At 41.2% G+C, this 288,358-nt stretch overlaps 9 protein-coding genes across 21 annotated transcripts in view; 4 read left to right on the top strand and 5 right to left on the bottom strand.

Moving 5' to 3' along the window:
• Positions 1 to 75,313: 75,313 nt before the first annotated feature.
• Positions 75,314 to 160,107, top strand: phf14 (PHD finger protein 14). Of its 8 annotated transcripts, none has more exons than XM_058618807.1 (19): positions 75,314 to 75,435; positions 77,246 to 77,356; positions 80,101 to 80,846; positions 81,141 to 81,273; positions 87,241 to 87,400; positions 88,308 to 88,419; positions 90,303 to 90,440; positions 92,263 to 92,409; positions 94,448 to 94,718; positions 96,927 to 97,033; positions 100,228 to 100,323; positions 105,525 to 105,634; positions 106,711 to 106,842; positions 108,281 to 108,431; positions 113,716 to 113,778; positions 114,448 to 114,569; positions 134,984 to 135,101; positions 159,475 to 159,586; positions 159,794 to 160,107. In XM_058618807.1, coding segments are annotated over exons 1-19 (2,919 nt in total). In that variant the 5' UTR covers positions 75,314 to 75,434; the 3' UTR covers positions 159,883 to 160,107. The 8 variants fall into 8 exon arrangements, with proteins under 8 accessions (XP_058474790.1, XP_058474789.1, XP_058474786.1 ...); XM_058618806.1 differs by having other exon boundaries at positions 108,281 to 108,443; positions 159,478 to 159,586; XM_058618803.1 differs by having other exon boundaries at positions 108,281 to 108,443.
• Positions 160,108 to 182,045: 21,938 nt separating this feature from the next.
• On the bottom strand, positions 182,046 to 198,441 carry glcci1a (glucocorticoid induced 1a). The gene is made up of 8 exons (XM_058619569.1): positions 197,674 to 198,441; positions 193,273 to 193,424; positions 190,483 to 190,572; positions 186,998 to 187,153; positions 185,976 to 186,128; positions 185,677 to 185,887; positions 184,185 to 184,305; positions 182,046 to 184,095 (listed from the first exon to the last, which is right to left on the bottom strand). Exons 1-8 carry the CDS (start codon positions 198,047 to 198,049, stop codon positions 183,798 to 183,800), a joined length of 1,557 nt encoding a protein of 518 aa, XP_058475552.1. The 5' UTR covers positions 198,050 to 198,441; the 3' UTR covers positions 182,046 to 183,797.
• Positions 198,442 to 198,969: 528 nt separating this feature from the next.
• On the bottom strand, positions 198,970 to 209,743 carry umad1 (UBAP1-MVB12-associated (UMA) domain containing 1). Of its 4 annotated transcripts, none has more exons than XM_058619457.1 (4): positions 209,435 to 209,743; positions 208,059 to 208,173; positions 206,604 to 206,689; positions 198,970 to 202,424 (listed from the first exon to the last, which is right to left on the bottom strand). In XM_058619457.1, the coding sequence occupies exons 2-4, from the start codon at positions 208,138 to 208,140 to the stop codon at positions 202,152 to 202,154; spliced, it is 441 nt and encodes a 146-aa protein (XP_058475440.1). In that variant the 5' UTR covers positions 208,141 to 208,173; positions 209,435 to 209,743; the 3' UTR covers positions 198,970 to 202,151. The 4 variants fall into 4 exon arrangements, with proteins under 4 accessions (XP_058475440.1, XP_058475437.1, XP_058475438.1 ...); XM_058619454.1 differs by having other exon boundaries at positions 208,059 to 208,149; positions 209,639 to 209,743; XM_058619455.1 differs by having other exon boundaries at positions 208,059 to 208,149; positions 209,435 to 209,742.
• Positions 209,744 to 209,961: 218 nt separating this feature from the next.
• rpa3 (replication protein A3) lies at positions 209,962 to 213,749 on the top strand. Its single transcript, XM_058619459.1, has 4 exons — positions 209,962 to 210,153; positions 210,260 to 210,334; positions 213,343 to 213,454; positions 213,559 to 213,749. The coding sequence occupies exons 1-4, from the start codon at positions 210,055 to 210,057 to the stop codon at positions 213,639 to 213,641; spliced, it is 369 nt and encodes a 122-aa protein (XP_058475442.1). The 5' UTR covers positions 209,962 to 210,054; the 3' UTR covers positions 213,642 to 213,749.
• An 11,127-nt stretch (positions 213,750 to 224,876) lies between these two features.
• col28a1a (collagen, type XXVIII, alpha 1a) lies at positions 224,877 to 243,942 on the top strand. Its single transcript, XM_058619894.1, has 34 exons — positions 224,877 to 225,118; positions 225,204 to 225,769; positions 226,613 to 226,633; positions 226,764 to 226,823; positions 227,684 to 227,737; positions 227,835 to 227,879; positions 228,666 to 228,692; positions 229,045 to 229,089; positions 229,221 to 229,265; positions 230,343 to 230,396; positions 230,477 to 230,545; positions 231,797 to 231,865; positions 232,341 to 232,409; positions 232,536 to 232,604; positions 232,716 to 232,784; positions 232,868 to 232,936; positions 233,079 to 233,147; positions 233,235 to 233,306; positions 233,808 to 233,876; positions 234,223 to 234,294; positions 234,439 to 234,507; positions 235,385 to 235,453; positions 235,584 to 235,652; positions 235,734 to 235,802; positions 236,951 to 237,019; positions 237,135 to 237,203; positions 237,387 to 237,455; positions 237,556 to 237,636; positions 237,933 to 237,968; positions 238,046 to 238,082; positions 238,245 to 238,799; positions 240,442 to 240,602; positions 241,986 to 242,223; positions 243,160 to 243,942. Exons 1-34 carry the CDS (start codon positions 224,983 to 224,985, stop codon positions 243,330 to 243,332), a joined length of 3,513 nt encoding a protein of 1,170 aa, XP_058475877.1. The 5' UTR covers positions 224,877 to 224,982; the 3' UTR covers positions 243,333 to 243,942.
• A 69-nt stretch (positions 243,943 to 244,011) lies between these two features.
• LOC131447816 (glycoprotein-N-acetylgalactosamine 3-beta-galactosyltransferase 1-like) lies at positions 244,012 to 247,288 on the bottom strand. 2 transcript variants are annotated; one of them, XM_058619892.1, is made up of 4 exons: positions 247,227 to 247,288; positions 246,934 to 247,109; positions 245,286 to 245,950; positions 244,012 to 244,552 (listed from the first exon to the last, which is right to left on the bottom strand). In XM_058619892.1, the coding sequence occupies exons 2-4, from the start codon at positions 247,100 to 247,102 to the stop codon at positions 244,400 to 244,402; spliced, it is 987 nt and encodes a 328-aa protein (XP_058475875.1). In that variant the 5' UTR covers positions 247,103 to 247,109; positions 247,227 to 247,288; the 3' UTR covers positions 244,012 to 244,399. The 2 variants fall into 2 exon arrangements, with proteins under 2 accessions (XP_058475875.1, XP_058475876.1); XM_058619893.1 differs by having other exon boundaries at positions 246,934 to 247,281.
• A 1,837-nt stretch (positions 247,289 to 249,125) lies between these two features.
• On the bottom strand, positions 249,126 to 254,830 carry LOC131447553 (glycoprotein-N-acetylgalactosamine 3-beta-galactosyltransferase 1-like). Of its 2 annotated transcripts, none has more exons than XM_058619402.1 (4): positions 254,144 to 254,830; positions 253,870 to 254,042; positions 250,790 to 251,460; positions 249,126 to 249,743 (listed from the first exon to the last, which is right to left on the bottom strand). In XM_058619402.1, the coding sequence occupies exons 2-4, from the start codon at positions 254,033 to 254,035 to the stop codon at positions 249,603 to 249,605; spliced, it is 978 nt and encodes a 325-aa protein (XP_058475385.1). In that variant the 5' UTR covers positions 254,036 to 254,042; positions 254,144 to 254,830; the 3' UTR covers positions 249,126 to 249,602. The 2 variants fall into 2 exon arrangements, with proteins under 2 accessions (XP_058475385.1, XP_058475386.1); XM_058619403.1 differs by having other exon boundaries at positions 250,790 to 251,454; positions 254,144 to 254,829.
• A 23,938-nt stretch (positions 254,831 to 278,768) lies between these two features.
• On the bottom strand, positions 278,769 to 283,139 carry LOC131447848 (glycoprotein-N-acetylgalactosamine 3-beta-galactosyltransferase 1-like). Its single transcript, XM_058619930.1, has 4 exons — positions 283,033 to 283,139; positions 282,757 to 282,929; positions 279,677 to 280,341; positions 278,769 to 278,921 (listed from the first exon to the last, which is right to left on the bottom strand). The coding sequence occupies exons 2-4, from the start codon at positions 282,920 to 282,922 to the stop codon at positions 278,769 to 278,771; spliced, it is 984 nt and encodes a 327-aa protein (XP_058475913.1). The 5' UTR covers positions 282,923 to 282,929; positions 283,033 to 283,139.
• Positions 283,140 to 285,193: 2,054 nt separating this feature from the next.
• Positions 285,194 to 288,358, top strand: part of sdhaf3 (succinate dehydrogenase complex assembly factor 3) — a 10,030-nt gene continuing 6,865 nt past the window's right edge. Inside the window, exon 1 of the mRNA XM_058619447.1 lies at positions 285,194 to 285,491. Within this exon, the coding sequence (XP_058475430.1) occupies positions 285,315 to 285,491 (177 nt within the window). The 5' untranslated portion in view covers positions 285,194 to 285,314. The remainder of the gene's footprint in view (positions 285,492 to 288,358) is intronic.

The raw sequence follows: 288,358 nt of genomic DNA, 5'->3' as shown, positions 1-288,358 counted from the left end.
ACTAACTGCTAAAATGTTTTATTGTGAGACGTCTGCAGCTGTGGAGGAAATCCACTGGATTTGTCCGACTCAGACTGCTGAAGCCTCGCGTTACTCCCCCCCACACACACACACACTTTTTTTAATATGTTTATGCACAGAACTGAGTGTGGATTTTGAGTCTCCGTCGCTTCCATTAAAAAGGCATTTGGAAGAAAGACAGGATTTCCTCCCAAGTATAAAAACTTACTTTGTTTTTATACTTATGTAATGATATTTAAACTTACGGGCCACTTTATTAGGTACACGCCAGTCATTGTGATCTCTTTCAGTGCTTTACAGATTTAAACATAAAAGGTATAAAACCTAAAATCAATAAAAATAGTAAAAGTAAAACCGTGAAATAGTGACATAATAGAATAGTAAAATGGTAAACACTACATAGAAGTGTCCGGGTACCATTTTTATCCTGAGGTAAAGGCCAAGGAGAGGAGGTGGGTCTTAATTTCCATGGATAATCCGTTCCAAATCATCATTTTAAAACATTCTGAACATTCTCCTCTGACCTTTCATCAACAAGGAGAACTCACGACACATTTTCAATGCCTTATTGTAAAAAAAAACATCAACAAAACACTCAGTTTGAAGTTCAGCAGGTCGTCGTCCAAGTAGTTCCACATGTGTACCTAATAAAGTGGCTGCTAAGTGTATTCTATTATATATATATATATATATATATATATATACATACAATACTAAATAAGCCTCATTAAAATAAAAAGTGTCCTGGCCAAGATAGGCAGCCGCACATTTCACAGGGTTACACATGGACAAATTAGCAAATGACAGTATAATTTACTGAGGCATAAGATATATGATTTTATATGAAATATGGAATGATTCACAAAAAAGAAGAATAAAATACCATGTTTTAAAATATCATAATAGGCACCGACAGCTAGATTTACATGACTCGGTTATTTTAAAGTACGTAAAATAATTTGCTTAAAAATTGGAAATCATAATAAAAAAATAATGCATTATACAATTGGACCTTCTTGTAATTGCTGCGTGTGTATTACCGCCGGTGAAAATTAAGTCAGTGCTAACATGATGCATCGCTGAAGGAAATTAAAAGTATTTAATTAATTATGCCAAAGCATAATACAGAGAAATGGCGGAAAAATAGAACATTTATATTTAGATAAAGCACTAAACTCACAACACAGAGAAATTCAAAGGTGTTTTTTTTTTTTTTTTTAGTTTATTGTTGTTTACCGGGCCTTCTTTCTTTAAATAACGACAGGTGGTGAGATGATGGGGCAGAAAGAGACACAAGGCTTGTATAGAAGAGAGAGAACTTCATTTGTTACCAGCCAAGCATCGGGTTCAAGGTTATCTGACATCATCACATTTGACGGTCCTGGGGCCACGTTACTGAAGAACAAAGTGATGTCGGCTTATTGTGTACGTTCTCATCATCGTCAATATTGGTCTGTGCCATTTGGTCCAAGTTAATGTGTTCATCTAAGTCAGACACTTCATTATGTGTACAAACAGTGCTGTTACTGAGTAAAAGGATGGGTCCAATTGTCTTTGGAGCCTTTGGCACAGTATGATTATTACATGTCGTTTAGCAGACGCTTTTATCCAAAGCGACTTACAATAAGTGCATTTAAACATTTGGGTACAAATAAGAGCTAAAAGTAAGTAAGAGCTTCAAGTAAGCCAAACTATGAAGTGCTAGTCATAAGTGCGATGTTTTTTGTTTTTGTTTTTTTTGTCGCCGTTGTCTTAGTCAAGGTAGAGTCAGAAGAAATGCGTTTTTAGTCGGCGGCGGAAGATGTGGAGGCTTTCCGCTGTCCGGATGTTGATGGGGAGCTCGTTCCACCATTTGGGAGCTGGGACAGTGAACCGTCTCGAGCGATCCTCTCAGTGAGGGGGGAGCAAGCCAGTTTGCCAATGCACAGCGGAGTGGGCGGGCTGGGGTGTAGGTTTTGATCATGTCCTGGATGTAAGCTGGACCGGATCCGTTTGTAGCATGGAACGCAAGCACTAGAGTCTTGAAGCGGATGCGAGCAGCCACAGGAAGCCAGTGAAGGGAGCGGAGGAGCGGTGTAGTGTGGGAGACCAGTCGAGCTGCTGCATTCTGGATGAGTTGCAGGGGTCGTATGGCACACGCAGGGAGACCAGCCAGGAGGGAGTTGCAGTAGTCCAAGCGTGAGATGACAAGAGCCTGGACCAGAACCTGAGCCGCCTTCTGGGTTAGAAGAGGCCGTATCCTTCTGATGTTGTGCAACATGTATCTGCAAGATCCAGCTGTTGCAGCAATGTTGTCAGTGAGGGGGAGATGGAAGGAGAAGGATAGAAGGAGCTACCACAGAGTTGTCGAGGGTGATGGTTGGATCTGTGGTGGGAGAGTCCTTTCCTGGGAGAAAAAGGAACTCAGTCTTGTCGAGATTGAGTTTCAGGTGATGGTCAGACATCCACTGAGAGATGTCGGTCAGACAAGCGAAGATCTGTTCTGCTACATGTGTGTCGGAGCTGTATATATACAGTAACTTCTCACCCTTGAATTTATGTCATGAGCATATATATATAGGCACGCGCACTCCGACGCTCTCTGTGTCTGAACATGTGCTCAAGCTTCGTGAGCCAAAGTTATTACCCTGCAAAAAAAAAAAGGGGGTGCGGTTCCTCGATAGACGTGATTAAACGAATGCAGGACACAGTATGGATGCAGGAGAAAGAAGCGTGGTTTGGGCGGTCGGTGGCGATGGCGGGGAAACGTGTTTCAGTGGTGAGTGAACCCGCGGTGTTGAGTCTGTGAAATCGACAAAGGGGACGACGACGGATGCGAAGACTTTGTGTTTTTTTTCCCTCTGCACAACATGAATAAGACCGCCTGTGCGAGAGGAAGGACAGATATGAACAGTCGGAATCTCACTCATCTACATCTGAAAACTAGCTGATAAAACCGGCTGCAAACAGCCTGGTGAGCTCCCCCTCACACACACACCCACTCCTCTCTCCCTCTTTCTCTCTTTCTCTCTTCCCACTTCTCTTGCTCGAACAGCTAAATGAAGCCTTTGAACCTCTTCACAGCGATGGGAGCTGAATGCTCTATCAACAGCAGCGCGCTGAAAACACGCTACCGGCCCAGGAATCCAGATAAACATATAAGAGCCGCTGGCCCGCCGTCAACAGGCGCATTCAGACGCAGACAATAGGGCTCTGATCAGAACAATGATTATGCTGGCCCTCAGCCGTCCTGTCATTGGCAGCCCACTTTCTCCATTCCTATCATTTTAATTAATTCTGTGATATTTCCAAAGCCCGGGCTGCATAGACCCCTAATGAGAAAGCTCATCAAAAGACATGCAAAGCCAGGCAATTTGAGCTGCGGCTGGCATGATACATTGCACTTTCAGCCTCCTCCTCCTCCTCCTCCTCCATCCCCCAATTACTTGCTTTTCTTCTTGATGCGCGGCACTGTTCACCGCCACAAAGAGCATCTCACGGTCACCAACAGCATCGCACGTACACGTGTGTGTTTCCTTTCATTTTTCTCCCCCCTGGAGGCGACGCCATTCTCTCTATCTCCTCTCCCTCTCTCCTCTTCCGTATTTCTTTCACTTTTTGGTGACTGTTTTGCTGTTGTGTACTGATAGCCATCTCATTGACTTTAATCAGCCATCCATCAATGTGACAACGCTCTAAGAAGAAAGGTTCTCAGGCGCTAGTTAATTAATCTGCCCGTTCCTGTCTACCTGCACTGCTCAATCATTGGGTAAATAAAGGCAGTCAAGAATGTAATTGTTTGTTTTCTGTGCACAGTTTGGAAATAAAGGCACTTTCTCATCTCAGGGAACTGTGAAAGTTGCCCTTTTCGCTTTGATTTGCCGGAGATATCTCATGTAGCAAATGAGGCTCAGGTTCACGCACCAGCAGAAATAATTCTTCTTCTCCTTTTTTTTTTTTTTTTTGTTTTGCAAAAGTATTGAAGATGTGAAATGAATAGAACTAGGGCTGCGAGTATTCATAATCGATGAATCTGTCAATTATTTTCTTGATGAATCCATAAAATGTTGGAAATGGAAGTTCTCGAATGTCTTGTTTTGTCCATAAACCAAAATGATTCGGTTTTGATGATATTTTTTGTTACACGGAGCAAAGAAACCATAAGATAATCACATTACACAATATTTTCTCAATACGCTCTCAGTACAGTGCAAGAATATTTTTGGCTTTAAACGCGACCATTTCCATCACCGTCCTGGATTAAACTGCTGTTCTTTATCCTTATAACCCTTTAAAAGCAACCACACTTTGCATTACCGTAATTACGCGACGGTTTGTGCTATAGGAACAATTCCAATGGTTTCTGAAAGCTGAGAAGTTGCACGTCAAAGCACAACGTGTGGTTATTACGGTAATTTCACTCGCACTGTTGCAGGAAGCCGGCGACTGAGCGTCTATTGAGGCAAAAACTCATACAAATGTTATTTTAAATATGTTTTATACTGTTTAAAAAAAAAAAATTGTACATAAAACTTTTTGTTTTTCTTCACTTTAAATTGTTAATACACCATTTTACACAAGTTATTCTGGAAAAAAGGGAAAAAAGCCCTTGATTGTTTAAATAAGCAAAAAAAAAAATGTTGATGTCTAGGTGTTATAGGGTTAAAATTAGTATTTTGTAGTATTTTTCAATTTCACAATTAATTCCGTAATCAATCACTTAATCTTACTCGATAGAGAAGTAAGAAAGGATTGTAGAACAGCAGGTGCAAGGACGGTCGTACTGTGCCATCTCTGTACCCACAGGAATTGTTCTGCTCCCCTTTATATTTGTGATTGTGCCGTGTGTTTAATTAGTATTTGTAGTGAGGGGAGAGAGCTGTTAACATGCCTGTAGCAACGTGCTCACTCATTGGCTTTGCTGTCATTAGAAACCACAAATATGGCAAATGATGACACACACTCTGTAGCAGATGTTCTGTTCTGTCTTGAGAGCTGTCGTTTCAGTCTACAAACCTTTGATAATAATATGTATTGATTATTATTATTATTATTATTATTACATACGCACACTTATATTTAATAAAGAATTGAATTGGGAAGCAACATTTGAATATTTAATGGTATTATTTGTCGAATATTCCACACTCCAGCGCATGCATGAGACCTAGAGACAGTAATGCAGGTTTCACAGCGTGTTGAGCTCATTGGAGCAGCTTTAATCCTTTACAGTGCACTCAACCCTTGAGTGTAACTGGAGGTTATAACAAGTCTTTTTCTAAATGTTTTATTTTCATGTAGAAAATCAAGGTCCTTCAAGGTAACACATATGTCTGTGGTAAAAGAAACAACCCCAAGACAAGTATATATAAGAATATACAAGAAAAACTCAAATAAAGCACTAAAAACATTATTTTTCAAACATTAAAGAACAGTGTTTCCCAATCCTGGTCCTTGGCGACTGTTGTCCTGCATGTTTTAGATGTTTCTATGCTCCAACACACCTGATGGATTTCATCAACTTCCCATCTTTAGTTTCTGATATGTTACCGTACACTTTGCCTTCTGGAACTGCTCTGAAGGTTTGACTGCGAGGGCCTCTACTGATTGTTCACAATTCCACAATAATGCTTTCTGTGACGTGGCAGGATTGCTGCAGAAATTCACATTTCTAAGATTGGAAGTTACCAAATATCAAAGTAAGAAAAGTCATCACTTCAGCATGAAGTCCACTCACTAAACACTTGCTACTGCTGCCATCTTGTGATAAGAGATGCACCACAAATGGAGAGGAAAGATTTGTATCTATATAAACGCAATAATAAACATTTCACACATTTACTGATCGAATAATTGAATATTCATACTATTCAACCCACCACGATGATACCCACTGGTTCCAGAAGCCTCCAGTTTAGTATTTTGGCGACTTTGGGCTTTTTTTTCCTGTAAAGTCACTTCCTGGTTGCAGGTTTTTGGGCTTGTTGTGTATTTTGGGCTTGTTCCCAGCTCCATGACTTTCTCCTCACACACAGATGACAGTAGAGTTTTTCCACCCAAACCCTGCTTCTGATTGGCTCTGATCCCGATGGTGAACAGTACTATAGCCAATCAGTGGTAGAGTAGGTGGATTTTTAGTGACAGTCTGATGGAGGAGAGTGTCTGAATGTCCTGGCTTCAGTCTTTATTTATTTGTGAGAGAGATATTTAGAGTGAAAGAGGGGGCATCTGAGTTTGCTTCTGTTTTATGACATAATTTGGTTTTGAAGTCCTGGAACTAACAGAAAAGGTTTACTGTGTATATAATGTACTTGGTACTCTAGTCCAATAGTGTCTCAGGAGAGTTGTTTTGGGCTCCTTTTCATCGGCGCGGTTGCTCGTTTCTCTCACGAGATCTGGCAACACCGCGTGTTTTAAACCTTCACCATGGAAACCATGATATTGCCTCACTGTATTGAAAGTATACATTCTGGGACATTCTTCACCTCTCGGACCCGTTGAGCACATGTATTCCATTCAGACAGGTTATTATATGACGTGTCAGGCTGTTTGACCGTGTGTTCGGCTGCTCCTGCTCCTGCTCCTGCAGCTGCTCGACTGTTGAGGCGTCGCTCGGTGGAAATCACTGATGTAATTCAGCCCAGATAAATGCCACGTATATGTGGCGGGGATCTGTGAAGTGTAAGATGTGTGCAGCCCCTCCCCTCACACACACACACACACACACTCCACTCCCACTCTGAGTGAAATCAGCCACTGAATCAAAGCCAAACAGATCTAATCAAGCAGACAAGGCCAGTAATGACTTTTCAATGAGACACATTGTAAATTGAGTGTCACAGACAAATGTGAATAAAGTAGCGAGTGTGAGTTCTGTGGAAAGTTCAAAGTAAACAAGTGAGCTTAGGCTCAAACAAGTAAAAAAAAACAAAAAAAAAGGTACAACTTTAGTTTTTATCATTATATTTAATCTTTTTAAAATAAACGGATCATTACGTGAGAACAGAAGCTCTGAATGTGCTGCCCGACAATTATCTGATTTGAACAGGAACAGCTGAACCGTTATGATGTAACCACACGCTGTCATGGTCGTCTTTGGACTTTTTGTTGTGCAGACTTTTAAGCTCAACCCTTGCCTCCACCTCTTAGCCACTATCCGTCCATTTAGTGTGTAGGGGGATGGTGTTTCCTGACCCTTGTTGAAGTAGAGGAACTATAGCTCTTCATGTCATGGACCTATATTGTTTAGGATGTTGTTTCCCTCTCCAGTAAAAAACACGTTCCGTCTGCTTACGTGATGATGACAATGAGGTGTCACATTCTTGAAGGGTAGTTTTAACCCCTACTTCTTATAACTCAGTGGTAAAGTTGAAAGTGGTAGGGGTTTAACTGAGGAATGGGACGAGATTACCTGGCTGATCCATCCATCGCTTTATCCTCCACATGAGGGTTGCAGGGTTGAGGATATTTCGGAGGGCTGAGGGCCGGCGCCGGCAACTATTCCCCAAGCTAGAAGTCCCGAAGTTTCCCGAAGAGACGGCTTCTAAGTATATCACGTACAAGAAACAACTCAATTTCGGGGAAAAGAGCACCCAAGGGTTTAGGGTTAGGCATGGAGAAGAAGTGAGGTTAGGGTTAGGGCCAAGAAGACCTGGTAAGGCCATGAACAAGTAAACAAATGTCACGTAAAGGCTATATTTATTCAAGTCTTTGGGCCTCAGCTGACATAGGGCAATAGGCGGGGGTCACACCCTGGACGGTTTGCTTCCAGTCCCTTTCCAAGTAGCTCGCCAGAGGTTTATATTATGAGTTTGATCTATCCGATCAAACTCAGAGGTGTCCCGTCCCTGTCAGACTGTCAGATGGACATTTAAACAACACTTCAGTGGACGCCTCTCTCGTTGACTCCATGTCATCTCGCTAAATGGAAATACCCAGTACACATCATACTGTACATACAGCTGTACATATGGATACTCGTGTGAAGTGACGCAGTGACATGTGGGCAGATAATAACAAAATTATATTTTAATTCAATAGTGTGTGAGATAAACTAGAAAGAAATGCGTACAGAAATACCAACATGCACATGGGGCTGAACTAGATGCTATGTTCATTATGGTTATTGCAAAATGTGAGTTGTAGGCATCGACATTTTATACACACATGGTGAGAACATGCAAACTCTTAAATATGTCGCCCACCGCGTTCCTCATTAGTCGACGTCTACATGGTGAGAATCCTGTACACTGGTCCAAAAACATCTTGAAATTAAACGGCGTTAGATTAGATCGTTTCCGAATGAAGTGCGCGGGCTGCATTATAACCCTGTGTAATTCAAATTATCTTTGATAATTATTCTGTGACTAATGACATTCTAGAGTGCGCCTCTCTACGTAAGTGAGAATTACCTGCTATATCACACAGCATGCTTCGCTAACTGTGAAGAACAAAAAAAAAAAAAACCTCTCCCAGTGTACATTCTAGGCATAAAAGCAAATAATGTCAGTTTTCATTATTTCACACCTAATTGAAACTTTTCTTTCCCAAAGCTGTTGTTTTCCTCCTCACTTTCCAAACTCTTTTTTTTTTTAATATAATTAAACAGTTCTCTGCTACCTTACATTCCAGGCGCTGTCCTCGCCGCGCATCCACTCCCGGCATTCTCAGCGAGGCAGGAAATTGAAAGAGGGACGAGCAGAATCCGCAGCTTCAGAGCTGACGGAGGATGAGCTGCTGACCATAATTACCACCAAGTGCTATTCAAATGGCACCACCTCGCTTTATGGACAGTTAAGAATACCCATGCTCTCTAATGTACTCTCACTTCCATCAGCGATGTTCCTATCCAGTGGTCATATGCAGACACGTCGCCGCGCCTCGCGCACAATGGCTGCTTAATAGCCAGCTACTTAAAGACACTACATCAGTACTTTCACATCACTGCTCAGCTTTATAGACCATATCATGTTCCATGGTGGCATGGTAACAAATGAATGATTTGATCATTAGTCTCTCTGTTCTGTCTCTCTCTCTTATATAGCAGTCACTTTATTAGGGACAGCTGTTCTGACGCAAATATCAAAATCATAACTCATAACAGCAACTCGGTGAATTTGGGTATACGTGACCCAGTTCGGCCCTTACATACTGTATGTTTTTATGATATCTGACTCCAGATTTGATAGAAAGGCAGAATTTTTGTCTTTTTCTCAGTCCTGCGTGGCTTAGATTTGGTTACATTGCCATTTAAAAATGATAATTGTGACAATGGAAATAACATTATTGTAAAATAGTGTATTTGTATGTAACTTTTAGTGTAAAAAAAAAAAAGAATGACTTGGAAGAAATCTTTGGACATCAATGTTTTCCTTAAGTAGCGTATTCATGTCTACTGTACATGCATTTGAAGATTTTTCCTGCTCTGGGAGGCGTTTACTAAAACATAAAATACCCGCAGAGCGTATCTCCAATTCTCCAATAGGTATGTCTTCAATGAACGGGTGGGTTTACGGTAAAAAATAGACACACCCAGGAGAAGGGGCGTTGCCACTGAAATGCAGCTGGCTTTCAGCTGGAATGGGAACTTTTGAAAGGCTACCACCGCTGTAGGTGCTTTTCCTGGCGGCCTGATGGTAGAAGCTGGAAGGCCACGTGTAGATGGCGGGTTGGATCTTCTGTGATGAGTTTGTCTCAAACCAGTGCGACATTTTATTGTAACACGGTTTTCACTTCCGTTTTAGTCGACTTCCCATTTTCTGGTCAGTTGCCACGCCCACCCTGTGGGTTGTATCTCCAAGTGTTAACCAGTGTAAATGCAGATATGGGTCACTTTTTAAAGACAATGTAAGCAGGTCGTCTAAAAAACATCAATTACAGACAACATGTCAGAATTGGGCAGAATAAATGCAGCCTTGGATGTGATCAAGACAACGTGCTGAAGTTCACAAATTTGATTCAGCTTTTTAACTCCTGGGATTTTTTTTCTGCACAAACATCTCCAGGGTTTTCACGGAATGATGTGAAAATGAGAAAATATCTCGTGAACGGCAGTTTTCTGATGATCTGGGCAAAATACTTTTTTTTTCTACAAAGAGCCCGTTTCATGCCTTGCGACAGCCTTCTCTGTGCTTGGTTGCAGTGCTACGGTAAATACATGTTCCAGTGCTTCATTGATTCATTCATGGATGGTTTGACTGAGAGAATAGCTTTTTAACTGCTGGGAGAGACGGGGGGGGGAACATGCAGGTTTGGAGTCAGACGCTTTAAAATGTTTCTTTAGTGTGTTCACTGTGAGCGGTTCTACAGAGATGAGTGTGAAATGTAACCTTAATGTCAGCGAGTCCCTTCCTGTACCTGCACTCGCTCAAGGTCAGTGTGGAAGACCAATATCTCCCCAAGGTTGATAAGCCTCAGAGGGCAAACACACACATCTCAGATGTTCTCTCGTGATAATCGTCACTCTGTGATGGCCTGTGGGAAGTGATTAAAGCACTTTGTCTTCGGTCATACCTACCTCGTCCAAACCTCGCTGCCGTTTACTTAGGACAAAACTGTGCGTCCGTCTTCAAGTGCATCTCCACTGCAGAGTTTATTCCAAATCCTGTGTTTTTAGAAGGTAATTTATGAAGTGCAGTTGTTAGTGAATGCTGAGCAGAGGAGTGCTGGAGTTCTCCGCTCTCCGTCTTTGTTCATAAATCTAAAAGAGGCGAACATTGTGCCGTTCCTTAAACTCCAATGTTTCACTGAATTCTTAACATTATTAACACTATTTCATCATTTCAGGCTGTGCAGTGTTCAATCACATCCTCAGACTCTGACTCTGCAGATCATAGGTAAGGCATAGCATAAAGGTTTTCGTCAATAAGACAAAATGACGAACATTCTATTGACATTTTTGTCAACAAAGTAAAAACAAATTGAAAATAGAGAATAAATGTTTACTGTGTTGCCGAAACTTTCTGTCATTCTTTGGTTTCATCAACTGAACCAAAGTGTTCAGTGCTGGGAGAGAAGGAAGAGCAGATATATGGACAGATGTTATACAGGATACCCACAGAAGATTTAGATTGAGAATTCATTTCAATTTGAGCTCAAATGTATTTCCATAATTGACTTATCGCTCACTTATTTTTCTTAATTAAAGCAACACAATGTAGGATTTCAACCTTCAAGTCATGTCTCCAAGGTCATTTTGAAACTTTGGTTTTCGCTTCAGCGCCGTGATGACACAAAATAACTACAAACTTCTACTTCATGGCCTTCACGGCCAATCCACTGTGATCTCATTTGTTAAACCACACAGCAAAAAGACATAAAAGATCCAGCTCCTGTTACATGTACTGAGGAAATCATTGTTTGTTTGTTTTTAAATATACATACAACTCAAATATGAAACAAACATACTCGGACAATTTCAAGCGAATTGATATTCAAAAACATACGAGAAGACAAGAAAACCTCGTCTGTATATTTTGTGTCGAAGGAGAGGTCGCTGTTAAGATTTGGCTCTGTTGCATTTGAGGTGCAGATGCTTGAGAATCTGTGGGATGTTCTGTGTAGCAGTTTTCTAAGGGCATAGAAGATCACATACTTCAAGCTGAGGAACAAAGCATTTTCTCCTCGTCTCCCCTCATGGGGCAGGGGAGGGGCGTGTGCCTGATTTGAAATGATGAAAATATCAAAGTCTGAGTCGTGAGCCAAGAAGAACAAGGTCTGAACATGGTCACGAGTATTCGGTCAGATCCCTGGACCAGGAGGAGGCACATTTATGCTATGAAATTTAGGATTATCTGTTGTAATCTGTATGTAAATAAGGTGAGGTGACTCCAATGTTCTCTCTTTCTCTCTTTCTTCACAATTTTCCCAAAAAATTGTGTGAAAGTAGTTAAAACTGCAAGATTAAAGTCATTTTGTTGTTCTGTCGAAATATTACCTTTGAAAACTCAACAATTATCAAAGTCGTCGTCCCCGGTGATCATTAAGCCAGCCGGCTCCAAAAGCAGGCAACATGGTTTTTTGCTGTTACACTGAATATGGTAATAATTCTTCATCATGTCGTGCCAAGAGTGAGATGAGAAGATTGATATCTGTCTTTGTGTTAAAAAAAACCCAAAACAGATGGTGTTAGTATAACTGTGTTCACACTGAATGGAATTAAAATCTGTTGCACAACCAAATTACAACCATGAGTATAAAATAAATAAGATACAGCATTGGTTTTCTGGATGACAGAGACTGTCCATTTACATGCACAACTGCCTCAGTGTATCTTTTATTTTTCTTTAAGATTGAAACTATTTGGGGACGGCACAGTGGTTCAGTTACTACCAGCTTCTTTGTGGAGTTTGCATGTTCTCCCTGTTTTCTTCAGGTTCTCCGGGTTCCTCCCACAGTCCAAAAACATGCAGTGGTTAACTGGACACTCTGGTCATAGGTGTGAATGTGAGAGTGTATGGTTTGTCCCTGTGATGGACTGGTGACCTGTCCAGGATGTACCCCACATTTGGCCCTATGTCAGCTGGGATTGGCCCCAGCTCCCCTTGACCCTCACGTGGAGGATAAAGTGTAACAATTAATTAAAGTATTTAGTTTTTTTTTTTGTTTTTTTTTGAGGCTGACATAGATAGAAAGTGAGTGTGAGTGTCTTCCTTCAACTTCTTCTCCATTTTCAGCCATTTACAGTTAAACCAGCAAAGGTCCTGTAACTAAATGCTTTTGCTCATTTTTCCAGAATAACCTCAATATCTAGCAGTTATTTACAATTTACTGCATGTTAAAATAGTGTATTAACAATTTAAAATGAAGAAAAACAATACGTTTTATTAAAAAAACAAAAGAAACACTGTAGTTGTACACAAACACTAGATTTTGCATGTTACGTTTGAAAGTCATGTATCAAACATATTTAAAGTAATATTTGTCTTAATGTCCAAAAACAGGCCAAATGTACAGGCGTTTCTCCAACTCTCTCCTCTCTGGTGACAAAGACGCTGATTCACCAGCTTCCTGCAAAAGCATGAGTTAAATGACTGTAATGACTACACGCTGGCTTTGACGTGCAACTTCTCAGCTTTCAGAAACCGTTGGATTTTTCCGTCGCGTAACTACGGCGCTTGCACCACCGTGTCGTCGGTGATAGGCTCGGTGTTAAAGGGTTAAGATGTTTTTGAGAGGGATAGTGAGGCTTTTTAGGTTTCTGGTAACGTTCAGCATTTCCAGGTTATCACTGGAGTATGTGGCACCGTTGTTTTCAGTGAAGCCAAATATTCTCTGACGTGTTTTTACACGTCATGGTCATTTTATGACAATATACCACATTTCTTACAGACACATGAGTTTAGTCAGTGCCGGTGTCTAACATGATAGCACTTAAACTCAAAGCATCATTTACTAGATTAAATGTTTTTTTTTTTCCATAACTGCATTTTAATGTCTGTCACAATATATACTTATTCCATTTATTTGTAAGCATATCTGATAAATAAAGTGGGACATTTTTACACTCCTCCGTATAACATTTCCGGCGTATTATAAATTCAAACTCTTCCACTGTTTGTTTTCATTTTGGCAAACACTTAATCCTCCAGCACTCCACACGCACAGCTGTTTACTTTACATCATTGCTATGATGGTGGTTTGGAATGAGCAATAAAAAAAATAAAAAAAATATAGCTGGAAGGTAAAACGGCAATATGCCCCCCAAAGTACTGCAGGGGTTCACATGTGGAATTGAGTGAGTTAGTGCGTAATGTCACAGCGTGCCATACTGATACGTAAAAGTTCAAATAGCGATCAGTTCCATTGGTCCTGGAAGTAAAGTGCTGTGTTGTGCTCTCTCTCTCTCTCTCTCTCTCTCGCTCTCTCTCTCTCTCCCACTCTCTCGCTCTCGCGGCTGGTGTGCTGCTGGTAAATTGATCTGGCAGCACAACTAACCATCTGGGCCCGGGTCTCTTCAAACACAGAGAAAAAAGCCTGAGGAACAGATGCACACGCTTGTGAGCGTAGTGTAAACAGCGACTGCGCCAAGTCACAGAGCCCCGCACGCTGTATGCCTCTGCTTTTAACTTTGGGTGTAAGAGGTCTCATCCATGTAGAAAAACACCTTGTAACTGTGTTTTTTTGCGGCCAGTGCACAATTGTTAGAAATCATACAGGATATGGAAAAACATGTTGGGTGGTGGCCCAAACAGAGCCACAGAGTGTTGCAGAACTCACACGGAAATGTGTGATTCACAACTAGGCACCGATGAGCTGTCAATCACACAATTTTCATTCTTATGTGGTATCCTTCATCGCCTAATCATCACGGAAGCGCTGTAGACGGGTGTAGAACACAGTAGTTGTGTTGTTTCTGGGTTAAAAAGATGCAGGGATGATTCCGGTTCATGAGTTTTTTCTCCTCACAGGAGATCAGTGGTTTGCAAAACTCTGATCTTCTTGTTTGTTCTTAACTTCAAACCTGACTTTTCTACAGTTCCTTAAGATTTTTTTTTTGCATGATCATTTTTTTTTGTTCTCCATCCTGCTTTTCGCTCACATCTGAACCAGTAGGACGCAAAGGACAAATGTAATCGTCCTTTAAGAGAGACATTTCCCTAAGGAAACCTTTTTTTATGAGCTGAAAGGAACAATGGGCAGAGTAAAAAAAATATAAAAAAGTGTATTTGTAATCAGCTATGGCTTCACTTTACTTTAAATGAACGAGAAGCAGTCCAGATATTCCTGAATGCAACTGTCATGGTTTGTTTGTAGTAATTGTGGACCAGCTGAAAACAGTTTTATTGGAAGATAGTCAGAGAGACAGATAGATGGAGACAGGTGCACAGTAAGTGAGGTTTCCCTGGAGACTGACTTCTCTTTCTGTCACTTCTTCTCTGAGGACAACATAATACTAATCCAGTGAGAAGGCCAGAAACAGCTCCTCTCCATTGCACCCGCTGCCGGGGCTATTGAAAGTGATATCTGAGATTACCTTTCATTCTGGCAGGCTGGCCTCCCTTAACCAGGCCATTGCAGGGTATTTGTGCCCGCCGCAGATTGGAGGAGACAGTTACCCTCATTGAACAGACAGCCCCCACTTTCTCTGCTGCCATTTCCTGCTCCTTCTCCAGCCCAAACATGAGCACACATCCAGTGAGAAGGACACTATCAGAGCTAATATCCCCAGGCTGTTTGTTGGACTTCTTCCTGCACGGGAAGAAATATCCTCATTTTCAGCAGTGCATATTTCATAATGGTTAAGTGGCTGTTGCCTGTGAAGTCTTATGTCTCCTTTTTTCCTTTAACACATGTGGTAGAAATGATCATTCCTTCTTGGAACATCTCCTGATGTGTTTTTATCCCAAATCTTCTACTTTCTCTTCTCTCCCATGACTGCATATATTATTTATTTATTTATTTATTTCGGTCATGACATTTAGATCACTCATCACATAACATTGCAGTTCACACAATATACATAACCGAAAGGGAAAGCGGGAGAAGCAAAGCTTAACTAGTCCCGCCCCATTATCATCATACATTTCATTTCCTTTTTTTTTTTTTTATTTGGCTTTTTATTTTTATTTATTTTTTTTTTTTAATGACATTTTGACAAAGAAAACATGTTTCAGCATCCGGTAGCACTCAGAGATATAGTCTAGCTCTAGACAGTCAACTCAGACTCCATGTGTGTATGTACATGTGTCCATGGTGTTCCATCGCGCCGTTGCACCGTTTCCCCCAGTGTCTACAAATTTCTGTCTCTGACCTTTGTCATATTTTCTTTCTGTGTCAGTCTGTATCGATTAATAGTCATCTCTACATACTTCTTTTTAAATACACTCAGTTTTGCTGATTTTTTCATGTCCTCATCCAGATTGTTCCACTGTCTGACCCCCGTGACCGATACAGTAAAGGATTTTAATGTAGTTCTTACCCTTCTCTGCCTAAACCTCATGTTCCCTCTTAGATTGTGTCCCTCCCCTCTGTTCAGGAATAATGTCTGTAGATTGTGAGGGAGGTTTTTGTTGGCAGCCCTATAAATCATCTGTACTGTGCGGTATTTTATTAAGTCATAGAATTTGAGTATTTTTGATTTGGTAAATAGTTGATTTGTATGTTCTCTGTAACTGGCATGATGTAGGATTCTCAAGGCTCTTTTTTGGAGTATAAACAGGGGATAAGTAGTGGTTTTGTAAGTGTGTCCCCAGACCTCTGCGCAGTATTGCAGGTGTGGAGAGACTAGTGCGCAGTACAACAAGTACAGTGCCTTTTGGTTTAATAGTTTTTGTGCCCTCCAAAGTATGGACACACCAGTATATATATATATATATATATATATATACAGTATATGAGAAGGAAAAAGTCCAGTTTGACTCCCCTGCAACAGGCAGCCTGCCATTTTAACCATGCATGGTCTTTCATACATATACCGTGCCATGTTTCCGGGCACTCATTGCGACAGACTGACGAGTTCAGATTATTTAGCTGGAGGTGACTTCCTGGATTTGCCTCTTTCTGCAGCTAAAAATGCTTCAGATAAAACCTTGGCTACTAACTCACTAATCTAAACCTCTAACTCTGAGCTAACTCTTCTCCTGGTAACTTTGTGTATGTGTTACATCTCTGTTGGTGTCTCAAAGTCAATGATTCCTCCTTAGTAGAGAGAGGAGAGAAGACTCCAACCAGGCTTGCAAGTGTCCATCATTACGTCATGAGAAGGTTCCGTCCAGCAAAACATGCCTGCACAAAGGATTGTGGGTACCTAGTATGCTGCACCAAGGATGCACAGCATGCATCCTTGTGAATTCCCTGTGGAAAGGTCTCAGTCCCAGAGCCGGATTAACGCAAAGGCAAACTAGGCAAGTGCCTACGGCCCGATTGGCAGAGGGCCCAGACAGAGGGACAATCAAAATCCAAGCCGATCTAGAGTCGGTCGCGGCACACCACCGGCGGAGGAAATTTTATCTCAAACTTATGTGTTACACTGAACTATAGAAATGACTGAAACGTGCACTAAAACTAATAAACTGATAAAACTAAGAAACATCCAGACCAGTGGAGAAAACTGCTGAACAGTCCAGACCAGGAGCTGAGCTGCTGAGTGTTGAATACCAGAAAATGGAAGAGAGGTGATGCTTGTCCATGAAAATGAACCTCTTTACCATGACAGCACAGTTTCTCTTACTGCAAGTCTAAGTGGTCTTTGTATATTTGACTACTTATTAAACTATTCAATTTAATCAGCACATTTAATTAAGATTTTCTGCAAAATGCAATAGCTTACAACATTTATCTTATTTGCTCTGTTTACATAGCAATGCTGACACGTATTGGTGATTTACTGGTACTACTGCAATCGCAATGGATAAGATAAGGATAATTTAATAGCATTTAATAGAGCCTTGTAGTAACGTATAAATACGGTAATAAAAATCAAAAAATAGTCTGATAGACTGTTTAATATACGACACATGACTTGTTTTGGCATACAAAGAACCAAGTCGTAACCAAAGACTACGCTATGTAAAATGTGAATTAACTTTTATTAGTAACTTTGTTAAGTTTCAGATTTCAATTCATAAATAACATTGATGGAGGGGGGCCCAAAAAATGCAGTCTGCCTAGTATAGTCCATTTATTTAATCCGGCTCTGCTCAGTCCTGTAGGATTATTAGCATCCTGCACTCTGGAGTGGTCCTTTGAGTATTCTTTCTTGACTGTTTCGTCAAACACGACTTGCCTCCCATTGGTTTTGGCCATTTAAATACTTGAAATGAAAATAATCCAAGGTGGACTCCAAAAAAAGGGGGGGGGGGGGGGAACGGTTGATAAATCCCAGTTGTCACATGGATTTCACCAAAGCAGTGTACTGTCCTGATGATTTGAATTCAAAGACATTTGTTTTCATCCGAAACCAAACAGTGCAGCACTCTTTTAGTCTGTGGATGCTCTGACTCCATGGGAAGCAATACATCCTGCTCCTCAGGCTTTATCTTCAGCGGCAGCAGCAGCAGCAGCAGTGTGGCCTCTGTTGGTGAGGCAATCCTTATTCCACTCAAGGTCACCCTGCAGATGTAGTGGATTCACTCAGCTGTGCACCTTCCAGGAAGCAAAGAAAAAAAAGAAACCCCACCAAAGCTGATTCATTAAGTGCGACTTTTAAAGAAGCACAAGAAACAGAAATGAGAGGAGAGGAGAAGGGGGGAGGGGAGGAGGGAATCAATCTAGTCCTGGCCGACTACAGGCTGTCATGGATTTGTGCAACTCACAGCCTTGTCTCTCATCTCGGAGTGACAGCGCAGAGTAATGACTGGTAATGCTTCACTGTGATTACCCGACGTCATTTTTCTTCCCCGCACGTACGCACTCCACAGGAATGTTTTATCTGGCTGCAACAGCGGTGTGTGCGAGTGTGTGATTGAGTAAGCGAATGAATGAATGAGTGAGGGTGTGAGCGAATGAGTGAGACAGTAAATGAGAGAAGGGTAGAGAGGAAGTAGGGAGAGCGGAGCACTTTATCTCCCCTGGCAGTGCGTTATGGTACCTGTGACACAGGAGAACATCATTGGTTTCATGTCTGTTTTCACTTTGTCTGTAGGACGCTGCAGCATTTTTTTTTTTTATGGTTGAACATAGAAGAGTGTTTTTTCTTCTGCTTATCATTTGGTTTGAGTTAAAGAAATCACAGAGCAACCGGGGTTTTAAGTCTTGTTACCAGCAAAATTCTCCTTTCAGAGATCACGTGCAGACAGAAACTGAAAGTGAATTACTCATTGAAAAAAAAAACAAGTCTTATCACACCAATAACACATAAAAGTAACACTATATTTTAAACCAAAGTGCTGGAAATACTGTGTCAAAGGGTGATAATAAATAGTTAATTGTTAAGCCTGAATAAATGAGTTAATAAACAAAAAAAGATAAAAAAAAATATGAAAAATACAGTCACAATATACAGTGAACTCATTTGGCTCATGAAATAAGTCTAATAAGCCTCATGTCTAAAATTATCTGCCTTGATCAGATAATAAATAATGAGCAAATCATTTTAATTATTAGCAATAATCACATTTAAATGATCCAAAAAGAGAAAATGAGTTGTGTATTTCATACTGAAATCCCTTATGGAATTATAGCTATGTTTAATGTTTAAGAAGTGGCCTCTCCTATTATTATCTGTTTAGTTTACTGTTGCAGCTTGTTCTTTACTTTGCTATGAAAAGGCCAACAACTCTAATTTAAATATGGTATATTCCAGAATTTATACCAACTACTTGCACATAAGTTTAATACGGTCACAAATACATGGTTACATTTGTGGAAAATAATGAAATTAGAAAAGTTTTGATTCATTCCAACAGTTTCTAGGTGACAGAAAAAAACAAATCTAAAGAAAAAATCAAAGGAATTCACACCAAATATGTTTTATTTGTTAATAATCGTGTAAATGAGCCATTTGATAACTTCTGCAGATTGAGGCCCCTAATAATATAGTAAAAAAAAACAGTGCAATGCATTGCAATATGCGACGCAATACATCACGTGCGGCATGGCCATGAAAGTATACCGGGGCATTTAGTGGAATACCCCGAAACCGATTTAACAACAAATTATACCAATGTTAGCCTTCAGTTACTAAACTCAAAAGGTGTTTAGTTTGTTCTTGAAAAACTGGACAGCAAGTCTGCAAACAAACAAACAAACAAACAATGCATAAACAAATCATCCACAAACAAGACTAAAATGAATATATCATCACAGTTTTTTAATACATTTGAATTTAAATGAAAAGATATTGAATAAAACTATGTTTCTATAAAATAGGTAAAGCCCCACTGGCGATATAATATACCTCCGAGGCCCATGCTAATGTAACGCATAAAATTAGCCTTGTGATAGTAAGTTATGAAACTGTAAGGGTAATTGCTGCAACTCTTTGGGGGTTTGTTCCTGAACAGCGCAAGTATCTCTGCATGGAGTGGCTCTTACCCACAGCAGCACCACCATATGGTCTGTGCTGGAGCCAACTGTCTCACGACGGCACTGAGAGAGGAGACGAGAAGGAGCGGCTGAGCCCGAAACCCCGCTGACCGTTGCCCACCTCTCACTGTTCCTGATTCAATTAATCAAAGCTTTGATTGGCCTAACGCTGACTCCCACAGGTAATGATGAACGGGCTGTTGAAGGAGCTGAGCTGGGATCTCTGCATATGCTGCACGTGCAGCTGTGGACGGGGTAGGCAGAGGAGGAGTGGATGTGAAAAGTGGTCAGGTGGAAGGAGGAGGCAGGTTTATTGGCACTGCAACTTATAACTAGACATTTGAAATAGTTAAAGAGACGCAAGACAAGGAAAAACTGATTTTAGCCACTTAAAAAAAGGGGTCTTATCTAATACATTTTAATTCACATTTGGAATAGTACTAATAATCAGGGCCACACGGTGATATATTGGTTAGCACTCTTGCCTTGCAGCAAGAAGACCCGGGTTCGAGCCCGGTTGGAACAAGGGCCTTTCTGCATGGAGTTTGCATGTTCTCCCCGTGTGTGCGTGGGTTCTCTCCGGGTTCTCCGGCTTCCTCCCACAGTCCAAAAACATGCAATGTGGGGATTAGGTGAATTGGACACTATAAATTGACCATAGGAGTGAGTGTGAGAGTGAATGGTTGTTTGTCTCTATCTGTGTGTGGCCCTGCGATGGACTGGCGAACTGTCCAGGGTGTACCCCGTCAATCACCCGATGTAGCTGAGATTGGCACAGCACCCCCCTCTGGTGGAGGATAAAGCGGTAGATGATGACTGACTGACTGACTAATAATCAGTCCCAACCGTTCTATTTCCCTTGGCGTACCAGAATAAAATGGAACGGTAAGTTCTGTCTACACCGTAATAGAAAAACGTAGAATTCGGCCTTCTTTAAATTAGCAACTTCCATTCCTAAGCACAAACCTAAAAACTCAGTGAAAGACCAGCTGAAACTGTCGCCCTGTGTCACCCTGGCACCAACAATATGTCCACAGAGTGTTCCTCATTATATCTTTGTTGAACCTACCCTAACTGGAGCAGGGTAAAACCCCCTTTTCTCCAAAACCTTACACATACCTTAACTCTGGGCTTCACAGGCAGAATGACAGAGGAGGCCCTCCTGTTAACATCTCCCTGATCTCCAGTTCTCCTCAGATCTGAGCTGTTTCCAACAAAGCTCTTCAACTTAACTCATCACTGACTCCAGAAACTCATCAAATCTCTGCAACACTACCCACGACAGTCTACACATCCAATGGAAGTTTCAGGCAATTCTAAAGTGCTTTCCTACTAAGAAGAAGAAGAAGAAGGAGATGCCAGCAAACAGCAGCCAGACATGTCTGTTTTGTTGTGTCGTTGTTCGTTGTCGTTGCACCGGTATGACGTCACGCTGCGTATCTCACTGATGTGGCCTGTTTGTCTCCACGAGGGCGGTCAAGCAGGTCAGGCAACACAGGGCGCAAAGGGCGTCACGGTTTTCTGTCGCCTTAACGGCTGACTGTCATGGTACTACAGCTCCACCTGTACCGTGCCATACCGTTCCTCTGATACCAAAGAGAAGGTCGACCAAAAAATGGAACAGTCGGGGGGCCAGTTGTTTTGGAACTATTCCAAATGGAAGCGCAAAAAAATAGGTACCGTAAAGGTACATACATAGATACATCCATGCAGAGCACGTCCTCTTATTCTCTGTACTTCAATGTCCAGGAAACAAAGTTGGTCCAGATGTGTGATCCACGTGGGCTACCGTGGCCAGGGTCTCCCGCCCCCACCTCAGAGATCCGTGCAGCAGGCTGTGGTACTTTGGCTGCTCGTTGTGCCCGCCCTGCCAGATGGAGGGCTAATCACGGGAACAGCATGTGGCTGGAGTTAGCCCCGCCCATCTGGACACAACGCAGGATGCTAAGCTCCGTACTGGACTGTCTCACTGCTGTTTGCTCGCTCCATCTGTCCTCCTCCTTCACCACCTCCTCCTCGTATTCCTTCGTTTTCCAAGTTTGCTTCACTGTTTCCTGTCACTTTGTTACTATTGTACTCAAATATTAGATCAATCCGCGGAGAAAAATGCGGAGTAACTTAACAGACAGCCAACAATTTATGGGTCTCTTTCATTCCAAGAGATGCAGAGCCAGTCATGCTTTGTTGTCAGCCTCCGAGTGTTCTCTCCAGAGATGAGCAGTTGCAGGAGATAAGCGGGACTATTCGAGGTCGATGGTATTGAGCCTGCATTCCTGTCCCTGATGAGATTAGCTGGCAGGGAGAGAAAGAGGGAGCGAGAGAGAGATGTAGGTAAGCCGCAATTTGAAAAGAATTGCAGTTTATAGATTCACTGTAACCTTGTTGTACCTAGAAAACTGCTCTCCCTAACACTTACCTGTCAATGACACAATTACATGATGACGCGGTTGTACATTTTCAGTCTCTCCGTAAATCACCGACAGAGATGTTCAGAATCAGCCGAGACTCAAACACTGTGTGTGGTCTTGTATTTGTGGATTTGTGAGGACCAAAGAAATCGTATGAACCATACGGGGTGAGGACATTTTTGGCAAAATGAGGACATTTTGGCTGGTCCTCACTTCATTGAAGGGCTTTTTTGGGGGGGGCTGAGACCTGGTTTAAGGGTTAGGGTAAGAATTGGGTTTAGGTTAGGGCTCACACGGCACAGATCTGTGCCACATGTACACCCTTGATTTAGCAAGGGTGTACAGGTCCACAGGCTTTCCAAAATGCATTTTTGTTTTCGTGTTCTTATGTGTTGTTGAGATAAAGTTATTATTAATATTATATCTCATATTTTAATAAAAAAACGTCAGTATTGTGCTGTCACGAGCATTAATCAAAAATAGAGAGTTTTTCCTTTTTTCGTTCATAAAAAAGAGCCAAACGACCTTTTAAATTACACAAATTCAATTAGATTTTCAAAAAAATTGTTGTGCAGGAAAAAAAGGACATAAGACACTCGATATGACAAACTTATATATATCAATATATAGATATACAGCACATTATGCATATATATGCATTATGTTTAGGGGCAGGGGCATTTGGTGTTTTTGTTGACGTCCTTAAAGAGTTGCATTGCTGTATTTTCACAGTCTGTATTTGCATCGTTTTATTGTAAATGACTGTAAATTGACAGCTGTTCACTGTGATTTAGCGGAGTTTAAATTATGGCAGTATGTCACAGTTGTAATATGTCTAAGAAGTATTTTCTTGCAGTAGAAAAATACTGTATTTAACTCTAAAATTTCACATTAGAGGAGTTTCCTGCGAATGTATGCTATCATATTTTGCGAATCATGAGAGTGGAAGCCTGTGAAAACCTGGAAATAATTTATACTGCCTGAGAGAAAGTTTGCACTGTGGACACACACACGCACACACTACTGTAGACACCGTTGTGATCTGACATTAGCCAACGACGGTAAAACTAGTTGAACAAAGTCTTCTTGATGTCTGAGCTCCATGTCTGCAGCATCAAAGCAAAGCGCTGAGTCAGGGCTTCTCGTGGTCTGTGACAGGGATGTAATGGACAGTGGCGGATCAGCCCCGCTACTTTTTTTTTGCAGGCGTACGTTTGATGGAGCCTCATTAATTACCTCACGCTGGGCGACCATCCATAGCCTTCAGACTGACTTGCCAATCACTTGTCTGGTTAAGGTTAGGAAATGAGTCGGCGCTCTTCACATTCTGGACATTTTGTGCTCATGTCCCCATCAGAGAGTGAATATCAGCTGGTGTCAGACGCTGTCGGGGTGCCTTTATTTTGTCAGCGCCGTGGTAATGTGAGGTGTTGTCATGGTAATACACTGGAAGTGTTGAAGTAAGGAGCCAAATGGAAGGGAGAAAAAAGGGGGGGGAAATGTATAATAAGCTGTGCCCAACAACCACTTGTCAGCGAGTTAGATTTAGCTTAATAAGCCAAGCAAACAACAAGTGACAAAGCGAAAGTGACACTTCATGCTCAACTTTTATAGAAACTCTTAGAAATAACACAGAAATAAAAACGGGATCATGATTTTCTTTAGTGTTCTTTAAATACAGTTTTTAGTACATTTCATCTTCGAGCTCCACATCATGAATTCACATAAGCACATTATAACAGATCACAATCAGAACAGGTATCCAAAGCTGCATTTCCACGACAAAGTCCCAGCTCGCCTCACCTCTTCACAGTTTGGTTGTGTTTCCTCCTCAACGTGGGCGGAGTCATCACTGCGCGGCTGCATGAAACTGCCTTGACACACATAAACTAGTGACTCGTAAACTTGTAAAGCACTCATTAAAAGGATTAGTTCATTACTTCCTGCATGACCGCCACTCGCGAACGCAGGCTTTCGGCAGTGCTGTCGCTAAATACACCAGATTCCTGTGTTAAATTTGAGATTTTAGACATTTTCTTTGCTAAATGTTGGAGATTAACCCATGTTTTCAGGATTTTTAAGTCTTTTTAACTGACCTACAGTTTGGCATTGTTCGGCTTGGTTCGGACTTCTCTTCCTGTGACGGCACTCGGACCAATCAGTGGTCCGGCGACGCCTTAGCTCGCTTGGAACCTCACCAGAGCAGGTACTAAAAAAAAGTACCAGGTACTATCACTAATTGAAACCCAAAATAACCGTGTTGTGACGTGCCGTGATAGTGGAAAAGGGGCTTTACAGTTACCATTGTAACTGTATTGCATTGTTTTCCAAAAACATACTATAAATACAGTATGTTGGCTGAATGCAGGGGCGTTGCAATAGGAGAGGCAAAGTAGGCAACTAACCTGGGCCCCCCCCCCCCCCCCCCCCCCGAGCTGAGCGGGCCCCTCCAGAGAACGGCTCATTGAGAGAACACTATCACTTTTCATGATCTGCTCTGTACAGGACATGACAATGACATCACATTTGAAAATTCCCCTGAATGCTCACTGTCACTCAATATCCCACCGTTCTATTTCCATGTGTGACAAGGAACACTAGCCCAATATAAAAAAGTCCTTTTTATTTGTTTATGTGTAATTATGGAGAGACTTGTGTTTGAATTCTCCTTTGGTTTTTTAATGACGCGACGCAATATTAGTTTTAATCAACTGCTCCTTTGTCTCTTATCTTTCCTGTGTTCAGTCGCTGTTCACTGGGAACCAAGTTAAATGGGAGAAATAAATTCCCCGTCAATGTCATTCTCTCTCTCAAATATCGGTGTGTTTGTTTCACAATGCTCATGTGGCGCCTTCCGCCGGGTCCGAAGCTCGGCGTTCAATCAAAACAACAAGAAAGCGGAAAGAGGAAACTGTGATGTGGCCAAGTCAGCAGAGAATTCTCAGCATCACAGGACAATAGACGATGAGGGAAGAGTCAGGAAAAGACAGTTTGATGATAGTCGTGGCTCCAAAGTCGAAGAAAGAAAGAACAAACGCTCAAAGAAAGTGACACTTTTCTTACACTGGAACGCTTCGCTGTGGTCGCTTTTTGCCGACGCAGTCACAGTAAATCGTGGAGCAGTTACAAAATACAGCTTTAATAAATATGAAATAAACAGCAACGATAAACGTTTCAGCAAGTCCATGTCATATATCTGCTGCACAAAGCAGTCAAGGCATTTCTTTCTTCTTGTTTTTTCTGGAATCATAAATATGTCAACACCTTCTTCACTATGTTGGCCTTTAGGACGCGTTTGTTTTTCGCCTGTGAAGGTCGAGTAAAGGACATTCACGGTCGCTGCTTTCTGTGAACGGCGCTCGGTTTAGCGAGGTGAAAAGACTCGCGCTCACGCTCACGCAGTGCCGTTTTTGAACCGTGCCGCTCGGACGCTCTGACCTGCTTCTCCAGTGTAACGGCGCAGCATTACAGCCAGTTCCAGCTTAGTGAGTCTTAAGATTGAGCCCTTTGCCGTTCAAACAGGTGTGACATTCTCCTTTGTCCTTGGCCACAAACCCACGTCTGCCCAAAAATCTAATCTTTGAGATAATACAACTGTTGCCTTTTTCTTTTTAGCAGATGTAGTGAAACAAAATCAGCTGACAGTTGATTTGTGAAGATCAGCATCTTTCAACTGGGAGGTTGTAGGTTCGATTCCCGGCTCGGCTATATAGTCTACATGATGGACAAGACACTTGACCCCACGTTGTTCCTGTAAATGGGCATGAAAGATGAAAAGGCACTGCAATTAGTTGTGTTGTAGCATCTTTGAGTGGTCATCGAGACGACAAAAGCACTATATATATATATATATATATATATATATATATATATACATAAACAGACCATATACCATCTGCAGAATATAGAAAACAATACTGGTCTACCTCTAATCACAATAAATCACAAAGAATTGTCTTGTGTCCAAAGGACTTGAGATAAAGAAATCAGGATTTTTAAGTCTCTTTAACTGATCTACAGTTCGGCATTGTTCGCTCAGACGTCGCGCTCATGACTCTTCCAGTGAAGACACTCTCTGACCAATCAGTGACCGGCAGTCTGTCGACGTCATAACCTCGCTAGAGCAGGTACTAAAAAAAGCATTGGTACTATCACTAAAGGAAAAGCAAACAAAAAAATTAGTAGAGCCGAGCCGAGTCGTGCCAGAACTGTATAATGCGTCTAAAAAACAACATGCGTCTACTGACATGGAACTGTGACTTTTATATGATTATTGCCCTCAGTAAATCTATACGCATGTTGTGGACTTTCCTCATCGGGGTCCAAAAAGGGAGAAGTGCTGCTCTCGCATCAAATTAGAATCTAAATATCTTATCGCCTCCTTTTAAATCACCTCATCCATCAGGAGTCTATGAAGTAAATTATGCAGCCGTCTCTCACTTGTCACGTCCCCCGCTGTTCCTCGTGTCTCTCCACCGGCTCCACTCATCGACTCTTTCTAATGTCTTCTCCCGATCACTAATGACATTACAGCGTCCTGTTGTGGGGTGAGGACTGAGAGGAGGAGGAGGAGGAGGAGGAGGAGGAGGAGGGAGGTCTGAGATGTTGCAAAACAGAGAGAGCATATCTTCACACAAGCGTGTTAACACCCGGCAAATGAAAAGCCTTCACTGAGGTTGACTAAAATGGATTTCTAATGATTTATCCCAAGGGGGGAAACATAGATGGATCTCGCTGGAACAATAATGTTTACACTTATGTATTAGCATTAACACAAAACCACAAAGATATGTGAAGATTTTCCATTTTATGTTTCTAAAAAAACACAGATGTGAGCTTACTTCAATTAAATGAAGTAATTTACTGAGAATTGATTAAAAAGAAAAACTGTACGAGGGGTAAACACGTTTACATGCACGGATTAATCAAGCTAAGGCCATAGTCCGACTAAGACAGGCAATCGAACAACCTGCAGAGTCCGAGTATAAACGCGGAAGAGAAAAACGACTGCACTATACGTCGTCTTCTTCTACTTCCAGGTCAAAGACCACGGAGGACATTTTGGCTCATTTGCCGAACGCCAAGTCCGACTCCGGTCCGACTAAGCGTATACATGCAGGAGTAATCAGACTATGAATATCCGGGTATGTTAGTCCGACTATGACTAGCTGAATTTTAGTCAGACTAACGTGATTTGAAGTTTATTTAAATATAACAAGTAAGGATTTTCCTCTTCACACGTTATATATGTTGGAAAATAGTTGCTAAAGAAAGAAAGAAAGAAAGAAATTAGTTATTACCATTACAATTAGTTACACCGAAACAATCGTGATCAGAGCAAATATGTGCACGACTGATTTCTGCAACATCTAATACCCTTTTGAATTTTGAAGCATTAACTTAATTACTACTTTATTTAATGTATGTTATCTGAAACATAAACACATAATTATCAACTAAAAGGTTGGCAAAAATTATGCAAATGTACAATATGCATCCCACAATGTATGACGGTGGGTTTAAAGGCAGCTCAGCGCTTTAAAATGACTTTTATTCCCCTGCTCTTTTAATCCATTTTCAAATCAACATTCATTGCCAGCAGTTGCAAAGTAGTGCCGCATTTGGAAAAAAAAAACAACCTGATTTGATTTTCTTCCTGCGACAGAACCCGGGCTGTTTGAGCCCCTCCATAAATATGAGGAATCAGACGGAGGATCAGATCAGAAGCCGGGGCTACTGAAGGTCACAGATTACAGCTGGACAAACACACAGGAAGTGCGGATGAAAACAATTTTACAGGACAGTTGCTCCGGGTTTTTGGAGAATAACTTTTTTCTTTTTTTTTTGCTTTTTACCCTGCGACATGCAGACAGATGGTGATATCATGACTGGGTTTCTAAATGAAATCTCAGGCCCAGAATTGTGAGCATCTCACCTGTGATTTATTCAAACTGAATGCTGAACATTTCTTGCCTTTTTGTGGAGGGGAGGGGGCGGGGACTCGAAGCAGCGCTCGATTTGTTTATCAAAAGCTGATAGAAAGAGCGTAATTCATCCTGGAATGAAGCTGCTCATTGCAGTCAGTGAACATGAAAATTGGATTCAGGTAGATAAGTCAATCTTTGGGTCGGATCCTTTTACTGTTGACCTGAGAGAGAGAGAGAGAGAGAGTGAGTGAGGGAGGGAGAAGTAGAGAGAGAGAGAGAGAGAGAGAGGGAGGGGGGAGCGAGCACCGCTACAGTGTTTCCATACTATATCAGTCCATTAATGTTTGTTTACTTTACTTTTGCCTGCAGGAAAAAAAAGAAAGAAAGAAAAACCCTTTTAACAGTCAGATGCTTCCTGTTCTGCAGATCTTTTGCTATTATTGTCTGACTGACAAATAAAAGCTTTTTCCTTTAGCGATTAAATGTCTTTAATTGCACTTTACGATCCAAATAATGTGCACTAATTACAAATTTATAATGAGCACTATGAAATGGACTTTGGATTCCGGAGCTGCTGCTTTCAGGCTTTTGGGGAAGAGGCTCATTATTTGGCATCTGAAAAAAGATTATACATATATCTTTTTTTCTTTTTTTTCTACAAATTGGAAATAGAGTGTATATATGTATACATATATATATATATATATATATATATGTATATACATTTATATATATATATATATACACATATACATATATATGTATATGTATATACATTTATATATATATACATATATATATATGTATATGTATATACATTTATTTATATATATATATATATATATATATATATATACACACATATATATACTCTATACTCTATTTCCAATTTGTAGAAAATGTGCAGATATGGTAGAAACCCTTTATGGGCTTCTTTAAAGACCTCACATATAAATGGTGAAATACAATGAAGTAGAATATCAAAAAAAAAGAAATTTAAATATGTTTTTAAGTATAAGTTAAAAATAAAACAACATATAAACAAATTCACAATGACGTAATGAAGATGGATAAAACCCTAAAGGAATCAATAATCATGACAAGCTTATACAAAATACCTTCCCACGGCTCCTGTTATTTTATAATAATTCAAGGCCCTTGAAAGTGTTTGAAAACCACCCTAAATAGGTAATAGTGCTTGAATTTTGTGCAAGAAAGATTGAAGTTGACATTTAGGTAAATGTCTCCCTTGTTTGTTGCAACGCCACACTGTCCACTGTCTCTCTCTCTCTCTCTCCGCCACTGACGTGAGATTCCGTGCAGAACACAAGCGAGTAACGTTAAGCAAATGACAGCGTGATGCCTGGGAAATCACAATTCTAAGATCTCTGTCTCACCAAGGACACATTACAAAGACTGACTTTGACCAAGAGCCAAAGGTTCTTACAAGTTGTCCTTCCATCTTAAGCTGTGTCAGCACATTTTGGTCCTTGATTTTGAGGGAATTGGTCCTGAGAAAGTCCTTAAAGCCTTTTTGATATCAACCAAGATGTAGGAACTCTGGTTGTTGGACTTTGCTACCTTGTAAAGCACTTAGGTAGTTTTAATATGTGTTTTAAATGAAGTTAGACGGACTGAAACCATTGGTTGTGGTCGACATTATTCAATGCCAGCCTCTCTTTTGTAATTTCCCATATCCAATGTCATAAAGTACCATCTGTTTTTCCCTTCATGTGAAATTTTTTTGCCTTGTGCTTAAAATAAACTTGAATTTGAACATTATTTTTTTCAGGAAAAACAAAAATGTTTGGCTCTGATTTACAATTTTATAGAACAGAAATCGGAACATTGAATGATTCAGAGTTGTTGTTTAGTGCTGCTGCGGCTAGTCAAAGGTTCTTCCGGAGAGGATTTTGGTTTCCTTTTTTTTTTTTTTTTTCTTTTTTTACTACTCCATAAAAATATACTGTCACGGCCATAAAAAATCCATTGTCACCATGTTTTAGGAGGGTTAATAAAATATACATCAGGTTGTGAATGATGTATGAACCTGTCAGTAAAAGCCTAAACAGAAAAATACAGACAGGAATAACACTTTTGAGCAGGGTGTGTGTGTGTGTGTGTGTGCGTGTGCGTTACACTGAGGTGATTTAATTCAATGGATCTCCCCTTAAAAATGTGGTCCAAAGGATTTTTCCTTCACCTATGTTTTTACGTTTAAACCTGGGATGTTAACTGGCAACCCTGTAATTAAAAGCCCAATTCCCTGCCACTGAACTACGCTGTAAAATGTCTTTTTAGTCAAATTTCACAATAACTCTCTCGGGGTCAAGCAGCATGTATAATGTCTTTCCAAAAATACCCACGGCCACTTTACAGAGTAGGAAAAATCAAATAACAACACTATAGTGACAATAATTACAGAAAGCACTCAGAAGATTGTTACCTTTAGGCAAGAGCCATGTGTGACGTACATATAAAAGGCTTGTTCTACGGCAAAATGATTACACACTTCCACATAGACCATATATGGGTTATAATGCGGCAGAAGTCATGCTCGTGTAGCTGCTTACTAAAAAATTTCTTTTCCAAGAGCGACCTTGCGAAGAGCAAAGAGGGGGATACTTTAATAATAGTGTCAAGGTATTTCGTCATAGACAGAGGTTATTGCTCAACCGTGGTAAGGGCTGGTTGTTTCAGTACCTTCATCTTCCTTTAAATATATAATAAAACTTTATTTATGTAGCACCTTTCCCGGAAGTATTGGGGCCAAAAAACAAAGAAAAAAAAAAAATCTAATCTTTCGAGAATAAAGCCGTAATATTGAGAGGAAAAAAAAGTTGTAATATCGCAAGAATGAAGTTGTAATATTATGGGATTGTGTATCATTATTTGATTTCAATTTTCAAAATGTAATTGCTCCGCAAAAGAAAAAGAAATAAAGAGAATGTACGGAAGTTCAGACGTGTCACGGCGTTTTGTTTATTTTACCATTTTCTATATTTATCACTTAATATTATTTATCCTGAAGCAGGAGTATGTTTTTGTTGTTGCAGTGTCCATACTTTTATTCTATTCTGTTCTATTTTTTATTTATTCTATTCTATTCTTTGTCAAAATGATGATCTTCCAAAAGCGGCTCCACAGGTTGTATCGTCCAGGTCAAAGAGCAGAGAACAGGAAGTGGCGAGGAGCAGATGTCGTCCCCTCCCTCCGTCGCCTAAATGTAGAGTCGGCGACAAAATGACACACACGGGCTGCACTGGAAGCATCTGCGGCTCAGCCTGACATTAGTCCGGTCCTTTATGTGGCAGCGTTTAATTCCTGTTCCACTTGAAGGGTTTCCACATTGCCAAGAGCTAATGGGTCATGTGACGTACCCAAAGGACACCTGCCTTCCCATGCAAACCCCCGCCCCCCCCCTCCCCCCGTCTCCCGCTCATGCGTTTGACATTTGATCACACAGAGCTCCTCCTGTTTGTTTTGGATCATTTCTGTAACGCGGCCTCTGGGGCAGAATTTGAACATCCAATTTTAACCTTGCTATATTTGCACACACACACACACACACACACACACACACTCCAATTGAATTAAAGTGCTGTCCCACATTTTTATACTTAATAGCGTCATTATGGCGGCAGCAATAGATGCGGTCTGAGCTGATTGAAGTCATTTACTGCCTCCGTCTTTCGTGTTATCGCGTCGCTCGGCGTTGCAGACACACTCGGCGTCTGCCTGACAAACCGATCTCCTTGGCTTTGTCTTAAACCTTGTTGAATCGTAAGGACGGCCATCGTGGGGATGATGTGCTCGTCGGAAGACTCTAAAAGCCTGTTTCACAATAATCAGCTGGCTGGGTGGGGGGGAGGTGGGGGGAGAGAGACGCTCCGTGTGCACGGCTGGCACGTTCACACGCTCCCATGATGCGTCTCCTGGCCGCCCGCACCATTAAGCACTCCGCGCCAAGTGTGTGTGTGTGTGTGTGTGTGTGTGTGTAAAAAAAAAAAGAACAACATTTAGCGTAATGAAATGTAGGAAAGAATCAGTGAGAACGCTGACGGAATGCAGGCTGACACGTGGGAGATTTTCCTGCCTGGGAGACGTCTGATGTGGTTTATACTCACATCTAGTCTCATAAGTGCAGGGAAAAGGGAGGCAGGGCGATGCAGATGCTGCCTGTCTGAGCTGCTTTGCTTCACCGACGTGCACACACACACACACACACACACACACACACACACACACACGCACAAAGCAAAATTAGCTTTATTTACATTTTTACTCTGCTCTGCATTCCCTGTGACTGAGGCTTTGAACTAAAGAGAAAAACGTGACGTCACGGGAAACAGGAGACCATAATGTCACAATTGACACGCAGGTGATGCAGGGGTCAGAGAAGAAAACACCGCTGCCGAGTGGAGGTTGGGTTTCACAATTTCAAGGCCCCACCTGCTCATTTTAGTGTGAAAGAGGCTTTAGAAATATGCCACCTGTCCGCCTGCGGCGTGTGGGCCATCACAGGTGACACATTCTACTCATGTATGCACCTGACATGGCTGAACTGGCTTCACTACATCCCTGCTTACAATGACTGCTCATAATGGGCGCTCTCTGCAACATGGCTGCTGATTTTTCTTTTTTTTGGGGGGGGGAAGTGAATGGTACATCTGTCCTGGGAAGCACAAAGAGCTGCTTCTGTCACAGATAGTCCTCTCCCTCCCCCCTGTCGCTGACTCCATACACCTGGAGCCAAAGCAGCCTCCACTGGCAGGAGACTGATACAACTGCAGCAGTGGAGCTGTCACTCAAAGCTCCAGGGAAGCAGAACAAAAGGGAGGGCAGTGGTGGCGATGGTGGGGAGTGTCTCATGTGGCCTGCAATTTTCTTGAGGCCATTAAACCCACTCTTTTAATTCCCCTTCTAACACTCACACTATTCTTGCCATAAAGTGGTCATTTTAGTGCTCAACTTCCCATCCAGAGCTGAAAGACAGGAATGTGAAAAGCACTTTGCAGAACAATACTGAACACAGCGACTAATGTCTCGGGGGTTAAAAGAGAGCGCAATGATGGACGCGTTCCTTCAGTCGAGCCTGTGAAGATTCCCAGGCAGACGGGTCGCTGGATGATGTGGGGGGTCATCGCCGTTCTTTGAGCAGAGACCGGACACATTATCACATCTCACGCGAGTCATTCAGCAGTTTGAATATCTGTGGACTTGTCAGTATAGACTTTTTAACTCATGGATTACAGTGGGGTGGGTTTCCATGCAGAGTTAAGTTGAGAAACAGTTGCAGCTTAAAGAAACCCAACTTAAAAGTCTAAGGCCTCGTTTAGACATCGGATTTTGAATTATATCCAGATTGCATTGAGCTTGATTTTTTTTTTTTTGGCAGACAATAGATAATTGGAGGTGCACTCATCCAGTTGAAGATGTGGAAGACGATTTTAAAAAAAAAATAACGGGATAATGTGGGATGTCCTCTTTGGACATTTGAGTGCCACATTGCGTCATCAAACGTCAGCAGGCGCAGTTGGTCTGCCATTCCAGCAGTGACGGCAGCACAAATGGCGGCACCACATAACTATCTACTAACTACAGAAATCAGATCTGATCATCTGATTGATCTGTATACAAATGATTTGCACCAGTTAACATGCATAATCAAAATTGTACTGATGGCTCTACTAAAACTCTTCATACAATTTGCATTAAAAACATGTATCTTAGCTAAAATATTAATCTCATCTCCAAAAACCTGCTCAAATCACCAAAATACTAAATTGATGTTGTTTTTTTGGACATCATATAATTTTCATTATAGAGTAAAAACATGTTTTCACTGAAATTACTGCAGAAAAGTATAAATAGAATCAGAAATGAGGCAGTTTGGTTTTCCTTGCACACCGTAATTTACTCACCATTTACAGAAATGAAATTGCTGAACCTCTGAGACGGCAGTTTTTAAAATATGATATTTTCTGCCATCACCCTGTTATGAATTTCCTTGTTTCATCCCATGGCTGTGAATATCATATCATACCATTTTTATGGCAGATACCAGATTGTAGACTTAAACTAATCCAAATAATTTACTGTATATCAATATGTTTCAATTTGTGGAAAATGTGGTCATTGAATGCATTTTGTGGAAATGCAAATGATCAAGTGTTTTGTTTCAGTGAAAAAAATAATGAATTTACACAAACAAAACAGTTTTTGATCTATTTATTGCTGCTTGATAAACGTTTAATTCTGAATTCTAGCCTTTAAGCACGATGATGGCGCACCATAAGAACAAACAACTCTCGCCCACATACAGGTAGTAATGCACATTGAATAAATAACTTGTTCATCTCGTGAAGTGCAGCTTACCTTTTATTCCCCTCCCTCCCTCTCCACATAAGTGTGCCCTTCTCAATTTCCAGCTTCAGTGAGAATGAAGAAAGATAGGGGGAGAAAATTGGAAGTTTGGTTTAAAATGCAGGCAGCCCAGGCTTTCTGCTTGACGGCCTGTGACATCTCCCTGCACCACACTTTGCATGGCAGAATAGGAGCTTGTAATAGAATTTCCCCCACCGAGGAGGTTAATTACATTCTTTCTCTTCCCTCCTCCTCCTCCTCCTCACCTTGCTGCAAAATAAAATAAAATAAAAATGCACCACATCTCATGGAAGCTCCTGTGACAGCCACAAATCCCCATCGCCATCTTACCTTTAGGATTTAATTCCAGGTTAATGTCTGCCATCATGTTGCATTACAGCAGGATCCTCAGGGGAACTCGAAGGGGCCTCCAGCCAAAATGACTGACTTGGCAGCTTATAGCAAAGAGGGGAGAGGAGGGGAGGGGAAAAACCGGCATGTCTGTCACCGCTCCATGAGAAGAGGTCAGCGTCTAATGGCGCTGGAGGGTTTTTGCAAATGCTGAATCTCAAATCCATCGCAAAGTGCTCATCAAATGTTTGTTAGTGAAGGATAAACACGACGGCACGGCAGACTGAGCGCACAAAGAGGACGGAAGAAAAGAAAAGAAAATCCACAAAGTCCTGCGACTGCTGATCAACCACGGAGAGAACAAACCAGGACACGTCAGGCGATTTTATTTCTCGAGCACAATTAAGGCCAACATTAGAAAAAAAACCTTTTAAAGATACAGAGAATATCTGTTTGTCTTTGTCTTCCCTTTTTAGGACTTTCAAACTTGAGTTTTTCCTTTAGCAGATTATTTGTTCTTATGTTGAGTTTTTATTATTTCTATTTTCACTATTTTCAGATGAGACAGAGCGCGGTTCCGTTTGTACATGCAAACTTACAGAGGATTGAAACCAATGACGAGGTCGAAAAGTCCGACATCTACGGCGGCATTTTGCCACCACAGCAGAAAAATTCAAATGAATCCATATCAAATAATAACTTTAATGATCTTCAGCAAGGTTTGTGGCCATTGTTGTATCATTCAGAGTCATGGTTCTCAAACTGTGGGACATGTACCTCCAGTGGTATGTGAGCTTCCTCTGGTGGTACGTGAAGGAAAAAAATCTGAAATACTATACCAGGGTATTTGATCGGATAATAGGAATTATTGGAATTTCCCATAATTATGTCATACGGCCTCATTTTTACACACTTCCATCAACATTGTTCTGGAATCCTTCAGAATAATTAATGTTGCTTACTTGCAGGGGGCAAGGTTTACTCATTCTGTTCTGGATAATCGATTCCCGAGGTTTCCCGTACTGTATTTTCATCCACCGCCCCACTCACTGCTATCTGAAGCAGCCATGCCACAGCCTGCAAACACAGAGCGTCATGCCTCGGCAAGCCACGGGCAGGATTCCACCACAGGCCACTGCGCTGCCGAATAGTGGGGTGGCATGAGTGGGAGGACACATCCTCCTCATCACCTCCGGGTGGCACATCCTCAGCCCTGATCCATCAGGCTGTGGGTGCTGTGTTGAAAGGCGATTCCTCCTGCTCCAGGAAACATGGCTGACTGCCTGCTCTCATGTGAGACTGGTGAGGCACCGGCAGAGGCACTGGTGAGACTCCTATGTCTCTGTGTTTGCATTGTCAGACCAGGGATGGATGATTTAAAAGATGGGCTAGAGGGTGGGTGGGTGGATAGGTTGGATGATGGAAGGATGGATAAGAGGTAGGTTAAATTATGGTTGGATGGAGGGGTGACTAGGTTGGTTGGATGGAGGGAGGAATGGATAGGTTATATTATGCATGGATGGATGAATAGGTTACAGGATGGATGGATGGGTAATATGTTGGTGAAATGATGGTTGATTGGATGGGTGACTGGGTAGGTTTTTTGATTGGATGGAGGGAGGGATGTATAGGTTATATTTAGAAAATGGTTATATATAGATGGATGATGGATGGATGGATGAATAGGTTATAGGATGTGGATGGATAATATGTAGGTTAAATGATGGTTGGTCGGAGGGGTGACTATGTAGGTTGTTTGGTTGGATGGAGGGAGGGATGGATAGGTTATATTATGGATGGATGATGGATGGATGAATAGGTTATAGGATGGATGGATGGATGGGTAATATGTAGGTTATATTATGGTTGGTCGGAGGGGTGACTATGTAGGTTGTTTGGTTGGATGGAGGGAGGGATGGATAGGTTATATTATGGATGAATGGATGGATGAATAGGTTATAGGATGGATGGATGGGTAATATGTTGGTTATATTTTGGTTGGTTGGAGGGGTGACTATGTAGGTTGTTTGGTTGGATGGAGGGAGGGATGGATAGGTTATATTATGGATGGATGAATAGGTTATAGGATGGTGGATGGGTAATATGTAGGTTATATTATGGTTGATTGGATGAGTGACTGGGTCGGTTGTTTGGTTGGATGGAGGGAGGGATGGATAGGTTATATTATGGATGGATGATGGATGGATGAATAGGTTATATTATGATGGATGGATGGGTAATATGTAGGTTATATTATGGTTGGTCGGGGTGACTATGTAGGTTGTTTGGTTGGATGGATGGAGGGATGGATAGGTTATATTATGGATGACTAGGTTATAGGATGGATGGATGGATGGATGGGTAATATGTAGGTTATATTTTGGTTGGTCGGGGTGACTATGTAGGTTGTTTGGTTGGATGGAGGGAGGGATGGATAGGTTATATTATGGATGACTAGGTTATAGGATGGATGGATGGATGGATGGGTAATATGTAGGTTATATTATGGTTGTTCGGGGTGACTATGTAGGTTGTTTGGTTGGATGGAGGGAGGGATGGATAGGTTATATTATGGATGGATGATGGATGGATAAATAGGTTATAGGATGGATGGATAATATGTAGGTTATATTATGGTTGTTCGGGGTGACTATGTAGGTTGTTTGGTTGGATGGAGGGAGGGATGGATAGGTTATATTATGGATGAATGGATGGATGAATAGGTTATAGGATGGATGGATGGATGGGTAATATTTAGGTTATATTATGGTTGGTTGGATGGGTGACTATGTAGGTTGTTTGGTTGGATGGAGGGAGGGATGGATGGATAGGTTATATTATGGATGGATGGATGGGTAATATGTAGGTTATATTATGGCTGGTTGGATGGGAGAATAGGTAGATTGGTTGGATGGATGGATGGATGTTTTAATTTGTGTGTGATCTTGTATTTGTTGCAAAACTTGTAAAAACCTTACAGAGTGAGGACATTTTGGCAAAGTGGGGACATTTAAGTCTCACTGGTTCTCACATGGTTAGACCTGGTTTTAGGGTTAGGCACTTATTTGTGACGCCCATGAAGGTCCTGACTTCAAATGCTGTGCAAACCTGTCTCTGTGTGTGTGTGTGTGTGTGTGTGTGTGTGTGTGTGTGTGTGTGTGGTGTACATGTGCATATGGAGAGTTAAATAAATTCAAGGTTTTGGAGAATCTTGTTTTTCCTTATTCACTGTGAGTGCATATTGTGTGAAAGCCATGAAAAATGTATTTTATTTTTACTGATTGTGTGTGTGAAGAGTTTCTGACAACATGACTCTGGGCTGAGCTGTAATACCGTGCATGGCTTTGTATAATCCACTGTAGATGACCACTGTTAAAGTCCTCGTGTACAACAATGATAGGATTACATAGTTTTTATTAAAACATTCAGCATCTGCGCTCACACGTAATCCCATGATTAATCAACCTTCCCTGACCGCTTATATTGATCTTTAAGGGAGAGAAACAATAACAAAAATAGCGGCTTGTGTTTCGTAGGTTGAGGAGTGCAGTTACTTAAATTCTCTTCATGTCCGCAGAGGTGTTTATTATTTTGTTGATGTCGGTTCATTATTGATAAAAGCTTCCCGAGAGTGAGGGAGAGCACACGAAATTCAAAGAGGAAAAGTCCTAGGTTCATGTTTGCTGAGCTTAATTATATTTCTAAATGCTTCACTGAGGTTTTCAAGAGCAGCTATCTGTAATGTGTAATATTTCATATTTATGAAGCATCTGTATAATAAAGATAAGGTATTCAATTAACTGAGCCATAAAAAAAAAAAAATGCTCCGTGTTATTAAATATTAATCATTCCACTTATTGCTTTGATTTCTAACTCCTTAATTACAAACACGCCGGCTCTGTCTGGGCAAAGTGAGTTGGGAGTTTGGTCGTCTTTTTAGCCGATGACAAAGTGTTTAGCAAAGCACTTCACACACGGCTGTAACAGCACGAGTGAGCAGGCGGCGAGGGCAGCCTGGTGTCACACACACAAACACACACACACACAAAAACCCCGCTTCGGAATTTCATCATCATTTTTTCCTCCTCTCTCTTTTTTTTTTAATTGAAATTTGAGTTGGCAAAAAAGTGCATGACAACAAATAGTCTTAGTTTTGTTTTTCTTCTTTGTCTTTTGGATGCTCCCTCTCTAGGGGGCGGTGTGACATTTTATCGGGGACCCACAACTTTAAAGGTTAAGACCTGGTTTAAGGATTAGGGTTAGAATTGGGTTTAGGTTAGGGTTAAGTCCCTGGTATACTTTTGCGCACACGCCGCATTGTGCGTCGCATATCGTGGACCCTGTTGTACTCGCACGTCAGGGCCCTTTAGTACTCCACTTGACCATAAGGTGGCGGTACAAGTCTGGACACCGGGGATAGGACGCATTCCAACCAAAGAAGAAGAAGCGAACGATGCCACAGCTCCCTCAGACACGTTGCCAGGTCAAGGCCGGTGTCAGCCGGGTTCGAGGGTTGCCAGGTCGAGGCTCGGATGATTATCCTTGGCAACTTCCTCTGTTGTCGAAATGTTTCTCCTGCTTTGGTGAGCGAGGCTTCATACTCCACGGTCAGGCACTGAGATAGTTAAGGTTATGTCTATGATGTGTCCTCACTAAGAGATACAAACAAGTTTGTTTGTGTGTGTGTGTGTTTGAGACACACACACGGAGATCATGAAGGTCATATACACATATGTATACGTATAGATGAATATAGATTTAAAACTAATTCATCAGGATGGCTTGGGGGGAAAATTCCCCTTTCACTTGTGACACTTTGACCCGAATCCCCTCTGCTGCCTTGGAATGCGTCTCATCTGTTTCACTGGCTGACTCATTGATAAATTCCATTGACGAATAAAAGGGGGAGTCGATCGGAAACCCGGCTCAAGTGTCAATCACACACAGACACACACACACACAGGCCTGAGACAGCGCCTCAAGTTCGCAGATTTTCTGTGTGTGTTTGAAGCTACAAGACACACAAAAGAGGTCAGGCAGACGGGGCAGGACTGGGCTCTTCAGCCTGCCAGCCGTGGACGTCGCAGACCAAGTTGCTGTCACCTCTGCAGCGTGAAATCCGGGGCTGTAGAGGAGGGGATTTGGCTTCTTGGTCCAAAGCCAAGCAGGGAATTGCATGACTGGCCATCACTGGCAGCTACACCCGAGCCCAGCGACGCTTCCCCTCTTATCTACCCGTCACCATCATGCTGCTGCAGCTCTCACCTCGTGGTGCATAAGCAATATTTCCACCAGCGTCCTCACCAAACCCTCCCTAGAGATTTATCTGGCTGTTGAAGTAGAAAATGAATATTTTACAGTTCACTTGCCTGATCAATTACCCACAAGCTGTTGCCGTATTTTGTGGCTGGTCGGAGAGGGAGAGAGAGAGAGAGAGAGAGAGAGAGAGAGAGAGAGCGCTTATAGTTACTGATAGAAGGGTCCATAGGGATCTGTCGCCTCTTCCACAACAACAGAACAATCAAAGGGGGGAAAAAAAGGAGCGAGCAGAGGAGTCGTGAATGAGACCGTACATTTCACACGCACAGCTCTGGGACTGTTGCAAAGCAAATTAAAGCTTTAATGCGATAATTAGCGGCAACTAATTTCTACAGGTTACAAACACACTGGGCTGATTACAAGTTGCCAAGTGCTCCTTGATTCAAGATCAATTTGAATATTTAGGAAAATAAATATATATTGTCATCAGTGTTGGCTGATTAACAGCGAGTTGCTTCTCTCCTCGTGGAATTTCTCTCTCTCTCTCACAGTAATAATTGTGACTACATGATGGCGGAGCGTTCTTTTCTCCCAAGGTGAACAAAATCACCATGTCGTGGTTGTCGTTTGTGTTGATGAGTCTCTTGTGTTCATTCACCAGTTGTATTATAATCCAGTTTTTAGACACGTCGGTGCTCAGTGGTAGAGCGAGTCGTCTTTCAGCATGAAGGTTGTGGATTCAATTCCTTGACTCCATGTTGCTCCTGATGGCTGCGTGTTAATGGGTATGAACGATGTGTGAAAAGCAGCTTTGAGTGGTCATCAGGACGAGAAAAGGCGCTACATAAATACAGACCATTTACCCAACCATTTGTTCCCCCTCTTTTAATGGTCCAGTATGTGCCTCACAAATGAAGCTGTAAATAAATACTTATATAATAATAATAGAGTACTGATGTTTTCAGAGTGACACACTCTCACACACTGAGTTGAAATCAGGGGGCACAGTTGTACTTCCAAAATGGTTGGGGACCGCTGATCTAAGGCATCTTTTCTAGTGTATCATGATTGGAATGGGAATCATACTGATGCAAAGAAAGTGTCGATGTCACTAGAATTTGACATTTCAGTTGTCACTTCAAATCTAAAGAAGTGAAATAAGCCAGTTTAGACACGGTACCTTCTTATTTGTTTCCTACAGGCTGTGTACTGTAATAACGTTGGCAACCCGACTGAAACAAACCGCAGTGTTAACATAATATAAAACAGTCTAAAATGAAATAGTCAGAGTGACACTGTGACACAGAGAAGCAGCGGAATTACTTGTCACCGTCTTGAGCAGAGCTGCGGCTTCTTGTGTTTTTATTTCGCTTTCTGACTTTTGCAGTCGCTGTCGTAAAAGTATGACGTCTGACACACTGCCCACATCAGGTTACATCAAATAACTTAATAATTATTGAACATTGGGCCTTTTAGTGCTCAATTTAGCAGGTTATGAGCGACGGCACAGTGGTATTAATGATCGTGTGACCTTTTAAAAGTGGTGTTCACTACTGCTGACGGTCAATCTGACGGAGATGATGGTGATGCTGCGTGATTTACAGCAGGTGCCGGGAAGAAACTCTCGATTCAGCGGATGCAGGGTTCCTTCAGTGGCTCTGAATGGGACGTATGTGTGATAAAGAAGCAAATACGCGCTATTCGTCGTATATTAACAATATGGACCGACGCTGGATGAATGGGTGAGTGTAATGTGCTTTTAGTGATTGGAGAAGCGGTGTATAAATATAAATGCAGCACATTTTCAACGAACAAACCCCGCAACTATCTGTGCAATCTGTGGAATGTGCCGCAGTGCATGCTGGGAGATACTGCAACCGCCCACTGCTTTCACAAATCAGGTCTATTCATTTGGAAAAGCTGTCCGTGTTTTTAAAGAAGCTTCTCCTCCAGTGTAAACTCAAACCTGTGTGAGGTGGGGAGGGTTTTTTTTCCATATGGAACAAATTGCTTTGACCTCCTCAGAGGAACGTGGACAACCTCATGTCTGCAGGCTGCTGATTTTCCCTTTGGGGTTTTTATTAGTCAAGTGTCTGATTATGTCACAATCAAACACATCTATTGTACTGCAATCACTGCCCTGATTGCAGAAGAGACGGAGGATTTGTTTGGTGGGTTTTAATAATGGAGCCGTGATCATCAGCGGACATTCAGACACCCTGCAATCCGTGCAGCGGCGCAATCTCATCGCCGCGCACTGAAACGTGACAGTGGGTGAGTCTGCAGGGGAAGTTTTATTTGGCAAACAAAGAGCAAGAGGAAGCCACAGGTTCGTCAGTGAATGATCTGACCTTGGCTGAACCAAACGTGAACCAAACGTGAGCCAAACGTGAACCAAACGTGAACCAAACGTGAACCAAACGTGAGCCAAAGGTGAACCAAATGTGAGCCAAACTGAACCAAACATGAGCCAAATGTGAACCAAACATGAGCCAAATGTCAACCAAACGTGAGCCAAACGTGAGCCAAACGGGAACCAAACGTGAGCCAAACGTGAGTCAAACGCGACCCAAACGTCAACCAAACGTGAGCCAAACGTGAGCCAAACGTCAACCAAACGTGAACCAAACGTGAGCCAAACGTGAATCAAACGTGAGCCAAATGTGAGCCAAACGTGAGCCAAACGTGAGTCAAACGTGAGCCAAACGTGAACCAAACATGAGCCAAACTGAACCAAACATGAGCCAAACGTGAACCAAACGTGAACCAAACGTGAACCAAACGTAAAGAATCGATACAGTGTCACGCCATGAGATTTGTGTTTTGAAGGTGATTTAAAATATAAGGGTTTAGTCATAAAGGAAGTTAAAAATGCAGCAAATACAAATTAGAGTCATGGACAGTTTGGCCCTCGTGCTACTGGGGGGGAAAAAAAGTTCAGCAAAGTGCATTTGCCAAAAACTAGGGCATGAACCTAGTTTCATAAATGAATCACTGGAGCCGCGGGTGATTATTTGTGGCCTGTTGTCGTGTAAATTAAATCTGACTTTTATTTTTGCTTCTGTTTATCAGGAGGGAGATGATGAGATAATCCGGATTGTGAAAATTGCTGGATTACACAGAAAGTCAACACAATGGGACGCGGGGTTGAGACTTTGCAAAGCGCCAAAGCGCCTTTCTGTCTGACGAGAAGTTGCCACGAGTAAAGATCGGCGTGCCAGATACGGGCGAAAAGTAATTTAGACTTTTTGAATTTGAACTGTCATTCGCCGCTAAGAGCTGTAACAATGGTTCCTGTAATCCTCACCCTTGCCATTCAACATGCAAGGCATACATGATTGAAAAGATTATGACGCGAGTCATTTGATGAAAACTGCTTGCATATGTGTGCTGGAGGAGAATAGCCACATCAGTTTGCTCATGTGCAGCATACGGACGGCGTTCAACTCCAATCCCTGAATTCTGAGCAGAAATCATCTCCATTATCACGGCGCCTTTCATCGTCCACCAACAGAATCCATCCCATCTCAAGCTCATCAGCTCATTTGTGATACACTGGAAATTAATTTCAGTCCAGTCTTGCTGACACTGATAGAGCACATTTGCTAATTATGTTGTTGCCATAGTGACAGTGCGGGACAAAGCGTGGTGCCACAGGTTTAGTTCCTAATGAACTTGTTTTTCCCTTTCCTTGTTAATGATATCTCTTCTATCGGATTCATTTAGCGCGCGTGAGTGTCTCGTGCTGTGATGTTCCATGTTTTGCACACGTCTGAAACCCTGAAAATATCCCATGAAACGCATAAAAGCTGCTTTCTGATGTGCACTCAAGTCCACACATGTTCCTGTCATTGTCCAGATGGGCTTTATGTGAGAACACAAAGGTCTGCAAAAGTAACTTCCCTCGCCTACATCTGATCAACTCAGGCTTTTATGACTCGGGCTTGCTTAAAGCTGACGGGCCTAGCTTATGTCGCCCCCCAGAGGAATTCTGAGTATTTATCAAAACACTGCCAGCACTAAATACATAATGAAGGTCCATGTGCTTTTGTGCTACCCCAACCCCTCGTCTACCAAGTTCCAATCAGTGTTTATTCCATGAAATTGCTGAACATCTGGGCCTTTTTTCTTGACACTTTTTAGCCATGTAGTGACTTTACCCATAAGATTCTGTGCTACTGTTTTTAAGCCTCGAGATTGAGTTAATTTTCCTCTAAATGGGAGCATAATGTTTGAAAGTGACATCACGTTCTATTGAAGAAGACCTGAAACTAACCATTGAGACATTAACTCCTCAGTTTGCTCAGTTTGCTGGTGTCATAAATCAAGTGAGGAAATAGGCTCATTTCCCCATAGACTTCCACTCAAATGGAATAGAGTTGCCCCCTGGTGGCTGAATCAAAAGCTAAAGCTGTGTTGGACCAAAATAGAAGTTGTTGTCCACAGTATTAGGGACAACCCATAATCTTACCACAGTGAGTCCTTTCATAACTGACACATGATAAATTCCCTGCAGTTTTTATTGAGGTCTGTCCTCTTACTAAGGTCAATAAAGCATTTTTCTAATGTTTCAAATGGCCATCGACATGACGAGAGTAAAAACGTGGAGCGAAGCAGAAAAGTTATTTATATTATTCTATTAGAAGTATATGCACGTACACAATCCTGACAAATTGCTGTCAGTGCAGTATTTTTCTATGTAACAAATGCTGCAAAGAAGAGTACAATTGTTGCCTCTGTGGTACATTTATGTGACTTTGTCTCACTTGATTGAATCATTTTCCTGAAGCGTTTATGATATAAATCACTCGTGAGACGTTTCTTCTGTACAGCATGACATCCATGTTGTAAGTCATGCTCCAATGTTGAGCCAAATTGACCATAACACACAAGGATTTGTTTGAGACGTGGAGCACAGCTACTGCATTAGCGACCAATAGTTGCATGTCTACAGGTGTAGGCTCCACCCCTGTTCTTGCAAATAAAGCTTCAGAATGGCACTGGATAAAATACTAAACGTGAGGCTTCGGAATGGAAAGACTTTCACCCGTTCACCCACAAATGAATGACTCTACGGTGTACCAGTAAAGTCTACCCAGCTAAGTACTGCCTTCAGGAAATAACCACTTTGCTGCACTCACAACTACTGTTCTCACTCCTCCAAACTAACTGAAAACATAACTGCTCATACGACACAAAATGTGTTTGTGTCGTATGAGCTGTCATATTATCAATCTCAGTGACGCAGACTCTTTTTGTATCTTATTTGTGGGACTGACAACACTACAAGTATGACCATGACCAATCATTGTTCACGAGGCGGGGTTAAGGAGTTGTCAATCATTACTCACCGGGTTGCTGAAGTGCCACCACGAACTCTCGCAACCATTTTTGTCATGGTCTTGAGGAGACGGCAAAGAGGTTCTGTTGCCAAAGTTCAACAAACATTTTTTGGGGTCACTGTTCCACCTAACAGCAGCAGCAGCAGCAGCAGCAGCAGCAGTGTCCCTTTTCCTCCTCGCCATGTTTGTCCTGTATGTTGTCCTTTTGGTCAACGTCCAGGAGCATGTAGTAGGAGATGTCAAATGAGGTTTCTAACATGTTAGACTTCTCGACGGGGCACCAGATGCCAAATCTCGGAGTTCCCAACGTTCGTAATCGGGTAATGTGTTGCTTGAAAGTTGGCCTGAATTCCGGTAGTTTGATTAGTCTGATTTATTGTAACATCCTCAAATTGTCAACAAGGTGTCTGACTGACATGTTTTTCCTCTTGTGTGACATGTGTCAGCACCGCAGAGATCATTAATCCTCTTGTATCACGTCATAAATTCAATGGGTACTCCCAACAATAACGCTGTGTTTAATGATCATGGTAAGGTTAAGCCACAACTTTAATCGCGACATTCCGTGGATATTTAATCTGCAAACAAGCCGAATAAAACACATTTATGAAAGACAGCGATAAAACTCAAAGACCTGGGTTTCTGGGCCTTTCTGCATGGAGTTTGCATGTTTTCCACATGTGTGCGTGGGTTTTCTCCAGGTTCTCCGGTCTCCTTCCACACTCCAAAAACATGCAGAGGTTATTTGGACACTCTAAATTGACTGTAAGTTTGAATGAGTGAGTAAATGCTTGATTTGCGATGGACTGGCGAACTGTCCAGGGTGTGCCCGCGCCTTTCGCCCTATGTCAGCCGGGATTGGCACCAGTGGCCCCACGACCCTCATGTGGAGGATAAAGCAGTAGACAATGGCCATAAAAAGGACTTTAGATGGTACTAAAGTGTATAACGTGAGATACTTAGTTATATTTCTGTCATGCACCCTGAAACCACAAGTTCCATCTTGTGCCAATGCAGGCGATGCGGACCTGCTCAGGCTTTGGCAGGGCTGCCATTTATCCAGTTGTAAGTTCATGTACCGTCAAAATATTCTCGGGGACATTATTTGAAGGCTGAAGTCCTACATTGTGTCGTCTTTAATTAGATTAGAGCGTTCGCAGGCAACATCTTGGCACACATCCGACTGAGAAAGGTCACATCACAAGCCAGGCTAATTATGCCCAGGCTTTTTCTTAGCTCGTACAAACTGTGTTTTAGCAGCTAAGTGTATGCACATCTATGTGCTGCTGCTGCTGCTGCTGCTGCTGCTCTCTGCAGAATAAATATTAATCAAGTGCTTGTGCCTCCCAGTTAAACACCCTCATGATCGAGGGGTTAGAGTAGGAGGGAAATGGTGGAGCCTGGTGTGGGGAAGGCTGCTACTAGGACGCCCTCCTTGGACAGCTTTTTAGGGTGTGTGTGTGTGTGTGTGGGGAGATAAACAGAGCAGCCCAGGGCATGATGGGAAAAAAAAAAAAAAAAGCTTTGCAATAGCAGAGCATATTCTCCTGTCCTCAAGTGCAGCTTACCACATTTGCATCTGGGCTGCATGTGCTTTGAAGATTCAAGGATTTCTGTGGGTCTGGACATGTAGCGGTGATATCTGTGGCCTCATGTGTGCATGTTTACCATACTAACATGAATCGTGACTCAGCAGTGGAGACTTTCGCTTCATCGCGATTTCACCTTTTGTTCCTGCACTGAAGTCGGTGCACTCGAGGGTAATCAGACCATTGTGTTTGTTAATTCGCTGCCTATGCAGAATATAGCCACAGCACAGATTCAGCCATTGAGTAATTAGAATGATTAAGTGGCGAAAGACTCATCATCTGCCATTACAATGACAAATCTCCAAACTTAAGGGAAGCAAATATAAAGTACCTCCATGAAGGGGGGGGGGGTAAAATCAAAGCAGTAATATGAGGAATGTTACCACCATGCAGAAAATGTGCACATTTTATGTGCGCAAGTTAATTATGCCACTTCAGAGGAGCTTGTGAAAGGATAAGGAAAGCTGCATAAATTTAGCTGTAATCCAGGCAGGCAGAACTCATTTGCAGGGATGGTCTTATCTGGGCACTGCAGCTTTCTCACAAAATTAACCTTGGATATTTGGGCCCAATTCAGCCAGCGTTTGATTCTCTCTCTCTCTCTCTCTCTCTCCCTCCCTCTCTCTCTCTCTCCCTCCCTCTCTCTCTTCATACCCACCCCACTTAACTCACACACATTGCTGGCATAAACCCCTCCCCATACACCCCTCCTCTTCAAACCCGGTGTTTGTCAATCTCTCCATCTCTCTCTCTCTCTCTCAAAAGGATAGATAGATAGATAGATAGATAGATAGATAGATAGATAGATAGATAGATAGATAGATAGATAGATAGATAGACTGAGCCCTGTGGAACTCCATACATGAGTATTCAATTATTGCTCAATTGTTGGGAAAAAAAGAAAAAAAAAGTTGATAAATTATTGTGTAATTTTATCAATTATTTCATCTATAGTGAGGACAATTATGGGATGTCTTGAATGCATCTCGTAGCTGCTCCTCTAAGCTCAACACACTGTAGATCCCGCACAAGTGATGAAATTTACCGGGCCGTTTGAATGCATCCCGTTCACTGGACCATGCCTCACGTCCACTAGCTCTCACATGCAGGAGTTTCAGAATATTTTGAATATGTGACGAAAAATGAATTTTCGAATCACATTTTTGCGAGAAATTTAAATATTTAAGGTGACGATGCATTGATTGCCTTATATCCCGTGTTTTCAGACATTACAAAAGTAGAATTTGCATCGTTTTTTTGTGAATAATTGCTTCCAACATGTTGTCACTTGACAGGGACACTTTTCCATACTGTACTACTGTCTTGATCTTTCTATCTGTACTTTCACACAGTACCGCGCCGTATGCTGTCAAGTGTATTTAGTGCCAAAGTGACAGCAATCATAAAGTATAATAGGCCGTGAATAAGTCATAAGCCGACATGATGCGATAAATCTTGTCAGCATCTGGGCATGGACCCAGTGAACTTATATTAGTTGCCTTTATCACTGTAATTGAGTTCTGTGAGCGAGAGAGACACATTCAAGGCATTGGAAATTATTGAATTGTCATTTGTCTTGTTACACAAGGGTTTTTTTCTTTGATGTTGACAAGGTAATCTTCCCTTAGGTGTTCTGAAAGAAAGTGGAGCAGCCAGTAAAGCCCCCCCCCCCCCCCCCCACGCCCCGCATGCACCCCTTACTCTGATGCCACCCATAATCCTCGCTGCTCCTCTCACATCATTTTGGCAGCGCATCATCAGGAGACTGATGGTTCTGACAACGTCACCTGTCCCCATCTGTAACACTAATGTCCCTGTCAGGTGATGGCAGCGGAAAACATAAATCAGCCCTTCTGCCTGGCTGCTAATGGGACAACTTCTAATGTATGTATATCCCCACTCTGATTCATTCTGTATGCTGGGAACATATGCTAATCATGTCCCGGTGTCCATGCGGGACAAGGCGTCAACGTCAGCCAAAAAAAAAAAAAAAAAAAAAATATTAGCTTTCACGGCTCAGCTATAGCTCAAAGTTTCATCCAAAACAGCATCTAGCCGTCTAATGACAGTCATCTCAGCAAAATGCCTGGTATAACTTGTTTTTTTATGGTGAGTGAAAATCTTTTCCTTGTACTTTGAAAGGTTCAAGTGATTCAACAAACTACATCTTTTAGTTTGAATTCTATTTTGAGAGAGAGAGAGAACCTTTATTCAGGAAATTGGGGTTTGTAGATGCTTACGTACAGTCAGTCTGTTTTCCTCCTCCTCCTCCTCCTCCTCCTCCTCCTCCTCTCTGAGACGAGGTACAAGACAATAACATTCAAAACAACCAGATTTAGAGACTTTGTCCCTGAGCTTCTTTTTTTAAATTTATTTTTCATGGGATTGTGTTGATACTTCTGCAACACAGAAATGAGGTTCTGGTCTTTCTGAGGACTAGTGGTCCAGACAGGTTCAGTTTAGCCGTGTTTTTGAACAGTCTGGTTCAGTGCGGTATGTTTTTTGGTTTTTTTTGCATTTCTATTCCATTTTTGGCATCCTTCCCTTGGGGTACCAGAGTTGAATGGTACATTATGGTTCCGGTAGACTGTTCTCAGTCGAAACACAAGCCTGACTCGGGGCTTTACCCTTCCAAACTGTACCGCACTGTACCAAACTGAACCGTACCATGATGGAAACACAGCATTTACAGTCAGAAAGGGGCCTAAAAAGGTAACCAAAGGAATACAAACACACACACACACACCTTTCTCAAACACGTGGGAAGCACACATTTGCAAACCCAGACCATTTGTTGTAGAATATGAATTGTTTGAATAAGTGCATACATAAGTTCTTAAGTAAAACAGTCTATTTAAAGTACTGGCATCACTATCTCTTAAGTTAAACCTTGTAATGCAAACTTCTAACCAATGGATTATTTTCAATATAACCTAGAAAAACACTGCAGGTTGTGTAACGTTTCCTTGATATTGTATTTGAGAAAGTGGACCTCAGGTGGGGGAGGAAGTTTAATCTTAAATGAAAAGCAACGTCCACTTTTCCATTTACAATTAGACAAAAGAAGTCGAGAGAATGGAAATGAAATTGTTTACTGACCAAAAAAAAGAATAAGAAAAAGTTTTTTTTATTATTTCTTGCAGCAGATGTCCTTAACCTTGTTCTGTTCATGTGTTTGTGTGTGTTATCGCATTTTTAGTAATTTTATTTTACCCAGCAAGTAAAAGAAAAACCTTATTACATTAGGGCCGAGTCAAGTCATGTTATATTACATATTTAACGTCACAAACACAGTTTGCCTCAAAGGGCTTTAAAGTCTGTACAGCAAGTGTTATTGCTCACTTATGACATTATCAGCATTTATTACATTAAGAAGAGGAAAGTTAATATCTTACTGCTACATAAATATCAGATAAAAGAATAATTCTCTTTTCAAATTGACTGAAAACATTTTCAAAACAATTAAAAAAAAACAAAAAACAATTTCAGTCGACGAGTTGTGGCCTAGTGGCCAAAAACGACAGAAAGACTCTGTTTACACTGACATATTACTCTATTTTATATTATGTCAATATTAAATCGTTTTCTGTGTTTTTTGTTAGCTTTTTGTTAGTTACGTGTTCTTTTGCTCGCTTTGCTTCCTTCCTCCCTCGCGTACACACGCCATACTGTGCCGTTATTTAGAAAAGTGCGCACAGTCCATGCACAACAGCAGCTGCTGTGACCTCACAGTTCACCTGCTCACCCGCAACTGCTTTGACATTTTCAGATTTGCCTCTTACCTCAAAAAAAGAAGAAGGAAAAAAAAGTGTCTTCAGGCAGAAGGACCGCTTTTGACGCGTTCACAAAACGTCTCCGGTAAAGTGAGATACGTACGCGGGCCATTGTTGCTCCCACGCCGGCTGCCGTCTCATTTACTCACGAGGGAGCCGCTCGTCACCAAACGAGCTCGGCTTCACGCGGCTGGACGGCTGGAAGATTTATTGCTAAACGAAATGTGCGAAGTCAAAAGAGGATTGTTTGGGACATAGTGTTTGACACTGGAACATATTTGCCAAGCATGACTTCATGACAAAATGAGAGCTTGTCTAGAGAGGGATCCTCCCACTGAAGTGATTTTCTATGGAGGTACAGTACGTGCACGGCAGTGAAAGGAAGGAGACAGTTCCTCGCTGGTGTGTGTTTTTTTTTCTTTTTTTTTTTTACTTTAATTGGACTGAAATTAAGTGGAAGAAATTGTGAGACAATTAACTGTGCTTTTTTATCAGGGTTGCACAGTTTGAAGGAGGTTCGGCGGTGGCCCGCCTGCGCTGCCAGCCACAATCTTTCCCTCTGCTTTTCACAGCCTTTGTTTATCTCATTTTTCAATTAACCTCCACGATTTAACTCCCTTCATAAAGCCGGGTACATGTTTGCTCCAAAGAACAAATAAAATGGCTTCTTTCTTTCTCTCTCTCTCGCTGACACACATACACACACATACACAAGCACTCTTTTCTTTTCCTGTCTCCGTCTATCCCTCCGACTCCCCTCTCTCTTGGCTGCGGTGTTCTTTCAGCCCAGGATGCTGAGCTTCACTGCGCCTTGCAGGGTTTTAGCAGGCATGAGGCTGTATGTGTCAGATTAAAGAGGGGAAATCTGTGGCGTGCAGGGAGAGCTTTGTAGATATGGCAATTTGGTGATAACTTCCTCTTCTCTGCACCCTCCTGCCTCCTCTACCCACAGCCCCCACCCCTCTATACTGCATGCTTTCCATGTGGAAGAGACCACTGCAGGGAGGGACAGCTGCTGCTTCTGCTGCTTCTGCTTCTGCTGCTGCTGCTGGAAAGCTTGGACAAACTCTCCTCCAGATCGGGTCCACATAGGCTACCATTTATCAGACGGACTGGAATGCACATTTATTTTACTCCGACGCCTCTCGACTTTGCTTCCTAACCCGGCTGATCTTGAAGTTTAAAGGGGATATGTGAAAAATATGTACAACAGTTACCTTTAGCATTTAGAACCTATGGTTCTAGCACTACTTGGCTCGACTGGAGTGTTTGCTTTTCCATTAGGAATAGCACCAGACTGCAGACACGAGAATCAAACTGGGAAGAGCGCTATAGCGAGCATAGATGGCTGCTGTTCGCAAATATACACCATGGTCAGCCAGGTGCAGACGTTCCCATGTTTTGGGGCCTGACAAAGGATCCAGATCCGGCTGGACACTAATAAAACACAGCTACCTTTTGCCTTTTTAAGTGGAAACAATTCTTACAAAAGACTCCCAAATAACCTTTTTAATGCAAAAGAGAGTGGAAGAGTGTTAAGAGATTCGCTCAACTTGACTTCTTGCTTTTCCATTAGGGCATTCGGGATAGTACCTGATACCTGGTGCTTTTCAGCCAGGTTTCAAGCGAGCTGAGCCGATATTAAAATGTGACGCTAACAGACTGGAGACACAAGAATCAAACTGGGAAGAGCTCTATAGGGAGCATAGATGGCTACTGTTCGCAAAAATACACCACGGTCAACGAGGTGCAGGCGTTCCCGTGTTTTGGTGCCTGACAAAGGATCCAGATCCGGCTGGACACCAATAAAACACAGCTACCTGGTGCTTTTTGGCGATGTTTGAAGCGAGCTGAGCCGATATTAAAATGTAACGTTAACAGACACAAGAATCAGAGCACTATAGCGAGCATACATGGCTGCTGTTCGCCAAAAATACACGGTGAGGTGCAGATGTTCCCGTGTTTGGTGCCGGACAAAGGATCCATCTGGACACCAATAAAACAATATCACAGCAGTTTCGTGCAGCCGCGCTGTCTATGATGACCCAGCCCACGTGGAGCACTATGAAGTAATGGAAAATGACCGTCCCTGATACCCAAACCGACGAGAGTTGAGCTGAGCCAGTGCTACAAAACTGCGACACATAACCCAAGAGAGTAGGGATCGCTCCTACTTGAGCCCCGGTGAAAAGTAAGAGACTGTGTGAACTCCCTGACACAAGGAGGCTACTGTGTGATTAATCATTACTAATGAGGAAGGAGGACCAGAAAGTACACAGCAAATCAAAATGAATTAATTGCTCGAGGAACATAGCGCACTAGAATAATTGTATCACTTGTTTTCTCTGCCACTTGGGTGCCATTCCCTTTTGCAATCAAAGGCCAGTTTGAAAATCAAATACAATACCATCTTGGGGCTGCACCATTTCTGACAAGGCTGATTGAATGAATGTATTACCCAGTGGCCCAAAGAAACGCACACTGTTTGTCACCGTGCCCTTCCCCATTCCCCTCCACTGTAGGGGGAATGTTTATCAGCGCAGCAGGTCCATGGTTATGGATGATCCGGGCGCGACGCAGTGAAGTCCCACCCAGAGGAGCGTGAGCGTTGCTTATTTCAGCAGAAAGCCGCAGCAGAGGGCAGGCATTTAGCAGCATAAGCACAGGACATGGTGGATGTGATGTCAACAGAGGGTCTCCGATAGATCAATCTGACCCTCGCTGATAAATATGGGGTTTTATGATCTTGAACAGTGCACTGGTCCCGCTCCCACTCAGCAAACTCTGAGGAAATTGCCTTCAAGAATTAAAGGTGACGTATCTGGTAAACATTGGTGTGCAGCGATACACAAACCATCATTCTTTCTCAACGCGTTCATCAGATGATCCTTTATTAAGTAAATCCCCGGGGACAGTTTCCAGTGGATACGTGTACGGTGTGTCTGTAAAATCAATCACGCTGACATACATTCCCAGATCACTTTATTAGGAACACCTGGCTGTACACATGGATGGATTATCATCACCACACGGCCCTGCACATACATTTGCCACAGACGGCTACGCACTGGAGCCACACTGGCCGGTTTACAGACGTGTGCAGTGTAAATGACTGCAACTGTGCACACAAATATGAAATTTAAAGGGTGAAAAAAGTGATATGGTCATAAACACATACTCCGATTCGACCGAACATCACTCAAATATTTTAAAATATTCTATTCTATTCTAAATAGTGTCTAAACCCAGCTCATAGGCTGTGGTCTCCATTCACCATTGTTGTCCTTGCTTAAAGGTCCAGTGTGTAACATATGGGAGGGTTTATTGGCAGACGTGTATATACTAGTGCATTTCTTTAAGTGTATAATCACAAGATAGTTTGGTTTTCATGCTGTTAGGATATGTCCTTTATGCACTTTAAGCAACAACCTTGCAGAAAAACAAGCAATTTCAAGTTTTCGTCAGTGAACTGGGCAAGAAAACATGCGTGGAACAAATTACAATCTGAACTTCAGTTTACCTTTGTCTGTGTCCAAGTGTTTATGTCACTTTAATTTTGTCTGCTGCTGCCCTCTTGGCCAGGTCTCCCCTGCAAAAGACATATTTTGATTTCAGTGGGACCAACCTGGTGAAATAAAAATAAAAATGTGAGCTACATTCTGTGGAAGAGTGTTAAGAGATCACTCAGATATCTATGGGAGGCTTCGGAGAACATGTGTTGCAGTGTCTTTGCTGTTCACATCAAACGTTGGAATTGATGTCAGTGACTTTGACTCATACGTACAGTAGTTTCTGGTGTCAGGTGGCTATTTTAGAGTATTTCTCAAACTCCTCGTGTCCTGAAATATTAATGCATAAACATCTCGGTGAGCGGCAGTTCTGTAGCAAGCCCCATTTTCTGCCCTCATATGCTTTTGGATAAGTTCATATTACACACAATAGCAATCACATTCGATTTAAACATGTATTATTATACTTTCTTCACTCATAATTGTATTGTTTCAGTTTCATTGTCAGTTTATTTTTTTTTCACATAAAATAATGAGTGCAATAGCTCAGCGCATAGTATGTTCAAGTAAATGTAAGAAGGATGAGGGAGATAAATGTGAGGGAAGAAACAAAAATGGGCTCCAAATTTACTCTTTTCCTTTTTTTCTGTTCCGTATATCTTGGTTGACATCTTGGCTACTTTGGCTCGTATCGTAGCTAAGCCTGTTAATCCACAACCAACATCAACACGGTTCATAGGAACAGAGAGAGGCAGCCGCCAAAACCCTTCTTGGGGTCAATGTGACCCCTTTCAATGTTGAACGTCTCTTTTTTTTCTTTTTTTTAATGAAGGAGTGAGATTTTATGGTGATTTTTCTTTTTTGTATCTATTGTTGATGTATGAGAGGGTGTGTGTGAAGGGTTATATTTTATTTAAAAGGCTACATACAGTATATAGGCATAACAAAAACCTTAAAATACCTGAGAACTTGGGAAATTATTTTAATTCTATTGATTTTCTTGGGGTTTAAATAAATAATAATAATAAAAAAAGAGTCCTTTATCAGTCCCGCAGGGGGAAATTCCTTCTCTGCATTTAACCCATCCTCTACTAGAAACCTTCTTGTATTAGGAAGCGCCAGGGGAGCAATGGGGGTTGGTTACCTTGCTCGGGGGTACCCCAGCCCCACTTTTTTGACCTGATGCGGGACTCAAACCTGCAACCCTTGCAGTGACAAACCAAGTTCCCGTTCCACTTGGCCATGAGCTACCCAAATAAATTGCTGGGGTCCATTTTAAATAGAAGTGGAATCGCCTAGAGGTTGCAATATAAGCCTTCTGTGTGGTCCCTGAACCTCACCTCAGCCTAACTCTAAAACATGTCTTAAAATATAGTAATGATAAGGAGCACAAGTCCCAATAATGTGACTTTATTTAGGTCCTCACAACATAAGGAATACCAGGTACACACACGCACACACACTTTACAGGTCTAGACATTTTCTTAATCAGCTTTTAAGTGTATGAAAGACAGTGTGTTTTTTTTTTTTTTTTTAAATAAATAAACCATACACTGTAAAATCCAGCTCCAGTCGGCTCCAGCAGTGCCTTTGTGCAGACAAAGGAATTGTCAGTAATCAGCACCTGCAGGAACTGTTTGCATCAAATTCATTTAAAGCCAGTTGCTGCGGGAAAACTGTAACAGAACCCATTTCTTAATCTTTTTCAACAAGAAACTTACAGTGTTTTCCCTATTTTGAACTACAGGCAGTTTGCTGCCTTTACCTTCATACTATTTAATGTCTTAATGTCACTGTCTGCCTTTGCTTATTGTACCCATAAAATGTCCTTTGAATAAGTGCTTTTGCCCATTTTTCCAGCACACTTAGAATTTTCAACACATACTTAAGAGTGTATTTAACAGTTTAAAGTCAAGAAAAACAAGAAATGGAATTTGATTTTAGAGTTTTATTTAGAAGAAACACTGTAGTCGTACGTGAATTAGATATTTTTGCATTTTAATTTTGAAATTTGAAAAGGATAAAACAAAAGTCGAATTTTTCAGGTATTCGTCTCAACATTTGTCAGTGAAATTTGTCAGTGAAATTACCACAATGGGTGCGCAACTTCTCAGCTTTCGGAAACCATTGGAATTGTTCCGACAGCACAAACCGCCGCGTAATTACGGTAATGCAAAGAGAGCCTGTCCAAGGGTGTTAAAGGGTTAAGGCGCTCTAAAGTAAACGGTCTCTGCCTGTTTCACTCGCCGGGTGTCACTACTTCATGTCACCTTGTGGTGGCGCTGCTCAAATGATTGAGGGAAACTTACCTGGCTAAAGAAGGGGGAGTCTACAGCGGGATAATGGCGGCGAAAGTTACGTTAAGAGATGCTCCATCCACATTTATGCACTTTGTTCTGTATGTTGAGAATAAATAGAGAAATCCGTAATGTTTAACTTTTCACGCTAACGTTTTTGTTTCCTTCAGTTAGACAGATATCGCGATGTTGTATCACGATATTATTGGTATCGTGGGCTATGTATCGCGTATCATCTCGTGAGTCCCACCCCGAAGCTGACAGCAGGGACGCAGGGGAAACAACAATTTCAGCCACTTAGTTACAGTATATGTATACAACTCATACAAAATTCACCTCCTTAAGTCTATAAAACTGAAATCTGAGTCGTTGCTCACTCTTTTGCACCAAAATCCATAGAGAATCTTAATTTTTAGCTTTTTTGGGAGCTGCTGCTGTTCTCATGCTGCATTATTTGGTGAGTTTGTCGCATTCATCCTTTGTCACAACATCCTATGTAGATTCTTTTAGGTTTTGCCTTTTGGCTAAAATCTATTTTTCCGTGTGTCCCTTTGACGCAGAAACTCAACAATAACAGTGTTGACAGCAGAAGCTTCTTCACCGCACTGAGACTCGTGAAAAATAGGGGTGTTTGTGACCAGTAGTGAACTGTGTTATCCATACCATCATATATCTTGGTAGTTTGACGTATCTTAGCTCCATGTGGGAAGCGAATGGGTCCTTCGCTGAAGGTTATTGAAAGTGTCAGTGGCTGTGGGGGAAAACGAGCAGCAGCCTTGTTGTTGTGCGCCTCCGAACACAAAGCTAAACTGGAGCCGAATTTGTCGACTTTTATTTGTGCGGAGGACAAGACATTGAAGCAGATTGTGACATGGCAGAAGTAGAGGAGGTCGCGGTTCCAGCCGCCGCTGATCACTTGTGCCACAATCAGTTAATTGGCAGGTTGTGTGCAGCTCGGTGCTGGCAGCAGGTTCAGCCTCAGCTTTGGTTGGTTTTTTTTTTCCTTCTCTTTATCTGCCGACTGTCAGACAGCTCTTCCAGAGGAAGTTGATTCTCTGGCTCCTCAGCACTGGCATCACATTCAGGAGAAAATGTCTGTGAAGCCACTGTCTTAACTCTTCATTCACTCCGACATGAAAAAGTAATGACGTACAGTGTGAAATCTCCCGGAGAAAAAAAGAATGTTGCTGTTTTACTTTTCTTGCAAACTGTGGAAATGTTTCATTCTGCACAGAAAATCATGTTGGAATACATCACTGTGTTTTATTTAATGATTATTTCATATTTATTTTTTAAGATAAAAGCAGACATTACCAGGGGAAAAAAGTCATCTTGAACTCTTTTGTGGAGGTCACTGCTGAACTTCTTCTGCGCTGTCATAAAAACTTAAATCTCAGTTTGGGATTTTTTTCGAAACTTCCTTCAACTCCTTTTTTTGTCCTTGACCTCCTCCTGATTCATCCGCTTTCTCTCCAACAGTTTGAAAAGCACATCTTGCCTTTGAGTTCCCTTTAAGAGTAGAAAATTAGGATTTACTGTCAGTCAAATTGGGGCCAAATGGTGGCGAGCACCGGTGCCTCACAGCAAGTAGGTCGCCGGTTCGAATCCCGGTTCGAACGAGGGCATTTCTGTGTGGAGTATGCATGTTCTCCTCATGTTTGTGTGGATTTTCTCTGGGTTCTCTGGTTTCCTTCCACAGTCTCACAGTCATAACTCTTTAACACCTGAGCCTCAAAATGATTTTTTGCTAATTACTCCATAAAAGGGCCAGAAAGTGTCCTGTGAGTTAAGAGCTTTTGCCCATTTTTCCAGAATCACTTTCAATATCTGGCAGTTATTTACAATTTTACTGTACAGGTTAAAATAGTGTATTAACAATTTAAAAGGAAGGAAAACAAAAGGTTTTATTTAAAAAAAAAAAACACTGTACTGCGTGTTAAATTTGGAATTTGAACAGTGTAAAACATATTCAAAATAACATTTATTTGAGTGATGTTCAAAAACAGGCCAAAAAAATGGAAACTATGTACAGGCGTTTTTCCAACTCTCACCTCTCTGGTGGCAAAGACGCTGATTCGCCGCTGATTCGCCGCTGATGAAAATGACCGTAATAACCATATGTTGTGCTTTGACGCACAACTTCTCGGCTTTCGGAAACCGCTGGAATTTTTCTGATAGCACAAACCGTTGCATAATTACGGTAACTCTAATTTGGGTGACGGTAGGTGTGAGTGCGAGGCATGACCCCCATGACCTGTGACCCTCATGTGAACGACAAAGCGGTATAGACAATGGAACGAATGAATGAATGAATGAATGTGATCTGAAGTACAGACAAATCCTCCATTGCAGTTTAAAGTCATCATCCTTTGACTGATCTTTAATATACTGTACATTGTGTTATACAATATTAACAAAAACAATAAATAAAGAAGACCCAAGAGCAACACATTTACTCTTTTAACGCTTTATTATTGTTTACAGTATACACTGAAACATGCATTTCCTTCTCTCTGTGTTTGGCTGTTTGCATATTTATACGTAACTCAGTGAATGAAATGTTTGAATTAATGCTAAATAAATATATAAACACAGTGTATGAATGAGCACTCGGAGGAACGCCGGATTAAAGTCTAAATGTGGATTAAGAGTCTAAATTGGCAGCTTGCTGACTGCACTGGCTGCGTTCAAACACGTAGCACTGACTCACCGAAGAAACAAGCGCATGTGAGGACGCGTTCATGCCGGAAAGGTAGTGAACGGTGCAATTATGTGCGTCAGTCACTAAGAAAGAAAAATGCAGAATGAAATGCAAACTGTTGATGTTTGGGATGGATGAATGAGTGAGAACATCAAAGAAAATCCAGGATCACCAGGAGGTGAAGTTAAAGTTAAATGAAGAATAAAATCATTGTAAATCTTAAATTCGACCAAATTTGACAAGTTTTTCAGATCTTTTACTCGTAAAACTTGACAGAAACACAGTAAACAGCAGTGTATGGCTTTTATTTTCTTTGAAGGAAGTGACTTTGACATCAACTTTCTATTGTATTTTCTTCAAACCCAATTTCCTCTGTTGTTGTGGGAATGAGACATGTATCTCAGATCCACTGTCTGATGATCAAATAACACATTTATCTCTGGAAATTAGTAAAAAAAAAATATTTTTTTGAGTGAAGTGGCCGTTTAAGGTTAGAGTAAGTCTCCAGGAAATGCATGGAAGTCAATGTTCGCTGTGTATGTGGGGACATCTTGTCTGGGTCCCACGACGTTAAAAGGCTTTTGCAAGTGAAGACCTGCCTTTAGGTTGAGCATTAAAATTGGGTTTATGTTAGGGTTAGGTTAAGGGTTAAGGTTAAGCACTTAGTTGTGATGATTAAGGTTAGGGTAAGGGGTTAGGGAATGATGTGTCCTCACTAAGAAGTAAAAAGTTTGTGTGTGTGTGTGTGATGGGTCCAAAAAACCTATCTTTGTGAGGACATTTTGACCTTGTGGGGACATTTTATCTGGAATTTAAAGAGCTTTGTCAGGCTTAAGTCCTGGTTTTAGGGTTAGAATTGGGTTTAAGTTAAGGTTAGGTTAAGGGTTAAAGTTAGGCACTTTTTAAAAAATTACTTACCACTCTTGTGAGGACATTTTGTCTAACCCTCACAATGTTAAGAGGCTTTTTTAAGGATGAAGACCTGGTTTTAGGTTAAGGGTTAAGGTTAGGCACTTAGTTGTGATGATTAAGGTTAGGGTAAGGGGTTAGGGAATGATGTGTCCTCACTAAGAAATAGAAAAACAAGTGTGTGTGTGTGCGTGTGTGTGTGTACTTGTATTTATATCTTTGACAGGTCCAAAAAACATTCAACATATCTTTGTGGGGACACAACTTTAAAGGGCTTTTTTTAGGGTTAAGACCTGGTTTTAGGGTTAGAATTGGGCTTATGTTAGGGTTGGGGTAAGGGTTCAGGTTGGGTAAGGGTAAGCATGATTTCTGTGAGGTGTCCTCACTAAGACGTGTCTGTGTGCATGTGTGTGTCTGTGTGTGTTTGATGGTACAGTCCTATGATGCATTTTCTTTGCTCTGCCTTGCATCAGCCTCCATTTCTGCTGTTAGTTCTACTGCCCCCTGCAGGACATCTGCACAGGAAACAGCACACATGACACACACACACACACACATGCAAGCTCGCTCAAAGTTCTGCACAGAGTCATGACAATTAATCACACAGTGCAACATAGCACACTCTGCGTGTTATTCCTTGGGCCTCTAAATGGGGTAAATAACCCCAGCACTCACCATGCAGGGAGACATTTCGTCAAACAAATATGATCAAAACAAAACTAATGACGTGTAAATTGTTTATGATGTCTTTTGAAAATGAGCACAATGTCTGCGAGTAATCATGGACACGACAGAGACGTAATCAGGAGGAAATGAATATGTGAGCGCGGGCGGAGCGCACTCTGACATCCACGTCTGTGTGTCGTCGTTGGAGTGGTCTGAAGGTGTGCGACACAAATGTGTTGTGTCTGAAAAAAAAAAGACACGAGGCCCTTCTGCCGTCTGTGCTCAGTGTTGGAGGAGAATACGAGTGACGGATGTGGAAAGTGTTCCTCCATTTCATGAAAGGGTAATCAACAGACTGAATGAGGTGTGTGTGTGTGGGGGGGGGTACTGGCTGGCTGATACTGAACAATAATTCAATAAATGATCATCATCATTTTGTTACACAGCTTGCTCGAGCGCTCGATTCTGATTGGTCCGTCGTGACACGGTCTGTCATTTGTGTGTAACAGACTGTTGCTAAGGGCCACGTTGTGTTCAAACCATATTGCAATGTGCAACGGGGAGTCCGGTGAATCTGTCGTCCTGTGGCAAAAGCATCTGGGTCAGAAACCTGAAAACAAAAGACCTGGATAAAATCAGGAACAACAGAAAAAAAGGTCCAGCTTAATAAAATGTTTGCCTGTGTCTAAAAGTCGATGAAAGTGGGCAGCGACTGGAGGCCCAAAACTGAATTCAGACTTTTATTCTGAAAAAAATCTGAACTGAGTCAATTGACCCCTTAACACCTAAGCCTCAAAATGTCCGTTTGCTTATTTAAACCATAAAAAGGGCAGGAAAATGTCCTGTAACGGTTTTTGCCCATTTTTCCACAATAACTTTCAATATCTGGCAGTTATTTCCAATTTACTGCATGTTAAAGTAGTGCATAAACAATTTAAAATGGAGGAAAACATAAAGTTTGAACAGTGTAACATATTTAAAATAACACTTGTTTGAGTTATTGTCTCAATGTCCAAAACAGGCCAGAAAAAACTATGTACAAGCGTTTTTCCAACTCTTTCCTCTCTGGTGACAAAGACGCTGTTTCGCTGGTTTCCTGCGACAGCGCGAGTGAAATGACCGCAATAACCACACGTTGGCTTTGATGTGCAACTTCTCAGCTTTCAGAAACCGCTGGAATTTTTCCGATGGCACAAACCCGTCGCGTAATTACGGTTAACGCCATAGTACCAACTATGCCAATAGTATTTTTTTTTTTTTTTATATATATACTTTATTAATCCCCTTAGGGAAATTATTTCTCTGCATTTGACCCATCCTAGAATTAGGAGCAGTGGACTGCCACACTGAGTAGTGCAATGGGGGTTGGGTACCTTGCTCAGGGGTACCTGGGCCTGGTGGGGACAAGTTCCCTTTCCATTTGGCCACGGGCTTTCCTATATAGTACCATTATCTGGTAAATTCATGTTTGCCATTGTTGTACTTAATGGTTTAGATAAAAAAAAAAAAATAGAAAAAAGGTTAGTAGGAAGAAAAACAGGTTTTGCCTGATGAAGATGTGATTATTTGGCCAAATTTACTTGCCAACCCCTTAAGAATAGTTTTACTCCTTTATCATGCGACACTGCTGCTGCTGCTGCTGCTGATTTGTTTGGTAAGATTGTGTCACTGAGGTAAACCCGTAAACACATTTGAACTTAAGTATGGAGACAGCTGTGGATCACCGTGATGTAAAAATCACTTATTTTCTTTATGGTCTTTGGTGTGGTTTACTAAAGCCACACAAACCTGTCCTCAATGGCCGTCTATTGGGGGGAAAACACAGTGAATATATATTGTAATGGTATTGCCAGCAAACCCACATCAGCTCACATGTACACTAAAGCCTGATTTATACTCGATTGCAAATGTCATGTGACAGAAATGGGACAGGAAAAAGTGTCGCTCCACACTCACTATACGCTCCATCCCATTTCATCCCTTTGTCTTTATACCACTTAGCCCTACAGTACCCCTCCATTTTGTGCATTCACATCGAGGTGTAGTGTGTCCCTATATCTAGTCGAGGTAATGGGGCGAGGAGTAGGAGCCAACTAGCCCTTTTAAAATGAGATTTTTCCAGAGCACACTTCAAACGTAAGGGTATGAGACTTTTCCCTTGTACGGCGAAGATGCAAGGAGTCGAGGTAGCAAGCAGTAAGTGGATGAGTTTAAATACCTGGGGTCAATCATCCAAAGCAATGGACAGGGTGGAATGGGTGGAGACGAGTGTCAGGGCTGATCTGTGACAGAGGGATAGCAGCAAAAGTGAAAGGGAAGGTCTACAGGACAGTGGCGAGACCTTGGTGAGACCTGTTGCAGAGATTTTGACTGATCAGGTGAGATGACCAAAGATGGAGTTTCTGGAGTCAGTGATGAGTGAAGTTGAAAAGCTTAATTAAAGATCTGAGGAGAACTGAGACGATGCCAAACATGAACAACGAGATGTTAGATTTCTGGCGCCTTCCTCTGCTGATACTTAGAATTAAAGAATTTAATTTTATTAATCCCCTTAGGGAAAGTAATCCTCTGCATTTGACCCAACCTAGAATTAGGAGCAGTGGGCTGCCACACTGAGTAGCGCCCGGGGAGCATTGGGTACCTTGCTCAGGGGTCCCCCAGCCATTTTTGGCCAGGTGGGGATTTGAACCGACGACCCTCCGGTTACAAGTCAAGTTCCCTTTCCACTTGGGGAGGACTGCGTAGTCCAGCTATCGGTCCTTTTCCCAAGTTAGGGTAGGTTCAACAAAGATATATTGAGGAACCCTCTAGAGACAAATTATGGGTTCCATGGTTACATATATACTGAGTTGTCAGGTTTGTGCTAAGGCCGAATAGTAGGTTTTTCTCATACAAGATCTGCTATGCTATGCAGAGCTGAGGATGCTGAGCTTTTCACTGGGAGTGATTTTCATTCCAGAATGGACCGGATTCAAAACGAGCATATTCGAGGGACAGCTCAGGTTGAACAGCTTGGAGGTAAAGTACGAGAGGCAAGGTTGAGATTCCGTCATGTGCAGAGGAGGGACAAAGGAAGTTGAAGATGGAGCTGCCAGGCAGAAGGAAAAGAGGAAGACCTTCGAGAAGGTTTATAGATGTCGTGAAGAAGGACATGATGTTACAGAAGAGGACACACAAGGGAGAGGAGAAGATGGCGCAGATGTAACGTAGTTCCAAGGGGTATAAATGGGATTGGGCCTACATTTACAGTACTTTGTCCGATGCTGTTTCCATCACAGGTCCCACGATAATGGAAGTATAGTTTCATGGATGGTGCCATTACATGCTGGGAACCATGTGGTTCCTCCCCGCTGTGGGCCCCCGTTAAACATCTAAAGCTCTGTGATGCAGCCGCTGCTGGGTGACGCGAGAAAACCAAAGCCAGCTCCTGCCAAGATGGTGAATTACCAGAGCTAATCCCACACACGGAAGCTGGGGATCTTACAACGGGGAACAAAAGCTTTATTTCCTCTCTGACAGAGAAACAGACACATCAGTGGTACAGCGGCGTCCACGGGGTTCTGCCCAGGAGGGTTTAGGACCGGACAATGTTTTTAAGAGAGACGATAATGAAAACACTGTGCAGGGAGGGAAACAAAAAAGAAATAGGTGGTGAAGTATGGAGTCAAGTCAGGGTTATTTGTTATAAGCTCTTCCAGGGGCCACATTATGATGCAATAAATCCTCCTATCATGCCTTTAAGTCCCAATAAACCATGACATGAAAGGACAAGAACTTGGGAAAGTGAAAGAAAGAGGCATTACACAGAGGATATGTTTAGACTGGCTGACTCGAAGGAAAGGAACTCATGCCTTTCTTTAAAAAGTGCTTTTTTATTGGAGAGTCATTCTTTCCATTTTTAAAGAAATACGCTTTTTCCATATCTTGCATTCTCAGTGTTATATAAGAAATAGAGGAAGAGAGTGTGCAAGTCTGTGTTCTTGTGTTTGTTACCTCTACCTTTTCTGGCACATACACTGCCCTTGTCGGGACCAGTAGTCCTCATGGAGAGCAAACCTGGTCCTAAGGAGTCTAATTTCGGAGGAATTAGTTTGTTTTGGGGCTAATATTTGAAATGTGGTTAAGGTTATGGATAAACACTTTATGTCCCAGTTAGGGCGTAACAATTACTCAATTAATCGTGAACTATTTTTAAGTTAAGTTTTCTGATTTTTCAGCTTCTTAAATGTGAATATTTTCTGGTTTCATTTCATTTTCTGGTTTCAACAAAGAAATCATTAAAACCGAATCATTTTGGTGTGGACATTGGTGTGGTATTCCTTTTTCTCTAATTTATCCTTTCAATGCACCGATTCAGGCCATGTGATACTCTCGTTTCCACACAGGTTTATGGAACATGCAGGCGCCCTTCACAAAACAGCCACCGTAAACCAAACACAAACATCCTTCTGTTCAATCATATCGTATGTTGCAATGTGCCACATTGCCAGAAGTTAATTTACCATGCACAGCGGCACTACCTGTTTTCATATTGATGTAAATGGGTGCGTTTGAGGGCTTCGGGAAACATGATTTCACCCTACAGTCTGCGAACGCAACAGATGGACAACCCTCCCCCCAAAACCACCCGCAGGGGCTGAATGAAGAAAAGGAACATTCAATTTGTAATTACCTTCCATAGACGTGGTCACGCTCATGTCAGGAATTCAGCGTGCAGCCATGACACTGGCAGTTTAAGCCAAATAAACATGTGCATGTTTTGGCGAAGGAGGGAGAGAACGTGCTCGGCTGTTCATCATAAGAAGCAGGTCCTACCTCCGTCTGACACGAGCACGCTCTCTCTGTTCGCTAGCAGCTACAGATATGTGCTATTTGTAATGCTTGTGTGAGGCTCTGTCGCATACATACATTATTTTTTTTATTTTTTTTATTCTTATTAACTGAGCGGGTGCAATTTATTTTCCTCTCGGGCGATGAAGGTGGTGAGTAGTTGGGGAGACTCTGGTCGGAGCTGATAAGCTGCTGCTCGCACGCAAAAGCCGCTGGAGGGACCAGATTTACCAGGAAGACAATGTCCACTAGGTCAGACGCACGCGTGCACGGAAAACTCCTGCGCCTGTATGCACACGCAATTTGTGTTAAACTCTTCTTGTGAGGACATCGGGGGGGGGGGAGACTGGTTTTCAAGATGGAGGATTTGACGCCTACAGAATACGGGACTATAACTTGTGAATGAGAGAGGAAAACAACTATACATGAGTATGTTTGAGAGTGTATAATCGTTTACAGCCTGAGAATAAGCATTTTATATGTTCTTTAGTCGAAGGCCTCGCTTAATAAAGGCCGCCGTCTTGTTCCTATGCAGTTTTCACTTAAAATATCTCTCTGCCCATCTTGTTTGATGCTTTAGCCATGGCAGCCATTTCAAAAACACAAAGCTTCCACAGTGTAACAACGATTCTGCGAGGGTCGATGTTTAATTTGTAATGTCCGTCACTGGACAAAACAAAGCCCCGACCAGAAAACCCAGTCTTTACCAATGCACCGTCATCGATCGATGAAAAAGGAAAAAAGCACTAAAAGTAACATTTGACATTAACTCTCATTAACATGTTTCAGGGTCATTTTGGATCGTTTCCACTGCAGTTTGCAGGATACTGCCAGGGGTTTCTAAAAATCACATTTTCGACTCTTTTTTAATGACGCAGTAGAAGGGACTCTTATGCCAAGTGCACTCATAACACCACAAGGGTTATAATGGAGGATCAGTCCAGATTCTAGGCTTTTTGAGTTGATTCATTCAATCCATTGTCTATAGCTTTGTCTATAGCCAACCCTCATGACCCCCACATGCACTGTGGGGGTCACGAGGGTTGCTGGTGCCAATCCCAGCTGACACAGGCTGAAAGGTGGTGTAGAAAATGGACAGGTTGCCAGTTTATCGCAGGACCAACATGTTTTTGGACATGTGGGAGGAAACTGGAGAACCAGGAGAAAACCCACACACACACACACACAGGGAGCCTATACATCAGTATAGGCTATAGATCTATACATCAGAAATGAATTAAACAATCAAAAAAAAGTTTGTATTATCTGTAAAACATATATTATATATAACTGTTTTGATTGTCTGCCATGTGATAGAGGCAAACTCATTTGAAATAACATGCCCTTTATGGCAGAAGACAGAAAATCTAGTCTAAAAAGTTAACAATGCAGATTTCAAGGACATTTTGCCACCTTGCCAATTTCCTACTCGGGTGCACATGTTCACGCTAACATACAAGCAGCAACACAAGCTCGTCACTGTGACGTCAGAGTCGTGAAAGTAATTAGCCGATATTCAATGGGGTATCGCAAAGTTATAATGATTACCTTGCACGCTTTATGAGCACCGTCACCACCAGTGAAACCCTCCTTGAGTCATGATGATTTTTCCTGTTGTGCTGACTGTTTGTTTGTGTGAGGAGGCTAGAAGGAGCGGTGTAATGATAAGGGAGAAAAAGTACAGCTCGCAGTGCACAGTCAGGAGCACAGAGACGTCCATAAAGTGAAAGAAGCACTGCGCTGTCAGAATATGACAGCCAATCCATCAGAGAAATGGAGGCTGTGTCTAAAGCGCCAAGGAGAGAGTGCCGGGAAGTTTTATAAATAGTTGCACCTTTTAAAGGAAATTGGAAGTTGTCAGACACATGCCATTTGCATTTTTTTTTTTTCAGAATATCTCCAGCAGAGGCAGTCTTTGAACATGACTGAAACACCGTTATATACAAAGTGGCAGAGCTGAAAGCCTATCTGTGTACGATTGGATCTCCCTCTGCAGGAAGAGGAGTCTAAACCCATAGCTGAGTAACACTGTGTCAAAATGCCAGAGCTAATGAAAAGAGTTTCCATGACGTCTATTAACCTTGAATGTGTGTGTGTGTGAGTGTGAGTTTGTGTCTATTACATCAACAAACATCTACATTCATGTGGACATTTAATATGCGGGCGTTCTACAGAGAGGAACAGTTTGGAGCCGAGCCGTTGGGAATTGGGGTTTAAAAGTGACAGTTAAAGGCGACATAGACCGGAAGCTCCAATTAACGCTGCGTTTGTGTGTGTATCTGCGTCATTACCTCGTTTATTAAACCCTAAAGTTTCAGAACAAACAGTTCAGCCACTGCTGAGAAAATAGTGTTGTATTGTTTTCCTGGGCTCTGCGAAGCGGATCGGCACTTCCCTATGTTGATGATGTCATCAGAAATCCTCACCACTCCTCTCACCACCGTAGCGCCTCCTGGTGTGGGCACTAGTCCGGGCTCATCCGGTTGCGTACATTCAACCGCAGAAGAAGAAGAACTACTCTTGTTGTAGCTGCTGAGATGCAGAGCATCCACCGTGCCAGAGGGGGAGCTGTGTATCTGAGAGCTGGCCTATCTATTACGTCACTTTCAGGTACCTGGCCAATCACAGGACAGTGGGAAAGCTCTCGTTGGCTGGCCAATCACAACACAGTCCACGTTCTGGGGGAGTGTTTTTTTTGGACTAGTAGGTTTTTAACCATGAAAACAAGTTAATATATGTAAGTAGACCTCCATAACTAACATATATGTGCGATAACAGCATTCGATGTCACCTTTAAGGTTTTTCGGCGTGGTTGTATATGTTACTGACACATAAGCTGTGGAGTGTGGAACAGTCCGGTTTGGTACAGGACGGTACGGCGTTTCCATGGGGAATACTACCAAAATAACCAGCCCCAACCTGTTCCATTCTTTGTCAACCTTCTCTCGTCGTACGAGTAAAATGGTACGGTAAGACAGTCAGCTGTTTGGGCGACAGAAAAAACGTCACTACTTTGCGACCGCTGTTTCTTCGACGCCTGCAGCCTATTCACATACGAACCGAGCAGGAAAAAAAGAGCTGCTGGACGCCCTCCTTTGTAGTCTGTCGTGTTGCGTTTGATGTCGCCGTTCGTTGTCATCGCAGTCGTACGACATCACGCTACGAATCTCCTGCCTGACCCAGGACTTTACCATTCCAGACCGTACCGTACTGTACCAAACTGTACAGTACGATGATGGAAACACTTTGGCATGTACGCGCCCAGTCTGAGATGAAGAGGTTTGCCCTCAGTGATAACATGGCTGCCAGCAGAGACACTATAGGAGAGCCAGATTGTAGCTACATCACAGAAGACTCACTTCATTAAATCTTTGCCTACTTAAGTCTACACTATATAAGGCATATATTTGCCACTTATCTCTCAGCATTTCCCATCTGGAAACTAAAGTCTGTGAACCACTACCCACACTTCTGGGGTCACAGTAGCTTCTGGTCTGTTGGGTCACTTAGGTAAATCCAAGCAAAGGATTTCAAATAATGAAATCCCAAAATAACACCTTTGAACTCACTGGTGGAGGCAGGAGTGCTCTAACAACTGCTGCACGCCGTGATTTGAAATTGATTATTTTCCTCTATCGCCTTCGACGCGAGAAGTGAGGGGTTTGCAAAGCAGAACAAACTTCACCTTCCCTGTCGCAGAAACACTATCGACTGGCCAGAAAAAAAGGTGGCAAACATATTCTTAAAATGTAGACTGAAGCAGGTGTAGGTTTTATTAGATGAGCCTCTTGTTGAGTGGCTGAAATCTGTTTTTCCTTGTGTCCCTGCAGGCAGCCAGCGAGGGCGTCCTTGTCCCAGGCTGATTCCTTTGCAACAGACTCTATTTTTACCTCATTTTTGTTTTTGGACACATCACCAATAGTAACATCGTGTAAAGGTATTTGAGGTGAACTTCTTCTGAGAGGAGGAGGAGGAGGAGGAGGTGGTGGTGGTGGTGTGTGACAAAGTGGCTGACAGGGAGAAGCAGCAGACCATAGTTCAAGACCAGGCTGTGACCAAAACCAGTCGGCCATTGCGGTGTGTTTTATAGACACCTGGGTGTGATTTAAAGCTGCAGTACATTGTTTTTTAAATGTCACTATGATGACATTCGACCTGTATTATCTTTTTAAAGGTCCAGTGTGTAATATTTAGACGAGTTTATTGGCAGAAACTGGATATACTACCTGTAAAAAAAATGATTTGTACAAGTCTGTAGTCAGTCTTGTGTACTTTGTAACTTTTAAATTTAAACAAATGTCTGCTCTATACAAAACATTGTTAAATCAGCGCACACAATGCTGATGAAGTCTATCAGCACCACATGAGTTTCTCAGTATAGATGTTTTTGTTTCCGTGTCTGCGGAGACCGTCAAGCGCTGCACAGGGACATATTATGATCTCACAGTGGAACAGGTGAGGCGTAAGAAGCACACAGTGCGAGTAAAGTGAGACAGTAACCTAAACAATGCATAACTTACTGAAGTACTGTAGAAGTACTAAATATAGCATTTAGTCAGAGTTCCACAGAGGCCGATGGAGATGTTTGCTTTAATAAGTCAGGGGCTGTGAAGTGACCCTGATACGCTTACGCTTGGGAAAAGCAGGTAGTCACTTATTATAGAGGTCACTAATTACAACACACTGGACCTTAAATGCTCTGAATCTTAAGACTTACTCTTAATATCACAGTGCTTTGCAGTATACCCAGTGTTTTTTTATATAACTAACATTAGTAAAAGGTCAGAGAAATCAAAATGATTTGACTACTATTTTTTAAGTGTTTAGTATTAACAATATGTTCCTTTAATTAGCTACAGCACGTCACATCTGACAGCAGTTACACTAAAAAACAACAACACACCGTGTCCTTATAACACTGGTTCTTGTCACCTCGGTCTCTGCTGTCACCTCCAGACAAATGAAGGTATCAGCTTTGTGCGTTCGGCTGAATTCGTTTTTCCCCCAGTTCACAGTCTTTCGGGGCTAAATCCAAGTAGTTGAAATGCAAATTCAAAGACCAAACTGAAAATAGAAAGTACTCTAAGAGTCCCACAGTGTAACATAACCCACCGGAACCTGCTGGAAGTCCTGATGGATCCCATTCACTTTTGTCATGTCGTACCTGAAGCCTTTCTGTTATCCCTCACTTGTAAATCACTTCTGCAATGAGCAGATACAAATAATGTAAAGATACGTTTTAAAAATAATTTGTTCGCCATGCTTCACGAGTACATTAGTTGGCCACCAGTGAATGCGGTATTGCATTAAGACGTCCGTAACTGTCAGTGGAGTAGAAACACAATTCACTGTCGCAAATGAAATGTAAAGTCGCTTTCGTGAAAGATACAGTATATGCAAAACATGGTGTCACATGATTTACACCATGTGAATGGATAAATATTCCAATTTAAATGCAAAATCTTGGGCTGGAGGGGAGGCTGTACATCAACACAGACATTTGGTACATTTTGCAACAGGATTCATAAATAACATCCAATGCAATTACTCCTCTTTAAATGAGCTTTTAAACATCACTTGTCACGGTGCGTCCTTATAGTAATGTTTTTATTTCCCTAACCCTGTGTTATTCTTACTCTCAGTGTAATTGCATCTGTCCTCTGGTTCATCAAGCTGACTGATATCTGAGGTAAGATACTTTTTCAACATCGCGGCCACACAGCCTTCTCCACTGCTCCGCTTAAATCAAACTTCAATGAAGGCAAAACTATCGACTTTTATCATCTGCTGCATTTCATTCCAGCCCTCGGAGGAATGGCTTACACGGGCCTAATTTTCAGTATTTGTACAGTACTTCCCTGCACCTCATTTGTCCGTTTAATAAATGACTCCAGCTCTTTTGTATAGATGTATTTCTTATTAAAACACTCCCTCAGTGCGCACAGTTAATTTGAGCTACATGGCTGTAGCTCAGCTATGTCGTTTAAATGGAATACCGTCCTCGTTCCTGTGTACAAGCACGGGGGAATCAATTTACAGACTGGGGTGTGTCCGCCTACACCACTCCAAGAGGTGAAACATCCCCTTTCAGCTTGTTAATGCCCATTTATACTCGCAAAAGACGGAGACGGGCGGAGCCTTTCGTCCCACCGGAAATCGTGGGGGCAGTATAGAGTCAAACGTCCGATCAGTCAGGAAAACAACGAAGAACGCTTATCCTGCAGCCCGAAAACAGCGTGCTGTGGTTTGATTTGAGGGGCTATCCGGCAAAGCAAGTTACATAGTGAAATTGCGGCTCCACACCAATGAATAATATTCCCCGTAGATATGGACGACTTACATTTAGTGGCCTTATATTCCACCGCCATGAACTCTGCTTGCGTTTCAGTCTTATTTCAGATCAAGCACAATAAAAACTAACCTCATGAGCGGTCGCTATGCCTGTCGATGCCTGCAACTTGGTACTCGGCACTGACCTCTAGAGGAAGTATTTTTTGTAAATGTCGGTATACCCGTCGCAAAAGACGCACAGAGATATGTAGGATAGTGACGGAGATAACGTTTGGGACTGACGGATAAAAAAAATTAAGTATAAATGGGCCTTTAGTGGTTTCCGGTTTAGCTTGCGGCTAGTTGTTAACATGTCCAGCAGCATTCCATGTCTTCCTACCGTCCATGAACTTTTAAATTACATTACATTACATTACATGTCATTTAGCAGACGCTTTTATCCAAAGCGACTTACAAAATTAAAACATTTTAAACTGAGAGAGCATAAATTCTGTCTCTTTGGCCCTACTGAAAATGTAATGTCCTGAATATCACCATGTTGTTGTCTCTTTTTGTCTCGCTCTTCTGTGCTGTTAGCGGTGGGCACCGTGGCACATGAGTACCACTCTGTTCCATCTGAAGTGTACACACAGTAGTAATTTGTGTCCCAATCGCATTATCTGAGTGTGTTAATCCACCTTTACCTATAGAGCTGAGATTTATAGTAAAGAAAATAGCTGCATTTGTGTCCAAAGTAAGTCCCTGCATTGGTCCATCACTCCAATTGCTTAGGACGTCTGCTAGCTGGTGTTTTTTCCTCCAACCCTGGACTGAATATTCACTTGCTTTTGTTAAGGAAATGTGGAAAAGCACTAGACATTATCATTTAAACTACACTAGTTTGAACTGAAGAAAGAAAGAAAACTTGTTTTCCACATGTTTTCTCAGCAGGATGCTTGTTCACAAACGGCATCCTCAGGAGACCCAGCCGTTGTGGAATTAAATGTCTCGTCTCATCTAATATTCTCGAGCCTTTACTGCTCCATATCTATTTGCACTAGTCATAAACTCTCATCTGCTTGGGGAGAAGTTGCGATTTATTGAGTGTAATTCTGTTAAATTCACACCTGGACACACCAATATTATCACATTGATTTCAATTTCAGACCCGCTGCTTGTCATATCTCTACAAACACTATCTGGCTGTGTCACAGGCAACAGCAGGAGAGAAAACGATGACAGTGCTGATAGTGATGATGACAATGATGGCTACCATGATCTCCCCAAAGTGTTTGTATGATTTAAAAAAAACACACACACACACACACACACACAAAGACATCCCTCTCTGCAGCACAATAGAGGGCCATTTGTCATCAAGCAACGACAGGTGTAATCATCCTTTTTGCTTGCGTGCACCATCACTCTTCCCCTTACCATGTATCAGGATCAATCCAGGCTCATTTATTTTAATCTCTTATTATTTTCCAAATTTGCAAAGTCAAAGGAGGACAGGGGAAACAAAGCTTGTTGTGAACATGAACCAAACTATTTATTTTATGTGACTGCATAATTAAAAGAAACATTCCCATTACTCCAGTTTTCAACAAGACACTTTGCAGGAGGATATATTGTGAGTGTACTTGTATTTGTTACCTCTTTAGGACCTTCTCTGGCATTAACTCTGACCTTGTCAGGACCAGTAGTCCTCATGGGGACCAAAACTTGGTGCTAATAAGGCAGAACTTAATTTCTGAGCTTAAATTCAGGGACAAGATCTGATTTGGATAAGATCTTGTTTGGGCTGTGAATGAATAGAAGTCAAGTTATATTGAACCAAATCTCATCATGTAGTATAATTTTTTATGGATGGATGAACTTGCTTTTGTTTAATATGAAGTTGAATATGAGTTTTCTGAGCAAGGACGACCTAAAAAGGTATATAATGTATTTTCTGTTATGTTTCTGGATTTCTGGACCAATACTAAGTGCTTAAACAGCACATTACTTCTGCATCAACTAGCCCACTGCAACAGATGTAACTGTCCGATTACAGATTTGTTTGCCACCATTTGAAAGTGGTTTAAAACTATACTGGTCCAGTGGACTCTCAGGCAAAGTCCATAGACTAATTGCTATACCTCAGTCATGAGCGACACCACTAATAATGGAGTCATACTGGGTCAACAAGGTCTGCTTCCAGTGTTGAGGATCAGGAAAATCTGATGAGAAACGGGCTACTTACGAGATAAAGATATTCATGTACTAGAGTTGAGAACAAGTGGTGAAGTCCTTCTATGAAAGCAAGCTCAGAGAGAGGGGTTGTATGGATGTCTCAGTGCTCTAACATGCGCAAACCGCAACTGCAATCACAACTAGAGAGTGATGAGGTACAACAAACATGCTACGGAAGGGAGGGAGAGCAAGGTCAGTGGGGAGATATCATCGTCATCATCATCATCCCCACACTCAGAGACTGTGGACCGAGCCCCAACTACAAGCCCTTACAACTGGCTTTACACCAGGGCAGCTGACCTGAGATTGAAAATCAAGACCAAGCTGGACAGTTGGCACCCTCCTGACCCACTAGGTCAATTTACTACTGGATGTGTGTGGGGCACAGCTTAAGTGAAAGTGTATCATCTTAAGTCGGCACACAAACACACACATATGCATCTATTCATTTGTATAATGGGGTTTGTGCAATAGGTTTATGTGCATTTCTACAACATGTACTACAATTGTATATGTGTGCATATGTGAGTATGCACATGTATTTCATCCTTTATGTAACTTTTGTATTTCTGTGAGCTCTCATGTTCCTATGTTTTGTTTCCTTGTATGTATTTTCATTGTTATGCCTTATAATATCATCCTGCCAATGGACTACGGGCGGAAATTAGCCTCAGGCTATAACCTGGCATGTTTACATTTTTATGTTTATTTATATGCATTGTGCCTTTCCTTAAATAAATAATAATAAATGAAAAATAAATAGAACTGATATAAATGAATACAAACATTTGAAAATAACATGTACATCAATTCATGTATGGATGAATAAAGTACCTTCACTCAAATATCATAAAATGCATTATTATTATTTATTGTTGTTGTAGGTGTCCTCGCGCTTCATCCTTAACTATCCCCATGGCAACAACATCCAGTCGCCAGTTGCGTCTACGTCACTGCTTCTGTGTTCCCCATTGTCCACATAACATGCTGCTAAAAGGAGAACTGCCTCGTTGCCTGTAGTTAAAACCGAACCACAGAGTGAGTGCTGTTTTCCACGCTGCATTCTTCCTCTCAAACCCTGCATGATTCTGTGATTTTACATTTGCCTGCACAACGATTAAACGCCATTATTCCCCCCTCGTCTCAAAATTAGCAGCTAGCCGGCTAAGCTAGACCGGCTGTGTTTTGAGACTAGCACTTGGTGTTGCTAATAATGCTAATTCAGTTGTGCGCGTTGTTTGGTCGTTTTGGTTTGTTGTAGTCGAACCGGATTCATACCTCGCGTTTGTGTTTGCGTGAACCGGTCTTGTGAATTTACAACACAGTCTTGTAATGTGAATGCTAAAGCTACAGCTACAACTAACGCTAATCACAGTTAGCTACCTAGCTTAGCAGAAAAGCTAGTCACCAGGTTGGCGGTGGTGGTTTTTATTGCATACGCTTTGGTTTGTTAAATTAAAACGGTTTGCGCTCGATAGAATGATAAATGGTAATGTAAGTATTGTGGCAGCCTTTTGTAGCAGCGGTAACCCGTGTTTGCTAACACTTATTTAGCTAATTATGCTAAACGCATTGCGCATGTGAGAAGCGTTCATGAATCACTTTGGCTGTGGGGCCGTTTAAAGTTCTCTTTTACTTTTCTTCTGCTGCTAGTTGATGCAGTCAAAGTGCGCCTTGAATGAAAAGCTTTTCTCTGCGGGAAGGGCAGGGAACTTAAGCCAGAAAATACTCAAATATGGGACAGGATGGGAGAAGAGCTGCTGCTCCCTACTCAGCATAATTGCAGAAATCTGTAAAGTTAGTACATGCTTTAAAACTGATTCCCTACTCTCTATCATCAGGTACTATGATGGTATTTCACTTAGGGCTTCACGGTTCAACAAATATAATCGAAATTGGAATTTAAATTTTAGTGCAATATAAACCCTACAAGACAGAATGGCGTTATATGGAGTAATGTAGTGCTGCACAAATTGACCAGCCCAAAACTCCTGCTCTAAATCACTGTTTTTTATGAAAATTACAGTTATGATGCAAAAAATTGCAAACATGGCAGATTTAATTAATTAATTAATTAATTAAAATCTAGATCTGCTGTCTGAAATCTGAAGTTTATAAAATCCATAGAAAAAAAATCTGTATATTTAGTTTGCATGGATTCAAGGAACTGCTAGTTGACTGCTTCCTTGTTTGTTGAATTTGTGTCACTTCAGTTTGTCTCAACAAAGGATCTCAAACACCAAAATCACCAACAAAAAAAATCTTCTGAAAGAGCCAGAAGTGGTTTTATAGGTCCTGTTTATTGTTTATTTTTTTCCACGGATTTTGGAGCACAGAATGAGTGATTTCAAATGAGCGAACATGTTTGTAGACTCACGCAGGTGTAGATTTTAAAAGCCTTTTGTTAATTGGTTAAAATTAGTTGCTACACGTCTTTTTCTTTAATATCCTTTATCCTGGTGATGAAGTGAATATCAACAGTCCAGTCATGGTTTTAAACTCATGAAGAAGCAGCTCACCACAGTACAAAGAAAATACGTCTAAATTCAAGTTTTTTATTTTGCATGTTACATGATATAAAGAGGATGATTGATTTCATCTCAAACTCATTAACCTCCCATTAGAATTCTGTTATTTATACCAACATCTGATGTGTCAAAGCTAGATCCCCCTGTCATTGAGTGGGCATAGTCACTTCAATTACAGGTTTTTTATTAAAGGTTTCTCTGATTACGTTAATCGAATATGCCATTTATTTTTTATCGCAAATTAATAAAATCCAAATGTGTCTTCGTACTGCAGACCTTATGTTGTGGTGATTTATTTTTCTGCAATTCTCCTTCGTCAGTGGACCGCAGTTTGAAGCGCCGGCAGGTGAAGCCACTCACTGCCTCCCTCTTAGATGCCTTGGATTATGACAGCTCAGATGACAGTGACTTTGAAGTGGGAGATGCCTCAGGTAAGCATGGTCTGCCACACACCCAGCTGCCTTTTCGCCAGGAAGTTCATAAAAAGTAGTATTCTAATTAAACATTCTGAATTTCTTGTGTGCTGTATTGTAAACACACAGCAGTTTGCGCAGTCATGTCAAACCCAGGGGTTAAATGATGCATTGAGACTTGGACTAAATGTGTACATTTTCCTCACAGGGGCTGTATGTAAGCCATTTTTTGTATTAAGTCATAAAATGACCATGATGTGTCATTAGAGGTTATTGAAACATCTTAAATATTATATTGGCTTCAGTGATAACAATGGTGCAGCCAGTATATTCACAATTTAAATAAGCCTCTTACTCTATTTATGTTTGTAACACTTTAACATAGGGGATACCATTAGAATTTGCAGTTCTTCTTTTGGCTACTCCCTTTAGGGGTCACCACAGTGAAATTTTGCACCATCTCCTCTATCCTCTGTTGCACCACCTGTCCTCATGTCCTCCTCAACAACATCCATGAACCTTCTCGAACACAGAAGTTAAACAAGGGGATACAAGTGCATCTATTTTCAGGAAACTTTGGCAAGCTGTAATATGTCTTGAATTGTGTTTATTGTAATTATTGTAAACGCTAAAGGTCACTGCTGTACATATTCTATATATATTCCCCTTAGATTGTCTGGAGAGGCAGTGTATGACAACACAAATGTCACACTGGTAATTTTTTTTAGACATTCTCCTTTCAGCTCCTGTCTCAAGTGACTATGTGAGAATACAGCAGGAAAATATCTTGGTTGACACGATAAAACGTTTTAGTATCGGATACTAAGACCTGCATCTACCTCAGTTGCTTTTTCTCTTGTTTCTTCTTTCTTAAAATAAGTCCACACAGCTCATGAGCAGCTGTTATGCATGTTCTGGTCACATTGATGATGGTTGTTCATGTGTAATCACGCTATTTTGCATAATCTTGCCCGGTCTTCCAGTACGGACAGCAAATTACAAAGGTGAAGGAACATTTTGGACTGGTAGCTTGATGGTGATGGTGAGAGCAAGAAGAAGAGCTAGTGTTGTTTGTTTTCCTGGATGAGACCAAGGAAATAAACAGTGCAAGGTGACTCATCTCTGTTAATACAAATGCAGAAACTCTGAATTGCCTTTCAAAGCCCCGAGCCTCAGAGTGGGCGTTTGTAGGGCTATGCCCAAGTAATGATTTTCTGTGACAGCACTGGAAACGCATGCATCAAACTGGATCATCTTATGTGTATTAATTTTTTCGAAGTGCTCGTTATTCGTTGGCCTGTATTTTTTCATTCATTAAACACTTTTCTAAATACATATATGTATCCACAGTTATGAAAAATGTGTTATTCACTCCGTTGCCCAGTGCGTCCTTTCAGCTCACCTTCACAGCAGCCACCCTTCACTGAGCTCCCATATCAGTCCACGTTTGTCTCACATTTTAATGCCTGCGTTCATCATTTGTGATGTGGAAACACACAGCACAGACAGGAAGAGTATGAGCGGTGCTGCTCTTCGCGCAGTTATAAAATAAATAAAGCACTCTGTCATGCTGGAAGTCAGTAGGGGAGTTGTTTCCCACGTCTGGTTCACAAGTTGTTTTGCTGACTTCATTGAAAGTCAGCTCTCCAGCAGAGACGACAAAAGCTGCTGCTGTCCAGTCTTTCTCTCTTTCTTTTTCCTCCCCTTTTTTTCCCCTTCAAGTTATACTCTTGGCACACAGAGTGTTGTGCAGGAAAGAGGATGACTCAAATTTACATCACAAAAATAAATCTCCCCGTGGTGGGACTAATAAAGGATCATGTTATCTTATCTTAAAATAATTGCCTTATTATCTATCCAAAACAGAAACCGAATGTTAAATGGGTTAGTAATTAATAGTCTGTTAATTAAAAATAAATAGTACAATACACATGCATTAGTACTTTTGTTGATGTACGCCCTCTGCTGCTGTGAAACGTGTGCATGTGTAGATGATAATAACTTACAGACCTGGTATTAACATCCATCCTCAGTGACAAATGTGTTCTCAAATCACCTCTGAATGTGGTTTCTGTGATCTGAGCTAAAGGAACAGTCAGGACGCACTGGGGAAATTCTGACCCATGCTCAGCACAACCTGGCCATGATCACATGAGGACGGATGTTAACCACGCATCTGATTATAAATGACAGCGTAGCAAGCGTGACAAGGCAGCGTATTAGTTCACATGCAAGGAAGCACGGGGCAAACACAGCACCGCAGTGAAGCTAAACATTAAGATATGATCTGTTATGTTATTATGGGAACTGTTGTTGGTCATTATAAAACTGTGACAGGGCAAATTAGACTATGGCGGGCCGCCACAGTCTAAATAATTAATGGAAAACACTGGCGCAGCGTAATGGTGATAGAAAAACAACAACATTTCCCTCACTATTATTCTCTCAGCCACTGGGAAAAAATTAAGTCTTGAACTTTGTCATTCCATTTCCAAGACAATGATGGTATTTTACCAGATGTTTCCAGCGTAACATTGGCTCTGAGGGAAAATTTACGACAGTGACCAAACAATGAATAAATGAAAATGAATAAGATAAGTGTATTACAGACAGGTAGGTACAGATAGGTGTTCAACCATAGTGAAGGGTGTTTACATTCACTTCAGAGAGCCAGTTTACAGAAAAGTATGTTTGAACACCAAGAAAAGATTGCTCCTATCTTTACCCTTTGATTAATTTGTGATTGTTCTGTGTTGTGACAGGATCAGACGGCACAGGCAACGGCAGTGATGAAGAAGGCTCTAAAGCGAGTGTCGCAGGTTCAGAAAGTGAGTCTGACAACGCAGCCTCTGCAGACGACGGTATAGACGAGTCGGAGGCCAAAGAGTTGGCCGCGGAAGACAACTTAACAGAGGACGACGAGAAGACCGAAGAGAAGACCAAGCAGCCGCCTTCAGCAGACAGCCCGACCAAAGACAACCCTGCTGTCACTCCTCCTAAAAGCCGGCGCAAGAGCAAGAAAACAGCCGAGGCGGAGCCCGCTCCGCCTTCTGAGTCTGCCTCGACGTCAGTTCCAGCCAGTGTGAACGCTGACGAGAGTCAGGCCGAGCCCAAGAAATGGAATTTCCGCAGGAACCGTCCCCTGCTGGACTTCACCACCATGGAGGAGCTGAACGAGATGGACGACTACGACAGCGAAGACGACAATGACTGGAGACCCACGGCAGGGAAGAAGAAAGGCAAAGCAGCTTCCCAGAAAGGAGACGCCGAGGGAGAGGAGGGCGGCGGCGCCAGTGATGACGACGATGATAACGACGACGACGACGATGATGACGACGACGATGAGGACGATGAGGACGAAGATGATGATAAGGAGGACGGTAATGACAACAACAGTAGCAGCGACAGCGATAAAGAGGGGAAGAAGCCCATGAAGAAGCCGAAGAACACCAGCAATTTTGACGAAGAGCTCACCAATGACAGCATGTCCCAGGGAAAGGGCAATGAGGTGGGCACAGATCTATTCTTTCACAAGAGTAGAGTTTCATCAGGCAGCAGTATTTATTGTTTATTGATTGTCCACTATATAAGAATTAATGACATCTAATGGTAAAACTGCACACTTTAACAAACAGACAAACCCCTTCCCTTTCCTAGCAGAATACTGTATCCTTCAGATACCAGAAAAGATCTTTCCCTTCTTTCAGTGTCTTTCAGCCTTCGATACTGCTTCTGTGGTCAGATCAGAGGGATGTGGTCTTGATATGTAGCTTCAATGCGTCTCTTGTTTTCTGATTCCCAGGATGCCTTGCTGGACCGATCGCAGACCTGGAGCACTCAGCACATTCTCATCTGCTGCGTCTGTCTGGGAGACAACAGCGAGGACGCTGACGAGATCATTCAGTGTGACAACTGTGGGGTGACGGTGCATGAAGGTAAGCCGGACAATAAACCAAACCCTTAGTCCAGTTGTTTAAATCAATGTTTTACATAGAATGACCAAGTGCTATCTCTTTTTGTTCACAATTTGATATGATTTTGAATGTGTCTGTGCCATCGAACATGCAAACGTCGCAAAAAACTGCCTTATTGTTTGGCACTGCCCGGCGGAGTTTGCTAGTCTCTTTAGGCTGGACATGAAGCAGACTAGCAAATAGTGTGATTTGGCTGAGGAAAAAATGGATGCATCCGGGCAAGAGCATAGAACAGCAATGGGTGGTATGTGCTCTATAGACGAAAACATGCTAAATATGTTCTAGTCCTTCACGGTCTAATATCGCCATATCGCCCACCCCTTATTATTCCATTTTAGTTGAGCTTCTTCCTTGTTGTCAGTGATATCCCGTTCAGAGAGTGTTTATCCTATCCTACTCCTACTGAGTGTTATGAATACTCCTAGGCTGGCAGCACTAAAAAATAAGTAACAGCTATTAAAATTGTTAATAAAGTAATGAAAACAGTGATGTTTGTGGAGGATCGGTGCAGCTTGACGATAGCGCCGCCGGGAGCTTGGATGTTTTATTCCAACGACTTACTGGTAATTTATACATTTGTTCAAAGTAGATTTTTTTCAAAAAGTGACAGCCCTGTGAGGTCCTCACTATGACACCATCTTCAGTTATCTATGTTTCCACACATGCACATACACAAGCATGCTCACATAGCAGTGAAACACTAATTCTCCACCTACCGACAGAAGAGCCAGTCTTAAATTTATCATGTTACTTTGGTTGGCTGATATTGTCTTCCTCTGAGACTGAAGGGAGGCTAAGTGGTTTGCATGAGAGAGAGGGGACGCAATGGCCGCACTTGTGGCTAGTTCTAATATTTGTCTCCAAGGACATTAACAATTTTACCAGGGTAGGGAAAATACGGACTTTGTTAATTATTCAACACTCAATAAACATCTGCGATAATCATATCTGCAGTAATTGCATTGCTGTGCACCACAAACCTGCACTGATTACTACATAATGAGTGAAATAACAACATAATTATCAAATCACACTTTATTGTACTTCAGTATTTTCGATTCACCCAAGTTGTATTAAAAATGCCGTTATTTAATGTTTATATGCCCAGATGAGGACTTTGGGAATTTTGAAAGACAACAAATTAAAGGTTCTGACTAGAGATGTAACGATATGAAAATTTCATATCACGGTTATTGTGACCAAAATTATCACGGTTATCAATATTATCACGGTATTGTTTGATGTGTTCAAAATGTTCCAAAAGTACTGAACACACACACTGAAATCTTTTAACCAAGTTTTATTTAAAAAAAGATATTTTATATTATATGATTATTATTATTATTATTATTGTTATTATTATTATTATCATCATCATCTGACTGACTGACACACACTCACACACACACACACACACACGCAGGTCCTCACTCTGTGTCGGATAATAATTAAGTAGCAGCGGACGTACACAGCATAAAAATAAAATAAAAAAAACACAGAAACAAACACATTATGGTCTGCTACGGTACGTGTCGTCTGCACACTACTCGCTTTCGCTGATAGCGCCCAATAACATGTATTTTTACAGGAGTAACGTTAGGTAACACTTAACTTAGGTTTCCGTTTCCGTTTTACAGACAAACCATGACGTTTCCCACTATTCCGAAATCCCGTTTTTGTTGACTTACTCGCTTAAAAGTTGTGTGTGGTGGTCACGGCTCATCATATTGGAAGTCCAATATTGGATTTTTTTTTTGCATTTTCTGCACAAGGATTGATTGTCTTCAATTATTTTACCCTCAACATCGTTTAAAAATACAAAATATGCCCAGACTTCTGATCTTGTTTTTTTTACGGGGGGGAAATCTCTGGAGCGCAGGTGGCTTCAGCCGTGTTGTCGCTGGACAGACAGTGCAAACTGCGCATGCGCGCCCGCTGAGCGAGCGCCGTTCAGGTGCTGCTGCTTCTCCAGGAAATGAGCAGTATCACTGTGAGTTTTTCGGTAATCAGTTGCGGTAATCAATCACGGTTTTAACGATAATTAAAATTTGAAACGGTAGTACTAACCGTCGGGAATTTTACCGCGGTTTATCGTCATACCGGTAATCGTTACATCCCTAGTTCTGACACTGGCATATGTGGGGAAATGTGGCCGTTGTGTTTATTGTATTGTATTATATTGATTTTCTTGGGCACATACTGCTTCATGATTTATTTTAAGGCTTGAACCATATAAAATACATGTATTATATCCAGTTGTGGTATTGTGCAGTTTTAAGTATTGCACTGTGATGTAAGGTGTTGCTCTCGGTAATGAACGTAGGCATTTATTTTGAGGAGAGATGAGCAAGGAATCTTGGCACCCTGAAATGAAGCTGTATTTGGCTGTAAAGAAGTGCTGCCGAAGCAGGGTCTTCCCTGGCAAGTGAAAGTACTGAATTCATTTATATTTCAGAAATCCGGACACACACATATCCACAGTGCATGGACCGATAGGAAAAGGGCTTTTGCAAACAGAGTTAAACGTCAAGTCAAGTTTGTAATTTCATTATGTTGTGTCATGAGTGCTGTCTAACATAGGTGTTCAGTAGTTTTGAAGTCACTTAAGTAAAGCCAGTTCATGTCATTTTCACCCACATCTCTGTTTGAGAGCATGTGTGTTTGTCATGTTTCTTCTTATGACATTGGTTGTGTTATTGGCTGTGTAGGAATTCATAGGGAAATAATAAGAATGTGACTTGTCATCACTGTGCTATTACAAAAAAAGACATTAGCTTTTCTTGACATAATCATGCAGACATGCAGTAATATTTCTGGATGCATTGTTGAAGGCTAGCCAACAATTCCTTCCCTCAAATTGGAATTCATTTTAAAGTACTTCTCCTGGTTCAGTTGACTCTATCTCACCTCTACCGTCCTTTTTTTTTTCTTTCTGCCAAGCTTGTCATTTCTGACGAGGATAATCTTTCCTTGAGGGATTATGAAGCTATCCTGTAGTCATCACTTTTTGTCAGCTTAGCTCATATTACCCGGCAACCTGTGGCTTAACGGTCAGAGCTTTGTATCTCAGTTCAAAAGGAACATCGAAGATTTGTACCACGGTTCAGCCCTAAGATGGCTAAGCCAGCGTGGTGGTCATTCACATCCCCTATCGTCCCACAGTTCGAAGTCCAATCAGGGAAGATGAAACTCCCAACTGCTGCCAAAGGTGTTCTCATAATACCCGTTTATAATCATTGTCCTTGCACAATGCTTTCACCACACACTAAGTATGTTAGCTTATATAAAACGGGACATTTAAAACGTTTGTATACCTGTTTGTTTGACTAAAATTATACTGAATCAAATGTCCCAAAGTTGGACTAACACCCAGATAATGTGATACTTTTGCATTTGTACATTCCGCTGGAACCAAAGGTGCCTGGGTTGCTCTGTTCTATAGTTTTAGCTCCTGGACTTTGACCTGCAAATTATAGAAGATGCCGATGCACAGAAGCATTGTAAGTCAATGGGAAAAAGAAGAGTAGTCCAGTCCAAATAAATTGTGAAGGTAACCGTGCATGGACACGTACTGACCAAGGGGGAAGCTTAGGTAGAAACAGTCATTTCCACATGTTGGGTTGACTGACTTTAAGTAGATGTTGCCTTTTGAAGGTCAAGACAGAATCCAGCTGTGATTTAATTTACCTAATGAAGTAATCAATCAGTTGCTTGATTGGTTTTCCCATTGAGCTAATTTCGTGAAACCTGATGAAACTGAAAACAATCACCCACCCACATCCCTAAGCCTCTGAAGAGTTAGTGATTCACCGTGACACAAAGCATCAAAAAAGGTCAACGACCCACCAGACAAAGTTAGTGCTAAGTAAATAAATAAATAAATAAACAACTCTGTCTGCCCCAGTGTTTGCTTTCAATTGACTGCCCAGCTCCCCAGTGTGGCACACAGTGGCATGCATGCAGAACACTTAGCTTTTAACTTGTGAGTCTTTCCCATTGCTTAAAAAGCCTGAAGGCTGGATGACTGAATTAGGAGTTAGAATGTTATCTCCCCAACAGAGGCAGAGTACAGATTGCTGCCCTCATTGGTAGGGGAGAGCATGCTTGCCTGGTGTAGTAGCTGCCATAGAAACCACATCAGCCTAGTAATTGTTTAGGCAACCTCAGAAAATTAGAGAGAACAACATTAAAATGCTTTCGCTCGGCTTCGCCTTGCTTCTCTCAGGCTATGTTTTATATCCAATGTTCATTTTGTGGTAGCGCAATGTCACAGGAGATTGACAGCTCTAGACCAAAGAGCCGCTGGATCTATTTCTAATAAAGAGGGAGAGAGAGGGAAAACCAATAGAATTAGAACAGTTACATATTCTACAGAAGAGGCACGGGGTAGTGTGTAGACGGCTGGGCGCAGATTTGAGTTGTTACTGTTTTAATAGCAGATGATAAAAGTGACTGAACAACAGAAGTTGTCTTGTGTTTCACACAATAAATCAGCAACATTCAGCAGATTTTTCCTGGCATCTATCTTCCACCAACATTGTAAGGCAGTTTCAGACTTTAAATTAGTCACACTGTTTCGTCTTATCATTGCCATAGCTTCTTGGGAAAAATAATGACTTGATTTATGGCACAAAGGAACTGTGTGCTTCCATTTCCAAAATAATGAAAAGAAACTGGTCCACATTGTATCTTTTTGTGTTTTTCACAATCCTGTAATGAAGATCACGGTTATGATAATAACACAACACCTGCTCTTAGGGGAAATGACCACCCAGAACCTGCCCAGGACATGATAGTCTTCTTGAATGATATTTGGATATTTTTCCCACCCAGACAAACACACAAATGTCATGATTCAGTATTTGTCATTACTTTACTTTTGCTAGTAGTTGCGTGAGGTTGAATGTTCATCGAGTTACCCATTTTAGCACATTCGGGTGGAGCAAACGGGTGAATCTGCAGATTTGTTCTTGACTTACGAGCCTGAAAAACTTCCACACACCGCTTTTTTTCCCCCAGATGCTTTGGTGTTGTGCTTGTTTGCTCAGGAGGAAGGTTCATCTTGTGAGCTGAGTTGTGAATTTTGGATGATAAGTGACAGCCCTGCCTTATACCTTTCCCCAATTAAAGTTGCAGAGTCAAAATTCAAGTCATAGAACGAAGGAACAACTACTGTACAGAAACTTCCCCCATTTTCACCACCAACCTTACTTTACAGTAATACTTAAACAGTTATGATAAAGTTTTGGACCCCTTTTTTCCACTTACAGAGAAGAAAAAAGGTCTTGAGTTTTTTGCCATTGTGTGTTTGGAGATTATTTGGTCTTTGTTTCTGTGATTGTATACATTGTAATATGTACTCGTTTGAATTAGAGCTGCAACTACCGGTTATTTTCGTAATCAATCTGTCGATTATTTTCACGAGTAATCGTTTGGTCCATAAAATGTAGAAATGAAAATATTCACATTTAAGAAGCTAAAACAATCAGAAATCTTTTGTTTTAAAAATGAAAAAAGCTTCAAACTGATTAATCGATCATCCAAATAGTTAATCGAGTAATTCTTTCAGCTCTAGTTGGAATAAAAACTTTATTTGAAAGAAAAAAAACGTTCTACCCAGGACACATGCTTTATGTGCATGCTCTACGTCTATGTCTAGGCCTGGCATATGTACTTCAGAGTTTCTAGATGTGTTGTGAGTTTCGTGTGGATGAAGATTTCTTGACATGTTTACGGTGACCGTTTTCAAAACGACGAATAAAAAGATTGTTTACGCTTTGTTAGGTTTCCGTGTGAATAGGGCCTTTGTGGGTAGTGACAAATGATGTGATGCCTAACTGTTACGGGACAGAAAATAGGACATCTAATATCTTTAATGAACAACATAACTGATATTGCTGTACTGACAACCGCTGTCTGTGTTTTCAGGGTGCTATGGCGTGGACGGTGAGAGCGACTCCATCATGAGCTCAGCCTCGGAGAATTCGACCGAGCCTTGGTTCTGCGACGCCTGTAAGAACGGAGTGACTCCGAGCTGCGAGCTGTGCCCCAACCAGGACGGCATCTTCAAAGAGACGGACGCTGGGAGGTGGGACACGGCTCCATCGCCTAACCCTAACCGGGTAGTCAGCTGCCAATTATGAGGCCAGCAAGCAGAGCAGTGTTCATAAACAAATGTCACCTAATGACCTTAAAATGTACAAAATGCTGCAGGCAGCTAAAGGCTATCTAAATTATACATATATTCAGTGTTTAGGAGAAAAGGGGAGATGAAGAGAAAAAGAACTGGCAGAGGAATGAGAGAGCAGGATGGAGGGAGGAGAGGAGATAGAGGAAGAAAAGGAGTGAGAGAAAAGAGTGTGTTATGTGAAGCGTGGGGACTTCAGCCACGTTATCGCTGATAGTGCTCCTCAGCCAGGCTGCACCCGAATTTACTACTTCACTAGAGCATGAAAAACACAGCAAATTAAACTGTGAAGCGGTTGCTTGCCAGAGATGGATATCTTTATATTGGACTTCGGATTCTCTTCCCTAAAGTCCGCATTTGAAATTGTGTCACAGCAAACTGTAGTCAAGAGTCTGGGGCTACATAAATCTATGAATCCATTTCTTTTTGAAGTGTCTGAGCAAGTCAGTGCGGCCAATTTTTTTAAGATGTTTAGTTTCTTTTGTTTGCTGTGATTCTTTACGTTGGATTCAAAAAGTACCCCAAGCCGTAGATTTTGTTCTTTGAAATCAGCACGAAGAAGTCGATACATTTTAAATGTCACCTTCTGCGCCTTTGTTCGCATCCCTGAAATATCAATGAAGGCTGAAAAGATACAAAAAAAAGGAGAAGATACAAAGTGAAAGAAAACAATTCACTTAAATATATCAGAAGTTATTTTTGTTTTGGAGACATCTTCAGGTCATGATTTCCATTTGAATGTGCTGTAGTGCTGTTTCACCTTTATCAGTCAGTTTGATTGTCCCTTTTCCTCCATCTTCATTTTCAGGTGGGTGCATGTGGTTTGTGCACTTTATGTTCCCGGAGTTGCATTTGGAGACATTGATAAACTACGACCAGTGACACTCACAGAAATGAATTATTCAAAATACGGAGCCAAGGCAAGTACTCTTTTTACATACTGATGCAGTGTGCTGATGCATAGCGTTAGTTAGGTTTAACTGACCTCCTGCAGGTCCAGATGTCCTTTTAGATTACTGCATCATGACCTTATGCCCAGATAAGGCCACATTATTAGGCACACTATACTAATACTACACCAGTGGTTCTCAAACTTTTTATACCAAGTGCCACAAAATCAAAATACAGTGGTGTAAACTAGAGCTGAAACAATTACTCAATTCATCGATAATTAACTATTTTGATTGATTCAACGGATTGAAGCTTTTTTCATGATTAAAACATGATTTCTGATTGTTTTAGCTCCTTAAATGTGAATACTTTCTAGTTTCTTTGCTCCAGATAACAAAGAAATCATTAAAACTGCATTATTTTGGTGTGTGGACAAAAACATAATTTCCAGGTTTGACATTTTTTTTAAGTTTTCTGACATTTTATGGACCAAACTATTACTTGATTAATGGAGAAAATAATTGACAGATTGCAGTTGATAGTTGCAGCTCTAGTGTAAATAGACTGAGCAAAGTCAGCTACGGACTTTTCACAGGAGGCAGATTTATTCCCAATAAAGATAATTTGCTCTCTTATCATCCTCCTCTTCCTCACTTATACTTTCCGCACTTAATTTATTATAATGTTTTATCATTTCTACATACTCTACACGCACAGTTTGAGAACCATGGTAATAGACCACACCTTTGTCATTAATTCCATGTGAAATTAAAAGTTTTCCCGTGAGGAGAATCTGCTCAGTGTTGACTCGACTGCATCACGTTGTTTGTGCCAGGTTTATCAGCTACATGTTCACGCTGCCAATCTCCTGTTCACTGAACTCTCTCCCTGTGTCATGTTCATGAAACCAGTCTCAGGCGACTTTTTGTTTTGTGACATGAGAAACTTATCATGCTGAAAGACTCCCAGCGGAAGACGGTTTACACTCTCATCCACCTGAGCAGTGGAAAATATGGCCAAACATTCACTCATTTAAAAAAAAAAAAGATGGGTTGTAAGAATTTCAGGATTGAACATTTGCAAGGAAAGAGCTGAAATTCTTGACAAGGTTAAAAAAAACTTGTATTGGTCAGAAGAGTCAGTATTGTAAGGATGTACATGAGATAGAGGTGTGTAAGTGATATAAAGTGCATCCAAACATATGAAATGGTAACAACTGACACTATAGCAACTATAGCGACGTAACCATTCACAGGACAGATCAGAGAGACATTGGGCTACATCCACACTATTTAAAAAACTGCATTAATTGTAGTCTGGATATATATGCCTGCTCTCCACAGTACCAGTTTGTTTTTGAGTCCCACAAATTGAGAAGTTTGAATACAGCACTGCATTTTTGGTGCTAATGAGCAATTGAGATCTTTTAAAACAAAGGCCCAATCGCCCGCATTGCTTTTGAGTTGGTACCATCATTGAAGTAGCCTGGGTCTAACTTCATCAGTTCCAGATGGGACGCACTCATACATATTAACATGAACAGACGGCCTCTCTCACATGGTAGCAGTAATGTAACAGCAGTTACATTCTGTGTTTTGTCGTCGAGGCGAATGAAAGAAATAAAATGATTGACGGTGGTTGACGGTGACATTGTTGAACAGCGGCGTTATAAAGGCAACCAGAAGCAGCTTTGACATTTTTGACAGCGAAACACTCTCAGTGTATTTTGGCATTTTAATTGATAACAAAAGTGCTTTTTAAAGAGCAGTTCCTAGGGAGAGCAGAGGGTTTTTAACAGGTTTTATACTTATTAAGTATTGTTAAAGACTGGTATTAGAAAATCATTGTTTTGTGAATGGGCTAACAGAGACCAATGTTCAACTACTCTCCTATTGTCTTCTTTTGTGTTTAGGAGTGCAGTTTCTGTGAAGACGCGCGGTTTGCCAGGACCGGCGTGTGCATCAGCTGTGATGCGGGAATGTGTCGGTCCTACTTCCACGTGACCTGTGCACAGAGGGAGGGACTCCTGTCTGAGGCCGCAGCAGAGGAGGTAGAGGCAGCAACCTGGATATAATGTTGAAAAATGCTTCGCTGAATCCTGTGAAAATGCCTCGTAAATGACTTTTGAGCTTTGATGAATTGATTGAACAGTTATTGATTAATGGATATTAGATGACAACCGAGCAGATCCAGCGTAAACATGTTAAATTCCAGCAGATCTGCAAAACCTGCGGGATAATATGATCATGCTAATTCTGTTTGTCATTTCACTGCTGATTCAGTCCTCGGCTGGCAACAAAACAACAGGCGGCAGCGTTTGCTTTCAGCCTGTAAATTACTTGGACGCTTGATGCCAGCAATCATCGCCGTGTCCTCGCTCACACTTGCAGGAGCAGAATCACATAATGACAATGCATGTGACATCTTTTCATTTTTAGGGTGGATAAATCCCTCAAAAAATACTGTTATTGTGCAAACAACAGAACAAATGCTCATTTAGACTCATTGATTAACTGTTTACATTACAGTTAATCCTTTGGTCAACAAGTTCACTGTTAAATGAGTGTGGAAAAGAAAATTGTAAACTGAAAGTGCATTATCAGCTCAGGCATGCAACCACTGGGTAGTAAATGTGAATTTAATTACCAGACACAGAGGTTAATTTTTTGCACAAATCAAAATGTTTTTCATTTCCACTATAAGAAGTCAGACTTAAATAATTCCACGGATGCAGTAGCCGGGAAAAACTGCCTCTGCTAATGTATTCAAAAGTTCAAACTTGGTGTTAAGATATTTCATGAGAGATCCAATCTCGCGTTTATCCTGAAGCCCATGTGTGAATGTCTGACGGCAGTGGGACTGAAGTCGTCCTCAGAGCCAGTCACTAAAACCACATTGTTAGGTGGTTTGGGATGTGGCAACAATCATTCACATGTGTGAACACAAATCTGTTCTCAGGACACATCGGAGAGGCCGTCCTTTTGCACTTCTTGAAGCCCAGACTATAATTAATTTGTGGCCACCATCACAGTATTGACACTAATAATTACAACAGTGTGTTCGATTCACATCTCCTCTCAATGTATTCCTGCCACACGCTCCGATGCACAGACTTACAGACAAACACATTGACAGACAACACAGTGGTACAATCGCACATTATTTCCAACATAGTTTGGATCACAATTAACCCTTAGAACACAGAGCATTTTGGCTGTTTTTTTCAGCACAACCTTTAGGCAATCTGATGAAAATTTTCTTTCAAGCTCACAACGATATAAACACACCCGAGCAAAAAGTACAAAAACATTTTTAAAATCTGATTGAATTAATGAACTCTGGAAATTTGTCACAGTTCAGAGTTCACTTGGCTCATTTTTTATGAACAAAAAGAAAAGAAAAAAACGGTCTAATTTTGTGACTTATACACAATTATTGCTACTCTATATCAGGACTGAAATGTTATGTGATATAAAATGAATCATAACTTTGACTCAACAACACATAGGATCCGTGCCGTGTGAGCACTGAGCGTTACGAATGAGCTAATAACAAAAATCAAAGCAGTCTGATAGTGGTCAAAATTACTAGATGGGATATCAGAAACAGAAAAACAGAAAATCCCAACATTATCCAAATCAACTCCCCAAATATTACAAAAATGCTTCATTAAGCACAGGCTGTAAAAAGTGACCTATGACCTAAATGTGAGTCATGTTGCCATGATCATGTGACCTATGTGGACTTATTTTAGCTAGTGAGAAACAGAGGTGGCCCGGCTTATAAAGCTATCCTTGCTTTTTACCTATCATGATTATAACACTTCTCATTACACTCACTGCATTTTTTTTATTTATTTTTTGCTTCCTCAGGATATTGCCGATCCATTTTTTGCCTACTGCAAACAGCACGCAGACCGCTTTGACAGGAAGTGGAAAAGGAAGAATTATCTGGCCCTGCAGTCCTACTGTAAGGTCTCTCTGCAGGAGAGAGAGAAGCAACTCACTCCTGAAGCTCAGGTGAGCCTCATACATACATACATCCATATCAGCAGCAGCAGCAGCAGCATCAGCAGCCAAAGCCCACAACAACTTTTCATTTGTGCATGTGTGTGTTTGTACCTGGAGACATTTTGCTTGAAACTCTGCTAGTTTGCCACTGGCTACTTGATTCGGTGGCGGAGTAGAGATTAGGCCTAGCTTTGGGTTTGCAATTCAGATTAGGTTCAGGGAATAATATTTGATATTTTACACGTTATGTTTAATCCTAAAACATAGTTACACATATGTAAAACAGTAACTGCTGTACAGAGAGTGTTTAAAGTTAGCTCAGTTAAACTCATGATTCCTATTGAAAGCAATTGTCTTTAATTACCTCAGTGTGTGAAATATCCAATAAAATGTCGAGTTGTTATATAAGTAGATGTGCTGCAGTAGAGGCTGCAGGTGTGAAACACCGCTGTTGTGGAGACAGCCCAGTGTGTTTTAACGCCAGTGTTGTTTTGGTCTGTCTGAGCTGTCTCCAGACTCCATAGAAGCTGTAGCACTCTAGCAAAGCTATGTGACAAGAAGGATAAAGAGAATAGTCACATTAACTGACTGACTTTTAATTATAAGCAAATGAATAATGGCGTAATGCACTATTCATGCAACGTCTTATTCTATTTATAGTGTGAGGTTCACACATTATGTTTGGATATTGTTGTATTCGGTAGTACCAGGACAGTACACGCTGACGTGTGGATTAAAAAAAAAAAAAAACACATGAAAGGAGTTCGTCTTCTCATCTGCTGACATGTCGTCAGCCCTTGAAATGACACTTGTTTGTGCGCAGCTCGAACGGGACTGCGAGTCACAAGTGTCACTCACCTCTGCGAGGTGTCAGCAGAACGTGGAGGAGATGTCAGTCACAGCCGAGACTGACAGGTCTCCAAAGTGTTGTAGTAATACATTTTTGCTTTATAAGCAGGTATGACAATGAGCAAATATGAATTATACAGTTGTGTATGAGGATCAAACTGGGTTTCCATCCTTTTTTAGAATGATATAATATTATTATCATGTTTAGAATGAACATTCTGTCATTGCACTCTATGACCTTGCTCGCATACTTAGTGTGGTGGTTAATGCACTACTGGCGGGCCATAAGAGGTCATTACAAGCTTTTGAATAACCTTAAATTATTCATGACTGAATTTCAAAAGTTGCTTTGCAGATTTTATTTTTGTGTGGATACATTTTAGGGCTCTTACTTCTTCCAGAGAAGTTTGAATCAGTATTACGTGATATGCGAATGCTTAGAAGATATCTGGACGTTCCCGGTGCCCGCACACACACGTATAAATCTAAAAATATGAGTTATTATTACTCTTATCATTAGTCAGCGCCCTCTGCTGCACCATGTCATAACTACTTCAGATGGTCAGCTGCGGTTCTAGGCGGTATATATATATTTTTTTTAGCAGAAACAGGATTTTAAGGCTCAAGCTCTGAAAATTGAAAGGATATCAGAATTGTTGATAAGAAGCGACAGCCCAAATGGATTACTATATTTGAATTATTTATGGGGCACTTAATTTTGTACCTTACATATGCAAAGTCCTGCCTGATACTCAATTCCAGTGTTACTTTCTGGCTTTTTATGAAACACATTATAGGCTGTATATGGTAATCTAACAATCTTGCATTCTTATCAGAGTAAAGTTTCTGGTCGACCCGAGGCCACATAAGATTTTCGGAATTCTAATTGGGCTGTTGCTTTATGAAGTTTTGGGAAAAGCTGGTTTAAGTTGAACTGTTCCTACCAAGCACACTTGGAGTATCAGATTTCTTCATTCAGGATTTCTATTAAGCATATTTAAAATTAGCATGAAATGGAAAGAAACGCAGTCACGTTGTATCAGAATATTGAATCACAAGCACTTTTGGTTTGGGGCCCCCTCACTTAAAGATAATGTTTCAGAAAATGATGTACGTCCAGATTTGTGATGTTAAGTCTGACAACTTGCTAAAGGTTTTTTTTTTTTTTTTAAACATTTAAATGTGTGTCTCGTTGCAGGCCCGGATCACGACCCGCCTGCAGCAGTACAGGGCAAAGGCAGAGTTGTCCAGGAACACCAGGCCTCAGGCGTGGGTGCCACGGGAAAAGCTGCCTCGTCCTCTCACGTCCAGTGCCTCAGCCATCAGGAAGCTGATGAGGAAGGCGGAGCTGATGGGCATCAGCACCGACATCTTCCCCGTTGACACGTCCGACACCAACGCCAGCATGGACGGACGCAGGAAACACAAGCAGCCCGCCCTCACGGCAGACTTTGTCAATTACTACCTGGGTAAGAAAACAAACCTTAATTGTACACTTCCACATACGTATTGCACAGTTTTTTTTTATTTTTATTTTTTTAAACTCTACTCAAATCTTGAAGTGGGTGATTTAAGGGACTAATATCTCCTTTTAGAGGGTGACTGAGTAATGACATGATGTCCAGGAATTTTTTATACGTTTAGGAAGGCAAAAGCATAATGTGGATGTAACACTGAAAAGCCCATATTATTGCAAGTTTTTCCAATTGAATGGCCTCAGAACCGTTGTAGATACCATTGTGGTTTGCTTGTCTTTTGTCTCTTTTTACATTACATTACGTGTCATTTAGCAGATGCTTTTATCCAAAGCGACTTACAATGGAATTGAGTACAATCAGCCAGGGGTGGAGTCAAACTTGCGACCATGATGTCTTTCTCACACAGGGTACCGGTCTTAACCACTGAGCCACTCCACCCCCTCTCTCTTAATTTACAGATTAGAACATTTATCTGTACAATTAATATCATAATATGAAAAACCAACACCCCCCCCCTTCCTCCATGTTGCTCTGATTGATCGGTTTCCGCCCTCACACACACTTCTGAGCTTTTTTCTGAAAAACACTTAAGCACTTGAATAGGCAGTGTGTGTAACCAGCATTTAATTTACTCAATTCTGTGTAGGCATATTTATATTAATATCCAAAGCAAACTTGTCCTTATTTTTCAAGTGTGCCTCCCTCATTTACTTCATGGTCGCTGTCCTCCTTTCTTCCCTTAACAACCAGTTTATTGAACCTTCACCTTTCCATCATCTGAGGAAATAAAATACTTTTCTTGGTCTTGAGCTGCAGTGTCTACGTTTAGTGTAGAGCTGCAACTAACGATTATTTTCATAATCGTTTAATCTGTCGATTATTTTCTCGATGAATCGCTTGGTCCATAAAATATCAGAAAACCTGTTCTCAAAATGTTTTGTCCACAAACCAAAATGATTGACTTTTAATGATTTCTTTGTTACCCAGGGCAAAGAAATTAAGAAAATATTCGGAAATCTTGTTTTAAGCATGAAAAAAAGCTTCAAACCGATTAATCGATTATCAAAATCGTTGTCGATTAATTTAGTAATCGATTAATAATTGATTAATCTTTTCAGCTCTAGTTTAGTGTCATACTGACAACGGACTACGTACAGTGTCCTCACCCCGCCATCTCCTACTTGCTTGGTACATTAGCTACACTACTCTAGTGTTGTGTCTTATGTAGAATAAGGAGAAGGACTGGGATACATTTATAGTGGGTGTTGTTGTCATGCTCACACGGTGTATATTGATACTAATGATTGTGTGAAATTTTAGTAGAGGCAGTAAAGTGCCACCGCTAGCTGAACTAGCTGCACTCAAGGTTCCCCCAGAGACCAGTGGCCTCTGTGATTTGTAAATGTGACACATCACTTTAGATGTGCCACACTTCATCTTTATTGCTGAAACATAACCTTATATTATTTATTCTCACACATAAATAATTCACTAACAACAAAATACCTCTTCAACTGTTTTTATTAATACTCTTGGTACCAAATTATTCCCCGTAGGGAAATTACCCTCTGCATTTAACCCATCCTGGGGAGCAGTGGATGTTGGGTACCTTGCACAGTAGTACCCCAGCCTTTTGACCTGGCAGGGATTCAAACCAGCAAACCCCTCGTTACAACCCCATTTACTATAGAGGAGGAGACACATTCTCCACTTGGATGACACTACTTATTAATCCATGCTTCTTGAACTGAAAACATTGCATCAGTTTTCCTTCAGAGCAGCTTAATGAAGAGCACTGTTCAGAAAACATGGCGCTAATATTCTGCTTGTCCTTTGTTACATGCAGTTTACTTTGAAATGTCAATACATGTTGATTTTTCTTCTTTCTGTGAAGTTAAATTTACTGTTTCTGTTTGAAGGTCCAAAGTGCTGGAATGATAAATTTAATTCTGTCTCAATGCTGTTCATTATTAGTAGGTAAATTGGGAATTTCATTGTATTTTCTCCACCCAAAAAAAAAAGGTGATTATGGTCCCAAATGTGGAACAGAGGCAACACCGGCCGTAACCTTGAGAACATTCTCTATCAGCCAGAAGCGAGGGGGGCCCTATCTGCCATCAGTGCACTCTCTCATGTGCTTGCTTGTTCTTGGTTAAAGATTGCGATCGCGCCATTGATTTTTGTCCCATTGATATTCAGAGAGGAACATGCGAATGATCCAGATCCAGGACAACATCTCTGAACAGAAGAACTTGAAAGACAAGCTGGAGTGCGAGCAAGAAAAACTGCACGTGGAGTACAACAAGGTGAGCGGCAGAAATCGATCATCTGCAAAAAACAAAACAAAAATAGAAAACTATGTGCTAGGTTCATAACACATGCAAGCCACAAAGAAGACGATGTTGCTGTCTGACATTAATTTAGTGATACAATTACAAGTAAAATGATCACCTGAGGCGGCGACTGAAACACATAATTAAACATAAGGCCGTGTTAAAAGTTATCACCTGAAACAAGAACACCTGGTGGAGCTGTGTCAGTTTTGATATGTGACTTTGCTTCAAACTACCTGTGTCATTCAGTAATTAAGCTCAACACAATAATGCATATTGATTAATTGTGTTCCAGGTTTTTTAATGTTTATTTAAAGATTCTTAGTAATCAAGGGCATTCTAATGTTCAGGAGTTAGCCATAAGCAGCTGGACGTGCTTCAGGAAGTTATTAAAGCACCGTCCAACTGCATATAACAAATAACTCCTGAAGGGTATTTAATGTTATTTATGTCACAGCTAATCATGGCAATTAATTATGTTAAACAATTTAATTTAAACTTTGGCTGTTCTTGCAGGTATGCACAGAGTACTCTGAGCTAAATGCCAACATGTAGAGCTGCAGCTAACGATTATTCTCTCAATTAATCGGTTAATCGTTTGGGCCATAAAATGTGAGAAAATCTTCGATCAGCGTTTTCTAAACCCACGGAATAATGACGTTCTCAAAGGTGTTGTTTTATACATAAAATGTCAGAACATGTGAACAAAAATTGATTTTGACTGTTTTCCACTATATGTGGAGCAAAGAAACCAGAAAACATTCACATTTAAGAGGCTGGGAAATCAGAAAAACAAACTGAGCAGTGGATTATTTAGTTTATGATTAATTTAATAAGGATTAATCTTTGCAGACCTACTCCACACTACAGTCTCTACAAGATTACATGCTCACAATGTCCATCATTTTAGTTTAGTTTAGTCATACTAATGTGCTAATTAGAAGTAAACTCAAAGTACAGCTGAAGTGTGTGGATGCCATTCGTGCGAAACATGTTGACTATTTGGTCATATGGCTGCCTTAAAATGGAACTTGTGAGCTTTGAACATGACACGTCTGGCGCTCAAATAGTGAAGCCACAAAAACGCAGTTTTGTAATACAAGAAAAGAAACAAAAAATTATGTCTTTTCCTGGAGATTAAAACAAGTCAAACAAACTGTATAACCCCAAAAATAAAATCTTAAAAAAACAACAAAAAGGGAAGAGAACCAAATAAAAACACAGTTGCAAAGCAGTTATGACAAAGTAACTTTCTGGTCCCAGGCCTTTTTTTTATGGCCGCTAAGAAACTTCCTATATTTTCATGAACAATTCTTGAAAAACTTTTTTTTGTCACTTTTAGTGGCCAATAATCAGTTTCACGGCGAATCCCGCGACCATCTCTCTCTCTTTCGTCTCCTCTCAAACGTGACCTCTGTGAAGAGGCTGCCTCTCCATCTGTCAACGTGAGTGAGGGGGAAAAAACGCCGGCGGAATAAAAGTCACGCGAGTTAATGTTGCGTTCAGTCTTGTGCGGCGCGTGTTAAGGGTTATTAATGGAGTGTGCGTTGCTAATTGCACTGCTTGAGTTGCTTTTACACGGCTTCGGCCTTGGACAAAATGCCAGTGAAGGAGTTTCATTACAAGTGCGGCAATAACTGATGTATAGTGGTGGCGCTCAGTACAAGGTTTTACCCGCGAGTCCCGCACATCATATGTAATGTTGACATTGAGCACACAAAACTGCTTTGCCTGCCATGTCGCATTTATAAGGCTTATAAGGTTTTATAGCCACTTATGTTTACACCCAACTGTGACCCTTCCCATTACTGTTATACTCCTGTGACCGTGATGCAATTCAATAGAGACAGGGTGAAGCTTTTCATTAATCTTGCACAAATACAGCACGGTCCCCTGTTTATATGCTTGATGTTTGACAGCAACTTGAATTTTATCGCAGAGAGTTTCCAGATTCTGTTCAAAAACCGTCACACTGACGTGTGTAACTGCTCGTAGCTGCAGTCAACAAACACCACTTCTTCACTGAACCTTATAAGTCTTTGCGGGGGTGTTCTATGTATGTTAATGGGGTTTTTTTTAACTTGTATCCAGTCAATACACGTTTTCACATCAGCAAATGGATTTTGCTGAGACATAATATTGTCTGTGTCGTCTGAGGGGTACAGGTGTAATCAGAATGCCGGTAGACACATTGAAAATATTCAAAAAAGGTGAGGCGCGCAGTTACAAACACAGAACACCAGCTCATAGTCACTAGATGCTGACTCCACCAGTTTCTCCTTGTAATTCATGCGCTTGTTCGTGTCACTTTTTTCACATGAATAGTGAGAATGCACTGGAATTAACTTCTGAATTATTCACAATTTGTGCCATTAATTCACATTTTCACAAGTTCCTGTTGTTGTTTTTTTTCTAACGTTAAATACATGTATACAGTCTTACTTGTGTTAATACACATACATATTGTTTTTTTAAGCTGTAAAAGTTCCTACAGATATCCCTCAAGCTCCATAAATGTCTCTGCAGTTAATCATTTTAGAAGATCTTATAAATGTTTACGAAAGGTATACATAGAAAACTACAAGCTAAAAAGCTAGCACCTTCTCACTGTGACATTTTAACACATCATTTATCCAGAGTTTACTTGTTGAGGAGTTCTGATGGAGCGCTTTCTTCATAAACAGCAGTTTATCTCAGATACTGTGGATGATCACATGTTTACGGTTATTTGTCCTCAGTGGTGCTGAAGCTGAAAACAAAGTGCACACAGTAGTTGTTCAGACAGCACATTAATTGGTGAGATTTTAATGCTTTAATGTTTTGATCACTGAGTGGAACCAGCTTATGATAAACCGGGCTAACCAGACCTGGCGCTGGACTTAACACACAGAAACGAGACTGACCCAGTCAACCATTTTTTTAAATTCCAACCCGCAAAGGAATTACGTAAAAGAAATATAATCTAATGAATGTTTGTTGTTTTTTTTTTTTATCCTCACACAAGATGTACTTGTGACGTAATCCAACTTATTTCACTGGTATTCATATTGGTGTCTTAAAATAGTATTAGATTATATTGCTTTATATTTATGACATCCGTGCACGAGCAGGTGAAGAAAGTGTTGTGTCGTTGTGTCTGATGATGTTTCTCTGTCTTCCCTCTGCAGCTCTGTGAGTCTCTGGAGGAGCTGCTGAACGTGAACGCACAGCTGCGCGGTGATGGCCAGGCCATGTGGACTCTGATGGGGGGAATCGTTGGTCAGGTAACACCACCACCAACACAATCTCTTGCTACATCCACACTGCTGTTTAAGTCTTAAAAACCCAATTGTTTCTGCTACGGTCACGTTTGCTGTCCTTACTATTCCAGAGTTTTTGGAGAAAACAGAAACGTGACTGGCTCCATTTTAGTTTGAAATTTCTAGAGCAGCGTTTGGCAGAAATGAAGACCTTTTGGAATTAATGACGCAGTTACCCGCCGGTTTTTTGTCAGTTACTCCCTGCACAATATGCGTCAAATTAAAAGACACTTACGAAACTCATTGCCGTTTCAGTTTCACCTCATTATTGGTTGCATTAGAGAAATCCCTGCCCTGACTTTTCACAATTGTTGTTTCTCTAAGCAAACAACTTCAGAGGACAAAATCTGCTTTCTGTTTGTTTTCATTTTAAAACGCTGTTTTTTTAATGGTATAGTTTGTAACATTTAAACTAAAGAAGAACAGCTCCGCGCTCATAAACCTGATGGGCGAAGATAATTGTAATGTTTACTTCCTTTTAGGTATGCAAAGGCCACTTTAGTTCCATGAAATGCTTCGGAAAGGGAGGCGTAAGGCGATTAATCCTCTTTAATGCAGCCACTGTCTTTGTATCTGTCTCCCATCATCGGCTTCACACACCCCAAACTATTTGCTACTGTTGCTAAATATTTGATTGAGGTGGAGGTTTGAAGTTTGAATCTGTCCAGATCTGCACCCCCCAAATATCAGAGCCCCAGCTTTACCATATACCCTCAAGTCCAGTGATCCACTGTTTAATGATAATTTAACACTAAAAGTTACTGTTCACACATGGTTTAATCACAGCTGGTGACGGCTGTGTTCTCCCACTTGTGTATGACGTAATGCGAAGTGATCACGTCTCCAAAACCTTTCTGTTTTTCGGAAAGGATTTTGGAGACGAGATCACTTCACTTTACGTTTTTTGATTTGTTCACATATTAATTTCACCTGCTTCCTTCCTGTCTGTAATTTTTTTTGTTTTTTGCTGCGCCCAGACCTGTGAACTACATGAACTACATCAATATTTTTTAACTTCTTCCACAAATATTTTTTGGTTGGTCCCCTGCCATGAGCGGGCAGGAACTTCCCCCCGATGTTCATAACAAATCCTTTTATTTAGCACTAACTGATTGACCTGTCATTTTCCATGAAGTCAGACCTGACTGTGAAGGTAAAAGCCATCTCGCACCTCCTGTTCCCATAGCAACCAATTACCAAGATGTGCCACTATGGCTTATGGGTAATTTAATGAATTTGAACTGCAGTATGCAGAAATAGACTGAGATCTTTGCTGAGATGACAGACTCAAACTTGAATTTATTTATGATGTATTCCTATATTTTAATGTGATATCAAACCTCCAGCTCACAGCTGATCCCTGCAATAACTCAAGCTCCGTGCACAACAACAACAGTCCTTCTGTTTTATTGTGCAGGAGCTGCACCTAATACTCCACTGGTATTTACAAATATTCATAGTTGACCTTTAGTATTTTACAATATTAAATGAGACGATTTTTAATTAAGTATTGTACTGGAACTCACAGTCGGAGAAAAACAATTTGTATCTGAAAGTTCAACTGTAAACACATGACTGAGCTTAAAGCTTTTTCATGATTCTTTGCTGTTGATGGTATTAATCTGCCTCCGTTTGGTCGTCGGGAGCAGAAAAAAAAAGTCACATTAATTGTATCCCATGTCCTTCACTCAAAGAAAATGAAAACCACTTTCCCGAGAAACACAGGGATGTTTGGAGCTCCACTCATCTGACAAAGATCTGATAGCATTTGTTTATATTTAAATAACTAAACCCCTAAACCACTTTTTTCAGGTTAAATGTATTCGCTGACTGTTCCCGGTGCTTTGTCACCAACCGTCCTCTTCTGGCCACACCCCCAATATAGGCGGGGTGGGAGTGGATATGCATCACTTTTATTTCTGGAGCTGCATAAAATTGGCGGAATTCAGCACGAGCGGGAGAGGAATTAGGAAAGTGAAACATCCGACATTATACTTTTCAGAGTAAAACATCCCTTGTTGACTCCACATCGTATTTCACTTAACTACATCGCAGATAGGACTTTAGTTACTCTTTAAAGGCTTTGCACTGCAGTTGTAAGTCAGGTTGTCAGGCATGACCATTAATATGCAATCTTTATAACCACTGGTTTTAAAGAAAGTTGACCTTTACAAGACCAGTACTACTACAACTACTAATAATAATTCTAGAACTGAAACAGAGAGGACCAAATACTAATAGAATCCTTCACTCAAAGGAATTTTGTCTTAAGGAGTATATTGTAGAGCAGTCATTTCCAAACTGGGTTCTGACTCCCACATGGGTTGCCAGATAACAATTGCACAAAACAAAATTATAATAAAAACAATAAAATTACATAATTTAAGACCAGTGATAAGATATGCTTCACACGGCATGTTATTGAGTGTGTTTGTGATGGTCTGTGTGCACATGTTTTACTGGCACTTTTACTGTGCAGTTTTACACAAATAATCTTCATCTGAGCAGTTGTTACCATGGTCACTGCTCTTTTTCCCACTGCTCTTTTTCCCCAACATCACAGTTATGTCCATAGAAAAAGTAACATAAATACACACAAAGGTATGAAATAAAAAAGCCCCGACCAAGAATGTCAATTTACTGCTTATCCTTCATTATTGTAGCAATGATGGAAAAGTGAAGTGGAAGATGGGCTCTTATTTTGTTGATGTGAAAAATGGCAGTGCCCCTCATCTACAAGGGAAAGGCGGATCTTTCTCGTGAACACAATCCTGAAGCAGAGAACAGCCTTCTCAGTGGCTTCCAGGTAAATTAGCGACCCCTGTCCAGATTAACTAGTAGTCAAAGCTGATGAGACACTTTGCCCCAAAAAAGGTTCAAAACACCCTGTTTCCCTTACCAAATGTAGGTAATGTTATGTCTTTCATTGTCCATTTTATTCTTGGTGAACACATTGTTGTCACTGGTGCAATGATCCTATGTCTTCACCTAAAACATGACAATATGCAGCCATGTGTGTACATTTTCTTTTAAGGAATTTTACACTCATGTAACGGTTTCACAACGTCTGCAGTGTCTCATATACTGGCTAAGTCCCTTAAAAGCCTCATTAAAAGTATCCCAGTGTGGGCCGTGTAGATAAATGGTCAGATGATGTTAATATGGTGGTGAGGCAGCAAAATGGACAGGAAGGAGAAGGAGACTGGCAGTGAATCTGCAATGACCGCCATAAATCACCTAATTATGAGCGTGCATGGTTTAAGTAGCAACATCAGTCACAGCACGGCCCGCTTTTGTGCCACCTATCTGCCAATTTTTCATCTTCTATTTGTCATCCTGCCTGAGCATTTGCAGAAATTATTGATGTCCCCAACTGAGACTCTCATCCCTCTTTCAGTACACAGTCAGTGTTCTCGCTCCTTATGGCTGCTAGAAGTTTAGCACTTGTGGCAACTTTGCCCAAAAAAATGAGAGATGAATAAATAAATAAATACACAAACACTCACTCATTTTCCCGCTGGTCTCTGTCAAAGCGCCATGAGGCTCAAACGGCTGCCAGGGGACTGATAGTATAACCGACATAACCGTTAAACTGCAGTCCATTTCAGTATCGATCAACGGGGGGGGGGAACAAAATCGTTACTAAATAGACCTTCAATCGGATTAATTTGGGTTGAATCATCTGTTGCAACTCAGGGCTGAAGGCAAACCCGAGGACAAACAAGAGGCCAAGACTGAGACTGAATGCAGTGATTTGTTTGTCAGGCTGAATGGACTGAGACAGAAAAACACTCCAGGTTTTCTCTGCAGTCTTTAACTTCGAGGGAGTTCAAGGGAGTTCGTACTGTATCTGGGCCAAAACTAGTTCCAGTAGATCACAGTACACAAAAGTCACAGCTGTTCCAGACGTACGAGTATCTTCCAGAAGATATTTTCATTGCGGTGCAATTGCTCTTGTTTGTGGAACAAGTCTGAATTAATCATAATGTATTTGTCCTGGCAAAAGATGTTGTAAGGGACTTAAACAGCCGTTTTATGGCAGTAAACCGTAGGTCCATAGGGAAAGTCAGCACTTTTACATCATGGTACAAAGGGGTTGTGACACAAACTTACCAACTGAGAGCAGTAGAGCACCAGAATTTATTGGTAGATCATAGAGCTTCAGGTAGAGGGGGCTTTAGAGCTCAAAAATGTCACCATCAGAGAGTTAGGGTTGGGTCCTACAGCTGAAACACACTGCTTACGTTTAGCAGAGATGAAAGAGAACCTGATATTTTGTACCACGGCTCGATATTCATCGTTTCACCACAGTGAATGTGATGAAAATGCAGAGAGTACCCAGTTTACGCCTGCGTTGTTATGCTCGGCTGTGTTTTTCCCCGGCGAGACACAGCTGTGTGACAGGAGACCAGACAGCTCGAAGCTCGCCCGTGGACCTGATTGCTTCCACTCACTGTTAGCTGTAGAAAATTTGCTTTTGAACAGCTTTATCTGTCTGATAAAGCATGTTAACAATGATGGAACTGCTCCATATCAGTACTGGAGATACCTTCTCGTGGTTGGATGCAGGCAGACTGCAGTCTAACTTGAGGAGATAACCTCAGCAGCTCCTTGTCCTTTGGTCACCGTGTCCCTCATCTATCAGGTGTCCCTGCAGGGATGCTCCCTCTGTGCTGCAGGCAGCGCGTCTAGGCTCAGATTAGAGCTTCCTCGGAGGAAAACTTTGTCTGTTTAGTGTCAGACTTGGTCCCTATGAGATAAGTTTTCTAATTAACCTACGTGGCAGCAATGCACCTGAGATGCAGGGAGAATAAACAGTCTATCTGCTGCTGCTGTCCACCTGCCACATACAACAGGATCCCCTCATAGCTCTACTATGCAGGAACTTTACATGCACACTTTATTTTGACGGGCAGTAACTACTGATCTTAGTAATACTTATAGGGCTGCTATGGAATTGAGTTCTTTCCAGGTTAGCAATCTGGCTTCCTGGATTATTATTTTGAATCCAACTCTGAAGTCATTTGTACATGCTGGTAGTATCATGTCTTCAATAACCTACTGGTTTGTCTTTCTACACTGTTGGTTCCTTTGTTTCTTTGAATTAAGTGACTGTCATGGGAACATTTCAATGAGATGATTCAATTGTTTCCCCATTTTGTTAGAAACTAAACACTCCAGCTGTCCTGAAAGCCCCAAAAGAGAGGAAGCCCAGCAAGAAGGAGGGAGGAGGAACCCCGGGGAAGTCTTCCAGTCTGCCAGCAATCCTCTACAGGTGAACACACACACACAGTAGAAATGTTAGATGAAAGGTAGGATCTCATCAATGACGATCAAATAATAACTTAACGATCGGGGAACCGGGGAGCGCTTGTTCGCCGCGTTGTTAGCTTGTTGTTAAATATCATTAAATGCCTAAGGCGGAAGCGGCACGCTTTACTGCACACGTCCATCACTGCTCCATCACTCATTCACCGCCCTTTGTTAATTTCTTCTCACAGCACTCTAATACAGTCAACATGATTGGTCTGACCTTCAACAACCTTGCATTAACCAGGACTTTCTCTTAGGTCAGAACCACTAACAGCTTGAGCGACAGAAGTGAATGTGTGTTGCTCGATAGTTTGTTGCTTCTGTTCTTCTCTTACTGTTTTATATCCACCGATGCTGCAATCAATAAAAAGAAGTTTATTTGCTGCTCAACTCCCTGCTGCAGCACCTCCAAAGTCATTTTTAAGTTTTAAGTCCTGCACTCCACCAGCTCCTAGCCACTCTTATATTCTCTCATACCGCTCTTCTTTTCATTTCGGTGTGTGCCCTGCAGTCTCAAGCCCTTTGACTGTACAGTAACTGACTGGTGTTCTGTTATGGTCGTTCAGAAACATTTTTATTTTATTAAGGTTCATCATTGAACACATTTGTACGTATGAATAAATTACAACTCTAGTTTAACCCTTATGTTACCAGATACCATATTATCTGTAAGTTTCTAATGTATGTATGTCCCCATTCAATTTTGGTAAAAATATACCCTCTGATGACCTCACAAATATAATAATAATCAAATGTCCAATAAATCTGTTGTTAAAAAAGAATCATATATCTGTCAAAACTCATTGGGTTTGAACAAATGTTGTTATGTGTATGCAGGATCAGTGTCATCTTAACACATCAGGATGTAAATGTTGTCATGCTTATGTGAGAGGGTAAGGGTTACATTTTCAGGCCCAGTATATACAACACAGGGGTTTTTTTTGTTTCAACGTGAGATATCTCATTGACTTTGTATCAAATATTCTCAAAGTAAAGTTTAATAATGTTAATAAGCAGCATTCTGATGTGTCTCTGCAGCTGTGGCATCTGTAAGAAGAACCAGGACCAACATCTGCTGGTGTTGTGTGACACCTGTAAGCTCTACTACCACCTGGGCTGCCTCGAGCCACCACTAACACGCATGCCCAAGAAAACCAAGAACAGCTACTGGTGAGAGACATGGACACACTGTATACTGACCTATGCATGGATTTATGAATAAAAACATGTTTTTTTTTTCCAGTCGTGCAGCCCGAGAAACCACTGTTAGCGTCAGTGCTAGCAAGGAAATTGTTTTGATTGTGCCTTTGGAAGCCGAATGAATCAAAATCTAAATTGAACTGATTTCATTTGTTGTTTTGTTTAACTGTTAGCGCCGCATAAAAACTGATTGAATGTGCATTGACAGTAAAATAATAATAGCAGTTGTAGTCGATGTTATCGCCCCTAAAATATTTTCATTACGTGAATGTGAACACTGAGGCTCTTCATCGCAGCATACTAGGGTTTATATATTCCTATTCATTCTGATATTTGAGGCCAGTAGTCTTATTAAGAGAAGACATTTAGGGATAAAGTGAAGATGATGATCTTTATTCTGTCTTCGGGAAATTAATAAATTCAAGGGTGCGCGTGGTGTTACATGTTAGGATGCTTTGACCAGCAATGGTGGGTGTCTGATGTGTGAGGTTTGGTGTCTTTCCTGACCAGCTTCATAACAAGGGTTGCTTATGTTGCCATAGTGATGGTGATGTGGTCTCTGCCATGTGCACTGACAAAAACAGTGGCAGCTAAGGGAACGGCCTGGCCTAGATCTCCTAGAAGCAATGGGTCGACAGTGCTCTTCATCACCACGTGACCCATTCATAGTGATCAAGAACAAATTCATTGACATGAAGACCTTTTGCTTTATTAGTTTAAAATGAGGAAAAAACCCAAAACATTTTAAATATGGAGTGCGGATGTGAAGCAGACAATATTTCCTTTTTGACTTGGTTCTGTAAATGTCACGTGTATCTGATAGTGTTGTGTTGATGCTGAAGGACCTTGGATAAGGTTTGTGACTTTTTTGTGTCTCTTCACCTTGTGCCTGAAATGTGGTGGGATTGTTTGACCCGTCACTGGCACTAAATCACAGTAATGACTCTCGTCTCCCCTCAGAATGTACGACAGCCGCCTTAAAGGTTTCAGAGTGTAACCTTAGGACTTAAAGCACGTCTTATTTTAATTTACTTCATCACTGCTGCTACAAATTCTACCTGGATCAAATCTACAATGTTCAGAGGTGCCTTTTGTCTTTTAGCAGTATAATGTTTTCTTGCTACTTACTCCTCTTTGTGAAAAATCCAGCTTCTGATTGGCTAAAGTCTTGCGAGATACTGGAAAAAGCTTCTCCTATATTTACTGTCAGAGCCTTGAGACTGAGAGACACATGTCACTGAGCAAACACTCAGTGAGAGCTGTCAGAATGTGGAGCTTTTTAACACAGATTTGAACTAAAGTATTTCCCCCGACGGCAGCTTTTACTTAGTCAGCAGACGGAGGATTTGAGCCTGTGATCGTAAAATCAATGCCGTTCCTTGAGAGCAACTCTCTCCCATCCACTCAGGCAATGCTCAGAGTGTGACCAGGCCAGCAGCGACGAGGCCGACATCGCCATGGAGACGCTACCGGACGGCACCAAGAGGTCCAGGAGGCAGATCAAAGGGCCGATCAAATTCATCCCGCAGGAGATGTCGCCGGAGCCGAAGAAACAACAAGTGAGAGGCACGGTGTGTATCTGCACACTGGAAAATGTCAAATGTGATGAGCAGAATCTGATTTCTTTTATGAAAACGGACCGAAAAGTGTGGCCCACCTCGTCCTCCAATCAATGAGGAGTGTAGCCGATGACACTGTTTACTAACTGATTGATCTGTATTGATTACAAATAATTAAATGAAGCTCTCATCAGCCTCAGTGTCCTCTTAAGGTTATCACACAGTTGCACATGGTAGTAGTTTTCTTACAAATCAAAATGTGTTAGAAAAGATTTGTAAGATAAGTCCTGCACACAGAATTTAGTAGATAATAATAAGTGAAAAAAGTTATATGTTAAGCGCTTAAATATGTTTACAAAATACATTTCTATGACGAGATGGTGATATTTACTCTCACTTTTACCCTAACAATATTAATAATATGGAGTCATGATGTGTTCAAAGACCAGCACAGTGATTGCCTTCCAGATCAACAGTTCCCTGACTATGAGTTGTGAGTTGAGTACCACCTCCACGTATAGTGGAAGCCACAGGTCTGGAACCATCACATGCAGGCAGAGCCCGTAGAATCCCCGCTGCTATTTACGTTACGTTTACATTCACAATGACGTGAGAGTACAATTCCACCCCATGTGTAGTCAATCTCACGTTGCATTTCAGTAGCAGTTTGTCCCCATTTGGGTGTCCTCGTACATGTTTGATTTCTTGTGACCTTCCTCACATAACAGGCACCCATGGTTACTGTCGTCTTTGTTGTTCCTTGCGTGTGCAGATGTCATGTACGGTTCACATGAACTCTCAACTGTAGGCGTATCCGTATAGAGATCTAGTTTTTTAAGTTAGAATAAATAGAACATTAACATCGACAGTGGCAGACTGTTTGGCTGACGTCTTTCTTTTATTATGTTGCTAGAACAGCCAATAGGAGCTTTCTCTATCTCTCAAATGCCCTGTTGCTGAACAGGCCTGGTAGTAAAAAAAAAAAGGCCTGATTTAACCAAGGTAGTCTAGTTCTGTCTCACATGTCTTGATTTACATTATGATAACATGTTATTCTGGAGTTATATATAAATGATATATTAATAAATATATATATATATATACATATAAATAATATATTTATATATATATATATATATATACAGTATATATATATATATATATATATATATATATATATATATACATACATATACATACATATACATATATATAATATATTGCCCACCCCAGCTTTAATTTGTCACCTTTCAAACAGCAGTACAGAAGATAAGGATTCACACATCATCATCATACACCTGCAGCCTTGAACAGAAACATCATTACACAGTGTTTCCCATTAATATCTCATTGATTGCAAATGAGAATATGGGGGGGGGGCAAAAATATTATTGTCTGATGGACAAGTCTCTATGATCTGGCAAAAAATCTGATTCAGAATATAGTCATAGACAGTAGAAAATTCTTTTATTTCAGGAGCTGTTGTTCAGCATCAATGACACAAGCAGACAATTTTGATTTTGAAAGTCATCCAAGCTGCGACTGTCACTGTTGCCATAAATCCTCTGGCAGTGACTTTTTCCCATTGTCCATAAAAGAGCACCAGGGTTAGGACTATGTCGGCCCGTGCTTTAATGTTTGGTGTCAGCGGTGAGAGGAAACAGAACCCTCTCTCCACTCCTCACTGGCTCCTACTTATCTGTACCGACCATGCTCTGATCGTGCGATACCGAGCCGCCTCCTCGTTCCCTCAAGAAACCCTCCAGATTGATATCTGACAGCTCAGTGGTGAGGAGGAGGAGGAAGAGGGGTGGTGGTTGTGGTGGTGGTTTGCGTTGTCTGTCACTTCTCCTTTGTTTTTTTCCACTGCCAGTGTGTGTGACTCGGTGCCACTAACCCGGGACTTGAAGGGAACTTTTCTCTTGTGGATGCTGAATACTCACAGCAGAGCCGGTGCCACTGAAGCTGCTGCGGTCTCTGTTACAAATAGAGAAATTAACAAAGAAAAGGAGGAGTGTCCCAGCCGTGACTCCACACTCGGCACTCTATCTGTCTTAGAGGGTAATAAAGTGGTGTGCAGGAGCACAGTGGCAGCCCGGGTTAATGTGCTTTTCTGTTCACTTTTAGAAACCCTAGGTCACTTCAGACTCTCAGGGATTAGCAAGCGCCTTTTTCATTATTATTATTATTATTATTATTATTATTTTTGGAGCCACAGCCACTCAGGCACTTCAGCAAAGTATTTATCTTCAAATGCAAGGCAAGCAATGGCAGGCGCTAAAAGGGCCCTGCTTTGCATGTTTAATTATTTTACCAGGGCACCCAAGCGCTGGCACTTCTCTAAAGCCATGTTTCAATTTATCACGACTGGCTAATCGACCTCCTGCTGGCCTCCAAGGCTGCTCCTCTCTTTCTCTCTCCCTCTCCCTCCCCCCTTCTCTCTCAGGGACTTCACACGTCACTGTGTGCATGCACACATACACATGTTTGGCCAAAGGGCCAATAAGGTGCAGTGCTGAGTGTTATTCACAGCCTGCAGTGGGTACTGTCCACTGGAGTAAAACCTTTAAAGTCAACCTGTGAGCTGAATTTTATTAACATGTGTGGCGCAGACTGCCGCAGCTGTAAAATTAATGCTCCATGGCACGCTCGGTTGGATTTTACACAGCCGTGCTAAAGATGGCCACGCTGAGCCTCATTCAAAGCACAGTTCATTAACACACATTTGTTCTTCAGTGTTGGAGACGTCAAAGAAACTCCACAACGAATGCCAACTGTTTCGCTCTGTCAGTAGGTCTTAATGTTTCCCCCTTCTGAGCCGCTACACTTTCATAATTAACTGAAAATGTGTTTGTTTTTTTTTGTTTTTTTTTACACTTTTCAGATTTATTTGTGGCCACTGAGACAATTTTAACACTGTTCATTACATATTGATAACAGACACTTGCTTTGCTAAGTTCTCCAGCTCATGCAGTCTTGTACATATTTGACTCTGTCGTTTTGTCATCATTTTAAGTGCAACTAAACCCCTTCTTCTGCAGCCTGATTTTGAAAATTGCAATATTATCTAGATAAATTTGCAGGAGGGAATCCTCCTTAAGGATGTACGATGCTGTGATGTAGCCATTTTTGTAATGTTTAAGTGAATTTAAGGTGGATATATAGGGTTCAGTAGATAGTATTATTGGTATCTTAAATACTTAGTAGTATTTAAGATACCAAATAAATGCTCCTGCTAATGAGACGTGATTTGCTGCTGCTGCCTGCGGTCCACTACAGTGCTTCCATTTAGGGTACATTCACACACCAGCTCTTCTTAATCGAACCCCAGTTCATTTGCTCAGAAAGTCTGGTTTGTTTGGGGAGGAGCTCTGTTGCAAAGAAGAAGCAAACTCTGGTCTGCCTAAAAACTTAAGTCTTGGTTCACTTCAAGTGAAACAAATACAGGGAGTGGACTACAACGCATGGCAACACAAGCGAAACATACGGGTGTGTAGAACAATAGCCGGGAGAAATGTCTGAGGCCATTGTTGCAGCATATGTGTTGTATGTTTGCACAAAGCAAAATAAAAAAAAACCCAAGACCAATACTCTTATGTGGCAGAAACAGAAGTTGTCCTGCATTAACCAACAGAACAGAGCGCGTTTTCTCGTTCATTGTTTGTCTCGTCTTCTTCAGGAATTTTTGACACAACGCCGCCTCAGGCGAGGAGGGGATTACATTATTCAAGAGGTTCGGCTCGTTTCACTAAAGTGCGAAAGTGTGAAAGCAAACTCGGCCCAGCTGAATGGTGCAACCCCCAATTTAGTCCCCAATCGAGTCTGGCGGACGATTAGGTGTAAAAACGACGTAAAACTCCCCATATGAACATATGCCATCAATCATTAAGAAATTAGGAAAATTTAGTTAACACATCTGCTTACTCCCAGTTCCTATGCTCTGTTAATTTCTCTAATCCTGTGTGAAATGATTCAGGCTTGTTAAAGATGCACTGATGTACTTAATTAAAAGATTGATTTTTGCCTCGCACTCATAAACTGCCTGCAGTTTTAATTTCCTCACCTGAGCAGAGTCTGAGATTAGCTGTGCAGTGTGGCCGAGCATCAGCTGAGCCAGCGACTCGGCTGCTGTCCTCGGCCTTATATAGTGCGCCACCTTAACACACAGACAAGTTAAAGCAGAAATGATTAAATAATGTCGGGCCTTTTGTCTGCTGCTGCATTCACACAGGCTCCAGTGAAGGTATGCGGATGCCAACTGGCAGCATTCTTGCAGTTAGCATTCTTAATGATAAGTGCTCCATCTGGCGAACGATGGCAAGCCAACGGCGACAGATGGAATTGTTTTCACAATCTGTTTAAATATGTTGTCGATTTTTCCAGCCCTTTTAAAACCCTCCTTAGCAGCCCCAGCACTCATTCGCCATAGCAGAACGGCAGAGGAGATGTTCAATTTTTATTCCCTTTCATGCTCTGTCCTTTGTACGCGGGACATGTGCTGCAGGTGGTGTTTTCGCCACACGTCCATCCACTGCTGTTTAGCTCGCACAGAAAGAGCACGATAGATTTATGCGGATGTCAAATGTGGAGAGACAGCACGAGCAGCTGTGTCGGTGATTTGCTTTTAATGCCGCTGAGTCTGGCTGGCTCAAATCAAGAGATTAGCAGTGACAACACAGAGAGGCACTGAATCGATCGGCTCATCAACATCTTCACCCTCTTTTAATAGTGACTTTTCTAACTGAGTGGAATCTGTTCCCACCGCCCACCCTGCAGCTAAAACAAGGACAAAACTGCAAAAAATGTCTCTTGGAAAAACAACGGAAACTATTAAAAGTTAGTTAGTTTGTGTTTTAGTGTTGCAGCACTGGATACTGGTCTAAGTAGCAATTTTTTGAAGGTCTCGTTGGAAGTTGAGATCAGCTTAATTTAGCCATATTTCAAATGCAACCAAAGGTTGAAAGACGAGTCATTTCCTTTGTCAAATCAAGACTGGGTACTGTAGGTCTGTTTGGTGCAGCTTGTGAAGCTAATCAATGTGAGTGCACTGTAAGAAGGCTGCACAGTTGATTATTTTTATCAGCTCACAACTTTGTCATCTTGACATTAGCAGCCAGACGCTCAGAGGACTCTATTTACAGACTGAAGTCATGCAGATGAAAAAAAAAATAAAAAAATACATATCTACCTATGCCCTGATGTCAAAAACGTTGTTAAGCCACTCAGAACAAAGTGTTATTGAAGGAAAAACTGCTTTAAAAAGTGACTTGTTTGTGTTTTACAGAGAACAAGAGGACAGAAGAGGAAGAGAGTTCCCATGTGTGAGGACAAAGACGATAAAATAGAGGTTTGTCTCTGTTACGTAATGATTGCTTCTGTTGTTGTTAGCTTACATGTTACTGACTTTCAGGTTCTTCGTGAACCATTTTAGCTTAGGCCAGAACTTTCACTGACTACGTCTTGATCGACCCTAAGAATCTTACTTGTACCGTGAGTGACAAACTTAAAGTTGTTTCTATTTTGTGTCTTTTATTTCAGTCCCTTGTTCAAACTCTAAACTTGCACTTGAAACAAAAAGATCACATAAAAAATATTGACCAGGTTGTAAAACTGTAGGTTTGCTCAAATCATTCGTGGCTAACAGCGACGCTAAAGGCCACAAAATGAATGCACTTCTTAGCATTACGCCGTAAAAAAGGAAATAAAAAGAAGACGTAAGATGAAGAGGAAAAAGAAACCCCAGTCTTGCATTCCGACTAATGTCAACTGTAGCCAGGGCTGATCAAAATGTGTGTGCGTTGTCATTTTACCTGGGAGTCAATGGTCAAAAACACAATTAAACTTGGGATTAAACAGGTTTTTTTTGACCAGTGGGAACAGTACATTTCAAGAAATACATTTAGGGAACTGTCCTCTCTGTCCTTTCCAAGTCTTTAACATTTCATTCCTGTTTACATCTCGGGGCTCCAATGTATGCCCATTCAGCTCCGGATTCTAATCAGCCGTGTTTCCATAGGAACCACTGCCGCGGGAACGCCGTCAACGGCAGTCTGCAATGCAGAAAAAACCCAAAGCCGAAGACATGAGGACCGGGTGTACAACGTGCAAAGGACCAGGTGACAACGAAAACCTAGTCAGGTGAGTGTGTGTGTGCACGCGCGTGTATGTGTGTGTCTTCTGAGGCAGCCATATCCTCCTGATGATTAAAGTTCAGTCTTCATTAGGCTCTGTCCGCCTGGCCTGTGCAGAGTGAGGGGGCTGAGCGTATCTCCTCCATAGGGCCTCTATATTGACCTGCCACATACATTTGCACAGTTCATTAAGGTGTAATGAATAGCTCCGTTTATTCTGCTCCTTCCCTGGGATTTCAGGTGTCAGGCATCTAATAAACAGGATTCTTCTCTGATATTGGAATCCTTTGGAGGGAGAAAAAAAATGTAAATTACAACAGGCACCCTGTCGAGACTATTGTCATGTGATGAATCTCTTACATGTCTGCGATACTCTCTCCCATCTTTTTGCATTCTACAAAACGGCACAGAGAACCAGTTTTTACTTTAAAGAGGTGTTTATACCCTAAAAGCCGGCACACACCTAGCACACTGCAGAGAGGGAACGGCATCAAAAGGTGACACAACGGTCTTTTACTTTCTGCACGGAGAGAGACGCTGTAACCCTCCAGATCAGCAGGTGGCGGCAGTCTGTCTTTGTCAGGTAACATTGCAGAACAGAAGTGCGATGGAAAAGACACACCGTTGCGATAAACGTGCAGCTACCAGCGGCACTGCTACTACTTTTGTGACATTGTTTTTTAGCTCAATAATCCGAGTTTACAATCTAAGTAATTTAAGACACGGTGGATGGTGAAAAGAAAAAAGCTGCTGCTCCTCCTCTCTCTCTCTCTCTCTCTCTCAGCCTTACAGAAATTGCGTTATATAGAAACAGTTTGTTGAGGTGATGGAGAATAGCAGCAGTAGTGCATTAACTTGTTCATCGTCAGACCGGTGATTGACTGTGCTTGTTGTGTCCCAGACTTTAATTTTGCTTGTCTTGTCATGATTGTCCTTCATCTCTCTCTTTCTCTCTGATCTCATCCACTCACTTAAGTCACTGTTGCAAACACAAACACAAACACAATCACATCCCTTCCGCCATCTCTACATGTTGTCATCCGTCAAACAGACAAAGCCATGTTGCACTAACCACTGCTGCCACTTCTCACACAGATTCTCGAGAATTCATTTCAACTACATCTGCAAGGCCACTATTACAAAACAAAACATCTAATCATCATAATGTTAAAATTAGTAGTTATTTTCAAATCAACAATGCACTTTGAAACAAAATGGCAAAAGCTGCCATTTAAATCTTGTAATTTTTCATCATTTATCCATGAGAATAATAGAATAGTGTCACGTGCCGCTGACTTAATGATTATAAAAAAAGGTAAAAGTGAAGTAGTAGCCGCTTTTCGAAGCATTCCATGAAACGTGTTACGACTTTACTCGCGACACATACTGTTGAAACCAAAACTATTAATATGCCTAACTTAATATGAAAGGTCGGTCATTTCTTCATCCGCCATCCCCGTGTGCTTTTTTTTCCTGGTCATTATTTGACGTTTGGCCTTTATCTGTTCATGGAGTCTCATCATTCAATATCTGTTATTACATTTTAATTGTGTCTTTATGATTAATTTGTTTAAGTGTACACTGAGACCGAGCTTAAAAGGGATATTTGTTGTTGTTTTTCTTTAATGACGCATGAGGTACTTATGCCAAGTTAGTGCGTTACATACAGAAGAAGTATAGATGGAGATAGAGAGCAGAGAAAAAGCCACTGAAAATATCCAGTATATAGTGTACAGTTAAGAATTGTATTTATTTTGTTGAGCTTTCTTTTACGAGGCTGCAACTCGGTTTCTCTGCCTCTCAAAATAGGCAGCATACTCAACTAGACCTGAAACAATTACTCGATTATTGAATAAATTGTCAACTATTTTAATAATCCATTCATCGGTTTGAAGCTTTTTTCTTGATTAAAACCGATTAAAAATGACTTCTGATTGTTTCAGCTTCATAAATGTGATTGTTTTCTTCGTTTCTTTGCTCCACATAACAAAGAAATCATTAAAAACTGAATAATTTTAGTCTGTGGACAAAACAAGACATTTGAGAACCTCATCGTTTCCAGGTTTGACAAACACTGATCAACAATGTTTAGCGGTTTCTGACATTTTATTGACCAAACCATTGCACGATTACTCGTGTAACACTAATTTTGCATAACCCTCACTTAAAAAAACAAAAACAAACTAGCCCTTAAAGCTGAAGCCATGCAACGGTCAAGACCAGTATAACACTTCGTAGGTTTAGTCATAATAAGCGCCATTTACATCAGTTTTATACGATGTGTCCATGGAAAGACCACGAGTCACTCGATTATCAAAGTGTTGTGCTTTTGTCGTGCTCTTGAGGCAGCGTTGAGGTTGTGAGGGTTGTGAGGTGTCGGGGGGGTGTGAGGTGTGCTGCCCTGACTCTTTCTATCTTTGCATTGCACAGGTTGTGAGAGCCGGGGCAGCCACCTCACCTCACCATAAAAACTCGGGGGACAGATGACCGTTGGCTTAGAGACAGAGAGAGGCAAATTGAGGCGCTCGGGGTCAGGCTGAAGGAACGAGACCGTCCCGTCCCGCACCGCCCAGCAACCAACTCTGATCCAAACTGGAACCAACAACAGAAAATTGAATGGAACTGTCTGAATCTTAAATTATGGAATCACAAAAGGTTGCTTTGGACCAGTAATGTTTGATTTATTACACTACAAAATACACTACAAAATATGCTTTTTTTTGTTGCTTTTTTGAGAACTGTAGCTGCAGTTGCATCTATGCAAAGGTCTCCACTCGACTACAACACTGTGTCACACTTTATTTCGTTCAACAAAGTAAGAGTCAGCCGATAGATGCAACTGTTCCATAGATACCTCTTTAATTTAATTGAGTCATGTTATCTAAATGTGTTGGAATATTACATTAAATAGTGAGGGATTATTCTTGGGAAAGGGTCAAATTTTCAACGCAGCCACTTGTGATTGGATCTCTCAGGATGGAAGATAATAGCATGTCTTTGATGTTTTAGATTGTGTTAAAAGAATGTGGCTGTTGTGTGTAATTATTTGGTCCAAGGCTGATGAACATCTGAAACCCAATTTTGGATTATTTCCTCTGCAGGAAAATAGTGAAACCAAGATGTTTACACGTGATGTTGCAGACGGTATGTAAGTGCACCGTAACGGTCACAGAGTTTTAAAATTCTGCTCCATTTGACTTTGGACTCCTGAATCAATCCTCTCTATGCCTCTAGGCGCTCGGCTGCTTCTAGCATACATGATAAAACACTTCAACAGATCTTGTGACCTGCCCGCTAAAAAACTTTTCATCAGTGCCAATCAGTAGTATTGATTGAAGTCATTTGCCACCCAAACCCTCAGAAGAAGAATTTCAGTGTGAATTTGGTTAATTACAGACACACTTGAACTTAAGCTTTCTAAGATGTGAGTGTTGTGTTGTGTGTTTGTTTTTTATATATTTTTTTTTAAGTAAGTTCCGGACTGTTGGGGAAAAGTCTTTGTTATATATAGAAATCGTCTTATCAGTTTACGCGGCAACGTTATGCCGCCATGAAGCATCCGTAGTAGGTACTAGGTAGTGTAGTAAGTGGTTATAACACTTAAATATTAGTCCACGTGTCTTGCGTGTCTTCAGGCGTTCAGAAGTCTTCCTCTGTCTCCATATCGTCCAGTGACAGTTAAACTGACACGTCCTCAGAAAAGAAGCCCAGCTCTTGTCTCCATGTCCCTGGTGGCCCATAGTCAGTGCTGTCAAAACAGCTACTCGCTGCTCTGCCTGGGCTGATGACGAGTGTCACATTTTGCCCTTGTGTGTCACTTTGTTGCCTGCCCAGGCCTCAGCATGCTTTTGGGAGCAGTCAAATCCATGCAGTTTGTCTCTTTTTTCTTTTGGCGCATGTTTGCGAACGACACCACCACCAAGGCTTTGTCTTTAGAGACGAGGTGCTGTATAATTTGCTGACTCCTTTTCCCCGTCGCTCACATCCAGTCGCTCTCAAAAGACGCGTGTGAGTCACGTCTCAAAAAATGCATGGATGTGTACGTTTACCTAGATTCCTGACAATACTCGAAACACTGAAAACAAGTGGCACGGTCTCGTAGAATTTGAATGCCGGTTAGCTCTGTAGTGCGATGTATGAAGTGTACAGTATTTATTTAAGGAGGGTAAACATTTTGTCGTTGTTTTTCTTGTGCCGCCATACTTGATTATACGAATATCTTAAAGGGCATTCCATAATTTTCCACATGCACAAGTCTGAGGATGTCCATTATGTCATAACCCACCCATGTCGGTGATGCTATGCACAGACCCCATGTGTTCTATAAATCTGGCCCCCTGCACAGACTTTGCATCTATTTCCAGGAATGAGCCAATATCCTTCTTAGTATCGGTCTGATACTGGTTAAAAAACACAGAATTTATTAATTGGAAAAATTAAAAATACAAAGTCTAAGATGAATTTTAAACCCTAAATTTCACAATAATCCTGCACTAAGCGGTCTGGAATAATGGTATGGACTAATTGATTGACACTCGTGGTTTATTTCCATCGTTATTGGACGAGAAAAAGTGGTAACAAGCCATCACGACTCCTGGTACGACAATATAATAGAATTGAATGTGGCTTTAGACCAACATTTGTTTTTAGTATGACTGGAACCACACGTGAATGTAACTCTCTGCGTACGCGAAGGTGGGAAAGTATGACGAGGCCTAGCGCTTGTGTTGTGTGAACAGAGTTGAACTCTGATTTGTGGTTTAGTCCCAGAGCCACTATGGTGTTTTCTTTTAATTGCCAAACATTTGTTTACAGTTGTTTACAGACATGCTTTGAGGGGGGAATATTGTGTACTGTGTTTCTGTGATATTGTATGAAGTAAGAATAATGAATGTTGCTGCTGTTGTGTGTGTGTATGTAAAGTGTCTCAGCCTCTGGCCCTACAGCTCTCGGAAATTAAGCGGAGCTTTAATAAACTCTTGACTTTTTCACCTTATTGCCGCAGTGATAAATGAGTGTCAGCCAGCTAATTAATCGTTCTAAAGGTGCAGCGGCGGCGGTCCGTTTGTGCGTGTAATGCCCTCTGTCATCTGTGATTTATCACCTGGGAAGTGGCCTTCTTGTTGGGAAATGTTGCTCCTCAGCCCACATAGAATACAGTCTAATTCTGTGACTCCTGTCAGAAAGAAAACACCCCTGAAAATTTGATTTAGAGCCCAGAATCCTAAAGCTGACTGCCCATGTATGATTAAAAAAAAAAGAAAGAAAAGGGGATCGATTGGGGTCGACTGTAATTATGTATTCATGTAAATTTCTGCACAGCACACAGGATAAGATCCGGTTGCTCATGTATGCGGACACTTAAAGGCACCGCTGGTCATTCTTAAGTGCAAAGAATTTAATGCAACTCCTGCAGCAAAATGAGACATTTAGGAATCTTTCAATGTTTGATGAAAGGATTCTTCAGCCACTCTTGCTGCAGACCATTTGAAGTCTAATATTCATTGAGGCTGTCTTGCACTCAGCATATTTAACGTTTTACCCTCACATCCTCCATGATATCCAGGTCATGGTGCTCTGAGGGTTGCTTTGTTTCTTGAAGTAGTACATGGTAGATTTTTTTTTCTTCCATTTTAAGTTTATTGTCCCATCTCCTTACCTGCTGACTGACCGAAAAATTCAGTAACAATAATAATAATTACTGCAACATCATTTTCTTCAGTAACAGTATAACTTTGGTTCAATAAAGTGAATTAATGTGTTTTTGTGTGTATACAAAAACAAAAAGTTTTGGTTTTCTGTCCCTTAAAAAGTTCAAAGCCAAATAATTGTTTTCTTCCAATCAAATACTGGATCAAAATCAATAATTACTAGAAAGATATGTACATTGATAATTACTGTTATTGACCCATTTGAGTCTGTTTTAATGCGGTAACCTTTTCGTCCATCTCTAGCCATTTCTTCTTAAATTGTAAAGCTATATATGTAGCTACTCCTTCTACGATGCAGCATATTAACAACATTATGGGCTGTATAAACCAGCACAATACAAAGCAGTTAAGATAACCTGCAAGATGTATCAACGGCTGCTATAACTCAACAACAATTGTCATTTTAAGGGTTAGGGAACACGGTCAGACATTGTTTTATCATTCTCTGGCATTTTATGGACCAAACAACCTTTTGATTAAATATAAAAAGGAAATAAATTGACAGAGTAATCGATAATCGTAAGTTGCAGCCTTAAAATGATCTACTCCTCAAAGGTCCATGACTTGGTGTGGACATTTTTACAGCTATTTTTAGCGCCAGTTCCAATTTCTGGTAAGCTTATAGAACTTCCTAGGTAATAACTGACTGACATTTTGTGTGGTCTCCAAGAGATGGTTTTTCCTCAGATGTTATTAAGATTTTTCAGTTTGCCATGACAACTGAACAAACCACTCCTTAAGATGAGGATTGTGGACCTTATAAAAACCATTTACTGTCAAATTTCCAGTAGCTTTTTTTTCCTCCTGACATCAAAAGCCATTTAATAAGCCTACATTACATCTGGTAATACATTTTTACACAAGCTACCTTGTCTGTGCAGTCTTTGTTCTTTTAACAACTATGGGAGACGACAAAGAGATACATTTTGGTTTACAACACGGTGTCAGCATCATTTGGTGGCATCTCCGCAAGATGGAACCAACTGACCGTGGCAAACTGTGGCCGCCCCCATCCCTCATCTTCAACCCCAGGGTCTCTGGGGACTGAGAAGCAGCCGGCAAACCAGAGATTAGCTCAGCTACAGCTGGTTTCTCGATATGGGATGAGACTGAGGCCATGGGATGCAGGAAGAGGAGGGGCTCAGGGATAAAGAGAGAGAAAAGCTAGCAGGGAGGTTCTGGAAGGCAGTAACCTTTCCGATGATGAGTGCGTTTCCCATTACTGCTCTGACACCGGATCTGTGGAGATGATTTAATGGCGGCATTTTGTTTTTGCTGACTTCACCCTTTTCCCCCCCTATTAAAACAGAAAACATAAGAGCTGGGACTGGGGCTGTGTGGGAAGTGTGGCCAAGCAGCTAAAATCTATTACTCCCCTGCTTCTTTTCTCTTTATCCCACTGACTCTGCCACAGTGCAGGCCTGCTCAAATACTTCCTGGGGTACAAGTTCTTCTCTTCTCTCCTCCCACTCTTTGAATGGTTTCTGTCTCATCCTCTCTTAACTGCGTTGTTTTTCCTCCTACCTCAAATTTTAATCGTTGCACACAGAGCAAGAGCCACAAATCCCTATGGGTTCCTTAATATCTCAGTGGACTATCTGTTCATAGACTTGATTTAAAGGAGTTGTTGTGTGCTGCAAGCATTTCTTGTGAAACTCCCTTTGCAAGGTACAGGACAGAGTAGACTTAGTTTCAGGTGAGGTCCGGGTTTGAGTTTATCCCACAGAGATGAAGAGTCAGAGCCACTGCTGATGTCAAGTCCCCTCAAGTGTTGTACTCAGTTCACTGAGGCCCCCTGCTGGAAAACATTAAGAACTTGATTCAGATTTTATTTATTTTTTTAAAGCACCAGCTGAAAGCTGTACACATCGCCCCTTTCCTTTTTCTAGCTGTGAATGAGTTGTGTCCAGATGATATAATAAAGGCAGTCACTCTGACTTGGCTTTCTCCATAGGTGCTACTTCAGCAGTCAATACATTACTTCCCGTCTTGTAAAACAATGGCTCTTTTATAATGTTGCAATGACCCAACACTAAATCAAAAACTAGAGGGGCCTCACAAAGCCCAATAACCCACTCCTTTTCTATGGAAAGTCACCAGCACACTTTGTATTGATTTCCGTCACGTGACCAATCCCGAGGTAATTGCATTGCTCACTTGTGATAAATTCACTGCCTTGTTTCAGCCACTGAGGCTGCTGGAGACAAAAGAAGTTTCTGTAGCCACAAAACCACCATCAATACCTGGATGCAAAACGATAGTCGCAGAGGTTTTATAATATCATCAGTCTAGGTTTCTGTGATGCTGAATTTTTGAAATGGAGAAGATGAAACCCAAAGAACCTAAATGTCTCCTCTCATATAGGTTAAATAGGAAAGGCAAGAAAGAATAATTATGCCAGATCAAATATTGATAAAGCACACAATAAGCTGTTTTTTTTCCTCCCTGGCTTCTCCAAGGTGTTTATAAAGCTCCAGTGTGTAACTTTTAAATATCAATAAATTACCATTAAATTTAAGCCATTGCTAAATAAGTTCAGACAGTGCTCATTAAGCTTATCAGTGTTGTTTTGAATCTACAATCAACCGGCAACAATTCTGCGATTAACGCCAAGACTGACGGAGCCGAGGAGGAAGTACAAAAGCGTGACTGTGGTAGAAAAACATAGAGAAAGAAAAATGCTAGAATAAGTATCATGAAAAAAAAGTACTGCCTACAAGTTTCAGATTTGGATTCTTCTGCAATAAAGGCATATTGGACACTCTAAATTGACCTCTGTCTCTATGTGGCTCTGTGATGGACCTATGTCAGCTGGGATTGGCACCAGCGTCCACTGCGACCCTCATGTGAAGGATACAGCAGTAGAAGGTGAATTGATGAAGTTAATTCTATTCGACATTACGCTGTAAAATGCCAGCATTCATACAAAAAGCCCTTTCCAGGATGTTCCTGCTCATTAATGTTACCAAATATAGTCATAAGATTTGTGGCTGTCCTCCGCTTCAACACGTTTCTAATGACTTGGATTAACTCATCACCTTGTCTCTTAAGATCTGTGTCTGAAGAGCTCACATTAAGTCATAATGTGCAATTCTGTCCAAGAGACTCCATTTATCTAATAAAGTTATATCTTTGTCCTCATCATTGTGATTTAATTCGGTTGTAGTGATACATTACTGAGAATGTCTGCAGCCCGTCGCTGCAGTTCCTCGAGTGATGACTCTTTGTTAGATCGAGACAGAAATGTGCCGGCGTTGTTGATGAGGCAGGTGAGATCAAACAAAGTCAGCTCGGATTTATTGGGCCACGAGCTCCGTTGAGCGAGGCGACGGGTCCTAGGCTGGTGACAGAGGGGTGGTGTTGGTGGGAGCCATCTTCTGACTTCACCCAAAGATTAAACACCAGATGAAAGTGGACACGAATCGCCAACTGAGAGCAACACGTGTAGCAGACAAAAGCGATCAATCATGTCCCCTCCACCACCTCACCTCCAATAAGATTACATCAGTCAATAACACCTCTTATGAGTGATTGGATTTGTCAGCTTCAAAGGTACAAAGTGTGGTATGGGGGAGGGGGTTGTGTTGCTCAATTTTCCCAATGATTAAAGCAGGGCCAAATTGCTTTGATAACATCAAGGACCTTGTAGTGACTGGGTGTGTAAGGGCAGTGTTAGGAGCTGATAGAAGCTACATGGTGGAAGCAGGTGACTCAGACACTGTCAGAGACACTCAGAGACTCAGAAAACAGCTAGCTAGGTTACATTAGATCCAGTAGCGGAGATGCAAGTTCACCATCTTCCAAAGGAATATCTTCCTAAAATGTGTCTTTCATTGGCCAAAGACACAAATTCCAGAAGCTTGTGTCTCCTCCAAAAGCCAAATTGGTTCCAATGTGTCCTTGGAGTCACCCATGGGTTTCTGGAAAAGCAGAGCTTGAGAAATTTAGACATAAGAAAAACATCACTGTATGTGTTGGGCTTACACACATTTTTATCTGGCTGACATGCTCGTTTTACTCCTCAAGGAGTTGCATTGGATTACTTGCCCTATTCATGTTACTGGATCAGTAACCAACATGGTGCGACCAACAGCTTTAATCAAGTGGCCCTAGTGGTATTTTCTTGTGCTTACTTTTTATATCCATCCTCACCTTCCAGTCTTTCTTGCGCCTTTGAGGTGATCAACAATTCTCTCCATTTCAGACATGTCGGAATGTTGGTATAATCTCCCAATGCTGATTGATTTTAACTCGAATGGTTTAATCATATGATGCGGCTTTCATGTCTCCATTGTGTGAAAAATTCCAGGATCAAACACGATACTAGGAACTCACTCGTTGCATTTTTCTCCCACATAGTACACATTTGATCGCCCAGCCCTGTTCCTGCGAACACACACCATGATTCTCCAACGTGTTTTTGAAGGGGCCCACATCTGCTGTGACGCATTTCTGTGTCTTCTGCACCATCGTTTCTGGCCACAGTAGCATTGTTCTCCAGTATTGGTAATATAAGTAGGTTAAAACTTAAGTATCTCATATTTTTATTGGATTGGTTACCATGAAATTATCTGAAATAACTCACAGAAATGAAAAATTAAGAAAATGAGTGCCTTCAATTTTTGTGAAATATTTATGGTAGAAGGCAGTTTGTTTTTTAGTGTCACCCTGAGGATGACGCGTGAATATGAGATAACGTGTGACTCTGAGTCCCCCTGAACATATACATCTCTAATATTTTGTGGTATAAGTAGACACTGATGATTTACTGAGTTTTCTGCAAATGAGCACATGTTAGCATGCTAATGTTTAGATTGATTCCCTTGTGAAGTGTACATGTCTTTTTATTTTTGATTACTTGTGTCCATGTAACGATAGCTAGTGTCAGGCCAGAAACATGTGTATGTCTATGCAACAGCATTCCCATGATTCCAGGTGTGAATCCTACTGCAGGTGAGACAGGTGCAACTACAGCCAAGTGTCAAATTAGGGTGTTAATTAATGTTAATTGACGTGAATCTGTGCAGTAAGTCATTAATGAAACTTTGCTCTGTCAGCAGCGCAAATTGAATTTAAAATAAGAGTTTGTGAGTTGTTACACATTGAAAGAATTAGATCAGCAATTTTCCCTACTTTCAGATTCATTCCATGCTAGGCTAAGCATGTCCTGCATCTGTCAGTGCACAGGGAACATGAAAAAAAAGAAATTGATATTGATCATCTATAATAGGTTTTGTTACATGGCACAATGAATTTAACTGGAGGCATGTATGCTCACAAAATAGGCAGTTCTGGAAGCTTGGGGTATAGTAGTGAGCACTTGCTGTGCTATTTGGCGTGTTGCTATGGCCCCCCCAGCTAGCTCTGCAAGTTAATTGGTACCAAGCTAATTAGCCAGGCTAGCTGCCAAGCAAGGCGCACTCATTTATTTGAGACGTATTTACACCACTGACTCCTGTCTAATGGCTGATTGCAAATAATCTAAACATCATTGTGCTACAGAGGCCATGATGTTTTTTGCAGTTTGGATTGGTGTGACGCATTGCTCTTGGTGCGTGCATAAAAACTCCATATGCACTTGCTATAGTTAGTCACAGCAGGTGGCCTCACTGAAAAGATGTAACTGTCTTATTGTGTTGTAACCTCTTGTGTAGCAGGACCCTGCAGTAGCACAGTATGTGGTAGCGTTATTGTCAAATGTAAACCCCAGTTTTAAGATAACCCTTGTTTAACCACCATCCATAGATAAATTAAGATTAAAAACCACATTATCGCTCTCTCTCACACACACACACTGATAGAACTTAGAGTTTGCATCAAAGACCTTCTCCGGGATACACACCAGCAGTAACAAAGGGTTCATTAAGGTACAGTAATTAGGACAGCATGTGGCCAATCGTTGCAGACTTGCTAAATAAAAAAAAGAGCACTCCTGTGAAGTTTAAGAAGGTCTTCAAAGGTCTCCAGCAGTGAAACTTCTCCTGTCTATTGTTCCTGCTTGCCTTAGTTAGAGATTTGTGTGAAATTGTTTGCTGTTTTGTGTGCAAGAATCGGAGTGTGCTCATTAGAGGAGCTTGCACACTTTGGTCGTATGTCTTCTATTCACTGGGTGGCCAGATCCCAGATTTAAATTCCCATCGTTTCCAGGCAGATATGCATACTCAGCCCAACCAAGATTCTTTAGAGTGTGTGTGTGTGTGTGTATGTGTGTTTGTGTGTGAGAAAGATCCACCTGCCTCAGCATATTTGTGCTAATGTGCAGCAGCTGTTACCTCATGCCCGTACAACTCATAAGATGCCAATTACCTGTGCCAATTAAATTTCCACTCTGATTTGAGTAAATCTGCCATGCTTAATGTGTGAACACTACAGGTATAATATTACACCTGTTTCATAGCCTTTCTTAATCTATTGCCAGAAGCCTGCATTCAATAACATTATGCCAATTAGAGTTCAGTTAGCATGAACATGGAAATGAGTTTTTAAATGTGAGTTTTTAAAAGAGGGCTGCTGTGATTGTTGAAAACTGTGGGAAAGGACAAAAGATTGGTCAAATTTGCACAAAAGTTGCAATGCTGAGACACGTGGTCACGCATTTGTAATGGTTAAACTCTTGTTTCATGTTACAGTAGTGTGAGTAGTGCTTTTCAAGGTTGAAGACACACCAACACTTTGAAATCAAACACAGCTAGACTTGGTAAAACATATTTTCATATTTTTGCAAGCATAAATGGCACCAAGGTGTGCTTTTGACATATGACCAATAGTGACATAGTTCACTAGTTAGCCAAGCAGCACTGACACTAAACAACGGAGGTTTTATTGCATATCTTGTGGCAAATTCACAATCTTTTCCAAACACTAACCACGCTAAACACACTAAAGTGCTTAATGTTCCTATACCTAACCACACCCATAACCTGGAAATGTTTATCGTTAAGCACATTTCTGCCAAATTTTATGCGAAAACTTATGTCATTTTATCTGAAAACAAAAGAGAATGCATTTAAGTTGTGTGGCGATGTAACTTTTAGGAAACAATCTTGTGGGAACTTGAATTTGGCTGTGACTTAAGAACACCGTAGCTCTGACAGTAAATCTAGCAGAAACTTTTCCACCATCGCACAACACTTTATCTAAACAGGAGCAAGAACTCCAAAAAGAGGCGGTCTTCTCTGTTCTGTTTGTCCATGATTAAATGCCCCCCCCACCACCAAACATGTTTATGAGGTGATGTAGCGAGAAGCGAGGAAAGTGCTAACGGCAGCAACAGACAGGAAGTTGGCCAAAAGAAGACATTGCTGACAGCAGCTTTATTTAGAAAACATATTTATAAAAAAAACTTGCTATGCTGGAGCTACTCACTGCCCTCATGGGTCCTGATTTAAAGTGAACAAGAGGATGTATACAGACCCCCCAATGGCAAGTTGATTTGTCCCTCTTCAGATTGAAGGTGTGCTCAGTCCTTCCTGTGGAACTTCTTTTCCACAAGCCTGAGACTCCACTCCTGTCCACAGAATTGCAGTTGTCATCAGATCTGACACCACCAGCCTGCCTAATTCCTTTCAGCAACTCAGTCCAACACAAAGCTGGTTTCACTGCTTAGTGCTGCTTGCTGATATCCAAATTCTCTCTGCCATAATTCATGTACAGACAACTTCTTGGACAGAGCGTGTTATGTGATTTCCCAATATACATTATGAAAGCATGGCGTGAAAAGACCTAAACAATCCCGACAAAATGAAAAGAACTTTTCTTGAGAAGCAGTGATCACCCGCTTTATTTTATTCACTGAGGTGTGCAGCGGGGAAAAGCAACCCCCCTTTTTTAAATGCCTCACTGCTGCAGGGGTGATTGTGATATTTCTCTTAAGATGAAAACATGATCCACGATACAATATTCTGTATGTAGGTTCTTTTAAGTCATGTATCGGGATATTTTCCATGTCAGTTTGACCACTATTGTCTGTCACTTAAATACTGTATTTTAAACCTTGCAGCCTTACATTGAAACAGCTTGTAACTGTAGAAACTAGACTAATGTGTCGCATCCATTCTACACTGTGGGAGAAAATGAAGCTGCTGTGCTATTGCGATGTTGCTTGTCTTTAATCTTTTACATCTGAATATCAGGAAGCAGAATTGGTCTTATATGGACTTATTTGATTGGTAGCTTGGTTGTCTACTATGAATAAAATGGAAGATAATAGACATTTGCAACTGAGTCTAGTTTACTTGTTTGCCCATGAAATAGTCCTCAATGAAAGAAAGAAACAAACCTCCTTGAACCTCCTACAGTGAAAATTGTATTAATTGCTATAATTACAGTGAAACTCTGTATACACAATTGAATTACACCAAAAGCAGGTGCCACCACTCACACAACAACTTTGGTTATTAATCAATAAATCCATACTGACTTACAGCATAATCTGTCTGCGCTCATATGGCAGCAGGAGCTCAGGGCAGAGAGACTCATCCCAAAATATTAGTATTTAACCATCAGACTAAACACACAACTACTTTTCTAGTGATCCTGATTATTCCATTTAACAGCAGCCAACAGTATTACCATGCTACCCCCAGAGGCACAACTTATGCATCACTGTTATTCCTTTGTGGAAACAAATGGCAGATCTGTAAAACAAAAAGTAGATGGTATTTGACAGATCAGATGATAACAAAGTGTTTCCTTGCTACTATAGAGTTACTTTCACATTGTCTTCTTTATGCCTTGGATGCTGAGGAAAGTTTGACAAGGATTAATAGCTGCTTTTGTTTGCAATTGGTGAATTGTAGAGGAAACGACAATTATTTTGTCAAAAAGTCGAGAGTTCAGTTAAAGTCCAGAGTTATCCGCTGACAACAATAAATGTCCTAATATTTTTCTTTTGCCAGCTCATCCAGTAGATGTTGAGATATTCATTGATCCCCCGATAGCACTAGAGGAAAAGTCAGGGGATCATCAAACCTCGTTGGCAGCATAAATCCCTTTACTAAATGTCATGGCAATTCATTCAGCAATTGGTGAAATACAGTTTGTCCCTCTGGAAAGATGTCAAATAGACTTTAAATCGTACCTCGCACGGTTGCTTCCTCTTGCTGCATGTCTGAACGGGAAACGAGGACATTGAGCACTCGCTTTTGTTAGAAATGGCTCCATCTGCTCTACTGGCGATACAGACTTTGACCAGAGACATTAGAGAGCTCTGGAGGTCAAGTGACTCTTTACGCCCCCATGTTGGCAGGAAAGAAGTGCTGCTTTCAAGCCAACAGAGTTCAAAAGTTGTTAAAATAAGTAAGTGTACCTGATATAATGATCACTACACAAGCGGAATCTTTTGCCTGTGGATTCCCATTACTCAATCTCGTATGGCTGTGATCCAATACTGCCATCTTTCAGGGTCCGTCGTGGTCTGGTAAATCGCTCTCGTCTTTGCTTGTCCCCAACTGTTTTGGTATTTAACAGCTGTCCATCATCTTCACTTTCCAGGATTATAATTCCTGACATATTGCCTGTTATACAATACATGTTGCCTGGTGTATACATTTATTGATTTGAGGAGCCAAAGCCAATCAATGGAAAAGAGGCCAGAGTTGAATGTGTCAAAAGACGTTTTTGAAATGTTGCAAAAGTGCATGAGTGGTAGAAGAATACATTGTTTTGAACCTTATTTTGGGGCAAAGTCAAGATTTTTTTTGAGTGTTTTTATGTCCCAAATTAAGGAATTTTGTTTTGTAAGTCTGAAATCGTTGTTGCCAAGATGGCTGCCAAATTGGCTTTTTTTGTGCAGTGGCTTTGTTTTTGCTGTCACTAACTGCCGGAGGCTACAATCAATATTATAATGACAATGTGTTCATGTCGTATAAAAGCTGCATTTACACTTTTTTTTGTATACTGATTGACATCTTTTCAATTCTCCTTCCCACTCAGTTCACATTTTCTTAATGTAAACAAAACAAAGAAGCAATAGTCGTACATTGCCGTGACATTTCAAAGGGCAATTACTAAAGATTCCATGCAAATGTACTCGATATAATCCATTAGACCGCTGAGCATGACATGAAACACAATCATTTGTTAGTGATTTCTGATTTAGGTCGAGTGGCGTGATGAAGTAAAGATGATGGATGAGTTGAGGACACTTATATGTAGCTCTATAGATGGCGAATAGCCTCTATCAATGTTACATTTCCATAGCATTACAAGAAGAAGATTGAGAAAACTGAACAATATGTGAAAGATGAGTCAGTACTACAAATACAAATTCTTCTGAATACTCCAGTAACACAAAGTGAAATGCGTTAAAATCACAGGTCTGGCTGAACAAGAGGAAATTGACCTGTGACTGTAGCACAGAGGGAGCATGGTGTCTTTTTTACCTCTTCTTTTAATCATTTATGAGGCTGGCTGCCCTTCAACAAGCTCCCCCAGCCTGATGAACACACACACACACACACACACGATCCACAATTAGAGCCAGTTATGTCCTAATCAATGAAGGAGATTCGCATTCTTCATTGAAAATCTGATAAGAGCGGTTACAGCCTGGGAGGTCAGCCTGAACCCGCTCTATTCATCTCCATTACTGAGGGAAGAAAGGCCGGTGTGAGTGGTGTGGAGACAAGGAGAGAGTGCATGAAACAGTGTTGACATGTGTATCTATACGGTTCAAACTGACTTTTTAAGACCTTCATAATCTACCATGGACACTGTTTTAAGATCAGTTACCAATGTGAAATTATTCACGAGTAGTACATGAAGGAAAAACACCACGGGGCATAAATGAATATCAGTGTCAGACTTGCAGAGCAAGACCCTGTGGTTTCATTCCTATAGCTTTTATCAGATTTATTTAATTTAAAGACCAGCATTCTAAGAATCCCTGTGACTTTTTTAATCTCAACACATACTCGAATAATTGCAATGAAATCTGGTACATGTGGTATTTCAGTATCTCCTCTTGATTCATTGACTTTCCCCTCTAGTGCCAGCTATAGGTCAAGAGTATAATGTTCCATGTATTTTAGTTTTTGAAGCTATACAAGCAAAACTCATGACTTTCACATTCAAATTCATGCATTAAAAACCCATCTGAGTTCAAAATATGAAGCCTCGAGGTGCTAAGACATCTGGAAAAAAAGGACATTTATGTTATGTTGCTGTAAAAATGTATGAGTATACAAACTAAACTGTCCAAGCGTCTCAAAACTGACGTGTGTGGAAATGTTTTAGGTGTTTTGACGTAGATTGCAAAGTAATGGGCACATCTGTGGACTGACCTGCTAGCTTAGCTGTTAGCTCCTCCTGAGTGAGGCAGCGGAAAACGCCTAATCGTAAATGTAGTAATAAATAATGACGTCAAGTTTGTCAGACGGGGAGTTCAAATATCTATAAAGAATCCGGGAATCCTTTTAAATTTGGCACAAATGTTTTTATTTGAATTTTATGGCCAGAGGTCACAACTGACCTTAGAAACCCTTTTCCACCTTTCAGATGTTGTGGTGTAAGAACACCTCGAGCATATCCATTCTAAAAATCTCTAAAAGGTCATGGTGCCCTCGCAAAACAAGTTTTTGGTCTCTCGGACAATTATTTCCTTTTTTTAAGTCAACATGTGCGTGATATATAGGATGGGAAAAAAATATGGTGTAGCCTGAAACTGTTGGTCAGCAGAGGCACACAAACAGCTAGGCAGTAATTCTAGTTTTAGACTGCTGCTGTGACTCATCGCCTGAAAGCTCTTTTCCGGTGAGAAACAGCGAGGAGCGGTGATTGCGCTCAGCTTCCCAGGGCCATTGTGGCAATGACAGTAAAGCTTCGAAGACACGTGTCATATTTCTTAATCTTGTACATTGTGTTGAGTTCATTCCATGGCACAACTGTCAGTGACGAACAAAGAAAAAAGTGACGTTTAGTTCTAGTTCAGTTCAGTTTTAGCCAATAGTGTTGTTATAGCATTTGTTTATGTTTGTAGTCCTAAGTATTTCCGTAGTCGACTAATCTGTAGATTATTTTCTTGATTAATCGCGTGGTCCATAAAATGTCCGAAAATGTTGAGAAATAGCTTCAAACCTGGAAATGTTGATGTTCTCTAGTGTCTTGTTTTGTCCACATAGAACCCAAAAAATTATCAAATTTAAGAAGCTGAAAAATCAGAAAAGTTGTTTTGATCGATTATCAAAATAGTTGACAATTAATTTAGCGGTCGATTAACAATCGATTAATTGAATAATTGTTTCAGCCCCAGTTTAAATGTAATAGTTGTAAAATTGAAAAAGAAAATGTTTGACAAACCTAAAAGAAATCACCTCAGTTACGCCTAAATAAATTACGTTCATTCAAACTACTTAATTCATTTAGGTGTTACCAACTGAGAATGTCATGACTTAGACAGCTACGCAGACATTTCAGAGGAGGAGATTTAAGTGGAAGATTACGATGATCTATAATTGAAATGGCTATTGATCTAATTTGGCACAAAAAAACAGTCACAATCTGATGTTCCACTGCAGCTAAGGTTCAGGGAGTCAATACAACTCCTCCAGTGTCATTGTTGAGTGGGAGATGTACCGTCTATGTCCAGTAGATACTGTACTAATGATTTTCGCTTTCAAGATGATTGTTTATTTGTTTGCGAAATATTTTTGATCTAATTGATATTAGCTTTGATCCATCAAGCAGTTTTACATATCCATCCTAATACAGACTAGATTAGAGGTCATAAAACTGTCAGCATGATTCTTGAAGAGCTTCATATTTAAACCATAAATGTCACACACTGCAATTTTTTAAAGGAGTTCAGGGAAAGTAATTCTTTATAGTCTCAAAAAGGTAAAGCTTGCTCTCTATCAATTTTATTGGTCATCAACAGCACTTGAGCTTCCAGAGAAATGTCTTTGTAATGTCGGTGATGGCTTTAAATTTCATAGAATAATGGGTTGTTGTTTTTTTTCGAAGTAGACCACCCATAGATATTCACATTGAGTTGCTTTCAAAGTGCACAGCTGCAAAGTTTCAGACTGTCTCCATGGTAATGTATCCAGTCTGCTGAGATTATACCTTGAGGGCATTATTGAAATCTATATTTATTGCATGTTGTCGGCACTTTGTAATAGAATTGAAGCAGGATCTGTTCTGGGCTTCTTAAAAGACAGTTTGATACGCCGTTAAATCCAAGTCATGTCTTCTTTTTTTTGTTGTTTCTCTGAGTTTTTCCAATTTCAGATATACAGTAAGTGAGTGATCTGTGATTGTGCTATGATTTACTCCAGACAGGCAATATTGTCATGGTTTATTTGAGAAGTCCAAGACTGACCTGTCAGTGTTGCCAGTTCTAGGTGGTTACTTAAGTAGTTGATGGAGACCAAGCTGGTTCTGTCATTGCTGCTCATTTTATTATCACCAACTTTAACACAATTATAAGATGTTACCAGTTTTATGACATAATGTTTACTCATCTTGCAGTGACATTTTTGGTTATTTTGCCAATTAATTGAACCTAGAGGGTTTCAAAAATCACAAAACTTGAATAATTTTAAAAAACAATGAATTGATTATCAAATTAGTTGTTGATTAATCGTTGCAGCCCTACATATTTCTAACGTGCCTAAAAAATGATTCTACAGTGTTGTACTATGAAAAACAGTGGCACAATGAGACTGATAAGTTCCTGCAGGTGGAACAGCTTAAAGTGATATTAGCCAACAAGATCTATATGCGTTGGTATTGACAGTTATGCAATACTTCCTCTAGAGGGCAGTGTTGCATACCAAGTTTCAGGGATCAACAAACATGGCGACCATTGAAGAGGTTATTTTTATTGTGCTAAATCTGAAAATAGACTGAAACGCAAGCGGATTTTGCAGCAGTGGAATGTAAGACCACTGAATGTAAGTCGTCCCAGTGATAGCCCCTCAAATCAAATCATGGCGTGCCCCACAGCGCGCCAGCGAGTGAAGCCGAGTGCCTGGCAGTTGTTCTCCAGTTTTCTGGCTGCAGGGATAAGCCAGCAAGCTCTGGCAGCATGTTTTAAATTGGGCACTGCAACTGTAGGTTGCTTCTTTGTTGTTTTCTTGGCTGATTCGACTATTGACTCTATACTGCCACCATGATTTCCAGTGGTATTGCTCCGTTACAATGGTGTACAAAATGAACGCAAAGTACGGACGAAAGGCTCCGTTCGTCTCTGTCTTTTGTGTGGATTAAAAATGGGTCTTAAAGTTTTTTGGGGCTCCGCCATTCTTCAAACTGTCATTAATCTGTCAGCCTTTAAAAATCTACTCTGGGTCAACTCGACTAAAAACTGCAAAGCCCGCACAATTAATTATCCAGTTATCTTTTAATACAGTACATGACTGATATTATCATTCAGTACGACTTCTACATATAAGGACATTAATCATCTTGTCGTTTTCAGTGTCTGACCATCTTTAGACAGAAGTAGTTGAGTAGTAGGAGACCTGACAGGCTCTAACAAGGCCTGTATTTATCCGGTCATGATGGGAAGAATTGTGCATTTATTGGCTGCGTCAGGTCAAGGGCCTGGAGTGATTACAGGGACTTTGTAACGTATTAAAGTCTGACTGACTGACAACAGGCTGCCTTGTCATCATCCATCATTGCTGCTGAGCTGGCCTCATCACGCAGGGTCTGACGCTGGCTTTATTTATGTGCCATGTGACACGTGCCCTTCCTGTCTATGCTTCAGGTGTGACGAGTGTCAACTCTGCTATCACTTTGGGTGCCTGGACCCGCCTCTGAAGAAGTCTCCCAAGCAGACGGGATATGGCTGGATCTGCCAGGAGTGTGACACGTCATCTTCCAAGGTCAGTGAGTGTGTGTGTGCATATGTATGTTGTGAGTGAGCATGTTCCAGAATGCAACACAAAACAAGTGTCCCCCACGCAAGTCAGGTAGTGCACCTCACCTCAATGTCTCCATCACTCAACAGTCTTCACTTTTATTCATTAATCCCCTCAAAAATGACCAGAAAGCCACAATAGGGCACTTACTGTTTTGTGGCGAAATGGAAGCTAAATTCAAAACAGCCAACTTCCTGTTGGGTCAATTTGTGACCGTAAACATGTCTGGGGTCAGTCTCTTGTGTCAAAAATATGTTTCGAGGTTATAGGGAGTTATAGGGAACTTCCTGTTTCGTCCACAAAACCTGTCAACAACATTTTGCCTTTGATGTGTCTATAGTACAAATTGTCGCATTTTTTCATGTTGCTACAACAGACACACTCAGAAAAGTTTGCTTATTTAGGTAGGGTGCAATTAGGCAAAATTCAAAATCACTGACTTCCTGTTGCGTTGTGGCCATGGTTAGGGTTGACTTTTTTGTTCGTCTTGGGTTATAACTTAATTCCACCAAGTTTCGGGGAAATTCGGTGTTACTCAATTTTGCCTTTTTTCACCTTAGGGGCCATTTTAGATCCCTTGGGTCTGGGAACTATGCCAATATTGCATTTCAATATCGCCAGACTTCACCTCCGTGCAAGATTTCAAGAGGTTTTATGCATGTTAACCTCCTCAAAAATGACCTCAATGACAAGGAATAATAATAGTAGTATAAAGGAAAACAGTAGGTTCCTCACATGAATTTGTGCTAGGAGCTGTTTCGGCCCCTAGCATTTGTGCCTCTTGTTAAAGGCATGGAGCCCTGTTTGATGAGCAGGTACATGCACATGGATGCACATTTTTATATTTCAGGATGTATGTGTGTCGGAACATGATCAGTGCAGGTTCTGGCTTGTGATTTGCAAAATCTTAGTTTTGGGAAATCACTTAATATATACATAGCTTTTGATTTGATAAAACTCCAAAAGGTACCTTCAATTTTCTGATAATGACAGAGTATGTTCTGGAGAATTAGGTCTGGACATTTTGCGTTCTCATATGACAGCAAACGGTGGGAAATGGTTTGAGTCGGATGCATTCACAACAACAAGAGAATTTACTCACTCGCTGTGAATTATCTGGTGTTTCTTCTGCTGAGATTTGACCAGGACTCAGGCAGAAGGATTCTCGAAGCAACTCCTGTGGTAGTCATGAGATGACGGGAACATCTTCTGTCGCTGTTATTGTGACCAAAGTTATTTATCTTCACAATATTATAGCGATAAGAATATGCCTTGTTTCATAAACGTAAAAGGCAAAGCCCCTCTGGTTGTGTTGTACCCTCATTAGGTTGTTTTTGTCCAGTACAAAGGAGACAGATTGTGAACACTGTGAATCTATATATAAAACACTCAAAAAGAAAAATAGATCTTTAAAAGCAAGATTAAATTTTTGTGAAAAGGCTACATTGCTGTTTCATATGTTTCTTTTTTCTTTCTTTCTTATTTGCTTGTTTTCATTGAATTACTTAGTAATAAAGGTCTAATATTTGGCGGCCTCTCAATCCAAGTGATAAATGTATCCCTGTTACTGTCTCACTAGAAACTAGCAGCGTGTCCTGCTCGGCTGATTAATGCAAGCAAAGCGGAGATGAATCATAAAAGCCTCGGTGGAAATACTGAATCACAGGAAAGAAACAAATTCGATTATGAATAAAAACCAAAAGGGTAAAGCTCTCATTCACCGTGAAGTGGTCACTATATAAAAAGATTTGTTTTAAAATGTATCATAAGTGTTGTTACCTGAATGTGCGTCAGATCCATCCAGGCTTTTATTTGATATTCAGCAGTGTATGCTGGGGTTGGACAACAATTAAACAACAATAATTATGCCAATATACAGTCTACTCTCCACTGATAAAGTTAAAATGTTTGTTTTTTCGGTGCAGCTGTGGCTTAGGGAGGTTTAGAGAGTTATCTTCTAAACACAAGGTTGTTGGTTTGGTCCCTGGCTTTTCAAGTGTCATTGGGCAAGATATATACATATACTGTACAGTAGATGTGCTGTAAAATGCTTTGAGTGGTCGTCAAGATTAGAAAAGTTTTGTAGTTTTGTCAATTTTAGTACTTTGCAGGATTATAACCCTAATTTACCATCTTCCGAGTCATTGTGATGGTTTATTGTGTTGTTTTGGAGAGATTGCAGGCTGTCTCCACTCCCCCCTACTGATCTGATAGTGGAAAACCTTGCAAGACGAGGGCTGTGGACCCAGAATCCTCACAATGAGGAGGTATTGTGAAGTCTTGGGTCTCGCTAGAAACGCGTATTGCTTCACACACGCACCCTAGCCAGGTATCTTCTATAAAATCAAGGCAGCGATAATGTTATTAGTGAGCCACTGAAAAAGGAAGCAGCGATAACCGTTGTCGGAGGACGCAAGGACTGTCTATCCATGTTTTCCAATTCTTGCCATACCAAAGAAGCCAGTCAGATGTGTACTTGTGTGTTGTGTTTGCCGGTTCCATTGAAAATAAATGGCCAGGAGATTTGTCAGGAGGGCAGGATAATTTGTCCATAAATATTCTCGGTAACTTCTGAAGACGTCGACTGTAGAACATCTCTGCATCTTTGGCTGGCGGTGAGGCCAATTCCTTTATTTTTTGCCATAGACTGAAAACATTTGGGTTTGACCTCAAGAGATGAAAATAAGACAAAAGATGAACATTTCATCTTTTACTTCCAGTTATTTACATCTGGATCTGATACACAACTCTGAAGATGTCACCTTTTGTTTGAACCCACCCATTTTTCATGTGAGCAAAAGTACTGGAACATGTGTTGTGTTGCCCAGGTGTGTCCTATTACATTGATTATTCAAACAATAAATAGCACCGAATGTCTACGCTCAGTTTCAGATTGGGTAGGCTAGGTTTTGCATGTGCAGACTGCATTTAGAAGTGGAGCCAACATGAAAACCAGAGAGCTGTCTATGGGTGAAAAACAAGCAATTGTGAATTTGATGGGAAATCAACCAGAGCCATTGCAACATTGTCTATCTGTTCCAATACTTTTGCTCACCTAAAAATTGTGAGCGTTATATAATCCATTACAAATAATGCTATCTTCTAAATTGTGCATCAGATCCAAATGTAAATACCTGGAAATACAAGCTGAAATGTTGATTTCTTGTCACATAAAACCCAAATGTGTTCAGTCTACGGCAAAAATAAAGGAATTGACCTCCCTGTTCCAATACCTTTGGAAGCCACTGTAGATGGGCTGGCTCATTGAAAACCAGAAAGTAAACGTGAGAAATGGTTGGTTTTTGTTACTTTGTATGATTTGTTTTTAGTCTTGTGCCTGGAGAACTTTTATCTCACTCTTTTTACTTAGTTTTATAAATGCTTTTATTCCACGTTTTATTAGTCTGTGCTGACTGCAATGATGTTTTGCAGAAGATGTCATAAAACAACTCTGTCTACGGGAACAAATCAAGTGACTCGACTTTGTTTGGAGGGAAATAGTTCTCTTCACCAGTATCTCCTCATTTCAGTCAAAGGTTTCTGATTTTATTTAGCATTTATGGATAACTGAAAGTAGATTCATGGACCAAAATGGCAATTTTATCCGTTAGCAACTAAAATAATAATGTGCTCATAAAGTGCAGACTGTATTTAATATTTTTTCCGTATAGATACCGTGTTTCTGTTTAACTGGCACTGTGGGGAAAAATAGTCTGTTCTGAGCAATATGTGTGTGCAGTGTTGTTGGAGGGGTTATGTGATAAAAACGAAAGTAAAGGTTTCAACGCGAGCACTGAATCGTTTTTATTAGAAACTGTAGAACAAAGGAAGAGCTTTGAACAGCAGGAGAGGAGAGGAGAGGAGAGGATGCTGGGATTAAGCACGACTGTTAGGAGATGTGCTTACTGGCAGCTTGAGGAGACCGTCGAGTCTCCCAGAGGAGCCACAAGTCCAGTCGTGTTTAATAAGCCTTCGCCATAACACACTTTGATATGTTTGCACTTTTTCCAGCCAAACTTTAATACTTGACAGTGAAATTTGACCTAAAACTGAACAGAAACAGTGATGCACTGAGGAAAAGTTATTCTGGTTTTGTTGAACTTTCTGCTCACTGTTAATTTATGCTGGGAAGGTTTGTCTGTCTAAAACCCCTCAATAAAAAGTCACTTCACATAGTTCCACACTGAGAATATTTGTTGTTTTTCCCGTGTAAATAATAATTGAATATTGATATTAATATCAGATAAGTGGTCTGGCCGACTGGACCGCCATGACAATTTCACACGACTTCCATGTTTTTGTCTGGAAACAGCATAAATACAACATACTTCTCGAGAGGTTTCCTTATCAGAGAAAACGTTCATTTTAAGTGTTTGAACACTCAGCGCCACAGCAGTCAAATACTAATATTTGGTGTATAATTCAAATCCTAACGTCAGATACAATCTGTCCTACACTTTATTTCCCTATGTGATGATTGATTCGCAGGTATACTCTCCGTTCATATATTGTGCTTTTATCCTATAGATCCTAATCAGGGAAAACAAATAGTGACTTTTAGAGTCTCTGTGACTCTGTTTCCCCTTAGGCCTGTGTGTCGTCTCCTGCCTTCTACCATCTCGTACACTTTCATATCTCACTCCCTGTGGAGTTACTTGTCCCTATGAAGTCGTTCCCCTTTTTCCTCCTCCTCATCCCTCCCACTTGTTTACATCAAACAGGAGAACCTCGAGGGCCTTAGCTTTTTTTAAGTTCCCCATAGTGGGGCGACATTTCACTGCCAACAGGAGAAAACGTTCTCTGTGTTGACGTGACAAATTGGCAGGAACACTTTTTCTTCTCCGTTCCTTAAGCGAGGAGTAAGGATCACTCATTCATGGCCGCTTTGAGTCCGTTAAACCAATCGTGGTTTACTTTGAAAGCAGCTCAAAGATATACATTTCTGGTGAAGGATTTGTGTTTCTTAAGCTTTTTTTTATGATTCAATTCCAGTTTATTCAGCACATTTTTTTAAGCAACAAATAGATGACAGGAGCCAACGCCATCGCTAATATTGTAAGGTCTCCAGTTTGAGAGACAGTTAGGGATGTGACATTTTTGAGAACGTGTGGTGCGCAGACCTTTTAAGGCGCAAGGTGCTCAAAGTGTCTCAGTAATAGCAAGTGTGGGGAGATAATTGACTCCACTAAGGGCATCTAAAAAGCACTCTGAGATGAGAGCTGTATTTAAGGAAACTTTTATTATCTACTTTTAAATGCCAAACCATGTACCGCTTTTGCCTGTGGGGGGAAGAATGTTTCTTAAATGCCAACATTAAGTGCAGAATATTACCAGATCATTGCGACTGAGTTTCAGCTGCTGGCAGAGATAGTGGGCGGTCAGCCCCTCTTCCTGACAAGCAGCTACAAAGAGCAGTACAGGAAGTGATTTGTCAGAGCTCCCTGCAGCCACGGCACTTATCTGAGAAGAAGATGTACGATCACGATCAAGGAACCAGCACCGAGTGTCTTACAGTATGTGATGCAGCTGACCACAGCTCTGGTTCATTCACTCAAAGATTTCTAAGCTTTACTCTAGATTAATTATAAGATGGTGAGTGTAATTTGTAATATTATGTAAAGTTTTTTTTTTTCTTTTTTTTCTAAAATGGAAAGAAAGATCTCAAACATATATCTGTGAATCGTGAAGGCAAGAGTCTAAATATATACGATCCAGACTGCTACAGTTAAAGGTGGAGCAATAAGTCACGAGGAGAAGCAAGACACAATAAATCATGCAAATGTATCAGCCCACCAGTTGTGGAAGACATGTATATATACATATGTATATATACATATACATATGTGTATATACACACACACACACACACACACACGTCTTTACTGTACTATAAGACGTAGACGCAGCTCTGAAGTTCAGATGTCGTAACTGCTTGAGCTCCACGCCTTCAGAAATCCACAACTTAATCAGTTGTCTTATCCTGCTTTTCCCGTTGATCAGACCCGGTTTTCAACAGCGTATCTTCCAAATCCAGATGCTGACAACAACGTGGTCTCTACGGGCTGAAAGAGAAAGAATGTATTTGTTGCTAAAGCCAATTTTGAAGTACAGTTAGTGTCTCTAATCTCAGCCTGCTTGAGGAAAAAATTCTCAGTGTCCTTGAAGAAGAAAGAAAATAAAAACTAGGCTCCATGGCTCAATACTCATTAGTATATACCTGACACATCAAAGTACAACAAGGTGGCAGTGTTATTAGCAAGTTAAATTGTGCATGTTTACATTAGAGTGAAGTATGTTAAGTGTTAATTAGAGCTGAAACTATTTTGATAATTGATTACTCGGTTTGAAGCGATTTCGGATTGTTTTAGCTTCTTAAATGTGAATATTTCCTGGTTTCTTTGCTCCAGATAACAAAGAAATCATTCAACGTGAATCATTTTGGTCTGTGGACAAAACAAGACATTCAAGAACATCATCATTTCCAGGTTTGACAAACAATGATCAACGTTTTTAACATCTTATGGACCAAACGGTTACTTGCTTAATCGAGCAGATTAATCAATTATGAAAATAATCGTTAGTTGCAGCTCTAGTATAAGATGACTTTCCTGTACTGTATGAGCAGCATTTTAAACAAAAATGATCTAAATCTTAAATTTTTACATCCATCAGACAAATCACAATCATCTACAGACATTTTTCCAAATAAGTCTTTGTCTAAGGTGATAACAGCAACAATAAAACACAAAGTGTGTATAATAGTGTTGCCATACATCAAGCTTGTCGCCTAACTTTGTGGCGTGGAGACATCAAACAACATTTTGTAACTCTCATTTAATTTGTGTACAGAACAAAATGCAAATGTGCCACAATGTTCTTTTACAATAGTTCTGCCAGCATCGTTTTGTTACCGTGGGTGTTTTTCTTCTTTTTGTCTCACTGCAGCAAAAGGTCACAGCAAATGGGATTCCGTGTGAGAGGTTGTGATTAATAACAAAATATGTATTTGATGACGCTTTGTGTGCCTACTGATTTGTGTTGTCGAGCTGTTTGTACAACAGTGGAAATTACAGAGGAAGCCGCTGGTTTACAGAAAAATGCAGAAGCGCAGTATCGTTGCCCGCCGCACACATTTGCGTTGTGCAGAGAGGCAATAAAAGGCTTTATTGGACAAGCCTGAGTTCATTATAGACGCTGTGTTTCTCTCAGCCTGCTCAACTTAGATAAACCTTGCGCTGACCAAGGCCACATCCCTCCCGCTGTCGCCCCCGGCCCTAGCAGAATTGATTTCAGTACTAAAGTGACAGTCTTTCCATAATATATGGATGGCCTTTAATTCAAGCCTGTTACCGTGCCAAGGGGCGCTTGTTTAAGGCTTTATTTACACCCTTGCAGCGCTGCCTAGCACGCTGGGGCTCCATGGTGAATCACACCAGAAGATTTGGATAAAAGGTTTGAAATGCCAAAAGCTCTTAAAGTTGCTCAGGCAGTGTTTAGAGTACTCGACTGTAAACTTGTGTGGGATGCGCTTCTTTCGCTGCACTCCGACTTGTCATCAAAAGGACTGCAACTGTGGGAATTCCTGTCCATCAAACAGTTTCTAAATTCTGTCATGACCTCTGAGTATTCAGCTCTGCTCGTGTGTGTATAGTTACAGTCTATACAGCCTAATTTAAACTCTCGCAACTGTGATTAACACACATGGATCAAATATTTCTGTACATATTATTTGTTTATAGTGTAGTCAGAATTGTTTTCAAGATTTCAGATATTTACTGCGCTATAGAAAATCATCCTCAACGTCGCCACAAGAGGTAGCACTAAACACAAAGACGGGTGTCTGTAAAGGTAGTAGTGTGGCATAAGTTTTTGCAATTTGTCGATGGTTTGTCGACGCTATTGTTCATTTTAAATTCATTCCCAACTCAGAGAGGAAAAAGGAAGAATTACCTTACAATCTGGGCCATCAATCAGAAGCCTCATCACTTGACCTGTGAAAGAATGTAATTAAGTTAGCCTAATTAAGTTAATGAAGTGCCACACTTGGCTGACTTTACTATGTAGAGTAAATTGAAATAAAAATAGGCGTCATTACTCATCACATGGCGTGGTATTTAGAGCGTGGCGCAGGGAATGAATGCAATGGTCACTCGTCATCCAGTGGGTGTCTATCTTGGTGGAAAACTGTTGACCTTTAGCCTGGTTTTATTTCTTCATTCCTCAGTCGTCGGATTGTTTTAATCAGTATCATTGGTGCATTCATGGAATGAAGACAAATCCCTCAGTGTGATTTGAATTTTGTCTCTCTCTCTCTCTCTCGTGTTTTCATGTGTAATCTTAATGCCATGTGGGGAACACAATCGATAAACCCCGCAGTTGCACTTGCTCGTTTACTCAAGCGTATGAGGTGCTTATAACACAGTGACCTCCTCGCTGATGGCTGTCTTTAAGATGTGGGCAAAGTTTAACTACAGTTTAATGTGATTTAAAGGCGAGCGGGGGGCAACTAAATTAGCCTGCAGGGAGCTCGGGACATGGTCAGTGGTGGCCAGGCAGGACGCCAAAGATGAAGGAGAAATCAATAGCGGGGAGTCAACTCAATCACTTTAACTAGGCACTACAGACGCCCACACCCCTCTCCGGGGCCAATTTGTGGAGGGAAAAAAAGAGTGTGTAAATGCTGCTCAGGTCCCCAGTGGCCCCCGACAGTGCATTTCTCTGGACCATTCTAATAACCTTCTTAGTGGACAGTGTATACGAGGCCACTTTAGGAACCCTCCATTTTTTTATGGTTATAAACAGCATAGCAGACACAGCATCAGCCTTCATTAGAATAATATTCTTAGACATCCATGGCTCCTGCTGTGTGGGCAGCATGCATTCTATATTTGAATGATGCTTAGAAACACAATATCCTGATGCCTTCCTCACGACTGACTTTTATATGTATTTAGTATTTATTATTGCGATTATAATCATTTCACTGAGTGGCCATTAGAAATGTGCTCTCTCGTAGTGGCTGGTAAGGATATCACTTTTTTTAATCAGTGCCTTAGAGAGATAAGTGAATCATTGATGATGGAACAAGTGTAGGCATTTGTCATTTGCATAAAGGGGGGTATTTGTCACATCTGTGGAACTTAATTGCTTAAATAAAACAATAGGTTCCACGCACCAACTGGCCCTGATAGAGACTACTTTCATTCAAACCAGTGCGTTGACTTTGGCACAATTATTTCTCTCTTCTTTGTGGCCACAGCTGTGTTTTTTTTTGTCTCTTCCTTTTTCATGTTGAATTAATTGATAGAAAATTTGACCAGTAAATGGTTAGAAAAATCTCAGTGCTAATTACGCCAATTGGCTTTTACAGCACTGGTCCAGGCAAAAATGTTCAGTCCCATTCAAATATTTCCATTAAAATGACTGACGCAAACTTTGCGTCGCAGGATTCATTTGATTTGCTTCGCCCCAACACAACTGACGCATCAACTTTTTTTTATCAGTGTCATTATATGAAAACTGCTTCTCGAAAACTGTGAACATAAGATGTCATTCGACGACTTAAAAAAATACTGGTTTGTATTCAGAATACATAACTCTGGCGTTTTTGTTTTTTTACTAATTAAAGCACATTAAATGCCATAATGTTAAGACATAATGCAAACTTACTGTAAACAAATGTTCTTTCTGTACAAACATCACAATACCAACAAGTGGACGTCGCCCAACCCAGCTCATAGACACAGAAGAAAACTTGTTAAAAGACTATGCGGTAACAATATTGTATTTAATCCTCACACCACAGTCATTGCTGTTTTCATGTGTTAATATTTCAGTTGTTTGCTGATTGCAAAGTATCGTTGCACTTCATCCCATCTGGCTCCCACATAGATGAAGGTTTACCACCATGTGGAAACTGTTGGCTTGCTCCTGGTTGTAAAATGTGATGTTGATCAGAGGTTGGCAGGGCGCTTCCTGTTCCAATGTATTTGAGGGTAACATCATTCTGTTGATTGCTTAAAACATCAGTGTGCCCAGGCTTAAAGCTCCGCAGACCTCCGCTTATATTTATTCCTTTCAGATGTGGGCTCATAGGGAGTAAGGGGAGTAGCCCAGGAAGGTATAGGTCCGTGGTAGGAGTAGGAAGTCCAGGACAATGGTAAAATAGTGATGGATCATCATTGAGAAGTTCAACTCTTGTCCTTTCCTCCAGAGTGATCATCACTCCATCCAGGATCTGCAACTGGGACAGATGAAATACTACTTCTGGTCTGTAGAAAGAATTATGTGTGACAGGGTTGCCAACTACTGAGAGTTCAGTCAGATAATGAAGGACTTTTAGCTTCTCAAGCTCCAAAAGGGTTTGCAGCTTGTTAATGCCAAGAAACAGCTTGCGTAGCTTTGTCAGTGGATTGAGATAGTTGAGCTCCCGGATCCTGTTCCCTACTAAGTGCAGTTCTTCTAGGACATTCTGGGCTATGAAAGAGTTTTTAGACAGAGCTTTGATGTGGTTCCTGTCTAACACAAGCTCTTTGAGTTGTCGAAGCCCCTGCAATCCTTCCACATGGTTGATCTTATTATCTTGAAGGTAAAGCACTTTGAGATTGGTGAGCCTGCTGAGCTCTAGATGGGTCAAACAGGAGATTCCATTGTGACCCAAATGCAGAACCTCCAAGCTGCTCATCAGTGGCTCCAGGCAAACTACAGGCACAGTTTCCTTGTTGCTGTGTTGACCATAACCGCTGGAGTGAACATTGCCATAGAGGCTGTGTTTTTTGGTCAGATGAGCCTGAGTTTTTTGTCTGGGCAGAATGGACTCTATGTGGTTGTAGTTCAGATAAAGAACTTTGATGTTTGGCAAGTAAATCAGACCGGAGAAAGAGGTGAGGTTGTTGTGATCTAAACTAATAGTGTGTAAACTTCTGAATTGGTCTGCTGGAGACAGATCTGCACTCCTTATGGAGCAGGATTTAAGGGAGAGGTAAGTGATGGCTGTGAAGTTGGAATGATCTAGCTTCTCTGCAACCATGTTAGAGGTTAGTCTTCCTCCAAACATATCCTGAGCACTTTCACACTCAGTTTCTTTGACTGCAGTCCCATCTAGTGCTTCCAGGGAGGGCAGGTGGAACACCACATAAAAACGATAGTTTTCTTGTTTCTCCACAAGAGGATTCCCATAAAAATCCAAAATAATGAGGTTTGTCAAAGCCTTCAGATAGAAAATATCTCGTGATGTCGAAATCTGGTTGCTGCCAATGTAGAGTTCTCGAAGAGAATTGACCCTTTGGATGCCATGCAGGGAAGTGATAAAGTTGTTCTCCACAGACAGAAAGGAAAGGTTGGTCAGTTGTTCAAGGACCAACGATTCCAGACTAGAGAGTTGATTCCTATCTACACTCAGTTTACTTAGGCTCTGCAGTTTTGATAGACCATTGAGTGTGCTGATGCTGTTGTTATTGAGGGAAAGTTCCTCCAATCCCAGGCAGTCCTCTAGTCCCTCCAAATTAGATATGTCATTGTTATTAAAGGATGCCCAGCGCAGGTTCACCAGCTGATTTAGGTCAATCAGCTTAGAAATCCCCTGGCTATCAAGGTTTAGGACTGTGATTTTAGAGGCCCAGTCTGGCTCTAGCTCGTGGCTGTACCCCCAGGGAGCTGGACTGATAAGAAGAAGGAGCTGAGCTGTCGTTAGCATACAGAGACTTCGGGGCCGATCACCATCGGTGCGAGAGTGAGCCAGAAGAGAGGCCTGGTTCATTTTGGACCAAGCAGCCATGTCAACAGCAGCAGCAGCCTCCCCCTCTGTTACCATCATGTCATCCAGATGTGTGAGAGTTGTTAGATGTCCCAATATGGTCATTCTGACTGCCTCTTGTCTGTGCCAGGGGTTATATCTGGTGTCAAGCTTCAAAAGTGCAGGTGTTTGTATTCTTAGTACTTCTGCATCTGCTCTGGCTTTGGTCAACTTGTTCCAGCGCACATCAAGCTGTTTGAGCCGTTTCAACCCTCTGAGCCCCTCAAGGGTCACTAAGTGGTTAAAGCTCACATCCAAAATCTCGAGTTTGGGCATGAGAGAAATGTCATCCAGGTGTGTGAACTCATTGAAACTGATGGTAAGATGCCGCAGAGCCTTTAGGCTGGAAATCTTAATCTTGTTCAGACTGTTCCCATAAAGGTTCAGTACGGTGATCTGACTAAGGACACTGGCCCTGGCAACATTAGTCAGAATTTTGTCTTCCAAGCTCAACAACTTGGGTTCCATACTGAGGACATGCTCATCTATAGTTAAGTTTTCGGAAGTTCCGCCTTTGTCTGTGTTATGTTCTTGGTTCTTTGTTAAGTACTGAAAATATACAATGTACTCAGGCAAGACTAACTCATGGTCAAAGACAAACCACTGTTTTTGAGTGGTTAAGCGATCAGAGGGTTTTTGTGAAACTGGCTTTTTGTGAAACTGGCGTCTCTCATCACTTATAGTTCTGTGCTTAGAGTCTACACTGTGATATACAGAGCAGACTGTGGGATGCCTGCTCCTGTCAGCAACATTTCTCTCTTGGACAGACATGCTGTGTCCCACAAACACTTTGGAAATAATGATTTGACCATGCCTGAAAGGGAGTGCATCCTCACTGTGCATAGAATCACATTGGCAGGCATTGCACAGAGTGTGTTCAATTCTGGGCTGGTCAGTCACAATCAAGCTGTTGGATAAAGCTATGGCACCCTCTTTCCCCAGGGCCTTATATTCTGCTGTTTTGAAGCCCTCCTCTAGAATACTCAAAATGTCTTCCTTCTCATTGTTTTTCTCAGGGTCAGCTATGTAGAACAAGTATTCTAACTGATGTCTGTGATTCTGTGAGAGGTCAACACTGTCGTCACTGGCGAGCAGGCTAAGAAGTTTGTCTTCAAAGCGAAGTCTCAATGCCCTGTTTACAATGCGGATAACTTTATCAATCTTAATGCCGGTGATGCTGTAAACCCTGTAGTCTGAAAGGGAAAAGCTGGAAAGTAGGAGATCACAACAGGAATTAAACCAAGGGTCAGTGGGGCAGCCCTCTTCCAATTGAATATTCCCAACACTTTCTAGCTCCATCACAAGAAACTGGAGTGTATAATCCATCATGGTTTTGGCTTGAGCCAAGTCCTGTTCATAAGAGGATTCAATTTCCTGAAGCCTTCTCATCCAGTCTGTCAATCTCTTCCTTAGTGCTTCCATCTTGTTCTGCATTGTTGGTTCCATGGCTGGTTCACCAACAGTGATATCAGATGAACCTTTCGCCAAGTTGTTTTTTCCATTTGGTTCATCCTCCGTCATGCAAGTGGACTTCTTTACACTATCCAGAACCTTGGGGAGCTCACATTCATAATTTTTGAGGGCATGACTAAGGATCCTGATATATTTTTCAGGCAACTGTAGAAGAGCTTTTTTCCTCTCCATCAGCTGCACCTGAGTCTCTGCCAAGTTTCTTCGAGCAATACGTGCACGCATGTTGTAGTACATCACTTTTTTCACCACTGTGGACTCCGCTGCTTCCTTGATTTGCATGCTTGAGACGTCATAGGTGTCAAGGAGCTGGAGGTCTGGCATGTGATAAATAACATGTGTGGCATAGTTAGACAGAAGACACACTGGGTTTGATGTTGAAGTGAGGTCATTTAATGTTAGTACTTTAAGGTGGGGCAAGCAGGCCAACTGGGTAAGGTCCTTAAAGGAGCTGATCTTGTTCCCAGACAGATTGAGATTCTCAAGGCTGACATTAAGATCGAGGCTATGTCCAATCTTTTCAATACTGTTGTCAGCAAGGTTTAGTTCTTTGAGGTTTTGAAGTGTGCTTAAGCCCTGTATGTGACGCATGCGGTTATTGTTGAGCCACAGAACTTCTAGGTCGATCAGCGACTCTAAATTGTTAATTTCACCAATTTGATTATCGTAAAGGTAGAGTTTCTCCAGTTTTTCACATTTCTCTAATCCAGATATGCTTGTCAGACAGCACTGTGCGACCCAGAGCTCCTGGAGCAGAGGACAGCAGTCAAGTCCTTCAATGCGCATAATCTTCTGGCCCACTATGGTGAGCTGACAGAGGTTTGGAAAGAAAGACAAGCCAACCATGCGGGGGAAACCAGACAAGAAGATCTCCAGGGAGCTGATGTCAGGTCCTTCTAGTTCAATGTATTCATGAGACACTCCATTGACCATACACAGTTCTTTGACCGTGTCCTCGTCACTCCAGTGCTCTTCTTTGATTGTTGGTTCTTGGTGTTTTATGGCACTTGGTATCTGTAATATGTCATCACCATCTTCTTCCGTTGTCTTTGCTTCTTCTTCTCCTCCAGAATATCCATAATCTTTGATGTTGAAGTGTTCAACTTGTTGTATCCAGCAGTGTTCTTGTTTCTCGTCTGTCATGGTGTCTTGTGCTAAAATACACTGCAGATGGGGTGAAATAGCTGCTTGATACTACAGAACACAACATCTGTAATGTTGCATTGCTGGAGTTTCCTCTCTTTCTTTTCTTTCCTATCCTTTTCTCTGATGTTGTATGGCAGTTGGTATCTGTATCATTGCGTTGCTGCCTCCCTTTCTCTTTCTTTTGCACACCTAAACTCCCTTTCCATCCGTGGTTTGTCAGACAGAAACTTTTATTGAATCATTTGGTTTAATGTCAACACATGACAAACAATTGCCTAGGACATCAAGTGATTTGAGAGTTGCAGTCTTTTATGGGAACCTTGATGGTAAGACTATGTCATGATAGAATGCCTTTGAACTGCCATAAATTCCAAGGTAATACAGGAAGGTCAGTAATCCTCCTCAACTACCAAACAGTTGCTAATGCAACCAGAGAGAACGTGTTTAGGTTAGGATGACAAATCAAAAGTTGAGGACAACATTTCAGGATGAACTCTCTCGTACTCAGAAAGTGTCTGGACTGGTGTGCAATGGCTTTCTACGCAATTTAGAGTAACCATACAGAATGAATATGCGGGCACAGATCAAAGGCAGTTGATGTCCAGACTCTTGGACATATCAAATGATATGCACCAATCAGCAGGCACAGTATGTAAGCGTACTATCTTTGTGCTTAACCCCTTACTTTTTATATTTTTAGGACAGCACATGTACCAGCTGTGAATTTTTTTAAAAAACACAGCAACTCACATCATCTAACTTGCTTCAGTGAGACAACACATAGCAGAATTTGCTACATTTTGCAGCGCTCTCATTACACCGACACCAGCGAAACTTCAAATTATTTGTGGAATTAACAGTCAGAGCTGAAATGACCTGCAGCAGATGATGTTTGCCATAGAAAACAGCCTGAGATGGCTTAAAACATGAGAAGCCTGCTAATGCCATCTGAATGATGTGTGCAGTGCTCTATGCAAATAAGAATGAACAAGGGGAAATTGGGAAGAAAAAGGGGTTCAATAAGAGATTAATTCATGCCGGTGCTTAGGGAAAAAAGGGGGGGGATCCTTGTACTAGTGGAACCAAACCTGCTCCACAGGGCATAACAGTCCATCATCATCAAGTGATGCTTTTCATTAGCCAAGTAGAATACCAAGTAGAATAGTTTTTTTTAGCATGAAGCACCTCTCTAATTTAGCATTTTTATCAGTAGAACTTATTTTCATACTTTTTTTTTCCTTTATTATTTTTTTATTTTTTTTAATCATGCAATTTTATTGTTTTTTATAAAGCACACGATACACATAACACAAAAGTGCATCAATTGAACCGCCATTTCATCCATAAATTAAAAGGAAAACATATTTCGGTGGTAATACATTGACAACAGCAGTGATCGTCATTGTCGTTATAGTTCCAGTAATCTTAGCACCATTATAAAGCTTGATTGACAACATTGTTGTGTTGCTAGTTGTTAAGGATAGGTGTATCTGTGTTGTTTTGCTCATACATGCATATGTCAAGCCCCTCAGTGATTGTGCAGACTCGGTTACATTTAACAAAACGCTGGAGTGCAGGGCTACGTCTCATCGCGGCGATAAATCACACTAATGGGGATGGGCAGAAAGCCTCTTGATCATAACAGAAAGGCTTCATAAAACTACATTGCGCTGAAGTCTCCATTCCTCTGCTACCAGCTCTGCTTTTTTCTTATTATTGCTTCTGTACATGTACTGTATCTCAATGCTGTGTGCTGCAGACCTGCCATCACTGCTCTGGCTCATTACAGGAGCCACTGCTCGGATGATTTGCCATCGCTCCACACGTAAGAGGTCCATTGAGGTTTCAAACCCAGCTGGCATTAGCTGCTTTCTTCCGTCTTTTTCCTGCATTGTAATTATAGTCAGTTTCACGTCAGAGTTTATTTATATAGCTAAGTTAAATACAGCCATAGTTGGCCAAAGTGCTGAAAAACTGGAAACAGAAAATGCAATAAAAACAACATTAACATCATAAATATTAAGGAATTAAAGAAAGACTGTCAAATTGAAAGTCTGTGTGTAGATGTGGGTCTTTAGCAATGATTTAAATGTGTCTTTGATCTTTGTGGCGTGGATATGAAAGGGTGAGCCTTTCCAGAGATTAAGGGCTGTCACTGCAAAGGCCAAATAATACAAGGGTAATATTTTTATATTTCAAATGTTTTAGTTTTTTTAAAATACAATATTTAATACATGTATACTGTATTTACTGGAAAACTTTGTTGTCAGGTAATTATGCTGCTTCTTTGATTATTTGGCTGTGCAGTGTTTTTGTTTTTTTTCTTCTAATGACAAGAAAGCTCTTCTACTACTACTATTGCTGCTGCTATATAAAATAAGAAATATTGAAATGAATCCTGAATTTTGACAGGAGCAAATGTAGAGAATGTCAAGTGTCCCCAGCTTTAATGTGGACACTTTGTCGGCAGACTTTGACCAATCACAGGGCAGTTCAGAGAGAGAGGGTATCATCCTATTGGCTGTTCCACTTTCTACATACACGTCCCTTCAGTGGAAAAGGTCACTAAAGCAAGCGTCTAAAAGAGAGTCAAAGAAATAATGTGTCATTATAGACCGAGAGCTGGCCTCAGGTCATCTGTTGCACATGACACGTGTGCATCTCTACGTGCTTATCTGGTGGGAGGGGCTGAGAAAAGAAACATGTTAGGCCTGGGTCACACTGTGGCTGTGTTTCCATTCGTACTAAAAATGAAGGTCTGTCGCAGTCTAGCGCTCTGCATATCAGCAGGATTTCACCCCCATTTATATGTCTGTGTATTTGTCTGGATACTGGCGGACCCCCTGATCAAGTGACAATATTGTTACCGTCTCTTTTAACCAAAAAAGCAACAAGTGGACTGAAAAGCAGTGTCTTGTGTTGCAGTGCTTGTGTTTGTCCGCAAATGGTCTCATGGGCAGATGATGACATCCACCTCACCCAGACCCTAACGGACCTGTGCAGACGTGGAAAGTATGACGCAGGGCTTTAGTAGTGAATTGCCTGTAGATGAACCTCAAGCACCATTGGCCACTGCAGCTTTAAGATTCTCTGCATTTAGTTCGAAGTCTCGCATCCGTTCTTTTCATTATATGTGTGGACGTTTTTTTGGATGTTTTTTTCCTGTCTGTGAGATGTGTGCGCTCAGCTCTGCTTCACAAATAACACAGAGATACACACTCCACAGCGTCGGAACACTGAGACCTGTTTATGATTCTCTGCTTTGTTCTAAACGCTTCAAATTGGAAAGAGAGAGAAAGCAGCTTTCCTCTGCCTGACTGTATATCCTCTGGTTGGAGCCCTGTGTAGTTATCGAGGCAATAAAAAGAAAAACCTGCTTGTGCATTTTACTTCTGATTAAATTAGGCAATGCCTGGTAAGTTCACCTCGGTATCAGTCATGCCTCACTAAAATGGAAATATGCTTCCTGGGAAGAAGAAGAAGAAAGAAAAAAGATTGGACATTAAAGAATGCCCTTTGTAATAAATGAAATGGCGAATTGCAAATATGCACCATCATGAAATTTAATTGTGTTCTGTGGTGACTGGTTTGTGGCTGCTAAGGAGCAGAAAGTGCAGGAGCAGCGCTGTGGGCAGAGGTGGTTAAATGTAGCGAGTAACGTACTGCCAGGACAGGCTAATGAAGCCACTGTTTATGACCCACTGCTACTCTGTCATCTCTTGAATGGCAAAAGGATACTAAAGCACACACACACTCAGACTTATGGTGAGTGGATGAATCAAACCAAATATACTTTAAAGAGGCAACAGTGGTTCCTTGCAGTCCAGTAAGGATGCATGTATTTTTTTTCCTTTGTGCCAGTGTTATATTGTATCGTAATAGGCTGTTCTGTAATAATGCGTTTCCTTCATGCTGTCAATCGAGTCGTAGCATTTCCACTAAAAACCCATGTCAGTGTCAAAGAGAATAACATAGTGACATCCAGGCTAAAGGGGAACTGATATAAGCCAGCCCGTGTGTGCTTCAGGTTTTCTCTGGGTTCTCCGGGTTCAGTCCACAACATTGGGGTTCAATTCCAGGCTCCGTAAGTCTACATGCCGATGTGTCCTTGGGCAAGACACTTAACCCCACATTGCTCCTGACGGCTATGAAAGATAATGTGATGATAATTTGCTGCTCAAAGTTTGAGTGAATGGGTGAATGGCAAAAGTGTAGTGTAGTGACTGCTAAATTCCGAATAACAACCCCCCCACACACACACACTATCTGTGCAATATTTAACTGTTATTTTTTTCATATTGTTTGCTTACAGATTACTTTCCTGTTTTTTGCACTACTTTTATATATATTTATATACATACACACTTATTTATTTATTTTGTTTTCTTAAGTCATAGTATACAGTAATCTACCTCAAAATTCAATGCTGTGTTGTTGGTTTTTATCCGGTTGCCAGGCAACAAATTCCCTTGCCAGTTTTCACTGCTGTGTTTTCTGTGCAATGACAATAAAAGGAAGTCTAAGTCTCTAAGTCTAAAGCACATTGGTCATTTTGACAGGTCACAATAGGAAAACACAAGTATGATGGTCCTAATTTGCACAAACTGAACAGAGCCATCTTTAACGTGACCAGTGACTTTGCTAAAACATATCAAAATGGCTGCCGTGTAAAGGACACATTGCACGGCAGAACCTTGCTGTCATGTTTGCTCCTTGCCTCTGTCCAAGTCTGGTTTTAATTGTTTGGTCCATCTCAACTCGGATTAGCCCTCATAGTGTTAGCTCACAATTATGCTCGTTGGCTTCACTAACCCTCGCTTGTTTGCGTTGCTCTGTGCACAGTGCGGCTGCTGGTGTGTGTGTGTGTGTGTGTGTGTGTGTGTGTGTGAGTTTGCAAGAGCGGTGAATCCATCATAGGTGAGAGGTTACAATGAAGCAGACACACTCATAAATAAATACAGTGGAAGCAGAAAACAGGATAAGAGAACCAGTCACACTAATTAACTGCTAATTCCTTTGAGGACTTTAAAGGCTTGATAAAGGATGGCAGAGCTCATTAAAGTAAACACAGGGTTGCACATTATTCCTTCAGTGTGGAATTTTTTAATCTGAGTGTGGGTTGATTGCATTTATGTGTGTGTCTCCTTGTATTTGTAACCTCTTTAGGACCCTTTTTCAGGCATAAACACTGACCTTGTTGGGAGCAGAAGTCCTCATGGAGACCATTTCTGAGGAAGTTTAGGGCTAAGATTTGAATTGCGGTTAGGGTTAGGGTTAAGCATTATTTGGGTTGGGGTTATGAGATTGGGTAACGCTTTGTTTAGGCAGTGTTCCAAGAAGACTAGCTGTGTAAACCTGTGTGTGTGCGTGTGTGTTGTAGCTGCATTGTTGTCGGTTGTCACCGAGGGCTCAGTCTCAGCTCTTCCCTCTCGCTCTGCATCTCATGACAGAGAGGATGCTCAGCTCCTGCCCTTTAAAATGGCGACGTCGGTTCCCAAAGAAAAAATGTGGCATTTCCTTATCTTATTTGTATACGTTGGTGCCAGAGGGGGCCCCACATGCAAGCCTATGGAAAGCAAGTGGAGGGGGAAAATAAACCCACTTGCAATCCGCCCTCCTCCCGTCACCTCTTCTCTCGTTTCCCCCCCAGGGGGAATTGATGGAGACATCCCACAATGCCAGAGCTCATCTGCCTGTCGGTGGGTGAGCGTCTGCCTCTCCACTCCACTCCACTCCACTCTTGCGGTGGCCAATAATGCAAAACACGTATCCACACCACAGCATCTGGTGTCCACGGTAAGAGGACACGTGTCCTCGTACTACTGTTTCTTTCACCCGTGCACAAGCCACTTTATTAGGTGTCCTGTGTACCTAATAAAGTGGCCGTGTTGTGTATTCAGAGATGAATCTTCTTCAAATTTCGCATTTCACACGATTAGATCAGATCAGCTTGGGTTGAATTCCTGCTCCGGGAAATGGTTATCACTACCCTTATTTCCTGATATCACATTTTAATCAATGCCATTGTTCTCAAAGTGGTTGGAATTACCTTTTAATTGCTTTGTAGTTTATTCCAGTGCAGCTGAATGATACTACAACACATGAGGGAGCTGCTTTAAAGAATTAAAACCTTGACTGTCTGATCTATGCTCTCCAACAGCAATTACACCGCGGCCCGAATAACTCCTCTGACACTCCCCAGGTGAACTTTGCATTTCAAATATGATTAACAGCAGCCGCCTCCATCTGCCCGACACTTGAAATTGCATGCTGCACAACCCGGGTATCTGCAGACTCACTCCACGAGCCTGACTCTTAAGAGCAGATAAATGAGGAGGAGGCTCTAACTGAAGGCAATCTGCAGATGTACTATCACTTTGCCGCGCGGGTGCTTCATTGGAATTCAAAGAAACATGAAAACAGATGAAGATTGTAAGGGGGGGGGGGGGGGGGGGGGGTCGTGTCTGTCTCTGCTGCAGGCCTCGCACTGAAGGAGGCAGCTCTGCGGGCAGACAGACAGCAGGACAACAACACCAGCAGCAGCAGTCGAGCTACAGAGCGCTCAGAAGTGTCTGCCTCCCCCTCAGGCTCAGACTCGACTGATACGTGGCTGAGGGCTGAGTGAGGAGGATAAAGAGCACATGACAAATCCTGAGAAGGCCCTGAGAGGCCGGGAGGACTGTGTCACCCCTCTCCCCAGGGACACACCTCTAAATCAGAGCAGGAGGCACATACTCTGGCTTTATGAGATAGTTAGCATGCGCTAGCCCCTCCTCCCCTCTTGTTTCCTATTTAAGAGCTGACTGGTCCTCTGATAACGGATGGTGCCACAGGTAATTGGAAAATTGGCAGGCCTGTCAGGGAGATTTGGTGGATGGCATGAGTGTATACGACGGCGGAGTTCATGAGGTGTCACCCCACAGCGAGATTTATACATCAGTCCCCGTGGAGCGTCACCAGTAAGTATCCAGAGTTCAGGAAAAAGTAGCACATTTTTCTCCAGGGGAGGCTGCATATCAAGACTACTTCAGAAGCTCCGACAAGGTTCCTGTTGGTAAAGATATGATGGATGTGCCGCCCTTTGCATTACCCCCTAACCTTAATTCACTGTCCACACACACACACACACACACACACACACACCTTAACTGCTGCATGCTGCAAATAGTTCGCGCTCACCCTCCCTGCTCAATTATTTACATTAGAATCCTGAAAATAGAGCGGTTTAGCTCCAATTTATCCATATTTGCTGCTTTAATTCTACATCTGCTTTAAGGTTTATGTGACAGACACATGGAGGATCCGCTCAACTTACTTTTAAGTGTAAAAGTGTTGTGGTCTGTACATGCCAATAAGTGATTTTCCGATTTGGACCTGTCATGTTTTTGTTCTGCCTTGTATATTGAGACCGGGGTTTAGTGACCCGGTCTCAATACAAGGGCCTTTCTGCATGGAGTTTGCCTGTTCTCCCTGTGTGTGTGTGTGTGGGGGGGTTTTCTCTGGGTTCTCCAGTTTCCTCCCACCGTCCAAAAACATGCAGATTTTGGGGATTAGGCAAATTGGACCATGTGAGTGCATGGTTGTTTTGTCTCTATGTGCCGCAGCTAGGATTGGCACCAGCACCTCCCACGACCCTCATGGTGGAGGAGTGGTCGAAGATGCATTGATGGATGGTTGGATTTCAGTTGGTTCAGAATGTTCTCCAAATTCCTCTTACAGTGAAAAACATGCAGAGGTTAATGGACACTCATGTGAGAGTGAACGGTTGTTTGTCTCTGTACGGTGACACTGCGATGGACTGGAGACACGTCTCCTTTTTTGATGACAATGAAGTTTTTTTTGGATACTTGTTCAAATGACAACGTGACGATGAAAAACAACATATACTCTAAAAAGACATAAAGTGAACCTACCGGTCCAGTAGAAACAGAACCACCATGTCATCACCCTGCAGTTGTCTCCACTGTTCAAACACAGCACCGATGTTCACTCTGGTCTCTGATCCCTCTGCATCAGCCTTTTTCTTGGCAGTATAGGATTCTTTTTCCTTTTTTTATGTTGCTTTGCAGCATAGGCAGGTGTTACCAAAGCTCCTCTCTTTTGCTCTTGTCCACTCGCTCTCTGTGTTTGTGTGTCTTGATTTTTCTCTCTGAATTGACCTTCAATAGGTCAAACAGCCTGTAAACAGATGCTAGAGGAGACACAGAAGTCCAATTCTCTCTTAAATGACCTGATTGACATCATGCTGAAAGGTTATTATGGCTTTGTTGATCAATAACAGCAAATAATGTGATCAACCTCAGCTTTAAATGTATATATTTGTTGTAGTACACAGTGTCAGAGCAACAGCCACATTCTGTACTTTATTTAGCAGACAGAGCTCATGTGCTTATGTGCTCAGGTCTGTCTGAAAAAGTTGTGTATCCGTATATTTCAGTGTGTACACAAGGAACGAGTGCTGGAGTGGCCGCTGTGCTGAGTGGCAGAGAATTAGAATCCACCGTGTGCTCTCAGCTGGAGGACCGCGGACCCACGAGGTGTTGTGGGCCGTCGATCTTAACCTGGTAATCACACATTCTGATGTGTAGGTGTGTTTATTAACCTTTGGAGAGGGGATAATTGTATCTGTCAGAGTCGTTTAATCACCGCTGCTCCTCTCTCATCACTGTCACTGTCACTTTGTCCGCCCGCTCCTGACTTCACCCTCCGTGATTCCTGATCTGTGCCGGGGCGTCGGCTGGACTGTTAACCATCGCGTTATCACGGTCTTCTCTTTAAAAACGTTCTGTTTCACGCGCTGCAGGTGTCACTTATTGCATGTAACAGATTTTAATGCAAAATTTGGCAATCTAGCAGTGTGATCTTGGAACTGGACTTCAGTGGAACCACCAGAGGAGGCACGAAAAAGCCGAAAATGAAAAGAAATCTTAGTTAATGTCATGATATTCCAAGAAAATGTGCAGTAACACAAAAGTGAACACTGTTTTACCTGTGATTGCATTGGTGAGAAATGAAGTGTATTTCCATACTTCTTCAGTGACTTAATGCATGGTTTCTCAATCCTGTTCCTGAAGCCCGACAATGAGCCATTTATTTGAATCAGGTGTTTTTGAGCAGGGAAACATCTAAAACATGCAGGACACTGAGTCACCAAGGACCAGGATTGGGAAACTGTGATTCCCAAATGATATTCCGTCTGTTTCCACAAGGTGGCAGCAGCAGCAAGCATCTGTATAGTGGACTGGATGTGTGCTTGTTTGCAGAAGTATTGGAAGTTCTGAGGTTCATTGAATGCATCTCTTTTTTTGGAGTTTGTTTTTATCGAACTTGAAGCAACTTCATAGTGAGTGTGTGTGTGTCATTAAACAGCTGTTTTACTAAGTGATTTGACTTTGAGTGGAGTGTTATTTTTGGTTTTTACTTTAACCCTCTCTTATGGCCATCATGATAATCAATTCCGCCTGGATTCATTTTGATTTTAGCTGAAGCTGATGTCACAAACGCGTGACACGCTTGTGTCTCTTGTCTGTGTTTGGGCCGGTAACAGAAGGGTTAATACTTAATGATAATAAAATAATATTTTTTTTATTCCTGTATTCCTTTAATTGTTGTTGCACTTTTGCAGTTATTCTTAAATCAAAACTAGTTAAGTCATCGTCGTGGAAACAAATAAATGCACTATTGTCTATTGTTCTATTTTGTTGCTTTTTAGTCGGCTGACACCATGTTCACCTCTTAGTATTGTGCCATCTATTTTGAAGAGCATCCTTCTGAGATTAAAAAGCCAAAAATAGCTGCTACAGCTGTGCAGAAGCATCATGTCGTTTACTGCTTTATTATCGGTGTTGATAAAGGGCCACAAAAATCGAATTTTGCCTGCTGTGTGGATCTGTTAGGTTGATAGTGTGTTGTGTCCTCTATTTTCAGGAGGAGGAGGAGGTGCAGCAGCAGCAGCAGCAGCAGGAGGAGGAGGAGGAAGAGGAGGATGATTCTGTTAAAGAGGAACCAGCCGAGCAGGAGATTCCAAACGGCTCCCAAAGTTTGTAGACGGTCGACAGTTTAGTGTCCACTCCAGTTTATCTCAGCAGCCACAGGCGTAGTTTTTAGACAAACACTATTTTCAACAGGGACGTGTGTGTGTGTGTGTGTGTGTGCGCGCACAGAGCACAGATGTCTGTCCAGACACCTGATGTATTAATGACACTCTCCATGTTATCTATTTTCATACACTACAATGGTCACACAGAGATTCTTCAGTGTCCTGTTTACATGACGGAGCCGGCAGAGCGGGGACGGACGGACGGGGCCCACGGGATGAGCTTTACGCCATTTTGACACGCATCCCCACACGACAGGAGGATTTTATTTTTATATTTTCTCTATTATATCTTCTTACTCCGCCCCGCCCCATTTAAAAAAAATATCCATTTATTTTTCTCACGTTCCTATTTACACTCATGCCAAGTGTTTGTTGTGTTGGATGTTGAAAACTCCTCATGTTTGTGTTTCAGTGTCAGTATTTCAGTGCTACCAATAAAGTGTCATTGGATTTGTAGTAAACTGCTCCATGTTTATGAAATGTGTTCACTCAGAGATTATATATATTCTCTTCTTTGAAGTAAATTAGTTTTGGGGCCCATTGAACTTTGACCTGCCCTTGTGGCTTGTGGTCTGTGAATAATCATAAGCAGAGAGAGAGAGAGAGAGATAGAGGGATGTTAAAGGTCCAGTTTGTCATATTTAGGAGGCTTTATTGGCAGAAATGCATTAAAATGCTAGTATAACTTTATAATTGCTTCCAAATAGACGTATATGTAATCTTGTGGTTAGTTTTTCCCACAGAAATATGAAATTGGTACCAGTAAACAATATTTGCGTTCCAAAAATACCAAAATCATGGTAACCAGACTGTCAGGTGGCTTAGAATTCACATCAAACATAATACTCCCGACATTTCACATCCTTATATAAAGGATCATGTGATTAGAATGAGACTCTCGCCGCCCTCAGACTCTTTTGTTTTTCCCAGAAAAACACCCGGTTCTCAAGGCCCTGGTATACTCCCACGCACACCGTGGACCCTGGTATACGTCGCGCGTCAGGGTCCTGTAGTATCCCACTTCACCATCGGGTGGCGGTACAAGTCTGGACGCAGGGAACAGGACGCATTCCCACCAACGAAGAAGAAGAGAGCGACGCTACAGCTCCCTCAGACACGTCTGATGTGTGGGATGGAGGGGTGAGGGGTGACCCCCCCCACACACACACACACACACACACACACACACCCACCCTCTGCCGTGTGATTCTCAGATCTTCATATTCCATCAGCAGTCAGACCTGGGACATCAACGCTCGTGCATTCTGACATTAAAGCATCGAGGGGTGTAATTCCAATTTGTTTCAAAGGAACTATTAATTTGCCCATTTCAAGGCCAGACAGGAGGGAAGCCCTGTAAGACTGCCGAACCGTGAAAGACATTATCTGGAGAATTGATGATGGGAGGCGTCGGCGCCTGCAGACATTTGAGCCAGGCTCCCCGCGGTCGAGCTCCCAGCACGCCGCCTGAGAGCGATGTCATTAGGCGTACGATAACAGCGATGGGCACGCTGATGATAGAGTGGCCCGCTCTGCCACCCAGTGCCCCGCCAATCTCCCATTTACGCCCGTGGCATACTAAACAGCTCCTGGTGGTGGAAATAATATGCGGTGCTTAACAGGCGGCTTCTTCTGGCAACTAAGGGAACACGCTGCTGCCGTTGTGTGTGTGTGTGTGTGTGTCTCCACCACGTCCATGTCCACGGTCACTGGACACACGTTCTAACACAAGGGAACTTTAGCTTCACTGATTCACTTTAAGGTTCTTTTACAAACACAGTTCTGACACACATTCTCAGAAGTTACCAGGTAGGTAGTCGTCCCCCCCCCCCATAGTCAGACAGACAGACGGATGACCTAATTAGTCCCTGAGGGGAAATATGTGTGTTGTAGCAGCATCAAAACCTTTGAAAAGTACGCCAACAAAACACAATCGACACGATATGACAAGTTATACAAAAACACAAGAAAGTCTAGCAATAGAAAAGTTAAAAAGTGAAATGATTAGGGTTAGGGTTACCTTAACAATGCAGAGGGTTAGGGTTAGGGAGTCCTTAAAAGGAACGATAGCTCTTGTATGGTATCTTTGTGAGGACCAAAAATATGAAAAAAAACATTGAGAGTCAGGACATTTTGGCTGGTTCTCACGTTCTGCCATCCCTTAAAATTGCTTTTTAAGGGTCAAGACTTGGTTTTAAGACTTAGGTTAAGGGTTAACCCCCCGGTCCTCCTGCTCCAACACACCTGATTCAAAGCTGACCATTTGATTCAGGTGTGTTGGAGCAGGTGAAACTTCTAGAACATGCAGGACCATAAAACCATGCATTAGATTATTGAAGAAGTGTGTGAAATACACTTAATGTCTCCCCGGTGCAATCACAGGTAAAACATTATCCGGTTTTGTGTCTTCAATTTTGTCATGGATAATGTTTGTGCAAATGTTCTTGTTATGTCACGACTTGGACTAACATTTCTTTCCTTTATGATGATTCGTTTTTTTGTTTTTTATTTCTTTGGGAAAGGAGGGTAGGGAGCTGTTGGCTGATTCACCTGCTATCGGCTTGTTTTGTGCCTTTACTTGATGACAGTAAACTAGTCTGGTGGTTCCACTGAAGTCCAGTTACAAGACCTGCAGGGGTAATAATAATAAAAATAATCTCTCACCCCACATTTAACTGTTGTAAAAACCTCCTCCCTTACCCTCCCCTGGTCATCTGCTTCTTTTTTGTCGTCCCATCACAAACGTCTAAAGTAACACTACTGTTGCCTTGCTGTGAAGCAATTTGTGTTTCTCACGAGAGACCACCTGATTCTGAGGACTCTGGGTCAGCGTTCCTGATCTTGCCGGACCAACAGACAGTACGAGCCGTTTAACCAGCAACAATAACGCCATAACAACAACAACAATAATAATAATAATAATAATAATATGGCTCTAGCATGAACCTCTTTGATTTACACCAGCAGCACAGTAAGATTTTTGTGACATTTAGCACACGGTTTGACTAAATTCTCATTCTGTGATTCTTTGTTTTAATTGCTGAGGATAATTCCTCTGACCTTTACCAGTCTCTGCTTTATATGACCACTGTGTGTTCACTAGTGTGTGTGTGTGTGTGAGAGAGTGGGTTCTCTAGAGCCTTCATGTTTTGAAGCAGAAGGTCTATGGAAAGATTTACACCATACAGTGAATAACACTTAAAAAACATCCGTGTCTATGGGAAAACTCATCAGTGGTTGTTGACGACAGCGTCTGCTCTGGTACGTTAAAGACATCTCGAGTCCTCCATTTCTCGCAATCTGCATTCTCACCACTAGATGCCGCTAGTACGTACACACTGGACCTTTAAGTTGGTATTGACAAACTGGATCACTTCAACAGTAAAGTGAAGGTCTGCTCATAATCAGAGGCACAATATTGATCTGTAATCACTTGATGAATGAAAATGACACGTTCCCAGGTTTCATGTTGTGATAATGTGTTCATTTATCTCTTCAGACCACAGAGTTCCACGTGTCATATTCAAGTCGAGGTCACAGGTTTTCTTTGCTAATCAGGAGCTATTGGCTGCATCTGTGTTGTTCTGCACAGCTGAGAACAATCAGCCTGGCTGAGATGAGCTGCTCAGCTCGGTCTTTTTGTTGTTTTTGGTGGAAATGTGTGTAAAGTTTTCTTTAGTTCTCCCCCGATCACTTTGAGAGAATCACAGATTGTCTTCTGTGGGCACTTGTATTTCTTCCACCACCTTTGTAGAAACCAAACAGACATTCAAAGGGACATTCTTTAGCTTGAGCCCTTTTCAGTGTCATTGCAGTAATTTGTTAGCTTCCCAAAATGCGACCCCTAACTTTTAGGTGTCTGGGTAAACATAAAACCATGGATGGGAATTGGTCCCATAATGCTTCACTATGCACAGACTGTAAAAATCGAAATAAAAATTCATGTTTGGGCTGTTTCATTTCTCCTTTTTGGGGAGAACTATATTTGTTACACAGCTGGAGAATTATGTCTTTGAAATGACTCAGCACAAATGTGGTGTTAACAGCTTCATACGTTCATAAATGGTCTATTGGTGTCAGTTGATACTCGAGTTTGTGATATCAGACTTTCATGTTTCATTAACAATTGTAACCGCGCTTTCAATCGTTTTAATCCAGACTAGACGATCCAGTCGAGACACAGGACCACACACACTTGGAGTTTAATCAAAGGGAGATCCCGGGGATTTGGGATCTCACAGAATCTCACGTGATTTAACGGGACTTCAGAACATAAACGGACGTGGAGGCGGAAAAGTGGATGAAATCATGGCTGAGACCTCGGCTTGTACAAGTTATGGTTCTGAACAAAAGTGTGCGACATTTGTCTCCCGTTCGACGCGCTCTCGTTGGTTATTGTGGGGTTCTGCTGGCGCCCTCAAATCAGAATCAGAATAGCCTTTATTGTCGTTATTTTGTGGACAACGAAATTTGGGTGCCACTCCCTTGGTGCAAAATACAAATATATAAATAACAATTTTAAAAGAGAAAGTAGAAATATTAACAATAAAATAAGAAATGAGAAATGTTGTTTACATTTTTTCCAGAAACTCCAGAAATGATTTGAAATCTAAGTCTAAAATGCGTCCGATGACGTTAAAGTTGTCCTGTAGTCACACTACAGGATCATTTGGGTATTTTGCTTCAGGCATTGATGTGATTAGCACCGTCTCCGTGGACCCAGAAGAACCTTGAAGTAAGGTGGCACTAATGTTTTGTGCACTGGATGAAAAGACCCATAAATGTAACGCACACAGCACCTCTGTTCCTTTTTTCTGATTAGACCAACAACCCATAATTCAGTGCGCTCCTGTACCGGCAGCTGTGACGGCAGCTCCAACAAGCTGCAATCAGAGCGTTCATGCAGACTGTGACATTTGTATTATTTTCACATTCATGTAAGTGCATTTTTCTCTCGATTATCAAAGACTTACATTCTGTCATTTTAACGGCATTAGTTTAATCCCGTATCCACTGCATGTGTAAAAAAATATATAATTTCATGAGCATGTTTCACTTGCTCATAATCCCCTTTTAATTCTGCAGATCATGTTTGATCAGAATCTAATTTATAATCCTTGATTTAAGCAATATTCAATTCCAGCTCAGACTGTGCAAGTAAACAGTCTGTGATATGAAGCCAAAGCTCTTTATTGACGTCTCGATTGCTTGATGGCTGAGGCGTGTTGGCATGTATTCACCGTTGATATGATTCAGGAGCCCTGAAATATTAAAAGGCTTTTCAACTCGTGACTTTTTCTTGAGTGAATCAGATGTTTCCAACTAGTCAGGCCAGGACTGCACCATGTAAGAAGTCCATGTCGCTTCATGTGACCTGTTTTGGCCACTGATAATCCGTGTGTCATTGAGTTAACTGAAAGTTTGACAACTACACCGTGTTACGGTGAAGTTATTGAATATTTTTTTAAATATCTTTTTCAGGTGTTGCACTTTGTAGACGGTCCCTTCACTCCGGTTGCTCCAGCTCCAGGAAGACGGCTCTTTCTCTTCGATGGAAACGAGGCTGTAGCGTGTTGTCTACGTTGCTATGATTCAAAATACCTCTCGCGTGTGTTTCAGCAATGTTTCGTTTGAATGATTTTGATCGCGGAGGTTCCAAATCGCTTTTTCAATTGTCAATAAAGGTTCCTTTTGAAAGCTCCCAGGCAATAAGCGTCAATGCTATCAAAGCTGAATTTGTGCTTGAGCAACTGTCGTTGATCTCCAACACATCAGGATGTTGGAAGAATCTCGTTGGAAGAATCTCTGAAGCGAAGGACGTGAATTTAAAGTCTTCTTGGGATTTGCTAACTTAGCTCTACATACACCCACTATTTTGCATGTTTGGGTATCTTCTTGTTGAGGTAGACCTTGTCCTTCAAAGTCCTGTCCTTTCAGAGGCAGACCTTCAGACGAAGGGTTATTGGATGCTTCCCAGAATAACATGTTTGCACTTTTTGGTCCAGTATCAAGTGATATTAACAGTTAACAATGGCGCGATGAATTGTCCCGTGTTTGCTTACTTGATGACATGTCAAGTTCTTGAAGGGGTGTCCCATTTCGTAAGGGTAGAATTTACTCACTGCAACTTTTAATTCGGTTCCTGTGGATACGTGTAGAATGGGAAATGGAATGGGGCCCAAGTGTTTGCTCAACTGTTGGGTTCTTTCTTTGTACGTACCGTCAGGGCTCGATATCACTGTGTGTATTTGGTGCTGCACAATTAAAACTAAATTAAAAACAAATTTGACTCTGATCCAGTACTTAGCTTAGTCATAAATGACCCAGACTGGCCTGGTCTTGTTTCTTGGTGTGTGTGTGTGTGTGTGTGTGTTTGGCCCTCTGAGCCAACACAAAGAGGAAAAGACACCTGGTGAGAGCCGTGTCCTTGGCACATGTCAAATTTACACCCACATAAAAAGGTAAATACCCTACAAGGCTGCACAGATACAAGCTACCGATTGTCCTTCCTATTACAGCTTTATGGAAGGTGTAATTCATACAGACATCACCCACCGGTGAGCCTTAACCGAAAATGGTCTCCCTCCTGAAAATTATCAGCCCATATACCTCCAAAATACCTCGAGCCTATAGAGCAGTGGATGAGATGATGGAGAATTATATGCCGCTGGTGTTATCTGTGGCCCGCAAGTGGAGCTTTCTTCTATCACTGCTCCTCTTTCATGGGGAAAAACACTGTGGTTTAGTGTGATGCGTTCCGCCTCATTCTTACCGTCAATGAAAGTGTTTAATCATACCTGTAAATCCAGCGGCTTGAGGAGCATCAGCTGTAAAATGTACTACATGCACACACTCGTGTTCTTTTGTGTCTGACTGATGAATGTCCAGCATGCGTGTGTGTGTGTGTGTGTGTGTGTGTGTGTGTGGAGGACAGAGGGTCAGACACACACTTTTCCTTCCCTGTGTCATAAAACAACCTCCTCAGGTTTAAGGACACACATATTGACTCCCTGTGTTAACTTGGTATTCTCTTCTATTATATTATTTACGGCTCTCCCCCATGCAGGACGCATGCCCGGTGGGTGAAGGAAGTTAAGTAAGGTAAAACACGGTGTGGAGGTGCCGGTTCTGGTGGAGATGGCCACATGTTGAGTGAATAAAAGTTGAGTCAAAGAAATAAACGTCTTGTTTATTCAAGTAAGAGTGAACACCCTGTATGCTGAGAAAACACCTCAACAAAATTGGTCACATGCATGTGTTGGTTTTCTGGACTTAAACGACGAAGCACGCGTGTCATACAGCTCACACAGAATTCACCTGCGAATCAGGAGCTGTTGTCCTCACCTGTGTTGTTCTCCACAGGTGAGGACAATCATGGCTGAGAGGAGATAAAAGGCAGGCTGAAGACTCTGCTCACTTGGTTCTTTGTTTCCAGAGGGTCGACACCTTCAGTTGGCTCGCTGTGTTTTACTTTTCGTTGATTCACTTTTGGTTTTGGGGTCCAGTTCTTTTGTTTGTGACTTTATCACTAAGTGTCTGTGGGCACTTTTATTTCTTCCTCCACCTTTTAGAAAACAACCAAACAGAAAACAACATACTGCAACCATAGCTGTGCATTATTGATGAGCTAAGTGTCAGTTTATTGGGGCTGGCTGCTTAAAGGCAGATTATGATGAGAAAATAAATAAATCCTTTAACCCTTTAACACCTTTTTTTGCTTATATTAACCATATAAGGGCTAGAACATTTTTTTTTTTTCTGGAATGACTTTCAATATCTGGCAGTTACTTAGAATTTACTGTTTAAAATACTTAAAATGAAGAAAAACAGTTTTATTCAAAGAAAACAGTAGCAGTTGTACATGAACACTAGATTTTGCATGTTAAATATGAAATATGGACAGTATAAAACATATTTAAAATAATAAAAAATAGAAACTATATGCAGGCATTTTTCCCAACTCTTTCCTCTCTGGTGACTAAGACTCTGATTGGCCGGCTTCCTGAAACAGTGCAAGTGAAATGACCATAATAACCACATATTGGCATTGATCTGCAACTTCTCTGCTTTCATTTTTCTGATAGCACAAACCGTTGCATAATTACGGTCATACGGTTCTCCCGCGAGACACTCGGTGTTAAAGGGTTAAAGAAGAAAACAAAGAAACAAGAGCGCACTCATGTGGCTCCAATGTGCACACGACTGGAAAAGTTTCAGCAAATGTATTTTGGTGACGCAAATCACATCATCTCCCCCTGACAGCAGGTCTTGATATGTTGTGGTGGTTGTTGTGTGGTTGTTGTGTGGTTGCTTCACGTCGTGCCCTCATGTTGGGGATAAAGCAGTAGGCATGGAGTGAGTGAGTAAAGACAGAACACAGGCAATGGTACAAAATCAGCAGTGAGTCACCAAACAGGAAAAACTGCATCATACACCAGAAAACACTGGCAAAAGGAAGAAACCTGCTGGAACACAATCAAAGGAAATGGACGCACTGGCAATTCCAAACCGTGTGTCCTTAGAAAGAGTCGTCTGATGTTTCCTTCTGTGAGCTCTTTTCCACTCACCGCTCAAACACGTGAGAGAGAACGACGTCTGCCGGATCGTTCTGACGCGGCGCAGGAGACATAATCACCCACAGCCAACGCCGAGAGAGAAAGAGAGGATAACTTTTATCTCCTCACTGTTTCAGGACGATCTTCCAGTCACATTGTAGACATAAAGAAACCCTTTGTGTGTTTTTAAACATGCAATTCTGATTGGTTAGATGTGTGTACGCGCGCACACAAAAACAAAAAGAGAGCCTTTAACCTACGACTGCTCTGCCAGGCTTTAGCACAGCAGTCAACCCAGCTTCATAATTGACTGACTGAGCTAATTTATCACAAATAGTCGTGCATTGGCATGTGTCTGGGACAGCTGGCTGTGACAAAACAAAGGAGCTGGACACTGCTGATGATCAACTGGACAACAGCCTAGAGGCAAGTGGGAAAAAATTAAAAGGTCCAATTTTTCAAAATTCTGCCAATGGAAAAGATGGAAATGCACTGACCTGCCAAAAAAATAAGTTTGTTGGACCACCTTTAGCTTGATTACTGCTTCAGTAAGCTGATGCTGTGTCACAATGTTTAATTCAATCCACAGCTAATCAGGTATTTATGACATTTATGGCAAGAGAGTTAGTCCTGAGTAATCCTGAGTAATCCTGACCTCAGAGTCTGACGTTTGGTAAAATACAAAAGCGTCACCTCTTGTGAGAGGTGATGAGAGCGCCAGTACATGATGAACAGTTGAGAATAAATACACTAGGGCAGTAATTCTCAAAGGCTGGGTTGGGACCCACAGATGGGTCATGAGAAATTTACTTTTGGGTTCCCAAACAAACTTTGAAGTAAACATTTATGTGTATATGTATCAAAATAACATGCATAAAAGAAGTTGTAATTCATTTAGCAAACATCTCTTGGAAGTGACATTAGGTGTTTCAGATATGGCTGAAAGTTAGTTGCTGAATTATGCACAATTTTGCTCTTATCATGATTTATATTGTGATTTGAGTCGCGATAGTTTGCCGCCTTTTTTAAAAAGTGGTGGAAACCCATGTGGGAAGTTTAGGAAACACTGAACTACAAAATAAAACTGGAAACTGAGAAACAAAGACCTTAAACTCCAAGGTTTAAGAAAACAGAATAATACATGCCCAACAAAAAGGGATCATGACAGAATGTGACTTTGTAAATGGTAGAGCAAAGTTTGCTATCATCAAGCCTCTGTTTTGGAAATCTTCAGTTTGTTTGTTTTTTAAATATGTTAAAACCCAAGAGAGTAAATTTTCACTCATTACGTTTTTGTTTGGTTTTTTCTTCACCACTGTCCATTTTGAAAATTGCCTCCTTTTTGTCTTTGCACAGGTTGTAGTTTTTCAATCCCCCCGCTTGTTTTCCACAGACACACAATCTGCCCGAGTAAACGAGTCTGTGGCCTCGGGGCCGGTGTCAGAGTCCCGCTGAGGTGAGCGCGTCCGACTTTACTCATGTCCCGTCTCATTTTGCTCAAGCGCTCTTATTAAATCGGCACACTGTCGTAGCTCTCTCTCCATGACCTGCCAAGGATAAAAAATCTGTTTACTGTAAATTGCACCCCACTCAGTCTAAAATACCATCTGCTGCCCAAACAGCGCTGCAGCTCCCGACCTCTAAAAATAGAGCTCCTGATTGGCTCCCGAGGAGACGGGGGGTCCACATCAGCCTGAAACCCCCCAAACACTCGTTCAGTGTTTGACTAAGAGCTGTTTTCATCTCGTCAAGTCCTACAGTCACACACAATGCAGTTCACTGATCTGAGAGCTTTTTAGTATATTACATATTGTCATTCAAGTTATCCAACGACGGAACGATTCAAGTATGATTCTTTGTTTGATTAATAATTTGTAAGCGCCTTTCAAACACTCAAGGTCACTTTACATCTTGTGTGAGAAGATCAGTGGAACAGACAAAAGTTAAGATGAAATAAAAACAGACAATTTAAAAATAATACCAGAGTTGAAAATGCAAATAATTACCGTAGACCATTAAAAATTTTGAATAAGCTAAGTCACTATCACTGAAGATCTTCAAACTGGAGAATCTTCTTTCAATCATCCATTGTTTTTACTTCAAAAAAACTTGATGTACGAACAAACTTTCTTTGTAAATATTAAGTGATGTCTGTCTGAGAGGACGTGTTTTTCCTCAACGCGAGGGTCTAAGGAAACTTGCTGGATGTACTGTAAATTCCTCCAAGATGATGATGTATGATGGAGCATTAGGGCCAAACTGAAGAGACACTTATGCCTCAGTGCTGGGGGAAATATGATTTTGATTTTATTTACAGCTCTTCTCAGCCCAATATTGCAATTTTAGAAACGTCACAAGGCATTTGGTGGCACTGAGAACAAAATGAATATTACAATTCCACTAACGGCGTCAGTTTGAGCCGAAGCAGGCAGAAGAGTAGATGCACAAAGAAATACTAAAATGACTAATAGACACAAGCTTATGAGGTCATTTCAACATCAGCATCTCAGAAACATCCAATATCTCAATCTGTAATGTCTTAAGTGCTTACACCAAATCACTGGGACTTGAGAACAGTAACTGTTTCTCTGCCTTGAACCAAAGTTCACAAGGTTGATAGTACTACTTGTAATATTTACTATTTGGAGTACCAGCACTTTTTTACTTTTACTTCTCACAAGATGCTGCTATTCTGTTTAGGTTATCTGTCCAATTCCACTAGAACTTTAAATGATTTTTTGAACTTTCAGGAACAATATCTTTTGTAAGTTTTTATACATTATATTTACTGACTTCTTGCCATATTTCTGTCCTGGAGGAACAGCACAACAACAATAATAATAGGACAACAAATAAAATGGACTGTGTGCTTTGAGTTTAAATCCTTGTAAAAGTTAACGATAATCCAAATATACAGGTTGTGTGACATAAGGTAAGTCCAGTTTTTAGTTGTTGTTGTGTTTCGTTATATGGAGTAAATATTTAAATAAACAAATGTGAACATAACTAACATATTCTGGTATTTTTTATTTACTGAAAATAATTCCATTTTGTGTTAAATACACAGACATACACGCTTCATATGGATAAAGGTAGTTATGGCTCTTATTTCTTTCCCCTTCACACACTCAAACGGGCACATTTTCCAGATTCATATTTTACAATATAACCACTGTTTTACACAATGTTTTAAAGTCTGAATTTTCTACAAGGTTTCCTCGTGTGTCCATTCAGACTGCGGGATGCAATGTTAGTTATTACAGAGACCAGAAAATGTGTGAAATGTAGAACTTTTCCAGCAGTGCAGATAAAACAGTTTGTGGGAATAAAATGCTGAGGAATCTATAATAATCTTCCAGAAACAGAGTCTGGATCTGCTACTCTGCACTTATTTAAAGGTCATGCTGGGTTTTTTTTTATTTTTTTTATTTTTTACAAGTGGAGCTAATGGCATCCGTAGAGTTCCATGATTTGGCTTATCTGTCACTGAAGGCTTGTTTATGAGAGCTTTGCTCCTCTCTGAGCTTCTTTCCGACCACACTGCTCATTTCGAATGTCGTTAAATACACAATTGCTCTGATTCGTCGCGGAATTACAGCGACTCCGACGGCTCACATCAAATCTCTACTGATCCAGGTACCGCCACGAGCTGGTGTTGTTCCATTGGATGCAAAACTCTTCTGATATTCGACAAATTATAGATTATTAAAACAGTTATTTACTGAAAAATCAGTCCATCCATCATCTACTGACATGGGGCGAAAGGTGGGGTATGGCCTGGACAGGTCACTAGTCAATCGCACAGGGAGAACATGCACACTCCACACAGAGAGGCCCAGAGCCAGCAACCTTCTTCTGCTAATGTGTGGCCCTTAAATAATAGTTTGAATCCAAAATATACAGCCTAAAATTGCATAAAAACTGTTTGACGTTATTACCAAGTTGCCAGTGGAGGGCGGTGTGAGTGCAGCTTGGCCTGCATCCAACAGTGATATCATGATGTTTAGAAATACTCAAATCTAAACCAGAAACCAAAGCATCTGAAAAGTGGACTGTGAGGTTATTTCTTGATAGATGGCAAAGTATTGAACAAATGCTAATAGCTGTTAGCTAAGTTAGCTGTTAGCTGAGTTAGCTGTTAGCTGAGTTAGCTGTTAGCTGAGTTAGCGAAATAAGCTAAGATTTTTTTTCAGGTCCACGCTTCCCTTTTCCAGTGTGGCAGACAACCAGGGGCAGAGTTGGGGACAGCAGGTGGACAGACAGATACACAGTGTCCCTCCTAACCACAAGTGTCCCCATTAGCCAGGTGCAAAATCGCATCGCAGGGGACCGGGGCTGGGCCGCCAGTCTCTCACGCAGAAGGTGTGTGTGTGTTTTTGTCATTCAGGTCAGAGAGCCTTTAAATCCTAAAATGTTAGTTTAGTTAGTTTTTCGAGTGATCTTACCTACTGCAGCTTTAAATCCTCAGACTTGTTCTTTCAGAGTCACAGAGGAAAACAAGAAAACTGCATAATGGCTTCAATATTATTCAAGGCAGCTAAGCTGATGCTGATTTTCTTTTCCTCTGTAAAACACACTGAGCTGACATTGAGGAAAAACAGCCATTTACACGGAGCGCGGCGCCGAGGACAGATGCCGACGCTGGGCTTGCTGCCTGTGTGTAAAACACACTGAGGTCATTCTTCTTTGCCCGGCACTTTCTATCTCTCACCTGCAGCTCTGTGCATGGAGGGTGATAGCAGCGAGGTGCGCTGTCATTTTTCCTTCCTCTTTCTCATCTTTATCTCCCCCGGCTGGTTTGGCGCCGCATGAGTGTACGGCATGTCCGACACACGGCCACATGTGTAATCTCGCTCCGTGTAGCAGCTCCATTTAAATGAACCTCTCTCTCTCTCTCTCAGGGTCGTCACCCGAACACACTCCCTCTCCAAAGAGGGGCTGTGGCTGCAACCTACACTGTCTGCTACACACAGAACACAACCCTGAGCCAGTGCACTTAAATGGAGAATTGATTTACTGTCCAAAACAACAGTCTGCATTTTTATTAAAGCTGCAGTGTGTAACTTTTCTACGGTCTAAGGACAGAGGGTCTAAGGATGGAAGGTCTAAAGATGGAAGGTGTCACTTATGTTTCTACGACGGAGAATTAGGGCCAAACTAAAGAGAAAATAGTAATTATGAGAATAAAGTTGCAATATTACAAGAAAAGTCATAATTTTATGAGGAAAGAGGTAATGTTACGAGAAAACTTGTAATTTTATGAGAAAGGTCATAATTTTATGAGAAAAAATTTCAGTCATTCTGAGCCAGTGCAGTTAACTGGAGAATTGATTTATTGTCCAAAACAACAGTCTCCATTTTTATTAAAGCTGCCGTGTGTAACTTTTCTACGGTCTAAGGACAGAGGGTCTAAGGATGGAAGGTGTCACTTATGTTTCTACGACGGAGAATTAGGGCCAAACTAAAGAGAAAATAGTAATAGAGAAAGTCGAAATAATATTTAAAAAGTCGTAATTATGAGAATAAAGTTGTAATATTACAAGAAAAGTAATAATTTTATAAGGAAAGACGTAATGTTACGAGAAAAGTCGTAATTTTATGAGAAAAGCCGTAATTTTATGAGAAAAGTCGTAATTTTATGAGAAAAAAAAATCAGTCAGTCTGAGCCAGTGCAGTTAACTGGAGAATTGATTTACTGTCCAAAACAACAGTCTGCATTTTTATTAAAGCTGCAGTGTGTAACTGTTGTTACCATTCTGTCTGTTTTTAGTCTTTGAGAACACAAATGATGTAACATTATCATGTAAGTATTCCTGGTCCTTCACGTGAAAATTGTCTGTCATGCAATACTATCAGACCTGACTGAGAGAGTGTTTGTGTTTACAGCAGTTTTCTTTAGCAGTACAATTCACTTTTAATAGCTCCAAAACTTCAAAAGTGTCAGTAATTGTTACATCCTGAATGAAAACCAGATTGAAAATCTATATTTGCTCCTGGATTCAACATTATCCCTTAATGTCTTTACCTTTTTATACATGCTTGATACACAAATTGAAACTCTAAAACACCTCATTTAAAAATCAATTCACGAACCCTGCTGCCTGACCACGAGTAAACCAAAGTTAATTTGAATTGTTGTTTTGTTGTTGTTATTTTTTAAACTTCTGAGTAGTGCTGAAGCAGAAAATTGTTTCCCACAGATTCCATTTAATTGTATTTATAAAATGCCAAATCAGCATATGTATTAGCAATTCCACGTCTTTCACATTTAAGTCATATTTGCACAAAACAAGGGTGTGATTTCACACACACACACACACACACACACACACACCTCCCTCGCTGTTTTCATTGTTTCCAGAACATTTTCTTAAGAATAACTTCTGATGATTAAATAATAGATGTGAGTGTGCAGACAATGGAGAGGGCGAGATGAGTTATTACAGTGCAGTACACACACACACACACACACACACTGTGGGTTTCTCTTAAACCACAGATATGTGTGAGCTTACATTTAGTTATTTCCTTGTGTACATGTCTACAGATGAGTATATCAGCGTGGGTTCAAGACGACCTTTTGTTGATTGAAATAAATAAGGCTGATCATATTCATAGACACGTATGCTTCTGGTGTCTATATCGTCTCCTATTTCCTCTCTCTGTAAATGTGATTAGTTTGTAATCAGCTGAACTTGTTTCTGTTACATGATGTGACACCTACTGCAGAGGAGGGACACGTCTGTCCCTCTCCCAGGACGGACAGACGTGTCCCTCCTCTGTCTTCCTGAGGTTTCTCCCATTTTTCAAGAGTTTTAATGTTTTTCCTCACTCAATGTGAGGGTCTAAGGACTGAGGGTCTAAGGACAGAGGGTCTAAGGACAGAGGGTGTCACTTGCTGGACAGACTTTAAATTCCTCCAAGGCACTTTAAGGCCAAACTAAAGAGAAAAAAAAGAGTTATCTTTCGAGAGTAAACTCTTAATTTTATGAGGGAAAAAAGTAATTTGACGAGAAAAACGTCATTTTACGAGAGTGTTGTAATATTATGAGAATAAAGTCGTAATATTAAAAAAGTCATATTACGAGAAAAATATAATTTTACACGAAAACCTTATTTTTTACGAGAAATAAGTTGTAATATTATGAGAATAAAGTCGTAATATTAAAGAAGTCATAGTATTTGAGAATAAAGTTTATTTTCTAATTAAATTAAATTATTAAATACACAGACATACAGACTCGTGATTTCCATCCAAATCTGTGTTTGTGATTCTTTCTTCCAAACAAACTCAGTTTCTTGCACAATCTTTTCAAGATCGTGACCCTAATACTAGTCATTAAGACATTTTGAGGCTCAGGTGTTAAAATGGTTACAAATGTTTACATGAGACATTTGGGCCAAACATTAATTTGAACCATTGTTTTATGTACAGAAAGCCAAACAAAACAAAAAGCCATTTAAAGTGAATGAAGGAACGTCTGCATGCATTACTCAGGCATGACACTTTTTGTTCACACACACACACACACACACATGTGAGAGACCAGTATAAGCACAGATGGTGTTTTTCTATCACCACAATCACTTTTAACATCATAACGACGAGTTTAGGCCAAACGGTGTCTTATTTCCTCTGCTTTAATGAGAAAAGATTGATTGATTACACAGCAGTGCTACAACATTAGGCGTCTTCTCGTTGATGACAGAAAAGTGAATAAAGGACGTGGGGGGGGATTTACTGCCAACTCGACACTATTCTGCCCCTTAAAAGAAATGGATGAGTGTTTGCTCCACACGTCGCTGCACTGTAACTCAGCAGGGGTAGAGAGGGGTAGATGTGTAGGAAGTGAAGAAACAGCAGCAGCAGCAGCAGCAGCAGCAGCACTTGAGCTTTAGAATGTGCTGGAGCTTCGTCAGCTGGCTGTGGGCCTGAGCTCACAGTGGGGAGTCCAGGCTGGACAGCTCCACGCCACTGGAAGGCAAATCACATCACACCCACCGTCTGAACCGCACACGATAAGGCTTCATTTCCATAAGTTTATTTTCCTCCTCTTGAAGTGGCTGCTGAAACAAAGGAGCAGTTGATTATTTTTCCTTGATCAGTGTAGCATTCAAGGCGTCTGAATTGAAAAGGGGAAGTGGGAAGTGTGAGGGGGGGGGGGGCCACAATGAAATCCCTCCCAGGGAGAAAGGGGAAGGCTGACATGCATACAAGGCAGGGAGGACGGATGGATTCTCGAGGTGGGACCAGCCTGTCCGGCTTCCACAATGGACCCACGAGACGGACGCACAAAAGAGCTGAATGTGACAGTCCGTCCACTCGACTGTCTCCTGTCTCCTGAGATGACGAGCTGGCCGCCGGCTCCTCCACCTTCAACAAAAGCCCCGTTCACCATTGTACTGGATATTTGACAGATTTGACACATTAGACTCGGTTCAAAGAGCCACGGCCACGCGGGGAATGGACTCATTTAAATATACTGAGGGACGGGGGATCAAACTTGACGAGTTTCTATAGGTCTGCCGCTGCTTTAGATCACACCTGAGTCCATGTCCACGCTGACGACATCGTCTCCTGAAAACCACGCTCCCACTATGGGGCTGCAACTCATGATGATTTTCATAATCTTTTCATCTGTCAATTACTTTCTTGATTAATTGAGCACTTGTTTGGGCTGTAAAATGTCAAAAGGTTTTGTAAATGATGTCCTCGAATGTCTCGTTTTGTCCAAAGTGACTCAGTTTTATTGGTTTATTTGTTGTACGGAGCAAAGAAACCAGAAAATATTCACATTTAAGGAGCTAATCGAATAATCGTTGCAGCCCCGGTTCCCTCCAAATAAAGTGTTTCATTTCCATATGAACAGAGATGAATATCAACATTATCGTGTTATAGAGTAAATCTGCAGTTATTGATCCACTGCTTACCCACATCAATACGTTCACATGTGTTATTTGTGTGTCCATTTGTAATATTTTGTTTGCGTTTATCCAAGTGACACAAAGTGACCACATGAGGCAGCACTGGACCATTTCCCTATGGACCTTTGGTTTGGTTTTTTACAAAGTGAACACAAATTCAGTTTCCAGTCAACAAACGTCATCTTAAGTGATCTAAGGACTATGTGTCAGTAGCCACACTTTTATATAAAAAAGCCCATTTTAAAGTAACAAACAAACAGAACTAGAAAAGTCTTTCTTAGAGTTAAAAAAAATGCACATTTTCTCCATAGATCTTGGTGCAGGAGAGTGAGCGGTTTACAAATGAGCAGTTTCCTGTTGGAAAAGTGAGATATTTGAGATGGATTTTATCACATGAGCCTTTAGTTAAGTGACTAAAACCAGTTCTAGTCAGTGCCAACCACACTTCAAAAACCTGAACTATCAAAAACCTGAACTATCCCTTTTTAAAACAACTATGTCAAGGTCTTGGATTATTGTCTCGCTCTGAGCGTTAGGACATTTCTAAAATGTCCATTTAGTCTTATTTAATCAGCAGAAAATGATCAAATGACATCCCATCCAGTCATAAAATTAAAAAAAGAAAAATCAGTTGTATCCATCAACATTATCAGACTGTGGACAGAGATACAGCTTAAACAGTACATTTTAAGGGCCAGTTCTTTACTTGTTTACTTGTACTTAAGTAAAAATCTTATCAAAATAGTGGTACTTTTACTTGAGTAGAATATTTTTACTTCGGTACTTATTTTTTTCCGCACCAGAAGAAGCTTTGGTGGTTCTATGGAGTTTTAATACTGAAGCTTCAGTGCAGAAAACCCATGTTAATGCCAGGTGTAAAGCAGGCTGTTGAACTAGACCAGAACTCTAACGAACCCGGGACTGTGTTGTGGTCAAACTGCCCCACACATGCCATCGTCTGATCTAGCGGGAAAAAGAAGAAACCACCTCATATTCACATGAGTTTGAAGAGCAGAGTGCGAGTATATGCGTTTAACCTCGGAGTGGTGACTCGGTGTCAGCTCCACTGATTGGCTGGATGAGAGGGCTCTGATTGGGGACATCTCTCGCTAACTACCTGCTAATTTAAAGGCTTGATTGGTTAGAGGGGGAGGATTCATTCAGAGTGAAGGGCAAAGCAAAAACCCCTCTGTCTTCACGTGTGTGTGTGTGTGGAGGCAGCTGCTTTGATGTGCTTCATTATCTTTTTGTCTTTCAAAATCAGGGATTAGCAGGAGGGGTTTTTTTTTGCATGTGAATGGAGAAACCACGGCATTTCCAAGAAGGCAAGAAAAAGCAGGAGGATTACAAGAGGCTTTCTGCTCTGTAATTTGATTTTAAAGGAGAGTTCTACCTTTTTTATTGTTTGTGGTTGTCGTTTGTGTCCAGTCCCGATGATGTGCTGCGAGGTTGAGATTACACAAAGTCACACAAAGCCAATTAGCAGCCGGAGCAGGAGCAACAGCTGTCTTCTTTTTAGGAACAACATTTTTTATTTATTTATTTTGTTATAATGATTCTATTTCCTGTTCCAAATGAATTAAAACATGGGAATCATTTCAGTTTTGTGTGTCAGTGTGATTTAGCAGAGTACTGTCAATATGAACATACAGCATACCGTTTTGTATGTTATATTTTATGAATAAAACACTTGGTTTACCCCTTTTTCTACATTTCTCCAGGTACCTGGAGGATGTGTGGTGATGTACTGCCACCTGCTGGAGTGAGACGGTTCTCCACGTCAGACATATTCTTATCTGTATTACAGATTAAATTGAATCTAAAATGACACCAGGCCATGATACATACAGTGAAATATGTATCATTTCTCTTTTATTCAATTATTTACTAGAAATCCACAGCATTGACATGTGTGAAATGATCTGAATAATGTATGAAGATATAGAGAAGAATATAAATAAATAAGTATTAGAATTAGGTTAAATGTGTTAAATTTAACTGGATTCCTTCAGGGGTTTTTGCCTTTGGCATTTTTTCTTATATTATATATAAGACTATATATAGTATTTCAAAATATATTTGAAATATGGTGGTATTTGAGATATATTTTGTTAAATTTACTGCACGTGATGTACGGATATTTTATGTATATATAAATATCAGGTAGATAACTGGCAGGAATATTGGTCCATGTGGTTTTGTTCGGTTTGGCTTTGATTTATTTGTGTTAAGTGTGTGGTTGTTTTATTTGTGACCCAACAAAATGACGTGTGTTGTGTAAAATATGATGTCATATACATTTATTGTCTATTACTCTCTGAAAAAAACCCTTCATGCCAAAATGAATCAAAGTTTTTTTTCTTTTCGAATCAATTAAGCCAAGAAGATTTTGAAATGAGCTTGCTATGTTGTTTATTTTCCTCTTGAATAAAGGCAAGTTTGCTCAAGTTAAGGATAATACAGAGCATTTCCCCAAGGTTGGAGCTGATTTATCTCCATTTGTATAGAAAAGGCTGGTCAGTCGCTCTATACTTGCATTTAAGACAAAATACCTAAGAAACTAATAACAACCAGTCTCAGGTGTGGTTCTGGTTTTGCTCATTAGAGATACGTGATTATGGTGAACACCCGGTGTTTAACACATTTATAAGACCAATCAAGTATCTCTATCTCTACTTGATTAATTTGGACAATCAAATATGGGTATAAAAAGTGAATTCAGTTTATTTGCCAAATAAAGATTTGAAAAAAAAAGGATATTTTCTAATTTTTACGGCAGGTGCATGGTCCACTAAATATCCATAGACCATCAGGCTGAAACTAGTGTGTTAAAGCTCAGTGTCGCAGGGCTTTGTCTTTCATTTTTTCAAACAATTATGTTTTCTAATTTTTATGACAGGTGCATGGTCTCTTAAATATTCGTAGACCATCAGGCTGAAACTAGTGTTAAAAGCTCAGTGTCACAGGGCCTTGTCTTTAATTTTTTCTCAAATATTTTTCTCATTTTTATGGCAGGTGCATGGTCTATAAATATCCATAGACCACTAGGCTGAGACTAGTGTGTTTAAAGCTCAGTGTCGCAGGGTTTTGTCTTTTATTTTTGACAGCAATGACTTCATCTTCACGCCACATTGTGGCCTATGAAGGAGTCATTTTTATCAAATTATTTTCAAGTTAAGTAGTGTCTTTTTAAATACAAGATAATAAAGGTCTAGCACCTTTGTAAATACCCAATAGAATGATGCCAAAAGCTGAGTGAGGACACAGCAACATGGACTGTGTCCTCCATGAAGACGCCGCGCCGTTCTCTCCCACCTCGACTCATGTGCACACATTGAAACGAGTGGACAAAACAACCAATGTTTGTTTTATTGCCATTGTGCATGAACGTTGACAATGCAGATTACACACAAGGAGTATCATGTAGTGAGTCTATGAACACTCTGACCTGCCAGTGATGTGCTCTGGTCACCCTCAGTGCTGGTTTTGTTTTGGTTGATGGCTTTAACAAAGAACTACTTGCTGATCCAGCACCCATGCTCCAAAACCAAAGGAATGCAAGGTGAGACGCTCTAGTCAAGAAAACAAACAAAAAAAAAACAAAAAAACAGACAGCATCCCAGAGGACAGACAATATTACCTTATGTTTGTTTTTTTGTTCCCCCTATTATTGCACACAACTAGTTTACCAGTGCCGAGTATATGTAGGACATTGGGAAAGCTATAAGTCTTGGTAAGGTGCTTAAACATCTTTAGAAACCACAACACTGCATTGAGCCTCTTTTTTTTTTCTTTAAAAAAAAGCCACAAATGCAAAGTATAAATGGAACATGTACGCAGGGATTCCACAAGCACACCAGATATTCAAATAAATGCGGATTATGTTTCACTCGTGCAAATCAAAAAACGATGGATCGTTTACAAGTTCGAACGTGAGCGGCCTACAGGACGGCGCCACGCACAGATTAACGTGAGAGAAGGTTTCGGTGCGCGGCGTGAACGGACAAACAGGAAGCTGTGAGTCTTTAATCTGTGCTGCTGTGTCTGCAACCAAACACGTGTTGTTTAAGTTTTCTCTCCGACAGCAATCGCGACTAAAGGCTGAGATATATATATACATATATATATATATATATTTTTTTTGGAATGATTCATCGCGAGTCTGTTTCTGTCTCTGGTGCTAAAATCTCATGGAATGGGCGTTTAATGGACTGGCAATTATCAGTATATCAACAGAACAGTCGGGGTTTGGTGATAAAAGTTGTACAAACGTTCATCTTATTGTTTTGCAATAAAGTCCAACTTAAATTCAACTTTAATAGGTTCTACGTGTAGCTTTTTTTTTTGAATTTACCAAGTTTAGCAGTGGTTTCAATTACTTAGAATTTACTTTACACTAGGGCCTTGAGTTACAGAGGCCGCCATTTTGTGCCAAGCAGACAAACACACCCACAAGTGTTTGGGTTTGTGTTGTGTGTGTGTGTGTATACTGAAATAAAGATGTTGTACATGTACTCTTGAATAATACAACTTGCTCTGATTAAACCTAATTATTAATTCTGTATGTACATGACGTGCTGCCTCTATTTGGATTCAGCGTATTACGTTGGATGCCAGTTGACCACTAGAGGGAGATCTTTAAAAACTGAAAACATTGTGCTCTCTATATATGCTTCCTCCAGGCTTTAGAGATACTGGATTAAATGCGGCTGTTTTGTAGCTCAGAGGAACGTTTGTACAACTCCATCTCCAGTGTCTGCACACACACACACACACACACACTGCACAGCTTCTGTTTGACATGTACTTTCCATATGTGACGCCGATGCCGCAGATTAAACCACCTGTAGACACTGACAGTGAACACACAGTGCGTGTCATACGTGCCATCGGTCACGGTGTGTGACCCCCCCCAGGACCCGACCCCATCCCATCAGCCTCTACAGCTGCAGTTTCAGCTCCAAGACCCTGATTCTTCTGAAATGACTGGGGGATTAATGTGAGGGGGAATCTGCAGATAATCCGCAGATCTTTGTATGGACATACATTCCAGATTACCTGAGTATAGACTCTGATTGTGAAATACCTGAAGCGAGGCCAGATGCAGACAATTTGTGGCCATTTCGTCGTTTGTTTGTCTTTGTCCAAATTATCATTACAGGGTTTCAATCACGTGACCTGGATAGTGTAAACATAATCCAATCTCTATAATACAGCTGTTTCCTCCTGTTCAGTACGCAACACAGCAAATACACAGTTTTGGATTTTTTTTTCTTTCTTTTTTAAACAAGCATATGTCTTTCTTATTATACAGTATATACATATATACATACCTACACACACGCGCATTTTATACATATATATGTATGCGTATATATATACACACACACACAGAACGATGAGCCACAACAGGAAACCAGAGAGTCATTTCAGTTCAGTGTGGCTGATCTATGTGTGTACATACATATACAGGGTTTTCCCTACTATCAGACTTGGGCAAAGCATTATTGTGAAGCACGGAGAAGAAAATTGTGTCCCGACAGTTACTCTCTGGAGGAGAAACGATTCATTTAAGACGATATGTGTTCATTCCAAAAAATGGCACAACTGCCTTGGAAAAGCGTGTGGAGCTCTTGACGTTACTGTTTTCTTTTCGTTGTTGATATTTTGGGGTTGTAAAGGCCTTGTTAAGTGCTCGGTGTTCACACCTTGTGCTGAAAAATTGAAACAAAAACTGACAGAATATTTCTGTGATTGGCCTCTAAAAATCAACCATACCAGGGGGTTTTGGTTAGTGCATTTTTTTAAAACCTGCGGACATCTCTGAAGGCTGCTGTGACACACTCGGCTGCTCCGGGGCAGAAAAAATATAGACACATCACACAATGTGTGTGAAAATGTGCAGAAATGAAAGCAGCGCCTCAGTCACAGACGATGAGGTTGAACTTGAGAGGAATGAGCGAGCGAGATGAAAATGACTCACTCAGTGGCCACTGTGTCACTTCATCATCATCTTCATCGGTCGTTCACATTCACACACGCTACACGTCTTATTCCAGAAGCCGCGGGTTATTCTGTGGGGCGCACGGCGTGAGATACGAAGGATTACGTTAATAATAAACTATAATAATAATAGTGTGCTGTGAGAGACGAGATCAAAAATAACATTATTTTATAAGAAAATCAGCACCTAAGCCCCACAGAAGCTTAAGGGAAATCCTGAATTATATATGTATGTTTATAAGCATATATATATATATATATCAATATATGTATAGAGCTTATTCATACTGTGATTGTTGAAACGGAACACGACACATAATTTAATCAGACTACCAGTTTAAAATGCATGCCCCCCCCCACCCTCTCCCTCTCTCTCTCTCTCCCTCTGTGATCACCTCTTAACCATCAGGCTCTTCTCGACCAAGAACATCACGGTGGCGAGTCTTTTTTGTTGGTGGCGGTTGTGGTGGTGGTTACTGGAGACACTGTTGCTATGTCATGCAGAGATAGTGAAGGGGTGTGTGTGTGGAAGGGGGAGGGGGGGGCAGCACAGAGAGTCGCAGACTCCCCTGGCAGAGCAGAGGGAGGTGTGTTGGTGGGGCAGTTAGTGGTGATGGTCGGTGTTGGCTAGCGTGGATCCCAGAGCCAGAGGCCAGCTCCGCTCAGGTCTAGCTGATGGCCTGGCTGTCTGTCTGGCTGTCTGCAGTCTCTGTAGGTGAGCCGGCCTCCTCGGGGGGGTCTTCTGTGCTGGTGCTCGTGGAGACCTGAGAGGGAGCGCCAGAGAGCGACGCGGCTCCCTGAGGCTCCGCGTCGTCCTCGTCCTCCTCGGGCTCTGAGGCGGGGATGAGGTGCAGGGAGCCGGGGAGCCTGACGGGGCAGAATGCAGAACCTGTCGGGATGAAGTTGACCTTGTTTTTGTCCGGGCAGGAGAAGAGCGGGACCGGTGCCGACGTGGACTGCCTTGAGCTGCAAAACACAAACGAGAGTCATACACACACACTGCCTGTGGAAGAGGAGGAGGACGCTCAAAAGTCAACACGAGAAGGAGTCAACACCTCATTTCCTCAAACGCTTTAATCTTCTCGCAGCCCTCTGGCGGCTCTCGCTTGAACATGTAGCTGTTGTTGGGTTTGGGCGAGGAGGCGAATTTGGGCAGCGGTGAGCTGCTCCCACTGTCTGTGAACAGAGATACAGGCTTGAACACAGTCAATAACCATAGAACCCCCCCCCCCCCCCACACTCACACACACACACTCATTCCACGGAGCAGATGTGCCTATGAAATGTCACAATCCACACTCAAGCCACACTTTTCCACACATCAGAACCCACTGCCACCCACGTACATCTGGCTTTTGTTTGCAGTGGGAATAGATACAAATCGGCATCACTGGGTCAAATGACTCAGGAGGTTTCATTATATGAACATGTGACACCAGTGTGAACACTGTGATGCTCCATCTGCTACTTTATGTCGGTGTTTACTCTCTGATCTGTACCTTTTTCCCAGTATGATCCACTTGAAATGGGAAAGGAGTAAATCACCTTTTGTAATTCACCTTGGTCTTCACTAATGTTGACTACAGTAACACTGAGGTTGGGCTGAAAAAAAAATACTCGGCGAATTATTCGATTACTAAATGAATCGTCAACTATTTTGACAATCGATTCCTCGCTTTGAGTGTTTTTAAGGAATTAAAATGTGAAGGTTTTCTGAATTTTCAGCTTCTTAAATGTGAATATTTCTGGTTTCCTTTGCTCGATATAAACAAAGAAATCATTAAAACAGATCGTCTTTTGGTTTTTGGACAAAAACAAGACATTTGAGAACATCATCGGTAAAAGTTCGTTGCAGCCCTGCACTGAGGTTACGTCCACGCGACTGTGTTTTCAGTTTTAAAATGCTTCACTTTAGTGTTTATGCCTGGCAACCACATTAGTCTGAACAGTTTTCCAGCCCTTGAAATGGAGAAGTTTCCAAAGTAAGAAGATTTTCTTATTTGCTGAAGCCAATCACAGTGTATAGTAAAAAAACACTAATATTAATATTACTGTGTTTATGAATATCTGATTCATTGATGTGTGTGTGTGTAAAATGACAGGTTTTCACAACTAGGAATTTCTTTCCCAGTCATTTGCTGACACAAAATGACAGAAACTAGCACAGTGTGCAGAGCAGATGATGACGAAAACAGAAAGTGAAGTGAGGAAGACTTTCAGAATCGACGCCATAGACGGAAAAATGATCAGCAACAATAGTTCCGTTTGTGGATTTGTAACCCGATCGTTTCAGTCCACTCTGGCTGAGGAGACACCGCGCGTGACACAGGCCGAGTAAGTTGTGTTAGGTCGTGTTTGACAATGTCGGTGGGTAAAAAAATAACAAACTACAGTGCAAATGTTAGATATTACCTATGGCAATACACGGTCTCCCTTTTTAATTTGATTTAACCCATTCCTCGCTTTTCAAGGATTGACCAGAAACATGTGTTTGCATCTGGTGTAACGACAAAAACCCAGAGACCCGGGGGGGGGGGGGCTCTTTACCTTTGTCCCGGTCATACAGTAGATCCTCTGTGGAGTAGGGGCTGCCGTCATGTGATCCTGGTGGGCAAGCTGGCGAGGGGCAGGGCGACAGGCTGGAGCAGCTGCTGGACCGCCCCGGGGCCGAGGGAGTCTGGGTGTCCACGCTTCGGCTGCTGCTGCTGCGCTGCTGAGGCGGGAAGGGTGCTCGTCGGCCGTCGGGGACCTCCAGAGACTGTGGACGCATTAAGAGGACAGAAAGGGTGCATAAGTGAGACTGAAAGAGATGTCTCGGTGCGTACAGAGACGACATGGAGCCCTACCTTGAGCTCCTCCTTCTCTCCGTTGTCTTTAATGAAGACTTTCTCCAGCTCATGGTTGATGCCCTCCATGCTGCTGGGCACCCTGGAGATGGAGGGCTTTGGCACAGTGATGTTGGACAGCGGCATCTGAGCCGACTTCGACATGGAAAAGTGCTAGAATAAAAAAAGTTTAACATAAGAACATGATGAATACCAACATTTTCCCCCTAGAGAGGTTCCTGTTGGAGACTAATTTAACTCTGGTAAGGACGTAGGTACATTTCTTCAGAGCTGGCGTTGTGTCATATTTAATACCTCTGTATGAATGCTATTCTCTGCAGTGTTGAGGATATGGAATCAAACAGTTCTGTTGTACAGTAAATAAGATGTTTTTATACAAAACTCCCATCTATTCCAGCTCTTAACTAAAGTGTATATTAAATTTAAGGGTGCTTGCATCTGGAGAGTTTGGACTTACACTATGACAGTTTTGTAGCAAGAGGCAGGAACGAAACTGCCTAAAATAGAACCCATGGTAATCAAGTTTAAAATCAGTGAAGTAGGCCTGATGCACAGATAACACAAAATAGTAATGAAAACCAGGGGGAGGGATGATGAGTCACACACACTTAAAGAAAGCACTCATCACCATGCAACAGTTACTAACGTTCACGAATAATCTTGTGTTTGTTGGGACTAAATTTCAACAAAGACTTTCTATTTTTAGTCCGGAAACGTCACTTCATGACTCGGTCATCGTGAGTCACGCTACATTTTAAAACTCTTGCAAACTTGCAAACGTGCGGTGCATGAGTGTAAATGAACAAATGATCGCAGAGTGCAGCTGCATTATAGCTGAGCCTTTTTAAGGTTATTATACTTTATTATATTTTCGCACTTCCAATTTAAACATTTCCAGCCGCTCTTTAGTCACCATCTCAGAGCACGTCATCAAACTGGAATGGCAGCAGCATCCCGATTCGGGAGGTTTATGCTCTCGTTACGTGTATCGGTGAGGCAGAGATTTGCAGACCGTACACTACCTGAACGTGGCTGGCTGCGGAGGTGTGGTTGGTCGTGCTGGTGAGGGCAGTGTAGGCGACGGCGTTGAAATGGAGGGAGGACACTCGCTCCTTGTCTTTACTGCGACGGCCTCCTTTTTTACTGCGCCGCTGGAGCTGCTGCCGGAGCTTCGCAATCTGCCAGAATCATAGAAGAGGAGGAGGAGGAAGAAACAGAGGTGGACCAGGGCCAGATATAAAGATGACACAGTCAGAGAAGCAGGGATGCATTATAACGTTAAGTCATATTATAGCACAATCCAGCGCTAAGCAATACTTCATTAAAGAGTTGTTTTTAGAACCAGTCTGAAAGAAAACACAGAGGGAAGTGGAAATGTTGCGATGCGATCGGTAAAAGGTAAACGGAATGACTGTAACTTCACTACAGCTTCCGCAGTTTCCTGCTAAAATGGTGGACAAGGAAAGGTTTGTGTGGACTGAGAAGGAAACCACTCCTGTTCCTCAATGCAGTGCAAGAAGCAAATATGACAAGAAACCTAGTGGCAATTGGCTACGATATCACCCATAAGAATCTGAACTCCAGAGAGAGTTTTCTCTGGTGTCACCAACAACCAGGCTCCCATTGGACAATATCAGCTGGTGTCTTTCGGCTTCAGGGAGGAAACCATGAAGACCATGTCCACTTCACACACGGTCTACTCATGTGCTCTTTATTTACAATGTTCACCTTTTCATCTTTCATCTGAGGCACCGCAGATTTCCAATGTGTCTCATCCCAGCAAACTGACTCCCAACATTCTCCCTTTACCAGCATTGGATAGAAAAAGTCCGGTCCGAGCTCATTTTATTCGACCAAATAATGAGAAACGTTTACTTTATATTCTGAGATACAGCGAGTATGTCTCACACTGATGTGAGAGATACAGGAAGACATATTTAATTCTGGACTTTCCCATTAAACACAGGAAGGAGTCGAGTGTTCAATGTTATGATATGATATATGTTAACGTTAAACCTGCTAAAACTAATAATAGCTGTAGGCGATCGCGTGTGGACTACAGTGGCGTGTCTGGCAGTGAGAGAGAGAGAGAAACAGGAATTCCGAGGCCTCCGGAACATGTTCAAACACACAATGGTGACACTGGTTCTCTTCACACAGTTACAGTCCTGCACAGTTTGGTTTCCCTCTCAGTTCTCAGTCAAACCGAGTACTTGTCGGACTGCAAGTCGCTGATAAACATTGTGCGTCAGTAAAGTCTCAGCTCATAGAAATGCTGCTGGAACAAAGTAACAGAATATAGTTCCAAGACAGAGCATGAAACTATTGCTAATTTGCAATTAGTAGTACCTGGTTGGGCTTTTATATTAAAACTATATTATACACAACAATAAAGTACTGTACATATATCAGTGCACACATAAACCATACTACAATTATAACACATAGTTTTAACTAAAGTGGTGAAACTCTGATTCAAGCCAACATTTAATCTTCACAGTAAAGGGTCGTACTGTATATCTGAGATTAATTTGCAGTAACAAGTTTGGATTACAATAAGGATTTGAGTAATGTATTCAAATTAAGAGTAATCAGAGTAAGAAGACTTTTTTTAAAGGACGTTCTTGGCACTGTGTTGTGTCAACATCGACAAAGTAAAATCTAACAAAGTGAAACAAGGTGAGAACAATCCACGGCTGAACCTCTTAAGTTTAATGTGTGACACTGAGGGTGTCTATACATATATGTATATATATGTGTGTGTGTATGTACATATATATATATATATACTGTATATATAAAAAAAATCTGAGCAGCTGCAACATTAAAATGTTAAATGTAATAACCACAGCAGCACATTAGCCATAGGGGCCAGTTTTCTGCATTAGGGGTTTTTACTTGGTCACATAGAGACAGTTTGAATGCAGGGTTTGCAGGCTCGCAGTGTGTCGTCCACATTAACCATAGACAACTACGACACAGAGAGACAGTTAAGAGACTATAAATACATTCAATTGCAGTCATTAACAGTCTGAGTGGAAAAAAAAATATGGATCACAAGCCAAACAATGGCATTACAGGTACTTTGAAGCCATGGTGGGATAGGCCGGCTAAACGATCCATCAATATTTAATACAAGACTAAATAGAAGAGAAGAAAAAATACAGCCAAACCCACATTCATCATCTAAACCTGAAGTTTTCTTTTCTAAGACAACACACTGACACTGTCAGACTTCAACTGTCACTGAGATACGCGCAGGATAAGAGCGATGAGTCTCATAAACAAGGTTAACCCCTCTGCTCTTGTCCCGACAGCAGCTGCACTACTCAGGGCCGCGTTCTCTCCTCTTGCAGCCCTGCACTTTGTCGATTGACATCTTTGGAATCTGTGTCATCCCCTCTTATGCGGCCCTGTAACTCAGTAACGTGCCCGTGCACACAGCGGCTTGGGCTGACCTGTCATCCGCCCTGCCCTTATTGTTCTCTCTGCTGCAGGAGGCGGAGAGGAGCCAGCTTGGGCTTTGGCTGACCATAAATTGCAGCAGGTTATAGCCATTGCGAAAGGAGGAAGTGGGTAGTTAAGAGGGAGATAGCGTTATCTGGCACGTCCCTGCTGCTGCTGCTGCTGCTGCCGAGTATCAGCAGGGTGGAGTCGACGGTGGATGTGAGTGCGTTGTGGCCGTAAACCAACAGTTGCGATGTGACATTTCACAAAAATGGTGTCACGTTATCAACTATGTCGCGACGAAATGAGAACATGGGACAACAATAAGTGCGTTTGTGTCACAGAGTAAAAACTTTATGTTGGAGATGTCCTGTGCTGATGAGAGAATAATGACAGGCGTTAAATGTATCCTGAATGTGTGAACACTTGATGATGATGATGATGATTTTTAACCAGTTTGACTGCATGAACCAGTCTGACAGATGCGTCTTTTGTCAACAAATTAGTGTGTGCAGAAGAAAAGTCGAGAGGGAAACTAATCAAAAAACGAATATTCTTATGTTGAAAGTTAAAATTTATGTAACCCATTGGTTAATAAATGGGTCAGTTTTTCTCATACCTACTGTTGTAAAGTAATATCACTTGATCAAGCCTATTCTAACATTCCACACTACAAAATAAGTAATTAAAGTATGTATGACTCGTGCTGATATCGTATCGGATCAATAGCGGTATCGGCCAATACTCAAGGCTGCAATATAGGTATCGTATCGGAAGTGAAATAGTTGTATCGGGACATCCCTACAAGAAATGTGTCCCACATCACCTCTGAAAATGGTTTTTGTAATCAGATCTGAGGGTGCATGTAAGGCATGCTTGTGTGTATTCATCTGAACACTTGTATACATTCTTTCAGAACACCAGGTCTGAACAAGGCCAGAGAGATCCTTCCACTCCTTCCTCAGCACAACCTGAGCCTAAAGACGTGGACCAGATCTCAAGAACCTTACAACATCCTGACGTGTGTGTGTGTGTGTTAGGGTTCATGTTAGTGACATGCCTCTTTGAGATGGTCAGCGCTGCCCCAGGACGCAGAGCGTTGGTGGGTGCTCTTCTCCTCTCCTGATTCGTCACTCCAACATCCAGGAGTCTGAAAACGACCACACAGTTACATCTCACTATTATCATACATTACAATAACAGAAATAATGCTTTCTGTGGGGATCGGGCATGAGAAGCCAGGTCTAGTCTTCACCTGAGAGAAAAGCAGACCTGTTATCAGTACTGAGAGAGAGAGTACTGATCAAAAGTGGACGAAAAAACTATTAATTGACTATTAACTATTAATTGACTATTAACTATAATACTATTAATTGACATGGGATTAAACCCGTTTTCGACCAGTGGGAATAAAATTAATCATTCATTTTTGACAGAAATTGTCACATAGAACTGGCAAAACATTCTATAAAGTAAGGGTAATATGTAAAAGTGGTGCAAAATGGTCCCATAGCGCCACCAAAGGTGAGACCCAGTAGAACAAAGCAGACACTAAGTTGCACCACATTTCTCAAAACTCAGTGGACACATGTCACAGCAACAGGAAGTCGGGTACGATCTGCACGTTTCGTAAATGAACAAACTCGTCTGAGCACAATAATCACACCGACATAAAACACAGGCCAATTTTTACCCAACACATCAAAGAGGTTATGAGATGGTCTGACAGATTGAAAAGGGCGTGGCCATGACGGCAATCAGAATATTACCAAATTTTTGAACCATTTGCCACTAAAACAGGAAGTGCCCTGTAACTCTGCCGTACATCGACCGATCGGCTCAAAACTTAAAATGTAACACAAAAGAGACTCGGCCAGAAATCGTCAGCACATGAAAAGTAAGTCGAGGGCATCTTTAATTTCTTCTTGGGTTTTTCCAGCACATTGCTATGACGCACGTATTTACATGTTGGCATGTAAATACCCATGACTGTATGTGGGTATTGGGAGAGCATTAAAAGATCAATTGGAAGAGGGACTGAGCGGCAATAAGAAAGGAGTTAATGTCCTATTTTGGCAGGTTAATTCAGGTACCCATATACCTTTGTATACCTGCAATTTAAAGCGTGAAAGAGGCTTTAATAAAGTAACCAGGTGGACATGAGTCACTTTGCTGACTGTATACACAATCTATCAAACAGCAGCAGCACATTTCATGTCCATGCCACTTTAAGGATTAATAATAAACCCAGAGCAAAGAGGTCATCTGGCTTTTGAAGCTCCAGAGATGTGTAGGTGGTAAATGTCACACAAGCCGGAAGAAACAGGATGTAGAGAGCAGAGTGTGAAGCGGGGGGACATCTGAGGTTGAACAGCATGAGAGGATCACAGGGCAGGAAGGTGGGGGCATGAATTTGCAGCCAAACAGAGGAACACAGAACTGCAGCTTGTGAAATAAATGATCGCAGTGCTTTACAGTCGGAGCTGCAGCTGTCAACAATGTAAATCAAGTGGATACATTGATGTTATCGTCAGCAGACGACTCCAGTGGTCATGTGTGTCCCACAGAGACTGACAGTGGTGACTCATGGATTCCAGATGATGAAACTGAACATGAGGACAAACCCAGAGGAGAAGCTACAGCCAAACATGTTTCAATGTGTAGAAAACTTCAATCAGCAAAAGGCAATTATCATGTGGCTGGCAAATATTCCCTAATTCTTCCAAGATCATACAATGTGGCTCGATTGTTGTGTTGATGCTAAAAGCGGTAGGTGGTTTACACATGTGTGCTATGCTAGCAGCAGCTAAGGTAACCTGGCTAGATCGCTCCAATTTTCTCAAAACTAAGATTTCATTCATGTTTAAACCTGTACTCCTGTTTAAACCTCATTCTCGTTACTGACGTTTTCTCAAACCGGAGGTTGACAGCAGGTCTGTCTGTGGCACGGTGTGGAGGATGCAACCTGAACCACAAAACAACCACACTTGCCAAACTTTAAATGGCACCGAGGGTGAATTCAGAAAAGCTATTTTCATGTTAAGTCTAAAGGTGACATTTGCATAATAAACTAATGAATAACTGTCCAGAAGTCACTGCAGATTGAGACCAACTTGATGCTCAATGTTTCAATTGGTTTAGATTTAAATTTCAATTTTTTGTCAACACAATTGGAAGTGTAGAAATATTTACATGTGTAAAAGAAATGGTGTGGTGGGGAGAGAGCTAGCAGCATTTAATCTTTTGTCAATGATTTTATATTTATTGGACCAATATCTACAAAATAAAATGGGATTGGAACACCAATGTTAGTGAAGTGACGGCCGTATGGATCATTAAATCTCATTCAACATTCAGCCTAAAATGTACTTTGTGTTCAAACATTATCAAATGATAGCACAAGATGGCGCGAGCATTAGCCAGTAAACATCAGTATTTTCAGTGCAGTTGAAATCTTCTTCTTTCGGCTTCTCCTTTTAGGGGTTGCCACAGCGGTTCGCCTGCCTCTATCTTTCCCTAACCTTACGTCGTCTTCTGTTACATCTGTGGTCGTCCTCTTTTCCTCAATCTTCAACATCCTGTCCGACATAATCTCTATCCCTCCTCTGCACATGAGCAAAAACAACCTCAACCTTGCCTAACTGTATTTCCAATGGCTGTTAATACAAGAATCAGTATCAAAGCAGCCGTCTCTGTCACTCACTGCAGAAGCTCAGTACGGCAATAATCAATAAGTATGCCTTTACTCTCCTGTACAAATAACATGACTTATTTCTGTTTGGGGAACTGAACGCACTGTGACACCTGGCATGAAAAGTGAGAGCATGAGTGTGGGCCGGGTCGTGCTTACCTGTGTAGATTTATCTTTCATACAAGATGGGTAGAGCACATGAAGGTCAAGAGGCCACTGTCCAGCGAGGTAGGGTCCAGTGATAGTACCCAAGGAGGGAGTCCACGCAATGGCCCCAGAACTGCACACGTCCTGTGTCTTTGTCCTGTCAGCTGCACAAACACAACAAAAACACAAGAGGGAGATGGTACAATGTTCTGTCCGTGTAAAAGAAACATGGTGACTTTAACAACTTACTAACGCTAAACTTTACAAGAAAACCTGTATTGAATGGCTCTATATACTGTCAGCTCTCACTGCTCTATAGAAACCATTCCTAGAGACTGGGTTTAGTTTCCTTTTTGGGGTCACCAAATAAAGCCTTTTACTGAAGATTTGTGAGTACATGTTTTTAAATAATATTCATAAATGAAGGTGCGACTCATATGAATACAAATTTTCACCATCTACAGTATATCGTAAATTGGGTTTAAGCTATCCAAATGGTGCCATCGCTGACAGCAACTTTAGAAAGAAAACACAAGAGGGCAGGTATTTTATTTGCACATGCAAATAAGCACAAGGGTGTGACTGGAAGTTTTATGAGTGCCCTGATATGGTAGCATTCTGAGGGCTATAGTACAATGACTATCAACTCCGTGCATGTTCCTACACCTCATCTGGGCACTGTTGCTGTTGTAATCTGGTGATTTAGCAATTGGTCCCAACAATAGAGAATGCCATTGTACAAATTGGAGGTCAGGCGCTTTGCTGTAAATCTACAGGATTACAGGAACCCTGAAGGCAGGGATTAAATTAGACTTGGTGATGTTAAGTGACTCAGTTAGGTACCAGACAGTCGCATGACGGGGAAGAATACCTTTACCTCACACGGTATGTCAGCAAACCTACAAAAGCTGCATCACACAGGAATGTACTATAGCATCTCACAAAGCATTTGGTTTCTAAATCATACAAATAGCATGTGATTCCAGACATTCCTTCCAAAACAGCCATGTTTTTATTGTCTATTGTCAACTCTCCTCTCAGGACCGCCTTCATGTGACGTAACCATGTCCACCACCGCGTAAATTTAACTTCTAAATAAGAGATCGATCAAAATAAACCAGCATCAGCTGTGCCGCGCTTGTTCCAGTTTTAAGTGGTTTTGAGTCAAGAAATGACTAAATATAGGAAATGCAAAAAGTCCCAACACCTATCTGAGGAAGATGGCGATGACTACATCTGTATTGCTGCTTGCCTTGCGTCAGAGGGTAAATGAGATCCTTGTTCTTGTTTTCAAATGTTACTGTCAGCTTGAAATGTTTTAAACAAATTCCACAGAAGCAAAAATATGATTTGTTACTCTAAGTGAAACAGCAGCAGCAGCAGCAGCCCTGCGGGGGGTGTAATAAACAACATGTTTCCAGTAGAATTTCCAGTAGAACATCTGTTGTCAGATATACAAGCCTTTGACAAACAAACATCGGAAAAATCATTAAAGCAGATACAGTCGGCGAAGTCCAGTGTTCATGAGCAATACTACAGTTTTTCCATTAAATCTGTAGAGCTGTAGGCTTTGCATGATCCACAAGTAATTCAGTACATTGCTGTATTAGTTTCAGTTGCTCACACTCTTCATTTAACCCCCGCGCCCCTGAAAAAATAAATAAATTGAGTAATAACAAGAACCTCCACAGTGATTTCAACCATTTGAACATCCCAAACTACCAGGAGATACACTCTCAGTAGGGGATCATACATTATTCACAAGCTTCTATATAAAGAAAGTCACTGTTAAATCGCTGTTTGGAGTGGATTTATAAAGGACTCTTTACCACTCAAAGTGTTTTTACACTAAAAGTTACACTCACACACACTATACATCATTCACACATTGCCATCACACCCATGATGGGTAATGCTGGGGTTCTGTATCCTGCCCAAGGAAACTCTGGCAGAGGGACCAAGGCAATTCTTATCTTATTTCTATGAACACAATTATCACTGGACATGTTGCATTGTCTTCCTCTCTTCTCACCGCTGCTCTGTGAATAGCTGTAAACAAAAAGACAACAGTCGTTCTGTTCTCATGGGTTCTGCTATGTTCTTGTCCCAGCTCTCCTGCTGCTCAGGATGATGTTTTGCTTTTTGTGTTCGTGTGCCATAGTTTGCAATCCTGCCAATTTAGATGTACCACTCATTCGTCATATGATGTAATGACGACCTCATTAAGAAGTGCCACTGTTACAGTAAGCCTCATTGGGGCCTATGCAGCATGTGCAGGGTTCGCGTTGACCCTCTAATGCTTTTCACTCATCATATGTATCCGTGAACCAGCACAGCAGTGTACAATTACCAAAATCGTTATTAAATCTCATGACTAATGCAAAATGGACAAATAATAAGATTCTAAGCAGAGAAGTAATGGCTTAAATGTAAGTAAAAATGTATATAATATAATATTAAATTCAGAAATGCAATCACTGAATATATGTAAATACTATTGTGATGTGAAATACTTGACAAAAGATGTCTGTGTCTGTGTAAGTGGAAATAAATGAACTTGTGCTTCAAAAAGTACATCAGTTTGGAGACATAAATTCTGCAACCTCTTGGAGAACCAGACTGTGTGTTTTAGTCAGCAACTGTCCAGTGTTGGTGTGTGTGTGTGTGTGTGTGTGTGTGTGTCCACTACAACCTTTCATTTCTGTTCTTGGCTGACAGCAGTGGAACCTGACATTGTTGTGTAACGTTCACCTTACGGCTGCATGTGTCATTGCCAGATGCATTTCTGCTCACTAAACTTAGAGAGGCCATACAAACTGAGATAACTGCTCTTTACATCAGCTCCAACCAGTCCAATGCTGAACTGCTGCTTTCTGGATGGTTTCCCTCTCCTTTCTGAGAACCCTTGTGTGTGAAAGGCAGTCAAAGTCACCAAGACCATATTTCTTTTTGCTCAAAGCACGCATTTCAACACATTCATGGTCTTCATGGACATCTGAAAACCATGGACGTTGTGTTCTTTAGGGGAAGCTAAAGAGAACTCAGTCATCATTTATTTTATTTACACCTGTACTTTTCCTACTGTCCTTGATGTAAACATTGACTGAGGCTGACTGACAATAAACCCTCCTGGAATATCAAACACTGGACTTTTGACTGCAAAAACAGACAATGTAGTGCTTTGCGGTGACATGGTGATCATCTTTGTTGTGTCCTTGTTTGCAATGTAGTATTATTATTTGAATGCATGCAGTTGCAGAGGCTGGCCTGCTTGCCCAGAGGGCTCTGTTTATGTCTCTCAGACTGCTAGGCCCCAGTGTTGCCATAGGAGCCATGGCATTATCAGCTGACGACGTTATTTCTTTCCGTTTCTTAGGATGGCAAACACCCTCTGTATGAGGAATTATTAATCATCTTTCAGTGTGCAAGGAATGGTGTGAAAATCCGGGCAAACAGCCCGTCTCCTGTTCGCCAACGAGCCCTGTTAATCCACGACAGAGTAGCTGCATCATCACTACACGGGCATCCACATCCGTATTTAAGTGTGTCAGGGCAATGACAACGTAGTGAGGCTATTCTGTATGCTAATGCAAAAATCATCCCACTTAAAACGCAACTGTAACACGCTAATAACACTATAGAAAAACTTAAAGTGTGATGCGTTGCTGTATTGCTGGTACACAGCTATAGCCTAAGTGGAATAATAATGTGGAAACCCAGCGATTAAATTAACTTGCTCGATGATTATAACATCAAACATCAAATCCCCAATGTGTTATGACCCAATCAGAAAGCTAGCCAAATAGCCTAGCATATGCATATGCCTCTTTATGGGCAGTGCAAGCGAAGCTACAGAGATAATGGGTCGCTAAATCGAGTAAGCTAAGGAAAACGTGGCAATTTCAGGTTTTCCGGCTAATATGGTTATATATTTGCACGTTTGACAGACATTAGAGGCGGTGGTGTAATAATAATGGTCATGCTTTTCAATTCGGCATACATAAAATATTCGAATCGTTGCGCATTTGAGCAAAAATGTCATACTCTGTGAACCTTCGAGTGTTACTTATACTAGCTTCTCGCACCAAAACACGACGTGACGCCTATTGGCCAATGGTGGGCATAATGATGAAAGTTCAGGTTTTATGTATGCATAATGATAGATGGTGGAGTATACATAGGCCGAATGGAAGAGTAGCATGTTGTCTTTAAAAAAATATAAGTGTCCAATCTGCAAATGCAGGCATTGTGTTCTTTGATCACGTCAACCATTAACATGACTGTTTTCTTAAGCTAGTTTCGCGTGACGCTCTCAGCAAAGGAGACAGGATAGGCACTTAGCATGTCAAGCTATCTGAACGATGATGGTTGCATTACAGGACAACTTCCATTGACTTTAAATGACGTTATTACCTTTGCAGGTTGGCGATTGTGGGGAGCTTTCTGGTGAGCCTCTGCTGTCCGGCTGGGAGAGTCTTTGCCTGCGGACCAGCCTGCCGTCCGAGCCGCTTCCACTCGGGTTGGCGGGACTGGAGCAACGGGACGTCGTCGGTCCTGCGTTGCTCCCGGCTACTGAGGAGGAGGAGGAGGAGGAAGCGAAACGGGTTGGGCTGTGCTGGTTTCCACACAAAAGCTGGTACGGCACCGTTGCTCGGATGGGCTGCGTCCGGACTGTGTTGTTGTTGATAGAAGACGTGCAGCAGGCGGTGGGGGAGCGGCTGTGTTTAACCCGCTGTTGCTGCTGCTGGGATGAGCTGGCTGCTGCTGCTGCTGCTGGTGATGCTGACATGGTCCACCACTAAGACTCAATTGTTATGTGATGATATATATATATATATATATATATATATTAAAATATGTCACGGCATAACCTCGCTGTTTGTACGACACAACAACTTCTATAACTAATAACTACTCAATAACTAATTCTAACTATGTTACCGACGTTACTCTTGATGTCCACTCCAGCTCCAACACCACGACAAAAACACCTGTGGAGTCGATTACTTATCGGCCAAACCGTCTCGTTACTTTCTTTTTCTCACAACTTCTCACCTCACCTCACCTCCTCCCCCTTCTTCTTCTTCTTCTTTAGTTTCACTGTTTCCCAAACTGCAGTTGTTGACAACTCAAACAACCAAACAACTATTGACAGGAGGCTGGACTTCGAGGTGGAACCAAACCACGGCTGCGCACTACATTGGTAGAAGCGTAACCACCTACTTTAAAAATAATAGGTGCTCAAACGTTCGAGGAGTTACGGTAGAGTTCGTTGCGTTTGCGGTGCGGAAAAGAAACCGGAAAAAGGCATGTCATCACACTTTAACACATTCTCCAACTATGTTTTCAAGATAATTTCATGTTTAAAGTGGTCAAACTGAAGAGTGTGATATTTAGTTTCTTTAAGCTAACACTGACTTTATATCAAGTCTCAAGCAATTTTTACTGTAGACCTTTTGAGAAAATCAAAGGGAAATTCAGCTCAAAATCCTTAAAAAGGAAAAACTGTCACCGGTTCCCTATTCTTTCAATTTCAATTGTTCTTTCTTGCAATTTTACTGCAGAAATGCAAAGAAAATTAAAGGTGAATTCAGCTCAACAGCCAGTCATTTTCCCTACTGTAATATATTACATTTTATTTTAATCCTTGAAAAGTCACAAAAATGATTCCCCCACACTGTTCACGTTACTGTAGGAAGATAAGAAAAGTTAATTCAACTTTTTTTTAATGACATCCATAATTTCTAACTCGAGTAAAAAAACACGCTTTGTGTGTACGAGTCTGTACAGATATGAATTGGGAATTGTACTGTTATTCTGATCCAACAATTCTAAATAAGTACAACAATTCAATGTAATGCCATACACAGTCACAACCAGCATCGATAGGGAGGTTCTTGAAAAATGGGTAATGAACAACAAGTGAAATGGACAGGTGCATTTACACAGGTACAGTACATGGACTGCATGTTCAAGGCACAGTTAGGTTTTTTTTTAAGAGACCAAGTGTGATCAGGTACAAAGAATCAGAGGTACAATGAACCTCCTTTGCACAGCAGCCATTTTGACACATTTTGCAGGCCTGACTGACACGTGGTGCTATTTCAGAAGCGGCTAAACAGGCAAAGTGAAAGGATGGACCCATAATCGTCATGGTTCTGTTGAGTCCACACAAGTCAGGACAGTGTTGACAGGGAACACAGCATGCGCCCAGAAACGTAGGAAGCTAATGACTCATTTTGGGCCATTTACACGTGTGATTTTCCTGCTGTGACCAGTCAAAATGGCTGCTGTACAAAAGCTCCATTACAAGTAATCCTGGGGAAAACTCATGACTCCACAGATGGCTCAACGTGTATGTTCTCTTCTCGAGCAAAAAACAAAACAAAAAAACAAAAACACACTGTAAAGATATCAGTCCAACCAACTCCATGTACTATGCTAAGAACAGAATTCAAACCAAGAAAGTAAAGTCAACATATATATGAAAACAACACTCAAAGCAAAATCTTTACAGGAATCATGTCTGGCATCTTTTAAATCACCTTTTAAAGACACATTTTTACAAGTGTGCTTTACCATGACCCGGCGTCTTTTATGTGCAAAGTTGATCCGAATTTAATTGTCCTTATTTTGCAAGGATTTTGAGGACAGATCTCACGCTGTCCACAACATTCAGTTGCTTGAGTTGATGTATGGTTTAACCTCTGCGATATACAAGGCAGAACTAACGACACATTTATGAACATTTGGCTTCATTCATCAAATCATAATGGCTCCATAAACTCAGTAATGCAAAGACTCAAAGCAATTACAGAAAGTGTAAATAAAGCAATGAATTAATCATGAAATAACAGCGATTAACAGTTGTAAAAATGTTTAAAATGTTAATAGTTGCAAGCCACATTGCTACTGCATATAATTGCATCCGATTTAACTATGGCAATAACATGTTTAGTACAGTTTCATTTCATTATTCTGACCACTTCCACATGCCGCAGTTCAAATATAAACAACTGAGTCACAAGACCTGACGCAAATTCAAACTTTTGACACAGTGATTCTACTGAAGGTTCAATGTCCCAGTGGTTATTGCTTCACCATCCAGGTGCCACATCTTTAAATAAGCTCTAATCAAGTGGGCTTTTTTCCCCCCTCCCTCATAGCTTTTGAAATGAAAACATAATAATAATATATACAATAAATATTTCACGAGCACGGGAACCATAGATCTGTTGGCCATAAAATATCAACCTTTCTTTAAGGGATCATTTCAGTTTACTGGTGTGCAAAAGGAGTTTGAATTTATTAAATGAGCTGTGGAAAAAAACGTTTTAAAATGTCAACTGGATCTGGCTTCCACACACACACTGATGTCATGACTGTTTACGAGACCAAATTCTGCTTTTAAGTAGTCCGACTGTACAGATGTGTCTGATGCCAACGTGACTGAAAGTTTGGCGGAACTGAGAACCAGAGCTCTACTCATGCGGCTGTAACGCGAAATACGAATTTAACCCTTCCCAAAAAAAAAAAACAATAATCATGTAACAAATTTTATTATATTGTTGATGTGGTGGCTACAAAATAAATCAACGTTATGAGTGCTATGTAGCAAAGGTGGCTGGCTATGGCATGGGACTCTGTCCCATTCATGAAGGCAGATAGACGTGATGAAATGAAATGAAAAGAAGTAAAAGTGCAAGTATGATTTTCATATATTTGTGAGTGTACCTGCTCACGCCAAATCAGTGCAACATGTCGGCGCATATGAACCCTTATAAAGCAGACATTTTGTCACATTTCAGGAGAAAAGCGGCATACCAATGATGGCTCTCTTCAGCTCAACAACCGTAAACATCAGCCGTGATGACACAGAGGAAGCTAAATGAAGCTCAGAAACATTAATTCAACTATTTACACCTTTGCTTTTCCTATTGTGTGATCTGACAAAATGTCTGCCATAGAAAAAGGGACTTTTGCCTTCATCTTGTCTGGTGAGGTTGTTCAGTGGTAAACTGCTAGGTGATTATAATGTCAGCTAGAAAGAATATTTACGAAAAAACGGAAATTCACATACACTGCGTCAACAACCAATTACAAAGCAACCTTATACTGTGTTGTGGCCTCACAACTACAGCTCTTCATTTTGTTAAAGTGGGGAGGAGGGGAGATATGCTGTCCATACATAAAGTCATATTTTACTGTATAATTGAGAGAGAAATTTGAATTTAGCTAAAATAATTCTACTTTTTTCTGAATTTCTTAGATTCAGATGGGGGTAGCAGAACTCGAATAGGAAAACGGACGAGCACATAGGGTGCGAAGAAGGTTATCAGGTTAGTCAATGACAGCATTATTACCTAGAGTAAAAGACCTATACAAAAGTATTGACCTGTGTCTTAGTTCAACTTTGACCCGTCATATTTACAGTATTTATGGGATGCGAAAGATTAACATTAACAATTCAGGTATGTTTGGGTTGTTTTGGCGTAATCTCACTGTGAGTGCAATGTTGTGGTAAACCATATTTATCCTGTCGGGCATTTAAACAATGTCATTATTTACAAAGTGTAGTGTTCACACAAGGAACAGTTCAAACAAAGGTCCACTCTGTTCCCAGCAAAGCCATTAAGTTACAACTCGTCATTTGGTTTCGACACAGTGAGATTTCCCTGCCTCTATTCCTTTTCAATATCATCTAATTTCCATGGGTCAAGTTTGAAATTAAACTACAATAATCGGGAGTTAATCAGAGAATCCTACACAATGACACTTGCAGTTCAGTTATTCTCTGCTGTAGAGCTGGAACTTCTCTCATTTACCAACAAGCTGCTAAGTATGTGTTACAGTGTAAACACATGCTGATATTAACATAAAACAAGAAGAAACTAGGCATTATGGAGCACCGAGTTCTCCAAAGTGAAGTCATACTGAAAATTAGCCAGGTTGTAGTTAATGTCCCGGGACAGCAGCACATCCGGGATGAGGGAGAATCCTGCTTGCATGGTGAGGACATGAGGAGCCAAAGTGAAGGGGATGTCCCCGAGGACGTCCGGGAGAGAGGAGGCAGCGTCTGCGACTGCTGAGGGCCCCGCTGCCGGCCCCGTGCAGGGTATCTGTGTGTGAAGCTCTCTGTTGCCAGGTACAGCTGGATAAGACGGCTGGCAGGGGGGGGAGAAAGGAGACATGGATTTGATGTCATTGTTGAAACAGAATCACAGTGTTAGCCTGTGTGAATTCAACACACGTTAACCAGACTGACATTTGTACTAAATGGAATTTCTCCAGATAATCAGAGGTCTTGAACTCATGGCCCTCCAAAAGTTATTATTTATTTACATTCTGTTTTCATGTCCTCACAGATACAGTTATTGTGACATAAAGACGGAATCTTGAGGTAGAATGTTGCGCTCGTATTGCCCTCCTCTACCGACTAGTTGCCTTTTCTCAGAAAGTTAGCCATAGAGCTGAAACAATCCCGCGATGAATCGATTATTCATCGATTACTAAATGAATCGTCAACTATTCTGAGGTTTGAAGCTTTTTTTTCATGATTAAAACAAGATTTCTGTTTTAGCTTCTTAAAATATTTTCTTTGTTTCTTTGCTCCATATAACAAAGAAATATTTAAAAACTGATTCATTTTGGTTTGTGGACAAAACAAGACATTCAAGAACATCATCATTTCCACACTTGTTTAACGTTTTCTGATATTTTATGGACCAAACATTTACTCGATTCAAGTCCATGTTTTGTTTTAGATTCGCTGTGTGTGTGTCTGTGTGTGTGCGTGTGTGTACAGTGCAACACGTGACTGCACATTCCAGCATGCTGTTCCTAATTAGCGCACGTCACCGAAAACAAAGCTGTAATGCTGTCAAGTCCTGAACTCATCTTGGAAAATGACGGTCACCACACTGTACACTGTGGCTACAGTCATCCACATCAAAGTGGTGACACACTGTGCTGTGTGTGTAGAGTTTTAGCTGCAGGCAACTGGAGTTGTTTGAGTCGCCTACGGCTGACTGCTGACGAGGACGATGACCTGGATGACTGAGAACCTTCATAGATGTGTAAAGAGTTGTTTGTTCCAACAGATGACAGGCATGACATTAGATGTTGACGAGCAAACAAGCTTTTGTCAGCCGAAATTTGTATTTTTTTTCTCATTATGCAAGCAGATAAAAGACAGATATCTAAGGGTGATGCAATGGATTTTGCAGAAATGATAGAAAAATGGGAAATGCACAGTTTCAACTCGAATGACTTCTGATGTGGAAATGTGTGCCATGCAAACAAGTGTGACACTGTCATACTTTGAGATGACAGAGAGAACAGGGAGTCCTAGGAACACTATCATATTACTTGTTTCACACAATGAGAGACATCACACACACACACACACACACACACACACACACACACGGAGATCTGTGCTCTTTTCCAGTTCATCAGGAACTAAACTAGTCTTATCCAACTATAGACGCAGCATAACCCCATAGTCACTTCATCGCCAAAATTCCCAGCACCAAATTCTTTAGGGCTTGTGAATGAAGTTCCCTGTGTCCGTATAGAAGTCATCTTGAGTGTATTTACTCCTACCGCAATCTGTAGGATCTCCAGAGTGTGTTGCAAATCTCCTCCCTTCCCTCCAGTGTGTTTTGATTAGGAATTGTCCAGTGCCATTGTTCTCAAAACTACTGTGGAGCTGAGGAATTTCGACCGATTAACAAAAACATTTCTCATCTATTGCTCCATCCTCATCTAATGTCACTATACCAGTGTGTGAAGTGTGAAGAGGAAGAGGAGGAGGATGATGAGAGAGCAAATTATTTTATATTGGGAATAAATCTGCCTCCTGTGAAAAGTCCTTAGCTGACTATTTACACCACTGTATTTTAACACCGGCAATAATGATGTTACTTAATGGTGGAACCACTGGTCTATTTTTTACCATATATGCACCATGACGAGGAGGCGTGAGAGGAAACTCCTTACCAGCAGGTGGCGGTAGTCTGTATTACCAGCTAACTACCCGGCAGCATGTGGCCAGTTGTGCACTGTTGTGTATCAGGAGCCAGGACTTCCTCGTCAGTAGTTTCAACTGGAATGCAACCTCAGGTCGGATTTCCAACCCTACAAACTAGGAGCAACTTCACAAGCCCCCACATAGGATTCCAAGATGGCTGTCACTTGCATCAATGGGGAAACACCACAAAACTACCTTACGTCTTATTTGTTTCAGGGTAAGTCAGCTCTACACATTGTACAGTTTTAATGACTAACAATGGCTAGCCTGAGATACTGAGGTCAACTCATGTTACTCCCAGTTCTGACTTGGATGGGGAACGCACCAAGGCTGTTTGCCAGTAAATAAATGCCCCCAGGTGATGTATCGAGGAGAGATGGCAGCAGGGGACCAGAAGTTAGCCAGACAACATCACTAACAGCAGTTTCTAACAAACACTTCTTAATTCTTTATCGCTGCTATTTGAAGAGCGCATACTGCATACTTTGGAGTGACAAACTAGTGGGGTGTGGAGGGCAATAATATTTCCGACTGAAAGGCCTGTGACAGTGGGAGGGAAACTACAAGGTGTGTTGAACTTTTCTTTAACTCCAAGTCAAACACTTAAGAAGTCAAACTACACACATGTATAACCAACACCTACAGGACGTCAATGTAATGTGGGTGAGGGTAATTGTGAAAGGCCTGGATAAGAAATTCACCCAGAGAGGCAGATTTCAGACTTCGTTTTTTGTGCTGAGACGTCGTGTAATTAAAGGCAAATGTGAGACTAAATGCAGAAAAGATGTTGTTGGAGGAAATGGTGATCGTTTGCAATTAAGCGGCGGAGGTTTTCCCTTTGGGACTGGAGTACGGGGAGGGTGTAGCAACACAGTTCAAACAAGGTCTTGTTTTCTCCTCTGCTCCCGGGAAATAACTGCAGCAGGAAACGGTTGTAATGTCGAACTCAAAGACTCGTCTAGTTAAAGACTAGTTCAATTTAAACTTGGCATGATTAAAACAAAAAGCTGTACAATTACCTTAGTACATGTACAGTGATCAAAATCCCAAGAGAGACCTGTTGATTTTTTGAGTAGATTGCAACTCGGCTATCGTACACAACAGAGTCTCTGGTCTCACTAAAACATCTGTGTCTACATTTGCCTCCTTAAACTGAGTGAAAAGAGCTCCACAGTGTCACCGAGGAATTAATACACACTTGTATTTATTTTCTTCTATAATTAAGGAAGCAAATATTAGCAAGCTAAAAACATCGTATTCTTCAGACAAACAGAACTATCTGACATGTATGAGAACGTGTTTAAGTGGGTCGCATGAAGGAGGGGCTCGAAAATGTATTATCTGCCAAACGAGGGCCCGACAGGATAATTTAGGAATCACTGGCTTAGATCAGTCGGGCTTGGAAGTGTGTGTGTGTGTGTGGAGTGACTACAGCATTACTGCATCTCAGTGCTTCCTTTTGCACCGTGTTATTTAAACTTGAGGCATGAGCCGCTCACTAATTGTGGGACATGTGGTAACTCTAAAATGCCATATGGACCAAAAGGGTGTGTGCACACACACACACACATAGATGATTATCAGTTAGTTAGTGACTTTCTATTCATAATTTGACTGTTTAAAATTGCATTCACAAAAAAACTGCATATTTTCCTTGACCTCACGTGCAGTGTTTTCCAGTTTTGTACCAGCAGAGGGCGTACACATCAACCAAAGTGCTAACAAACGGGTGTGTTACGATAAGATACGTTGCGTGACGTTGTACTGGTGCGACGCCGACAGTGATCACGATAACACAACTATGGAGCAGCTCATTTTTTTCTGCTTGGTTTGTCTCAACAAAACGTCAAACTCTTGGCCGGTGAAGAAACACCGGTCACATGGGAGTGACGCTTTTCTGTCGTACCCTTACTTTGGTACACCAAGGGAAGGGTACCAAAAAATGGAACGGTTGGTCTGTGCACTCCTTGAGAAGGTGGCATGGCAACATGCCCGATGTTTTGGCAACACAAGTTACACATGGGAGCTTTAATTAAAAAGCTATGTAATTAACACTATCATATTAAGGCCGATGACGTAAATGAAAGAACAGAGAGAAAGACTGCAGGGACCTGTGGCTGACCCGGTCTCAGCTCCCTTTTAGAGCCACTGTGATGAATGTGAACGGCTCAGTCTTGACCTCTCAGCATCGACGATTGTTCAGCATGAACTATGCCATCTTATCTTATCTCGAACCGTTTGGCAGCACGTTTCCTGCTTTAAATGTCATTTCATGAAATCAGATCCCCCGCGTGTGCATCAGTTAACTCACCTTTGATGGCTGCACTATCACATTAGTTGTCGGTTGTGCAATGTTCATGGTCTGCATCTTCCTCCTCTGCTCCTCAACCGTCTCTCCTGCGGAGACAACACCGTTTACTACGACTAAAAACAAGTGAGGCAAGCAGGTGAAATAATACAATTTAAAGTAAAGTCCAGGATGTCACTAGTTCCTGCTGAACATTTCCTCTCGTGGAAATGCAGCAATAGAATTAAGGGCTAAAAATAACTCATCTTACAATGAACATTTCCTTGTATCCCTCTGCCACAGAAGAACAAAAACAAAACAAGACTGAACTCATAACCAGCCCATCTGTGCATCATTACTTGTCATTCCTGACTGTTTGAATTCATTGGCACCGTGTTGCCTCTACGGCCATCTTTGCGATGGGAACAGGACTGTCAGGGCGGTCAGCGGGGAGTTTTCAGCGAATGTCTGTGAGCTCAGTCGGTCGCCTCCGTCTGAGAGACGAAACCTGGCTCCGACTGTTGCTCTCTCCTGCCAAAATCACCGCGTATCTCCTGACCATCTGTGTTCAACTCCTCCAGCTCGTCCAATTAAAGCCATCAGAGTGAGAAACAGCAAATATTACTGCGTTTCTCTGGCACTGACCGACAATATTAGATTTTATTTTAGGATATGTATTTTTGTGAGTTTAGGTAAAAACAGCTTGGGCTTTTTAAAAACAATGAAACAATGAATATATATATATATATATATATATATATATATATATATATATATATATACACAATATATACATACATAATAGTCACATCAAATAACAGCATTTACTGGAGTCCTTTTAGACTTCCATTAGGTATAGTACATATAAATAGGGAAAAATGTGGATCACTGTTTCCCAAACCTCAGATTTAAGCTAAAAAATAATGCTTCTTGCTTACATTTTCTGGGTTGTTTTTTTTTGTTTTATTTTAGTTCATGGTGTTCCTCATTAGATGCAGTTGCATTACTTGTTTTATATATTTATATATTGAAGGAAGTTGTGAAATTCATGACACTTAAGACTCTGTCACACACTGAAGGATGATCATGAGGCCCGAAGCATGACAGAGAAACGCCCTGATGCTCCTGTGGTAGTAATAGTTTTCCCCTTTTCTATCATTTTGTTGTCAGTCACATCACATCTGTGGAGCTCAGCAAGTCACTACGCCTAAATCACAGTGCAATACCATACATCTACGTGAATGAATGACTGGCATAGGCACAATATGTTTGGTATTATTGACCAAAAAAAAAAATCCATAATTTCAGCATCATGTAAATTCTCCGTTTAAAAGTGCACTCCTAATAGGAGAGAAACTACACACAAACATTTCCAGATGTGTACAATAAAATAAATCAGATTTACCACCATCCACCTGACTAAACAGAGATATTTGCTGTTGTGCATGTTATGCGTAGGGAAAATGAAACGGCTCTCACCGATGAAAACAAAGCCTCCATCTGTGTCCTTGTCCGATGTGGGTTTCTTCGAGTCTTTGCGGAGACCAAGGAAACTGAACATGATGAGACTCTGTCAACAGAACAACAGCAGCTGCTATTTGAGTGAGAAATGTAAGCATTAGTGACGATTATGACTATGAATATTAACTTCCTGCAATATGACTCGAGTTTGAAAACAGTTTTGAAACGTGAGCTACGCTGGAAATACAAGCGGCACCCTGCTTAAACTGGGGCTGCAAATAATAGGTTTGAGTAACAACATGATAATACAATAAACTGTGGTATCTAAGGTCAAATGTATTTATATAGCACGTTAAAAAACAGCCTCTGTTGCCCCCAAAGTGCTTCACGTGCTTAAATGAAGTTAATGGAAGCAGTAAAATACAATAAAACAATTGAAACAACACAAACATAGAGGAGGAATGGTAAGAATTGCACCCATTAAATAAATATAAAAAAAGAGTCAAAAAAGAGGCGGTACTCTTGTGCTGGCGAGGTTAGACGTCAATGATTAAGTCAAACCTTCCAAGTTCCTCACATCTACTGCATTATGTACAAACACTGGGGCCCTGAGAGTATATAACATTACATATTCCTCATTTAATACCTCAATAAAGAGTGTTTGTCCAACAAACCAGTCTTTTATTTACACCCAATGTCATCATGTTACCAATGCTCTTCATGAGAGACGGAAAGAAAAACAGGGCACAGCACTTAGGTCACATGAGCACCTGTTAACAAAGCCAATAAAAGCTGGTAAATCTTGCCAAGCTTGAGCCAAAGAAAACAAGTCAGTGCATTAGAGGATGTGTAAACTTGACATTTTTCTTGACCCTAAATTACCATGAAGAGCACAAGACTGGAGTGCAAGGGCGAGCAGTAGGTGCAGGGAACAACGTTTAGGCACAAAGAAGGAAGAAGGAGACATACAAAAAAGACAAATCTTATCAATTAATCCGTCCACTATTTTCTTGATTAACTGAATATTTGTAGACACTATCGACAAGATATCCGTACCGTTGATAGTCGATTACTAACAAATGAATTGTTGCAGGCCGAAGCTGATCATACACTATTAGATGCTGCCTGTAGATTCAGACTCTTTATTGTCATTATGGAGTACAACGAAATAGAGTTTTTGGTATCAAAGCCACAGATACAATCAAAATCCCCAAATTTAAAATAAATGCAGTGTGTGAATTAAAATCTCAAGGCATAAGAAAATAAAACTAACAGTAACAGACTTAGCGTAAACACCCGCCGCGTATATTAAACTGACTTTATGTATAATCGACAGCATGAATGTTAATTGTAATTAAATTAATATTTCTGGTTGTAACCAGAGTCTTTCGTACCCTTTCAGTCTTATCTTTCAAGGCGAAACGAAACAGAAGTCCCCAGAAGGTGACGAAGCGATGATGTAGCTAATGAAGCTCTGTGCCATTAAGTTCACATGACGGATGTGAAATCATTTCCTGCTTCAACAAGGTCTTCGTTCCTGTTAGTTTGGATTTATTCAGTTATTTTACGATCAGTATTGAGACGTTATTTTCGCTAACCTGCTGTAAAACACTGAATATTCCCTCATGTAAATGTCCACCGCGTAATATCATCCGTGTTATTGTGGTCTCAAGTTGACGTCAATGCCCTAAACATATGTCGTGTCCGTAAAGAAACTATAGACATCACCTTTTGGTTCCTCTACGAGTTAAACTGGGAGCAATGCTTGTCGGAACAATTTGTTGGTGTTTCCGGGGAATCGTTGTATTAGAGCACAACGGATATGTCGCAGGGGGAGTGAGTGGCGTTCGATTTCTATTCCTCTTGTGCAGGCAAGGCGGGGTTTTCAGCGCCAGTATAGGTTCACCGCCCGTTCGCGCTGCCGCGAAGAACAAAAGTACGCCGCGGAACGTTTCCCGCGCTCTGCCGCTTTGTTCCGAGTCCAGTATCAACTATAAACCGACACACTGACAACATGGCAGGAATCATAGATGTTCCAAAACCGAGGATAAACTGCTCCATGCTGTCGCAACACATTAACAGACCGGTGTGCTTCGTTGGGCGGGTCGAAAAGGTTTAGAGCTCAAGTTAAAAATGTTGTTGTGCTCCTATTATAATGACGTTGCACTGTACATGTCAGTAACGTGGAGTGTTTATTGTGTGTGTGTGTGTGTTGTCAGGTTCACCCAACAGGAAAGACCTTCACTTTGTTAGATGGAGAAGGAAAGGTCGCCACAGTGGAACTGAACGAGCCTGTAAGTCCATATTGTCACTTTCTGTTATCAATACATCTCTAGACTTAAGTCGTAATGTTTTGCCCCGTGTCCATGACTTGAAATTAAACAACTAATTAAAGCTGTAGTAGGCAAGATTACTACAATTATGATAAGATGCAACGTACAGCTGCAGTGAAATTACAGTGAAACATGTAATGCTGTGGTTTTATTTAAAGGGATTTTTGGCGAAAGCAAGTTGTCAAAGGTCACTTCAGACATTAAGAAATATTGAAAATACCGCTTGTCATCGATCTGTCTCACCTGCAACACGAAGGAGTAATATTCAGCATTAATCGGAAGACTTACATTTAGTGTTCTTACGTTCCAGTGCCATGAAATCTGCTTGCGTTTCAGTCTATTTTGGATCATGTGCAATAAAAATAACCCCTTTTATTCATCACTATGTTAATGCCCTACAACTTGGTGCATTCTGCACTGCCCTCTAGAGGAAGTATGGCATAAATGTCCATACCAACCTTTCGTTTGTACAAGTGAACTAAAAATGACACACAGGGGACATTGACAGGTCATGTGACAAAGCAAGCAGGAAGTCATAAACGCAGAACCCCAAGACAAAATAAGAAACCAGGAAAAACAAACAAGCAAGAAATGAAAACAAACTAACCGAAAGAAAGAAATAGTACTGTGAAGAGGTCTTTGGTGGTGTGTTTTGATGCATTTCTATTGTGGAAGGACTTGGAAGGAGTGTTTCAAATGAACATTACAAGTTTTTATTTTTCTATTTCATAATACCACTATAAATGCGATAAGTGATTCTCCTACTTTTATTCCAGTAAATATGTTTATTGCCATTTGGCATCATCACAATTAGATACTTTATTTAAATTTTTAATTTGCATACAGGATATGTTTTAGGTTTTTATACCTGCCGAACCATAACCAGTGGGTACGGAAAGTATTCAGACCCCTTTAAATGTTTCACTCTTTGTTTCATTGCAGCCATTTGCTAAAATCAAAAAAGTTCATTTTATTTCTCATTAATGTACAATCAGCACCACATCTTGACAGAAAAAAACCCTGAAATGTAGAAATTTTTGCAAATGTATTAAAAAAGAAAAACTGAAATATCACATGTTCATAAGTATTCAGACCCTTTGCTGTGACACTCCTATTTAACTCACATGCTGTCCAATTCTTCTGATTCTCTTTGAGATGGTTCTGCTCCTTCATTGGAGTCCAGCTGTGTTTAATTAAACTGATTGGACTTGATTAGGAAAGGCACACACCTGTCTATATAGGACCTAACAGCTCACAGTGCAAATGACAGTCATGAGGTCGAAGGAACTGCCCAAGGAGCTCAGAGACAGAATTGTGGCAAGGCACAGATCTGGCCATGGCTACAAAATTATTTCTGCAGCACTCAATGTTCCTAAGAGCACAGTGGCCTCCATGATCCTTAAATGGAAGAAGTTTGGATTGACCAGAACTCTTCCTAGACCTGGCCGTCCAGCCAAACTGAGCAATTGTGGGAGAAGAGCCTTGGTGAGAGAGGTAAAGAAGAACCCAAAGATCACTGTGGCTGAGCTCCAGATATGCAGTAGGGAGATGGGAGAAAGTTCCACAAAGTCAACTATCACTGCAGCCCTCCACCAGTCGGGGCTTTATGGCAGAGTGGCCCGACGGAAGCCTCTCCTCAGTGCAAGACATATGAAAGCCAGCATAGAGTTTGCCAAAAAACACATGAGGGACTCCCAGACTATGAGAAATAAGATTCTCTGGTCTGATGAGACCAAGATTGAACTTTTTGGCGTTAATTCTAAGCGGTATGTGTGGAGAAAACCAGACACTGCTCATCACCTGCCCAATACAATCCCAACAGTGAAACATAGTGGTGGCAGCATCATGCTATGGGGGTGTTTTTCAGCTGCAGGGACAGGACGACTGGTTACAATTGAAGGAAAGATGAATGCGGCCAAGTACAGAGATATCCTGGAAGAAAACCTCTTCCAGAGTGCTCAGGACCTCAGACTGGGCCGAAGGTTCACCTTCCAACAAGAAAATAACCCTAAGCACACACCTAAAATAACAAAGGAGTGGCTTCGGAACAACTCTGTGACCATAATTGACTGGCCCAGCCAGAGCCCTGACCTAAACCAATTGAGCATCTCTGGAGAGACCTGAAAATGGCTGTCCACCAACATTCACCATCCAACCTGACAGAACTGGAGAGGATCTGCAAGGAAGAATGGCAGAGGATCCCCAAATCCAGGTGTGGAAAAACTTGTTGCTTCATTCCCAAGAAGACTCATGGCTGTACTAGCTCAAAAGGGTGCTTCTACTCGATACTGAGCAAAGGGTCTGAATACTTATGACCATGTGATATTTCAGTTTTTCTTTTTTAATAAACTTGCAAAAATTTCTATATTTCTGTTTTTTTTTCTGTCAAGACACGGGGCTGAGTGTACATTAATGAGAAATAAAATGAACTTTTTTGATTTTAGCAAATGGCTACAATGACACAAAGAGTGAAACATTTAAAGGGGTCTGAATACTTTCCGTACCCACTGTATGTTTGTTGCCATTTGGCGTCATCACAATTAGATACTTTATTTAAATTTTTATTTTGCATACAGGATATGTTTTGGGTTTTTATACCGTGTATATGCCGAACCATATACATACAAATGCTTTTATGTAATTTTAAAATGTTGTTATTGCAAGAATTTCCCCTGGCATATCATGATATGACTTCACGCTCATGTCACCCAACCCTTATGTACAAATTACCTGGAAATTTATTTCACTGCAAGTTGTAATACTCAAACATGAACAGTAGGGGCAGCGCAACGAAGGCTGTAAAGTCACATAATCTCAGGAGTAAGGTTGGAACAATTGTTCATTTGTATCAGGCAATCATATTACAGATATTAGAATGTTTGGACAAAACAAACTATAAGTACCTCATTCAACCCCAATTCAAAAATTCTCAATTATTTTTCTAAATGCACATTTACATTATTTTCCAGCTGGAAGAGGAGCTGAGTGGCGTCGTGGAGGTGGTTGGTATGGTCTCCAACAAAGGAGCGATCATGGCCACGACATACAACATCATGCGAGAGGACAAAGGCATTCCCTTTGGTAGGTTTCACTTTCATATCACTAAACACAGCAGCTGTGTGGTCTGTGTTGTGACTCACACTACGTGTGTCCCCCCCGTCCCCGTCTCTGTCCCCGTCCCACAGATTTGGAGCTTTACAACGAAGCCCTGAAGGTCGTCCACGACTTCCCACAGCACTACCCCTTTGAGGTGGCGTCCAGTGGATAAGCACGGGCATTAGATGTGCTCACTAAAGTTGTTTGTTTTTTTCTGTTGTATGCTTAAATGTTCACAAATGTCTATTGTTCTAAAAAAAAATTAAAACCATTAAAAGAGCAGAGTGGTTTTCTTTTTTTTGTTCTCAAAAATGTTGAGGGTGAAGCAGAAATAAAATGATGCCCTCTGTGAATATGAGCTTAATGGACAGCAGGGGGCAGTGTAATCAAACATGCAGCCTGAGTGAATTTCATTATGAAGAAAGAGTGATGTAATGTTAGGTTCATTGTGATCAATAATACCTTAATATTTTAATCTCTCGTGAGGGTTACAGTCTTAGTACAGAATAGTAAAACAATAAGAATAACGGAAATGACAATGAAAGTGACACCAGCAGGGCAACATTTCCTTTTCAGTAAATGATCAGTGCAACATTACATATATAAATAACTTATTGGTTTATTTCAAACATGACGGCAGTAAAAAAAACATGAATTGTCTTTAATTATGCATAATATGCATATTTCATATATGTCTGCAAGTGAGAAGGAAGAAGTGTCCTAAACCAATTTCATGTGTTCAAATGTTAAAACTTAACAGCAATAAAACTGCAGACTAACCCCAAAATCTATTTACAGACATTCAAATACATCACAGTTACCTTTACGCAGCACACCTTATAGAAAAAGTCTTTGATAGAAGTTTTATATAATAAGGACAGTATATTTTACAGTTTTGCCCATTAGAGAGAGAGAGAGAGAGAGAGAGAGAGAGGTATTTCTTCAAAATGTGAAGCAATTGAAAGAAAGTCAAGAATTCCGAGATTAAAAAGAAGTAAATTCTGAGATCAAAGTCAGAATTCTGACTTTTTTTCTGAGAATTCTGAAGGGAACATACTTGGGTGATCACCTAAAAAAAAAATATATAATTCATTTCACTGGCACTTAAATCAAATAAATCAATATTCAGTAACATGACCACAGAGCCCCGCAGATATGGGGATTTTAATTTGTGATTAATACGAGTCACCTCAGAATAGAGACACATAATGCGATCAAGGAGGATATTAGAGCTTTATAGTAAACTGTATAGATGTGTATATCATTATCATGGGGGTGGGAGGGGGGGGGTCAATGTGAACTGCTGTTGAAGAGCTTTAAGCACGTAACTGCCACACTGAAGGGTGGAAGAGGAGTCGCCTGGAGGGACGCAGCTGCCGTGTCCAGCAAGTTGAGACACTGCTGTTAATGTGTCAGCATCTGCTTCCAGCCACTGACACTATCACTCCATCTCTCACACACACACACACACACACACTGCAATGTCATGGAGACAAATTGGTTTTATGTCAGACACACACACACGTGTTCATTCAGAAAGTAGTTAAAAGTGTCATTAATTCAGAAATTTAAAAACATTTTAGGGTTGAAAAAAAACGATACTAACTGAAACATATTTGTATTTATTTTTTCTATTTCTGAGACAAAAGTGAAAATTCTGCCGTTAATCTCAGAAATAGGAAAAGTCAAAATTCTGTCCTTAATCTCAGAAATAGAAAAAAAAGTCAGAATTCTGTCCTTAATCTCAAAAATAGAAAAAAAAGTCAGAATTCTGTCCTTAATCTCAGAAATAGAAAAAAAGTCAGAATTCTGAGATTAAAGTCACTTGACCTTTTTTTCTATTTCTGAGAAAAAATAAGGCAGATTTTTTTTCTCAGAAATCTGACTTTAATCTCAAATTTCAAAATTGCTGTTTTATTTGTTTTCTTCTTTCACATTTTTTTTACAAGTGGCCCTCATACTCTTCCCTACTTTTGACCTCTGCATTTAACCAATTCTTTGTTTTATACACACACACAGGAGCAGTGGGCAGCATTTATCAGCGAGGGTGGTCGGACGTTTTTCTCCTGGACACTGCCAGCCCCTGACCCCTCTCTTGACCCCTCCAGTTACAAGCCCTATTCCCTTCCACTTGGCCATGTGCTGCCCTAACTGCTGGGTAACCAGAAGTCATGCAGCCAGTGCTGTGTAACACACAGGAGAGTCAGGTGTGTGTGTACGCTTTGCGTGTCGTTACCTGTTCTGGCTCTCGTTAAATGAAGTCCAAGTACTGCAAAGCCTCCATGGTCATTTCACAACAGTGAAGATGGGACCAGAAAGAAATGGAACATTATCATGAAGACTTCTATGGTTTTAAAAAAGTGATTGAAACATTTTTGGTAAATTTTCCTTTCTCAGAAATGTTACAAATTATTTCTTGTATCATTTACTTGCATTACTGTAATTGAGTATGTTTTTTGTGTTTGTAATTTTTTTGGAAGTACTGTACTTTGTTATGTTTTAAATTACATTTGTTACTGAGTAAAAACAATGAATAAAATAATAACTCACACACAGGAACATTTGGCAGTGAAAGATGAGGACAGGTGAAAAGGCCCCCTGAGTGAGTGACATTTGTGACCTTTGACCCATGTTGACTGAAACATCTTTAATTTTGTCAGCACTTTTAATTTGTAACAATTTGCCTTTAATTAAAAACAATTCATGTGAGATTTGTGTCCCCTTGTCCTTTTTGCACGACACAACAAAGAACCCCAACCATGTTAAAAAACAAGACTGATGTTATGACTGATTTTGGACGTCATACTTAGTATGACTTTTTTGACTGATTTTGGACGACATACTATAGTTTGACTTTTTTGAGTGATTTTGGAGGACATGCTATAGTTTGACTTTTTTCAGTGATTTTGGACGACATACTATAGTATGACTTTTTGACTGATTTTGGACGACATACTATAGTTTGACTTTTTTGACTGATTTTGGAGGACATGCTATAGTTTGACTTTTTTCAGTGATTTTGGACGACATACTATAGTATGACTTTTTGACTGATTTTGGACGACATACAATAGTATGACTTTTTTGAGTGATTTTGGACGACATACTTTAGTTTGACTTTTTTCAGTGATTTTGGACGACATACTACAGTATCAATCAGTCAAAAAAGTCATACAAAAGTCATAGTATGTCTTCCAAAATCTGTCAAAAAGTCATACTATAGTCAGTCAGTCATCATCTACCGCTTTATCCTCTGCCAGAGGGTCGCGGGGGGTGCTGTGCCAATCTCAGCTACATCGGGCGATAGGCGGGGTACACCCTGGACAGTTGTGTTGTGGACAGTTGTGTGTGGCCCTGCCCATCGCAGGGCCACACACAACCATTCACTCCTATGGTCAATTTAGAGTGTCCAATTTACCTAATCCCCACATTGCATGATTTTGGACTGTGGGAGGAAGCCGGAGAACCCGGAGAGAACCCACACACACGGGGAGAACATGCAAACTCCATGCAGAAAGGCCCTTGTTCCAACCGGGGCTCGAACCCGTGTCTTCTCGCTGCAAGGCGAGAGTGCTAACCACTACACCATCGTGTGGCCCGTCATACTATAGTATGACGTCCAAAATCAGTAAAACAAGTCATACTATAATATGTCATCCAAAATCAGTCAAAAAAGTCATACTATAGTATGTCTTCCAAAATCCGTCAAAAGTCGCACTATAGTATGTCGACCAAAATCACTAAAAAAAAGTTATAGTATAGTATGACATTCAAAATCACTAAAAAAAAATTCATACTATAGTATGTGGTCCAAAATAAGTCAAAAGTCATACTATAGTATGTGGTCCAAAATCACTCAAAAAAGTCACACTATAGTATGTCGTCCAAAATCAGTGAAAAGTCACACTATAGTATGTCGTCCAAAATCACTCAAAAAAGTCAAACTATAGTATGTCGTCCAAAATCACTCAAAAAAGTCATACTATGGTATGTCGTCCAAAATCAGTGATAAGTCACACTATAGTATGTGGTCCAAAATCAGTGAAAAGTCATACTATAGTATGTCGTCCAAAATCACTAAAAAAATTCATAGTATAGTATAACATCCAAAATTACTAAAAAAAATTCATACTATAGTATGTCGTCTAAAATCAGTCAAAAAAGTCATACTATAGTATGTCGAGCAAAATCCGTCAAAAAGTCATACTATAGAATGTCGTCCAAGAAAGTCATACTATTGTATGTCGTCCAAAATCAGTCAAAAAAGTCACACTATAGAATGTCGTCCAAAAAAGTCATACTATTGTATGTTGTCCAAAATCAGTCAAAAACGTCACACTATAGAATGTCGTCCAACAAAGTCATACTATTGTATGTTGTCCAAAATCAGTCAAAAACTTCATACTATAGAATGTCATCCAAAATCAGTCAAAAAAGTCACACTATAGAATGTCGTCCAAAAAAGTCATACTATTGTATGTTGTCCAAAATCAGTCAAAAACGTCACACTATAGAATGTCGTCCAACAAAGTCATACTATTGTATGTTGTCCAAAATCAGTCAAAAACGTCATACTATAGAATGTCGTCCAAAATCAGTCAAAAAAGTCACACTATAGAATGTCGTCCAACAAAGTCATACTATTGTATGTTGTCCAAAATCAGTCAAAAACTTCATACTATAGAATGTCGTCCAAAATCAGTCAAAAAAGTCACACTATAGAATGTCGTCCAAAAAAGTCATACTATTGTATGTTGTCCAAAATCAGTCAAAAACGTCATACTATAGAATGTCGTCCAAAATCAGTCAAAAAAGTCACACTATAGAATGTCGTCCAAAAAAGTCATACTATTGTATGTGGTCCAAAATCAGTCAAAAATGTCATACTATAGAATGTCGTCTAAAATCAGTCAAAAAAGTCACACTATAGAATGTCGTCCAAAAAAGTCATACTATTGTATGTGGTCCAAAATCAGTCAAAAAAAGTCATACTATAGTCAGTCGTCCAAAATCAGTCAAAAAAGTCATACTATAGTAAGTCGTCCAAAATCAGTCAAAAAAGTCATACTATAGTATGACGTCCAAAATCACTCAAAAAAGTCACACTATAGTATGTCGTCCAAAATCACTCAAAAAAGTCATACTATAGTATATCGTCCAAAATCAGTCAAAAGTCACACTATAGAATGTTGTCCAAAATCAGTCAAAAAAGTCACACTATAGTATGTCGTCCAAAATCACTCAAAAAAGTCATACTATAGTATATCGTCCAAAATCAGTCAAAAAAGTCGTACTATAGTATGTCGTCCAAAATCAGTCAAAAAAGTCGTACTTTTGTATGTCGTCCAAAACTCAACAAAATGTCATCTCGTCCAAATGTCATAGTTTTGTCCAACCCATGTTGTGTTCTAACTTAGCCATCACGTTGTTTCAAACAAAGACTTCCAGTATTTCCAGTATTTCTAAGATGCATTTCATCAGAAATGACAAAGTTCGCAGAAATACTACCCATCCCTGAGCACAACCGCACGATTGCAACTGTGAATCATCTCTTTGTTTGTTTTACAAATTTGAATCTCTTCATCCTCCTGTGTTCTTACATAACTCACTTGGACATCGTCCACACATTTGACAAGGAAGTTGTACAAAGGTTGTGGCACAATGTCAGGAAAATGGATTAGGTATGTATAAAACATGACCACTTTAGTGAACCCCTAAATATACCTGAACCTGTGGGAACCTCGAGTGGAATTCTTTAGATGAGTGAACAGGTCCACAGGCAGACTGAGGCAGCTTTTTATAGACTGAGACTCCTGAAACTGTCATATTAAATTCCCCTCATGATCCTCTTGATGTTGGTCGGTCCTCGCCAACGAAAACATGTTTCTCGTGTTATCCACCCATTACCTCTTCACACTCCTGTCTCTTGTCATCACCAGTCATATTAATGTGAATCTCCATCGTCGCTAGACACCCATACATTACTGGAAATTGAAGTATGTGCTGCACTGTTTCCAGCCGCGCCAAAGTCCACAGAGAAAACCAATGATTTTACATCCCATCACACAGGAGCTGTTGCTGCCTCCATCCCATCCCATACTGTCTAAAATGTGATATCTTGTGGCTTTGGTGTTTTCAGTTTTTCGTTTGGATTGACTGAAGTGACACAAACATTCCACACGGGGCAGCAGTTAGACCAGTAGCTCCAATGTCACTACAAGCTAAAAACACGGATTTTCTCTATGGGCTTTGGTGCAGGAGATTGAGCAGTTTGTGAACTTCTGCTCCCTGCTGCCCAACGTTTCTTAATGTCCCAGGGTCAGTGTAGGTTTTCTTTTCGTGTCATATTATGTATAATGTGTAATCATTCTTGCACTTTCTTCTTGTTGCACTTCTGGTGAGATGCAAACCTCATTTTGTTACTCGAAACTTGTATTTGAGTAATGACAATAAAGTTGAATCTCATCTCATCTCATCTCAATGTATGTATATTTATTTTTATAGGGGGCACAGGAGTTTCTTTTATTTGTCTGGAGCCCTGGCCTCCAAAGATCATTTAATGAGTGCCCTGGTGCCAGGCTGGTTCACAGAAATGGCAATACCTCATACAACCACACATCAGAAAAAGCCTGAACTATCCCTCTGAGGCTTTTCCTCTGCAGGGCTGGATTTTTACGATACCATTCTCTCTTGCCTGTTAACCCTGGAATGACCACAATAACTGCCCGGCTGAGCGGTGGATCTTGTAAATGTCTCCATGTTTTAAGGCCATACGTCAAGAGGTGATCAGTTCATATTATCCACATACCAACGTGGACAATGTCACAGACGCTGTCTGTGAATATAGCGGCTCCTATTGATGCAATGTGAGCCGACATGCCTCGAACGACCCTTGCATATATGAGGTTGTCACGCCTGCCAAAGTCTGAAGTGCCACGGGGAGCTTTAACAAATGTTCCAAGCAGGCCAAGTTCAACAAGGCTTCATACCTGAAAGCGTTTCTTGGAAGCACTCACCTGCCCTGGGACTTTCTCTGCAGCCTTGGCTTCACTTTCAAAAAGCGTGACCTTGAGTTCAGCTCAGTCAAAGAGTTTGCACTCAAGGACATACAGCGGTGAGTGAGAAACTCAGTCAAGGGAAAACGACGACTCTGCCATCAAAGTGATGTGAAGTGGGAGAAAATGCTCGATGGGGTGGATTGGTAGACGCGTACCTGGCTGCAGTGCAGGTTGATTGATTCGACTAAAGGATTGTAGATTATTAATTAATCACATCGCACAAATGACAAAAGAAAGTGACACAACACTGTCAGTTACTCACTGCTGCTGCTTAAGAGTCACTCCTCCTGTTTAGCCACCATTCACCATAACTTCTGTATGAATCAGTCTGAATTTGTGGTGACATTGGCATGTAGTTGTAGACAGAGGCGAACCTCGACTGGGTTGGGCCCCTGGCAAAGAAGCTAATTGGGGCCCTTCACTATCCCAGCCCACCCTGATCACCTGTAGATGGCAGCACCAGAAACTGTGCTGCCATCAAATCTTCCAAGTCCAAAGGTCTCCAACTACCCATGAAGGGGTTTGGATGTGATGGTAAATAACAAATCCAAAAATTTGACACATATGCTACAATGACATCGTTATCGATACAAACTGTATCGATACAAAGTGTGATGGCACGCAAAGTTCAGCTTTTGCCGGGAGCCTCCGTGTTTTTTTGACACCGTGCTAATGATGTCAGAACATGCCCTTCAGGTAATTCTACAGTTTACCTGAGATATTCACACTCAACCAAACATAAATTAAATCCTCTCTGTTGCTTCTTGCAGCATAGAGAAGATATATGTTGTGCAATGACGTGAAACTTGACTTTGATGGGTTTTTTTTTCTGGGGCCGGTCCAAGCCTCTATGGGGCCCGAAGCTGCGGGAGTATATTAGTAGTATATTATTTATGCCAATGTAACACTAATGTAAAACCCTTTTAAAACCCTTTTAATGACTTTAAACTGAGGGTTAGCTGATTGGCTGTTTAATTCTGGTCATTAGTCATTAGAGGAATCTCATTCTTTAATACTCGTCAAGGTCCTGGTAACTTCTAACAACTATTACATCTCACTTATACCGTCTAATATTGAGCTTTCCCAACATTAACCAGTGTTTTCTGGGGATCATGCCGGAGCTACGAGGCTGTGGCACATTTCCTGGCCCCCATCGGCAGCTTTCATGTCCAGAAAGAGCCTGGACCGGACTGCGGCAGGAAGCTTCTGGTGTTGTTGTTGTTGTGTGGCTGTGTTGTTTTAACACAGCGCTGTCTGCAGACAGTGTGCAACAACAGCCGGCACGAGCAGCAGCAGAACTCAGGCTCACTTCTCCACACACACACACATCCCATTCACTGTCTCGTCATGTGCAGAGTGGTCTTTGTATACTATGGGCTATAATATGAAGTGACTCTGTAGAGCAGGCATCGCAAACGGTCAGGTGAACAAAAAAATATATTTTTTTAGGGAAAAAGCAACTGTTCAGTAGGTGTGGGTGATGTTTATAATTATAAATTATATTACAATATTCCATAATTCTATCGCAATAATGATATTGGCGACAACATTTCAAAATAAAACACATTAAAGCAAAAAACAAAGAAACACGGAATGACGATGTCGGGATGCATCAAATTGATGGTGGGGGGGGGAAGGGCGCATGTGGCCCACAGCCCACGAGTTTGAGACCTCTGCTGTAGTACAAGCAGAGAACTTGTGTGGACTTTAGTGCAGGTTAGAACATTTTGTTGTGTGACCAATGATTACGAACAAGTAGAAATGACATTACCTTACGGCTTCTCTACTAAAACAACGGAACGATTTATGCAGTTTCAGGAAGTTTAATAACAACAAAAAGCTAAATATACAGTACATCCTATGCATTTGTGTGTATTTTCTCCCGTTTGAGGCCATTTTTGACAACATGATTCACTGTGGACATTTACGAGTGATACAAACGGCTTAACGACGCGCGCAGTGTTTACTCTTCGCAGTGGTAATTTGACAGGTGGGGGTTCTTTCCGAGGTGTGTTTTCCTTAAGGTTGTGGGTTGATTAGTAAGTTTTTGTGCGGCACATCTCCGGCATTATTCGTGATTTATGTGAGGAGCGGGGCGTGAGGCCTTCGCTGCTGCTGTCTGCATGAATTATGGGAGCAGCTAATAAGTTGAGTTTCTCATACCAACATCCTCCAGGTAGAGTTACTCGCAGCCACCTAGTTTTCCCAAACTGCCACAAGGATTTAATTTAGAACATCCTAAATATTTGCTTTTCTCTCGCTCCCTCCCTGCTTGGACCATATATCAGTCTAAAAACGACCTACTTCTTGTAACCCTCCGCCCTCCTCAGCACACGCATCAGTCTTCATTAACATTTGTGTTTTTGCACGCAGTGGATGAGCGTAAGAAAGGATGTCATTCGTCTTTGCTTGTCTGGTCAGCTTCAGATGGTCAGAGGTCTCAAACTCGTGGACACATGTGACCTCCCCGATGTGCTTAATGTCAAATTATGATGAGTTATTCCATGTGTTTTCATTTCTAGAATGGTTTCTAGAATGGTTTTGCATCCAAAAAAATGTGAACTACACATCGTTCCAGAGCAAATCAAACACTGCGATAAAATTGTGGAATATTGTGATATCATTAAGTGTGTACATATTTAATCGCCTATAATCACTTAAGGACTTATATTCACTGTAATGTGAAGACAGGTTGGCGTTTACCCATCTGTCATGTGTGATATTGGTGGTGTGACCCCTTTTTCTGTTGCTTTCAAAATAAAAGCAGGACATTTTTCATTGATAACCCCCCCCCAAACATTCAGAAATGTCGTACTACTCCTGGTGACATCATGAAATCAGCAAATGACAAACATGAGACAACTCAATCCGTGACAAAAAAAAACAAAACATGTGGCATCTTTTCGGCCATAAACCTTTATTGTGAAGGGAGAAGTGTGTCTTGTTCTTCTCTACAGTGCTGCTGCTGCTGCTGCTGCTGCTGGGACCATCAGTGCTACTGTTTGACAGTGGAAGCAGCATCAACTCAGCACTCAGGTACGTCACTCATCTTTTACATGATACTGCATATAATTATTATCAGTTGTTATCGCTGTAGCGATGAAAAAAAACTCCCAAAACTGTCTGTCCTATCAATTAACTTTAACATTTGCAAGATTACTATTGTTATTATTAGTTAGCAGTTAAGTATTAATTGCATACGTAAAGTAATAATTTAGGGATAGTGTGGATAAATTGTGGATTGATAGATATGTGTGTGTGTGTGTGTGTGTTTGTGCATTTTGATAACATTGAATGAATCACAAAATGATGGGAAGTGTAAAATAAAAAGCCCAAATCTAATCAAACAACTTTATCATATTGGTTAATGGCTGAATGGTAAATAATTGAGACTTTTCTGACAGATATTGGGAGATCAAATCTCCCAATATCTTGTTGTCACATTGTGCCACCCTAATATTAGGGCTGGGCAATCATTTATTAACGCTATACTATATTTTCACCTTCTTAAATGTGAATAGTTTCTGGTTGTGTTGCTCCATTTGGCAAAGAAATCGTCATCATCATCATCAAACTATAAAAATGTTGGTTTGTGGACAAAAACAAGACACCTGAGAACTTAATTTTTGGACCAAACAACTACTCGATATCCAGAAAATAATGGACGGATTGATCGATTATGAAAACATATCGTTTGTTACTGTGCTACTACCAGCAGCAGCAGTAACATTGTCATGAGATGACAGGTATCTGTTAGCAGGTACAGCAGGTGTGGTTGTATTTAAAACAGCTGAATCATTCATTAATATCGGCCCTGAATGATTGTTGAGCAGAGCTCCTCAAACAATTCAAAAATATCCAGTCCCAATTACCAGTGATGAATCATGACTGATTTGTGACTGGCATTTTGGCCAAAATTGAGTAGTAGTAATACACTAATTGAGTAGTAGTATAGTATGCATTATTTACGTCATAAAATAACAACGATGTATCATTAGAGATTAAGGCAACATGTTAAATTGCAATGAATAGATAAATACATTTGTGGACTGCAAACTGTATTTTAACACAATGGGATGGGGACAACTCGCTGCTAGTGTCTGAACCTAAAAAGTAGGAAAAACGAGCACCTATAGAAAGAGAAGAGCAGATATATAACAACAATATCAAGTTATAGGTTTAGACAGGACATAAAAGTCATGACATGTTTATAGTACTACAATTATACTTTTAATAATAGCATAATAATGATGACAATTCTACTACAACTGCTTATGATAATAATAATAATAATAATAATAATAATAATATTATTATTTTCGCAATCTCGGATCTGGATCCTGCAGCCTGCAAGGGGAGTGGTGTGTTGCTGTGCCTGGGTTCCTGCAGTGATCACCCTCGTGTGATTTTCCACTGATTCTCCACATTTGGACAGGCTGTGTAACCGGACTGAAGATGACCATGCTGCGGTCACAGTTTGGACTAAAGGTGCTCATTGTCATTTTGACGCTGACAAACTCAACCACGTGCCAAAGCAGAAAGAAGAAAGGACAGAGAGAGGACAACTATGTCATCAAGAGTGAAGCCAAAAGTAAGTACAGGTGTATTCTGTGTTGAAATTCCTTGATCCACTGCTGGTGCTAACAGCTTCTGCTTCCGCGTTGTTTGTTGTCCAGCCCTGATCTGCCCAGTGGAGATCATGTTCATCGTGGACAGTTCGGAGAAAGCCAAAGCTCAGCTGTTTGAGCGACAGAAGGTGTTCCTCCTACGATTTAGCACCAAGCTGGCACAGCTCCACTCCGCTGGCTGGCGCCTGCGTCTTCGCCTGGCTGCCCTGCAGTACAGCAGCACCGTTTCAGTGGAGCACAACTTCAGAGACTGGCAGGACGTGGATGTGTTCCAGAGCCGCGTGGCAGCCATGAGCTTCATCGGCCACGGTACCTACTCCGCCTATGCCATCACCAACGCCACCCAGGTGTTCAGCCGCGAGACATCCCCCAGCAGCCTGAGGGTGGCGCTGTTGATGACGGACGGAACGGACCACCCCCGCAGCCCCAGTGCTGTGAGAGCTGCTGCCGAGGCCAAACGACACAGCATCACGCTGTTTGTCATCAGGCTGTCCAGCCCGACCAAGGACGGACCTATGAGTACGAAGCTGCGCTCCATCGCCAGCGCTCCACCACAGCAGCACGTCTTCGGCCTCACCGACAGTCAGCTGGATGAGCGACTCTTCAGTGAACTGGTCAGTTCACAAGAAAACACTAAGATGATACAGCAACCATGCAGCCAAACAGATAACATGAGTACAAATATCATGTTGTGCATTATGCTGTCATCAAACTAGGTCTTCTGTGATGGTTTTGATTGAGAGACCCCCTACTGGCAGAAATGACATAAGGGGCATTCAATTGCCTGTTTTTTGTCCTCACCAGTAGTGTTTGAAATGTATTTACAATTTACAGATTGCAGAGTTGCGATTTTCCAGTAACCATATTTTAAAGTGTTTGGTAAATTGACAGTTGACAGTTCACGCATTGCACTTGGTAGTGTCTTCCAGGTTTGAGGTGATCGAAAAAGGAAAATGAATGTAAATGTGTGACAGAGATGCATCTAACAGATGCTTTTGTACAATCGGATGTTAAAATCACGTTTATCGAGTCGCTGTGGACAGATGTTAATGCCAGGTATGAATGAGGCCAGAGTTTTGCATATGACTATATCCAATTGTAGACACATTCACCAACATTTCCAGGAACTTTTATTACCAGGAACTCATTTACCTGGGGAAAAGAATTCCCGTTAATCTGTGTGGTTTGCGTTTCCACCGCACCTCAAAGGTTCCCTGAAAATGACACTCGGTCGTTTTGTGCCGCTCAAAAGAGACTGGACCTCGTCGTCTGTCCACTGTGTCGTACGTCCTTTTCTAATGCTCCATATTTTTGAAATGAGCGATGAATAAGTTCTTCTGTCGTCTGATATTTGCACGCAGTAGAAACAGAATAATATAGAAAAAGCTGAATGTGATTGTTTAGTGTGAATAAGTGTTTTGTAATTGCTGTGTTATTTTTTCCCCTATTTCTTTTAGAACACCATAGTGAAAACTAGGGTAAGTCATTCTTTTATTTAGAATGCATTTATAAAGAATATGACCACTAAAACTAAAACTATTATTTTTTTTTTTTTCCTCTTTGTATCGAATAAGCACTTGACTTTGGCTCATATTTGCTTCATTTCAGTGTCCACACCCAAAGTCCTGCCTGTGCGAAAAGGGGGAGAGAGGTTACCCTGGATATCCAGTGAGTCATTTCATGTTGGTCTGCATCACTATGTGCTGCTAATACCATTTACTGTGTGCCAGCATCTTATTCAGTCAGTGTGGTGCAGGTCTCTGCTCACCAATGTCACAAAAGAACACATGTGAACTAGCTGCCATGATGCAAAAGTGTTGATTTTCTCAATGGACTGTAGCTTCAGACTTGAATTTCAAGTCATAAAAGGCTGTCGAACAGTGAGATAAAATGCTAATTATATTGTTACGACATTGTTGACTTAAGTAGGCCATTATATGGTGGCTTAAATCACTTCTTCATTGCGTCCATATCTCAGGCAGGTTCCAGGTGAAGGCAGTGCTGTGACTGTGATTATTTTCTTAATTGATTAACCTGTGGATAATAATTTTTTTTTGTTTGGTCAATAAAATGGCAAAAAAAAATTGAAAATTGTCGATCGGTCTTTCCCAAATTTCACTTAAAAAAAATTATCAGAAAGCTTGTTTTAATGATCAAAAAAAAAAAAAGCCAGTGTCACACAGTGACATGTTGTCCCAGCTCAGTCAGGCTCTCTCCTAACCTCTGCTCCCATGTTGGTAGGTTCTGCCAATAGGTGTATCTGACCTCTACCAAAAGCATCTCCGGGAACAGACATGAAGCGTTTCCCACAGTGCAAGTGTAGCAGGTGGTGAGAAGTCAAAGCTTAAGCTTTGAGCAAACACGCCGTCCGCATTGATCTGAGAATCTGTGGTGGTAGTTCAGGCTATATTCAGACAGGTCACAGCAAGAATAGCCTGTCTCACCTTTGCCTATACATACACACTGAGCCCAAACTAAAGAGAGGGGCCCAAATAATCTGCACCATGTCTCCCTTTACTTTTATCTAGGGGACACCAGGGGAACAAGGGTCTGGTGGAGCGCTTGGTCCAAAGGGATCTCATGTAAGTCACTATTGTCTCCATAATCCAGCACTGGAAACTGAAAGAATCCATGTGGTGTTGTTTGATGTACTGTTTTGTCTGGGGTCGGTCACTGTAGGGGGAACACGGTATGAATGGACGTCCAGGACTGGAGGGCCTTGAGGTGAGCAATAAATGTTCTTTTTCGTGGTTTATCAAACTGTCCTAAAGTGATTGCAGCTCCTGCCTTGTAACCTAAACATTTGTTCTGCCCTAAAATCACTTGATTTCAATCACAAGGCTAATATTTGGCAGATTATACCTCACCTGTTCTTTTTTATTTGTTTGAATAACTTTAAATATGTCAGTTAATCCCATAAAAAGCTCTTGTCATTAAGTGATTGAAGCTCCTACCTTGTGATGTAAAGTTTTTGTTTTGCCCCCAAATCACTTGATTTTATTCTAGAGGCTAATATTTGACTGATTATACTTCACCCACAAAATGTATATTCCCACTTGTCAAAAAGGAATTGCAATTCCTACCTTGTAACCTAAACAGTTTTCTGCCCTAGGGTCGGCATTCTTTATTCAATTGTGGGGCTAACATTTGGCAGATTATACCTCGCCTATCATTGTTTGAATAACTTTTAATATGTCAGTACAGCCCGTAAAATGCTTATTTGCACTTGTTATAAAGTGTTTGCAGCTTCTAGCTTTGTAGCTTGTTTTTATTTTGCCTCAAAATAACTTGATTTCATTCAAGAGGCTAATATTTGAGTGTGGGTGGGTGTGATCAAGCAAATGGCAGGAAAACTAAACAAAAAAATAATTAAGAGTAGGACAGAGGTAACAGAGCAAAGATACCAAACCAAAACAAGAACAAACAAAGTCAAACAAAACCCTAAAATTGACATTATGCTTGTCTGAAGTTTGGAAAAGTCTAAATCATTCAATCTTTTTCTTTGTAAAGGGTAAACCTGGCAGCAAAGGGGAAAAGGTACGTACCTGTTTCAACACTACATGCAAAGTTACAAATGTGTAATATCTAAGATGATATACAACCATTCATGGGAACTTTGCATGTCATAATAACTCCTTTTGATATAAACTCAATGAAATGGCATTACCATGGCCCAAAACATGGGTATGGATATTATAATGTGAATATTTATTACTTTATTATTACATTTCACATTACGAATAGAGGATTTGTATTTTCTTGTTTTGATGAGAGAAGTGCCATAAATATCCTAATAAAAACATGTCCAGATGGCTTTTGGGCCACTGTTGAGTCATGAAGATGCCACTACACAAACCTGCATGTCCACTGGCCGTTTTAATTTTTCTAGGGAGAACAGGGTGAATGTGGTGCCTCTGGAAAAAAAGGAGAAAAGGTAGGTTTGGTTTTTATTGTTTTATTTATTTATTTATTTATTTATTTATTTATTATGGTGACTATCGCTATGACCATGTACCATGTAAATGTAGTGATGTTGTTTTAAGCATTACCTGCATTACCTTACAGGGAACTGATGGACTCGCTGGCCCTGGAGGCACCAGAGGAGAGAAGGTACAGCTTTTCCCCACTTGCATTATACAGAGCATATTTACATGGTTAGGCCATATGGTGATATTCTGTGTCACACACACAAACATGTTTTTATATCTTAGTGAGGACATATATTCCCTAGCCCTTTACCCTAACCTTAACCATCACAATGACATGCCTTACCCTTACCCTAAAAACCAGGTTAACCCTGAAAGAGTTGTGGGGCCCAGCAAAAATGTTCGCACAACGATAGGTTTTCAAGTTTATTGGAACTATTGGAAGTACTCACACACATACAGAGCCTCCATATTACAATAATCAAACAATTACCTTCATAACTTCATATCGGTGTGTGGTTGAATTCTACGATCCCCATGTAGCCCTCATGTCTGCAATGAAGCAGTCAGTGCTCCAGACACATACTCACACACACAAGCACACACAGTCCGTCTCCTGGTCTGCACTTGTGGAATGTGAGTGGTGGATTAGGTCTCATCCCTGTTCCTAATGTAGCCTTTCTTTTGCTGGGAATGCAATGATTGTAGTCCATGTTGTCGCAGAGGATTAGGATTTGAGGACCGCGTTGTCCATTCCCTCTCTCCTTAAATGTGTGTTGCTCCCTGCAACATCAGTAAAACAACAGAGGCTACTATCAGATTCCCATGAGGCTTTGTGACCATTTCCCATGAAATGCACCTTCACTGCCAGTGGTCCTTTCAATGGAGTTGACCGGTCATGAAAAGCCAGGCTTCAAGACTCACAACTGAGGGTCAGCATTCTACCTGTGCAGCACTCGTCAGCCAGATGTTGGAAAATGCATCACAGCCCAGTGACTACAACTGTTCTTCCATGCATCCAAACCACCATGGTCAATGTGCTCTATTTACCTAATCCCCATATTATTATGTTTCGGGCAGTGAGAGGAAAGCAGAGAACCCGGAGAAAACCCACGCACACATGGGGAGAACAAAAAAAAAAACACCAAAACATCTCTCCTAAAGAAAAAAAAACAATAAAAAAAAGAATAAGAAGACCATAACATAATTATACACTACCAGTATTTACACATTTACTTGCTCTTGTTGTGTTCCTGTTCAGGGAGCCATGGGAACACCTGGAGAGCAAGGTCCAGAGGGGCCATCAGGCTCTAAAGTAAGAGCATACTATAAAATGGGTTTACACTTTAAAGCCACAGAAGCATGTTTTTCACTTTATGCAACATTTTTTTACAGGGAGAGCGAGGACCAAGGGGTGCACCTGGACCTCCAGGGGATACAGGGGTTGGGTTCCCTGGTCCCAAGGTGAGACAAGATACCTTGATGATATGATACTAAGTAGAACAACAAAAAAAAAAAAACATGTGTGAGTATAAAAAGCAAAAAGATTGTGTCCAGGGTGTGATGGATCTGCAGAGATATTACCTGCCCGTTTCTTGACTCTGGATGTATTCAAGTCCTGGATGGTGGGCAGTTTAACACCAATGATTCTCTCTGCAGTCCTGATGGTGCAATTCAGTCGGTTTCTCTCCTGTTTGGTGGCTGATCCAAACCAAATGATGCAGGAGGTGCAGAGAACAGACTGAACTATTGCCGTGTAGAACTGCATCAGCAGCTCCAGGCTGAACTTCCTGAGCTGACGCAGGAAGTACAGCCTCTGCTGGGCCTTTTTGACTATGGAGTCAATAATTGGTGCCCACTGCTGCTGACACATGCACCCGTCTCCTGGCTCGCATCATTTGGGTCCTCCGGTACCTCCTGCACAGTTAACAGGCAGGACATCACATTCTGTTGTACATTTGCCCTTTGGTCAGTGGGCAGCATCCACAACTGGTAGAATTTCGGAATGTTGCGACTTTGTGGAGTGGTGCGCAAAACTGGTACGCATGCCGTTGACGCAGTATCGTTGGCATTTTGCTGGCAGTGATGTCTGAGTCGTTCTGCCCATAGCAGCACAAGATGCAGAGTGGGATATTTGTCCCCTCCAATTCATGCTGAGCATCATAAAAGGGCTCCAAAAATGACACTAATATGCCCAAAGTGCTGGGGGTTTCGCACGCACATTTGTCAGGTCTGCGCCCCTCTCCATCAAGCAGGCAGCCAGATTTACTCTTCACCACATGTGAACAGCGATGATTCACAACATATATATTTTTACATATAATTTACAAACTGCAAGAAATGTGTTTTATGAGCAGGAAAAAGGAAGCCTGAGTCTCGACCCGACCCGACTCATTTGCAGATTTTTTTGGACCAAACCCGGGTTTGGGCCGGCCCATTGAGAACTCTAATAGCTTCATATACTGGGCCAAGGGACCCAGAACTATATGGGGAGTCCCAGTGGTACCACTAAAACCATCACACCTTTCTTCTTTTCCATAAAATGTAAAAAGGTTAAGAGCCACCCATGCCTTTATGTCATCAAGACTCAAGCAACAGTTGGGTGGAACATGCCCTCTTTTTTTTAGAACCACAAAGAACAGAGGGAAAAGAAAAGAGGGCCTAAAACTGGGCCCTGTTGGTCTCCGCACACATCATTACTCTCTTTTATTACAGGGCGACAGAGGAACCCAGGGGAGACCAGGACCACCTGGACCCATCGGTGTGGGTGAACCAGGGATGACAGTGAGTGAGACTACAGGGACCACCCTGGTAGATTTAAAAAAATCTAATTTTTATTCTTATCCAGGTGTACATACAAACATGTATACATACAAACCCACATAAATTATACAAAGAATAAATAAATAGTTGATTAAACATGTAAATACAAATTAGGAAATAACACTTTCTGGACTGGACCTTTTTCATCTTGTAATAAGTTCCGGGAGGCTGTATCCTGAGAGGTGCACTGTTGTCCCTCCAGAGTTTAACATTCCCAAAGACATTTTAAGGTCTTTATGTAACACAACTTCAACATCCAGAATCCTCCTGTGTGCTTAGTGACTCTTCTGAGTCTGATAAGCCAGACTTACCTTTGGTAGCAGTTGGGTTTATGAGTTTCTTTCAAAGTAAAACAATTTAATGCTATAAGTAGCATAGTTAACTAGGTATTTACTAGCTTTTCAAAATCTAAATTTGTGTGTGGTGATGGGTTTAGGGTTCATCGGGGCCACCAGGGATACAAGGATCTCCAGGGTTTCCTGGTGAGGGTCTGCCAGGACCAAAGGTAAATCACAGAACAGGCTTGTTGTAAACAACTAGAAATTATTCCTTCCTCTATCTAACAGAAAACACATTGTAACTGTAACTGCAGACTGCTCTGGTGACCTGCTGTTGTCTGTGTTTCTGACAGGGTGACAGGGGCTATGAGGGGCCTAAGGGCGGCCGCGGACCTCCAGGGTTGGGGTACAAAGGTGATAAGGTATGGTTCAAACCTAACTGTGGCTGGGGTCATAGACTCATGTATACTGCAAACCTGTCAACCTGTAAAGAATGACCTCTTTGACTTCTCACCCATCTGTCTGACCCCCAGGGGAACACAGGAGCTCCTGGTCTGCCAGGTTTGGTTGGGTTTCCAGGGCCAAGCAACCAAGGAGAAAAGGCAATGCAAATGTGGAAGATAGAAATTTGTTTCTCTTATTTATCCTGTGGTTAGTAAATTCTAATTTTTCCTTCTTACTTTAGGGGGACCAAGGGCCTGCTGGGCCCTCTGGTCCTAGGGGACCTCCTGGATTGGGTATAGTTGGACCAAAGGTTAGTAGCTAAGGAACAGTGACTGACAGTGTGGCTTTGATATAATTCAAAATAATTGTTGATATGCTAAACAAGCATCAAGTTATCTGTTACATTCATGAAAAATGTCCAAGTCGAGTCAGGGGTTTGTGTCGTTTCTCAGGGTGACCAGGGTTTCCCTGGAGACCCTGGACCTCCGGGAGAGTGGGGTCTTGGTGACACAGGACCAAAAGTAGGAGAACGCTGGTCATCTCGAATACAGCATGTTTAAAGGGCAACAGAATGGTGATTTGAATGTATGTGTGTGTGGTTTCTCCAGGGAGAGCCAGGACCTAATGGGACCGCTGGGATACCTGGTATTCCTGGTGAGGATGGACTTCCCGGGCCTAAGGTTAGTTCCTGTCACTTTTAGAATGGACTTTCTGCAGAAGTTCTGCTGCTAGTCTATAAATCACTAAATGGTTCAAGTCCAGAATACATTAATGACAAATTATTAAAAGAATATACACCTCATAGGGCTCTTAGATCTACTGAGTCAGGTCAGATATTTGAGCCCAGATTTGAAACCAAATAGGGTGAAGCAGCATTTAGCTGTTAGGCTGACCACAAGTGGAACAAACTACCAGTGGAACTGAAATCAGCACCATATATGCACGGCTTTTCTCATTATGTATATGATTTAGCTATTTTAAAGCATTTTTAAATTCTAATCATCTGCACTTTATGTTCTAATAGTAATTAATCAATTAAACGTGCTTTGCAAATTAAGCTGCTTTGCTATTCAAAAGGACTTCACTATTCAGAACACGTAGTAACACTCACTTGTTTGTGAGGCAGTAGAAGGTGTAATTTTGTGTAATGATGTGATCCTGCATGTGTTGTTTCATTTAAGGGAGAGACAGGGTTGCAAGGTCTGCGAGGCCTCGAGGGATCACCTGGGAATGGTATTCCTGGAGAAAAGGTAATATTTAATTCCCAACAGTGCAGCACTGTAGTATAGTTCCAACTTTGTGTAGGGTATCCTAATTGCTGTTTGCAATGTTTGTCTTTCCATGTACAATCAAACTCTGTTTAAATAGAACAGAGTAGGTAGGTACATATTTGCATGTGTGTCATTGACTTAAACTTCAACTGACCCCTGCTTTCCCTACAGTCTGGTTTTCTTTCTCTCTAAAATAGTCAGAAATATTATTTGTTTTACTGTGCTGCTCTGTTATAATGGGAAATACAATCAAGAAATGTAATTGCTATACATTTACATTTACCATTAAACAGAGGTGTGACAATATGTATGTGTTCTTCAACAGGGAGATAGAGGTGATCGTGGGCCAAGAGGACTTCCAGGGCCTCCTGGCCTGATTGGCCCTGCTGGAGCTAAGGTTTGTTGAATAAACTCATTTGTCTAATAAACTTACTCAAGTATGGTCATGTTTGCCTGAGGTGGGGAATCCAGATCTCCTTTGAGCTGTTGCTGTAACAAGACTGATTAAATGAAATGATGTTTTAATGACCCGGTTGTTCAGGGGGAACCTGGGAGCCGAGGAATGATGGGCCAACCTGGACCTGCTGGGCAAGGCCTTCCTGGATCAAAGGTGACGTTTTCCATAAAACCCGATTCATCGACAAAAATTAAAGGTGACATCGAATGCTGGTATAGCACATATATGTTAGTTATGGAGGTCTACTTACATATATTAACTTGTTTTCATGGTTAAAAACCTCCTAATCGCTGCATACGAGCCGATCAAAATATCTCCTCACTGACACTCTCATCAGCCGTGTGGTTCCAGACCAAAATCACACACACAGAACGTGGACTGTGTTGTGATTGGCCAGCCAACGAGAGCTTTCCCACTGTCTTGTGATTGGCCAGGTACCTGGAAGTGACGTAATTGGTAGGCCAGCTCTCAGATACACAGCTCCCCCTCTGGCATGGTGGATGCTCTGCATCTAAGCAGCTACAACGAGAGTAGTTCTTCTTCTTCTGCGGTTGAATATACGCAACCGGATGTGCCTGGACTAGTGCCCGCACCAGGAGGCACTACGGTGGTGAGGATTTCTGATGACATCATCAGCATAGGGAAGTGCCGATCCGCTTCGCAGAGCCCAGGAAAACAATACAACGCTATTTTCTCAGCAGTGGCTGAACTGTTTGTTCTGAAACTTTAGGGTTTCATAAACGAGGTAATGACGCAGATACACACACATGCGCAGCGTTAATTGGAGCTTCCGGTCTATGTCACCTTTAAATCAACCAACATTTTCAGTAGCAAAAGCTAGGTTTGCAGTCATCTCTATGTGACTTTTAATTGTCATACTTTTACTTTTTCATGTTTCCTTTGGATGTGGGGAACAAACTGAAATTGTACATCTCGTGTTGCGAGAGTTTTTTTTTGTTGTTTCTTTTTGTCAGTATTATTTTATGTGAAGTTTCTAAGTTGAGTTGTTGTCCATTTGTCCACATAACAGGGGGATCCTGGGACTGTGGGACCATATGGACCCATGGGAGAACCTGGAATTGGAATTATTGGGTCAAAGGTAAAACAAACACATTACAAAACTTCAATTTTAATGCAATACATGTATATTACTACATTTAGACTATCAAGAAATGTCCTCATATACATTTTGTAACAGAACTTGTACTACTCTTATGTTTCCTTTTTAGGGCAATAAAGGAAATTCTGGGCCTGTGGGACAACCAGGGATAAAGGGAGAGGGCGTCCCAGGACCACCAGTAAGAATGAATAGGAATTATTCTTGTCTCCAGTATAAGATCAAAAAGATTATAAATGAGCCTCTTGTTGATGATCATCAGGGTCTTCCTGGCTTACCAGGAGTGCAAGGAGATACAGGCCCTGAAGGGAAAGGCTTACCTGGACCTAAGGTGAGACAACAGTTCTTATTTTTATGTTGTGTTTTATTTAACCTTTATTTAACAAGGGAAAAGGTCCATTCAGATAAAGAACCTCTTTTTAAAGGGAGATGTTGCCAATATTGTTAGCAGCACAAATGAGACATCATGATACACACACAAAGGGTGAAAAGCGGGGTAAACCCTGGACGGGTCGCCAGTCCATTGCAGGGCCAGCACACAGGGATGAACAGTATTTCAAATAACCTCTGCATGTTTTTGGACTGTGGAAGGAATTTGGAAAACCTAAAAACTCCACACCTCAGAAAGAAAGAACCTCAGTCGAACCCATCATTTGAACCGTTGTAGTGACACAATAGTGCTACCCACTAAGTCGGTGCCTATAAAAAATCTCATGGGACCTGTAACGTTGAAATAAAGAAATAAATACGTACATGAATAAATAAACATTTTAGGATATGAATTTTATATCCAAGTTTCCAGCTTATGTGAGAACATTTGGAACAGTAAGCAAAAGACAGTCCTGAGAATGCAGAGAGTATTTATCAGTACATATTTTTTCCAAAATACCCTTTGGCTATCTCAAAGTAATGAATCAGAGCTTTACAAGTAAACAGACTGGATTATCTAGCCACCAGATCAGGCCAGGTTTTTGCCAGCTTTGTCACAATGGAAGTATATTGTGTGTTGAAAGGATGTTGACAATAATCTGTCAATAAGTTGCACAGTACAGTGCACCTGTTACAGCTGATGTCTGTATTAAAGTCATTTGAGGAACATGACCAGGCTCACACCTATAACAGTGGAACAAATATATGACCTACTGCAACTACGTGACCATAAAGTCTTTGGCACACAGGGTACCGGTCTTAACCTCTGAGCCACTCCATTACAGTTGGCCGCAAAACTGGTTCTGCTGTCTCAGCAAACACAAACACACAGGCTGATTTTGCCAACTTCATTATCTCGCACCCGAGCCTAACATGATAATGAGAAGAGACGTCTAGCAGCTCTTGTACTTTGTTATATATCCATGGGTGATGCCTCTTGGAAGTGGGAAATGCAGCTAGTGCTGCTGCTTTGTCTGAAGCAAAAGTAAAACTTTACTGCATAGATGATTTACTGTATATCCACAATACATTTTTTGCTGTGTGTGTCAGGGTGACAGGGGGCTACGGGGGCTCCCAGGCCCAACAGGTCCTCCTGGAATTAGACTTTATGGACCAAAGGTCAGTGACCATACAGTAAGAGGGAGAGGAACAATTTCTGTTTTCATTTCCTCTACATATCACAATTATATTGTCCATACACCCTGACATTTGCTGTAATGTATTGCATTCTAAGGGTTCTATAGGACAGCTAGGTCCCCCAGGCCTCCTCGGGCTTCCAGGAGAGGGCATCCAGGGACCAAAGGTGGGCAAGTAAAACACTTGCTAGTGAAGTGTCAGTATAGCCAATGGAAACACATATATTCCTGAGATCAACCAATCAATCAATCAATCAATGGTGTTTCGACCAGTGGACAGGGTGTTAAGATAAATGTATATGCTGATGATACCCTTGTCTCTCTTACCAATTTCTTGTCTTTAATGATAGGGTGAGTCTGGGTTTCGAGGGCCAATGGGCCCTCGGGGGTTGCCAGGAGACGGCCTCCCAGGGGAGAAGGTACAGAAAATACAGCTACTACATGTGCTAACATTAGCAGGTTTTCTCATGTACTGTCTTATTATACTAGATATACTAGATTATCAATGTCCACACACAGGGTGACAGAGGCATCCCTGGAGGCCAGGGAAAGAAAGGAGACAAGGGAGTCTATGGAGAACCTGGTTCTACTGGACCAAAGGTAAGACACTATGTTCCATTTTGTTAAAAACTCAAACTGCTTCCTGGTTCATATGACAATTTCCTACACCAAATGAAAGAGAAAACAAAGAACTATTTCATGTCTTTGAAAGAGACCATTTGTTCCTTAAACTTATCATTATAAATTTAAAACCAATTACCCCATGTCTTGGCAAAGAAAAAACAACGCCATTATATTATATTGGTCCCTTGTAAACCAAGGAACTTTTCTAACTGCAATAAAAGCATCTAGCCAAATCATTGTTTTTAGTCTTCCTAATCTGAGTTTAATTACAGGGCAGACCTGGAGGGAAGGGTGAACCAGGGCTGACAGTGAGTACAGTAATTGAAACATGTGACAATGAGATGTATATTTGAACATTTAAAAAACATTTTTTTACTGTTCACAGAGAGAGGAGGTCATCAGAATAATAAGGGAAATCTGTGGTAAATCCCATGTTTTACTTTTAACTTTTCCCATAATAATCACAACTTAGTAGAATCGCTGTGCGATATAAAACAGATATAAAATGTGTTTGGAAAAAAAGGTAAAATAGTAATGCAAAGACACTTTTTCCTGTGTTTCTATTGGTTTTGTTTGTTGTCCAGGCTGTGGTCTGAAGTGCAGAGAGGCACCTCTGGAGCTGGTGTTTGTCATAGATAGCTCTGAGAGCGTGGGACCAGACAACTTTGAGCTGGTGAAGGACTTTGTCAATGCTCTCATTGACCAGCTGTCGGTAAGCAGAGAGACTACCCGAATAGGTGTGGTCCTCTACAGCCAGGTAAACATGGTGGTGGTAAGTCTGCAGCAAACGTTAAGCCAAGATGAAATCACGGCTGCCATTCAGACGATGCCATACTTGGGTGAAGGCACCCTCACCGGCAGTGCCATCCATCAAGCTAGTGAGCTGTTCCAAGCCTCGCGGCCCGGTGTGAGGAAAGTGGCCTTGGTTTTAACAAATGGGCAGGCTGACCCGCAAGACCTCAGACATTTTCAAGAGACAGCCTTGGATGCACATGCTCAGGGGGTTGAGATGATTGTTGTGGGAGTCATTAACAAGACCGACCTTCTGTATGATGACTTCCAGCAAGAGATCAATGTGATTGCATCTGAACCTGCTGAGGAGCATATCTACCTTGTAGATGACTTCAGGACACTTCCCAGTAAGTACATTTCTGAATAAGATAATTGTATTTGTTCTAAAGGAATCCTTTATTGGGTGTGCCGATAGCTGAATGGTGATATGCTTTCAGCAGCTGGTCAACAGTTTTACTAGTCAGCCTTTACTGCATGCCTCTCCCCTTAATTCCTACGTCCTCCTCACTGTCAAACGTAGATAGATAGCCTTTATTCCCAAAGGGAGAAATGCATTTTCACCATGTAAAACCACAGGAAGACAGCAAACATATAACTGTTTTTTTTGTATTATTTTTTTCATTAAACAGTTGTTGAATAAACTCATAAGTATTGTCAGGTTTGCTAGAGGTGGGAAATCTAGATCTCCTGTGAGCTGTTGCTGAAACAAGACTGATTAAATTAACCAATAATCTGCCAATAATCTGTGCTGATTGTTATTGGTATTGGTCATAGAAAACCCCATATCAACAGACCTCTTTCCACAGTTTTGTTTTCTGTAACTATGAAATAATTTGTCTGCTTTTTACCTGTTTTATAACATGAGTAGTAATTTTCCTGAGGAGTTCTTGGTCTCGGTCACTACTTTATGGTCTTCGTCGGTACAACGTGATGTCATTTTGAAAGTGATTAACCCATTTAGGGCACATGGTTGGTCTAGTGGTTAGCACTCTTGCCTCTGCAGCAAGAAGACCCAGGTTTGCATCTGGTTGCAATGTGTGTGGGTTTTCTCTGGGCTCTCCTGTTTCCTCCAACAGTCCAAAAACATGGAGATTTTGGGGATTAGGCAAATTGGACACTCTCAATTGACAGTCGGTGTTTGTGTGAGAGTGGATGTTTGCTTGTCTCTATGTGGTCCTGTGAAGGACCGGCGACCCGTCCATGGTGTACGCTGCCTTTCGCCCTATGGCACCAGTGCCCCCCACAAACCTCATGTGGTGGATAAAGTGATAGTTGAGTGGCAGCATCACCACATGGATGGTCAGCTGCAAAAAACAGGACCTTTTGGCCTAATTTGTATTCCCTTGGTAGCAGTGTAAGGGGTGGGGAGTGTAACCAATAATGAAGAAAATGATTATAGAATAGGTGCAGGTTCTGAGTGACGCTTATGAACAGAGGGCAAAACAATAGATGCCAGTGCACACAATCATTTATTCACAGTTATTCTTTTCAGGAGTCAACAATAGAAGGGGGCTAAATATACAATATAAAACCAGTCCCAACTGCCATGTGACAGCAGTACAATGAACACTGCACATTGTACTGTGTATGATTGTGTATGTGACAAATAAAATCTTAATCTTAGATGAATGGAAGATTCCAATTTAAAGTTGAATAGACCATAAATACTGACAGGTGATTGACCTTTAAGCTATCACACTATCAGGGAGATCCACACTTGACTTCTTCTCAAGCTTCACCCTCTCTTCCAAATATGGTATCCTCTGGTTTCAGTAAACTAAAATGGTGCTGGACAAACGGCAAAATTTAAGTTCAACAAAATGGGTCATGCCACGGACGGTTGACATAACCTGGATATACTTTTTGTTCTGTCAATGTCATGACATGAGAGCCAATCTATTAAACTGACAATATCTTTTAAAAACACCACTGTAAAAACGTTTTTGAATGTCTCTAACCACGATTGAACTCTTTTTTTCCCCGATGCAGCTCTGGAAGGCACAATACTGAGTCAGATTTGTGGGCAGGATGACACAGCAAACTTTCTACCAAACTCGGTCTATCGAGCTGTGGAAACCCACCCAGATGTTCCAGGGGACAGCGGCTTTCATACCCATTCCAAAGAGTTTGCAGAGGAGGAAGACACACACGTAAGGCTGCTTTTGTGTGTTGTGAAATATAGTCATCTCAAGTCTGCAGGTCTGAACCTGGCTTTGGAGAAGTAAATTAAACAAGAAAAAAACAAGGAAATCTCATTGGGAAGAACACGTTCAGAATCATGGTTTGAGTTATGTGGAAGCCAGTTGGAGCTGAGTGCATTTAGGAGGGGACAGAGCTTCCATGAAAGCAGTCAAATCCCACACCTTTTCCGGCTGCACCAAGCCCATGTATGGAGAAATCTAGACTAGTGCATTTTCAGACTGGCAAGGGACAGATTTTATGTTCTGAAAGAGTTAATGGATGACAGAGAGACACTTCATCACCACGCAACTATGCGTGATGCTTCAACTATTCAAACAATGTGATGTTTGCCTTCATACCTTTTCAGTTATAGTCAGATAAAATCCCTTTTCCTTGTCATGCAGCAGAATTTTGTAGTTCCTTTTATGGCATGGATCCAAAACAAAAAGTACATAGTGCCAGAACTGGCAAGGCAGACCTGCTCAGTCTTTGACTTTGAGGGGGTGTCAATTACCCCCTAGACAGACGAGCTAGGGGCCGTACTATGGGCTGTAAAATATGAATTAGGGTTAGCAGACTACCTGGACTTTGACACATTCTTGGTCAGTGTTTGATATTGCAATCTCGTTGTGTCCACATAGAGATTCTTCAGTTTTTACTGATACATGAACAACATGTTCATTCATTCATTCATTTATTAAACAGATCGCCAGGCAATCAACCATTCCCTCTCACATTCACTTAGTTAATCAGTTATCAGGTTGGCGATTCATTTATTATCCATCCATCTACCGCTTTATCCTCCGATTGATAATTAATTTATCGTTGCAGCCCTAGTAAAGACACTGCTTGTGTTGCCAGTATGAACCCTCTAACCTGTTAAGCTGGTTGCCAAAATGATAACATCTGTGTGGAAATGTAACAATTGTTGCATTAAACTATGTGAACTCCGCCCCCTAAATAACTGCTTCTCTCATTCTTCAAAATTCAGTACACAGTTCAGTGTCTAAATGCTGGACTGGGAAAGTTAGGGCACAGGTGCATGCACTCACTACTACATAACAAATGGAGTGATCTCTCGGTCTCTCCATGTATTTGTGATCAAACTTCCATGATATTTAGAAATGTCTTTTTTTTCTTTGTTTGTCAGTCAGTGTTGTGTGCCCACATGACTTGATTTCAAAATGAAACTTTTATTTTGTAGTAATGAAGATGGTTAACGGAAATGTATCAGAGTAAAAGTAAAAAGTTGTTATAAATGTATTATTATTATTATTATTATTATTAATAATAATAATAACAATAATAATAATAACAATAATAATAATGATAATAATAATACGACTCTGCAGTCCCCTGAATCCAGGTGGCCTGAAGAGGACCTGGTTGATACCACACCGTTGCTGGAGCCCTGGAGCAGGCGTTCAAACATCACATTGCGTTCAAACGGTGCCGGAGAGAAGCCGGGCGTAGTGATGATCTCCACGGTGGGTCCACAGAATCCATCTGATTGGCTGCATGAGGCAAAGAGCACACAGGCACCGGTGAGCCCTCCACCCCCTCCACCCCCGACGGACTCATCGCTGCCAGGTAAATAAGCAGGACATGTGCAGATGAACACCAGTGACAACTGCACAGCCACAAGTGGATACCATCTATAATAGATGGTGCATGGTCTGTATTTATATAGCGCTTTTCTAGTCAAAGCTGCTTTACACTACACTTTTGCCTGTGTTCACCCATTCACACCCAGGCCATTCACTCACACTTTCATACCCATTCACACCCATTCAGGAGATAGGAGTCACATCAAATATTTTTAAAAAAACATGAAAATTTAAATAAACGAGCTATACACACAGTTTGTGAGTGCCGGGTATAATCTGCATTCAAATGTAGTTTAGAACGGTCATATGACGTGTTTCCTGTTCCTTTGTGGCACAAAATTAAAATAAAGAGCACACGTCATAGTTAATAAAAAAATAAATTGGGAGATAAAAGGATTATAAGCGTTTATGAGTTCCGTACGTCACCACACGGCAGGAAACTTGCACAGAACATCCCCACTTTCATAATCATGAGTAGTACGAATCGTTTCTTTTTTCACACCTTTTCTTTTTTAAAAATCATTTCCTGCAGTTAAAAAAACTTTCTTTGCCGGGAAACTGATGTTTGTTAACCGCTCACGCCCTGCACCAAAGCAATGTTTCACTCATGCAGAAACTGTTTGTCTGTGTGCGTGTGGGAGAAATATGCGAGGATCATGCACTCACCTGTGACTCAGGAGTTGTTAATCCACTGCTGCCGCCAAAACGCCAAAACGCCAAGGGTTGCCGTGGCCATGACACTTTGAATCTGCAAAACCTGGGTCAACATTTCCTGGAAAAATTAAATGATATATGATGGATATATGATGGATTCCAGAAATGGGTTCAGGCCACTGAGGGTTTTGTGTTTTATCAAAGCCGGAAAAAAAACTGTAACCCAAGCTAAGCAGTCCACTCTGTTTCCTCCCTGTCCTTTCAGCTGAAGGCTGCAGTCAGCCTCTGGACCCAGGTTCCTGTCGGGAGTACATAGTCAGGTGGTACTACGACCCTGAGGCCAACACCTGTGCCCAGTTCTGGTACGGCAGCTGCAAGGGTAACGAAAACAACTTTGAGTCTGAAGCCAACTGCAGGGATTCCTGCATCTACACGTAGCAGACTGCATTTGGGGGGAAAGGAACATCATAAAGGAACGGAGTGGACTTGAGGACGCAGGTGTTTGGACGGAGCTCGCAGGACTAGCAGCTGCTGCTCTGACTGCTACAGAAGAAGATGATGGAGAGCTGATGTGGAGCTCCTCGATGTCTCTTTAGCTACTTTCACTGTGCAGCTGCTGAACTAATGCACACATTATCTGTCTATTCATTTTGGAGCAGTGAGACTAGGGTCATACTTTCTGCACTCTCGTGTCTGCTGAGGACCCTACGTGGACGTCTGAGCAGCCCACAGTTTGGTGGCGTTGCCTTGTTTTGGACAAAAAGACAATGTAGGAGATGGTAACCATGAATGCTGGCTGGAGATTTAGTGAGGAGTTCCACTGGTGGTAAAGACACACAGATTTGGGGCAAACTCTGTGGAACGCTAAACTTTTAGCACGAGCATGTGCCAAATGCACGGCAGAGCTCTGCAGACACGGACTGCAGAAAGTATGACCCAGGATTTTCACCTGCAGAGGACGTAGCATGACATGAAAAATGTTGACAGAACCATGGAAATGATGGGTTTGGGACTTGTCGTATTAATAAACAAACAATCCACCTTGTTATTATCTTTAAGACGACCCTTATTAATCACACGGTGTGTGTGTGTGTGTGTGTCATCACGTTAGCAGCGACAGTTTACCTGCGCGTCATCGATGCAGGAGGATTTCAGCTCACTGGCTGACAAAATCACGACTTACATTTTTTGTAATTATAAAACTTCAATGACTTTATTATTTCAATGTCCCGAAATCAGAACAGACAAGCCAGGGTGTGCATTTGTTGCATATGGAAGAAGCAGCTGACCACGCCAAAGAGGAATCGCATCCTTTCTGGCACGTACAGGCCACCGTAGTTCCCCAGCAAACTGAACTTTACAAAACATTCATCAGTGACCGCACATCGTCATACAATACAAAAGGACAATGCTTAATTTTCAGTACAGTAGGAGGACTCGCAAGTGTGAAAAGTATTTGAACAAACAGCCAGCACCAACACACATATTAGACACAGCAAACACTCTCATTTCATGTTTGTTTTGTTTTTTTTACCAGGATTGAACCTGTATTTGTATCCATATGGTCTCAGATGGTAGGTCAGATAGTACAGAACATACTGCATGTCAGGAGGAAGGTAATGAAAGGAGACGGTGAAGTCCGAGCAGCAAGCTGGACCCTGGAGAGAGAGGAGGGTGCATTGGAGATTAGCAGATTAGCAGATTAGCAGATTAGCAGGATTCAATTTCACTTGCTTTGTCATTAAAGAGCGTGTAGCTGAGTTCAAGTCTGATTCACACTCCGTTATGAAACAGCAACTTTCACTTTTATGTAGATTGTATGTAACCAGGGAGTGTTTCAATTTGCCTCCAGGGGGCGATACCACTTGTTGCAGAAACAACACAGTTTGAATGGAATAGGATAACATTTTCCTCAGCACTTCTTGGTTACAAACGGTAGTTCAGGTCAGTGTGAATTTTGAAAAGGATGGAAAATAGACGATGAAGCACACGGCATGCACCGTTAGCTAGGTCCAACAGGTGACATCTGCAAACGTACGGCTTTATGAGCCGCCGTTCAGTGGAGGAAGGTGATGCAGTGCCCTATAAGGTGCCCTTGCCACTTTGTTTCCCCGTGTTCTCTTCCAAACAAAAAGGGAGCCATTATGAGGTTCCCTACTGTCCCTACATGACAGTGTCCATCTCAGTGATAGAAAATGATGTCTTGCTATAGAGGATGTCCCTATATGTATATACAGGTGTGTGTGAGAGAGCGGAAAATTATATTTGTGTGTGTGTGTGTGAAGTGTTATCACATCACAAAGGGTCACAGGAGACGCGTCTATAGGACGCATGTTGACAATGACTGGGTTAAATTCAGACTGATAGGTTTGTGTGTACAGCGTTGCTTACCTCTGATACAGGGTAATGATCATACAGCAGGTACCAAGGTCGAGGTCTTGGAGGTTGTCTGACTACATAGTATTCTGGTGGGTAAGGAAAAAATGTCTGTCTCATCTTTACGTCTCTACTGTCCCCCGTTGACACATTCATCGTCTCCATACATTGTCCCAGAGCCATGTCTTCGATGTCAGAGAAGTGGGTGCACTTGCCGGTCTGGAAACCTTTAATGAATCTTCTCAGCGCTTCCTTACTGAGGACATAACCTGCTCCTCCAGCCATGTAGCCTTGTTTGACGAAAGGGGAAAATCTTCTGCCCAGGTAATGAGGCTCCTCTGTGTCATACTTGGACAAAACATAGCGGAGATTTTCGATGACAATGAATGTGTCATCGTCTGCCTTCACAAACCAGTCTGCTTCGTCAAAGTGGTGCCGGTGGACGTACTGAAAAGCCCGAATGGTTTTCCAATAAAGGTTCTGCCTCCCCTCGCTCACGTTCAGCCCCACAGTGGGGAAGTCCGTCTCCACGGAGCTCATGAACAGTACTTTGTCACAGTGCCGGGTCCAAGTCGCTTTGACGTGCTTGGCTTTGCCTTTCAGATTCTGGGGTCCCGTCATGATCCAACATAAGATGCGCACTGACCGCAGAGGAGCAGATGGTGTGTTGTTCTTCTCATCTGCAATTATAACAAGCACAAGAGATCAAAAGTGTTGTGTGACAAAGAACCTCAGGTTCTAACCATACATGTTACCCGCGCTCAGACCTGGTCTTTAACACCTGAGCCTTTGCTTATTTTAACCATAAAAGTGCCAGAAAATGTTTTGCCAATTTTTCCTGAATAACTTTCAATATCTGGCAGATATTTACAATTTACTGCATATTAAAATGATAAAAAGTTTTTTTTAAAAACAAAAAACACTGTAGTTGTACACGAACAGTATCAAACAACGTTTGTTTGAGTCCTTGTCTCAATGTCCAGGCCACAAAAAAATGGAAAGTGTGTACAGGTGGTTTTCCCTCTTTTTCCCCTCTCTGGTGACAAAGACGCTGATTCGCTGGCTTCCTGCCGCAGCAGCAGCAGCGCGAGTGAAATTATCGCAATAACCACACGTTGACCTTTGACATGCAACCGCTCCGCTTTCAGAAACCGTCGCAATTTTTATTCGATAGCACAAATCGTCGCATAATTACGGTAATGCAAAATGTGCGAACACGTCGTCTGCGACACGCTCAGTGTAAAAGGGCTAAGAAAACATCAGCCACCCCCCCTGCTGAAGTTGCTTTTCCCTCAAAATCTTTTTAATTTTTTCGTCCCTTGACTAGACCAGGCGCTCAGTGGCTCCCAAGTAATTTGAGTTACTCACCCACCCCCCACACACACACACACACTCTATATTGTTGCCTATGTCACATGAGCCCAGTTTCCTGATAAAGCAAAATGTATTTGTTTAGAGAACATCAAATATTTAAATGTCCTTAGCACCCTTTGTGGATGTTGGACCAGAACGGATCACCATCCTTTATACAGGATGTCAAAGCTGATTCATAGAAACTGAGCAAACACTCGAGATCACTGATGTCTGGGAATATTTACACAGAACTTACCGACAGCAGCTGTCAATGACGACAATGAAATGACTTCAGAATTAAAAAACCCACCTCTGCAATTATGATGGAGATATACTTCGGTTTGTTGTTTGACATGAGCCGCTGCGTGAAAAATAGACTGTTCTGCCGAGTCGTTCACGTACAACAGGAAGCGAAGGGACAGAAATCCAAACATCAGTCCAGCAGAGAACTGGAATTGAATGGTTTTCCCTCCGCGCATGACTGACCTGTGGAACTCAACAGTTACTCTTCACACCATGTTTGGGATGTGACCTTTTCTGCTGCATTGGCATTAGGGAAGCTTTTTTTTTAGCTGGTGACATTATTATTGCTGGTTATTTTACCTGATCAAGGATGAGAAAGCTACTCTGCTTCTTTCTTTCTCCCCTGTGTGCAAGAGAGTCAGAGGCCTCCTCTCTTGCACACAGGTGTTTCCTATACATCCCTGATTATAGCTCACCATATTCAGGAGGGCGGAGCTAAAACAAACACATGGGCCGTTTCTCAATATCCATACTTGTGCGTACTTGAGCGTACTTGCGTACTCCCGTACTTGTGAAAACGTCATCAGCCTCAGTCCAAGTGCTGTTCCAATTCTCAAGTCAGCGAACAGCGAGGACGGTTCTCAAACCCGGAAATGTTCTCGCTCCGCCCATTTTTACCAAGTATGCATCGGAGGTGACTTAAGCGTACTTGCGATGGCCATGTATCCCAGAATACATTTCGGCGGAGCATAGCAGCAGATAATAGAAATATAAATCTGAAATAAATATTTTTCTGTGTCCCGGAACAAAGTTTTAACATCATTTGAGGCGAGAAATTAGTCATTTAGAATTCAAACATGTGGTTTGTGTATGAAGATATGACGTATTTATAGTGTGGCAGCGACGTTTGTCGGAGGTGATCAGCTCCGCCTCTGCGGACGTTCGGCGCTCACTGTGCCCGGCACAGAGCAGCGTTACCTCGGCCTGTCCTGATGAAATGATCCGCTGGCTCAGACGTCGCTGTCATTAGATGCTCGGTGTGATCCATAGATTTGTTGTTGACGTGTTATTTTGTTTTTAATGGAAACGTTTTGACCTGAAAGTTTGAAGGTTTGTATATTGTTAATGTTTTATTTATTTTAACTTTGAATTTTAGATTTATATTAAAGTCGAGATTTATATTTAAATATAATATGTAAATATTAGATATGTATAGTATAGTATGTAGAGTAGTATATATTTGTACACGTACATATATGTCATACATACATATATATATATACTACTCTACAATGCTGTAATATATCTATTTTCCACATTGTATTATTTGTATTGTATATTTTAATAGAAATTAATTAATAAATGAAGTTAAATATTTAAAATGTAAAAATAATAACAACATATATATGCATTTATTAAAAGTATTTCATATGTTCATTTATCAACACTGTAGGTGGCGGTAATGAGGCTGCAGCACTTGGCGCCAGCCACCATTCAAACAGCAGAACAATACATACATACTTGCATACTTGAGTATTGAGAAAGAACCACATACTTGTGTACTCCCGTACTTGGCAAGTATATACTCCCAGCGTACTTCTCAAGTATATACTTCCCAAGTAAGCAAGTACATACTTGCTTACTTGAGTATTGAGAAACGGCCATGCTGTTTGACGTCCACTGTACTGAACCTGTACCGACCACTAAGACCGACTTGGAATAAGAGTTTGACGAAGACGATAAACATCAGAAATCAACTCGTCGTTAGGATTTATTCCAAAAAACAAACAAAATAATATGCAGAGGACAAAACTAGAGTCAATCAGGAAAACGTTTTAGCGAAACATGGCGTATATTTATGTGCATGTACATGTGGGCATATACTGACACGCTCATCGTCCTACGCTTTATCCTCCACATGAGGGCGACAGGCGGGGTCACACCCTGGACACTTTGCCAGTCCATCACAGGGCCACATGCAACAAGAGACAAGCAACCATGTGTCCAATTTACTTAATCCCTATGTTGCATGTTTTTGGACCGTGGGAGAAAACCCACAAACACGGGGAGAACATGTAAACACTGAACGGAAAGGCCCTTCTTCCAGCCCGTCATGGACCCGGGTCTTTTTGCTGACCCCTTACCTTCATTGATTAAGACAAAATACGGAAAGCTGATTCCAGTCTGTGAAGCCATTTTTTTTTTTTTGCCCCAAATAATTTTATTTATTGCCCACAAACAATACAACATAGGCACACACCCCCGCACACACACACAAACCCAATCATACTCTTAAAGAAACTCTTTGATCCATTCAATAGTTCATAAACATTAGCTGAATTATGTAAACTATAACATAACCAACAGATCAGCATGGTTTGCTTTGACAACAACGTATGCTTGTAACAATTATTGTAGAGTAACACAAAGTGTAAAGCGCGAGTCATAAGACAGATAAGAAATGGCCCAGGATATGCATCCTCTTAATGATCTTGATTCTTCATTGCATATAAAATAGCAGCATCATAAAACACTCAAAATGTCCTAAATCACCATTTACTGTACACAGTTGACATCTGATCTGTGCTTGAAGAAGGATAGGAAGAATGTCCACACGTCTTCAACAATTCAATGTCCACAGTTTATTGCTCTTGCTCTTTGTTGCTCAGTAACATTCAGACAAAGCCACCGCCCTCCTCCACCTGCTAGGGTGGCTGTTAAGCAAACACTCTCATTTTATGTGTTTTTTTTATCAGGATTGAATCTGTATTTGTATCCATATGGCCGCAGATGGTAGGTCAGATAGTACAAAACGTACTGCATGTCAGGAGAAAGGTAATGAAAGGAGATGGTGAAGTCTGAGCAGCAAGCTGGACCCTAGAGAGGGGGAGAGAGGGAGTGACGTTAAGAGAAAAATAGATGATACAGCACGGCACACGTGAGTGGACACTGTGTGATCGACATTTGGCATCGTCCAATAGGCGCCTATACTGTCAGGTGACATCTGCAAACGTCTGGTTTGAAAAAACTGCCTAACAATATATGGATAATGATGGAATTTATCTCCAGTGAAGGGCAATCTTAGCATACCAAGACATTTTGGACAATGCTACATATGATTGCTAAATCAACGAATCTAATTGTCACCTCAGAGAGGCCCGGAATTTAACTGAATTTATGTTGCATTAAGAAAAATGGGGTTTATTGTTTTTTACAAAAACTACCTTCATTGTCAATATCTATGCATTAAAAAAAAAGTATACATTCGTTGGATATAATGTGGTGTATTTTACTTAACGAAACGTGTAGACCAGTGGACCTTCTCAATGGTGTGTATGTCATTAGGACCCAACTTTGAAAGATCCCCTCCCCATCTAATGGCGTGTTTCCACCAAGTGGAACAGTTCGATAAGGTACGTATTCTTTTTGTGTTTCCATTAGTAACAGTATCAATATAACTGGCCTCAACTGTAGTACCCTTCCCTTGGGTTACCAGAGTAAAATGGTATGGTTGGAGCTAGACCCATGACAGTCCACAGTCTATTCTCGTAAAGCTTGAGATTGTGTTGGGACAAACAGCCAGAAACCGAGCAGAAAAAAAAGAGCTGCTGGATGTCCTCCATTGTTGTCCGTTGTGGGCACACGCCACCTACCGCGCCAAGTAAAGGTACTGTTCTCAGCCGAAATGCAAGCCTGACCGAGGGCCTTTCCGTTACAAACACCGCACCGTACTGTACCAAACCGAACTCTACCATGATGGAAACACTCCATAATGTAGGATCCTTGACTTTGACAAACACCAATTGTGTCCACAACTTGAGGTATTTACAAACCAGCATTAATAATGAGGACAAATGTCCAGCATAAAAATTAGCACATTGTGCGCTCTTTTCATGAAACCATCAAAGATAAATTCTGCTTACCTCTGATACAGGGTAATGATCGTACAGCAGGTACCAAGGTCGAGGTCTTGGAGGTTGTCTGACTAGATGGTATTCTGGTGGGTAAACAAAAAATGTCTGTCTCATCTTTACGTCTCTACTGTCCCCCGCTGACACATTCATCGTCTCCATACATTGTCCCAGAGCCATGTCTTCGATGTCAGAGAAGTGGGTGCACATGCCGGTCTCAAAACCTTTAATAAATCTTCTCAGCGCTTCCTTACTGAGGACATAACCTGCTCCTCCAGCCATGTAGCCTTGTTTGACGAAAGGGGAAAATCTTCTGCCCAGGTAATGAGGCTCCTCTGTGTCATACTTGGACAAAACATAGCGGAGATTTTCGATGACAATGAATGTGTCATCGTCTGCCTTCACAAACCAGTCTGCTTCGTCAAAGTGGTGCCGGTGGACGTACTGAAAAGCCCGAATGGTTTTCCAATAAAGGTTCTGCCTCCCCTCGCTCACGTTCAGCCCCACAGTGGGGAAGTCCGTCTCCACGGAGCTCATGAACAGTACTTTGTCACAGTGTCGGGTCCAAGTCGCTTTGACGTGCTTGGCTTTGCCTTTCAGATTCTGGGGTCCCGTCATGATCCAACATAAGATGCGCACTGACCGCAGAGGAGCAGATGGTGTGTTGTTCTTCTCATCTGCAACTATAACAAGCACAAGAGATCAAAAGTGTTGCGTGACAAAGAACCTCAGGTTATACAGTATGACTCAATACTGAATCCTAGAAACCATAAATGTCACAAATGTATGCAGCTCATGGAAAAACCAGGAACAAGTCGCCCAAGGGGCATGAAAATATTTGAAGAAGATGTGGCCATTTGAGGGTTAGGGTTAGCCAAGAGACAGTATCATCACATTTACATAGTCCAGCCCCTCTTGGTCTAGCTCTCAGTGACATCTGATATCTGTTAGCCCACAGGACAGAAACTATTGTAGTAGTTTGAACAATGGTTATCAATAGCAGATCTAGTGACCCCGGGGGTTCTATGAAGAGGTGGAGGGGGTTCCCAGAGAAAAAATAAAATAAAATATGAATATACATTTCATAAAAATTATAACAGGAAAGATAATATACTTAAGAGTTAGAAGGATAAAAGATATATATACATTTTTAATATCAAATTAAATACATTTAAGTGGCTCTGCGTTATAGTGTGGATGGATCAGTCTGTTGCTGAATGAGCTGATGATGTGCTAACTCTCAGCAAGTTGCTAAATCATAAGCATCACAGTCACATGTCGTTCATGCATTATTCAAGGTTGGTTTGTTATTCATCTTAATAGCAGATAGTCACATTCTCCCGTTACAGCTTATAATATGATCGTCTGATCGAACAGAAGTTTGTTTTGCGACAATACTTTACGACCACGATTTAGTTCTTCTGCAATGCGTTTGTCCTTGTCCGTCTTCATTCAGCGATATAGATAATAGATAATCAGTTGGCCCTGATTTATATTTACTGTTCTTGCGTATAGTATCCTCCTGTTGACAGTGTAATTGTAAATGTTCTCCTTACAAGATCCTGAAGGACACCGCAAGTGTGAAACATCACCCTAGGGGGCCTCACTGTCAACTTATCAATGATTTGACGAAGAATTGTGATCATATGTTGACAGATGAATCTGAAGTAGATCGTCAACTACTCAGACGCTGACACAATCTACAGTGAAGTAGTTAAAATGACGGTTTTCAGTAGGGTTAGAATCTGTAAACCAACACTTGCTTGAAGCACAACCTCAAGTCGACTGGCAGTTCATTGTATGTCACTTATGAGCTGAATGAGTGTCATCTTATTTTGATCCTGTTTTATTCAAAGTCTGGAGTTATGTTCAATTTTTACAATAGTAACTCATACAACAAGGAGTCCTTAAGACCTTCTACGACTCAGTAGTGGCATCAGCCAAATTTTTTTGGAGTGGTCTACTGGGGCAGTCGCATCACAGCTGCGGCAATATACTGTACATTTACATAAGTGCAATATACACATACAATTTACACATTAATATCTTTATATATTGTACATTTTTTGGTAATGCATGTTTATTATTTATTGTCTTTGTAAATTTCCCCACTGCGGGACAAATAAAGGACAATCTTATCTTATCTTAAATACTGAGTGTTGTAATGCTTCATCATGGGATTAAGTGTCTTTGTCCAAATGACACATCGACGAGCAGAGCCAGGAATTTAACCCAAACCTTCCAGTTGAACAACAACTCGTCCTACCTCTCCTCCTCACTCCTGTAATAATTTTACTTCTAAAACTGAAGTACATTTTATATCAGAAAATTACTTTCGACACTTAAGTATAGTAAATGTCATTAACTTTAAGTAATATTATAAACTGAAGCGACTTCTACCAAAGTCATTTTCTGGTAAGATACTTGTAGATACTTGAGTGAAACAGTCCATCATTAGACAGACACAGAGAAATCAGTAAACGGTGCCTGTGTTTTTAAAGTACTGTGACAACTTAGACTTAAACAAACTTGACTTTACGGTTCATCTGCTACATCTCTAATATTGACTATGTCGTGTGCTGCTGACGTCTTCTAATCTCCTGAAAGAGATTTCGATCTCAGTGGTTATAAAAATGAATATATACACACACACACACACACACACAATTACTCTAGTTAGAAAGTATCAAATATTACAAAAATGATATGTCATTGTATGCATATAATGAATGCAAAATAAGTAAAATATTGTTGTCTATGTCATATGTGCCCAGTTTCTAAAGTGGAATGTGAGAAAGTTAATTATTCACATCACAGGTGGACCAGAACAGCTCAACTCTTTAAGCAGTTTTGAGTGATTTATGATTCGATTCGATTCAACTCTATTGTCATTGTGCAGAATAAAAAGACAAATGAAACGCAGTTTGCGTCTAACCAGAAGTGTAATATAAATCAAATATAAATAGGTAGCTGTCAGTATTTACACAGAATTTACTCTTGGCAGCTTTGAATCAAATAGGATAAGAAAAGAAAAATCCCACAATACATAACAGACCATAGGACCAGCCCGTAACGAAGGAAAATTACCTTACCTGTGTGATATAGTTCAACTTCTCCTTTGACATGCGGCTTCAGGTGAGTCAGATACTGAATGGACTGCTTTGTCGAGCCACCCGTGTACAGCAGGAGGCGAAGGGACAGAAATCCGACTATCAGTCCAGTGGCAAAGTAAAAATTAGAGGTTTTCCCCAAACGCATGGTTGACCTGTGGAAGTCAACAGTTAACTCTTTTGCATCACAAGTTAAACGAGGAAAGCTTCTTTTTAAGCCGATGACTTCATAAGTGCTGGTTATTTTTTTTTTTACCTGATCAAGGATGAGAAGAGCTACTTCTGCTTCTTTCTTCAAAGTCAACAGTCTCCTCTCTTGCAAACAGGTGTTTCCTATAACTGGCATGAGTAGGCTGGAACTTCAACGAGCACACCTTATATCTCATGTGTTGTTTGCCATCCTCTATGCACTCCACTGTACTCTGAGTTTGCATGTTTATTCATTATATACAAATATAATATACAAATATAACAAAACCACAAAACAGATCATATGCATGTCATTTATTAACGTTAAACAAATGTAAAATGTGTCCAGATTGTGTTATAAATTAAAACAGTGATAAAATAGCTCAGGCTCAACTGTTCATAAATAAGCTTTAATTAATATGGTTACTGCAGTCCCAGGTCAAAGCCTTGCATGAGCAGATTTGCCAAAAATGTGGGAAATAAGAAGCTACATTTACACATTGGCGTGACACCAAGTTCACACACAAACACGTTCAAATACAGGTCTGTCCCCACCGTCTGTTTGAGTCTTAATAACACGGAAACATATTTGGTTCATGTAATGTTTCAGCAAACAGGCAGTAAGTCTCCTTACTTAGAAGAAGCAGCAGCATTTAAAGCAGGTAAAACATTAAACACAGTGCAGGTCAGATGATTGTCGATGATAAGACTTGTGATGACTCCGCTGCTCTCCGCCTCTCCGCTTCCCCTGGTGCGTCACAGTGACAGTGTTTGAGAAGTGCTCTGCTCACATTACTGTGCTGAACCTCCTTCTCCTCTACATGCAGTGGTGTGAGTGTGAGTGAGTGTGTGTGAGTGAGTGTGTGTGTGAGTGTGTGTGTGTGTGTGTGTGTGTGTGTGTGTGTGTGTGTGTGTGTGTGTGTGTGTGTGTGTGTTGCACAACTAGTTGTATCGAGACCATGATTGCCACACCTGTTTTGTTCAGTTAGGTTTCCTTTTGAGTTGAGTTTTGTTCAGTTAAGGTTTCATAGAGATCCGGTGAAGGCACCTGCCAGAACAGCCTTCTTCCACCCGCGGAACATTATGAAAATTAGAAACATTCTGTCTTTACAGAATTCTGAAAAACTAGTTCATGCTTTTGTTACATCTCGATTAGATTACTGTAACTCCTTATTATCAGGATGTTCCAACAACCCTTTAGTTAATTCAAAATGCTGCAGCACGAGTTCTGACAGGAACTAGAAAGAGAGACCATATGACTCCAGTGTTAGCTACTGGCTCCCCATACAGTTTAGAATTCAATTTAAAATCCTCCTCCTCACGAACAAAGCACTTAATGGTCAGGCCCCTTATCACCCTAACAGTTCACTTAGGTCCCAAAATACAGGTTTACTTGTGGTTCCCAGAGTCTGTAAGAGCAGAATGGGAGGCAAAGCTTTCAGTTACCAGGCTCCTCTCCTGTGGAACCAGCTCCCAATGACAGTTCGGGAGGCGGACCCTCCCTCTGTATTTAAAGTTAGACTTAAAACTTTCCTTTTTGATAAAGCTTATAGTTAGAACTGGTTCAGGGAACCCTGGACCATCTCTTAGTTATGCTGCTATAGACCTAGACTGCTGGGGGAATTTCCTGTGGTGCACTTACCCTGTCACACTCAGGGTATGAATAGGACTTTTTATATGTCATTAACCTTGTTCTTTCTCTCCCTAGTTTGTGTGTGTGTGTGTGTGTGTTGCACAACTAGTTGTATCGAGACCATGATTGCCACACCTGTTGTTCAGTTAGGTTTCCTTTTGAGTTTTGTTCAGTTCAGGTTTCCTAGAGATCCGGTGATGGCACCTGTCACTGCACAAAAATGAGTAGCCGAGGACCGTGGTTTCTCAAACTGTGGTACGTTTCCCACCGGCAGTATGCAAGCTTCCTTCTGGTGGTACTCAGAAATCAGAAATACTGTTCTACTGTATACACCGTGGTATGTGACCCTCTTGCGACCATCATGAAATTCAGGCCGTGTGTATTTATTTTGATTTAATGACTGTAGAATTGTAGAAAAATAGCAGTTATTAAACCTCAAAAAAGCGACCCTTGACCCAGATATTTTAGTTAATTACCGACCTATATCTAATCTTCCCTTTGTTTCTAAAATCTTAGAAAAGGCAGTTGCTAATCAATTATGTGAATATTTGCGCATTAATGGCCTGTTAGATGAAGATTTTCCATCAGGTTTTAGATTACACCATAGCACAGAAACAGCACTAGTTAAAGTTAGGAACGGCCTTCTCTTGGCTTCAGATAATCGTCTAGTCTCTTTACTTGTCCTGTTAGATTTTAGTGCTGCATTTGACACCATTGATCATAATATTCTGCTGCAGAGATTGGAGCAGACTCTTGGGATCACAGGTGCTGCCATCTGCTGGTTTAAATCATACTTATCTGATAGATTCCAGTTTGTTCAAGTTAATGATAAAACCTCACTACAAACAAAAGATAATTGTGGCGTTCCACAAGGCTGAGTGCTTGGGCCTATACTTTTTACCTTATATATGCTTCCACTAGGGAACATTATTAGATAGCACAACATACACTTTCATTGCTATGCAGATGACACACAACTATATTTATCAATAAGGCCGGATGAAATAAATCAGGCTTATTCAACTCCAGGAATGTCTCAGAGACATTAAGTCCTGGATGACCTGTAACTTTCTACTTTTAAACTCGGCCCTAAACACCTCAGAGAAAAGCTTTCTGACACTTTAGATGACATCACCATGGCTTCCAGTTCCACTGTGAGGAACCTTGGAGTTATTTTTAACCAGGAAATGTCATTTGATTCACACATAAAACTTATTTCCAGAACAGCCTTCTTCCACCTGCGGAACATTATGAAAATTAGAAACATTCTGTCTTTACAGAAGGCTGAAAAACTAGTTCATGCTTTTGTTACATCTAGAGTAGATTACTGTAACTCCTTATTATCAGGATTTCTTCCTGTTAAGGGGGAGTTGTTTGGTTTTTTTTCTCTGTCCACTGATGCCTAGTGTTTGCTCATTGTGTGAACTGTTGGGTTTCTCTGCTCTCCTTGATGTTGTCTATGTACAGTGCCTTGAGATAATGTATGTTATGATTTGGCGCTATACAAATAAAATTAAATTTAATTTAATAACTGACAAGATGTCATGTGCGGCTGTTACTGAAGTGACCTGTGAAGCCACACGTGACACTTAGAGGACATTAGAGGACACAATAGAGGACATGGCCTCTATTGTGGATGAGAGAGAGAAAACGATTTTGCACGCAAACTTGGCTCCCCCTACTGGTTCAGTCCGAGCTCTACTGTACACCACTGCTGTGCCTGAAAGATATACCTTTGAGTCTCCTTTCTTTCAGTCCTGCATAAAGTACCTTAAAAGGGAAAGTATCTTACCAGAAAATTACTTTTTTAAATAATATTACTTAAGGAAAAGTACTTAAATTATTATTATGACATTTATATATACTTTAAAGGACAGGATGACAATAATAATCTGCGTATAACAATTACATTTATTGGCATCAACAAACGTTTTACGCAGCAAATAATAGGGTGAATAATAAAAATGTCCATGTCCAGGACTGTGAAGACGATAATACATGTTTGAAAGAAACAGTCTCGATGACAAGTACAATTTCCATATAATAAGAATTAAAAAAAACAATGACATAGCCGATGATATAAGATGTACTTAGTTTTTAGCAGTAAATGTATTAAAAGTGAGGAGTTGGGATTGAGCCATGGTGGATCAGTGGTAGGGGCGATTTGTTTTTCAACTGGACGGCTGTGGGTTAAATTCCTGTAGCTCTGCAAGTCTATACGTGCCCTTGAGCAAAGACACTTAACCCCATGTTGCAGCATGTGAATGGGTGAAAACTGTAGTGTTAAGCAGCTCATCAAGACTAAAAAAGCACTATTTAAATACAGACCACTGCCAACTCTTCTTCTTCTCTTCCTTAATAAGCTGATTCTTAATTCTTAAATCCCGCAGACATACTGCTCCGGTACAGGAGGTGGCGGTAATGCGCTTATTTTGCTTCTCTGGGGGAGAAGAGCAACTTCCGGTGTAAACATTACGAACATGTGTTAAATAACTGTCCTCTCCTCGTCACGTATGTCCTGTCTGTCGCTCCTTTTTCGGTTAATATTTAAGTCGTCTTGATTATTGGTGTTACCCCATGGCGGCTTCGATTCATGTCTCCAAAGTCCGCTCTTTGTACAAGAGGATTCTGGTCCTGCACCGGTTCCTGCCGCTAGATTTAAGGGCCCTCGGCGACCAGTACGTGAAAGACGAGTTCAGAAGACATAAAGGAGCGTCGTCTGAGGAGGCGAGGAGCTTCATGACAGAGTGGGAGGTAACGAAGTAAAATTAAAATCTCATTGACATTGGTCACAGTGCCCAGCTAACAACGTTATGGGAACGTTACCTTTTGGTTGCCCTGGACTGTGCTATGGTTGCTACGAAAAAAATCCCTAACATTAGCCTTTGGTCGCATATTCAGTTATTCCCCCTATCCTTCATTCAACCTTCTCTTAACTTTACTTTTGTCATTATTATATATATTATAATTCAACCTTTATAGTGCGTTCTCTTTTGATACAACCTTTATAGAACGTTCTCTTTTGGTTCCCCTAACATTACTTTTGTCATGTGCTTTATTCAACCTTTATAGAATGTTCTATTTTGGTTGCCCTAACATTACTTTTGTCATGTTCTTTATTCAACCTTTATAGAACGTTCTATTTTGGTTCCCCTAACATTACTTTTGTCATGTTCTTTATTCAACCTTTATAGAACGTTCTATTTTGGTTCCCCTAACATTACTTTTGTCATGTTCTTAATTCAACCTTTATAGAACTTCTATTTTGGTTCCCCTAACATTACTTTTGTCATGTTCTTTATTCAACCTTTATAGAACTTCTATTTTGGTTCCCCTAACATTACTTTTGTCATGTTCTTTATTCAACCTTTATAGAACGTTCTCTTTTGGTTGCCCTAACATTACTTTTGTCATGTTCTTTATTCAACCTTTATAGAACGTTCTATTTTGGTTCCCCTAACATTACTTTTGTCATGTGCTTTATTCAACCTTTATAGAACGTTCCATTTTGGTTCCCCTAACATTACTTTTGTCATGTGCTTTATTCAACCTTTATAGAACGTTCCATTTTGGTTCCCCTAACATTACTTTTGTCATGTGCTTTATTCAACCTTTATAGAACGTTCCATTTTGGTTCCCCTAACATTACTTTTGTCATGTGCTTTATTCAACCTTTATAGAACGTTCCATTTTGGTTCCCCTAACATTACTTTTGTCATGTTCTTTATTCAACCTTTATAGAACGTTCTATTTTGGTTCCCCTAACATTACTTTTGTCATGTCCTTTATTCAACCTTTATAGAACGTTCTCCTCTGGTTCCCAGTACGTTGCCTGAATATTACTTTTGTCATAACCTTTATAGAACATTCTTTTGGTTCCCAGAACGTTCCCCTAACATTACTTCTGTCATAACTTTCATAGAACATTCTCTTTTGGTTGCATTCATGTTCTCCAAACATTACTTTTGTCACAACATTTAGGGAACCTTTGTAGAACATTGCAGTTTGTTAGCATTAACATACTACAGCATGTGGTACATATTCTGCTCATTTTATTATTTTAAACTGTCTGCACATTAGTACTTATACTTGCAAACTTGAAAGAGTTTGAATTTAATATAACATTTAATTTAATTTTACTTTATAATATAAGGAAGAAAAGCAACCGACACATGTGAAATGAAGTTGGACTACAGCTTTATTTGTCATTTTCACAATACAAATAAACTCAAAAGTGCACACCACCTTTCGAAGACTGTACAGCAACCACTTTGCCAGCAGATGTCACCCACGTGCTCAATGAATGAAGCTTCAAGGAGTGAACCAATTTTCAATGCAATGGTCCAAAAGGGTTCAGAGCTTCATGAAGCCCCATTTGGCCGTCACTAGTTGTTACACTCGAACACTTGCACTAAGCAGCTGATGTCATCAAAGTCCATGCGGATTCAGAGCTTGAGGGTTTAGGGATGGCACTGGGCCTGGGTCAGTAAAACCTAGTAAACCCTTTTCAAAAATACAAATTTAACATGTTGGCTTGAATGCCAGAGTGCTGTTTAATAGGAGGACATGACAGTCAGTGCAACAGGGCAAGATGGAGGCAGATGATCTGCTCTGGCGACCCCTAGAAAGATAAGTCGTAAAAAGATGATGATATACACAGTGCTTTATCCAACGATTGACTGTCAGTACTTGAAGATATTTTTCACCTCTGTCATTTTGACATGAAATAATGGGTAAACACAGGTGTCACTAATGACTTTAACAACCGTTATAGAGCAGTCTCATCATCAGTGTGATCAGGAACACCTGTGTTAACCAGTTTATTCCTGATATAATCAACATCTGCTCCTATCGTCAATACATTCAAACTTTTGCCAGGCCTGACACCAAGGGATTTTTGAATTATTTATTTCATAGTTGCAGACCAACTTTCCCAATTAGGAATATATTTTAAAAGAGTTTTGCTTGAGTTGTGGCACACTCTGGTTCAAGTAAGGTGGTAATCTGAGTTGGACTGGCTTGATACCACTTTTCCATGTCCAGTACTGATATCAAAAATCTTGATTATCTATTGATACTGACATTAATCTCACTCACTCTTCTACCACTTTATCCTCCACGTGCTGGTGCCAATCTCAGCTGACAGAGTTAAAGGCGGGGAACACCCTGGACAGGTCACTAGTCCATCACAGGGCCACATAAAGACAAAAAACCACCCACCCTCACAACATTAGCAGGGATTAATGGGAGGGTTGCATCAGGAAGTGTGTCCAGCATAAAAAAATCTCAGCTAAATCAAATCATGTGGATCACTGAAAAAGCAGGTGATCCAATGTGGCGACCCCTAGAGAGGAGTAGTCAAAATAAAAGTTACACTAAATGCTTTGACACTGACTTTACTCCCCCACTCCCTTTTACATATATCATATAATATGGATCTCCAGTACAGAAATATACCATAACTCTGAACTTAACTCAGTATTTAAAACTCTCCAGCTTCTACATTCTAAATGTATTTTCTTAAAGCATGCTTAGTTGTGTGTGATGTCATCTGATCCTTTTATCTTAGTTCCTCTGTGGGGTGTAACATCAGCTTGCATCCATGATGTTGCATTATAGACAATTCCGACATGACACGACACAAAGTTTGTCATCTTCTCTTTCTTCTCATCCCGACATACTTCGCTAAGATTTTCTAGAAAGCGATATGATGGCTAAAACAAATCCACCTCCAGACGGGACACAGAGGCAGACCAGACTGTTCCTCGCCAAAGCAGTCTTCCATGTCTTTCAGAGTACTAGTGCAGTCGGGGAACTCTCTTACCAGGATACAGCCATCCACATCTCCCGTCTGGTGGCCGAAACAATGAAAGTACTCACTGTTGAGGGACATGTTCCGCACATCGACAAGGCCAAGTCCTTGGCTGATAATGTCGTTAAAGAGCTTCAGGGGAAGTATGGCAAGATGTTTAAGTACATGCTGCTTGAGCAGGACCCAGGTGTGGAGGCTGTCATCGTTCTCTGCCTACGGAGACACGCTGCAAAGCTGTTTATGAATTTCCCCATCTCCAAACAACTTATGATAGCCATCTCCACATGCTTAGTGTTGATCACAGGCCCGTTCCTATTACTTTGAACCTGTTTGTTTCTGCAGTCAGAGTCAGAAAAGGGGGAGGTGCTCAAATAGACCTCACAACAGCAGGTATATTGTTAGCCTGTGAAAAAGGGACACTTAAAACATTTAAATTGTCAGTAGTTGTTCTTTCCTGTGGTGTTTTTTTTTTTTTACATCTGCATCACCCATGCATATATTTTGATGTCACAAAAGGACCAGGAACAAGTTGGAGGAAGAAGAAAACAACTCAATTGGATCTCAATGACAATGTTCCGCTAGTTACTGTAATGTCCGGACTATAAGGCGCACCTGAATATAAGCCGCACCAGCTAAATTTGGGGGAAATACAGATTCTTCCATATATAAGTCGCACACGACTATAAGCCGCAGGTGTTTTAATGTTTAATTACCGTATATAAGGGTTCCTGCTACCACGGAGGGGATTGTCGGGACAGAGATGACTGTTTGGGAACGCAAAGCGTCCCATTTATTAAAGCCCACATAGACCGGAAGCTCCAATTAACGCTGCGTTTGTGTGTGTATCTGCGTCATTACCTCGTTTATGAAACCCTAACGTTTCAGAACAAACAGTTCAGCCACTGCTGAGAAAATAGTGTTGTATTGTTTTCCTGGGCTCTGCGAAGCGGATCGGCACTTCCTTAATTTGATGTCGTCATCAGAAATCCTCACCACTCCTCTCACCACCATAGCGCCTCCTGGTGCGGCACTAGTCCGGGCACATCCGGTTGCGTACATTCAACCGCAGAAGAAGAAGAACTACTCTCGTTGTAGCTGCTGAGATGCAGAGCATCCACCGTGCCAGAGGGGGAGCTGTGTATCTGAGAGCTGGCCTATCTATTACGTCATTCCAGGTACCTGGCCAATCACAGGACAGTGGGAAAGCTCTCGTTGGCTGGCCAATCACAACACAGTCCACATTCTGGGGGTGTGGTTTTGGTCTGAAACAGCGCGGCTGACGAGAGCGTCAGTGAGGAGATATTTTGATCGGCTCGTTTGCAGCGATTAGGAGGTTTTTAACCATGAAAACAAGTTAATATATGTAGGTGGACCTCCATAACTAACATATATGTGTGATACAAGCATTCTATGTCACCTTTAACATTTGAGTGCACAAATAATACAATGGTGCGCTCCCAGCGCACGTCCTGCAGTCATAGTACCCTAGTAGTGCAGTATAACAAAAAACAAAGTTTACAGCGCTTGACATGGCAATAGCGTTAAATGGCTAAATTTAATTTGTTTTTAAAAGTGCTTGCCTGTAACACGGCAGTAAAGGTGCAGTAACACGGCTGCTTAACAACATAACCTGCATCTTTTCCGAAAAGTGCCAACACAGCAGTAAAGGTGCAGTAACGTGGCCGTTTACTGTATCAAAATAACCAGCCTACTATACCAGAAAAGTCAGTCATTAATCCTCGTGTCAACGTCTTCCTGCTGCATACTAAAACCACCGAAGTCCTCTTCGTCAGTGTTGGAAACGAACAGGCCCAGAATGGCCTCGTCAACCACTCTCTCTCCTTTTGTTGTCGCTCTCAAAACCAATTAACTCCTCTTCCTCTTCGTCAGTGTTGGAATCGAACAGCCTCCGAACGGCTTTGTCAGCCGCTGCGCCGTCCTCTTCATCATCATCACGCAGCAGTCCAGCTTTTCGAAACCCGTTGGTGACCATTAGCTGTAAAAATCCATAGATAAGCCGCACCGTTGTATAAGCCGCAGGGTCCAAAGCAAGTGAAAAAAGTAGCGGCTTATAGTCCGGAAATTACGGTACCCCTCTTATAATTGATCTTTTAATTGTAAATAAATATGTAGCATTGTCCCAAGTTGTTAAAAGTAAGGTCTGGGTATCGAACTTCAGTCCTTTGTGGTGTCAACCAAACTTTCTCTTTTGATACGTAGCATTTCTGCAGCATTCAGTTTGACCAAGACCTAATGGTGCTCGTGATCGGTCTTGATGTGTGCAGGAAGTTAGAAACAGCTCATTAGCCAAAGTAGAAGCCAGTGAGCGTGTGTGTCAGATATTCTCTCAGTCTCAAGTCTGGATTAAATGAGCATTGACTTCGGCTTCAGTGATCTACATATTTGATTTGGCAGATGTTTTTTGGAGCCAGATGCCCTTCCTGCTGCAGCCCTGGCATTTGTCCGGGCTTGGGACTGGCACGATGTGGCTGGTGGTCAATTAGAGTGTACGGTATCAAAAATGATCAATTGTAGGTTCTACTGTAATGGAATGTGAAGAAATGCACAAATAAAATGTTTAAATTTCACAACTGTATTTTTGCAGCACATGATAGCCCTAGTCCACCATTTTAGGTCAAAATGCACTTTTGATATATTATGGGGGGGGGGGACGAATTTCACTTCAAACGAATAGGAATAAGAAGGTAATTCTGATGAATACGAATAACTGCTTTGATCTTTAATCTCAGCAGGTACAAAATATAGCCTGAAAATCCATTCATCCATTCATCTTCTACCGCTTTATCCTCCACAAATGGCCAATCTCAGATGACGTAGGGTGATCAGCAGGGTAGATCCTGGACAGGTCGTAGCCTGAAAATGTCAGACATTATTTACATTTATGCCCTATTGGAGAATCAGTACACTTGCAACTTGTTCTGTAGATACTAAAATAATGTAGAAGTGTATTTCTTTCTTTTTTTCATTTCACACTATTGGGGAAATCCAGTGTTTTCCAGTCCAATGAAACACTTCTGGGGGAGGGTAAATCACCCATTTGCAGGTAATTTCTATAATGAAGTAGATGGTGATTGCAGCTGAAATCCTGAGAGGAGTCTTTGCTGTCATTGCAGTGGCTGTGAAGCCACCAGCGGAGGGAGGGAGAGTGCAGTCTTTTTCATTACATGTCATTATGCCACACTAAATGGACTATGCATGGTTATCAAACCCAGAGTCCATCTGAGTCCCAACTAGGATACGGGTGGCTCCTGTCACCGCTTTGGCTGGATTTCAAATGAAAGCATTTTGAAGGAAACTCATTTTGGCCAAAACAACAGAGATGTTTCATGTCCAGATTAGGTTGTTAAAGTGCAGGGGAGAGACAAACAAACAATAAGCTCTGTCTGTCTGCTTCTGTGTCATCTGGCCAAAGATAAAACTGGGTATAAAAACCACCTTTAGTGATACTTGAGCAGATTCCATCGACTAATCTTGACAGAAACTCAAGTTATTTTTTTGCTTCTGTAGAATACGAAGGTAGGCCGGACATCTTGGCCTAGACAAACAGTTGTTCCTGCTGGACTCTCATCGTGGTCTCACTGACGTCACTACGTTTTATTGGTCAGTGCTAGAAGCCTGGAGGACTCTGGGCATCAGCCGCCCTCCCACCACTAAGCCTGGACTGTGGATATTTGAGGAGCCACTGTTTAATAACACTTTCCTCTTCAGTGTGGTGCTTGCTTCTGCCAGTGTGAGAGACCGTTTCATCAAGGCTGGCATAATCAAATTGGGACACCTCTTGGAGATACCACCCACGACACTCACTGAGAAGGTCAACATAAGGTCCTTTAGACTGGTAGGGAAGGCCATTGAGGAGGTGCTGCTATCCCTGTCGGTTCCACAACGGGCGTTTGTCCAAGATGGAGCCCACGTTGACCAGTGGAGTAAGGGTGTAGAGTACGTGTTCCCACCCATCATGGTCACACCCACTGTTGGAGATTGGAGAGAAAAAAGTGGTCTCCTTCTTTCCATGAGGACACCGGTCATGGGAGCTTTCCACACCTGTGGAAAAAAACAACTCCACCTAAGCTGTGTAAAGGTGCTGAACTTTGGCTCGCTGTCGGACCTCAAAGAAACAAAATGGACTGAGGTATTTGGCAAGGACGCTTCCCCTAGAGGCTGTTGGCGGCTCCTGTATAAGCCTCCTGTTGAAAAACGGATGGCTAACCTCCAGTGGAGAATTATACATGGAATTATAGCTACAAACAGATACAGAGCTCGTCTGGATCCCAGCACCGGGGAGGGGTGTCCTTCTTGTGGGAGGACCGAAACAGTAGAGCACTTGGTGATTTCATGTCCTCGTCTCACAGACCTATTTAAGTTGCTACACGGGTGGGTAGAGGCCCTGGGGGAGGTTTTTTCTGCCTCACTCTTTGTGTTTGGACTAAAGTACACTGTGAAAAAAAGACAAACAATGGTGCTCATCAATTTTTTGCTGGCCACTGCTAAACTAGCAATCTGGAAAAGCCGTAAAAGCCAGGTGTCCGGTGTGGGCTGGACTGAGCCGGTGCTCTATCTGAAGGCACTGGTCTCTGCCAGGCTCAGGATAGAGCACGCATTCTACAAACTGACATCTAATCTGGGTATTTTTAAGGCTGTGTGGGGCATCGAACAGGTCCTGTGCTCAGTGAGTGAGGACGGCGCACTACAGGTCAAATTTTAGTTTTGTGTGAGTGAGTGAGTGAGTGAATGAGTTGATTAATGTTGACTAATTGTAAAAAAAAAAAAAAAAGGGTTCGTAATTAAAGTTTTCTGAAAAGTCAAAAGTCTTCTTCTTCTTCTTCTTCTTCTTCTTCTTCTTCTGTTTTCCCATTTGGATGACATATAGAAGTAACTCAGCAGTAAAATACAATTTAAGGCTAGAAGACAATTTAAAAAAATAACTAGTACCGCGCGCGGTTCTGAACGGGTTCGAGCCGACCCACGCGGGTCGCCGTGTGCCACGGCTCCCCGCGTGCCTCGCGCTCTCACCCGTTCATTCACCGCGCGCGGTACTAGTTATTTTCAGTACTAGTTATTTTCAGCGGCGTCCCCGCGCATGTCGTTCCAAATTTTGTGGGGGATCGGGCAACGTATGGCAAAGTTATAGGGCACTTCCTGTTTAAAATGGCAGACTTTCTGTTCGGTCAAGTGCGTGTCCGTAAACGTGTTCAGGGAACTTCCCTTGTCTTACATATCAAGTTTTGTGCAGATTGGATAATCTTGGAGTTTACTTCCTGTTTTCGGGCATTCCACTTCCTGTTGGGAGGTCATCTCTTGCAGACATGCTCAGGACAGGTCCCTGGTGTCACATAAAATGTTTCGTGCAAATCGGACAACGTACGGCAAAGTTAGAGGGCACTTCCTGTTTAAAATGGCCAACTTCCTGTTCGTCTCCGTAAACGTGTTCAGGGAAGTTCCCTTGTCTTACATATCAAGTTTTGTTCAGATCGGACAATGTAAGACTTTACTTCCTGTTTCGGGCGTTCCACTTCCTGTAGGGAGGTGACCTTTTACGGACATGCTCAGGACAGGTCCCTTAACTCACATATAAGGTTTTGTGCAGATCGGACAACGTACGGCAAAGTTAGAGGGCACTTCCTGTTTAAAATGGCCGACTTCCTGTTCGGTCAACGGCGTCTCCGTAAACATGTTCAGGGAAGGTCCGGTAACTCAAATATCTAGTTTCGTGTCAATCGGACAATGTAAGACTTTACTTCCTGTTTCGGGCGTTCCACTTCCTGTAGGGAGGTGACCTTTTACGGACATGTTGAGGAAGGGTCTGGGGTCCCACATACTAAGTTTCAAGTGGATACAACAATCCCTGTTGGAGCAGCATCAAAAACTATAAATGTAATTCTGTCTGCTGTCACCAGGGGGCGCTGTATTTGAAAATGAATATTTTCATATAAACGTGTTCAGGGCCGGACTGTCATCAATCCTTGCAAGTTTGGTTCAGATCGGACCAGGATTGGCAAAGTTGTAACAGTTTGTTTTTTTAGAATTTTCTACCACCACCAGGAGGCGCTGTTTTCAAAATGTACCGTTTCAGCAACATAGTCGTCTTCAGCAACTAACCATCATCAACTATAGCAAGTTTGGTTGGGATCAGACCATCCATCGCGAAGTTATAAGAGTTTCATTGTCTGTTATGAAAAATTATTATTATCTCCAATTTTGGCGCCCCCTATCTCGTACGCCATACAATATTTTAAAAAGCTTTTGATAACTTTTGATGCTCAACTCGTCCACATTGATCTCACCAAGTTTGAAGGTGATTGCACAAAAGCTCTAGGAGGAGATAATTGAAATACAAGCTGTCATATTGTCTACTGTCACCAGGGGGCGCTGTTTTTGAAATTTAATATTTTCATATAGACGTCTTTAGGGCCGGACTATCATCAATCCTAGCAAGTTTGGTTCAGATCGGACCAGGATTCGCAAAGTTGTAGCAGTTTGATTTTTTGTCCCAAAAATCCGACTTTGCGTCGTTGCCATGGCAACACCATTAAACGATTTGTCGTCATATTGATCACGCATCATCTACCATGTGTTTTGACTGTTGTCACCAATTTTGAGTGCGGTACGATTATCTGTGTAAAAGTTATTCCCGAAATCGTAAAAAAACTTTTTTTTTGTGTATTTTCTTTCACCACAAGGAGGCGCTGTTTTCAAACTTCACCGTTTTTTCATAGACGTCTTCAGCCATGGCCCATCATCAATCATAGCAAGTTTGGTTCGGATCGGACCTTCCATCGCAAAGTTATAAGAGTTTTTTTTTTCTGATGCGAAACATCAGAATCATCACGAACTTTGCCGCCCCCTATCTTGTGCGCCGTGCGACATTTGAAAAAACTTTTGATACCGTGAGCTCCTCAACTGGTCCACAGGGACCTCACCAAGTTTGAAGGTGATCGCACGAAAATTCTAGGAGGAGTTAGTTCAAATACCATTGCTGCGAATTCGCCAAAATCGCCAAAAAATCGCCAATCAACCCAAGATGGCGGATTTCCTGTAGGTTTCACGGGAAAGTCGTCATCGACTTTTTTGACCGTCCCCACCTAATGAACGTGTGTACCAAGTTTCGTTCACTTACGTTAAACCCGACATGAGTTGACCTAATAGAAGTTTTTTGCGTGACTTTTTAGCCCCTCCCACTTCCAATTTTCCACGCATTTTCCCCGAACGACTTTCAGACGTAAATTTACACCACGATTGATGCGGTCACAAAAATCTGTGAGTTTTGGGGTATGGGAAAGGCCTCAAAAATGCGATTTACTTTTAGGAATAATAATAATAATAATAATAATAATAATAACTAGTACCGCGCGCGGTTCTGAACGGGTTCGAGCCGACCCACGCGGGTCGCCGTGTGCCACGGCTCCCCGCGTGCCTCGCGCTCTCACCCGTTCATTCACCGCGCGCGGTACTAGTTATTTTCAGTACTAGTTATTTTCAGCGGCGTCCCCGCGCATGTCGATCCACATTTCGGGGGGGATCGGGCAACGTATGGCAAAGTTATAGGGCACTTCCTGTTTAAAATGGCAGACTTCCTGTTCGGTCAAGTGCGTGTACGTAAACGTGTTCAGGGAACTTCCCTTGTCTTACATATCAAGTTTTGTTCAGATCGGACAATGTAAGACTTTACTTCCTGTTTCGGGCGTTCCACTTCCTGTAGGGAGGTGACCTATTACGGACATGCTCAGGACAGGTCCCTGGTGTAACATATAAGGTTTTGTGCAGATCGGACAATGTATGGCAAAGTTAGAGGGCACTTCCTGTTTAAAATGGCCGACTTCCTGTTCGTCTCCAGAAACATGTTCAGGGAAGGTCCCGTAACTCACATATCTAGTTTCGTGTCAATCGGACAATGTAAGACTTTACTTCCTGTTTCGGGCGATCCACTTCCTGTAGGGAGGTGACCTTTTACGGACATGTTGAGGAAGGGTCTGGGGTCCCACATACTAAGTTTCAAGTGGATACAACAATCCCTGTTGGAGCAGCATCAAAAACTATAAATGTAATTCTGTCTGCTGTCACCAGGTGGCGCTGTATTTTAAATTGAATATTTTCATATAGAAGTGTTCAGGGCCGGACTATCATCAATCCCAGCAAGTTTGGTTCAGATCGGACCAGGATTGGCAAAGTTGTAACAGTTTATTTTTTTAGAATTTTCTACCACCATCAGGAGGCGCTGTTTTCAAAATGTACCGTTTCAGCAACATAGTCGTCTTCAGGAACTAACCATCATCAACTAGAGCAAGTTTGGTTGGGATCAGACCTTCCATCGCGAAGTTATAAGAGTTTCATTGTCTGTTGTGAAAAATTATTATTATCTCCAATTTTGGCGCCCCCTATCTCGTACGCCATACAATATTTTAAAAAGCTTTTGATAACTTTTGATGCTCAACTCGTCCACATTGATCTCACCAAGTTTGAAGGTGATCGCACAAAAGCTCTAGGAGGAGATAATTGAAATACCAGCTGTCATATTGTCTGCTGTCACCAGGGGGCGCTGTTTTCGAAATTGAATATTTTCATATAGACGTCTTTAGGGCCGGACTGTCATCAATCCTAGCAAGTTTGGTTCAGATCGGACCAGGATTCGCGAAGTTGTAGCAGTTTGATTTTTTGTCCCAAAAATCCGACTTTGCGTCGTTGCCATGGCAACACCGTTAAACGATTTGTCGTCATATTGATCACGCATCATCTACCATGTGTTTTGACTGTTGTCACCAATTTTGATTTCGGTACGATTATCTGTGTAAAAGTTATTCCCGAAATCGTAAAAAAACTTTTTTTGTGTGTATTTTCTTCCACCACAAGGAGGCGCTGTTTTCAAACTTAACCGTTTTTTCATAGACGTCTTCAGCCATGGCCCATCATCAATGGTAGCAAGTTTGGTTCGGATCGGACCTTCCATCGTAAAGTTATAAGAGTTTTGTTTTTCTGATGCGAAACATCAGAATCATCACGAACTTTGCCGCCCCCTATCTCGTGCGCCATGCGACATTTGAAAAAACTTTTGATACCGTGAGCTCCTCAACTGGTCCACAGGGACCTCACCAAGTTTGAAGGTGATCGCACGAAAACTCTAGGAGGAGTTAGTTCAAATACCATTGCTGCGAATTCGCCAAAATCGCCAAAAAATCGCCAATCAACCCAAGATGGCGGACTTCCTGTAGGTTTCACGGGAAAGTCGTCATCGACTTTTTTGACCGTCCCCACCTATTGAACGTGTGTACCAAGTTTCGTTCACGTACGTTAAACCCGACATGAGTTGACCTAATAGAAGTTTTTTGCGTGACTTTTTAGCCCCTCCCACCTCCAATTTTCCACGCATTTTCCCCGAACGACTTTCAGACGTAAATTTACACCAGGATTGATGCGGTCACAAAAATCTGTGAGTTTTGGGGTATGGGAAAGGCCTCAAAAATGCGATTTACTTTTAGGAATAATAATAATAAAAATAACTAGTACCGCGCGCGGTTCTGAACGGGTTCGAGCCGACCCACGCGGGTCGCCGTGTGCCACGGCTCCCCGCGTGCCTCGCGCTCTCACCCGTTCATTCACCGCGCGCGGTACTAGTTATTTTCAGTACTAGTTATTTTCAGTACTAGTTATTTTCAGCGGCGTCCCCGCGCATGTCGATCCACATTTCGGGGGGGATCGGGCAACGTATGGCAAAGTTATAGGGCACTTCCTGTTTAAAATGGCAGACTTCCTGTTCGGTCAAGTGCGTGTACGTAAACGTGTTCAGGGAAGTTCCCTTGTCTTACATATCAAGTTTTGTTCAGATCGGACAATGTAAGACTTTACTTCCTGTTTCGGGCGTTCCACTTCCTGTAGGGAGGTGACCTTTTACGGACAAGCTCAGGACAGGTCCCTGGTGTCACATATAAGATTTTGTGCAAATCGGACAACGTACGGCAAAGTTAGAGGGCACTTCCTGTTTAAAATGGCCGACTTCCTGTTCGTCTCCGGAAACATGTTCAGGGAAGGTCCGGTAACTCACATATCTAGTTTCGTGTCAATCGGACAATGTAAGACTTTACTTCCTGTTTCGGGCGTTCCACTTCCTGTAGGGAGGTGACCTTTTACGGACATGTTGAGGAAGGGTCTGGGGTCCCACATACTAAGTTTCAAGTGGATACAACAATCCCTGTTGGAGCAGCATCAAAAACTATAAATGTAATTCTGTCTGCTGTCACCAGGGGGCGCTGTATTTGAAAATGAATATTTTCATATAGACGTGTTCAGGGCCGGACTGTCATCAATCCTTGCAAGTTTGGTTCAGATCGGACCAGGATTGGCAAAGTTGTAACAGTTTGTTTTTTTAGAATTTTCTACCACCACCAGGAGGCGCTGTTTTCAAAATGTACCGTTTCAGCAACAAAGTCGTCTTCAGCAACTAACCATCATCAACTATAGCAAGTTTGGTTGGGATCAGACCTTCCATCGCGAAGTTATAAGAGTTTCATTGTCTGTTATGAAAAATTATTATTATCTCCAATTTTGGCGCCCCCTATCTCGTACGCCATACAATATTTTAAAAAGCTTTTGATAACTTTTGATGCTCAACTCGTCCACATTGATCTCACCAAGTTTGAAGGTGATCGCACAAAAGCTCTAGGAGGAGATAATTGAAATACAAGCTGTCATATTGTCTGCTGTCACCAGGGGGCGCTGTTTTCAAAATTTAATATTTTCATATAGACGTCTTTAGGGCCGGACTATCATCAATCCTAGCAAGTTTGGTTCAGATCGGACCAGGATTCACGAAGTTGTAGCAGTTTGATTTTTTGTCCCAAAAATCCGACTTTGCGTCGTTGCCATGGCAACACCGTTAAACGATTTGTCGTCATATTGATCACGCATCATCTACCATGTGTTTTGACTGTTGTCACCAATTTTGAGTGCGGTACAATTATCTGTGTAAAAGTTATTCCCGAAATCGTAAAAAAAAATTTTTTTTGTGTATTTTCTTTCACCACAAGGAGGCGCTGTTTTCAAACTTCACCGTTTTTTCATAGACGTCTTCAGCCATGGCCCATCATCAATCATAGCAAGTTTGGTTCGGATCGGACCTTCCATCGCAAAGTTATAAGAGTTTTGTTTTTCTGATGCGAAACATCAGAATCATCACAAACTTTGCCGCCCCCTATCTCGTGCGCCGTGCGACATTTGAAAAAACTTTTGATACCGTGAGCTCCTCAACTGGTCCACAGGGACAACGCCGAGTTTGAAGGTGATCGCACGAAAACTCTAGGAGGAGTTAGTTCAAATACCATTGCTGCGAATTCGCCAAAATCGCCAAAAAATGGCCAATCAACCCAAGATGGCGGATTTCCTGTTGGGTTTGGATCATGGTCATAATGTAATTTTTTCTTCATCCCGACCTTCTACACATGTGTACCGAATTTCGGGCATGTGCGATAATTGTGTTGGTCATGGTGAATTTGGACAGGTGGCGCCGCACTTATTGGCCCCTCCCACATTCAATTTTTGACGCACATTCCCCGAACCTTTTTCAGACGTAAATTTACACCACGATTGATGCAGTCACAAAAATCTGTGAGTTTTGGGGTATGGGAAAGGCCTCAAAAAGGCGATTTACTTTAAGGAATAATAAGAATAATAATAATAATAATAATAATCCTTCCAGTTTCAAGAGGGTTCTTGCAACCTTGTTGCTCGAACCCTAATAATCTTTTGCATTTCAATAGGGTTCTTGCAACCTTGTTGCTCGAACCCTAATGAAAGACAAAACAAATAACTATTTCATGTCTTTGAAAGAGACCATTTGTTCCTTAAACTTATCATTATAAATTTAAAACCAATTACCCCATGTCTTGGCAAAGAAAAAACAACGCCATTATATTATATTGGTCCCTTGTAAACCAAGGAACTTTTCTAACTGCAATAAAAGCATCTAGCCAAATCATTGTTTTTAGTCTTCCTAATCTGAGTTTAATTACAGGGCAGACCTGGAGGGAAGGGTGAACCAGGGCTGACAGTGAGTACAGTAATTGAAACATGTGACAATGAGATGTATATTTGAACATTTAAAAAAAAATTTTTTACTGTTCACAGAGAGAGGAGGTCATCAGAATAATAAGGGAAATCTGTGGTAAATCACATGTTTTACTTTTAACTTTTCCCATAATAATCACAACTTAGTAGAATCGCTGTGCGATATAAAACTGATATAAAATGTGTTGGGGAAAAAAGGTAAAATAGTAATGCAAAGACACTTTTTGTTGTGTTTCTATTGGTTTTGTTTGTTGTCCAGGCTGTGGTCTGAAGTGCAGAGAGGCACCTCTGGAGCTGGTGTTTGTCATAGATAGCTCTGAGAGCGTGGGACCAGACAACTTTGAGCTGGTGAAGGACTTTGTCAATGCTCTCATTGACCAGCTGTCGGTAAGCAGAGAGACTACCCGAATAGGTGTGGTCCTCTACAGCCAGGTAAACATGGTGGTGGTAAGTCTGCAGCAAACGTTAAGCCAAGATGAAATCACGGCTGCCATTCAGACGATGCCATACTTGGGTGAAGGCACCCTCACCGGCAGTGCCATCCATCAAGCTAGTGAGCTGTTCCAAGCCTCGCGGCCCGGTGTGAGGAAAGTGGCCTTGGTTTTAACAAATGGGCAGGCTGACCCGCAAGACCTCAGACATTTTCAAGAGACAGCCTTGGATGCACATGCTCAGGGGGTTGAGATGATTGTTGTGGGAGTTATTAACAAGAGCGACCTTCTGTATGATGACTTCCAGCAAGAGATCAATGTGATTGCATCTGAACCTGCTGAGGAGCATATCTACCTTGTAGATGACTTCAGGACACTTCCCAGTAAGTACATTTCTGGATAAGATAATTGTATTTGTTCTAAAGGAATCCTTTATTGACAGACAGACAGACAGACAGACAGACGACTTTATTAATCCCTTTGGGAGGTTCCCTCTGGGAAATTAACAGCTCCAGCATCCATACACAGCACTGTTAAAAATAGAATAAAATAAGATAAGAATAAAAATAAAAATAAAAATATAGAAATAAAAATGAAAGTGACCCATGCTATATATATGTATGTATACCTACATACACATAACCAATGTATATATATATATACATACATACATACACAGATACATGCATACATACGCACACACACATACATATACATACACATATACATATATATGCATACATACACATACATACATACACATATATACATATATATATACACACACACAGGTATAGGTACACACACACACCTAGAGTTACCCCGTAATGCCCAGGGTTTTATTGCACATGTCTATGGTTTTATTGCACATTATGTTATTGTTGTGTTTGTTGTTTGTTTAGTTCGTACCGTTTTTTTTATTTTTTGTTTGCTTGTTGCCCTCCTCCCCCCCAGTGAGGAGTTGTACAGTTTGATGGCCCGGGGGACAAACGAGTCCCCCAGCCTGTTGGTCCTGTATTTTGGGAGGAGCAGCCTCAGCTATTGGGTGTGCCAATAGCTGAATGGTGATATGCTTTCAGCAGCTGGTCAACAGTTTTACTAGTCAGCCTTTACTGCATGCCTCTCCCCTTAATATCTATGTCCTCCTCACTGTCAAACGTAGATAGATAGCCTTTATTCCCAAAGGGAGAAATGCATTTTCACCATGTAAAACCACATGAAGACAGCAAACATATAACACACACACTGGTTTTTTTGTATTATTTTTTTCATTAAACAGTTGTTGAATAAACTCATAAGTATTGTCAGGTTTGCTAGAGGTGGGAAATCCAGATCTCCTGTGTGACAAGACGGAACAGCGAGGACTCAGACGCAGAGGCCTTTTATTGTCTTTATTGGCACTCTTAACAGAACACAAGGCAGATCCTCTTACTGAGGGAAAACAAAGCGTGGCTATAAAAAGCTATAACCAATGGGGAGCGCAACGCTCTTCAAAAGAAACGTTGCATAACTATAGCCGCGGAAACAAAAAATCACTCCGAAGAGGAAACTAAATTCAGACTATGGTTATCAATAAAAGCTTAAACAGAAACTCTCCAAACGGAGGAAAAACAAGGCTCGAAGCACTTCAAAAAACGAAAACAAACTCAAAGCACAATCCTACTGATTGGCGATCTATAACTAACTAAGAACGAGGTCAAACACAAAACGCAATCTAAATGATTGGATCTACTCAGTCTATCTAACAAAACGTAAGTCACAATCCTAGTGATTGGAGTTTCCTAAAAAGCTGTGAAAATGAACAAACAGAAAATCTCTCCCAAGGAGGAAAACAAAAGGGGCTATAAATCTTAACTAAGGTATTAACTTACAGGCTATGCTAAGAAAACTTACAAAATAAGGCGTCGCTCACAAAGAGGATCAAAACTTGAATATTCTGTGGCTGTGACAAGGAGCTCGGGTGATCAGGCATGGACGAAAACACAGGGGAACAGAGAGTTTTTAAAGTCCACATGGCTTAATTGTCAGCAGGTGTTTGTAATCAGGCCGGCAGGCCGGCAGAGGAGGGGGCGGGGCAAACTGCCGGAGTGACACTGTGAGCTGTTGCTGAAACAAGACTGATTAAATGAACCAATAATCTGTGCTGATTGTTATTGGTATTGGTCATAGAAAACCCCATATCAACAGACCTCTTTCCACAGTTTTGTTTTCTGTAACTATGAAATAATTTGTCTGCTTTTTACCTGTTTTATAACATAAGTAGTAATTTTCCTGAGGAGTTCTTGGTCTCGGTCACTACTTTATGGTCTTCGTCGGTACAACGTGATGTCATTTTGAAAGTGATTAACCCATTTAGGGCACATGGTTGGTCTAGCAGTGAGCACTCTTTCCTCTGCAGCAAGAAGACCCGGGTTTGCATCTGGTTGCAATGTGCGTGGGTTTTCTCTGGGCTCTCCCGTTTCCTCCCACAGTCCAAAAACATGGAGATTTTGGGGATTAGGCAAATTGGACACTCTCAATTGACAGTCGGTGTTTGTGTGAGAGTGGATGTTTGCTTGTCTCTATGTGGTCCTGTGAAGGACCGGCGACCCGTCCATGGTGTACGCTGCCTTTCGCCCTATGGCACCAGTGCCCCCCACAAACCAATCCAATGTGGTGGATAAAGTGATAGTTGAGTGGCAGCATCACCACATGGATGGTCAGCTGCAAAAAACAGGACCTTTTGGCCTAATTTGTATTCCCTTGGTAGCAGTGTAAAGGGTGGGGAGTGTAACCAATAATGAAGAAAATGATTATAGAATAGGTGCAGGTTCTGAGTGACGCTTATGAACAGAGGGTAAAACAATAGATGCCAGTGCACACAATCATTTATTCACAGTTATTCTTTTCAGGAGTCAACAATAGAAGGGGGCTAAATATACAATAATAATCAATAAAACCAGTCCCAACTGCCATGTGACAGCAGTACAATGAACACTGCACATTGTACTGTGTATGATTGTGTATGTGACAAATAAAATCTTAATCTTAGATGAATGAATGATCCCATTTAAAGTTGAATAGACCATAAATACTGACAGGTGATTGACCTTTAAGCTATCACACTATCAGGGAGATCCACATTTGACTTCTTCTCAAGCTTCACCCTCTCTTCCAAATATGGTATCCTCTGGTTTCAGTAAACTAAAATGGTGCTGGACAAACGGCAAAATTTAAGTTCAACAAAATGGGTCATGCCACGGACGGTTGACATAACCTGTATATACTTTTTGTTCTGTCAATGTCATGACATGAGAGCCAATCTATTAAACTGACAATATCTTTTAAAAACACCACTGTAAAAACGTTTTTGAATGTCTCTAACCACGATTGAACTCTTTTTTTTCCCGATGCAGCTCTGGAAGGCACAATACTGAGTCAGATTTGTGGGCAGGATGACACAGCAAACTTTCTACCAAACTCGGTCTATCGAGCTGTGGAAACCCACCCAGATGTTCCAGGGGACAGCGGCTTTCATACCCATTCCAAAGAGTTTACAGAGGAGGAAGACACACACGTAAGGCTGCTTTTGTGTGTTGTGAAATATAGTCATCTCAAGTCTGCAGGTCTGAACCTGGCTTTTGAGAAGTAAATTAAACAAGAAAAAACAAGGAAATCTCATTGGGAAGAACACGTTCAGAATCATGGTTTGAGTTATGTGGAAGCCAGTTGGAGCTGACCGCATTTAGGAGGGGACAGAGCTTCCATGAAAGCAGTAAAATCCCACACCTTTTCCGGCTGCACCAAGCCCATGTATGGAGAAATCTAGACTAGTGCATTTTCAGACTGGCAAGAGACAGATTTTATGTTCTGAAAGAGTTAATGGATGACAGAGAGACACTTCATCACCATGCAACTATGCCTGATGCTTCAACTATTCAAACAATGTGATGTTTGCCTTCATACCTTTAAGTTATAGTCAGATAAAATCCTTTTTCGTTGTCATGCAGCAGAATTTTGTAGTTCCTTTTGTGGCATGGATCCAAAACAAAAAGTACATAGTGCCAGAACTGGCAAGGCAGACCTGCTCAGTCTTTGACTTTGAGGGGGTGTCAATTACCCCCTAGACAGACGAGCTAGGGGCCGTACTATGGGCATGGCAGAGCTCTGCAGACACGGACTGCAGAAAGTATGACCCAGGATTTTCACCTGCAGAGGACGTAGCATGACACAAAACATGTTGACAGAACCATGGAAATGATGGGTTTGGGACTTGCCGTATTAATAAACAAACAATCCACCTTGTTATTATCTTTAAGACCACCCTTATTAATCACACGGTGTGTGTGTGTGTGTGTGTCATCACGTTAGCAGCAACAGTTTACCTGCGCGTCATCGATGCAGGAGGATTTCAGCTCACTGGCTGACAAAATCACGACTTACATTTTTTGTAATTATAAAACTTCAACGACTTTATTATTTCAATGTCCCGAAATCAGAACAGACAAGCCAGGGTGTGCATTTGTTGCATATGGAAGAAGCAGCTGACCACGCCAAAGAGGAATCGCATCCTTTCTGGCACGTACAGGCCACCGTAGTTCCCCAGCAAACTGAACTTTACAAAACAATCATCAGTGACCGCACATCGTCATACAATACAAAAGGACAATGCTTAATTTTCAGTACAGTAGGAGGACTCGCAAGTGTGAAATGTATTTGAACAAACAGCCAGCACCAACACACATATTAGACACGGCAAACACTCTCATTTCATGTTTGTTTTGTTTTTTTTACCAGGATTGAACCTGTATTTGTATCCATATGGTCTCAGATGGTAGGTCAGATAGTACAGAACATACTGCATGTCAGGAGGAAGGTAATGAAAGGAGACGGTGAAGTCCGAGCAGCAAGCTGGACCCTGGAGAGAGAGGAGGGTGCATTGGAGATTAGCAGATTAGCAGATTAGCAGAGTAGCAGGATTCAATTTCACTTGCTTTGTCATTAAAGAGCGTGTAGCTGAGTTCAAGTCTGATTCACACTCCGTTATGAAACAGCAACTTTCACTTTTATGTAGATTGTATGTAACCAGGGAGTGTTTCAATTTGCCTCCAGGGGGCGATACCACTTGTTGCAGAAACAACACAGTTTGAATGGAAGTCTACAGGATAACATTTTCCTCAGCACTTCTTGGTTACAAACGGTAGTTTCAGGTGTTCAGGTCAGTGTGAATTTTGAAAAGGATGGAAAATAGACGATGAAGCACGCGGCATGCACCGTTAGCTAGGTCCAACAGGTGACATCTGCAAACGTACGGCTTTATGAGCCGCCGTTCAGTGGAGGAAGGTGATGCAGTGCCCTATAAGGTGCCCTTGCCACTTTGTTTCCCCGTGTTCTCTTCCAAACAAAAAGGGAGCCATTATGAGGTTCCCTACTGTCCCTAAATGACAGTGTCCATCTCAGTGATAGAAAATGATGTCTTGCTATAGAGGATGTCCCTATATGTATATACGTATATACAGGTGTGTGTGAGAGAGCGGAAAATTATATTTGTGTGTGTGTGTGTGAAGTGTTATCACATCACAAAGGGTCACAGGAGACGCGTCTATAGGACGCATGTTGACAATGACTGGGTTAAATTCAGACTGATAGGTTTGTGTGTACAGTGTTGCTTACCTCTGATACAGGGTAATGATCATACAGCAGGTACCAAGGTCGAGGTCTTGGAGGTTGTCTGACTACATAGTATTCTGGTGGGTAAGGAAAAAATGTCTGTCTCATCTTTACGTCTCTACTGTCCCCCGTTGACACATTCATCTTCTCCATACATTGTCCCAGAGCCATGTCTTCGATGTCAGAGAAGTGGGTGCACTTGCCGGTCTCAAAACCTTTAATAAATCTTCTCAGCGCTTCCTTACTGAGGACATAACCTGCTCCTCCAGCCATGTAGCCTTGTTTGACGAAAGGGGAAAATCTTCTGCCCAGGTAATGAGGCTCCTCTGTGTCATACTTGGACAAAACATAGCGGAGATTTTCGATGACAATGAATGTGTCATCGTCTGCCTTCACAAACCAGTCTGCTTCGTCAAAGTGGTGCCGGTGGACGTACTGAAAAGCCCGAATGGTTTTCCAATAAAGGTTCTGCCTCCCCTCGCTCACGTTCAGCCCCACAGTGGGGAAGTCCGTCTCCACGGAGCTCATGAACAGTACTTTGTCACAGTGCCGGGTCCAAGTCGCTTTGACGTGCTTGGCTTTGCCTTTCAGATTCTGGGGTCCCGTCATGATCCAACATAAGATGCGCACTGACCGCAGAGGAGCAGATGGTGTGTTGTTCTTCTCATCTGCAATTATAACAAGCACAAGAGATCAAAAGTGTTGCGTGACAAAGAACCTCAGGTTATACAGTATGACTCAATACTGAATCCTAGAAACCATAAATGTCACAAATGTATGCAGCTCATGGAAAAACCAGGAACAAGTCGCCCAAGGGGCATGAAAATATTTGAAGAAGATGTGGCCTGTTGAGGGTTAGGGTTAGCCAAGAGACAGTATCATCACATTTACATAGTCCAGCCCCTCTTGGTCTAGCTCTCAGTGACATCTGATATCTGTTAGCCCACAGGACAGAAACTATTGTAGTAGTATGAACAATGGTTATCAATAGCAGATCTAGGGACCCCGGGTGTTCTATGAAGAGGTGGAGGGGGGTCCAAGAGAAAAAATAAAATAAAATATGAATATACATTTTATAAAAATTAAAACAGGAAAGATAATATACTTAAGCGTTAGAAGGATAAAATATATATATATATTTTTAATATCAAATTAAATACATTTAAGTGGCTCTGCGTTATAGTGTGGATGGATCAGTCTGTTGCTGAATGAGCTGATGATGTGCTAACTCTCAGCAAGTTGCTAAATCATAAGCATCACAGTCACATGTCGTTCATGCATTATTCAAGGTTGGTTTGTTATTCATCTTAATAGCAGATAGTCACATTCTCCCGTTACAGCTTATAATATGATCGTCTGATCGAACAGAAGTTTGTTTTGCGACAATACTTTACGACCACGATTTAGTTCTTCTGCAATGCGTTTGTCCTTGTCCGTCTTCATTCAGCGATATAGATAATAGATAATCAGTTGGCACTGATTTATATTAACTGTTCTTGCGTATAGTATCCTCCTGTTGACAGTGTAATTGTAAATGTTCTCCTTACAAGATCCTGAAGGACACCGCAAGTGTGAAACATCACCCTAGGGGGCCTCACTGTCAACTTATCAATGATTTGACGAAGAATTGTGATCATATGTTGACAGATGAATCTGAAGTAGATCGTCAACTACTCAGACGCTGACACAATCTACAGGGAAGTAGTTAAAATGACGGTTTTTAGTAGGGTTAGAATCTGTAAACCAACACTTGAAGCACAACCTCAAGTCGACTGGCAGTTCATTGTATGTCACTTATGAGCTGAATGAGTGTCATCTTATTTTGATCCTGTTTTATTCAAAGTCTGGAGTTATGTTCCATTTTTACAATAGTAACTCATACAACAAGGAGTCCTTAAGACCTTCTACGACTCAGTAGTGGCATCAGCCAAATTTTTTTGGAGTGGTCTACTGGGGCAGTCGCATCACAGCTGCGGCAATATACTGTACATTTACATAAGTGCAATATACACATACAATTTACACATTAATATCTTTATATATTGTACATTTTTTGGTAATGCATGTTTATTATTTATTGTCTTTGTAAATTTCCCCACTGCGGGACAAATAAAGGACAATCTTATCTTATCTTAAATACTGAGTGTTGTAATGCTTTATCATGGGATTAAGTGTCTTTGTCCAAATGACACATCGACGAGCAGAGCCAGGAATTTAACCCAAACCTTCCAGTTGAACAACAACTCGTCCTACCTCACCTCCTCACTCCTGTAATAATTTTACTTCTAAAACTGAAGTACATTTTATATCAGAAAATTACTTTCGACACTTAAGTATAGTAAATGTCATTAACTTTAAGTAATATTATAAACTGAAGCGACTTCTACCAAAGTCATTTTCTGGTAAGATACTTGTAGATACTTGAGTGAAACAGTCCATCATTAGACAGACACAGAGAAATCAGTAAACGGTGCCTGTGTTTTTGAAGTACTGTGACAACTTAGACTTAAACAAACTTGACTTTACGGTTCATCTGCTACATCTCTAATATTGACTATGTCGTGTGCTGCTGACGTCTTCTAATCTCCTGAAAGAGATTTCGATCTCAGTGGTTATAAAAATGAATATATACACACACACACACACACACACACACAATTACTTTAGTTAGAAAGTATCAAATATTACAAAAATGATATGTCATTGTATGCATATAATGAATGCAAAATAAGTAAAATATTGTTGTCTATGTCATATGTGCCCAGTTTCTAAAGTGGAATGCGAGAAAGTTAATTATTCACATCACAGGTGGACCAGAACAGCTCAACTCTTTAAGCAGTTTTGAGTGATTTATGATTCGATTCGATTCAACTCTATTGTCATTGTGCAGAATAAAAAGACAAATGAAACGCAGTTTGCGTCTAACCAGAAGTGTAATATAAATCAAATATAAATAGGTAGCTGTCAGTATTTACACAGAATTTACTCTTGGCAGCTTTGAATCAAATAGGATAAGAAAAAAAAAATCCCACAATACATAACAGACCATAGGACCAGCCCGTAACGAAGGAAAATTACCTTACCTGTGTGATATAGTTCAACTTCTCCTTTGACATGCGGCTTCAGGTGAGTCAGATACTGAATGGACTGCTTTGTCGAGCCACCCGTGTACAGCAGGAGGCGAAGGGACAGAAATCCGACTATCAGTCCAGTGGCAAAGTAAAAATTCGAGGTTTTCCCCAAACGCATGGTTGACCTGTGGAAGTCAACAGTTAACTCTTTTGCATCACAAGTTAAATGAGGAAAGCTTCTTTTTTAAGCCGATGACTTCATAAGTGCTGGTTATTTATTTTTTTTACCTGATCAAGGATGAGAAGAGCTACTTCTGCTTCTTTCTTCAAAGTCAACAGTCTCCTCTCTTGCAAACAGGTGTTTCCTATAACTGGCATGAGTAGGCTGGAACTTCAACGAGCACACCTTATATCTCATGTGTTGTTTGCCATCCTCTATGCACTTCACTGTACTCTGAGTTTGCATGTTTATTCATTATATACAAATATAATATACAAATATAACAAAACCACAAAACAGATCATATGCATGTCATTTATTAACGTTAAACACATGTAAAATGTGTCCAGATTGTGTTATAAATTAAAACAGTGATAAAATAGCTCAGGCTCAACGGTTCATAAATAAGCTTTAATTAATATGGTTACTGCAGTCCCAGGTCAAAGCCTCGCATGAGCAGATTTGCCAAAAATGTGGGAAATAAGAAGCTACATTTACACATTGGCGTGACACCAAGTTCACACACAAACACGTTCAAATACAGGTCTGTCCCCACCGTCTGTTTGAGTCTTAATAACACGGAAACATATTTGGTTCATGTAATGTTTCAGCAAACAGGCAGTAAGTCTCCTTACTTAGAAGAAGCAGCAGCATTTAAAGCAGGTAAAACATTAAACACAGTGCAGGTCAGATGATTGTCGATGATAAGACTTGTGATGACTCCGCTGCTCTCCGCCTCTCCGCTTCCCCTGGTGCGTCACAGTGACAGTGTTTGAGAAGTGCTCTGCTCACATTACTGTGCTGAACCTCCTTCTCCTCCACATGCAGTGGTGTGAGTGTGAGTGAGTGTGTGTGTGTGTGTGTGTGTGTGTGTGTGTGTGTGTGTTGCACAACTAGTTGTATCGAGACCATGATTGCCACACCTGTTTTGTTCAGTTACGTTTCCCTTTGAGTTGAGTTTTGTTCAGTTAAGGTTTCATAGAGATCCGGTGAAGGCACCTGCCAGAACAGCCTTCTTCCACCCGCGGAACATTATGAAAATTAGAAACATTCTGTCTTTACAGAATTCTGAAAAACTAGTTCATGCTTTTGTTACATCTAGAGTAGATTACTGTAACTCCTTATTATCAGGATTTCTTCCTGTTAAGGGGGAGTTGTTGTTTTTTTCTCTCTCCACTGATGCCTAGTGTTTGCTCATTGTGTGAACTGTTGGGTTTCTCTGCTCTCCTTGATGTTGTCTATGTACAGTGCCTTGAGATAATGTATGTTATGATTTGGCGCTATACAAATAAAATTAAATTTAATTTAATAACTGACAAGATGTCATGTGCGGCTGTTACTGAAGTGACCTGTGAAGCCACACGTGACACTTTAGAGGACATGGCCTCTATTGTGGATGAGAGAGAGAAAACGATTTTGCACACACACTTGGCTCCCCCTACTGGTTCAGTCCAAGCTCTACTGTACACCACTGCTGTGCCTGAAAGATATACCTTTGAGTCTCCTTTCTTTCAGTCCTGCATAAAGTACCTTAAAAGGGAAAGTATTTTACCAGAAAATTACTTTTTTAAATAATATTACTTAAGGAAAAGTACTTATCATCACTTATCATCATGTCATAATTATTATTATGACATTTACTTTAAAGGACAGGATGACAATAATAATCTGCGTATAACAATTACATTTATTGGCATCAACAAACATTTTACGCAGCAAATAATAGGGTGAATAATAAAAATGTCCATGTCCAGGACTGTGAAGACGATAATACATGTTTGAAAGAAACAGTCTCGATGACAAGTACAATTTTCATATAAGAATTAAAAAAAACAATGACATAGCCGATGATATAAGATGTACTTAGGTTTTAGCAGTATAAGTATTAAAAGTGAGGAGTTGGGATTGAGCCATGGTGGATCAGTGGTAGGGGTGATTTGTTTTTCAACTGGACGGCTGTGGGTTAAATTCCTGTAGCTCTGCAAGTCTATACGTGCCCTTGAGCAAAGACACTTAACCCCATGTTGCAGCATGTGAATGGGTGAAAACTGTAGTGTTAAGCAGCTCATCAAGACTAAAAAAGCACTATTTAAATACAGACCACTGCCAACTCTTCTTCTTCTCTTCCTTAATAAGCTGATTCTTAATTCTTAAATCCCGCAGACATACTGCTCCGGTACAGGAGGTGGCGGTAATGCGCTTATTTTGCTTCTCTGGGGGAGAAGAGCAACTTCCGGTGTAAACATTACGAACATGTGTTAAATAACTCTCCTCTCCTCGTCACGTATGTCCTGTCCGTCGCTCCTTTTTCGGTTAATATTTAAGTCGTCTTGATTATTGGTGTTACCCCATGGCGGCTTCGATTCATGTCTCCAAAGTCCGCTCTTTGTACAAGAGGATTCTGGTCCTGCACCGGTTCCTGCCGCTAGATTTAAGGGCCCTCGGCGACCAGTACGTGAAAGACGAGTTCAGAAGACATAAAGGAGCGTCGTCTGAGGAGGCGAGGAGCTTCATGACAGAGTGGGAGGTAACGAAGAAAAATTAAAATCTCATTGACATTGGTCACAGTGCCCAGCTAACAACGTTCTGGGAACGTTACCTTTTAGTTGCCCGGACTGTGCTATGGTTGCTACGAAAAAAATCCCTAACATTAGCCTTTGGTTGCATATTCAGTTATTCCCCCTATCCTTCATTCAACCTTCTCTTAACATTACTTTTGTCATTACCTTCATTCAACCTTTATAGTGCGTTCTCTTTTGATACAACCTTTATAGAACGTTCTATTTTGGTTCCCCTAACATTACTTTTGTCATGTGCTTTATTCAACCTTTATAGAACGTTCTATTTTTGTTCCCCTAACATTACTTTTGTCATGTGCTTTATTCAACCTTTATAGAACGTTCTATTTTGGTTCCCCTAACATTACTTTTGTCATGTTCTTTATTCAGCCTTTATAGAACGTTCTCTTTTGGTTCCCCTAACATTACTATTGTCATGTGCTTTATTCAACCTTTATAGAACGTTCTATTTTGGTTCCCCTAACATTACTTTTGTCATGTCCTTTATTCAACCTTTATAGAACGTTCTATTTTGGTTCCCCTAACATTACTTTTGTCATGTGCTTTATTCAACCTTTATAGAACGTTCTATTTTGGTTCCCCTAACATTAGTTTTGTCATGTTCTTTATTCAACCTTTATAGAACGTTCTATTTTGGTTCCCCTAACATTACTTTTGTCATGTTCTTTATTCAACCTTTATAGAACGTTCTATTTTGGTTCCCCTAACATTACTTTTGTCATGTGCTTTATTCAACCTTTATAGAACGTTCTCTTTTGGTTCCCCTAACATTACTTTTGTCATGTTCTTTATTCAACCTTTATAGAACGTTCTATTTTGGTTCCCCTAACATTACTTTTGTCATGTTCTTTATTCAACCTTTATAGAACGTTCTATTTTGGTTCCCCTAACATTACTTTTGTCATGTGCTTTATTCAACCTTTATAGAACGTTCTATTTTGGTTCCCCTAACATTACTTTTGTCATGTTCTTTATTCAACCTTTATAGAACGTTCTATTTTGGTTCCCCTAACATTACTTTTGTCATGTGCTTTATTCAACCTTTATAGAACGTTCTATTTTGGTTCCCCTAACATTACTTTTGTCATGTTCTTTATTCAACCTTTATAGAACGTTCTCCTCTGGTTCCCAGTACGTTCCCTGAATATTACTTTTGTCATAACCTTTATAGAACATTCTTTTGGTTCCCAGAACGTTCCCCTAACATTACTTCTGTCATAACTTTCATAGAACATTCTCTTTCGGTTGCATTCATGTTCTCCAAACATTACTTTTGTCACAACATTTAGGGAACCTTTGTAGAACATTGCAGTTTGTTAGCATTAACATACTACAGCATGTGGTACATATTCTGCTCATTTTATTATTTTAAACTGTCTGCACATTAGTACTCATACTTGCAAACTTGAAAGAGTTTGAATTTAATATAACATTTAATTTAATTTTACTTTATAATATAAGGAAGAAAAGCAACCGACACATGTGAAATGAAGTTGGACTACAGCTTTATTTGTCATTTTCACAATACAAATAAACTCAAAAGTGCACACCACCTTTCGAAGACTGTACAGCAACCACTTTGCCAGCAGATGTCACCCACGTGCTCAATGAATGAAGCTTCAAGGAGTGAACCAATTTTCAATGCAATGGTCCAAAAGGGTTCAGAGCTTCATGAAGCCCCATTTGGCCGTCACTAGTTGTTACACTCGAACACTTGCACTAAGCAGCTGATGTCATCAAAGTCCATGTGGATTCAGAGCTTGAGGGTTTAGGGATGGCACTGGGCCTGGGTCAGTAAAACTTAGTAAACCCTTTTCAAAAATACAAATTTAACATGTTGGCTTGAATGCCAGAGTGCTGTTTAATAGGAGGACATGACAGTCGGTGCAACAGGGCAAGATGGAGGCAGATGATCTGCTCTGGCGACCCCTAGAAAGATAAGTCGTAAAAAGATGATGATATACACAGTGCTTTATCCAACGATTGACTGTCAGTACTTGAAGATATTTTTCACCTCTGTCATTTTGACATGAAATAATGGGTAAACACAGGTGTCACTAATGACTTTAACAACCGTTATAGAGCAGTCTCATCATCAGTGTGATCAGGAACACCTGTGTTAACCAGTTTATTCCTGATATAATCAACATCTGCTCCTATCGTCAATACATTCAAAAACTTTTGCCAGGCCTGACACCAAGGGATTTTTGAATTATTTATTTCATAGTTGCAGACCAACTTTCCCAATTAGGAATATATTTTAAAAGAGTTTTGCTTGAGTTGTGGCACACTCTGGTTCAAGTAAGGTGGTAAAGTTGGACTGGCTTGATACCACTTTTCCATGTCCAGTACTGATATCAAAAATCTTGATTATCTATTGATACTGACATTAATCTCACTCACTCTTCTACCACTTTATCCTCCACGTGCTGGTGCCAATCTCAGCTGAGAGTGAAAGGCGGGGAACACCCTGGACAGGTCACTAGTCCATCACAGGGCCACATAAAGACAAAAAACCATCCACTCTCCCAACATTAGCAGGGATTAATGGGAGGGTTGCATCAGGAAGTGTGTCCAGCATAAAAACATCTCAGCTAAATCAAATCATGTGGATCACTGAAAAAGCAGGTGATCCAATGTGGCGACCCCTAGAGAGGAGAAGTCAAAATAAAAGTTACACTTCATGCTTTGACACTGACTTTACTCCCCCACTCCCTTTTACATATATCATATAATATGGATCTCCAGTACAGCAATATACCATAACTCTGAACTTAACTCGGTATTTAAAACTTTCCAGCTTCTACATTCTAAA

This window comes from Solea solea, chromosome 20 (genome assembly GCF_958295425.1).
Source record: "Solea solea chromosome 20, fSolSol10.1, whole genome shotgun sequence".
NCBI lineage: Eukaryota > Metazoa > Chordata > Actinopteri > Pleuronectiformes > Soleidae > Solea > Solea solea.
This window is presented reverse-complemented; position numbering and strand designations above follow the sequence as displayed.

Coding starts and splice junctions, on each gene's coding strand:
- phf14 (XM_058618803.1), top strand. Junction 90,441..92,262: donor CTGAGGCCGCAGCAGAGGAG/GTAGAGGCAGCA, acceptor TTGCTTCCTCAG/GATATTGCCGATCCATTTTT. Junction 94,719..96,926: donor CTTTGTCAATTACTACCTGG/GTAAGAAAACAA, acceptor ATTGATATTCAG/AGAGGAACATGCGAATGATC.
- glcci1a (XM_058619569.1), bottom strand. CDS start 198,049: ATGTCAGCATCACCAGCAGCAGCAGCAGCAGCCAGCTCATCCCAGCAG. Junction 190,573..193,272: donor TGAAAGATAAATCTACACAG/GTAAGCACGACC, acceptor GGTCGTTTTCAG/ACTCCTGGATGTTGGAGTGA. Junction 185,888..185,975: donor GAGAGAAGGAGGAGCTCAAG/GTAGGGCTCCAT, acceptor ATGCGTCCACAG/TCTCTGGAGGTCCCCGACGG.
- umad1 (XM_058619454.1), bottom strand. CDS start 209,692: ATGATATTACGCGGTGGACATTTACATGAGGGAATATTCAGTGTTTTA. Junction 206,690..208,058: donor TGGAGGCTTTGTTTTCATCG/GTGAGAGCCGTT, acceptor TTGTCTCCGCAG/GAGAGACGGTTGAGGAGCAG. Junction 202,425..206,603: donor TGATAGTGCAGCCATCAAAG/GTGAGTTAACTG, acceptor CCCCCCTGCCAG/CCGTCTTATCCAGCTGTACC.
- rpa3 (XM_058619459.1), top strand. CDS start 210,055: ATGGCAGGAATCATAGATGTTCCAAAACCGAGGATAAACTGCTCCATG. Junction 210,154..210,259: donor TCGTTGGGCGGGTCGAAAAG/GTTTAGAGCTCA, acceptor GTGTGTTGTCAG/GTTCACCCAACAGGAAAGAC. Junction 213,455..213,558: donor GGACAAAGGCATTCCCTTTG/GTAGGTTTCACT, acceptor CCCGTCCCACAG/ATTTGGAGCTTTACAACGAA.
- col28a1a (XM_058619894.1), top strand. CDS start 224,983: ATGACCATGCTGCGGTCACAGTTTGGACTAAAGGTGCTCATTGTCATT. Junction 234,295..234,438: donor TTGGCCCTGCTGGAGCTAAG/GTTTGTTGAATA, acceptor CCGGTTGTTCAG/GGGGAACCTGGGAGCCGAGG. Junction 235,653..235,733: donor AGGGCGTCCCAGGACCACCA/GTAAGAATGAAT, acceptor GATGATCATCAG/GGTCTTCCTGGCTTACCAGG.
- LOC131447816 (XM_058619892.1), bottom strand. CDS start 247,102: ATGCGCGGAGGGAAAACCATTCAATTCCAGTTCTCTGCTGGACTGATG. Junction 245,951..246,933: donor TCTCCATCATAATTGCAGAG/GTGGGTTTTTTA, acceptor TTATAATTGCAG/ATGAGAAGAACAACACACCA. Junction 244,553..245,285: donor ATCATTACCCTGTATCAGAG/GTAAGCAACGCT, acceptor CTCTCTCTCCAG/GGTCCAGCTTGCTGCTCGGA.
- LOC131447553 (XM_058619402.1), bottom strand. CDS start 254,035: ATGCGTTTGGGGAAAACCTCTAATTTTTACTTTGCCACTGGACTGATA. Junction 251,461..253,869: donor AGTTGAACTATATCACACAG/GTAAGGTAATTT, acceptor TGCTTGTTATAG/TTGCAGATGAGAAGAACAAC. Junction 249,744..250,789: donor ATCATTACCCTGTATCAGAG/GTAAGCAGAATT, acceptor CCCCCTCTCTAG/GGTCCAGCTTGCTGCTCAGA.
- LOC131447848 (XM_058619930.1), bottom strand. CDS start 282,922: ATGCGTTTGGGGAAAACCTCGAATTTTTACTTTGCCACTGGACTGATA. Junction 280,342..282,756: donor AGTTGAACTATATCACACAG/GTAAGGTAATTT, acceptor TTATAATTGCAG/ATGAGAAGAACAACACACCA. Junction 278,922..279,676: donor ATCATTACCCTGTATCAGAG/GTAAGCAACACT, acceptor CTCTCTCTCCAG/GGTCCAGCTTGCTGCTCGGA.